The sequence below is a fragment of the Triturus cristatus genome, chromosome 11, assembly GCF_964204655.1.
Source record: "Triturus cristatus chromosome 11, aTriCri1.1, whole genome shotgun sequence".
Taxonomy (NCBI): domain Eukaryota; kingdom Metazoa; phylum Chordata; class Amphibia; order Caudata; family Salamandridae; genus Triturus; species Triturus cristatus.
Genome location: NC_140594.1, coordinates 110,756,460 through 111,044,817, shown reverse-complemented (window position 1 = coordinate 111,044,817; position 288,358 = coordinate 110,756,460). Strand labels below are relative to the sequence as shown.

The 288,358-nt window shown below is 46.6% G+C and overlaps 1 protein-coding gene across 2 annotated transcripts; it reads left to right on the top strand.

Annotated features, from left to right (window-relative positions):
- Positions 1 to 57,804: 57,804 nt before the first annotated feature.
- On the top strand, positions 57,805 to 267,693 carry KLHL22 (kelch like family member 22). Of its 2 annotated transcripts, none has more exons than XM_085633380.1 (7): positions 57,805 to 57,943; positions 73,955 to 74,227; positions 77,928 to 78,093; positions 129,894 to 130,612; positions 146,772 to 146,964; positions 239,312 to 239,545; positions 266,563 to 267,693. In XM_085633380.1, the coding sequence occupies exons 2-7, from the start codon at positions 74,001 to 74,003 to the stop codon at positions 266,932 to 266,934; spliced, it is 1,911 nt and encodes a 636-aa protein (XP_085489506.1). In that variant the 5' UTR covers positions 57,805 to 57,943; positions 73,955 to 74,000; the 3' UTR covers positions 266,935 to 267,693. The 2 variants fall into 2 exon arrangements, with proteins under 2 accessions (XP_085489506.1, XP_085489507.1); XM_085633381.1 differs by having other exon boundaries at positions 57,869 to 57,948.
- The last annotated feature ends 20,665 nt before the right edge of the window (positions 267,694 to 288,358 follow it).

The window sequence follows — 288,358 nt, the reverse complement described above, 5'->3', positions numbered from 1 at the left end:
GGTCAGCTTGTGAGTAATGTTACAAGCCTTAAGAAAACTCTCCATTTCATTCGAGATAAGTTGCACCCCATTGTCTGAAATCAATGTAGAAGGACACCCTTCTCTTGAAAAAATCTCCTTGAAGAAATTTATGACTGCATTAGTATTTGCTTGTGGAACAAATTTTACTTCAGGCCATTTAGAATGGTAATCAATAATAACCAAAGCAAAACGGGAATTTTCAGGTAACATATTAAAAGGACCTGAAATATCAAAGGCTACCTTTTGCCACGGTTCAGTAGGCCAATCTACCATTTTTAGAGGTGGTACCTGTATTTTTAGCATTTTGTCACTGGAACAACAGTCCTGACATTCCCTAACAATCCGATCAATAAACCTGTCCATTCCAGGCCACCAAAAGTATGTTCTAATTAACCTTTTCATAGATGAAATGCCGGGATGTGTCTTATGTGCCAATTTGAGAATCAGTTCCTGCATTCCTTTTGGCGGAATACACTTACCCGCTTTGAATACAAACGCTCCTTCACAGAACAACTCATCTGCCACATTGTAAAAAGGCAACAAATCTGGACTCACTTTGCTCTTAATGGGCCAACCCTCATTCACACATTTCATAAGACCTACCCACCTATCATCATTGATCTGAGACTCTTTCCAATTTTGTTCAGTGATGTCGTGATATTGTGGAGGCACAACATCATTAACACCCAGAACAAAATCGCATTCCTTAACCATTTTTACTTTACTATCATCCTCTTTACACGGCAGACGTGATAGACAATCCGCCGTTACAATTTTTTTCCCCGGAACATACTCAACGGTAAAATTGTATTCCTGAAGTCTTGAAGATAATCGGGCAATTCTAGCTGTAGAGTTCCATCCACCCCCTGTTGACAATATATTGACAAGTGGTTTATGATCTGTTCTCAAAACAAATTTGCTGCCCCACACATAAATCCTATAATGTTCCACACCCCATACACATGCAAGTAATTCACGCTCAATGACTGCATACTTGCGTTCAGTTTCATTCAAAGTTTTTGAAGCAAATGCTACATTCCATTCATATTTGCCATCACTTTGGGATAGTACAGCGCCCAAACCATATAAGCTGGCATCAACCGTTATAATGCATTCCTTTCTTGTGCGAAACGGCTTTAAAGTGGGAGCATTAATAATGTCATTTTTGATTGCTGCAAAAGCTTTTTGTTGTTCCTCTTTCCATTCATAGTTAGCTCTCTGCCTTAGTAACATTCTCAAAGGCTCCATTTTAGTGGCAAAATTTTCAACAAACTTACTGTAGTATTCACACATACCTGAAAATGATAATAATTGATCTCTGTTTGTGGGATCAGGGGCATTTAAGATGGCTTCCACATTTGATTTTTTAGGTATTAAACCCTCACCTGATAAGGTATGCCCCAAATACTCAACCGACGATTTGAATAGATTGCACTTGTGCGCCTTAAGAGTAAAACCATTACTCTCAAGTCTTTTGCACACCTCATTGAGATGTACATCATGCTCTACTACATTTTTAGAGAAAATCAATATGTCATCCTGAAAACATTTGACATATGTATCAATGTCTCTGAAAATCTGAAACATTACCCTTTGAAAAACAGAGGCCGCTGACGCTAAACCAAAAGGCATTCTCCTATATTGGTACAGCCCTACTGGGGTAATGAAAGCAGTGAGTTTTTTAGATTCCTCTGCAAGCTCAATTTGGTGGTAAGCCGACCTTAAATCCAACGTAGAAAATACTTGTGCACCATCAAATAGTGAAACTAGCTCATTAATGTTAGGCAGAGGGTGGCAATCTATGACAATATTAGAGTTTAATGCTCTTAAATTAACGCACACACGCAACTTTTGGTCAGGTTTTCGCACCAAAACTATGGGAGAAACCCACTCAGACGATTCAATCGGTTCAATGATGTTTTCATCCAACAAATCTTTAAGCATTTCTTTGAGTTCGTCTCTAATATTGATAGGAACACCCCTTAATTTTTGCTTAACCGGCAGGGCGTTGTCTTTCAACACTATTTTATGTGTGAAATTCCTCAGTTTTCCTAACCTATCACAGAACACTTTGTCATATTTTTTAACTAATCTGTTTTCCCTATCTAAATTTTCCATGTCAATGTTAAGTGTGGCTACTTTACCCATTAGTGAATCGTCACACAGTGAAACTGGATTTTCAGCACGTGGATTAAGGGTTACACCCAACTTCCACTGGTCACGCCATCCAAGGACATTTACCCCTTTTATAGCAATATACAATTTGATAAATGAACTTCTTCCCCCAAAGTGCAGTGGAACCCTGATAAAACCTTCCATCTCAATTTTTGATGCATCAAAACTTTCAGCATATACATCAGATTGTTGTAATTCATTGTAATTACATACATTTTGCAACCTTTCATTGAAATATTGTGCAGTTATGATAGTCCATAGCGAACCTGAGTCCACCATGAGATCTACATCCACTCCACAAATTTGAAACAGACATTTAGGAGAACTCATGGACTTTTCCTTCCCTGTACCGTACTGTAGTATAGACACCACATGCCCTCTGTTGGATTCTTGAATATCATTTACACTAGTAACTTTGTAATTGTCGGAGCTGCTGGAAGTCGAGGTGCGTGTGTGATTATTATAACGTCTGTCTCTGCACACATTGCTGAAATGTCCTTTTCTGCCACAAATTTTACATTCCCTAAATATCGCAGGACATCCTTGGAAAGAAGCAATATGAGCTCTGCTTCCACATCTATAACAAGCAATGACATTAGTCGATGGTTCATATTTTTTACCGACACCAAACTTAGGTTGAGATTTCCCTTGCTGCGTATCAAGTTTAGGTTCATTTTTTGGCTTGACCACACAAATGTCCTCTTCAGTAGCTTGTTTGTTAGCACTAGAACTAACCACCACCATCCATTTTTCTGAAAGCTCAGTGGATTTCGCTACAGCGATCGCTTCATCCAGATTGGGATTACCCATGACCCATAACTTCTCCTGAGTTTTTTTGTTCTTGACATGTACAATAATTTGATCGCGAATCATTTCATCCGTCATATTTCCAAAATTACAATGTAAACTCAACGACCTCAGGGAAGTTAAAAAATCATCAAAAGATTCGACATCCTTTTGTGACCTTGTATAAAATTTAAATCGGTTTACAGCGATATTTGAAGTAGGTTTAAATCTTTTCTCCAATCTAGTTAGAGCTTCCACATATGTATTCATATTGTCACCTTCACCCAATTGTGGTACTATCTGGGGTAGCGCTCTAAAAATTTCTTGTCCTTCAGATCCCAAACAGTGCAGCAAGATGCTCTTTTTCCTCTCTGCACCCATACGCTCCCCATCAATAGCTTTCATGTATGTAAAAAACTCCTCTTTCCATCTCGGCTAGGGAATAGGAGGATCACCTTTTTTTTGTAAAAATGTATCTGGTGCTTCAAATTGCATGTTGTCTTATGTAAAATGGTGATATAATATTAATACAATCAATCAACCCAACTGGCTTAGAAGAGAACAGCGTTCAAGCACAAATCTAGTTACCAAAAAAAAATATAATCACTCACATTTTACGTTTTGGAAGCATATTGCATTATTAAATATCAAATACCAATTGTAACTTGTGCCTGATGACCTCCGATGTGATTGCTCCGTTGCGCGTTAGAAATTCCAGACGCGTTCTTGTTGTAAAAGTATTTCCGTAAGCAAACTGATGGTTGCTATACCAACCACAAAATGGCCGCTGTGCGTTACTCGTAATCACGTTAGCGCGATGATGTCAAGCGCTAAAGTCGACGATGCTCATCCCCGTCATAGGAAGCATTCCGAGCAGTCGAAGGTTGAATTGCGAGAATTCTTTAACCAGGTGAGAGTGTGTTAACGGAGAATTTCAAATGATGCCAAAACTATGTAGAGTCTGAACTCACCGCTACCGCCATTCGTTGACTTCCCCAAAGTCCAATTTTGGACACACCGCACACCGCACTAATGCGACCAGTTCACGAACATCAGGAGATAGACGAGGCTCCGCTTTTTTATCCTTCAACTGAAAATAATATCCCCGGTACAAAATACTTCTCGTGGGTTACGCTCCGCTCCCGTGCTGCTTGAAGGCAGGAGTAGTCGTCGCCAATATTACATCCAAAGATCCAAGAATTTCTTAAATATGAAACTTTATTCCAGCAAGGCTACATGCATCCATACTAGTTGAAGGACAGAGACAACTCCTCAACCAAGTGGAATGATACATCAAGAAAGTTCTGAAAGAACTTAGAACCCCAAGCAAAGATACACAAGTCGCATGCATTTAAAGACACCAAGCATAAATATCAAAACAGCATTTAAACTATAACATGGAATGTAACAAATGTTTTAAGAGTTACCACTTTAATCCAAGCAAAATGGCTTCAGGTGTGCCATACGTTTATCATAAGTAGGACTGTTAGCGCTCTAGTAGTTCTTTGGAACACTCTGGGAAGCTGCAGTAGAACACAAAGGAATCAACTGACAGTCTCTGCCCTTGTTGGATGTACATGTTTTACTGAGAATGTCAGACTTCATTCTCACATGACTGAGAAAGATAATGTGAATTTACAGAAAATAAGCTCTCAGTTTAGCTTATAGATCACCTTCCAAACCTCTGTGGTAAAAGCATGAGAAAATATTTTTCTCTCAATCATGATATCCCAGCAGAAGGCTTTTGCACATGGTGAAATCACCTTAGAACATACCACAATTCCTAAAATGAGTATGGTACCATCAACAAATGATTTATAATGTAACTAAAGTCTTAAAACCTTCTATTAACTGCAATGATTTTTAATGAGGTGCTATCATGTATATTGGCCCCAAGATGGCTGCCAACACTTCTTGGATGAAGTGCTGACAGCCAATCAGATCTCAGGATGAGATGTGTGGTTAGGCTTCGCCCACATATATATATGCTTTTAAATGCTATTTTCTCAGGAAATCCTGAACAGATTTACACCAGACCTGCAAAAGGCACTTCCTTCACCTTATGGCTACCTCTATGCCAAATTTCAAGTAATTCTGTTCAGCCGTTCGGGCTGTAGCTGTGTCTAAAGGTCCTATGGAAAAATGCATGGGGAAAACGCGTTTTGGGACCCCCCTTTTTTCTCGGCCACTGCTTGACGAATCACCCCGAGACTTTCAGGGTAGGAGCTGAACGGAGCGCCCCATTAGTTTTGAAAATTTCGCGAGGATTCGTCAACCGGCGCCAAAGGTATTCAAAATAGAATTTTGAGATTTCCTATGGAAACTAGGTTGTAACTATAACTATCTACTGGCGACCGCCAGTAGATAATTTATATATATATATATATACACAAATTCCCGCTACCACTGTCATATATATCTCTGTAGGGCTAGGCACCGATGTCCCTATTCTATTGTTTGTATGCATTAGACACATTAAGACTCTCTGGCCACTACAGACCTCCCTGCGCTGATTTCGTGGGACTTGCGTTTTTTCTTTTCTCCACCACTCCCCAAATGCTCCTCATGGCGCATGTCACGGTGTTAGTGATAAAGGACAGAGTTAGACACCACTAACCGTTTCGCAGCAGCCAGCGGGAACGATGGTGCGCTGAGGATCCTCCCAACTCTCCGAAATGATAAATCCCACAGTACAATAGCACGCAACTATGGAACTCAGCACCCCGGGGAAAAGGGAAGGGGACAAAATAATAAAGGTCACTATCGGGGGAGCGTCTGGCCTGAGTCTGGTCTGCCCTCGAATCCTTCTAGCGTGAGTGCCCTACAGAGTGGAAGACAAGAAGAAACACAAGCATAAAAAGCACTGTCACTACTTTCACTCACTCATACCCCCAAACAAGGTAGGCACCCAAGGCACTTACAAGGAGCCCGACAGTAACAGCCCTGGAATACACGAACTTGTATCAACAGTTTAGAGAGAGTCGGTCACTCTCCACATTTATGACGATCCCTTTCTCGAGGGCAAGGATTAGGGAAGTTCTGTGCAACACGTGTACCCTTTCCGGGGAGTTTTGATGAACCAAGACGCTGTTAGCTTCACAGCTGGGGTCCAAGGGAAGAATGAGGAACTGCCCCAGGTAATGGCACGAAAGTCTGTACCACTTTAACCGGGGATTCGGGTTGGGGTTCTCCGTTCCTGGTGGAGGGTGAGGAGCGAGTGGTAAGGTAGCAGAAGCGGTTTCTGGCAGTAGAAACAGCTCTCTGACGAGTGGAACAAACGGTGGATATTTTCTCCTCGCAACCTCTTTGCGGGAAGAATGGAAACGCAGGCGTGTCACAAAGACGAGGGTAACAAAGTTCTCTGCCGGAATTCAAACAGGTAGGTTGTACTTGCGTGTCCGCATCCGGAGACTCCCTTCAGAACTCGGCGTCCGGGATGGTGTCTTGATGAGGCTTCAACGACGCTAATTCGACGCTAATTCGACGTTCAGGGTGTTTTCACGAGGAGGCTGCAATGACGCCCTTCCGTGATTCCTCAGCGGGAAGGAAAGCGCCCGCACTCTCGAAGGGAAGCGAAAACAATTGTCAAGCACCTTCCCCCTGTGTAGGTGGTGCTTATGTGTGTGTTTGAATCTGTGTCCTCCAATCGGCTTGGAGGTGTCTCGTCCCTTGGCATTCTGGGTGTTGTAGTGCCGCGGGCCCCTCTGCCATTTACTCCCATGCATTCGTACCTTAAAGGAAGTGCGGGGGTGTGTACCTACTCTGCTAATGGTAGGGATATGGGGAATCGTGACAGAACCCCTTCTTAAGGATCGCCGACTCGGCGGTTCCGGGTTTCCCAGGATTGTTTTCGTGGAATTGTTCTAACAGCTCGGGGCAATGGAGATTCTGCTCTGGTTCCCATGTTCTATCCTCTACCCCAAAAACCTTCCAGTCTACCAAATACTGGACCCGCCCCCGAACCAATCTAATAGTTGGTTTACTTCGTATTCATCCTGCCCATCCACAACTATTGGAGGGGGTTGATCTACAACTCGGATGTTGGCAGAACATGGTTGGAGAAGGGAAACATGGAAGACTGGATGTATGCGCCAGGACGGGGGCAAGGCCAATCTCATTGCTACTGGGTTAATGATCTCTTCGATACTGCATGGACCTATGTATTTGGGTTTTAATTTGTCTATACCTTTCAAATGTATATGTTTTGTAGCTAGCCAGACCTTATCCCCAATTTTATATTCGGGTTCTTTGTTTCTTTTTCTGTCTGCAAATCTTTTGTGGGCGTTTTGCGCGCTCACCAGGTTCCGTTTCGCCTCTATGAGGACTGCTCTGAGATGAGCATGGTGTTCTTGGATGCTTGGAAGAGCCGTTTCTATGGGCCAATCGAATGGGAGCATGTTCGGGTGGTGTCCCAATAAACAGAAGAACGGAGAGCATCCCAATGTGGAATGTTCGGTGTTATTGTATGCGAATTCCGCTGTCCATAAGAGGTCGACCCAATCCGTGGCATTCTGCATCGTGTAACAGCGGAGATACTGCTCCAGGGTGTGGTTTAAGCGCTCGGTTTTGCCATCTGTTTGGGGGTGGTAACTTGTCGAGAGCTTGGCTTCTACATTCATCGAAGCACACAGGGAATTCCATGGGCTCGTACGATATGTTGGAGCATCAAATTCGCCAATCCATACGATGTAGGGAGTTTTTCTAGTGGAATAAAGTGTCCCATTTTTGTCAAGTGATCCACTATCACTAGTACCACTGTATATCCCTTACAAGGGGGCATTTCTACGATAAAATCCATGGATATGGTATGCCAAGGACATGGAGGAACAGGTGAGGGTCGTAGCTGTCCTGTGGGTTTCGAATGGACGGCTTTACCCTGTGCACATACTGCACAGGTTTTGACGTAATTTCGAGTATCTGTTCTCAATGTCGGCCACCAAAAGGAACGTTCTATACCTTTTATGGTCTTCTGTATTCCCATATGACCCCCCAAAGCTGTATCGTGAGCCCATGTCATTACTTGCACTTGTAAGTCTGTCGTGGGGATATACAGAGCATGTTGAACAAACAGCAGACCATCTTTCTCCGATCTAGTGCCTGGGGCGTTCGTTAACCAGGCTTGCGTGTTGATCTTGGTCAGAGATGCATGGATTTCTTCCAGGAAATTTTCCGCTCTGATTACGGCAATGGTTGGTGTTTTGACAGTTCCCTCTGCCAGAATGAACGGTGTTTCCATGGGTACTAGTGCTGTGTCTATCTCCTCGTTTGGAAGACGGGAGAGGACATCCGCTTTTCCGTTCTGGGGTCCTGGCCGGTATTTAATAATAAAATCATAGTCTGAAAAGAAAAGAGTCCAACGTAATTGGCGTGGGGTGAGTGCTTTAGCCGTTTTAAAAAAGAGCAGGTTTCGGTGGTCCGTGTAGATTTCGAAGGTATGATGAGCCCCTAACAGATAGTGCCGCCATTCTTCGCAGGCCCTTTTTATTGCCAATAGTTCCTTATCCGATATGGAGTAGTTGACTTCACTGGGATTCAGTTTCTTCGAATAGTATGCTACTGGGTGAAGTTGCCCTGTCTTGGGATGTCGTTGGGACAATACGCCTCCTATGGCGTATTGTGAGGCATCCGTTTCCACAATAAAGGGGACTTGAGGGTCTGGATGTCGCAAGATGGGTGCTTGAGTGAACTTCTCCTTTAGACTTCGGAAGGATTGTTCCGCCGCCTCTCCCCAGACAAAAGGAGCATTCTTTTTCAGGAGGTGAGAGATGGGTTGGATGATTTTAGAAAAGTCCTTTATAAAACGCAGGTAGTAATTTGCAAAGCCTAGGAAGCTTTGTACTGCCTTTATGTGCTGTGGTGTTTTCCACTGCGTGATGGCCTCAAACTTGCTCGTATCCATTCTAAACCCCTGGGCGTTTATGATGTAGCCCAAGAATGCGACCTCTTGTACGTGGAATAAACATTTTTCCAATTTAGCGTACAATGAATGCTGACGGAGCCGGTCCAGTACCGCTTTAACGTGGGTAACATGTTCCTGGGGAGTGGATGAATAAATGAGAATATCGTCTATATAGACCATACAGAAACTGTCTAGATATCCCCTCAATACTTCGTCCATGAAGTATTGGAACACTGCTGGGGTGTTACAGAGTCCGAACGGCATTACCCGGTACTCAAAAATGCCGAACTTAGTTCAGAAAGCTGTCTTCCACTCGTCTCCGCTCTTTACCCGAACCAGGTGGTACGCTCCTCGAAGATCTAGTTTGGTGAAATAACGGGCACCTTTAATTTGTTCCAGGAGTACCCGAATCAAGGGTAATGGATAGCGATTCTTCACCGTGACGCGGTTGAGGGAGCGATAGTCTATGCACGTGCGGAGTTCGTCGCAGTCCTTCTTGGGTATAAAAAAGAGGGGAGACGAGGCAGGGGAGGATGAATGTGCAATAAATCCTGAGGCTAAGTTCTCCTCCAGGTATGTCTGTAAATAGTGGGTTTCGGCCTCCGTCAATGCATACACCCTACTACACGGAATATCCGCTCCCGGAATCAGCTCGATGCGGCAGTCATAGACTCGATGTGGAGGGAGTTGTGTCGCTGATTGTTTATCGAAGAGGGACTTGTATTCAGCGTACACCTCTGGTAGCGTGGTAGCACAACCATAGGCTTCCTGTAGGCTTGCGCTAGCAACTAGCTTTGCCTTGGTGTCCTCGACAGTTGCGGGGGGAAAATTGTCTTGAGGGCAATGTTCTTTGCAATATTGGAAACCCATGGTAACGGTGCGAGCTGCCCACTTTACCTCCGGATCATGAAGAGTCAGCCAGGGCATGCCCAAGATTAGACAGAATTGAGGTGCGTCGATGAGGTCAAACTGGATGTATTGTAGATGGTCCTCGCCAAATGGAATTATAAGCGGAGGCGTATGTGACGTAACAGGTCCTGACGTTAACACAGAGCCATCCACAGCCTTCACACATTCAGGTTTTTCTTTTCTTTCGCTGGGGACGCCTATTTTTTTAGCGTAGTGGATATCCATATAGTTCCCTGTTGCCCCGGAATCCAATAAGGCGTCTGTTTTAAGGGGTGAACCCCTGGTTACCCATAACGATACGGATACGTTCAAGTGAGCAACTGCTGGCTGTAGGGTATTGGCTATGATGGAGGAGATCAGGGGTCTTCTTCCGCCCGGTCCAGTGATCTCAACCTGGTTCGGGCTCCTCAGTTTTCCGACATCTCTTTGGTTCCCATTACAGCTGGACTTCTTGGAGACATGGTCCGTTCGGGAAGCTGTGCTCGGGCTCGGCATTCACGAATGAAATGACCTCCTTTCCCGCAGTATAAGCATAGTTTCATTTTTCTTAGCTTTTCTCGCTCTTCCACGGATAGAGGACCTCGAATACCTCCGATTTGCATCTGTTCAACTCCTTCCGAGTTCTTGGGTCTTGTCTCGGTAGCTTCTTTTGGTTTGGGATACCAGGGGCGTGTTTCCCCCCCCGAGTCTTATCTCCCTTGCGTTCTTGTAAACGGTGGTCTAATTGCACGGTGAGTTCTATCATCTCTTCGCAAGTTGGAGGTAATTTAACTACTTGGGAAAGTACATCCTTCAATTCCCCTCTCAGGCCCTGGTAAAACAAGGTGGTTCGTTTTTCAGGTGGCCAGTCGGTTTCTACCACCAGACAATTGAACGAGGTGACATAGGTCAGCAGATCTTGTGACCCTTGCAGTAACATAAGGAGCTCGCGGTCCAAGGTTAACATGTGAGATTTTCGGTCAAAGAGTTTACGTAGTTCAAGGCAAAAGTCAGGGAACCGGTGCAACACTGGATCGTTTCTCTCCATCAAAGGTATAGTCCAGCTAGCGGCATTTTCCCCCCATATAGGACATCATGAATGCCGTTTTGGCGGTGTCATCCTGAAAGACAGCTGGTTTACACAAGAAATGCAGCCTGCATTGATTTAGAAAAGTTTCGAACTTCTTGGGTTCACCATAGAATCGTTCAGGAGGTGCCAAAGGAATACTAGTATTCTGCATCACGTGCACTGTAGATACTGGATCGCTGGTCTGTGAAGGTCCTTGAGAAATGGTGAAAACCCCCCCACCTGCCGGTACCTCTCTGGCGGGAGGATGTGTGGTGGCCCCTGGGGGTGGTAGCGTTGCTTCTCTCATATATGGGCTTTTACACGTTAGACTTGCCACCTCTCTACGTAAGGTACCCATTTCTTTTCTGAGATCTTGATTTTCTAATCGCGCGGTTTGCACCTCTAACTGCAGAGCATTCAGGCTCTCCAGTTATGAGGTCAACACCACGTTCGTGTCCATCCTTCAGGCTGGTCGTCAAATCGTGGGCTTGACAATCTGTCACGGTGTTAGTGGTAAAGGACAGAGTTAGACACCACTAACCGTTTCGCAGCAGCCAGCGGGAACAATAGTGCGCTGAGGATCCTCCCAACTCTCCGAAATGATAAATCCCACAGTGCAATAGCACGCAACTATGGAACTCAGCACCCCGGGGAAAAGGGAAGGGGACAAAATAATAAAGGTCACTATTGGGGGAGCGTCTGGCCTGAGTCTGGTCTGCCCTCGAATCCTTCTAGCGTGAGTGCCCTACAGAGGGGAAGACAAGAAGGAACACAAGCATAAAAAGCACTATCACTACTTTCACTCACTCATACCCCCAAACAAGGTAGGCACCCAAGACACTTACAAGGAGCCCGACAGTAACAGCCCTGGAATACACGAACTTGTATCAACAGTTTAGAGAGAGTTGGTCACTCTCCACATTTATGACGATCCCTTTCTCGAGGGCAAGGATTAGGGAAGTTCTGTGCAACACGTGTACCCTTTCCGGGGAGTTTTGATGAACCAAGACGCTGTTAGCTTCACAGCTGGGGTCCAAGGGAAGAATGAGGAACTGCCCCAGGTAATGGCACGAAAGTCTGTACCACTTTAACCGGGGATTCGGGTTGGGGTTCTCCGTTCCTGGTGGAGGGTGAGGAGCGAGTGGTAAGGTAGCAGAAGCGGTTTCTGGCAGTAGAAACAGCTCTCTGACGAGCTGAACAAACGGTGGATATTTTCTCCTCGCAACCTCTTTGCGGGAAGAAAGGAAACGCAGGCGTGTCACAAAGACGAGGGTAACAAAGTTCTCTGCCGGAATTCAAACAGGTAGGTTGTACTTGCGTGTCCGCATCCGGAGACTCCCTTCAGAACTCGGCGTCCGGGATGGTGTCTTGATGAGGCTTCAACGACGCTAATTCGACGTTCAGGGTGTTTTCACGAGGAGGCTGCAATGACGCTCTTCCGTGATTCCTCCGCGGGAAGGAAAGCGCCCGCACTCTCGAAGGGAAGCGAAAACGATTGTCAAGCACCTTCCCCCTGTGTAGGTGGTGCTTATGTGTGTGTTTGAATCTGTGTCCTCCAATCGGCTTGGAGGTGTCTCGTTCCTTGGCATTCTGGGAGTTGTAGTGCCGCGGGCCCCTCTGCCATTTACTCCCGTGCATTCGTACCTTAAAGGAAGTGCGGGGGTGTGTACTTACTCTGCTAATGGTAGGGATATGGGGAATCGTGACAGCGCATTGCTGATTGGGGATGAAGTCTCCTTAGATGCTGAGGGTCCTTGGGGGACAACAACCCCTCCTGTTGCCTCCAGTAAGTCTAACACAGTGGCCCTTTCTTAAAAACATTTTTGGGATGGGAGGGGGCCGTGCTGCCCCCCTCCCCAGGCTGATTTCAGCCCCATGGGACATCCTCCCTCAGGGCTTGGCCATTTACAGATGGGGAGGGGGCTGTGTGCCCCCCCCCCTTCCCGGGCCGATTTTGGCCCCAAGGACCCAATCCCCAGACCCTGGCCATTTGTTCTGGGTGCCCCCAGTTTCTATTGGGACCATGGAGGGATCTGGCATTGCTTTCAGACGCAGTTAAACATGCAGCTTCCTGTGTCTGAAAGCAATTTTTCTATTTCCCTGCTCACTTGACAGTGGGCAGAGAAACAGACAAATGCTCTGCTTTCAGCAAGCAAGAGCATTTCCACTGCTTACTGGAAGCTTAGTGTTTGCTGTGGCTTGGCAGGAGCAGTTAAAGCTCCCGCAAAGCTACAGCAAACAGCTATGTTTCGGGATAGGCACCCCGGGACATAGCAGGAGGCCATACAGGCTCCCTCTGTATCAATTTTAAGTTTAGCCTCGGGGAGGTGGCGGTTCCCGGGATGCGGAAGCGCCACGCAGGCTCCCAGCATTTATTTGACATTTTCCCTATGGAGGTGGTGGTTCTGAGGGCACGGAGGTGCAGCACAGGCACCTCCCACATACATTATAACCAGTGCTTCAGGCAGCTGTCGGTCCCTGGGGCTTTTATATGTCCTAGGAGGGGGGCCCCCTTCCTCCATATATTTACGCATGACCTGGCCTACCTGGGCGCCTATTAGAAAAGAAGCATGGGGGCCTGCACTTCTTCTTTTTATAACTTTTCTGTGGGAGCCATGGCTGCAGCGGTGTCCTGCCAATGTTTTTTTTTTTTTTAAACACGTTCTTGTGCCCTGCCGGGATCCATCTGGGTCCCCCCAAGAGGCCTAAGGGGCCAGGGTACATAGCTGCCAAGATTTCAGATTGCTTATGTGTGACATTTTCATAATTTCAACGTAATTATGAGTGACATTCACCAACTATGAGTGACAGTTTCTCACGAGAAAAATCAAGCAATGAAGACTTGGGAAACATATGAATATCAGAAATTGCAACCATTTGAACAACGAGAAACTCTAAGATCTTAAAACTGCTGCAAAGCACCAGAAATGGAAGGGCACTGATGGAACCGACTGTACCAAACAGGATGTGAGAGACCACAGCGCGGATGACCTCAGCTGCCTGCTAATAATTTATCATAATTACTCAGAGTCACTATTTTCATTTGACTCATAGACTCAGAGCGCTGTCCAGCCCGCCGAAGCACCAGGCAAGCCTCAGGGGAGTGAGAGGCTGAGGCCCACAAGCTGTAATTTTTTCAAAAGACTTTAGCTCAGCTGATTTCTCTCTAAAATAATTAACATCAATTTTACTGTAGGCAATAGGCCTGATCAGTGTATTATGAAAATGTAAAACACAAAGTTGAATGTATTTATTGTGAAAAGCATTTGTTAAAAGTGACTAGGGGGGGCATGGCCAAGCCGAGCACTAAGATGGCCGCATAGTTCGTTGGCTCTGCCGACCGAGCAGCAAATCTGCCGATAATCTGCTCACATTTGCCTACATTGGGGCTTATCGGTTCATAGCAGTGGTGGGAAGGGCTACAGAATCGATCGATCCCTCCTGTGGCCTGAAAGGAGGTGTGTACCGTCAATGACGCGATCTACGACATTGAGCTAGAGACACTGCCGCGAGGCCTGGTGGTGGTGGTGTGGACCCCGGGTTGTGGGTGATCATCGTGGCGCTGGCATCTTGCACTGGGACTGCTACACTCCTGTAGGCATCATTCAGCCGCGTCTGGCGGGGAGACCCTAGACCGCCATTGCCTTCTTCCGCGACCCGCGTCTCACTGGGAACGGGCCGCCAATGCCCCAACGTGAGGGAGAACTGAGAGCCGAGTAAGTTCCCGAGCAACAGGTGGCCACATTATCCAGTGCCGGTGCCCGCATCGGCTGTTGCAGCGGCTCACGGCACTGGTGAAGAGATTGCGATGACGAGACAGCTCGGCGCCGGACGGGTGCAGTGCATGGGACTGGCTGCTTATAGTGTTGCCTGAGGGAAGTACCGCGGTTCCATGCATCGGAGAGGCGCGGGGGCCGGGGTCACAGCGCCGCTGCACGGCCATACTAACCAGACGGCAACGCGACCCTAATACTTGCTCCCCATTAATAGTTGTCTAAGACCTGGCACAGACAATTGGAACTTGGTTGTAGCATATAAGGGCTCGCTAACCCGGCCGCTGCAGTGACACCTCTGGCTGCTTCACATCACTACATTGCGGCCCTGCTTGACTGGTTTCATGGTCGCTGAGGGTAGGTGCACTGACCTCCGCTGAACTGCTCCTGCGGTGCAGATCCTCCCTCCCTTGGCGCGGATTCTGAGGTGCGTCTCCTGCGCGGCCCCAGCACGCACTTACCGTTACCATATACTGGAGGACTCCAGCAGTGGGTGGCTTGAGACACATGCCCCTGTAACTGACGGGCTGCACCCCGCCACCTGGCGGTCGTGGGTGCTCCTACTGCTTCTGCCACGTGTGGTATCCGGCCCTACCCGCACATAAGCTTCATTGATGAGATCTGCCTCTACCATGGTGGGGGGGACGCAGTTCAAAGTCAGCGCTCCAGACCAAGCTGTCCAAATATGCTTTGGAGGGGGGCCCTGGTGCGAGCCCCAATGGAGGACCTGATACATCCGGCAAGTCCGTACCTGGTGGGAAGAAAAGGGAGCCAACATTGCAGGACATACTTGGGGCCATCACTACCGTCCGCACATCCCTGGAGTCACGCATCGATTTGGTGTCCACTGAGGTGTCCCTCATCAGGGAAGATATGCGATCGATGAACTCACGCCTGAAAGATGTTGAAATCAAGGCGACCTCCATGGTTGAAGACACGTCTGATTTGCAGAGGAAAATGGAAGACCTGCAACAACACGCTACGAAGCTCGAAGCGCAGTTGGATGACTATGAGGGACGCTCCAGGCGCAATAATGTCCGCATAATTGGGGTTCCGGAACGCGCAGAGGGGCATTCAGCGAATCTTTTTGTGGTAGAGCTGATCACTACTTACCTTAAGCCGCAAGGTCTCTCCAAATTCTTCTCGGTGGATCGGGCGCACCGATTGGCTGGGGGCCGTCTGCGACCTGGAGCCCCCCCCGCGACCACTCCTAGCTAGGATCTTTAACTTCCGCGACAGGGATGTCATCCTGCAATGCTCTCGCTTTGCCCCTCCAGTGGAATTCAAGAATAGTCGCATCACCTTCTTCCCGGACTTCACCCTCAAGGTGCAGAGACAACGGCGGAGCTTCTTGGAAGTTAAAAAGGCGCTCCGCGACAAAGACTTGAAATATGCAATGACGTTTCCAGCCAAATTGAGAGTGGAATCGGATGGAAAATAGTGGTTCTTCAACACCCCGGAGGAGACCTGGGACTGGCTCGAGTGCTGGCGTACCGCGAGCCGCCGCAACCATCATGGGCGTGGTGTGAGAAGGGACGAAGACGCTAGAGCTTCTGGTGGAGGCTCACCGCTGCAGGACTCGAATGAAGCGGCGGGTGGTGCCGAATGACTGGTCTGTATATTTTCCCTGGGGGAGACGGAGCAGCCCGGATAACCCGAGGGGTGCGGGGATAGCCTTTCCTCCGCCATAAGTATCTAACCCTGTTATTTGGAGTTCTTTTGTCCTTCATGACTCGGCTGACTTTATTTCCCCAAGATTTCTTGTTCCCCGATTCAGTGGGTGGGCGTTGTGGGGTGTATCTTGGGCCCTGGCTACTGCTCTAGCATAACCATATCAGACGTTTACTCCTATTGTTGGTATAGCAGCCATATCTCAAACATATATGCTCGGTCCGACTGCACGACCCCATAAGTTCTTGGAAGGGTGGGCGATAGGCACTCTGCTAGTTTGCGGGGGGGGGGCGGGAGGTTTTGTTACTGCCAAGCAGGGAGGCAGGGAGGGGGGGTTCGGGGACAATGTGTTGGGTCTGTGGGGAGGGTGGGTCGGGTGTGCATTGGAGGTTTGGTTTTGGTATTGGTCTTGATTCAGATATGTTATTTGTTTTTGTTTTTGCTTTGTTCCATACCGGTACATGATATGGTTCACCTCTCCACTCTCATACTCCATTCATTAGTCATCGATGTAAGGGGCATCCACCTAGGCTGTTCACACCCACGCTTGACTATCCGGCATTACTTGATTCCCATTAGATGGACGTGATTACACTTGGTTTGATCCTTAATCTGTCCACCTGGAATGTTAATGGATTGGGTGATAACATTAAGAGGGGCATTGTGCTGCAGTACGTTAAGCGCAATGAGCTTGACATGGTGTTATTACAAGAGACGCACTTGATTGGGAACTCTGAACAGGAAATGGTACAAAATGGTGGTCAACTCCGGCTTTACCTCGGGCTCCAGGAGGGTGGGGGTTTTGCTTCGTAGGGGCTGTCCCTACATCATCCATAACTCCTGGACAGACCCCCAGGGCAGATACGCTGCGGTTTCGGACACCTGGGAAGGACGTGTTGTTAACGTCGTCTCTGTGTATGCCCCCCTCCGGACTGCAGCACCCAACGCTACGTGACCTAGGGACCCTGCTACTGGACCTGCCACTCGGGGGTGTTGGTGTTGGGAGGGGATTTCAATCTCACGATGGAGGGTTCTCTGGATCGCCTTCCTCCCCGGGGGGACTCATCGAGAGGATCACAATTGTCCGAGTTTGCGAATGCTTTGGGGGTGGTGGATATCTGGTGGTGGTTCACCCTATCATACACCCGTTTTACGTTTCAATCCGGGGTGCATGGTAGTCAGTGGAGGATAGACTATCTCTTTACTCATGCCCAAGATGTTCAGCTTTTCACGAGGTCTGGTTTCCTGGCCCGTGGGATCTCCGACCACTCCCCCGTCCTGGCGACTCTGGGCTCTCGCAGTGGGGGACGCCCGTGCTCCATCTCTGTACACCCGTGGGGATTAAAAATTCCGCACATCAGGGACGCTCTCCGCAAGGACACTGAATATTATTTTGCAGAAAATGTTGGTTCAGTCGAGTCTGCAGTGACGCTGTGGGGGGCCTTCGGGCAGTCATTAATGGCAGGGCTTACTCACTCATGGTGGGACACAGGGCGGAGCGAACCAAGAGGGTATCAGAGTTGGAGGCTGAGGTCTCGAGTTTGGAGGAATCGATCGCCCGGGATCCTGACCCCGCTTCATGCAACAGCCTTGCACTTAAGAGACAAGACTATCGACAGCTTCTATTTGAAGATGGGGCGGCACGTTTGCTAGCCTCCCGACACAGGATTTATGAGCAGGGAGAACGGACTGGTAAGCTCTTGGCGTGGCTTGAACAACGGGAGCAGGCTGCAAGATGGGTCCGCGCGATAGCGAACTCGGAGGGTACCCTTATTACCGACCCTCAACACATAGCCGACATATTTGCTAAATATTACGAGGAGGTATACACTAGTTCTCCCACATCTCAGGCCTCATTGTCTGCTGACCTTTTGGCCACGCTCGATATTGCTACTATTTCTTCGCAAGACAGAGAGACCTTGGAGGCTGACATCACAGTGACTGAGGTTCAAAAGGCCATACAAGACGTCCGCTCTGGGACGGCTATGGGCCCTATTGTGGTCATCCATAAGCAGAACAAGCCTGTTGAGGAGTGCAAATCATATCGCCCTATATCCCTCTTGACGGTTGAGGCTAAGATTCTGGCCAAGCTCCTTGTGAATCGCCTCCTACACTATATCGCTGATCTGGTCCATCCGGACCAATCCGGGTATATGCCGGGGAGGAATACGGCCCAGAACTTACATCGGGTACATGGGGTCCTCGGCAGACTTCACACCATAGAGGAAGACGCGATTCTTTTGTCGTTGGACACCTCAATGGCGTTCATCGGGGCACGAGGCAAGGCTGCCCCTTGTCACCACTACTCTTCACCCTTGTCTTGGAACCGCTTGCGGTGTGGGTCCGGGGTGATCCGGAGATACGGGGGCTTAAGTGGACGGCAAATCATGAGGACCGCATCTCGCTGTATGTCGACGATATCCTCCTATACTTGGCCTCCCGGGATCACTGTGATGGGTGCTCCACATTTTTCACATTTTCGGCGCCCACTATGGATATCAAATAAACTGGTCTAAGTCCGAGATGTATGCGCTATGGGGTTATCCCCCGGCGAGTCCTCGGGGCTTTCAGATTCCAGTGGCCCCTCGCGGTTTTCGATACCTGGGCATCTTTGTCACTCCTGACCCGATCTCTTTTTCGGACACAACTTACTCGGACCACTCCAGCATTTCAAATCCGACACTGTGCATTGGCGCCCTCTCACTTTTCTTGGACGTCAGTCCCTGTTCAAAATGTTAGCACTCCCGCGCTTTCTCTATGCTCTAAAGAATACCCCATCCCGATCCCAGATTCTTATTTTTCCCAAATCGATGGTGTATTGCGGGGACTGTTATTGGAGGACCGTACGCCGAGCATCGCAATGAACAAATTCACTATGGGTTGGTATGACTGGGGCATTGGTTTACCGGATCTCAGACTATATTATCAGGCGTCCCAGTTGATTATAGTCAATCGCTGGGTGTTTGAGCCTCATGATGAGTCTAATTTCCGTACGGATCACTGGCTCCTGGGACGGGGCGGTTACAGCAGAGCACTCTACACTAACCCCCGCAAGCTTAACTTATCAGGCTCCACGGCGCGCACAGTTGAGGTTTGGTATGCTGTTACCAGAAAATTAGAATGGCTCAGGCGCCTGATGAAGGCGACCCCCTTGTGGGAGCCAGACATTTTAGGTCATCTCAGCGCTTGCCCGGGGTTTGACAAGTGGGATTTGATCGGGAGGTCTACGGTTGGAGACATTTGGGTTAAGGGGAGGCTAGCATTGTTTCCGGAGCTCCAGGCTAAATACCAACTGGCTCCATCCGAGACGTTTAGGTACTTGCAGATTAATCATGCTGTGTCCTCCGCCCTGCCGAGGGATAGCCCTCTCCCCGACTCGTCCCCTCTGGAAGATCGCCTGTTGTTGGATCCCATGGATCGTAAGGCCATCTTGCTCACTTACAAGAAGCTGGTCAACAACCACGTCGACCCGATGTTGAAAATGAGGGAGGGGTGGGAGAGAGATTTGGGAGTGATGGAGGACGACATGTGGCAGGACGCTCTAGCTTCACCCCGAGAAATAGCCATCCCCATGCGCATGTGACTTCTCCAACTCAAGATCCTCCATCGAGCATATTTTGATGCCAAACTCCTGTTCAAGCTGGGCAGACGCCCTGATCCACTCTGTCTCTGGCATTGTCACCAGGAGGATACTTTTCTTCACATCTTATGGGATTGCCCAGACATACACGACTACTGGGGGACAATCGCTTGTCAACTTGAGAGGGCGGGAGGCAAATCCCTGGAGTTATCTCCCCAAATATGCTTACTCAATATTTGGGGGGCGTCTGATTTCACACATGCTGAACAGACATGGGCATCTATGGGCATCATTATAGCGAAGCGGAATATTGCACGACACTGGGGGGTTGCGACGGTCCCGTACCTGGTCGACTGGACAAAAGACATGAAAACTGCCATGGTTGCTGAAAAGTCAGTATTCAAAGGACGAGGTTGTCCCAAGAAATGGGACCAGAAGTGGGGGAAATGGAATAGGTACAGAGGGGACATCTGCCTCTCCCCGACTGTGGAACTTCGGAGAGAGAGACGAGCGCTGATGGCCCAGCTGACGGCGGAGGTGCTGGCCTCTTCCCCTTAGGGGTGACTTTCTTGTCCTCTTCATCCCCAGCTGCCTGTTGCTATTTGTTTGTATTGTTTGTGTACCCTGATCTCTTATTGCGGCCTGGGAACTGTATAATGAGTATTGCTTTGCGTGGACCCCCATTCTATCAGAGGGTGAATGGCAATATGATAATGTATGTATGTACTGGAGGGGTACCTTTTACAGTGACTTTACCTTGTATGTACCGGTATTTGGTTGGTGTTAAAATGCAATAAAAAGATTTAAAAAAAAAAAAAAACAAGTGACTAGGGATATAATATGGGTGGATTGCTATTACACTCCTTTAAATCTCACAGATATGTATTTTTTTGTTACCCAGAATCTCACATATTACCACAGTACACTCATATTTTCTCTAGAGATCGGCTTCTGTAATAACAAAGGTCTCAATGAAATAGACTGTAATTGGTGTGGCCAGTTCAAACTACAGTTTTTATGATAATAGGGCCTGTGATTAAAGGTTACATGTTTGTCCAAGACAAAAATATGTCACTTAAAATGCTACAGATGGATTATATGGATTAAAATCAAATTCTCATCTCAGTTTTATTGAGCATTTGTATGAATTCAGAAGCGCCATGGGACAGAAATGTTCCTTTTAAGATATGAAAATATGAGTTAGCAAAAGAGGAGACGGTTAACATGTCTGTCTTCTGGTGCTTGATATGAAAAGGAGAAGTGATCCTAAAGGGTTGCAGGATATGCAAACAGAAGTTTGTGTATGGGGTGAAATTGTGAAGGCTGTCGCACCACACACTCTTGTCTTGAAAGTTTCAGGGTGATCCGTCAAGCGGGGGCTGAGAAAAAGAGGGGGGCCCAAAACACCTTTTCCCCATAGTAATTTCTACAGGAACTTTAGATATCTGTGACGCAGAGCAAGGATCGAGGTCGGGACAAGGTTGAAACAAACGTGGTTTTATTTTATTATACAAGCGTCTGCGTAGTGAAGCCAAAGTTCAGTGCAAGAGTACAAAGGATAATTCATCTTATCCAGGCTCTCCTTGGAATGTTCCTCGCTGCTTCGTAGGTCTTCTCCCTCAATCAGGGGGCGTGTCAGTCCCTCAGATAAAGAAGAGAGGTATACGGCAGACGTCAGTGTACTTTTAAGGCTTGGTGCATTGGGGATGGGTATGAGGGATCACCAGTGCTCTGCGGACCGTTTGTGAATACGTGTGGGATTAGGGGATATCACCAGTGGGAGACAGAGTGCGTAGAGCCCTAATTGTCGGCCCTCACTTTCCTCCCGACCCACCCCGCAACGCGGTCTCATATTTGGTTGAGCCACGATCCTCCTGGAGCGTGGCTGGGCGCAGCACCGGTACGTTGGCCTCCTGGCACTCATGGGATTATCCTTTCTTCCGGACTCCTCGGCGGCTTCCCCGGGTCGGCTGCTGGCGTCTCGACGTTTTCCCTCGAGGTCCCCGCGAACGAACTCTCTCGGCGGCTTCTGGGTTTTTGCAACCCGCTCTGTCGCGTCAGCTTCTTCTCGAGTGGTTCAGGGCACATGACGTCACTGTGATAGGTGGCGTCTTCGTAAGTTGATGTCCAGTTAAAGGTACCAGGAATGGCAAAAGCTGTCTTGTCCTCCTCCGTCTACTCCAACACAGTAGCCCATTCATCCTGCTGCGGAGAGAGGAAAAGACCGGATTCAGAGGGGGAGGTCCACCAGTCCTCTGCCGGTATACCACTTGTATTGTTCCTTCGTGGGGAAACGGGATCATTACACTCTCTCCCTCTAGGATTCTCGCGATCGGGGAGAGGGAACACCCGTGATAAAAAGTCAGCGTTTCCGTTCTCAGATCCCCTTCGATGTTTAACCTTGTTCTGAATGGCCTGTTTGCATGTGACGGGGATGCGGTAGGGTCGCTGTTTTACCAACCTACCCGGGATTGTATCAATGGTATGTTCTACCAAGGTGGTTTTTCCCGGCCTATCTGAGAATATCTCAGAGAAGGACCTCAATAGGGCCTTCAGTGAGAGTTTTTCTTGTTCTGAAGGAACGTCATTGATCAACAGTTGATCTAGTGTACACAATGGTGTGATGTTGGCAACGGCCCTAACCACTTTTTGAGTAAGCTGATGTGGTAGGTTTGTATGCGGGATGGTTTAATTCGTACTTTGTAACAAGTCCTTCCGACGGTGCCCACCACCTCGTAGGGGCCCAACCATTCTGATTTGAATATGCTTGTAGACAAGGGCAGTAACACCAGACCCCAGTCACCTACATCTAACTTTCTCCATTTCTTTCCTTTATCATAGAAAAACTTTTGTTTTTCTTGTTTCTTTTCGAGGTGCGAGTACGCAACGTCCCGTAGCTTCCATATCCTGGTTTTAAAGTCCTGGGTATATTCAAGTATCCCCTTAGCCTCGTCTCCCTCTTCTTTTTCCCAGGCCTCTTTAGTCATTTCTAAAAGAGACCTTGGCTATCTCCCATATAGCATTTCAAAAGAAAAGCAACCTAGGCTGCTCTGTACCTGGCTGCGAATCACTTATAGTGCTAGGGGTAGGAGTTGATCCCACTCCTTTCCTTCACTGTTGAGCATTTTTTTAAGTATCAGTTTTATGGTTCCATTGTATCGCTCCACCAACCCGTCAGTTTTTGGGTGATATACCGACGTCTTAATGTGACTGAGGTTTAGTGTTTTACATATCTCTTTCATCAGGCGAGATACAAAAGGGGTGCCCTGGTCGGTCAATATCTCCCTCGGGAAACCTACTCTCGCAAAGAGCCTAATCAGCCTATCCGTTATGTTCTGAGTGGTGGGTGCTCTCAGCAGGAAGGCCTCCGGGTACCGGGTAGAATAGTCAACTATCATTAGGGAGTATTGGTGTCCTTTTCTTGTTTTTGGCAGGGGCCCGATAAGGTCCATGCCTACCCTTTCAAAGGGTGTTCTGATTATTGGCATCGGTTGTAGGGGAACAGGAGAAGGACGGGAGGGGTTTTTTCTCTGGCACACCTCACATTCGCAGCTGTACGTCTTTAGGTCACTGTATACGCCTGGCCAGTAAAAATGCCATAAGACGTTTTGGGTGGTTTTTTCTATGCCGATGTGACCAGCGGTAAGGTGTGAGTGAGAAAAGAACACTATCTGCTTTCTAAAGGCTAAGGGAACCAGCAGCTGTGGAGTTTCCTCACTAGACCCCTTTGGGTACAACAAGCCGTAAGAGATCAGAAAATGGGGGTAAGTGTGTGGTTGGGTGGGGCTCCTATCTCTTGTATTCTGCCAGGCATGTTGGGAGAGTGGGGTCGTTACTCTGGGCAAACTTAAAGTTCTTGTCAAGGAGCCAGGGTTCGGGAGTGATAAGGGCAGGGAGTGGCTTTACAGGTGGGGCGTCCCTTTCTCCTTCCCTCGGTTGTGCGTGAACAGCGGAAAGAAACATCCCCATAAAATATGGATTGTCCGTCCCGATAATTAGGTCCTCGGGAAGTTCTGCTACGGCGCCCACACTGATCTTATAGGAGACCTCTCTATCCTAAGTGAGCTCTATTATGGCTACTGGATAGGGTTTCATGTCCCCATGGACGCATCTAATATGCACCAAAGCCTCGGGTATGATTTGTGTGGAATGTACTAAGTCTTTCAGGATGACGGACTGCCTACACCCTGAATCAAGTAAGGCTTTGACCGACCGCCCATTCACATTCACACTTGGGTAAAAGGCACTCCCAGGTTCAGCGGTGTATAATATGAACCTCGGAATGTAGCCGACCTCCATGGGTTCGTCGGTGTTTTTCTTTTGGGGACAGGCTCTGGCAATATGTCCCCAGTCCCCACAATCAAAACAATATGGGGCTCTGACTGATGGGGACTCAGGTTTTTGGAGTCGGGTTTTTGGTGGCTCAGTTATGGGCTTTGTGTATTTTTTTTCATATTTCCCTGCCATGGGTCTGCTCTGTCTTACAGGTTCCCACAGGGTCATACGGGGCTGTGCCTGGGAGAAAGTAGTGGCCATTGCAACCGCCTCCGCAGTAGTAAGGTGGCTGTGTTGTCGCAGCCACCTCTGGGTCTTATATGGGTCTTATATGGTAATGCCTCTATTGTTTGAGGTAAATGCGGTCCATGAATACTTCCTTTGTGCTCTCTGCTGGTTTTTAGCCACTTATATGCGGCTGCCTTCAGCTGAAAAAACAACGTTTTGGGATTTTCCCCGGGGTTCCCCTTTTCTTTTCAGAACCGTACCCTATATGCCTCAGCGTCTAGTCCCAGATTATCCGAAATAATGTCCTTGATCTCGGCATAAGGGGTATCACCAGTAGGGTTTGCTACTTGGTAGGCTGCTTGTGCCTCTCCCGTTAACAGGGGTCCCAGGAAAAAGGGTCATTTTTCCACTGGCCAACTGCATGCACTTGCTGCTCTCTCAAAATGTAGAAGAAAGGCATCCGGATCCTCTCCTGCTATGTACTTCTGGGGAGAGATGCCAGTGGGTCCTTGGGGATTGCTTCTGGTACCTGGGGCCCGTGAGGCACTTGGATCGGCAATCAGTTTCTGAAGGCCGTCAATCTGGGCGGCTATGGTGTCCTTGAAGACTTGTCCTGTCCCTTTATCAGATGTTGAATCAATGTGTCCATTATTTCAGTGCTAATGGACAGGTTGCCCACATTCTCCACCACTTGTGACGTTGAGCAAGGATCGAGGTCGGGACAAGGTTGAAACAAACGTGGTTTTATTTTATTGTACACGCGTCTGTGTAGTGAAGCCAGAGTTCAGTGCAAGAGTACAGTGGATAATCTGTCTTATCCTGGCCCTCCTTGGAATCTTCCTCGCTGCTTCGTAGGTCTTCTCCCTCAATCAGGGGGCATGAGTCAGTCCCTCGGATAAAGAAGAGAGGTATATGGCAGGCGTCAGTGTATTTTTAAGGCTTGGTGCATTGGGGAAGGGTGTGAGGGATCACCAGTGCTCTGCGGACCGTCTGTGAATACGTGTGAGATTAGGGGATATCACCAGTGGGAGACAGAGTGCGTAGAGCCCTAATCGTCGGCCCTCTCTCTCCTCCCGACCCACCCCGCAATGCGATCTCGTACCTGGTTGAGCCACACTCCTCCTGGAGCGTGGCAGGGCGCAGCATCAGTACGTTGGTCTCTTGCCACTCCTGGGATTCTCCTTTCTTCCGGACTCCTCGGCGGCTTCCCCGGGTCAGCTGCTGGCATCTTCGCGTTTTCCCTCGAGGTCCCAGCGAACAAACTCTCTCGGCGGCTTCTGGGTTTTTGCAACCCGATCCGTCGTGTCAGCGTCTTCTCGATTGGTTCAGGGCACATGATGTCACTGTGATCGGAGGCGTCTTCGTAAGTTGATGTCCAGTTAAAGGGACCAGGCATGGAAAAAGCCGTCGCGTCCTCCTCCGTCGACTCCGACACAGCAGCCCATTCATCCTGCTGCGGAGAGAGGAAAAGACCGGATTTGGAGGGGGCGGTCCACCAGTCCTCCGCCGGTATACCGCTTGTATTGTTCCTTCGTGGGGAAATGGGATCGTGACTATATCGCTACAGCCTGAACTCCTGAACGAAATTACCCCAAATTTCATAGAAATGTTAACTATTGATCCAGGAAGTGCCTTTTGTGATTTGGTGAAAATCCGTTCAGTAGGTTTAGAGATATTAACCCAAATTTAAAATTGTACATATAGGGACGCAAAGGCTTCGCGAACCCTCCTGATCTGACTGGCTGCCAACACTTCAAACCAAGAAGTGTTGGCAGCCATCTTGGGAGTCCCACAAACAATGTATTTAAAAAAGAAAGGGGTAGGGTAGGTGTAAAACTGGTGACCTTACCCGGCGGGAATGGTGGAGTCCGACCTCTTCTGATCTGTCATTTCCGGCTTCTCCACAGGATCACGAGTGGGTACACGGAAACGAGACTGCTAGAGAATACGAAGACAGCGGGCCCTTTAAGTGGGCGTCGGCATACGAGGGTGAAGCCCCGACCCTCCGTGACGTCCCTGGCTCTGGATTGGTTAAAACAGGGGAAGTCCTGTACACAGGGGGTGGAGACACCGCGAGGAGGAAGGCGGAACCCGAGGAGACGGAGAAGCGGAGCACGTTGGACGCAGAAACCGGAAGGACCGAAGAAGGAGCCTCCAGAGGAGCTGGAGGAGAAGCTGAACCACAAGGCGAGCCAGGAGGCCAACGACCCTGCGGACCGCCGTGCCACACTCCCGAGGGAGGAGTGTGGCTGACACAGGTACGGCGGCGTTTGGCGGCTTGGCTAGGAAAGCGTAACGATAGCGTGTAGTGCGCAGCTGTATATAAATCTTTCCTCCACGACCTTCCACTCCACCCCCACCCCCTTACCCTCACCCTACCTTTTCTTACCGTACCCCTCTTGCACTGAGCACTGTAGATACGAATAGTCACACCGGGTGTAAACCACACACTCCTTGGGCCCCCTTGGTGCAAACCCTGTAGAGGACTGTGACCTAACGGCTTTCCGTCCTGTCGGTCTTCTTTCTTACATGTGGAGAGATTCCCGACGCCCGAAGAAAGAACGCCACTTCCTGGGGAAAACGCCTATAGACGAACAGCGCCACGGACTCCAGTACCTTTGCCCGGGAGAGACTGACTTTCAGGACTCGAAAGACGTTGGTTAATAAACCTGTCAGAACTATAAAAATAAAACCTTCCTTAAACCCTACGGTTGGTGTCACGGTCGTCCCTTCACCCACGTCCACAGTAGGAATACCTTGACCCCCAAGGCCTCTTGGGGGGGTAGTGTTGAACCCTCCTCATGCCCCTGGGACTGCTACCTTCCCAGGGTTAATAGGAAATAAATCGGGGGTGGGGGGGGGCTTGCAGATCCCCACATGCTCCAGGGACCACCATCTCACCAGTGCTATTTTATGTGTAATGGGGGGCACTCACGACCCCTCCCCCCCCCCACAGCCCAGGGACCACCACCTTCCTGGGACCAAATTTTATTTTTAAAAGGGGAGAGAGGTCTTCCTCCTGGGCTGTTCTAGGCCCTGGGGACCGCCACCTCCCTGGGGCAGGCCCTACTACAACAAAGGAGAGAGGGCCCCTCCTGGAGTGATAGATGGTCCTGGGGATTGCCACTCCCCAGGGCCCGCTCCTGCTATGTCCCGGGGAGCCCACCCCGGGACAGCTGTTTGCTGTGGATTGGCGGAAGCCCTAACTGCTTCCGCCAAGCCACAGCTGACACTCCATTTCTAGCAAACGTGAACAGTGAAAATGCTCTTGATTACTGGAAGTGGAGCATTCATCTGTTTCCCTGCACGCTGTCAAGCGAGCAGGGAAACAGACAAATTGCTTACAGGCACAGGGAGCTGCATGTTTAGCAGCTCCTTGTGTCTGAAAGCAATGCCGGCTCCCGCAGAATGCAGGGAGCCAGCAGGGACCGTGGAGGTCTTCAGGCTCACCCTGCTGTCCCAGTGCAGACTGGGAGCCCTTGGGGCACACAGAAAATCATAGCTGGGCCCCAGAGGATGGGGTCCCCAGGGCTGAAATCGGCCCGGGAAGGGGGGGTGGTGCGGCCCCACTCCTCTATTATAAATAAAACAAAATAAAGGTCGGCATGGGGGATGGGGTCCCTGGGGCCAAAATTGCTTGTGGAGGGGGGCCGTGCAGTCCCCCTCTCCAATTTGGCAATGGCTGGGCCCCCGGGATGGAGATCCCTGGGTCCGAAATCTATTATATAATTTTTTTAAATGGCTGGGCACTGGGGGAAGTCGTCGGAGGCCCCGCCGCCATTCTCCATCACACTGTAAACACGCTTCCTGGCACACTACTGGTTAGGGGTGAAGTTACCTTAGATGCTGAGGGTTCTCAGGGGCCAAAAACCCCTCCTTTTACCTCTGGTACGTCCCACACAGCAGGATTGTTGAGAACTCATCCGAGGCTCCGCCCCCTTATTCCACCACTCTGTAAATGCGCCTCCTAGCACACTACTTGTTGGGGGGTGAAGTCCCTTTGGATGCTGAATGTCGTTTTTAGAGTTTTATAAAGTGCAAACTAGACACAAGGATATCAGATATCAGAGCGCTTTACATGAGCACCAGTTTCGTTACAGATGGACACATTCACTTTTGTTAGGTACGGGCAGATTAAGTGATTTGCTTAGAATCACAGGATGTTGAGCGTCGTTGCCAGGACTCAAACCCGGTTCCCCAGCTTCGAGGTCGACCGCTCTAGCCGTAAGCCTACATCTTCTCCCTTGGGGGCCAACAACCCATCCTGTTACCTCCAGTAAGTCCCACACAGGGAGATTGCTGAGTGCTCGAGGGAGGCCGCCCCCTCCCCTCCTTCTCCAATTGTTAGGAAATAGAATTTTTAAAACAACGTAGAAATTCACTGAAAGAAAACAAATGTTACATGGACGTTATAGTTACGCAATAGAATTAAAAAACCTTCAAATTCACTGAAAAAAACAAGGTTACAGAGACATTATAGTTAGGCTCACATTTCACTCGTACAAAACCAGAGAAATTCTGTGTTCGAGGCTAGGGGGTGCCTAGTCAAATACCAAAAGATAAAGGGGGCAAATGGATCGACCAATTGGAATAATGGGGTCTGTGTGCTTTGTCTTTTCACCCTTTGACTGCTTGTTTTTGTAATGCGTCTAGATCGTTATGCATGTATGTATATTACCGCCACTGGCATACTTGACATGCCACTAAATACTGATTCAAGTGCTGTACTGTTACTTTCCTCTTTTTATTTTTCAAAAATCAATAAAGTTGATTATCAACAAAAAAACAAAACCAGAGAAATTAAGCAGTTATAGTTATCTGAGCTAACTATAACTTACGGCCCCACAATGCACTGCTTATAGCCTTACATATTCATATTTCTTCACTCATTGATCTCAAATGACATCGCTGATGACATCATCCACAGAACCACTCGCACCCCATACAACCTTTTAGACACCCACTCACCCACACAACCACTCACATACCCATTCACAGACCCATATAAGTACTCATACAACCACTCATTCATCCATAGGACTACTCACACACCCACTCACACACTCATACAGTCACTCACACATCCACTCACTCACCCAGCTATTCATACAACTAGTCACTCACCCCTACAGTCAATCACAGCCACAAATCCCCCATACAGCTGCTACACACCCACTTATTCACCTATACAATCTCACACATACCCACTCACTCACCCATATAGCCTCCCAACATAGCTACTCACTCGCCATACAACCAATCACACACTCACTCATACACCCAGTTACATACCCATTCACACATCCATACAAGCGCTCACACATCCATTCACTCACCCATATAGCCATTCACGCAGACACATACTCACCAATACAACCACTCATACACCAACTCACTCAACTAATCTCTCACTTAAAAAGCGATACAGCACACTTACACACCCAGTCACTCACTAATAAAGCCATTCGGACTCCCACTCACTCACTCATAGTCACTATAACACCCCCTTACCCATCCATACAGCCACTCACACAGCTACTCACTCACCCATACACCCACTGACACTCCCACTCACTCACCAATACAGCCACTTACTTGCCCACACAGCTACTCACACACCCACTTATACACCCATACAGCCACGCACACACCCATATAGCCATTCAGACACCTACTCATACACAGATACACAGAGCCACTCACATATTATATTTTAAAAGTAGTATCAACCATTAGTAGTATGCTAGTATACTAATTCAACTTTTGTAGTAGCTTAGTATATATGTTTAACACTCATAAACTCTTAGAAAACACAGTCACTGGATGATGTCATCATAGATGTCATTGGAGATGTCTTCAGTGATGTCACTGGCCATGTCATGAGTGATGTAATATGTGAGGTCATAAGCAGTGCATTGCGGGCTGTAAGTTATAGTTGGCCAGGTAACTAAAAGTGCTGAATTTCTCTGGTTTTGTATGAGTGAAATATGAGGCAAACTACAATGTCCCTGTAACCTTTGTTTTTTTCAGTGAATTTCTAAGTTTTTTTAATGTTAATTCCTAATTATAATGTCCTTGTAACCATATATATATATATATATATATATATATATATATATATATATATATATATATATATATATATATATATTACCTACAGGCGGTCGCCAGTAGGTAGTTATAGTTAGGACCTATTTTCCATAGGAAATCCGCAACATTCTATTTGGAAAAACTTTGGCGCCCGTTGATGAATCTTCGCGAAATTTTCAAAACTTTTGGCCAGCTCTGGTCCGCTCCTATCCTGAAAGTCTCGGGATGATTTGTGTAGCGGGGGCTGAGAAAAAAGGGGGGTCCCAAAACGTGTTTTCCCCATGCAATTTCCCATAGGACCTGTTGACGCAGCTACAGCCCGAACTGCTGAACAGAATTACACCAAATTTGTTAGAAAGGTAGACCTTGGTTCAGAGTCGTACCTTTTGCTTAAATGGTGTAAATCCGTTCAGTAGTTCCTGAGAAAATCAAAAGTAAAATCACATATATATCTGGGCGGAGCCTTAACCACACATCTCATCGTGAGATCTGATTGGCTGTCAGCACTTCATCCAAGAAGTGTTGGCAGCCATCTTGAGACCAATATACATGATAGCACCTCATTAAAAAGCATTGCAGTTAATAGAAGGTTTTATGACTTTAGTTACATTATAAATCATTTGTTGATGGTACCATACTCATTTTAAGAATTGTGGTATGTTCTAAGGTGATTTTACCATGTGAAAAAGCCTTCTGCGGGGATATCATAAATCATGTTTGAGAGAAAACTATTTTCTCATGCTTTTCCCACAGAGGTTTGGAAGGAGATCTATAAGCTAAACTGAGAGCATATTTTCTGTAAATTCACATTATCTTTCTCAGTCAGGTGAGAATGAAGTCTGACATTCTCAGTAAAACATGTACATCCAACAAGGGCAGAAACTGTCAGTTGATTCCTTTGTGTTCTACTGCAGCTTCCCAGAGTGTTCCAAAGAACAACTAGAGCGCTAACAGTCCTACTTATGATAAACGTATGGCACACCTGAAGCCATCTTGATTGGAATAAAGTGCTAACTCTTAAAACATTTAATTTAAAAAGGAACAACATGAGGGGGTTCATTTTGCCATAGAAAGTATGATTAGTGCTGCAGAAAGAATAATTACGGCACATTTTGAGTGACTTCTCAAATCCTCTTCTATTTCATTAAAACATTCTGACATACAGACTGAAACATGCACTTTCAATACCAGCAGCAGACTTCCCTGGTGAGCAGTAGCTTTACTAGTGATCTAATGAGCAACTAAAGTGCTAACATTCTGAATTTATAGCAAATGTGTGACACATCTGAATGCCTTCTTGATGGAATCAAAGTAAAAAAGAAAGTATTCCTACTGAGGAGACTGTAGTAAATGAGGAAATTAGGACACTTCATAACAAATAAGTCTCCCAAGATGGCCACCAGAGACAAAAGAGCCCAAATGTAGCACAAATATCACCCAGATGTAGACCAAGTATAGCCCAATGACAGAATGTCCCAGGGTGTTTTAAAGAACAACTAGAGCACTAACAGTCTTACTTATGACAAAAGTATGGTACACCTGAAGCCATCTTGATTGGAATAAAGTGGTAACACTTAAAACATTTAATTTGCAAAGGAACAAAATGAGGGGGTTCATTTTGCCATAGAAATTATGATTAGTGCTGCAGAAAGAAAAATTAGGGCACATTTTGACTTCTCAAATCCTCTTCTATTTCATTAAAAATTTCTGACATGCAGACTGAAACATGCACTTTGAATACCAGCAGCAGACTCCCCTGGTGAGCAGTAGCTTTACTACAGTGATCTAATGAGCAACTAGAGTGCTAACATTCTGAATTTATGGCAAATGTGTGACACATCTGAATGCCTTCTTGATGGAACCAAAGTAAAAAACTGAAAGTATTTCCTACTGAGGAGACTGCAGTAAACGAGGAAATTAGGAAACTTCATAACAAATAAGTCTCCCAGAGACAAAAGAGCCCAAATATAGCCCAAATATCAACCAGATGTAGCCCAATGACAGAATGTCCCAGAGTGTTCTTAAGAACAACTAGAGCGCTTACTGTCTTACATATGACAAAAGTATGGCACACCTGAAGCCATCTTGATTGGAATAAACTGGTAACACTTAACACATTTAATTTAAAAAGGAACACAATGAGGGGGTTCATTTTGCCATAGAAATTATGATTAGGGCTGAAGAAAGAAAAATTTGGGCACATTTTGAGTGACTTCTCAAATCCTCTTCTATTTCATTAAAAAAATTCTGATATGCAGACTGAAACATGCACTTTTAATACCAGCAGCAGACTTCCGTGGTGAGCAGTAGCTTTACTACAGTGATCTAATGAGCAACTAGAGTGCTAACATTCAGAATTTATGGCAAATGTGTGACATATCTGAATACCTTCTTGATGGAATCAAAGTAAAAAACTGAAAGAATTTCCTACTGAGGAGACTGCAGTAAATGAGGAAATTAGGAAACTTCATAACAAATAAATCTCCCAAGATGACCACCAGAGACAAAAGAGCCCAAATGCAGCACAAATATCACCCAGATGTAGCCCACATGTAGCCCAATGACAGAAGTGTGCAAAACACTTATTTTTTGTGTATTTGAAGTTTTATAGTGCAGACTTGTCAGGTATTGGAGTGCTTTACATGAGCATTGGTTACATCACACAAGATCAAATTCATTTTGGTTGTAGACATGGGGAGATTAAGTGATTTGACCAGAATCACAGAATGTTGAGCTGAAGCAGAAACTCCAACCTGGTTCCCCAGTTGCAAAGTCTGCAGCTCTGGAAGTAACACCACATCCTCTCCCCTAGGTGCAACATTTAATCAAGTGGTCAACTGGATAAAAAAACATAAAGATTACAAAGAATTTAAAAGTTCTTTGTCGCTATTTGAAAACTCAGAAAATATGTCCTCATTTTAGTTTTTTAGAGCACTAACCATAATTTTGATGCAAATAAGACCCTCTCATATATGTAATTTCTGAAGGAAATGCTCTAGGTATTACAGTTTTTATTACATCAAGATGACGTCAGGCGTTCCACACTTTTGTAATAAATATAGAATGTTAGCAATCTAGTTGTTCATTGGGATACTGTTGAGAGGCAGAGGCCAGGGGCACGGACTCTGAAAATTGAAGGCAGGTAGAAGAGTTCAGAGGCAATAATTTACCACACTGGGCAGGCAGGAAGGGCAGTGGCAGAACAACAGACAATGGAGGGCAGTGGAAAGGGGGGCAGGGGCAACAAACCAGCAATACAGGACTGGCAAGAGAGGCTGTGGCAATATAATAGACCATTGTGGGAAGAAGGAATAGGCAGTGGTAGTACAACCATACATGCCAACAGACCCGTTTCAGCCAGGAAACGTCCAATGTTTTTAAGCTCAAATGGGCTTTATTTGATCTGTCTCCTGTCTACAATCTCCACTTTTTCAATGTAACTCAAAGGGGAAAATCAATACCCCAGTTTTTTTTCAAAATCTGCCTCTTACCAAGTTTAAAATGTTCGCAAGCATGGTACATTGGATCATGGTAGGCAGGAGGAATTGGGGTAGGGACATGGACTTGGATAACAGAGGACAGGAGGGACATGGAGAGGTGCACCAAACTGACCCTACATGGCAGGCATCAGGGTTTGCAGTAGCACAATACACCACACAGGGCATGCGGGACGGGAGTGCAGCGCAACAATCCATAGAAAGCAATAGGGAGGGGACAGGACCATGCACATGGACAACAGAGAACAGAGGGGAAAGAGGCAATGGTAGCTAGCTGACCATAATGGACAGACAGGAGAGAAAGCTGCAGCATAACAGACCATAAAGGGCAGGAGGGACAGATCAGGGGCATTACAATGGAACAGACAAGCCAGGAGGGAGGGAATAGGGGTCTGCACATGGAAACAGAGGGCTGGGGGCAAGGGGGCAGGGCAGGAGCAGCAAGATGACCATGGAGGTCAGGCAGGATGGGCACTAGAAACAAGACACACCATGGAGAGCAACAATGAGACTATGATGGCATACACACAGGCCATGGAGGGAAGGTGGGAGGGGGTCAGGGGCAGCTAGCTGACCACACAGGGAAGGTGGGAGGGGACGTGGCAGCACAGAAGACCATGCATGGCAAGCAGGAGGGTTAGTGGCAGCACAATGGCTATGATGGGCAAGAAGGAGGGTGCAGGGGCATGCACAAAGGACCATGGAGGATAGAAGGGAGGGTCAGGACCCGGGCACAGACAAGAGAGTTCAGGGTAAGGGGCCTCACAACAGACCGCGCGGCGCAGGCAGGAGGAGCAGTTGCAGCACAACAGACCAGGGAGGGCAGAAGGGTAAAATGGACCAAGGAGGACAGGAGGAAGGGGATAGGGGCATGGCATGTGGACAGGCAGGGTGGAGGTGGCAGGGACAGGTTACAGTCATCTGACAATGCTAGGCAGGTGGGAGGGGAGTGGCAGCTCAACAGAATACTCAGAGTAGATAGGAGTGGCAGGTCCATGGAACATGGTGGGCAAAAAGGATGGTGCAGGGGCATGCACAAAGACATCGGAGGGCAGGGGGAAGGAGAATAGGGGCAGCAAGCTAAGCACAGAGGCTAAGCAGGAGGTCAATGATGGGCCATAGAATTGGGCAATGGAGGGCAGGAGGAGTGGACTGGTACATCATGCTAAATGGAGGGCAGTGGCAGCACATCAGACCATGCATGGCAGGAGGGAGGAGGCTAGTCCATGGATTCAGACAACAGAGGATAGGGAGGAGGTGGATGGGGCAGCAAGCTAACTGTTCAGAGAAGGTGGGTATTAGGAACTTTATTGTTTTGAAAATGTGTGTCTGTGCGAACTACTTAAAATATGAACAAGTATGCAGCATAATCTCACTTTTATTCAGGAAGAAGAGGACGTTTGTGACTGTGAGTCCGGGCTCACTTGGCAGAAACACCCCCTGACCCCCCACCCCCCATCGCAAACTGTAATGCCCGTGAAAAGGGTAGGTGGACGCAGTGTTATATGGAACATAGTCCTGAGAGCACGATTGAAAATGAAAACTAGATATAGTATATGGTATAAACTATGCACCAAAAAGTGTGATATAATATGAACCGGGGCGTGAAATATAATATGCAATACATTGTGCGCAATGACAGATTCATTGTAGAGCGCGAGATAGCACAGGCACTAGCGCGTGCTATGCGATATGCGCCTTGGAGTGTAATATGCACAGGACAGTGTTGTGTAACCTAACTAGTCTCTAAAGTTGTAATATAAAATATGTGCTGGGGAGTGTAACGTTGCATATGCACTGTGACAAAGATATGAATCCCAGATTGTAATATGTATGGCATAGCGCTGCGCGTTATAACATAGGCATCGAGGAAGGCACGTTAGATGGGGCAATATAACCTGTGCGAAGGCAAGTGTGCATGACATATTCACAGGGTGGTGTTACAGTGCACATGGGCTAGAGAGTGTCATAGCATACGCACTAGCCGGTGGAATACAACGCAGAGGTGTGTGGCACTCGGCGGGCACTGGTGGGTGTAACACAGCATTGGGCTCAATCAGGAGCACGCTGTGACTCTCAAGTGAGGTTCGTCTCCTTTCCAGAGAGTAAAATAAAAAGTATTACACATCCGGCGGTGGATGTGTGTTTTATTAACCGTGAGGTGGGTTTCTTGCATAGTTTGGTTGAATTTTTGTTGAATCCCCTTTGAATGGCTTGGTGTGCGTGTGTATTAAATGTGCCCATCAATAGCTACCCATGTTTGTACAAATAAACGACAAGGGTGTCTACTTGGAGAGTACCCACCGGCGGGGGTGCCGGGATTAGGCACGGTAGGGCGTCAGACACGTCAGAGCTTCACTAGCGGTGTAAATACATTCCACGTGGATTCATTGTATACATAGTCGCCTTTTAATGAATATCACGCACATCGTAATGGTGATAGGTTTATACGGTTTGTCCAGCATGTCCTAGGTGTTTCTATAAATATATTTTTTTTTTAAATAATAAAAAACAAAGGCCGGCCCCGGGGGATGGGGTCCCTGGGGCCATAAGTGGCCTGAGGAGGGGGGCAACGCAGCCCCCCTCCTAAAGATTTTTTTTTTTTAAAGGCCATGACCCGGGGTTGGAGTACCCGGGGCCGATTAAGGCCTTGGGAGGGCCAAATTAATTTTTTTCTTCAACAAAATAAATTAGGGTGCAGGCCCTGGGGGATGGGGTCCCAGGACCAATAAATTAGAAAAAGAAGGGGGCCACACAGCCCTCCTTCTTAAAAAAATAAAAAAAATAAAAGACCGGCATTGCGCCGGAGGCCCCGCCCCCTCCTTGCAGCACTCTGCAAACGCGCCCCCTGGCCAGTTGTAAGTTGGGGAATTAATTCCCCTTCAATACGGAGGGTCCCTGAGGGCCAACTAGCCCAGCAGGTATCTCCAGTATGCGCCAGGGAGCTGCGTTGCAGACAGGTGTTCTGAGGCCACGCCCCTTTTTACACCTCTATGCAACGCAGATCTGTGGCGCTTACTGGAGGTACCTAGTGGGCTAGTTTTACCCTAGGGACCCTTAGGATTCAAGGGGACTTAATCTCTCAACTTAGAACGGCCACAGGGCGCGTTTACACAGTGGTGAAGGGAGGGGACGGGGCCTGAGGTGAAGTGTGCAAACACGCCCTGTGGCGCGTTTTAAGTTGGGGAAATAATTCCTTTTCAATCCTGAGGGACCCTGGGGGCCAACTAGCCCACCAAGTGCTTCCAGTACGCGCCACTGCTCTGCGTTGCAGAGAGGTGGTGCAGGCCGTGCCCCTTTTTAGGTCTCGGCTGAGAAGGCTGCGCTTGCGCAGTCTCGCTCCGAGATTTAATGTTTTTCAGAAGAGGGGCTTGAACCTGCCCCTCTTCTCCCCTCTTCTCCATTGGCTGGCTTCTTAAATGCTGGTCAGCCATTGAAGAAGAGCTTTGTCTCTCCAAACAAGCCCTGTCTTTTTCGGATTCGGGGGTGTTTTTTTTGTTTCTTTCTCTTTTTCGTAGTCCCTGCCCCTTTTACACGTGGTGGGCGTGTGTTTTTTTTTTTTTACATCGGAAGGTTCGGCCATTTTATGCGCGGTCTTTACAAAGCGGGACGTGGGGTCGCCTCTTCCTTGCTGCAAGGCTGATCTCGGCGTTTCCTCGATCGGCGTTTCAAGTCCGGCGTTTCCTGGCTCCTTTCAGGTAAAAGCACTGACTGATTTCTGAATAGTGAGTAAAAGCGTTAAGGTCAAGGTAACAATGTTGTTCCTGCTTGCATTTCCACATGTTTACTTTTCTCTTGGGGCCATCTTTATTGTGCTGCAAACCTTTCCTCCATACCAATTTACCTTTCCCTCATGCACTTTGTGCCTTGGTGGTATCCAGTCTTCCATGCCAATAACATTCCCTTACAGCCATCTCTTCCATCCTTGCCCCTCACAGGGTATTATCTCTGCGCTGGAAATCATTCTTCCGTTCCCATCTACCTTTCGCTTACAGACATCTCTTCGGCGCTGGAATCCTCTCGAGCACAGATTTTCTTTCCTCACTGGCCCAAGCTTTCTGCATAGGTCTAGCTTTCGATAGGGGCACCTCTTTTGTGCGGGAGACCTCTCCTTCATAATGCGCTCTCAACGGCCTTCCCGTTTGAGGGGTTAACATTAGTAGCGCCCGTATATAGTAACGCCCCCTACAAGAGGCAGGAGCTATATCTACTCCACAACTAAGCGTCACTTTTACAGAGTTTGCTAGTGAAGCGCTATTTTTATTTTCTTGTCTTTGTTTTCCCTGGGCTTGCAACTAGTGCACAAATCCTGGAGGTACTGCAAGGTGTGGATTGGAAAACAAAATTTGTACTGCGGCTCTGCGTCCAGGGATGTGGTCTTTTTACCATACTGCTAACGTTTTGTAAGGATATCAGCAATGGCCATTGAAATGGGACCATTCAAGGCCCCTTTCAGGCAAAAGCACTCACTGATTTCTGAATAGTGAGTGTAAAAGCGTTAAGGTAACAATGTTGTTCCTGCTTGCATTTCACATGGTTCACGGGCGGCAGAGAAGTAACAGGACTCTGTCTTTTCCTTCTTACTTACAGAAGAAAACTACAGTGTCCGCTTCTGCTGTGCCGCTTCAGCTGCCCCCCCCCACTCTTTCATTCCTCCCTCTCTTTCTGTCTAGCAGTTCTTCTCTTACTGAAAACCTTGACTTCAAGATGGGGTTCTCACTCTCTTTCCTCTACTTTCTTTTATTTGCTCCCCTGTGAAATGGATCCAAAAAAGAAAATCATTTTTGCTGGAAATGTCGTATTTTAATTCTAAGGTGCAGCATCTGGAATAAAAGGTTAAAAATATGAATTTCACATGGTTTGCTAAATTTTGCATTCCCCTATGAGTGTTTGCTTTTTCCACGATGATGTTACATATTTTTGTAGGCCGTATATTGCTCTTGTCTATTGCGTCATTTAAATTGAGCCTCATCCAGGTGTTTATAGCCGGCAGCAATTGGGTTGTAGTTGAAGGCAGTGTGAGTTTTTCTCAGTGGGACAGTATGGTGTTCAGTGGGAGAGACGATGTGGCACTATGGCCAGAGCTGCTGAATTTGGAACTGGGGAACCAGGTTCAGCCTTAATAACCAGTCCACCAGACGACTCTGCTGAGAGAGCACAATCCCATGCTAGACCTTAGAAGGCTTCGCAAGACCTTAGAAGCGCTGGTGTCTTAGCACCAGCAGGTGGACCCTAGCACTGGCAAGTCTGGGTTAACCTTCAAGGTTTGTCAACCACAATCCATACTGAAGTTCACCTCCAGTCTTGCTAGCAGGCGTATGAAGCAGCACAGCCAAGAACAACAGTGACTCTGTCACTTAGGTCACAGGACCCTTGAGAAGGGCCAGCTCTAGGGCAGTGCAACCGGCGAGACCGGGCGCTGACTTTGGGTGGAGGCATTATGTTTGCAAGTAAATTAAGGTTTTAAAAGCGCTTGCTGCCTCCTTCCTGGCCTCCAGCAATTTTCGGCAACAATAAAAATGTCATGATGACTCTGGTGTTTAATGTTCTTCCTAGAGAGAGATCGGAGTTTTGTCTAGTGGAAGGTAGCACATAGGGTTAGTGTGCCTGCAGCAAAGAACATGTACCATGCAGATCACAAAGTGCACATAATGTAAATAGGTCAGTGGGCTACTGCGTGTGTGTGTAGGTGGCTCTATTTGTGTGTGGGTTGCTCTATGTGAGTGGCTCTGTGGGTGGCTCTGTGTGTGTGGGTGGCTTTGTGTGTGTGGGTGCAAATGCAATAGGTCTCGCATTTGAGAGTGATTAAGCTATTGACATTGTAAATAACAATGCCGTTTCTTTAAATGTTTTAAAAACAAAAACATAAACAAAATTAATGTCATGAGCAATGCCAATAGCTCTAACTTTAACAATGACGAGGCCATTGCATTGTAAATGCTTGTTACAGCTCTCTGCAATGGCGCTTACTGGACGTACCTAGTGGGCTATTTTGCCCCTAGGGGCCCTCAGGATTCAAGGGGACTTAATCTCCCAACTTAAAAAACGGCCACAGGGCATGTTTACACAGTGGGGAAGGGAGGGAACGGGGCCTGAGGTGACGTGTGCAAATACGCTCCATGACGTGTTTTAAGTTTGGGAAATAATTCCCCTTCCATCCTGAGGGCCCCTGGGGGCTAACTAGCCCACCAGGTGCTTCCAGTAAGCGCCACTGAGCTGCGTTGCAGAGAGGTGGTCTAGGACGTGCCCCTTTTTACATCTCTCTGCAATGCAGTACTGTGGCGCTTACTGGAGGTACTTAGTGGTCTAGTTGGACCCTAGGGACCATCAGGATTCAAGGGGACTTAATCTCCCAACTTAAAACGGCCACAGGGCGTGTTTACACAGTGGGGAATGGAGGGGACGGGGCCTGAGGTGACGTGTGCAAACACGCCCTGTGGCGCGTTTAAGAGGTAGTTTTAATCCCCTGCCCTATTACATACTAGGGACTTACAGAGGAGGTCATGCTAATCACAGGGGGGCCCCAACGCATAGTGTTCCCTAGTGTATGTAGGTGTTTTCACTGTATTCTGAGTGTCTTTTAACATAGCACTGGCTCTAGGACTGGTTAGTCAGACTCAGCTACCACCAGTATCCGTCTGAAAAAGTTGAGGGTACAGGATGATTTTGCAACAAGGCTTCTTTCTGCTCTTCTGTTTGTTCTTTTTGCACGTTATCCTTCTTCCTGCACTTTTCTTCGTCTTTGAGGAATTCTGTTGCTTCTTTCTGCATTTCTTTCTGTGTGTTTTTTCTTCTTTCTTCACATGTCCTATCTCTGTGGGCATAGTTAGAAATTAGCATTTAAAAAACCTTTGAAATTCACTAAAAAAAACATAGGTTTCAGGCACGTTATAGTTAGGAATTAGCATTTTAAAAACCTTAGAAATTCACTGAAAAAACCATAGGTTTCAGGGGCGTTATAGTTAGCTGGACTTTTCACTTGTACAAAACCATTGAAATTCTCCCGTTCTAGTTAGTTCAGCTAACTATAACTCGCGCGCCCGCAATGCACTGCTGATGACGTCACATATTACATCACTCATGACATGGTCAGTGACATCACTCATGACATCACTGATGACATCTCAAATGACATCACTGATGACATCACTGATGACATCATCCTTGTGATAGAGTGGCAGACCTCCTCTCCCCCTAATATAACCTTTGATACACACATTCAAAAATAGAAACTAAAATTGTCAAAACAATGGACATACCAATACCAGTTACAACAACCTATTCAGTAATTCTAAGATCCACATACACATCCACTCATTCACCAACAGTCCTATACAGTCACTCATACATGTACTCACTCATCATATGTACTCATACACCTATACATCCTGTTACACAACGCCACTCATCCATAGAGTTACTCACACACATAGTCACTCATGCTAATAAAGAATCAAACATCCATTTACTTGCATATACAGTTATACACCAACCACCACACTTACTTCAATAGAAACTTACACATACTTAGTCTTTTAAACAATCATTTATAGAAACACATACTTATTCATACAGAAACTCTTTCAATCTATCACTCTCACATATACTCACTTATATACACCAATAGTCACATATACTAGTTACTCATAAAGACACTATTTTAGACAGTCATTCACTCACTAACACACCCATGCACACACTCATCCACCCATACAGTCCTGCACACATGCTGTCTTCAACACATTCAAACAGTGAGTCACTCATTCATGCACCTATGCACTACATAATACCCCCCACCGAACCATATAGACACTCAGACACTCATACTGATACTCAAAAAACCAACTAATAACCTATATAGACACTCATGTAGCTACTCATCAACCCATGCAGCCACTTATACACAAAGTGAGAGACTGATACAGATATTTACATATTTAAACATTACTCACTAAGCCATGTATTCACTAAGATACACTTAGTCAGTTATACAATCAATTTTTCAAAAACAAATCATCCATTTAGAAACTTATATACCCATTTATTCTTCCATCGACCTTGAGATATACATATATAAAACACTTCTGAAAATCGACAAACAGCTAGACCCTTTGACACTCGGCGAGATGGAACAGTGCTGAGCTAGGACTGCTCGGTTGCTCACGCCGGACTGCTCACGCTGGACGCGTAACGCTCGGCTGGCTGCCCTGCGCAATCGCTCGTGATGCCAGAACGCTGTGCTTTTGGCTTTCTCGGTGTTTTCGGCTCCACAACGCTTCTATCAAGCCCGCTACTCCTGGAAAAAAGACTCTTGCTGGGGACCTCATCTTGGCTGTCGTGTAGCCCGCTTTTCCTTACCCGATGTAAGAGGCAGGCAGCTAGGAAAGCACTTGTTGTGCTAATAACAGCTGGAGATTTGACCGGGAGCTTTTCTGCCTTTACGACCTCTGCTGTTGCTGCCGGAGCAGACACCCAAGACCCCCTGACCGCTCTTCAAGGTGACTCCTGCGAGGCAGATCCACTGAAACCCAGCATGAATACACGTGGGGGTCGGAGAGGCTCCAAACAAAAGACTTCTGCTTTTACACCGGACCCTAAAGATGTAAAGGCTTCAAAAGATGCCGCCGTCACTGCTACCGAGGGAGCCACAAAAGCAAAAAACGAGGTCAGTGGGGATAAGAAACTGCAGGGAAAACAAGGTGGCAAAATAGGGGGGGGCGTTACCTCTCGAGACAAAAATGCCGAGACCCCCTTCCCACCCCCTGCTAAGATTTTTTTGGGACTTAAAAAACCCATTTTAAACCCCAACACGAAACCTCTATCCACCCTTGCCACTCTGCCGGCAGATAACGTAGAGCCTGGGACACCCCAAACAGGGATAAAAGCCGACCCCGCTGCCCTAATTACTTTGCTTGAAAACGACTTGACAGCAACTAAGGAGTCCCCAGGGATTCAGGATGGGCTCTTTTCTGTTCAAGCGCCGTCACTACCTCTCATAGACAATAGACTTTCTTTGTCACAGCCCTTTCAAAAGTTAGAGGAACCCGGAAACATACTTAACAAAGACAACCCGGAGGTTTCCCGGCCTATTTCTGACTCTGACCTCGGAGCAGGGGTCTACAAGGTAATCCAAAACTTGTCGGTACCCCCTGGCTCCCAGACACCTTGGACTCCTGAAGCAGGGGTTGAAGATTTCTACTCTGTATCAGACAGTACTCCAAACTCCTCTAATGAAGACGTCTCTGGAGAAGCCAGCGAAGAGGACAGTGAGGACAGCGAGACCCCGCTCCAAACTACAGGCACAGTGCAGCGCCAGAAAAAACCCGCCAGCAAAAACAGGCGTCGTAGTCATCTAAAATGGGACTACTCTGACTCTCAAGTATCATATCCCCTAGATGAAGATGATCTAAATCCTAATCAGTGGGGCAGCTCCAAGAGCCTACATGATGAAACGGCCGAACCCTCTTTAGCTTCTATCCTTGCGTCCATTAAGGAGTTCCATGAAGAAGTTCGGGCGGACAATCGAATCGCCAAGAATGCTGACAAAAAACTGCAGGGAGGGCTGAGGCGTCTGAGTAAAACCTGTGTAGACATTAGCGAGCGGGTCTCCATGGCAGAAACACGAATTGACCATCTGGAAACTGATGTGGTAATCACCAAAGAACAGGGAGCCTCTAATACCGCCTGCTTGATAGACCTGATGACAAAGGTGGAGGACCAGGAAAATCGTCAGCGTCGGAACAATCTCCGCCTTCTTGGAATTCCGGAGGGGAAGGAGGGGGATGACCCCCGGCGCTTTATAGTCCAACTATTAAAAGACTCCTTTCCAGATCATACAGGCTGGGATTGGGACTACGAAGTACAAAGGGCACACCGATTCCCCTTCTATCAAAAGCGACAACAGAGCAGTGCTAACACGCCAGGGGGACAGCCCAGAGTGTTCCTCGTTTACTTTGGGAACTTTCGTCTTAGGCAGATGATTTATGACCAGGCCCGCTTTAATTCCAAGAAGGGAGCAAATGGTGTAACATTTTTTGCCAAACCAGACTTTTGCCACCAGACTGTTGAACGAAGATGGCGTATGAGGCAATTAATCCCCCCTTTTCAACAGCTGGGGGCAGAAGTGTTTCTTATGGTCCCCTCGAGGCTCAAAGTAACATCAAATGGATACACTAAGGTTTTTCTCTCGGAGATCAAGGCAGGGGAGTATCTGGAGGAACTGAAAGGCAAAAACAAATGACACTTGTTCAATAGGGGTCATGAACGAAGTCAGATTTAAAAAATAACTTCTTATCTTTATCCTGTTTTTCCTTTCTGCGTTTCTGGTTGTTTTTCTTTTTCCCCTTTTTTTTTTTTCTTCCACTATCCTAAGCTGCTATTTTCATCATATTCTTCACTATATGGGATCCTTTTTTTTTTTTTTCTTTCTTTTATCACTTCACTTCATTATGTCACTTTAGAAGATAGCTAAGATAATAGGGCTTGTGGCTGATCTCTTTAGACTAGAGTCATAGATCTTATCAGTCCGGCGTGACCAGCAGCCAGAGCTCAAGCTGTTTTCCATCATTCAGGCCTTGCCTGATCGCTCAAAGAAGGGGGGGGTGGGGGGTGGGATGGGAAAGGCACAGCAAGGGAGAAGTTTCACACAGATAAATTCATTATGGGTTTTCATAATTTCTTTTGTATTTATATTTGCACACCTAAGATGTACATGCCATGGCATAAGCTAGGACATCAGGAACATCCAGAAACTAAAGGGTCTTTATCACTTGCTGGCATTTTTTTCTTGGTTTTTTTCTTGTTGAAGAACTGGTCATGCTAAATCCTCTGAGAATTGTCTCAGTTAATATTTGTGGGTTAAACGATCGATCCAAAAGACAGAATGTTGTGCTGGGACTTCGCTCTCTGGGAGGGGACATTAACTGCATCCAGGAAACCCACATCGAGGGCTCCCAGAGACATTTACTAGACTCAATGGGCTTTCAAGTTCTAGGGGCCACTACGCAGGGTTCAAAAAATAAGGGAGTAGGTATCTTGGCTGAAAAAAAACTCTCTATGCTCTCACCGAGGGCCAAGGCTGACCCCTTAGGCAGATGGGTGATCACTGAGTGCCATGTCGCAAATAACCCACCCTTTACCCTGTGCTCAATTTACGGGAGCAACTTAGATGACCCAGGAGTTATAAATTTGGTCTCTGGGGAGCTGGCACACTGGCCCACACCTATTGTTCTTTGTGGCGACCTGAACTTACATCTACCCTCTAATTGGGACAGTGTCAGCCACTGGAAATATGGGGGCAGGAAACCTCAGGTATATCAGGCACTGATCGACCTAGCCCAGGTTCATGGTCTTAGAGATTGCTGGGCAAGCTTAAACCCCTCCTTGCCAGGATACACATATTATTCTGCCCCGCACCACACTCTTGTTAGACTAGATTATTTTTTTCTCTCATCCTCCATTATTAATAACTGCACAATTGAATTGGCTCCACGCTTTATGTCCGACCATAATCCCCTTATCATCAACATCACAGGTCTAGGGAAAGCCAAAGCGGTTTCTACTTGGACCTTTGAAAAAGCTCTACTTCAGGATCAGCTGTACAAAACACATATGCAAAGGTGGATAGAGGAATTCCTAGAATTTAACGCTGGCTCAGCCCCTCCTATGATAGTTTGGGAAACACTAAAAGCTGGGGTCAGGGGGGAAACCCTGGGTTTCTCAATACGTAAAAACAAAAAAGAGAAAGCGCTGCTAAACAATTTACAAGGAAAGCTTAGTGTGGCTGAAACTCAGCTAACCAACCACATTCAGACCGGACAAAACATCGAACTAGCTCAGAAGGAGGTAGTGCTGGCCAGAGCCGAAATTGGGGCAATCTTTGCAGAAAAGGTTGCCTCAAAATGGGCAAGCACTCGGGAGAGAAATTATGAGTGTAGTGACAACATTGGGCACTATTTGGCTGTCAGGACTAGGCAACAGGTCTCCTATAACGAGATTCGCACGATCAAACTAACATCAGGGGTTGAGACTAACAACTCAGACCATATTCGAAATGGCTTTCAGGATTTTTTCTCCAAGCTATATACCGAAGAGATCCGTGGCCCTAGGGACCTAATCGCCCTTGAGACCACCAACTATCTTAGTGAGGTTAATCTCAAAACTCTTCCTTTAGAAGACATGAATAGACTAGATACAACTCCCACATGGGATGAGATTTTGGAGGCCCTTAACAGCTTGCCCGACGGGAAAGCCACTGGGCCAGATGGCATCCCAGTCGAATTTTACAAGTTCTTTGCTCCTCAGATCAAGTCTATCTTCACAGAAGTAATAATCTCTACATTTAATGGAACCTCACCACCTGCATCCTGGTCCATGGCCAGAATAGCCATCTTCCTAAAGAAGGATAAACCCCCTATAGAAATGAGCTCATATCGGCCAATAACACTCATCAATTGTGACTCAAAAATTTTCTCCAAAATAATAGCTATTAGAATTTCCTCTGTGGTAGAATCGCTGGTCTCAGAGTGGCAGCACGGGTTTATCCCGACAAAAGGGACAACAGAACATGTTAGAAGGGCTATTACTATATTCGACGCCGCACAGGCCTCCGGAGACCCGATGTCCCTCACACTTTTGGACGCTGAGAAGGCCTTTGACCGGGTCTCCTGGCAATATCTGTGGGCAGTAATAAAGAGAATGGGATTTGGACCTAGGCTTACGCAGGCAGTACAAGCTCTCTATGTTAAACCAACAGCCTGTGTCTCGGTCAACGGACAATTAACCGGACAATTTAAGATCTTCCGAGGCACCAGGCAAGGCTGCCCATGCTCCCCATTACTGTTTGCCCTCTACCTTGACCCCTTTATTAAACAAATAGAGAGGAACAGCGAGATCCTTCCAGCCAATCTCCAAGGAAGCCGCATCAAGATCATGGCTTATGCCGACGACCTGGCCATTATTTCACCTGACCCTTCTAATTCCATAGCAGCTCTTGAAAGTGAGGCGACAAAATTTGGGAGGCTTTCTGGCTATGCTCTGAATCAAAACAAAACCCAAATAATAATAAATAGCCATGTTCTATGGACAGACTTTCGAGTTGTCTCTAAGGCCAAATACCTGGGAGTTTCTATTTCATCAAACTTAGACGAAATTGTCTCTGACAACTTAGCCCCTTTGGCATTACATACAAAAAAGGCCCTGAAACAAATTAATAATCTGCATTTAACCCTTGTAGGCAGATGCAATGTCATAAAAATGACATATTTTCCCAAACTCTTATATTTTTTCCGTACAATACCTCTGGAGTTTAGCAAATCTAATTTGTTAAAATTCCAACAAATTTTCACACAGTTTATCTGGGCCTACTCCCAACCCAGGAGGGCACTAAGGCAGCTCTGCCTACCAAAGGAGCGTGGGGGTTGGTCCTTTCCTAATATCACACTCTATTACTGGGCCTCGGTTCTACAATACAGTACAGAACTGCTAAAACAGACCCCATCTTCTCAGATTACGGGCCTCCCCACGCCCTTTCAGCTATTGTTGGGAGAACAGACTTGGGGTTGTCTACTTCGGGAGACCACTTACGGATACTACAAAAGGGTGAGGTTTAAGACACTACTAAATTCTTTTAAAACCTTTCGTAGTATCCGTAAAATGTTTGGGCTCGGTAGATTTAACTTTTACACTCCTACATTAAACAACCCTAACCTACCTGCCATATTCGGCAGGGACTACTTTTCAGAGTGGCATAAGGCGGGTATACTGAAATTAGGAGACCTTGTTACCTGTGAGGGGATGGTCCCTTTTTCGGAACTATTGATCAGGTTCAAACTCAAAGAGGAAGATGCTTTTAAATATTACTGTGTATCTGATTTTCTGTCCAGGAAGGCAGGCGGGGCTTCTGGCTTCAGGGAAATTGTCATTCTGAACATCATGCGCAAGCCAGTCCCGCCACGAATTGGCCTACTATATAATACAATAAATAAACAGTCCCCAGACGACCTACAGAATATAGCCGATAAATGGTCCAGCAAAATTGACACTTCAAACACTACTTTCTTTAACTCACTATCTCTCTCACAGAATATTCTAATATCAGCTAAATTGCAGTCGCAACATTTTAAAACCATTTTCTTTCTATATCTCACCCCTAGCAAGATTGCTAAGTGGGGCTCCGGTCAAGGTACCCTTTGTCCAAGATGTGCGGAATATGGGGCCAATTCTGTTCATATCTTCGCTACATGTTTAAAACTTCACATTACTTTAAACAGAATACAGGAATTCTTAAGGGAAGTTACTGCTCAGCCCTTAACTCTTAATCCTACTATTATCTTGCTAGGAACACAGACCGAGTCCTCCCTCCTGAAAAGGGATGGCTTAATCTTTATTGCTATGGCTGTCTGGAGGCTCTGTGTGGCTTCCTCCTGGCTAGATTCGGAGCCCCCATCGTTCTCACAATGGCTAGCCCGCTTCATTGCCATATACTACTTAGAAATCGCCATATATGCAAAGAAAGGAAGAAGGGGACGTAAGAAGGGAATAGAGCTCTGGAAAAAAATGAGTCTTTGGCTTGTACAGTCATGATAATGTATGTGTTTTTTTTTTGTTTTTTTTCTTAGTTTTTTTTTTTTTTTTCTTGTTTACTGTTTTCTGTGTTTTTCTTTTCCAGCAATTATACGCAAGTTTTGTGCTTTTTTTTGTGGGGTGGGGGGGGGGGGGTGCCATTTGGTAAATACTTATGTAATTTCTTCCTCTTTTTATTGTACTGGCATCAAAATAAAAAAAAAAAAAAAAAAAAAAAAAGAGATATACATATATAAAACATATGTAATTTTCAGAAAAACACACATTCACTGGATGATGTCATCAGTGATGTCATTTGAGATGTCATCAGTGATGTCATGAGTGATGTCACTGACCATGTCATGAGTGATGTAATATGTGACGTCATCAGCAGTGCATTGCGGGCGCGCGAGTTATAGTTAGCTGAACTAACTAGAACGGGGGAATGTCAATGGTTTTGTACGAGTGAAAAGTCCAGCTAACTATAACGCCCCTGAAACCTATGGTTTTTTCAGTGAATTTCTAAGGTTTTTCAAATGCTAATTCCTAACTATAACGTGCCTGAAACGTATGTTTTTTTCAGTGAATACATATATATATGAATTCACTGAAAACAACATGGGTTTCAGGCATGTTATAGTTAGGAATTAGCATTTTTAAAACCTTTGAAATTTACTGAAAAAACCATGGGTTTCAGACGTTATAGTTAGGAATTAGCATTAGAATTTAGGTCCAGCATTTGTGCTTGTGAATGCACTCAATGAGAATACCGTAAACATAAAATTTACCATGCATCATAGCAAGAAAAATATTGATTTCTTGGACCTAAAATTGGTGGTTGAAAATGGAACTATCCATACTGAAATATTTAGAAAAGAAACCGTTGGTAACTCAATACTATATGCCTCTAGCTGCCACCCACCTAGCTTCAGATGGGGAATACTGTATAGTGAATTTCTCAGGGCAAAACGCAACTGCAGCTCCGTAGCCAGTTACCAACGTACGAAACAGAACATGATTGAAAGGTTCAGAGAGAGAGATTACTCATGTAGAGCTTTAAAACAAGCTGAGGCTCGTGTTGAAACCAAGAGTGGAGATGAAGTAATTTCCCAACAATCGAACCCCAGAATCCCCAAAGAAACCACACAGGAACCCTTACGGTTCATCACCAAGAGCAGCAGTTAAGCTGGACAATTATGAAATATACTAAAATCGAGATAGGGCATATGAAGACAAGATCCTATTCTGAGAAGTAAAGTAGGTCTAAGTCCATCTATGACCTATCAGAGAAACTCTACACTCAGGGACCTTCTTGTTCATAATCACCGCCAGAGTAAAGATACCAATTGGCTTAAACAAGCTAAGGGATTCCGCAAGTGTGGTAACTGCAAAGCTTGCAGGTATAGTAAACATTTTACTGAAGTTACCCTTCAGAGAGTGAAAACCAAATGGAAAATCCCCAAACTGATCACCTGTAGCACAGATAATGTAGTTTACGCCATAATCAGCCCATACGGCATGTGGTATATCGGAACAACCACATTTCAAGTCACAGCACGCCTCAGTTTGCAGCGGGCGGAGATGGCCCCTATGATGAAGCCTATCACCAAGGGGAAACCCTGGTGAGTGAGGGGAATCAAGAAAGAAAGTTTTCTTTCCTGCTGATTTTCTGGCTCAGATGAGCAAAAATCCCTCCCTTTCTGCTAGGTTCTTACCCGACATTTCGGGTTTTTCAGGTTTACTATTACATTAGGAGGGTGGACCTAGCGTATACCTCTACCTCCCCCTTATTTTCTGATACGGTGCCCAAGCCACCAGGAGTCACGTCGGTCTTCTGAATAAGACATATCGAGACGGGGAGAAACTGGACCCTGCGCTGAAAGTCGGCAGGCTTCCTCGCTGCAAGGGGACACAGCTTCCCTCACTGCTGTCGTCCTCAATCCTCTTCCCGGCGGATGTCCTGGGGGCTGTCAGTATAGCACTTCCATACTACTAACTAAAGTATATATATATATATTAAGGGTATATATATACCCTTAATAAGTACCTGTAGAATATTTACATTTACATTTTTCCCACATATTTGCCTTTACCATTCATGCCTTTACAACGGAAATACTTGTGCTAAAAAATGTCATTGCAAAAACAGACATTTGTGTTTTTGCTGTCGTTGCAAATCATGTTTCCTGAATGCCTCATTGATCCAGGCCATTTTTACGGGTCCCCTCCACTACCGTGCCCTTCAACAGCTCAAAATTCAACACCTCTGCAAGGGTCTCAGCTATTCGTAACAGATTGTTCTATCGGAGGAATCCAGGATGGAAATGTCTTGGTGTTTAGACCCCATGGACGCCTGGAAAGGCAGAGCGATATTTGGGTCAACTCCAGAGATTATAATAGAGTCCAATACCAACCGTTGGAGTTGAGGTGTACGTTGTGATCTGATCTCCACGGTGGGGGGGGGGGGGTCATTGATCCAAGGCAGAACTGGATCTCCATATCAACTGTCTGGAACTCATTGTGGGTTCTTATGCAATTTGGAGTCTCTCTCAGTTCTGCATAAGAACAAGCTGGGTGGAAATGAGTCATGCCTGCTGGTGGAGATAGTCAAGGACTTTTTACGCTTTTGTCTTCAACATCGAATCTCAGTAGTGGCAGAATATCTCAGAGGTCAACTCGATACGATTGTGGATTGCCTCTCTTGCCATCTACGAGACTTCAGCGACTGGAGACTTCACCAAAAGTCTTCCACGTGCTTCACCACCATTGAGGGCCGTGCTTGGTGAATCTTTTTGCTTCTCGCCTCAATGGTCAACTTCCAACTTTTTACAATTGGCGAGATCCGGAAGCCCAAGCCATGTATGTGTTTCTTCAGGACTAGTCCCCCTTCCCGAGCTAGGACTTTCCCTCTTTCATGATGATTCCCAGATGTTCTTGCACAGTTGAGACGCCAGAGGGCAGAGTTGATCTTAGTGACCCCACTTTGGAGAGTGCAAGCTCGGTTTCCGGTGGTTCTTGAACTGACTTGTGATTGCCTGGTTCTGATCCCTTTTTCTTGGAACCTCCTACTGCACCCAGTGGGCCTTCCACATCCACTGATTCTGTTGGAACACCTCTTGCTGGGGGCTTGGAGAGTTTCTGGGAAAGATGGGAGTCTCCAAGGCCTTCTGTAGGAAGTGAATGCTTTCATTGGTCAAACCTGGTCCACAAGAGATATGCGTCAGCTTGGAGATGTTGGTGCAATTGGTGCAGTGAACAGAGTGTGGATCCCATTGGAGCAGATTGTAGTTTGGTCATAAATTTTCTGTAGTCGCTGGCATGGCTCATCGATTAGTTAACAATTTTAGGTCAGCTATTTTGGCGTGGCATCTGCAGGTTGATGTTAAACCCATTGGTTAACATCCTGTGGTGTGTAAATTATTGAAAGGTATTCGGATAGTATAACCTCCTCAGCCAAAGTACTCTAATTTAAGGGACGTTAACGTAGTCGAGAGGTTCTTGTAATATTGGCCAGATAATAAATATGTATCAAGGAAACAATTGTCGACCATGTTAACTATGCTGTATCTAGCAGGAAGAGTTTTCTCTCATGAGGGTGTTATTTGTTCTATTTCCATACGGACAAAATGTAATTCCAGGTCAGTTTCTTACTCGTCTTTTCCGGTTAACTCTAAGCTTTGCTTGGTACAATGCTTGAAGGCTTAGGAGGTGAGTACTGCTGAGTTTTGTACAGATATGAAAGATCAATTGTTGATTGCTTTGCTAAAACATTCTAGACATGTGGCATCTGCCATGTTAGCTAAATGGATGCATTGGCTTCTGACTGAGGCCGGTATTGATACCTCGGTTTTTGGTGCCAACTTCGCTTGAAGGCTGATGGTTTCAAAATAATTCACTTTAGATTCTCGCTTGGATGATATCCTAACGGCGGCAGATTAGTTGTCAGAGCCCACACTTAAGTCTTTTAATTATAAGCCACTTGCAGATGTTGCTTCTGTAGTGGTGGCTCAGCTTTAGACAAGCATAATCAGAGCCTCCTGTCCTGAAAGAATAAAATAAATTCTAGCATTCGAGATAAGAATTTTAATTCTATTAAGGATACGGAGGCTAGGATTATCCCATCCTGTTATTTGCACACACATCTCTTTGAGTAATTTGTTGGACATATAGTTTCCCTCCTTAACTTTGTTGATTATTTCATGGTATTTTCTGATATAAGGGCCAGTGTTTACACCTTTGGTGTTTAAATTCCTAAACTAGGAAATGAGGACAAGTGATTCTACTGTGACGAAGTTCCAACTTTCTGGGAGTGTTTTTCAAGGGTATCTTGGTTCATTGTGGGATGATCTCTTTCGCACTGTCACACGCAGAAGACTTCAGATTCCTAGAATCCAGGACCTTTGAGTCAGGCACCCGTTGTGCCAGTTTGTGGTTTCCAGTTGATGGTGATCCTATTGTTGTAGGGTCTCTGACTGTTGCTAATGTTGAAGCAAAGAAAGAGGAAGCTGTATAGCTGTTTGAAGGTTATTTAGGGCTGTAGTCTCTATGGTTGTTACATGTGACTACAGGTGATCATGGGAAACGTAGTGTTTTAAAGATTTAACATTTGACTGGCTGCTGAAAGTAAAGAGTAAAGAAAGAGAAGCATAATCCTTGCCTCCTTGTGCTTAATCATAACTGCCAAGGTTTCAGATTGCTCATGTGTAGCATTTTCATAATTGCAATGTAATTATGAATGACATTCAACGACAATAAGTGACACTTTCTTGTGAGCAAAATCAAGCAATGAAGAATAGGGAAATATATAAATCTCAGAAATTACACCCATTTGAGCAAAGAGAAACTCTAAGAATGTCTTAAAACGGCTGCAAACCACCAGAAATGGAAGGGCACGTGGGACCCGGCTGCCAAGTTTTCAGATTGTGACATTTCCATGGTTTTAGTGCACTTATGAGTGACATTCAAATGCAGATGTGACACAGAGTGACACTTTCATGTGAGTAAAACCAAGCAATGAAATGCATGGAATGCAAAAACTATCAGAAATCACACCCTTTTGAGCAATGAGACGTTCTAAAAAAATATATTGAAACTGCCTCAAAACCCTTGAAATAGAAGGTCAAGTCTTGATTTTTATTGAACACTAAATGTCCTCACACTTTGTGGCACCTAGCCTTATATTGTGTGTAATACAGTTTTAAACAATGTGAGTAGTCACAGTGCTTTTAGTCACAGGCTGTGACCTCGTAGCACTACAATACAGAAGTCACTATTTCCCAGTACACCAAGCAAAACTCAATTTTGCTTCACTCTGGTTCCACACAAAATCTCTGCAGTGATTGCATTAACCAATTGAAGTAATGATGAAAATTCCTGCCTTCAGGGTGAACAGCAAATTTGATCCTTGGCAGCCTTTTTGAATTGATGCGCTCCCTGTGTTATTCATAAACCTCTGCCTTTTATGCCAGTATGTCCCACTCACACACTGCCCCATATTTATTCTGTAGGTGGGGCAGATTAGATCATTCTGACATCGTGCCCATGTTTGATCCTCAGCAGCTCTGCAGAAACTAATGCACATCATGCTTTTTAAATACTCTACTTTTTGGTACCCCTAAAGAAACCCCTGGAGTCCCAATCTAACCCACAAAGCCCAGTGCCCCGCTTGTATATGCTTGCTACACAGCACAAGCTTTCCCCACCAGATGCCCCCCCCTGTGTCTGCGGAGAGGCACGCCCAAGAACGATACTCAAAAGAGAACAACACCAATCACATTCTGCAGTAGGGGACAATGGATGCTTTCTTCACAGCATGTCTGCCCCACTGCAGTGCAGAAAAACAGCTTTTCAAAAAGGCAAAGAAGCACATCTGCACATACAGTTTGAAACTCTGACATAATTGCGCACATTGTTTGAAACACAAGCTCTGTTCCACAAGTTTACACACTGTGAAAGATATGATCATTTGTGTCCATCTATAATGTTTGTGTGTAAAATGCAAACTCATCTCTGCATATAAACAACTGCGGACCTTAGACCCTGCACCTCATTCCACGTTAAAGCAAATCATGGTCCTGTGCACTGCCAATTCCTGTACCTGCCGTTGATTGGCACTGCTGCTCTGCAGATAGAAACTGATATTTCAAATGGAATGGTGCACCAGGAGAATATTCAGATTCAAATGATATTCCAGTTGATGTATCTCAAAATAGAAAATTCATTTCATATTTCTTCTAGAATAATTTCATGACATATAAATACACAAGTCGTCCAGCCAATGTGTATGGATCCTGAAGCAGGGTCTAGTTTTACCATATAAATACCTTAGGTCAATCCTGCCCCACACCTGAAGCATGAGACCGCCCATATGGCCCCAACAGCCAGCATGTAGGAATTTGTTAAATTGCCCATACTGTCTCAACTATTTTCTAAACACAGTAGGCCCCATGCTTCTTCGTGTACTTCTTTCTGAACATCAAGAAGATGTAGCAATAACAGGATGCATCTGTGATCTAGAAGAACAAGATGGGCCAAGAGTAGAAGTGGGAGCCAACTGGGACTTTATGCAGCTTTGGAAACTATGATAGAGACAGGGCTTAAAATAGACAATAGCCTTATAAGGAGCTTCCGCCTTAAAGTTTCTGATTAGTGGCCAAAGTGTGTCAGGTTCCACGGCCAATAGTTCCTCATCAAAAGAGTATAAATGGTCTGCCCACAGTTGAACGGGCTACCTCGCACCCTTGGGTCATGACGTGTGTGTGTGTGGTCTCCCTCAGCCATCTTCTCTAGCATCCTTGGCAGAGGCTATAATGCTTACTGTATTTTGAAAAGTATTTTCTCTCTTTGCATTCTTATGATTTTGAGCCTCATTGCAATTGCATGTTTTTGCTCTCCATTTCAAAATATGTCTTTTGTGTAACTTTATGGTCTAGCCAAGTCTATCTTAACATACATTGTTTGAAATTGTGTCTTCAAATAAATTGTAACAAGTCCTGAGTCAGTTCCTGTATCTCACACATTATTTTCTTATGTTATATAGACCATCCCTGCTCAAATTAAGGTGGTGTAATATATCACCCTGCAACAATCACTGGAAGGAAAACTATTTCACGAGCACATGAGGATTGGATCTTTTTTGAAAAATGTTGGAAGTTGATTGGAGCCTAAAGTTTACTATTGAGTTCGATCGATAATTGAGAGCCTTGATGAAGTTAAAGAATGTCTTTTTTGAACGAAACGCGGTGGCGGAACGACTTGTGTATTTATATGTCATGAAATGATACTACGATCTTATAAAAAGAAATATGAAATAAATTTGCCATTTTGAGATACATCGTCTGGAATATCATTTGAATCTGAATATTTTTCTGGTGCACCATTCCATTTGAAATATCCTCTCTGCATATGCACACACCGCTTGACATATGAATGTACAAGATTAGATGACTACAATTTAGGGACAGTGGAGATACCAAACATCTACCGTATAAATAAATATTTTTAAAACTTGCCATTCAGGACAGCAACAAATCTGTGCTTTAGGCTCCACCAAGCCGACAATAAAAAGCACCTAGTGTGTGTTATCTAGCACGAGGAGCTGAGACCTATTTGTTACCTCTTATTTCTTAGCCCTACACACGTCCTTAATAGAATACAAGCGGCCACCGTGGCCCAGTTACAGATGAAGCTCTTAAGTTATCATACTGCGTGTAGGTGGGTAGATTACCTGTATTTTGCTTTTGCATTGCTACTAGTAGTACTGCTTAGCTTTTACACACTGAAACCATAACTAGAAGTAATGATCATAAAAATAGAAATCAGGCATGTGAAACGATTCCCTCACAGCAGACAAATTCAGATCCGGGATGGAGCTTCTAACACACTGACCCCAAAGCACCGTTTTACCCTCTGCAGTCTGTCACAGAATTAGCGCGAGTCATTTCTTACATCATGCACCAAGATCTCACCTCAGACTACTCTTTTCTGAGTCTTTCGGCGGAGGCCTGAGGACTAGACAGAAAAAGAGAAGGCTCAGGCTGGCAGTAGACTGTCCTAGCCGGCTGTTCCCTAAGTGTCGCTGAGTAAGAGAGAAGCTGTGTTTGAATATATTTTGGGCATATTTGTTTGTATTCATCTGTAATGCTTGTTCTAGAGGTACCTTTATGTATATGTATGTGTGTGTGTGTGTCAGGCTGTTCCTGTGGGGTCGGTGTTTGTCTAATATGCACATATAAGCTGTCTGACGTTTGTCTTGTTGGGTGAGGAAGAGAGCACGTAAGAGAGAGATAACATGATTATGTCTATGTCTTACGCTGCGGGTTATATGGTGTTTGGCAGTTTTCACATTACTTCTTTAGGAGTTGTTATGCATATATACAGACGCTGTTAAAACTTGCAAAGGAAGCAGTTAGGGAGTAGATGAATGCCAGAGAGCTGCTTTTAAGATGCTGGCAGGGGTGCAGCAGGTCCTAGCCTAACACCCCAAATAGCAGTCCTGACCGCTCAGGAACATTCAGCAGCCCCATGTGGTTCTTAGAGAGACCGGGCAGGCCTGGCAGACAGAGCAATATCTGTTTTTTTGCACAGAAAAGATACAATGTATCCCTGTGTGCCGTGCCACCAGGACGAGTCCTCCAGGTACAGCACAGGCAGGCTTAACTCCTTCTCAGGCAGAGCTGTAGTGCAGAGATGCAATGCTGCACACAAGGTCAGCGCCTCATGAACCCCAAAGTGTCAGGGAGCTTTTTTTGTTGTTGCAGTTTTATACAGCGCAAAGTCGACCTGAAGGTATTGGAGTGCTTTACATGAGCACCACTTACATTACACAAGGACACATTCATTTTTTGGGAGTCACAGGGTGATTAAGTGATTTGCCCAGAATCACAGGATGTTGAGCCTACGTCAAGGCTCGGACCCGGTTCCCCAGTTCCAAAGTCATTAGCTCTGGCCATGAGCCACACATTTTAATGCAGTAACACGGACAACAGCATTAAAATGCGTTAGTCTACCTCCTGATGCGTGGTACTTGGCAGGGCTGCCTTAATAGAATTTAAAATTCTTGTCGGAACGTTAGAAGTGTTTTAGATCAGCTCGGCATTCCATCATCCTCAATGGAGTATCAGTAATGTGTGTAAGTTGTAATTTACTACTCCTAAATTGCTGTTGAGCTGTAGATCATAAACAAATTACATTCATAACTTTCCTTATAAACTGTGAATCAACAAGAGAGCATGAGCTGAGCAAAGCCTTACAACGCCCTGCCGTCCCCTCCGTTCCCACAGTATTCCTCAGACACTACTCGTCTTCCGCCTTGCAACCCGTCTTCCAGTTGGGCAGGTCACTCTTGGGGGCGGTGCCAAATTCACGGAAGTGACGTCAGAGTAGAGCGCCAGCAAAACAAACTCTGCAAGCTGTGTCGTGCTTTGGCAGGTGAGGTGCGTTTCCCAAAGGGAAAGGGAAGGGAAAGTGGGTGCAGGATACGCAGGTTAGGGGCAATTTAAAACAGGATACACTTTTCCCCGGTTATAGACTTTCCGTCTACACAGTTAGAACTGCACCCTCCTGGCATAGGATTTCCTCCCCCCACAACAGGAAATAAAAAGAACCCACGAAGAACAAGACGTCTTCCGTGCACCGGAGAGATAGAGGGCTGTGGACTGTGCAAACGTCCGGGGGACGTCCAAGAGGGAGATTCTTCAGCAGGAAAAAATGAATTGTTACTGACATTCCCTTGAATGAGCCTAGGTTTTAATGTGGGAGGGAAAAGAGATAGCACGGTGGTTTCTTAAGCCATTGCAGCACCCCCAAACTTGGGCTCGCAGGCATTCACACGGGGAGAGAAAAAGAGTTGCATCTCAACACGGGGGGCTGAACCTGCAATCTCACAGGGAGAAAAGGCGGCATCGCAACAGGGTTGGGGTGCCTGAGCCTGCAATCTCACAGGGAGAAAAAGCTGCATCAAAACAGGGTTCGGGGCTGAACCTGTAATCTCACAGGGATAAAAGAGCTGCACCCCTCTCAACCCTGCTGGGTCCTTCTATCAGTAGAACTGTCCTAGATGTGAAGGCTTTGTACCTCAAAGTATTGCTGACCGAGAGAGCAGCAAGGACTGAGTAATGTTGTTACTCCAACTGTGAGCTGTGTGAAAGTACACAGGGAGAGGGACACGTGCGTGGCCACGACCAAAAGAGCTGTGTCCCCAAATTTACGGATGATTGTATGTCCCCCAAGAAATGTGCGCAAACTAGGAAGAGCTCTGTAGCCCACAAAGAGCATGAGTTTCCATCACCCCTATACCATTTACCATTTCAAAGCTTTATTCGACAGCATGTCATAAAAGCAAATAGACATCCTAACATATACTATAAATACTACAAGATAAATTACAATATATATATTTTTAAAAACTCATTAAATCATGGTGCAGTCGAATTACAAGGATTTAAGAACTTCAACAACAATAAATAAGAACAATTCAAAAGGAACCAAAAACTTAATATTAAAATTGATCATACATTATTTGGTATCAGAAATTCATTGGCCAACTTCTAAAGGTTTTAAGGTGCGAAAACGTATTATCCATGCCCACCCTAAAAATTTTGCGACGGCAATAGCCATACAGGGGGTACAATCGGATTCGAGTATTCTTAAAGCCTCCTTGTACCTGCGTGTCCCCAAATTTATACACACTGGTTTTAACCACCTGTGGCGTGGGATGGTGTACAAAGGACATACAAACAACAGATGGCCTATGTCCTCGATCAGGTCTTTACAATAGTGACACTTATTATCCTGGGTGGATGACCATCTATGGGTGAATGCTTTTACAGGAAGGGACCCAATTCTAAACTGAAAATACAGTTTTCTATCAGGGACCCTTTCTATAATATCCCAATAAGCCTCACAAAAGGGTATAGACTTAATGTCAAGAAAACGACCCGTTAGCTTGGCGTTTTGGCCAGAGCTAAGGGCAGACATCAGAATCATATCCCAGTACATTTGTTTAATGGAAGACTTAGATGGGAAACTTGAGCCATTTGAATCATCCCATAAATGATCTAATTCCAGTTTTATTAACAAGTCCCTAATTTCCTTAAGCCATGGTATAGAGTGAAAGCGGTCGGCCCTAATAATATCCTTCAAGGCGCTGGCATAATGGACTAATTCAGGAGTTGTCATAATCCGTCGCCAGTAAAGGAGTGGACGTAACCATGCTAAATCCTCTATTTTTTTCCTGCCTAGGTCATATGCAAGCGGAACCGTTGGGGTACTTTGTGGAACTCCAACTAAGCAGCGTAAAAACTTATTTTCTGCCAGTCTTAATTGATTCAAATTGGCAAAACCCCACAGTTCCGAACCGTACAAAGAGGCACTTATGACTTTCATGTTATAAATTTCTAGGGCAGGAGAAATGGGCTTGGTTAAGGAAGATTTGCGTTTAGAGGCAATTGCACCTGCCAACTGGTGAAATTTTAGGGCAGCCATGTCAATATGATTTTTCCAGCTCATGTTGCTCTGGAGGGATATTCCTAAATACGTGAATGCCTCGACCTGTTCCAACGGGGTACCATTAAAGTTAATTACACCTCTAAATCTTTTCCGCTGATTTAGGGACATAAACTTAGTTTTGGAGGTATTTATCTCAAGACCACGAGAATGACAAAAATCACCAAACATATTTAATGCCTTCTGAAGCCCGCTCGGTGTCGGCGAAACTATCAACGTATCGTCTGCGAACATGAGGACTGGCACGCGAGCCCCTGCCAATACCGGGGCATCAGTAGGGGAGCAGCTAAGGTGGTCTACAATGCCGTTGATGTACAGAGAAAACAGCGTAGGTGCCAGAACACACCCCTGTCGAACACCACGCTCGACAGGAAATGGGTCAGTCACCTCACCCTGAGCCCCCCACCTAATTTGTGCGTAATTGTTCTCATGCAAGCGGACAAGTAACGTTAACAGTTCCGGCGCCATCCCTGCTTCAGCGAGAACCCTCCAAAGTTTAGAGCGGGGCACTAAATCAAAAGCAGATTTCAGGTCTATAAAGACTGCGTAGAGGGTCCCATTGGTCAATCTCGCGTTCCTCCAATAAAGTGCTAAGAAATAAAAAACCTGATCAACAGAACTGGTGCAAGGTCGAAAACCAGCTTGATATGGGGATAAAATATCGTTTTCTTCTACCCAAGATTGCAGTTTATTTTGCACTAATCGACCTATACGTTTTTGGGCTGACTCTATAAGACTAATAGGTCTATAGTTGCTAGGTAGTGATTTATCAACCTTTTTAAAAACCGGAATTATTTCCGCACCTTTCCATGAGGAGGGGATAGGCGCACCCATGGCCACAGAGTTAGCTAGCCATTAAAAATACTGACACCAAGATAATCTATCGCTTAAAAACACATCGGGAGGTATCCCATCCATTCCTGGAGCTCTCCCCCCGGTCATACAGTCTAGTGCTGAATTAACATCTTCAATCGAGAACAACTGCTTTTGGTAGAAAATAGTGGGGGGGAGTGAGCACTCTCCTTCAGGTGGATTAGAAGCATATTGCGGTCTGAAGAAGTCAACCCACTGGTGTTTGGCAACATTGTTTTGGGGCGGAGGTGCAATCCCACCTCTATCCCACTTCACTATGGACCAAAATTTTTTTGATCTTTGGCTAAACAAGCGAGTTTCAGATCATGCCAGTGTTCCTCATCCCACTGTTTCTTGGCCACTTTCTGTGTGTGCCTATATATCTTTCTAGCATTTCTCACACCTTCAATGTTTCTGGATCTAAGTTCAGCACTAAGGTTCTGACGGGCAACTTTACAAGCTTTATTATACCATCCCGCCTCAGATATTTTAATTTTGTTGGCGTTTTCTGTCTTGATGGTCTTCATAAAGAACCCTTGAAGCTTAGTGAAGAAGAGAGTGTGAGCCTCAAGCATGATTTGGGGGAAATTTTGCTTAGCAGATTGAATGTTTAAATTAGCCACTTCGTCGATCACCACTTTTTTAAGGTCCTCCAACTTCTCTGGCTTCTCAATAAATCTGCCCCATTTAACGTGGCGCATATTATTCGATACAACAATATCCAAAGTGGTTTTCTCCCCTCCCAATTTAAGTTCTCTTAGCCCATTAAGAGCTTTAAATTCCATACAAAGGGGATTATGGTCACTTTCCACCCTAGGAATTATAATAATATCGATCAGCCTATGCCAATCTCTGATATCCACCAGGAAGTAGTCTATGCGACTAGAGGATCTGCCATTATCAAATGTACTAGATCCCAGGCGATCAGACGAGGTACGCCCATTAGCTGCTCTAAGCCCTCTCTCTAGACATAGAGCTTTAAGTTGGATAGCTACTGCTGACCATCTCTTAACTGCGGGAAGGTCCAACTGAGGGACGCCCCACCGGCTATCCTCCTCAGCAGCAAGAAATTGGTCCTCAGGTCCAAGTGGCTCAAATGTCGTATTGAGATCGCCTCCCACGGTTATAGACAGCTGGATTGGAAGTGCTAGAAGCTGTTGATCAAGAGCAGAGATTACGTCAGATAAAGGTCCCCCAACCATCCCTCTAGCATAGATGTTAAAGATTGCCATTCCCTGGCCGGTAGGCCATGTGATATTCACAGACAAAATGTCATTTGATGGGAGGCTCTGTTGTTTAATTTTGCAACATAATGATTGACGGATCCAAATTATTAAACCCCCTGATGGTCGGCCTTTGGATTTTTTAATAGCAGATGTTTGAAAGTTAAGGAACCCCAAACGATAAACTGGGACCATTGACCAAGATTCCTGGAATAGGATAATATCAAACTGATCAACAAAGCTACACCATTCAGGAGACTGTAGCTTGTTGCCAATTCCTGCAAGATTCTAAGAAAGAAGAGTCAGCCCTGCCTCAGCTGCTGAAAAACAGGAAGGGTCTTTTGTTGTTAATAAACCTTGGATCTCCTCTTCCATCCCCTTTTCATGCTCAACGTTGTTACATGAGCAACCAGGTGGCTCTGTTAATAATACATTGGATCCTAAACTGTCACATTCTAGAGGGCAGGAGCATATCGATTTATCTAAATCAGTTGTCTCAGACTGTCTCTCTATGGCATTAAATACTCCCCTCCTTTCAAGTTGGGGGGAGGGATCAACATTTGATGCGATTAATCTCTGCACCCTGGGAATACTCAGACTATCAATCTTATCTTTGTCCTTATTCTCTGGTCTGTCATCCCTATTAACCCCTTCCATGCTGCGCAAATTCCGCCGCTGTGCTGACGGTTTCTTGCGCGGGCGTGGTCATGACGGAACGGTTCCGTCATGAGCACAGCTCAACCGTGGCTCATGACGGAACCGTTCCGTCATGAGCACCGAAGGGGTTAAGTCAATCGCAATCATTTAAATCTGACAAGACCCCAAACCTGTTTTCCAAGCTGATGCTCCAATTGCTATTTGAAACACTCCTACCCCCTTTGTTAGGGACGGAAGTCCGCCTTAGCCTTGGTCTCGCTAAATTGGCTTTACTGCCTCTCTTACAGTAAAAATATTCCAACGTTAGTGGAACGATAGCAGTACACCTTCGTTGGGGGGGGAAATATATTGGTCAGGACGTTGGGGAGAACGCATGGATTTGAAAAGTTGAGAACTATACAGTCTCCCGCGAAATTTTTCGAAGTTTGCCCTAACCATGGTACTCTTCTTGCCATAATAATTTCCCCTGCCAATTTTTGTTCGCCCCAAGGGGACATCCTCATATTATTTGACATCCAGTGCAGCGATTTACTAATCAAAGAGGATGTGGATTCCACTTTTCCAGGCAACAGGGTGGGTACATTAGCAAGAACTAATGCAAGGGGGGAAGCCTCAACAATGCATTGAAATTGGTCTCTCTCTTCATATGTAGCAATGGGTCTAGATGGGGGAACCTTCATTAGCTACGTTCTGAGAGTTCTTATCTACTGTGGGTTGCAAAGAGGGAGGATTCACTATCACTTTTTCTACGGCCCTTGCTCCACCCCTAGGGGGCACCACATTTGGCGCAGGTCTACTTAGCACCGGGGTCGAAGTACTATCCACCTCCTCCGCTGACTTGTTTATAAGGGCGCTCAGTCTTAATACCTCTGCCGTAAGCAGATCGATTTTAGCCACCAATGGTGTCATAATACACTTAATCTTCGAATCGATCATGCTGACTATTTTTGTAGATAGCTCATTCTCAATCTCTTTATTATCGTGTAGCCCATTTACCTCTTCCTTTTTCGGGCTTTTGGGTGCAAGGGTTGACTTTTTCCTACCTGAGCGAGGCCCACTACTTTTACACTGAGCTTTTCTGCATGCTCTAACTGCTCTAGTCCTAGGAGGGGGGGCTGGAGACGGGGATTTCACTACTTCAATGTCTAATACTACATCAGTTTCAAGATTAGATTGCAAGTTAATGACAGAAGACACACTTTGTTCAAAAGTATCGCTAGCTAGGACATCTATGTCAGCGACTACACTACTGTTGGCCTGTATTAAAGAATCCAACGAGGGTTCTGACAGAGGACTCGTCATAGGGGGGATGGAAGCACAACTCATCCCTAATGACGCCCTCCTGTCATTATTGATTTTACTAACAATCTGCACCAGATAGTTGTCCATGGTATTAGGTGCAGAGGAGACCTTTGGTTTAGACATACCTCAACGATGATATAACAGTACCTCACAATTATTCTATATTGAATGACCCAATCCGTGAGTAGCAATTAATGTTTTGGGTAATTACAAATGATTACCTATACTATGCAATGTTACACGGCTATGTACAATAAGCAGATGTTACTCAGGGTCCAACAGTACCTTTGTGTCCAAATCCTTATCAGTAACGAAACCCTGCTAAAGATGTCAGAGGGGTGGCCCGTCCTCACACGACCTTGGACGGCCACAGACGGCCCGGGCTTAGCCCTGCCCCGCCCGCGCGCGTCCCGCGACGCGGAGGGAGCCTGACGCTTATGAGCGCCTCCGGGCGCAGAAATGTGATTGTTTGGGGCGGGGTCACTGCAGGGGCTTCTGGGGGCTGTAGTCTCCTGCCTCCGCTGCCACGAAGGACCGCAGCAGCCACCCCAACAGAAAGCGCTAATAAACACCTCAAGCGCCCAACAACCAAGCGACCCCCTCCAAGGTCCAGGTAAGATTATACGGCCACAGGTTCAAAAGGATTACGGCTCCCCCAATATGCAAATGTGGGCCACTTTATTTTTTTGCGTGCCGGGCCTTTTTTTAATCCCAATCCAACCCCTATACCGGAAACTAGATCTGTTCTGCGCAGCAATGGTTTGTTTCCCTCAGAGGAAAGGATGGAAAGCTCCCACACCCATAGAGGGGAAAGTATGCACCCACAGGGAAAGATATGTGCTCACTCGAGAGGGAACTAACTAATCTGCCCCATCCATCATAATTTCTGGTCCCGTCGCCATACCAGCTACAAGAGAGAATGCTTGGTGTGTCCATGGTCAGGGAAAGCTGTACGGCCCACAACGAGAGAGGCAAGTCTGTGCCCCTCACACTGTCGTATCCGCGTCGGACAGTTAAAAGAATGTTCTCTCAGACAGAAAGATACACAGCCATTCCCCAAATATGGAGAACACCATGTATTTCCAGAAGCAAAAGGCTAATCCCTCCTCACCATCACTGAAAGGGAATGTTGTGTGCCTCACCTGTCAAATTTAGTATTTTCCCAATGTCAACCTCTCCAGCACAGTAAAGGCGCATTACAAAGTTGGTTCTTATGAACCGCCAACTTATCATCCATGTCTGTGGTGTACTATGCAGATGTTCATAAGGAGGTATTGCGGATGTATAATTTTTTGCTTAGCAAAACTAGTTGATATTAATTCAAATAGAACATTTTTATTGAACTGTTCATTCAAAGGCATCTGCCCCAGCAATTAAAGGTAGTTGATTATTTATCAGGGCCACTGGAATTATGTGGCTGTAGAGGGCCAAATTATGCGGCATAAACGCAAATTAGGTGGAATAATGCTCCACATTTTGCAATTGTATTACTTCATTATTTTGTCATTATTAGGGCACACCTGGGCAACGCATGCGCTACTCTGCGAGACATGCTTTATTAGAGCATGCACTTGAAACTCCGCCCATTCTCTGCCCATATTTTTCATTGGCTTGTGTTTTTGTCCTTTTGTAAATGCTAGCTTCTGATTCGGTAATCAGCTTGTTAGTCCCTCCTTAGCACTGCCTTGTCTTCATTTGTAACCTCCCACGTGGACTGGCCCTTTTACTTCTGTTGTTACACCGTCTGTGTTATTTAGTTTGTAAGCACTATTTCTCTAGTGAGTTTTGTCTTACTGCAGGCACGATGTGCTTTGCAGCAACATTCAGCGCGCCATGTGCGCTTTCACTTTCCAAGCCGCTGGGACAATGGCGGCCGCTTCTTTAGAATGCCCTAGGTCTCGCATTTAGGAGAGTTTGAGATATTGCCATTGTAAATGACAGTAGCTTAAACTCTTGAAAAAACACTACCTATTGATTTACAATTTTTTTTTTTTGTGGGTTATTTCCTAGTGCTCCATGCCGCGCTTGCACTTAATAGAGGCCACGCCACTTTCTTTAGATGCGGCTCGTGTAAAGAAAGGGACGTGGCCTCTATTAAGTGCAAGCTCGGTATGGGGCGCTTGGAAACAAACAATATTTGCAATTCAATAGGTCTCGCATTTGCGAAAATTTAAGCTATTGACATTTACAGTGCCAATAGATCAGAGTCCCGTAAATTGCATTGCAAATGCTTGTTAAACTTGGTAATACTGTTTGGGCTTTGGTTGCACCACATTAGTACCAGTTTAATACCCTGATATAGCACTAAGCAACAGAAAGGTGACCACCAGTCCTTCTTTGCAGAGGGCCTTCCAGTGCGCAGCAAAGTGAGTTGCTGCATTTTTATTAGCTTATGAACCGTTTGAGCTAGAGACAATTTTTTTGTTAACATACATAGGTTATGTGGCAAATGCAGCAAGTCTATAATTCATCAAAAATCGCAGCAGGCGCACAATTGTGTAATTCCAGTGGCTCTGATTATTATTCCAGCCCCTAGCTCTTTTCATTCAGTGCAGTCTGAAGGCTGCCAGTGTTCCAGAGATTATGCTGGTCATGAACATACAACTAACAATACTTAAACATCCATAAGTCTGTTTATCTGAGCTGTACAAACCATAATCCCTTGTTTTGTCCCCCCCTCCCCCCCCACCGCCCGGGTGTCTATTTTTTATTTTGCTGAACTTGTTACGGGGGTCTGTTAATAAAAAAAATACTCTGAACATGTTTTTTAGTGTTTTGTTGGAAATAGGGCAGGAAAAAATTATCGTTTGAATTAATTTAGGACTTTGCCATACCACTGTTTTTACTCTTTTGCACTAATAAAGGGAAATAGCAAGTGTAAATTATTTTATGCCTGTTGCACCACCTATTTCCGGATCTATTGTACCACCTTTTTATTACTAGTGGTAATTTGAAGTTCAAAAACAGTCAATGCAATTGGCACTGAACTCACAGTAAACACAAATGTAAATCATTGGCAAAGCCAAATAGGTTATGCCTATGGTCAATAGGTTTTAGCCATGTTGTACACCAGCGTGGCGGCTGTAGAATATAGTGGCGTGGTGTTGTGCAAAGTAGATTGGCATACAGTGCAGTGGCATAGTGTGTATTGGTTTTGAGTAAAGTGTCAAAGAGTGCAGTGGCATAGAGCGCAGTGGCGTGCCGCAGAGTAGATTGGAGTGCTGCAGGGTAGAGTGCAGTGGAATAGAGTAGATTGTTTCAGAGAAGAGTTCAGTAGCATAGAGTAGAGTACAGTGGGTTAGAGTGGCTTAGAGTTGATTGGTGTAAAGTGCAGTGGCGCATAGCAGAGTAGTGTGGGGCAAAGTGCATTGGCATAGAGTAGTGAGGTGTCGAGTGAAGTGTTACAGAGTAGAGTGCAGTGATGCAATGTGGAGTGGCGTTGTGTGGAGTGATGCAGATTAGAGTGCAGTGGCGCAGAATACAGTGGGGTATAGTGGAGTATGCATGGTGTGGTAGCCCACTGTCATTATAGACAACAAGTCTTCGATTGACATGCCCATTAAATTTGAACAGACATACAGGTTTACTGATAAAAGTATATGGTGCACAAACGATAATGTGTGAACATGTCATCACCTAGAACAGGGGTGCTCACAAACATTTTCCCAGAGGCCACAACGTTTGGTCTGTGATGTGACCAAGGACAGCTTTGATGCCAGCAGCGTGATGGTCGGGGGAGCTCACAGGTGGGCGGATGGCTCTTGGTTGTGGTAAGGTGGGTGTAGGGGAAGCAAAGCATATACATATAGAGCCTGATTCACAAAGGTAAACGTACACTTTTTGTAAGTTTACGATTGTAGGCTATTCACAAAGAGATTTACAAGTAGTATCTTGAGTGCCGAGTCTTCGCACATGAATAGATAGGACAGTTCTATCTATTTATGTTGGAGACTCGGCACTCGTCAAGATACTACTCGTAAATCTCTTTGTGAATAGCCAACAATCATAAACTTACATAAAAGTGTAATTTTACCTTTGTGAATCAGACCCCTTGTGTCTGAATTGCACAATGTGAAACCAAAAACATGGGACTAATCAGGGCTGTTCCACTTAACCAAAATTGTATGATCCTAGGCAAATGTTTTATTTCACTTTACCTCCTTTTTCTTCATGATCACATACATGACTTCAGGATGTGTGCTGTACAGAACCCTTTGTGTTTGATTCAATGAACTATAATTTTGATAATGTTTAACAGAAACCCGAACCACCCAAATAGTTCACATAACATCTGACTTGCCTCTTAGTTCACCATAGGGATTGTTGTCAGGGTGGAGGAAGAAGTAATTTTACTAAATTCATGTTTGAAAAATATCACTTTTTAGAAAAATACTTCTCAATGCGCTGATCTCTTATGTACCTAGGCAAAATGGTTTTGCATGTTAATGAAATACACTTTTAGAATTTTGAAGAGACTTTATCATACTTTTACACTTTTGTTGCAAGATGTCTTTAAAAATGAAGGTGTTTTGAAAGTTTAGCGGTGCAGGAGACGCTAATTACTTCCTTTTTTAAAAATTCATTGTTGCCCGATTACTTAACTTTTTAGGTCTCGCCTGACCCAGCGCATGCGCTGGTCTGGCGAGACTTATTGAGAGGGCTCCAAAAAGTGCTACCAGACCAGCCTAGAGCTACAATGGATGTGGGCGCGCTCGCCGCGCTTTACCGCGATTACTTTCACGGCCGCTTTGATGTTTGATCGCGATCACTTTCACTTGCACGGCCGCTTTGCATAGCCAATAGGTCTCGCTTTTGGGACCTTATAAGTATTTAGTTATGCAACTGTTGCATGGCTAAACACTTATAAGGTCCCAAAGGCGAGACCTATTGGCTATGCCAATGCTTGTTTAATGTTAGTTCTGAGTTGAGTAAACAGCAACCCTAGTGCTGCTGTTGACCATGGGCCCGCATGTAAAGGTCAGGAGGGCCGCATGAGGACCCCGGGCCATACTTTTAATATCACTGACCTAGGGTATTGATTTGTTTTGATCATATGTTTTCCCCACACTTCAGAGTTACCAGAAAATGTGCTTCATTTGTGCTTGGCAAGTTCTGAAATGTCAACACAGTTCATTTACAGACACTTAAATTTTGTTTTGTGCTTGAAATAAATTGAAATCGTACAGCACGCCCAGAGTAGCCAGCATGATTGTCACATATAGCCACTCACTTTGAAGTCAGAGAAAGAAAAGTAAACACCAAGCCCCCTGAAAGACAAAGCCTGACATTTTACCTCTGTCTTTGAAGGCACAGCACATATGACAAGATACGAACAAGATTTAAAGACCTTTTTACAGAAATTCAATACTAGTTAAAAAATACAGTAAATAGGGTTTGGACGAGGGAAGGGACAAACTCAAGCTGGAAAGCCTAAAACAAATCAAGTAAATGTGAGTTACAAAGCCAATGGTAAGCAACGGGCGGCATGCATTCCCAATGATAGCTTTCTGAATGTCCCCAAGATGTTCTTAGCAAACCAGACAGCTGGCCAGTTTGGTAGGCTTCGACCTAAAAGTGGGTGCACTAGCCCGTACTCCTATTTTTCCCCCCCACTTTACTGAGACCTCTTAATAAGGATCTATGATTGTACTGCCACTTGTAGCATCTTTGGTCTATTTGAGTTCCTTAAACTCCTCCATTACCACCTTCGCTCACATATGCTTAAAACTTCCAAAACCATAACTTTTCACAAAATCAACATTTTGAGCTTAACAACAAGCAAACTCCTGTACTCTATTCTCCTATCTTGATTATTAATCCCTGGCTCGTTCTTTCGTTTATAAACTTTCTAGAAAACTACCACACCCGCCACTACTTAGAGAATATATCTGGTTCGAAAGACACTCTGGCCTAGACATAAACTGTGCAAAGTCGGTGATACTAATGCTGATACCATGCAAAAAACAGCATGCCTTAGAATACCCACTAGAATGGAGCACAAACCCGGTGAAATACTTGGAAGTGTGGATACATAGAGACACAGACCTAGTAGTTTGCAAAAAAATTACAGTAAGGCAGTAGCGAAACTGGAGAATCAGGTGGCAAGATGGGTCAGGATGCCACTATACCTTGCTGATGGGTTAGCAATAACGAAAATGATCATATTGCCACATTTTCTATACTTAATCAGCAATATCCCCATAGTGGTCTCTAAATCCCTTTTTAAAATGATACGCGCACATCTGATAACATTGACATGGGCGGGTAAACATCCGCGCATTAGGTGGAGCACTATAACACTGCCTTATGAACTAGGCATCTTCAGGGTGCCGAATTTGTATTTATACTACCTATGTGCCCAAGCGCAATTCTTGCATTACTGCTACGACCCCCTATTTGGCAGTGGAGGAGGGGGAGGTACACCCCACCCCGCTTAGATCCATTTTGACACATAGGCGCGCAGGCATACCTCACAGTGAAATCAACAAGACACTGCACAGTGGTGGCTTTGATTGCTTTCGGAGCGAGAGCCCACAAACTCCCAATATACGCACCATTACTCCCCCCTAGGACATCACCCAGACCTTTCAGTAATGCCAAGAAGCAGGGTACTCGCTCTACTTGAACAAGTAGGGATCGAGACAAAGAGTGATATATACCCTGAGGGGAAGATTGTAGACCGCACAGACTAACATATATACAGACGTAACACCACTCTTCACATTTACATACTATCGCCTCCGGTCAGCTATTAGGGTATTATTTCCCACGTTTCCGGAAGAACCCCCGACACTGTGGGCTCTGCAGGTTTTGCTTGTTAGCCCGACACCTGTTCCCTCGACTCTACAATGCGGCACAGAGGGATAGACCCTCACTAGACCCACCATTAAGGCTCAAAGAATGGGGTTTTTGTTGTACACTGACAGGGATGTTCACGTCTAACTGCAACATCCACATCATCCACCTCAAATGCCTACAACAAATATACTACACACCTGCCAGACTGTTCAGATGTGGGCTGAGGGGGGATACATGATGCATAAGATGCAGGATGACAGAGGCAGGTTTCCTTCACCTGACCTCGAGCTGCGGCCCCGCTCCAGCGGTTCTAGCTACACGTGGTGCAGGACCTGAGATCCTTGACCGTGGATTCAGTGGACTGCATCCCTCAGATGTGCTTGCTGGGTCTGGTCAGGAAACTGATGCCCTTAGAGCGTAGGTTTTTGGCAGTGGTGCTGTTGCTGGCCAAGCAATGGGTGGCCATGAACTAGGGAAAGCGCTCTCTACTCAAACATAAGCAGTAATTGTTGGACATGGTGTATTGCAGAAACAATCTGCAGATATAAGCAGTAGACCTACCAGTTTTGTCGTGCCCCAGAGACATGTGGGCCTCCCTCACGGCTTATTTACTGGAGAACCCTAAAGTAATACCCAGTGAAGTGTAATAGGAAGGTATAACCAGCAGATGCGGAATGTCGAACTTAGGGTATACTAGGCTATATTTTTGTTACATGATTTTACTATGTAAAATGGAAATGTGACAGCTGATGACATTTCTGTATTGTTCTAAACGCTGAAAATCAATTTTAAAAAAAGACTACCACACCCAATTTGTTACTGCCTCTCTTCACTGAATTTATATCCTCTTGTATCACAAGTTGTGTCTAGTATACTGTGTTTATAAATCTTTCCATTGATTCGCTCCTCCTTACATTTTCCCTAGTGTTTGTCTCAATTCTGCTCTAGCCTCTTTGCTCGCCCTTGAAAGTTCTGTAGTTTTTCCCACGTTTACTACTTTCCATTTCAATTTTGTCTTATTGCTTCTAAGCTTTGTAACCCTCTTCTTTACAAGAGTGCACTTTCTGAAGTATTAGGCTAAGGCTAACTGCCTTCAACTATTTATGTGTTAAACAATGTGTACTGCTGTTAGTAGGGCGGGGGCCCTGAAAGTTCTGCAAGATGCCAAAGAACCATTGCAAAACAATCTGATTGTTAATCAACGATGCTTAAGTTCCTGTTGTATGTACAATAAAAGCATGAACAAAATACATACAGTAGATTGGAATCATGCAAATGCTTATGAATTTGGCTTGTTAATGCTTCCTTTAAAAGCAAAGCCTTCAGGTTCTGTGTTCAGTTTTCTTAAGTCTATATGGCACTTAAGCTGAAAACGCAGAGCAAACATATGATGAGATATTACATAGAGGAAGATCTGAATGAGTTAGTTGATAAATAAGAGGTGGGATCATACATATTGATCAAAAGTTTATACATCCAAAAGGTGTCACTATTTCAGACAAATGGCGGAAGTCTCATGGAGTAACTGATAAATGCTGGGGTTATGGTTCAGCAGCAAGTACTCTTTGTCGTATGCTATGAAAGAGCCACTTTGACAGTAGTAAATTGGGCATGTTTTCTATAAAATGTTATTGAAGTTTAAAATTACATATTTGGTCATTTGAATTTAGGGTCTTAATGGTTGGTAGCAAAGAAACAGATCTTAAAAACTGTAAATTCTTTTGGGCTTATTGGATTTTTCTGCTTACGCCAAAATGGTTACAATTATACAATAAAAAATAAATGTGTTAAGAATCACAGTATCACCCTCTGGAAAAATACATAAATCTAACTGGCCGAAAGTTCCAGCTCGAAGAGGTTTTTTTTTTTTTTAAAGATAGGACAGAAGCTGGAGAGGTTGGAAGAAGAGTAGTCTATGTGTCGGACATTTCAAAGCTTGGATACAATTACAGCTAAGCATTTATAGTGGAAAGGGGGATGCGAGATGTTGGGTCACCAGCAGGATTTCAGTATAAGCACAGAGAGTACAAGAAGGGATATACACTTTAACAGAGGCTGAAATGCGTGTCAAGTACTATTGATTTTTTTTAAAGACAGCTTACAGGCAATGCTTAATTTGTAAAATTCTAAGTGCTGGTGCCCAAAGTTTATGCTCAAAAGCTCTTGGCCGGTACTACGGAATGGCTGGGGTGCCATATATCAAGGCTGCATAGTGTTGTTTCCTTCTCGTGCCTCTTTCATACACCACCAGGTTCACCTTGCCCCTCATTCTATAAGGTGCTTTTTCATGCTTGCATTCTTTCTTTATCACTTTTTTTTTCTGTCTTTCTCTTCCTCCTCCTTTTTCTTAAAATGAGTGCCGGTGTGTCCAACATGCAGCCACCATCTCATATTAAGTGCTGGATCTGGGAAGCGATTTCAAGTTAGAATAGAAGAGGAAGCCAGTGTAAGGCAATAGATGAAATGGAAAGGATAAAATAATATAACAGAAAAAGGGAAACTGCTTAGGGGGATGAAAGGGAGAAGATTTTATCTTTTTTAGGATTGAGGTTTTTGTGAATGAGAGTACATCCACTGGTAAACTGTAGTAAGACACTTGTAAACAGTGTTGTGCACATAAGGGAGAGAAAGAGATTTCAGAATCTTGGTTGTAGAAATGGTATAAAGGACCATGGCAGCGATCATAATGCAGTGGCGTGAGGTAAACAGCAAAGTTAAAAGACCCTTGGATAGACCCGAGAAAGACCTTATACACAAGACATAAAGAAGAACATTTGTGGGTAGTCCAGGGCACAAAGTAAAACCTTCTAAAGAGAGAAGATAACGTTAAACTTGTATTGCCCATGTCAGATTTGCACATTTAGGAAAGTTAGTCAAGGTTGGACTATTTTCTGATATTTCTTTTAAGCTACGTCCTAATGTTGATATGTTTAGGTGAAGTTAGGCAAAATCTTCTAAAGTTAATTTATAAATAAGTATTTTTATATTTAGGCCACGATTCCACACCCGTCATCTGACTTGCAGCTGTAAAACACAGAGAGAATTTTCATATACTAAGGTGCACCCAAGAGGGATCTAACATGGATTTTTTCTCCCCTCATAGATCTTGGTGAAAACATCCTTGGTGCCTCGTGGGTGCCTATAACACCATGGCAGAGGATCAGGAGATGGAGCAGTCGTGCAAGGACTCACGCGATTTACTTAATCAACGATGTCCCAACAAGACCTATCGGAGCACTGTACACTCACAATCTCTGCTTGGAGGCCTGGTGGCTCTTCGGGACAGCAAAATCCTGTTCGATGTAGTCCTGAGGCTGGAAGGGAGGCATCTAGAAGCTCATCGTATCTTGCTGGCTGCCTCTTGTGACTATTTCAGGTGATACTCGTCATACCATATAATTTGTGGCAAGGAGTTTTCCGGCAGTGTATCCAGTTTATTAAAAAAACTTTGTCTTTTGGAGCTTCTTATGCAGGAAAAACATAATTGGTATTTGCATGGTATTTAGGAGGCAGCCTCTCTAACAACTAAGCACTAAATGAATGAGTGAATGTACATGTATGGCACAGCTCTGTGAATTGAATCACTTCATGGCGATTCAGGTTTGGAGGGCTAGAAGGATTGAGGATAGATGCGTCTTGGAGGTTTTATGAAAGGATGGTTACTTGGAGAGTTCCTTTGCCAGGGTCCTTGAATTGGAAGGCACTTGCATTCTATCTTGTTTGGCATTTTCGTAGTCCCAGAGGACGTTTTTAATTGCATGGTGCAGTATGTATGTTGTGATGAGGGTGTTTTTGATGCTTTCTGTTAATGCATTTGTAGGAGGCAGAGAGTCCCGAAATGGAGTCTTACATTTATAAAAAAGTCCGTGTTCTGATATATGAGTGGGCGTCACATCTTCTAGCAGTCTTGTTTTCTGGAGATGCGGATTAGCTGTTTATGCTGGTCGAGGTAGAGTGAGTTAGTATAGTCAAGAGCTTGTGATCCGTTCCACCACAGCATGGTGCCATGAGGCACTTTTTGCACGTTAAAGGTTCACCATCAACAGTGCTCTGGGATCAAATGATGCTTGTGAGGCTAGGCTCTAAGAAGAGCTTGCTTCTTGGAAGGAGGTAAAAAAAACATCTGTTCGACCTTAGAAGGAGGTAAAAACCATCTGTTGAATTTGCAGTCCCTCTGACACTAATAACGAACCCCATCGCCGCCATTAAATAGCCAAGCAATAAAGAGTAGCCCCTCTGCCAGCACCTATTATGTACAGAATTTTTAAACATCATCCTGTTGTTAATGCTCAGTGCTATGTTATTCCTTAGGTATATATGCACCATACAAGTGCCCATCTGAATACAACTCTGTGGCATGTGATAGAGAGGCTTTTGTATAACACTGCTTTAAGTGTCCTATTTAGGCATCTATTGAGTTTTAACCCGTCACCACTGCCCAGTTTGCTTGCCTGTAATCATTGGATGTAGCTTTGGTTCTATTGAGAAATCTGCCACAATTTGGTATCCTTTTTGATCACTTTGTGTAAGAGCATTTGTTCAAGAGACATCTTGTTAGCTTGATCAACACAAGGTGCATTTTTCTGCGTAGTGGTTTTGGTCCTATATAACTACTACAACTCTGTTATCAAGCTACACAGAAAAAGTGCTTCCAAAATAATGCTTTGTTCTAAATTGAGTTACATGGAAAAAGTATAAACTTAGAGAAAGCGATCACATGGCTCTGATCAACTGCTATTGGAACAATAGGTGTGCTTTAAAACACATTACATTCGTTGGAGAGGGTATAGGCCCAGCAACACACTATATGTAATCGAATTGGCCAAACAATGTTTACCATCTCAAAAATTAAGATCAGTATCACAAACCTAATCTTTTGTAGGCTACTGTAGAAAAACAATGCTAGGCAAATGATAAAAAATACCATACAAATAGTAGTAGGAGGTTTGTGTTTATATATAGCAAAGTATTGCACTAACACAAGGCTTAAAATCCAACTCTATTCGACTCGTTATTTAAAAAACACACAAAAAAAAACGTGTATAGATGATTTATGAATTGATTTAAGCATTGAGTCTCACCCTTGGGCCTTCTGGTTGAGTGACATAATTGTGATCTTTAAATACTAGTGCACGTAAAATTAAGTATTATTTCTGTTTTTTTCTAGTCCCTTTTGCTTGAACATGCAAGTTAAGCTGCTTTCAAGCAGAAAAATAGTGGTGTACAAATAAATTACTACAGACCTGTTTCTTTTGAATGATGATTTGCTAAGCACTATGCCAGAGCATGTGATTTTTATAATGTTGCCTAGTTCCCCGCATCTATGAACGTTTGTCTAGTTGCAGGAGTTCATGTTACAACTCATCAGGTTTGTGCGTGTCCAGCACAAGTAATTTTTTTCCCTTTTGTGGTGGGTCATTGTCTTGTAGCAGTAAAGCGATTTTTAGTTCTTGCTTGAGGCAGCTCACGCACTGTTTCTTGCAAAACATTTTTACTCACAGGGGGCTTAGAGCCGATCCATTGCTTATCGATGGTTTGGGTCATGATCGCTCTTATTTCCCTGCTTCTCTTTGGTCAGAGTGTGCCGACTTCACTTCTCTTCGTCTGTTTGTCCCTCCCCTGGAGCTTGGCCCAGGTACCGCTTCCTTGACCAGTGTCTTTCCGCTGCTCGCTCCTTTGGAGCTACTTTTGTATTGTAGTTGCAGCACTCCATAAGTGTGCATGTGTTTGCAGGCCATCTACTCCCCTCCCGTGCTGTTCCGCGTTGTTGGTTCCCCCTCCCACCATCCCATCTTGTGTTGATTTGCTCTCACCCATTGTTGCTTGTTCCCTCCTACCTCATATTGTTGCTTCCTCCTCCCACTCTCCCGTCCCTCCAGAAAAAAAAGCATTGACATAGTCAGTAGGTGTCAACTTTGTGACGTATTGATTTTGTCAATGTTTTTAGCCATGTTGCACAGCAGCAACTTAGAAAAAGCACTATGCTGGTGGGAAGGGGGAAGGAAGGCATCAGCATCCACTGTGTTGTAGAACCCTCCTTCCTCCAAGATGACTCCTGCCCTGCCTTCCCACAAGAAAAAAAAAAAAGAGCAATGCCGAGGCCAGCGCTGTCCGGTTCTCAGTACTTTTGAAAAAACTTTTAGCAAAGCTGTACAGCAGACCTGCTGCTGTGCAACATGGCTAAAAACATTGAAAAAGACAATTGGCTTTGTCAATGCTTGTTCTGTTCTGTGGTCTTACTGGTAGGCTTCCATCTTGCAGGTTTTTACCTAATGATAACACAGACCTAACTCCAACGACCAGTAGGTGTCTCACTGAGTCAAAGATTTGTTTGTATTGTAGAAGGTAAATCTTCAACATTAGTTAATCTAAATAAACGTTTGTGGTTTGTGGGACACAGATTACGAAAATCAGGATGTTGTGCCACCGTGTCGGAACTCAGGATTTTCAGTACTATAAATTTGTTCTCTTTTCATCTCCAGTTCTCTTTTTCTCTCCCTCTCTCACTTTCTTCTTTTTTGTCTTTTTTTCTTTCGTCCTATTTTTAGCAAAATTTGGTAAAGCGCAGAAACCAGATTTCTAGCACCTGCCACCTAGCCAGTATGCCTCATCTTCCAGACTGCTTTGGTTTCACGTTCTAAGTTTTGTGGGTTTGCCCGACTACTGAAGTGTTTTATTTTTCCTTTCTAAGTGCTGACACTCGTGTTTTCTTTATATGAGGTGTGTTAGTCAGTCCATATTTACTGTCCACTGGGGGCTGCCTGGCGCCAGGAAGGCCATGTTTCCTTTGGGCTTGATGTGTAGCAGTGGCTCCATGTTTCCTTTCGGTAGGGGTTTACCTAAGGATTTTGGGAATGTTTTCTTAGAGGCTGGCAGTCAGAAGAAGTCTTTATTTTATTCCTATGGGGAAATACTTTGGTAAATTCCTACTTCCACACATGAATACTTAGGGACTGGTTTATGTGTTTTTTGGACAAAGACTCTTCAATACTTGTTGGGCTGAGCCATGTCGGTCTCTCACGACTGTCCCATCTCCGTCATAGGCACTCATTGCTTCTTGATTCCCTTCTGTGCAGGGGGATGTTCGCTGGCGGGCTGAGGGAGATGGATCAACAGGAGGTAGATATCCACGGCATCTCCTACGCCTCGATGTGTAACATCCTGAACTTTATATACACCTCCGAGCTGGAGCTAAGCCTGACCAATGTGCAGGAGATTCTGGCGGCTGCATGTCAGCTCCAGGTAAGGGAAGCAGCAGTACTGAGCACGTGACTGTGGGAAAGAGGGAAATGGAGGAAAGGAATTGTGCAGAGCACCAGAGAATTGCTGGACTGTACCAAAGGCACAAGAAAGAGGGAGTGGATTCATACAAATTTAAAAAAAATTGCTCGGCTGAGAAGTGGGGTAAATTATGGAATGTTTATTAAACGGGATGTATGTATCTGCCCGAATGGATGAGTGGAAGGTTGCAATAGCTGTTAAAGTTGGCAAGTGTGGGGGCTGGGAAGAAAGGTTAACAGTAAAGGTACTTATACTCAGTCGATTAGAGTTTTGTGTGAAAGGGCACCAACCTTCCCATGCAACACATTTTGCCATTTTCAAGGTAGCTGGTCTCTTTTATTATCTCCAAGGCTGGGAAATTAAGGAACACATGTTGAAATGGAACCGCTTAGTGATCTAATAGCAATGAGAAATTAAAAGAATAGTAAAAACTAAAACTCAAAGTAAAAGAACAGGATTTTATTTGGTTTGTAGGCTGGCATATCTTTTGTAGAAAGCACAACGCTTTACAAAGGGGGTTACAAGTTCACTTGGAAAAGTCTTAAGCACTCTGTAGGTGAAACGAGACGTGCGATTTTAATGCACTGTCATTAAAGTGTTAATCTTACATAATTTAATAACGCTCACTTTAATTGCATTCGAATGATGGCAGGCTGAATTGGGCTTGCCGGTATTCAAATTCTCGGTCACAGTCTGGACCAGCAGTGAGCTTTTGACTAATAAGATATCGGGAACATCTCTTTTGCATTTTAAGTTGAACATACATACCCAGCCTTTTCATTCGTCTTTAGTTTATAGGAAATGTAATTATAGGTCATGGAAAAAGGCTGGGTAACACTTGACGGAAGCAAACCACTTTAAAATACATAGGACGATTAAATGGATCAATATAGTTAAGGTCTTGCTGAAGGCCAACAGACCCCACACCAGAGTTTCAAAAGGAGGTTTCCTCTGGTGTTTGATTTCACCAGCCATTCACGCCAAAAGTTGTCATTTAAATCATTTATAAGGAAGCAGTAGACCAGGTCATTGTCACTTTTGCTAAGGGTTTGGTGTAATGACTCTCCAGCGCCCATGTGAGTAACTAAAGAATTATTACTGCAGAAGTGGGGCATGAAGCAAATAGCCATAGTGTGAATAAGGGTGCCTCTACATATGAGGGCATCCCTTACTGGCGTGCACAGGAGCTCAGGCATGGGTGGCTGCTCTGCTTGCATGCCGCCAGATGTCTCATTGCAGCCACTGGCTGCTTTGTTACTATGAATTAAGTACGGGTTCTGCTATTTGTTTAAATGTCTGCTGTTGTTATAACTGTACCTCCAGGTTGAAATGGGGCACGGTTATTCTTTTGCTCTCTATTTTCGAAGTTCAGAATAAAATGCTGTTTCAACGAGTGTTATCATTCTCTGCGTAATTTGTTTTGTGGAAAGGAAACTAAATTTACAATTTAAAACGTGTATCGTGTAGTCAATGCAGTTTTTGTAATTGCTTATTCCCGCATATTCAAACATGCGTTTTCCCATTATGCAGCAACAGTAATACAGAGCACCTCCTGGCAGCATGGAGCTGCAGATGCCACATACATGAACATTCTAGCAGAGCAGTACATGTGAAAGCAGGGGCATACGCCGGTGTTCCTTGTTTGGGGTTATTGTCCTGATTTTAAGCAATACAATTTTAATGAATAAAATCAGCTTCTGAACCTCGTAAGGTATTGTTTGCTGTAAGAAATTATTTGATACATCACCGAAGGATAATATTATTTGTGAAGTGCTAAAGGTGTAAGCGGATTTAGAATCACATTATGATGAAGAAAGGGTTATTATTTATTCATAGGCACGGTGCTTGGCCTTAAAACCAGAGCAAGTTATGTCATGTCTTTGTGTGCTACATGAAATCAGACTTCCTTACACAGACTTCCAGGTTATTCACAGTACACACAGCAACTATGGAAGGTAAGCCTGAAGCAGGGGGGTGCACGAGAGAAGGACACACTCTTTGCTTGGCTCAGTTGTGGGTTGATGAAAAGGGGACACCAATCTATGTGTGTAGTTCTGCCTTCTTCTCCGCTTTCTTATGTGTAGAACCTGAGAAAGAAGCAGTGCATATTTTTGTTCTGTATCGTTCTGATTCTATATCTGCCTCTCAATGAATCTGTACCCTATTCCTAGCACTCTGTCTGCTTTTGTGTCATTTACTCTTTACCTCTTTCCAGTCATCTTTCTCCTTTGCTGTCACTCTTTCTGCATCTGTCTTCTTTTACGTCCCCACAGTTCTCTGTATCTCCCTTTTCAGTAGATTCTTTTTAATCTTCTTCTTTTGCCGCTTCACACTTCCCTTAACACCTCTTCTTTTTTTATTCATCAGACTTCACCTCCGGTTTCCTTGTATCCTTAAAACATATCCATATTCATATTGTCTTTAGCTCTTCTTTCTCTCGGTTCTTTAGCATTATCCTTCGCGCTACCCACCCGGAACACCCACATGTTTTATTGTATTATGTGGTTGCGGGGGAGCACCATGACCTTGTTGCCCCTGCTGGCACACTCTGTGCGTGCTGGTGGGAGCCTGCATGGTCTTTATTATGTGGGTGCCCCGAGGCACCCACAACTCCTTTTTATGTCTTGCCTCAGTTCACATGGTGTGCGCCCCCTGTCTTTCTGCACCACCAGTTTCTGCATGGCATGGACTTCGCAGTCCTTGCCCTGCTGGAACGTTCTGGGGTGGTCCCGTGGTGCTGTCTTTCTAAAGGCTCTCCTATGAGCCTTTGAAAGGCAGCACCATGTGCCAGCCACTGCAGGACCACCCAAATTACAAGTTGTAATCCGGCGGGCAGTGGAGTTTGTCGGTGTGGGAGTGGGGCAGTGGCGTGCTGCCCTGCTCCCACACTGCCAAACTCATAATCAGGCTCAAAGGGTTTATGAGAACAAAGCCAAAATTCGTACCAAAGGTGGTTTCAAAATCCCATATTAACCAAGCAATCCACGTGCCAGCCTTTTTTCAGCAGTGTAAAATGCAGGTGTTGAAAGCATTGCCTACGCTAGATGTCTGAAGGGCAATTGTGTATTTTCTGGAAAGAACAAAGGGCATAAGGAAACAAGTTCTTTGTATCCTTCGCACATGCAAGAAAGGAACGTCCAGACACCAAAGGAACAATTGCAAGATGGATAATACAAACTATCAATATTGTCGCAAGACGAGAGTAACCCTTACAGAAAAGCCAAAGGCGCAGTCAATGAGGAAAAAAGGAGCAACACTTCCTTCTTAGGCAGCGTAGTATTGGAGGACATTTGTGCAGCTGCTACATGGTCATCCGTACATACCATCACAAAACACTATTGCGTGGACATTCAGATCAACAGGAAAGCAGAAGAGGGACAAAGAGGGCAGAAACTGGACAGTCAGCAGGAACGAGCCGGAAGTAATGGGAGTGAGTGACGATGGACTCAATTCTGCTGCAATAGAGATCTGATTGGACCGGCATAACCGTGTTGGACTCATGCTACAGTGGACATGGAATGGACCTGGGCCGAAATATAGGTACCAGTACTGTATTGTTGGGCTCAGGGCTTTGATAATGTTGTTCTTAGGGGCCTTTTTCATCGGTTTTCCTTGGGGGACTAGCAGAGTACCTACTTGGGCTGTGGGTTGAGTGACATTCCCTTCATAGAGTAGTATATTGGTTTTTACTGGCACTCTGCAAAATTGGGGGTTGGGCAGTTCGAAGTCCACGTTGCAGGGAGGCAGGGTGGGGGGGGGGGATTCAGGATTTGTTAATGGGTGTTTTTGCAGTTTTTGTGTGTCTACAGTACAAATTTCCTGATCCAACTTTCTCCATGGCGTATTGGGTCATTCTTTATGTGGATTTCCATATTGCATTGCTGTGTATTCCGTATTCTGTGCTGCCGCAAGGGGTGGGGGCTGAGAAGATTTGTCAGTATAGCCCCTCCGTTATCCTTCATGTAAATGTGTCCTTTACTGCAGATTAAATGAGTATTGCTCAAGGCATCACCCTGCAACCAGGGCGTCTTAAACTGCTCTCCTGGAACGTGAATGGGCTGGGTGACCGAATCAAGAGGGGAATTGTGTTGCAATATCCGAAACGACAGGCTCCTGATCTGGTGTTGCTGCAGGAAACCTATATCCAGGGTACCTCCTACTGTGCCCTTAACAGATGGGGATATAAATTAGTGGCGTATGCTGGTTTTGCCAGAGGGTCCAGAGGGGTGGGTAATCTGGGTCGAAAGTCCCTCCCACTTCAAATACAATCAGTTTCTCGGGATCCACTGGACAGGTTTGTGACAGTTTCGGGACAAGGGGAGGGGAGGCCCCTCCATGTAACTTCTCTTTATGTGCCACCTCGACTTCATTCTGTCACACTTGCTGACTTGGGTTCTCACATGTTAAATTTACTGGGCGGTGATGTGCTGATGGGGGGGCGATTGCAATGCTGCTCTTAATGGGGAAATGGACCGCCTACCAGGGGAGGGGAGCCAGCCGGGAAACTATTGGGGGAATTTTTAGAGGCGTTGGGCTTTATAGATGTGTGGAGGACCTGTAACCCCACCTCTCTACAATACACCTTTCATTCCGGGGTACATGGGAGCCTGACCCTTATTGATTATATCTTCTGTAAAGCCCCCCAGCTTCCCATGTTTGATAGGGTTTCCATTCTTCCTCGGGGTATCCCTGAACATTCCCCGATTGTGATGTACTACGGTGGTGTCCGCCCCCCCCACCAAACACGAAATGGTACTTAATCTGTGGTATCTCAAGGTGCCCACAATTAGGGAGCAATTGAAAAAAGCTACCTAAAATTATTTTGCGGAAAATGATGGGTCGGTGACATCAGACGTCACGCTCTGGGAGGCCTATAAGGTGGTCATCCGAGGTGGTGGGGTGGCAGCGATCGCGGGTCATAGGAAGGAGAAACCCAAGCAACTGGAAGATTTAGAAACCGTGGTGACTGCATTGGAAGCCGAACTGGTGGCCTCCCATACTCCGGTAAAGGCACATAAATTGTCCATAAAACAAAAAGAATATCAGGATGTTGCTGAAGAGGCGGCTAGGACTCCGTATCGAGCCACCCAGGAGCGTTTCTATGATATAGGGCACAGCTCTTCAAACTGTGGGGCGCGCCCCCCCTGGGGGGGCGTGGATGGGTTCTCAGGGGGGCGCAAAGGCCTCTGCAAGCACATGTAAATGAAGACACCTGGAAGTGCAGCAATGTTTATTTGCTGCATTTCCAGGCTCTCTTCATTTACCCGGAAGCCCTCAGAGTGCCGTGGGGCCAGACGTCAGTGTGTGTGCTGCTGGGGGATCGGCTGGGCAGTGTCTGGAGTCTTATTAAGACTCCAGCATGCCCAAGTTTTTCACAGGTCTTGAAAGACCATTTGCACACCTTTGGAAACTGGTTACGGAGGCTTAGTTTTTTTTCTTTTTCCAGTACCCCCTGGGCCCTGACTCTGCCTATTCCTTACATTTGTATTGTAAATTTACTGCTGTAGTGTGAAAATGCATTTCATGAAATGGAATATAAAAAGGGGTTGCCAATAGAAAAAATGCCAGTCATGTATGTTTAAAGAGCCTGCAAATACCTTGCTTTGACACTAAATAGGGTCTTAAATAAAAACGTATGTATTCATTTGTAATTGGACTTTCTGTCTGTTCCTTTTATTTTCAGTCAGGAAACATTCAGGCAGCCCTAGAACACATTTAAAAGTGCTTTATATTTGCTTTTCGAAGTACGCACAGATAAGTGCTGAAAATAGGGCTTTAGGTGACTGTTTATTTTTGTACCGTCTGCAACATCAAAATAATGAGCTGGCAACCCTAATGATAAGACTGAAAGTTTGTTGCAGGATCATCACATTATTTATTTCCTTCACCCTCGAATCCCTGATTAATTCCATAATAGCAATAGTTTAACTTATATCTGAAACCTTACGCCCCGTCAATAACATGCTGATTAAATTCAAGTGTCTGGGAATTCACCCTGCATTCAGACAACTCACTCCTCATTCTCACCCTTCACTTTCACGCTCACCCTGCATTCACAGCGCATAGTTATGGTTTTCCCGCATTTGCCACATATTCCATCGTCTGCTGCATAATTTACAGATCAAAAAATGCAGTAACACGTTACCTCACAGTGGAAGGCCCTTTTTAAAGGTTGACTGGTCACCTTTCTGTTGCTTATTGCTATATGTGGGTGTTAATGTGGTACTTATGATGGGCAATAAAGGCCAGGAAAGTGTTAACCAGTGTAAAAATAGCAAAATAGTGCAGTAATGCTATCACAAAATATGCAGCCTAATTCGCTTTTGCTTGCTGCAGAATTTAGTCAACCATGCTGCATAATTTGGCCTTCTCCTGCCCCATAATTGCATTGGCCCTGTTTATAGTGCTATGAGGTCCCAGCCTGTGGCAGAAAGCACTGTGAATATGTTAGTCTTTATTTTAAAACAGTATTTACATACTCTAAGCGAGGCTGCTGCACAATGATGCAGTGATTGAGATAAAACAAGTTCTTACAAAACATACTTTTTAGTAATAAGTAATCATACTGTATCTAATGCAGACATTTTTGTAAGTGTCTCCACTATTCCAGATCCCAGCTGATAACTCCTTTACATTACATCTTAAAAAGAATAGATCATTGCCACCATAATGCGCCACATTTTGTGGTTAGCATTACTTCATTATTTTGTCATTTTAACTCACGGTATCACTGTCAGGGGAAATATTTCACCTCATTAGTACCAGTGTAGCACCCAAATATAGCAGTAAGCAACTACAAGATTACCAGTCAATCTTTGCAAAGGGCCTTTCACTGCTCTGGAACATTTTGTCATGCTTTAAGTAACTTTTGTTCCGTTTGAGCTAGAATCAAGATTTTTTTTTTAAATCTGCAGATTATGTAGCAAATGCAGTACACTGATAATTATGTGGAAAACACTGCTGCAGAAACTCATAATTCCATGGTTTCTTTTTTAATTTTCTGCACTACCACTCACACTTCGATTTCAGGCAGAGGCATCTCAAAGTCAGTATTTACCATTCAGGAGCAGTTTTTTGTATGAAAGCTGAGTCCATGGGGTGGCAGGTAGAAGGCCAGCAGGGTTGCATTCAGCTGCAGAGCCCTAATCCTCTCTATTCCTGGGGCCTCACTGTAATGGTCTAGGAGACAGAGGAAAGGAGCGAGATTCATAGATATTGTCAAAGAGAAGGCCAAGAATAGGGAGCACTGTATGCAGACTAATTTTTATGTTTACAAATGGCAGAGACCGCTTCTTCAGACAGATACCCCAAAGAAGGGGACAATATAAGTTTTTTTTTTTTTTTAAAGGGTCATTCATTTGTGAAGCTGGTATTGCTGCTAAGTATGTAAGTGGCCACTGCTGGTTATCATAAAGGAGCAGATGCAGCAGGACTGGGGCCCAGGGATTTGGGGGGCCCACTGCATCACGATTATGACTGTCTACCTTTAAAAAAAGGGGCATCAGAGCTTACTGTCCTTTCAAACATTAGGAAAGAGGTGATGATCGATCATGGAGGGGAAGAGGTAAAAAAGGCAAAGGAGATAGCCTGCTACTCAGGACTGCAGTTATCATTAGTGCAGCAGGTATAGTTGCATTGGGGTCAAAGAGTGTGAGGGGCTCACACCCCCCCAATTATGGGGAGCAGTTTGTTTGGGATAACTGTTTTTGTTGGATGCATTTGCTGTTTTATAAGTTTCATATTTGGTGCAATTCATAAGCTATAGAAAAAGTATTTCTGAAATCATCTCATAAGCCCGCTCCCTGCACGCAGCCATGTCCCTCCCACTCCCCCAATCCTTGTCATAAAGTTTTGGAGGGGGGCCCGACCTCAAAACATTTTGCTTAGGGGGGGCTCAGAGTAAAAAAGTTTGAAGACCTCTCATATAGGGGATAAGGCTAGTAAGTTACCGGCGTGATTGGACAAAAGAGGGTTGGCTAATAGGTGGGTGGCCCATATCGTGGGACAAGAGGGAGATGTAATAAGAGAGAGAGCAGATATTGCAGGAGCCTTCGCCAGGCATTTTAAACAAGTATACCTTTCCAGGCAGTCCTCCACTGAGGCCGAATCGGCGGAACTGTTGGCCACCATCCCGTTACCCCCTTTGGACGTGGAGGGCCTGGAGGCAGAGTTTACAGCAGACGACGTTGCAAAGGCTATTGGCTCATTGCAGTCTGGGAAGGCCATGGGCCCGAGTGGCCTCCCAATTGAATCATATAAAGCTAATATTATTGCCCCATTCTTGGTACGAATGTATGAGGAGAGTCGGATCCAAGGTGTCTTGCCTGAAACGCAACGGCTAGCCAATATTGTAGAGATCCACAAAAAGGGAAAACCCTCGAGAAATGCAGTTCCTATTGACCCATCTCTTTATTAGATCCTGAAGTTAAAATCCTAGCCAAATTGTTAGCTCAACGTCTCTCCCCGTGTCTCCTCAAACTGATACACCCGGACCAATCTGGCTTTATGCCCACCAAGAATACGGCATTGAATCTCCGACGGTTAAATGGCATATTGGGCAGGGCCACCACTATACAAGATGGTTCCATTATAATGTCCCTTGATGCCAAAATGGCCTGTGACATGATCGAGTGGCCGTTTCTTTTCACCGCACTTGAACGATATGGATTCGGTAGTCGATTCTTGTCTTGGGTGCATCTTCTTTACTCTGATCCTTTGGCTAGGATTTACGTAAATGGTGTGCGTTCGGCCTCCTTTGTCTTGGAGATAGGTACGTGACAGGATTACCCGCTCTCGCCTCTGCTGTTCGCCCTGGCCCTGGAACCCCTTGCGATTTGGATACAAGGAGACCCGCTTATCAGAGGCCTGAACTGGTCACTTGAGTGGTCCGACAAGATTTCTCTTTATGCAGACAATATACTGCTGTACCTGGCTAGACCTCATTTTTCTCTGCAACGGGTACTCCATATCTTTGCTTTGTTCCACAAATATTCCAGGGACACCATTAACTGGGACAAGTCCTTGGTATATGTGCTGAGTGGTGTACCTCCGGTTTTGCCGGTGGGTTGTGAGGCCCAAATAGTGACTTGACGGCTTTCAATATTTAGGAATGTATATACGCAGGACTCCTCTGTCTTTTATGAACACAATTTGCTACCCCCCCCCTTGCTTTGCCTCAAAGCAGATATACGGCATTGGAAAAACCCTGCCCCTTACATTATTAGGTAGAACTGCCCTTTATAAGATGATGGCACTCCCACGTTTCTTGTATGCCCTACAGAATACGCCATACTCAGTCCCACCGCGGTATTTTCAGTTAATTGAATCGGAAGTTAGGGCACTGCTCTGGGATTAAGGTGCCCCCCGCATTGCCCGTATAAAATTGACAAAGAGCTGGTACGATGGTGGTATTGTCCTACCTGATATTAGGTCCTACTATTGGGCCTCGTAGTTAGTTGTTTTAAACCGATGGGTCCACTGTCCCATTTCTGACCCCGCTTTCAGAATGGATCTTCACAATATGCTACCGGGCACCTATATCAGGGCACTATACGGGGGTGCACAGTACGCCCCCAGGTTCACTCCTACTTTATCCACGGTGGACTTATGGCATAAGGCAACGCAAACTTTGGGGTGGAAAGACAAAATTACATAAGTTACTCCTCTGCTGGAATCTTGATGGCTCGGTATGCTCTCCAAGCAGCCAGGATTTGATGGGTGGGACTTGATCAGGCTTTCGACAGTCTGGGATCTGCGGGCGAGGGGTAGAGTGATTCCCTTTACTGATTTACAAAGAGGCTACCAATTGCACGAACGTGAAACCTTCCACTGCCACTAGGCCAGAAATGCGCTGTATACAGCCATTCCCAAGGACTCGGAGTTGCCGGTTTCCTCGCCTCTGGAGGATAGATTGTTAGATGATTATCTCCCGGAGAAGGCCATTTTATTAACTTACCGGAAAATCCTCAATCATACTCCAGACGCCCAGGGGAAATTGCGGGCAAAGTGGGCCGACGATGTAGGGGATTTGGATGATGATGATTGGAGGGAGGCATTGGCATCCCCTGTGAGATAGAGTCTGAATTGCGATCGGATCGCTAACATTTCAAATTGTTGCACTGGGCGTATTACACCAGCTCTGTACTGGTTAAGGTAGGTGCGATAATTTCTCCTGCCTGCCCCGTGGTTGTAGACGAGATGGTACCTATATACATCAATGGTGGTATTGCCCAATCCTTCGGGGGTATTGGGCAAAAGTTGTCGCTGCTATGTCTCCTGTTTGTAATTCGAATATCGACGGCTCGCCCTGGCAGTGTCTTCTTAATATCTGGGTCGCCACAGATCTGTTCCGCTCCGAGAAGATGTGGGTTACCTTGGGCTGCATGGTGGCTTAAGTGCAACATAGCCAGAACCTGGAGGGGTGGGGTACAGCTGCGCTATACAGATTGGGAGTCAGACATGGATTGGTGCATGCAGGCTGAGAGGGTGGTTTATGAAAGTAGGGGTTGCCCACAAAAATGGACCAAAATCTGGGGCTCTTGGAACGAAAGCAGGGGACTATTATGTACTCCTGTTATCCTCCCTCCCTCCCTAGTGGTAGACGATGAAGACATTTAAAGGCACTAATATGGAACGACAAGGTATTCTATAGTAATGTTTCCCAACGCCTCTATATTTCTTTGTACCATGTACTGAGTTTGTTGGATGTCGATTTATGTACTGTATTGTTTTGGTTGTTTTGTTTTTTATGTTTCTTTTTGAATAAAAAGATTTTACCGCAAAAAAGAAGTGGGACAATGAGTACTGAAACATTTGTTTGCAGACACACACTCTAAAGAACCAAGTTAACCCATATGAAGGGTAACCGCTCTGTAATCAATGCACAGCATGTGAATCCAGAATAGATTCACGCTGCAAAACAAAATGGTTGCTTCCCAGTAGGAGTAGTTTTGCAGCTTAAAGACCTTTCTGGATTAACACGTTCCCACCCACAACCACCAGTACAGGTGTATTTACAAACTCAACTCAAGAGAATACTGACAACCAGAGAAAAAAAAGAATCTGAAGATGGCGACTGCATCAAGGTATTTCCGGGGCATATGACTGACATCACACAAGGAGGGGTTTAAACCAAATGGTGGACGCCCATGGGAACAAGCATTAAAACTGCAATAGGTCTCGCCTTTCAATAAGTTAAAGCAATTTGCTTTGCTATATAATGCCATTAGCAAATGGCTTTAACTTTATCAAAGGCGAGACCTATTGCATTTTCAATGCTTGTTCTTGGCTGGCTTCCCACTGAAGTTAGGCCAATACATAAGGCTGCTTGCATCACCCATAAATCCATACACACTTCCACACCTGCTAACTGGCCAATAAACTCAAAATATCAGGCGGCTCCAGACCCTCACGCAATGCTAAAAATCTACTGCTCGAACCTCCAACTTTCAAAAGGGAAAGACTTATGGCTCAATCCTTCCCAGGCAATGCGATTAGAATTTGGAACTCGCTACCTCCAATCCTTCGCACCACCACCTCTTTCTAGATCTTCAAAACCGACCGTAAATCTCTACTCTTTCAAAGACACTTCTATCAATATCTCTCCTGGCCAGCTCCCCACCAGGCACACGCCCCCCCATCCCAGGTCATGACCCTGATTGTTATACGACACTGGATAGAGCTACTACGACTCTCCATCTCAATTTTGTTTATATGTAATTTGTATAACCCTAATCGCTCCTTTTTTTAATATGTCATGTTGTGTGAATATGTGACTTGTTACTTAGTAACTTTTACCACGAGTAATTGTTGTAGATATAAGTAGTGTCTCCTATTACCATGTTTCTCCTAATTCCTTTTTGTAAATTAGTTCGCTCCATTGAAAAGCGCTCTGACACCTCTGGGTAAAGTAAGCGCTATATAAAAACGTATGTATACATACATAAATAATTAAGTTGGTGTTGCTCTACAGGAAAGACTGGCACTCACTGGTCATTCCAGCTAGGGAGCAGGGCAAGTCTAGAGAGGAGGTAGCGCTCCTGGACGATGGTTCTGCCGAGGAACAGCTGTACAGGAACTCTGAATATCTGAAAGATGTTTAATCTCACTTATTTGAAAACAATGTATAAAAAGACCTAAAACATATAAACAAACTGACGATAAAAAATTTGTATTACGCATTATGAGCAGCATATTAAATATATTAATCAAAAAACACCTGCAAAGAAAAATTCACTTGCCTTGCTCCTTAAGGTTTTACGTTATTGTTCCTTTTCTCACCAGCTCCTAGGAGGACCCTAATAACACCTCAACCCTGTCTCTACATTAACGGCATCCATCTATGAATTGTAACAACTATTATTACAATATAGTTGTGCTCAGTTTGCCGACGTGCCAAGTGGCAGTTTTTTTTGGAGGATAGGTTTCAGAGAAGAAATAGTAGTGCTTTATTTATGGCTCATTTAGAGCTCAGTGGAAATAATAAATCGGTTACAAATATTTTATTCTGTTTATTGTTGCACCTGTTACAAGTGTGGCGCAAGTAACAGTATTTCACACTGTTTTTAAGCTAATCTTTTATTTTATTTGGTGTATAAAAACTTACAAAATAATCAACAGCCAATTCAATAATAAGATACAACCATGATTAAGTCGAGTAGGTAAACAACTATTGAAATCAAGGAGACCATATGTGTTGGCCGCCATGTGGGGAGACAAATGAAGCCATAATCTGGGTTCGGGGGCCCCCCTGTGCCCCAGTGCACCTGGACCTGGTGTACGGTTGATAACTATGTCACAGAAACTTAAGTGGGCAAGTTTGACGGCAAAAAACACACACTTGCAGCACAACAATACCAGAATTAGAGTTTTCTCCAGGCCACAAAAGTAAGAAAGTAATCCAAGGTCAAGTATCTTTTGAATGTCTTGGGCCAACGTCACAATGTGACCAAAACTAAGCTGCATTAATGACATCATTTCAGTGTGATCGAAAAGAACTTCCTAGAAATTGATCACTGGTACATGGCTACAAAAGAAAAAATACAAATAAGACAATTTGGTTTTGAAACTGAAACGACCAGTATACAGTGATGTCGACTGAAAGGGGGGTGGGGGGGGTCTCTTTTAGAAAGTGTCCACAAAAACATTCGCAAGACCTATCATCAGCAACCAAGCAGCAAACCTGAAGGGGGCGCACTTACAGTATTTAACACCACCCCCTTCATCAGATTAGAAAATGTTCATGGACAAATAGCATCGCATGATGCATGAGCAAGTGAATAAAATCAACCCCGCAATGAGTTTAAAGCAATGCCTTATAAATGAAGACGTCCTACTAAGCTTGACTCTTACATGTTCCAAAGGGGTCCATTCCTCGGAGCCAAGGACCTACGCCAATAAGGGTCTTTAACAGCTGTCAGCCAGAGTGACGTATGAGAACTCCAAATGAATGCTGACGTGGAGTTGTCTATGTATGAACTTTTTTTGTGGGCGCAATAAATATCCCTGAAAACAAGTCCAAATTTTAATTGAGCGCTATGTGGTACTCTCAAGGACCGTGTCCGGTATTCAAAAGGACGTTTTCTGTTAAGTTTGTTTTCAAATAAAATGACAGGATAAAGATAGGAAACCGCTTTGAGGCGCTTGTTGTCCGAATTGCCAAACCAAATCGTTTGAGTTAAATGAAGATTACCTTTAACATCGTTGGCAAGTGAGTAGCGGAGCAGTACCCCCAGGGCATGCTGCAAGACATTCACGGTCTGATCGAGTCGAACAGAATGAATTATTGTATCTTTTAGAGAGAGGGGGATGCACGGAAAGAAAGTATGAGCGCTAATGCTTTGTGTTCAAAGCGATCACAGCGTGAGCTGCAGGAGAAGAAAGAGCCGTCACCATTGCGTTAAGGCTTTCTCCTTAATGGAAAAAAAAGTGCCTACAACGACTAATGAAGGAGAGAGTGTCGCACCGCCAGTAAAAAATCAAATCCCAGGGGGCGGTCCCAAAAGGTGACAAGGCGGCAACCAGGAGGGACTAAATAGCCTAATTTTTTTTGCGGCGGGAGGAAGTAAGGGCAAGATCTTTCGGATTGATTTGAGGAGCCCGAAGCAAGTCCCGGCTACGTTTTTTGCCTGTGTTGCAAACGATAGGTCTTTTTCGAGCCAGCCGCCCAGGCTCTTAACCTCGGGTTTCGGGTCAGGAGGCGGGCCTAAACAGGGTGGCCAGATGTTCTGTGACAGGCAGAGTCCCTTCTGACCCAGGAGGAGAATGTCAGTCTTTGAACCGTTGAGTTTCAGATAGGACCGGTTCATCCATCCTTATATCTGCGTAAGACAGTTGTAAAGGTCCGCAGGTTGTTGGCTTGGGTGAGATAGGGATACCACTAGTTGAGTGTCGTCGGCGTAGCTGACGATACTCACTCCGAACGGGATGACAACCTCCTCCAATGGGGACATGTAGATATTAAACAATGTGGGACTCAGGGAGGAGCCTTGAGGTACACCACATTGGAGGGGAATTTCGGAGGAGCGGGTGTTGTTCTCCCAGATCTGAAAGGACCGATGACCCAGAAAGGACGATAGCCAGTGTAGTGCTTTTCCTTCTACACCGACACTCCTGAGTCGGTGGATAAGGAGTTGGTGATTGACGGTGTCGAAGGCCGCACTGAGGTCGAGGAGGATCACTGCCACTGATCCTCCAGCGTCAAGAAGTGCTCTGGCCTCCTCCACTGCCGCGAGGAGGGCGATGTCAGTGCCCTGCCCTGGGCGGAATCCCGTCTGCGAGCTTTTCAGCCGATCATTAGTTTCCAGAAATTGTGAAAGTTTTCTGTTCACCAGCTTTTCGGCGACCTTACTAGTTCCTGGGAGGAGGGAAATTGGTCTGTAATTGGCCAAATCCGCAGGGTCAAGGGAAGGTTTTTTCAATAACGCCTTGACAACTGCCGCCTTCCAGCTAGAGGGGACGATTCCCTGTTGCAGCGAAGCGTTGATAAGCTGGGTAAGGGGGGGGATGATCGTGGGTGCTACTCTCTTGAGGATACGTAACGGTGCGGGGTCCCTGGGGGAACCGCTTTTTATGTTATTAAGCGTGCTTTCGACCTCCTCGGCAGTCACTTGTCCCCAGAGGTGAGATAGGGGGAAATAGGAGTGTTATTGATCTCTTTTTCCTCGCTCGAGTTAGTGGATGGAATTGAGTCGAGGATTTTCTGGATCTTATCCTTGAAGAAATTAGCTAGTTTATGGCATTTTTCCTCGTCTGCCTTGGGGTCTGGTGGATTTCTGGGTCCGGGGTCAGGGACTTTAAGGAGTTCTTTTAGAATAGTAAAAGAATCCTTGCTTGAGCACGCAGAATTTTCTATTCTTTCTTGGAAGAATAGACTTTTGGTCTTTTGAAGGGTAATTTTATAAGTTTGTAGTGCGGTGTGGTACGCGTCCTTTTTTTCCTTAGACTTATCCTTCCTCCAGGAACGTTCCGTTTTCTTACATTCCTGTCGTAGGGACTTAAGCTCCGTAGTATACCAGGGAGCGGGGGTCACCCGTTTGGTATGTTTAAGAGTAGTAGTTTTGGGGAGAAGTTGATCCAATGAAGATGTGACCCAGAAATTAAACTGTTCATCGGCAATGACAGGATCGGCGGAGAGAGTGGGTCTGGAATTTGAAAGGGTAGTGGCCCATTCCTCTGGAACAAGCTTGTGCCAGCGACGATCGGTGACCCGAGTTTGGGAGGGTTGGGAGGGGGCTATGAATAGATGACAGGAGATAGGGATTAGGAAATGATCTGTCCATGGAAGAGGAAGGGGGGAACCAGTAGTAATGTCCGCGATATTAGTCAGGACGGGGTCCAGGAGATGTCCCTTGTCGTGGGTGGGTCCATTATTGACCAGCCGAATGTTAAATGACCTCAGGTCATGCAAGAGGTTAAGTGCTATGGAATCTGTGGGGTCTGTGAGGTGGAGATTGAGGTCGCCCACTAAGAGGAAGTTAGAGGCGGAAGAAGCTAGTTGTGCCACCGTTTCGGTGAGAGCGTTAATGAATTTCCCTGGTGTACCCGGAGGTCGATAGATCAACAGTCCTGTTATGGAGTGTGCCGGGGAGGTTTGGAGAGCGAAATGGCAGCTTTCGCAGTCTTGAATGTTAGCATTGCTGGTTCTGCAAACTAGGTGTTCTTTGTGGATTATTGCCAGTCCCCCTCCTCTCCCTTTAGGTCTATGCAGGGTTTGGATAAGATAACCTGGGGGAAGGGTATTGACAATATCAAAATCTGAGCTGGCAGAAAGCCAGGTTTCTGTGAGAAGCAATACGTCCAGTCCATAATCTTGTATCAGCAAGTTGGTTTCGTGCGCATGCTTGGGGAGGGAACGGCAGTTAAGAAGGCCCATCTGTAGTCCAGGCTTTACCGGAGTCTGGGCGACTGGGTTACAGCGTGCACAGTTGATATACGGTTTGCCTTCATCATGGATGTAGCGACATTCCTGATTTTTTTCCAGGTGGAGAGCCCGAAGCATGTCACTTGTGTACACCAGACGCCCAGGCGCCAAATCCTGCAGAGTTCCTGGGCCTGGGTCCGGCTGGGCCCGGACGGGCCCAGACGTGCTTGCCTTCGGCGCGCTGACGGCGCGCCCGCTGCGCCCGTCCGCTGCGCGTACGTGAGGTGCACATGTTTTTGTAGGCGGAGTGGGCGTGGCCTCGAGCGAGTGGGCGTGGCCACAGGACCGGCTCACTCGCTGCTGGCGACAATTACTTGGGCGTTTCTCGCTGCAGCGATTAGCTCTGCTGCTAGGCGGTGAGGGTGTGAAATGAAGCCCCCAGTCTACGTGCAATTGGGTGAAAAAGGTAGGTTTCCCAGTGAAAGTTTTTACACACAAGATAAAATTACAGGGCTAACTTTTTAAAAACAATGCTCCCGGCTGTGCCTCAGGAGTACAAACCATTTCGTTTTTGTTGTATGTCCCGGGATCGCGGCATAACATTTTTTTGTTTTATTTCGACCCAAGGGGTCTCATCCTCCCACCTCCCCAACAAGGGCTATGGGGGCAAAGCATCCATACCCTACCACCTTATATCTTTTTTTAAATTCAAAATCATAGTCCCGGAGTCCTGTCATGGCTGTCGCAACATTTTGCTTAATGTTGCGGCCAGCCAAACATAGCTGTTTGCTCCTGCGGGAGCCTTACGCCAACTTGAGTGAGTTAGTCCAAGGGAAAAAAAGCCCTCTAGTCTAATCAGAACGCTCTATTTTTTAAATTGTGTACGCAGGACTCTCACGAGAGTTCATCAAACCAAACCATTCAGATATCTAAATATATTTGATCCTTAATTTCTCAAAACCTACAGAACAAATTTACTTCAAAGCACAAAAAGCGCACTTTCTGGACCAAGATCTAGCTCCTGCCAAATTTGGTGTAATTCAGTTCTGCAGTTTTTGCAGAATCTCATCCCAAAAAGTGTTTGGAAAATGCATGGGGATTTAGTATTTTGGCGCAACCTCCGCCCCCTTTTTCTCAGGACCCCTTGACAGATCACCCCAAATCTTTCCATGAAGAAACCAATGAAAAAAGCACTTTTTGGGAAAGGTTCCTAAAGATTCATCAAATGGTTCCAAAGTTATTATCAAACCAAAAAAGCCATTTCCTATGGAAACACAGACCTAAATATAACTACCCATTGGCGACCACCACTGGGTAATGTATGTATGGTTTTGAGGCAAACAAGGAGGAATTTATTGAACATGTAGTGTGGGCCTGCCTGTGAAATGCCATGACAAATGGTCCCTTACTAAGAGTGGCTGATATTTAGATCACCTTGATAAAATCTGACTATACTGGGCTGCAATTTATCAGGTTTGATAAATAACTCCCAATTACGAGTTTGTCCCTCGTAATGGGGATTGGTGCAGATTTTTTTGGGGGCTTAACACACCAAAATCTGCATAATCTGATAGTTATTGGGCATTTGCCCCCCCCCCCCGATACATTTCAGCAGATTTGACCTGCTGAAAGGTTTCATAGGAAAACTATAAGAATGCAGTGTTTGCCGTAAAACTCCTAATTGTGATGTCTGTGGTAACAGGAAGTCACAGCAGAGATGACAAGTAATCAATCTACTTGTAATGGGGACCATGGACATATAAATATTATTTTAATGGTATCTTGGTATCAGAAAAGGAGTAAAATGTAGTTTAAAATATTGATACGGCCTCTTTAGCTGATCTTTGTAACAAGGTGGATTACATTTCATGATCGTTTTAAAAATGATTTGTAAAGGTCTTGTGTAAAGTTGCAGTGTATGTTACTTTCAGAGACGGGTTTCAAATAGGAGGTATGGTGGAACTCCTTTACAGTATTCCCTAGGCTTTTATTAGTGTATGGCTGCACATCTTATATTAGGGCCATCCACTTTAAAGGCAGAGCTCTTTCTTTCTCGCTTCCTCTCTCTGTGCATTGATATCTGGAATAGTTGCCTTTTTAAAAAAAAAAAAGAAGTCTTTAGTGTTCTCTGATGAACCTGCATCACAGTTGGGAGTTACAAGATCTTTCATTTTGTTTTGGATTTCAAATTATTTGTTGGATGCATTTACTGCATATCCTGTACAAGAAATATGCATTTTTTTGTTGAGCGATCTAATTTCTATTTATGTCTCGGCTGCTGTTTCCATGAATGCTTAACATTTTTCCCGCAATTTCAATCTTTTTTTTTTTTGTGAAATTTTATTGAACATGTATTGCATCACATCACATGACAATAGCAATCTGCAGTGTACAGCACGTACAGTCATCAATCAACAGGGGGGTGGCACAGCACATCGAGTATCTCCATTTCAATTTGTCAGTATGTTGATCACGTTACAATATTTCCAAACCTTCCCATACCGTGATGTATTCATTTCAATATTCTTCGTCCATGTTTCCTAGAAATTTCGGTTTATGCCAATGGGTATGGCATTTCCATTTCTCAGTTTACCTTTAGTTTTGAATGATTTCCTCATTGTACCTCTAAACTCAAGGCCTACAATCAGATGTTATGTAAAAAGTTTAATCAGAGTGTTCACGTAAATATGTAAGTAAAGGTTCCCAGATATCCCTAGGGCATGATGAGGGGGTTAATAATTCTGCATAGATGGAAAGTTGGTCTTAACAATATGTTATGTCAGTAAGCCATTCCTTAAATTTGGGGGGCGAGACCTCGACCCCATCTTCAAGCCACTCGTCTCCTTGCTAGCAACATGCCCAAGGTGCAGAATTTCCTGCATGCCGTTGGCAGTTCCTCTGTATAGCCAAGAAATACCACCACAGGGGACCCCGTAATGTGTATGCCTATCATTTCAGATATTGTGTTCAGCACTTCCACCCGGTATTTCTGTACGTCCTCACACTGCCAGGCTAAGTGCAGGAACCCTACTTCCCCACAGCTATCACAGCGGTCATTATCTCGTAGTTTATACCTGTACAATCGTGCAGGTGTGTAATATACACGTTGAATGAATTTCAAATGTAATATTCTTAGTCGACTGCTCACAATGATGGCTTCTGTTTGCTTACTGCAGTATTCCCACTGCTTGTCTGTGAACTTGAGACCGAGTTCCAGCTCCCAACCTTTTCTAGCCTCTTGCTGTGTGTAGGGTCGTTCTAGTAGAGCCATGCGGTATAACCTAGACACCACGTGTATTGCCCCATCCATTTGGAAGAGGGTGTGTGGTGTATCACATTTGGAGGTTTCCTGCGGAAACGCCGGAGTGTTTGCCCTAATCTCATATCTCAGCCTGATATGCATAAAAATTTCCATAGGAGTGCCACCATCCCCTCTCATTAGTGTTTGCCTATCCTGGAATATGCCATCCTGATACAGATCACTCAGATTATATTTTTTTAACATTTTCCCTACAGTGTGCTTCTTGAGTGACTGGGGCAAGATATACAAAACAGAAGCAACAAGAATGACCGACCAAGGTCCAGCTCAACCAATACTCAGGTATTGAAGACAATCTGTCAAATAGGTGCAAAAACACTTCCTACATCCGTCATCCAGAGATGTGAAATGAATCAAAACATAAGACCAAAGATGGAAGGTGCACTCATTGTGTCTGGACACATTAAATCAAATAGTCCAAATGGTATAATATTTCTCTTCTTTTTATTCTTGAAATTCTTTTTATTTCGATGATTCAGACACGAGCAATGTACAGCCAACGCGTTTCGTTCCGTACAGGAACTTCATCAGGGCTCTTTCAAAGAGAGTAGAATATAGATAAGGTACTCCTAGGGCAGTATGTGCTCCTTTATGACTCGTTGCGTCACAAACAGAATTAATAAGCCATAGGAAAGTTATGTCATTCCTTGCGTATTGTCTTCCCATATGTGAATTGATACAAATTGGACCCTCATACGATCCAAATGATGAGAAGCATTCAGAGTAGTAAAATTCCTATAGGACGTGCAGTATAAGCCTTGTATCCGGCGTTCGGTCCAAGCAGGGTAGCTGTCGAGTATACTCGACAGCTACCCTGCTGAATAAAAAGAAGAGAAATATTATACCATTTGGACTATTTGACTTAATGTGTCCAGACACAATGAGTGCACCTTCCATCTTTGGTCTTATGACTGGGGCAAGATGTATGTATGGGAGAGGCATCAGTGGGGAGTATAAGAAGGATTTCCCCGTGTTTGTCTATATGCCTCCATGCAAAATTTGTACATGCTACAGTGGAATGTTTATTGCTCTATTCCGGGACGCTTGCTCCAAGAAATGCGGTTGGGGGCAGTGGAACCATGTATTCCTGCTCGATGGCCAAGTGGAGCATTGAAAGGTGGTGGATGGAGCCAGTAAATGGCGTGATGCGCTTGGGCGCATAGAAAATAAAGCTCCATGTCGGGTGCTTCGAATCCCCCCTCAAGTATGGAAGTGTCAAGGTTTACCAACTAATTCGAGGTTGCTTACCTCTCCATGCAAGTCTGATGAGCTGAGAGTTGATCGCCGCAGAGAAGTGGCGACCCGGGTAATATGGTATGTTAATGAATAGGTAAAGCAGTTTTGGCAATTTGACCATCTTCATCAGTGATATCCTGCCTGCGAGGGATAATGGCCTTGATATCCACCGAGTAATTGAGGTAGTAATGGAATCCAATGCAGTGCCATAGTTTACCTTCAGCGTCTCTCCCCTATCGTGGGTAATCTTCACTCCGAGGTATTTTAACTCCGAGTTTCACCATGTGAGTGGAAAATCCAAAGGGAACACTGGTGTGGACGAAGATACAGGGAAAATCTGAGATTTTTACTCCAGTTGAATCGTATCCGCGATATATCTACGAAGCGAATGAGTTCTCGGAGTATCGGATTCATGCTGATACTCGGGTTAAGGAGATATAGCGTGAGGTTGTCCGCATAGGGCAAAACTAGGATATGTCTTGAGGGGTATGTGATGGCGAACTCTGTATGGAGTTGATGTAATTTGGCCACCAATAGCTTGACGGCGAGAGCCAATATTAAAGGTGAGAGAGGACACCCTTGCCTGGTACCTCTGGAGATCTGGAGTGTAGGCCATTAATTTGTACAACAGCCGTAGACTGATTGTAAAGTAGCGCTATCCAATTAAGCAGTGCAGTTGGGAGGCCCATTCTTCCCAAAATTGCAATGAGGTAATCCCACTCCAATGAATCGAATGCTTTCGTAGCATCAAGGAACACAGCCACTGCATCACTCTCAGGGTCGATGTCCTGCAAAAGCGCAAATATAGTAGGCAAATTACGTGATGTTGCCCTTCCAGGGATAAATCCTGCTTGATCGGGCAGTACTAATCCCTCCATTAGGAGACTAAGTCTATTAGCTAATATTTTGGCTAGGATTTTAGAGTCACAATTTATAAAGGACAGGGGTCTGTAAGCTTCACATGTAGTGGCCTCCTTGTCTGGTTTAAGGAGCGATTTGATTAGAGCCAGTCTCAAGGATTTTGGAAGTATACCTGTTTCCTGTGCTTCCTCGAACACCCTTTTAAAGATGGTAGCTAACTCATCTATGTAGCATTTATAAAAGTCGATTGGCAAGCCATCTGGACCTGGGTATTTGCCGGACCGGGACTGCATGATGGCTTCCCGCACTTCATCTTCCTCAATATCAGCCTTGAGGAACTCCCTGCAGCTGTCGCTAATCCAGCCAATGGCAGTATCCTCAAAGTATGTTGCCACATTAATCTCGCCTGATCTTTGTGTTGTATATAGTTGTTGGTACTGGGAGGTGAAGGCATTGAGTATTGCTTCAGGGTCAGTGTGTACCTCATCTGTATCAGTTTCTATTCTGAATATGTTATTTATTAAACGGGCAGCTCTTATTATTTCAGCGAGGGCTTTACCAGGCCTTTCACCTTCTCCGTACGTTCAGGCATGAGTGTATTTGGAGCGAAACAGACTTTGTCATTTCGCTGTGTCCGTATAGTCAAGCAGGAGCTCTTTTAACTGTGCGTGAATCTGCGGAGTGGGGGTGTCCAATATGGCTGCTTCCGTTTCCTTAATATTTTGTTCCAATCTACTCAGGCTGCCTCTAATATCCCATAGCCCGCTCTTGGATATACATATGCCTCTAACTGTGACTTTAAAACGTTCCCATACATTGGCTAATGTTTGCACACTGCCTGAATTTCGCGGGAAAAATTCCTGAACCTCCTGTCTCAGCTCCTCTCGAAAGCTAGCAACCAAAAGTGCAGTAGGTTGGAGTCTCCAGGAGCGCTATGGGGAGATGTTAAAAGGGGGGCAGACTCGAAGTAGTACTGGGGAATGATCGGAAAATGGTCGGGCGAGATGTTCTGCCTCTTTTAGCCATGTAAACAACCCCGCCGACAGTATCCGATAATCTATTCTTTACCAGCTAGCGTGTACTGAGGAATAGAAAGTGCCCTCTCTGTGTTCAGGGTGTCTAATTCTCCATGCATCCAACAAGTGGTTCTTTTCAGTACTTGTGTTCAAATGCAGCATTGCCCTAACATGAGTTTCATTTGCCCCTGAAGAGTGTTCAATTTTTGGATGTAGTGCAAGGTTAAAATCTCCTCCCCATATTAAATGCATAGAGCCCACTTCTAAAATACTACCCCATAGCATGGTGAAAAACTGCTCATCATTTACATTTTGTGCATAACAATTTACCAATGTTACAGATTGACCTGATAATTGGCCCCACATAATGCAGTACCTCACCAGGCAGTCTTGTATAACGCCCGCTGGATTGTAGCTGACCCCAGCCTTAATGAGGATAGCGGTGCCCCTTGAATAAGTCAAGTACGAGGCAAAGCATCTATGTGCAGCCCATTTCCCAGCAAACCCGGGTACCAGGTGTGTTTCTTGGATCATTGCTATTTGGACGTGATGTCTATTTAGGTAGTTAAGATCACGTAGCCCCCTAACATTCCATGTCAATAGCGTAATGTCCTGATTTATAGGTCTACTAGGGGCCCTCATTTGTAAAATGGTTATTTGTGTTGTGAATAAGTTTCGTTTGTGGTGCCAGAGCGATACTTGCCCTTCCTGCTTGTAATTATGTCACTGCATCAACCGTTCTGTTTTGCATGTGCTTTGCTGCTGCAAACATTAGCAAACATCAATCCCCACGCCCACATCCGCGGCCCAATCCCTCAAGAGAAAAATCTTCCCTACAAAACCACAAACATGCCGTCCTCGCTTGGTGTCCATGAGAGACCGACATCTTACATAAGGATCAGGGCATAAAATATAGTCTAAAATTAACATATTTGAATCAGAGTAGTCTTCACTGCCCTGCATAGCCAGCTGTGGACCGGATGTAATTGCATGTAAGTGAGACAGCAATACAAATAACAAACTAACATTCTCTGAATGTGGGGGATTACCCATAGGGGGGTTATACACAAGAGAGCCTGACATTTCACCTCGGGTGTTCGGGGGTGCCCGGGGGTGAACAATTTACGGTGCATTATAGATAATTCCATAACAGTCAAATTGTACAATATAGTTCTAGGTATATGTACCAAGACCCTTGTACCTGCATGCAGTTTGCAGCCTAGGCACTTCTGTATTAAAAGTTACAGATTATTCTTGGCATACTTTCCACCTTGAAAATATCAAAAGGATTTTTATGCATGGTGTGTTCCACTTATCAGTCATTGCTCTGCAGCGGAGAACTTGGTCCGGAATAATTGTCGTCTCTATCTGATCTGGGACTGTGAGCAGACATCTTGATGGAGTCCTGTGCCTGTTGGGGATTGACAAATACATGTTGTCTGCCTTGGTGAGTGACGCGCAGCCTCGCTGGGTACAGCATTGCGTACTGGATGTTGGCCTGTTGTAGTTTCCGTTTCACAAGGATTAACTTTTTCCGAGCCTCCTGGACCATTAGCGTGAAGTCCAGAAATATTGAAATGGAGTAGCCGTCATAGTGCAGGTCCCTTTCCTTCCATGCCAGTGCAAGTTCGGCATCTTTATCCTTGTAGTTTAATAACCATGCTATAATAGGCCTAGGGGTGATCCCGGGGGCGGTCTCGAGGCCAGGGAATGGTGCGCTCACTCCACTATCAACATCTTGGAGAAGGAGGATGCCCCAAACATTTCCACCAGCATGCATTCTATATAGTCTTCCATCCATCCTGTGTCTGTGGATTCAGGTACACCTAGGATGCCTATAACTTTTCGGCAGTAGCGTGCTTCAAGATCTTCGTTCTTCGCCGCGATAATCTTCAGTAACCGTTCCATGGTTTGTATTTGCAATCCACCGGCAGAGGTGGTGTTTACTAATTGCAAGATCCTCTGCTCTGTTTCACTAATGTGCCCGTCATGTTATTCAAGTCGTTGAGTTATATAGTCCATGCGAACATTCAGTGCATCCATTTTGGTCTCGATCGAATTAAGGCTCTGCCTCATCGTGAGTAGTAACGATCACAGATCTGCGTCATCTAGTTGAGAGCCTTCTTGTGCATTGGAAGCCTGATTCCCTTCTGGGCCTTTCATTCTCTTGCGAGGTTCAAAGGGTATCTTGGCTTGCTTGCCATCTGTTCTCTCCATATTGATCTCTGAGGGATAGATATATTTTGACTAGTTTGTAATGCTTGTAATGTCCCAGTGTTTTCCTGTGTTTTATAGCGCTGTTTAACCTGGCACGTTGGTGTATAATTATGTTTTACTGTGGTCTGGTTGGAAAGTCTAAAACCCTGTGGGGTCTTCCTCTTATATCTTTTGGTAGTGGGTCCTCAATAGGCAATACCCTCCAATCGTGTGCTGTAATCTCCGCTCCTTTTTGTGCTGGATCTTCCGCTCCCCAAGTCAGTATGGTTGTTCAGATTAGAGCGGTCCAATGCTACCCATGGCACACAGCACCCCCGCAAGAGTCTCCGCCTGCTGTAGCAGGCCCCGCGGTCACTCCTGTCCCGGACTAGGCAGCAGCCATCAGCACGATGAATCCAGGCCGCGCCTCAGGTCCATCCTTCCGCAGCAGCGAGGCCTCACAGGTAAAGAACTCAGGGGCTTGCGTCGGTGCTCCGATGCAAGCAGTTTGTCTTTGCACAACAGCCGGCCTTCCCTCAGCGCCCTGGCCAGCCGGGAGTCCGACACCAAGTTCACCTGTAGCTCATCACCAGCATATTCTTGCTGCGATATCAGTCACGGTCACCGACACGCTCCGATTTCTCACCAATACATTTGCTCGGTTTCTCAGGGCCGTGATGGGTTCAAATTTTGCCAGAACTCGCTTTCACAAGGGTCCACCTTGCTAGTGGTGTTGTTTCTCGTCGCTGTACAAAACCACCTTAGGATTATGTCAGATATGTGCCCGGGGCTGCAGGAGCCTCACCAGAGTGCAGCCATCTTGCTTGCCGGCTCTCTAGCGCCCCACCCTCGACAATTCAAATCTTAATTTGCAGATCAATAGAGTGAATCCACTTTAGGAAGGCCTACTTTCTCATTGCATCCAGGCTTGAGGTTGAGTTTGACTACGGTGTTATTGATTTATTTGAGATGGAAAGGGTATTGGAGGTTAATGCTGCTGCAAAAGAATTACTCACTTGGGTTACATATATACTTAATGTAGGATAAATCGTATCATTGGAGAGTATCTTATATGTCATAAAATTAAGTGCTTGTTTTTGTATGTTTGACACTGTACTCCTTGATTCCAATATAAGATGGCACAACCTTTCCAGTAATAATTTCCATTCACATTATCCAGTCTAGCAAATGAATAGCATTGTGCTACCTGATGCCATCTACACAAAAAATTAAATAAAGTGTCTGACCATTGGTTGAGCTTTAGAATTTTAATTTTCTTCAGCACATATCTTGAAGTATCATTGATTATTATTCTGTTATTTGGAATAATTGATTGATTAGTAAAATATTATTATGTTGAGTTCCTAAGTAAAGAACACTTTATTTACACTGTAACCGTGGTTTCATAGCGTGTAGTGCTGTAGATTCACATGCTCTGCATACTCCTGCCATCCAGTATTATGCCCGCAGGTTTGCAATTTATTTCATTTGAAGAGGTTTTGAGTCATAATTCTTGCTGTGACTCCTGCCTTGCTGCACAGCGCACCAGGGAATAAATACCACCTCATATTTTTGTTCTGCTTTGCATAGCATTGAAGACAATTGTACTGTGCTTTGTGAAAGGTAGGATGGGGAAAAAAAGAGTAAAAACATCTGATAGTTTCTGGCTTTCGGATGGAGGGTGTGCACATGTGAATCTACAACACTGCATGCTACAGACAGATGGTTAGATAGAACATATTCCTTTCGTACTGTGTGTGGCTCTGGATAAACATGGTCTGCATTAACAGTAAAACAACTTCTCCCTAAACTGGTAGATAGTGAATAGATAATGCAGATGTTTGAAATAGTTTGTAGTTCAAATTGGCCAACTAAAGCCTGTTGACGGACTTGGATGTCCACAGCAGTATTTTGTGAATATGTGTTGGCTTGACCAATTGGCAGCCTTACAGTTGTCTGGTGAAGGGATGGTACCTAGAAATGCCATGGTGGCTCATATTTTGCATGTGGATTGTACTGAAGAAGTCACAGATAATGTGCTCTTGCTTTTGGTATAGCAAATTTGTAGGAATTTAAAAATTAATTCTGTAATGCCTGACTTGAAGATGGGGATTCCCATGTGAGGGTTGGCAAATGCTACAAATTTAAGTTTTGTTTCATGGAAGGATTTGATTAATGTGAAAGGTTTAGACTACCTTTGACAGGAATTCTGGATTGGTTCTAAGGACCACCTTTTCTCTGTGTACTTGAATGGAATGTTTCTCTATGGTTAAAGCCTATAACTCACTAATGCCTCTGTGGGAGGTGACTGCTATCAAGAAGGACACATTTCCTTACAAAAACTTCAGATCACGGGAGTGGAGTGTTTCAACTGGTCAGGCCGTGAGCTGTGTGAAAACTACTGTCTGGCTCCAAATGGTGGCTGAAGGCGTTTTGGAAGGATAATCATTTTAATGCCTTCCATGAAAGCTTTAAAGACAGGAATTTTGAAAAGATAGGTATGTTCCTTGTTCTGCATGTATGCTGTGACTGCATCCAAATGTGGATGGATGGAATGTTATGCTACCCCAGCTTTTTGTAGATGTAGTAGGTCGCAAATGATATGTTACATAGAAACCTTGAGGTGGTCTCTATGTTTTGTTGATGAAGTATTTGACAGATCTGTTCCAATTTTCCGCAGAACAGGCAAGTGAAGTAGGATTGGAAGGAAGGAGCATGCACTGCTCTAGGATCTTGAGGTACCCAAAATTCTAGGCCACAGGGTGCCGGATTGCTAAGTTGAGCTACTTGGGTCTTGGTGTCTGAGCTGACCTTGATGCTGAGTGAGAATTCCGGCTTTAGGGGCTGTTTCTTGTGTGGGCTGGTAGAGATCTCTAGGAGCTTGTAGTACCAAAGTTGGCTTTCCAAGGTTGGTGCCACTACAGTGGGGGTTTATGGATACCTGCCTCATTTTCTTCCACACGTATGGAATGAGTGGAATGGAAGGACAAGCATAAAAAAATATCCGGGGTCAGTTCATCTACAGGGCATTTACCATGGACTGTGGGGGTGGGTACCTGGAGGTGAAGCCTCGATATTTTGCATTTTCAAGGGTGGCAAATAAGTTGATGTTCAGGATGCCCCACTGAAGGAAGTAGCTCTGGAGAACTTGTTGGTTCAGTTCCCATTTGTAGACTTGTTGATGTGTCCTGCTTAGCAGGTTTTCAGAATCATCGTCTGCCCCCAGCCAGTGCTATGCTAATAGGTATATGTTATTGTGATTAGGCCAATGCCAAATTGTCTAGGCCAATACAGGCAGCTGGGGAAATGGGTTCCCTTCTGCTTTTGGTACATGGCTGTCTTGTCTGTGGTTATGAGGACTGTTTCGGCCCGGATGAGCTCGAGGAAAGGTGTTAGGGCTAGACAAATGGCCAAGAGTTCCAAGTAGTTGATTTGGCAGCCTATGTTTTGTGGAATCCAGGTGCCCTGACTAGTTGTTGTGGAGTGGAGCTCCCGCCACCACTTGTGAGTGAGGCATGCGTGGTAATGGTCACCTGTGGAAGGAAGTTGAGGAAAGGCCTGCAAATTGTTGCTGTTCCACCATAGGAAGTGAGTTCTGGCCTTTACTAGAACTACCCCTCACAGCCACAAAGCCCCTTTAATGTGCCCTCGTAACTTCATGGGCAACCGGTCGGTGTGGGATCAAGCACCATCGTCCCTGTTTTCAGTTCATAACTTTGGACAACTGGGTGGTCCAAATTGCTCAACGGTTTATGCCCTTCCATGCTCGGACACACCTCTGCCAATGCCACCATTCTCAAATAGGCTTATGGAGGACCACCTCTCCCTTCTGTGTCAGGAAGTGCAGTCTCTTTTAGCCAAAGGAACCACCAAGAGTGTGCCAACATCAAAAGTAGGTCGTGGTTGCTATTCCTGCTACTTGCTGGTGCCAAAGTAAGAGTGAGGACTCTGCTCTGTTCTAGGCCTGTGCCCTCAACTACTTCCTGAAGAAGGAGAAATTCAAAATGCTTACATGGGCTTGGGTCCGGTCTGCCCTGAATCCTGGAGACTGGATGGTAGCATTGAACTTGCAGGACACATTTTCCATATGCCCGTCTTGCCGGCCTACAAACATTAACTGTAGACCACGAGCAATATCAGTTTGCCTTGCTCCCTTTGACCTCACCAGCGCCTCTCGGGTGTTCACAAAAGTGGTGGTGATGTTTGCAGCCCATTTGCGGAGGTCAGGGGTTCCAGTTATGCCCTAACTCAACTACTGGCTGTGAAGGAAGGTGCGGCTGGCGGTCTTCACCCACCTCTAGACTACAGCAGAACTCATGCATTCTCTGGGTTTTCTATCAACTGGCCGAAGTCACGCCTGACTCCCTCGCAGATGCTCCATTTCATCAGAGCCATTCTGGACACAGTGCAATTCTGGCCTTATGCTCTGTAGCTGTGAGTCCATGATATTCAGGCTATGATTGCGATTTTTCAGCCTCCAACCTGCATTTCAGTGAGACTGACTCCAAGGCTACTGGGACATCTGGCCTCCTCCTGGTACAACATACCAGCTGGCATATGTGGGCTCTTCAGTGAACCTGAAGCCCCAGTGGGCGCAGCATCAGGAGAATTTCTCCGACACGGTCCAGAAATCTGAGGAAACTGTAAAAGACCTACAGTGGACACTCACGAACAGAGATTGGGTCAGTGACAGAAATCTTTCCCTTTCTCACCCAGTGGTGACAGATGCTTCTGGCCAAGTCATGTCATAGATGGAGGCATCCTACAAAAGGACTTTGGCTTTCAGAGAACACACAAACCTGTTTAGCTCCACTAAATATAAATGGATTTTCTGGAAAACAAAGTCATTAAAAGAGGTTCATTTTAAAGTCCAATTCAGAGGCTTACATTTTTTCTGTGCGCTGGTTGCTTACATTGGCAGGGACCGCAATACAAATTTGGCGAGTTGGAGCTGACAGTGGCTCCTAAATAGCAAATATATTCTCACTCACCAAGAGCTACTGTCATCGTTCCAAGGAATCAGTTAGGAGATATGCAGTTTGTCATAAATCAAAATTCAACAGATATGAAACCAGCATTTACAGTTCCTTTTTCAATATGTATACAAACACGTAGTATACATTTTGAATTTGTATTGCTTTTACTTACTTACTGCCTGTTATGTCAACTGGCAATTTGGGCAAGCAACAATATAACTCCACTTCTGTCTGCCTTGGGCAAGTTTCTGTACTGTGCCCCAGCTGTGGTTCAGGGGTTCATTTCCTTTGCCACAGTTCACCTCATGCTATTCTTTGGCATGTCTCTCTTCCTTTTGCCTTCTGGGTCCAGTAGATAGGAGATTTTTTGATGGCATTTTGTTCTCCTCTGATGGTGTGTCCTGTTCATCTCCATCATTTTCTCATAATGATGCTGTCCATTCTCTCTTGCTTGTGTCTGGTGAGCAGTTCCTGTTAGCAGATCTTTTGTGACCCTGAAAATGTGCAAGATTCTTTTCAAGTTACTGGTGTGGAAGACTGACAGTTTGGTTATGTCGCTTTTTGTCATTCGCCAACATTCTGATCTGTATAAGAGTGTAGACAGAAAGCAGCACTGGTAAAGACTCAGGTAGGTGTTGCTGCTGTACTTACATGAGCTCCACACATTGTTCAGCATCCTGAAAGCATTTCTTGCCTTGTTCAGTCTGCTCTTGATGTCACTGCCTGCCCCTCCATCATGTTTGATAGTTCTGCCTAGGAAGGTGAACTCTTCATCCATGGCTAGGTCCTCGCCATCCTCCTTGATGACTGCCTTGGGATGCTGAGTGGCTTGACTTCTGATTTTTTCATGGTGATCTTCAGGCTCCGTTGCTGTGCATAGATGTCGAAGTGATACATCTTTTCCTGTATATTCTGGTGCATGAGAGAGCTAGGCTAGGTCATCCACATAGTCACGGTCCTCAAGTGTAGAGAATATGGTTTATCTGATGTCTCTAGCTTGGTCTTCAGTTGTGCGTTACAACACCCAGTGATGACTAGGTTGACAAGCAGTGCTGACATCACGCATCCCTGTCTCACGCCGGTCTTGACTTTGAAACTGTACGCAGTATCTCCCACATTTGAGGTGAAATTGTCATAGAAGTTCTTGATTGTGGAGAACTATCGCCTGCAGTATGTCATAGGCTCTTTACTTCATGTTTATGTGCTGTGCATAAAAACAAAAGTTGTCAAATTCTTCGTTCTTTTACACTTATATCTAGTTTTACAACAATAAATATTGTGACTTGTATGTGATTTAGGGACATCTTTCAAGGGAATTCCCAAAAATCCGCTGCACTGAATCCTGGTGCTTTGGACAGCCATATACCACTTGTAGTAGTAACTTCCACCAGCTTTACCAGACTATTGTATATCAGCAGTCAGAGCTAAAAAGCCCCAATTTATTTAAAACATTGACTTTTAAAGGTTGCAGTAGAAGAGTGCTGAAATGTGTCTTACGTCGGTCCATTGATCTTTCACAATGGGGTCCCTTTCAGGTCAGACTCTCGATACAGGAGAAGAGCTGAAACTGCAGCTATCCTAGGAACATAGGTGGGCTGTCCTCACTAGCAGCTCTGCCGTGAACGAAAGTGTGTACCTTGCACGGCAACAAAACAATTATGTCATATATTTACAGACCCAAAAGAACGAACAAAATATACACACTGTAACAAGAAATGTGGGAACTGGTACACGACTCTTTGGTTCTTGACAACATTGTTCTAAGTATTTCTCTGAAGCCTCAAATGTTGAGTCAGAAGGGAGGTACTCCCTCCCTCCCTTCCATGTTGAACGATTAGAAAGATTATTCTGGATCTCAGTAATAGTAAGGGACTTGGGTCAATCATTAGACCTTGTCTGGCTATGATACAAACTCTAGATATTTTAATTTGACTGGAGCAGGCATCCAGTAGTCGGAGGCATTTAAAAGTTACATGGCAGATCATAGCGGGGTTTTGTAAATATTTTTCCATCTAAATTGAAATATTAAGGAGAGCAATAGGTCTGAACTCTGCAATCTAGTCACCACCTCAGGAATCAGATCACCATATTGCTTGAAATTGCAATCATGTACATATGCGCCCGGTCTACCATAATGTTTTTGACACAGTTTACATATACATAGCAGAGCATACATTGTTAAAGAAATACTTGATCCAAACGTTAATACTGTCAGTTAAAGGAAAAAGGACAAATGAGGATTAAAAAGTTGTGCAACTACTTAAATCTCCAAGTAACAAATGTTCTTATAAGCATGTTTCACAGCTGTAATATGTGTGTTAATTGCTTTTGAACAAGGCTTATATAAGCAGGATGCTGGTTTAGACTGATGAGTAATTCCCCTATCTTTGACTAGAGCCACCTTGAAATGATTCTGCTCAAATGCAAAGTGATTGTATTTTGAGTCACTTTTCATCAGCAAACTGCAGTATTATTTTTAATGTTTGTTCCTTGTTTAAAGCATTTGCTCAGCTGAAAGTACATTTTTGGAAAAATGAGAGAGCGATGGTAAATTCTCGCAAAAATGCCTACTCAAATGAAAATATGAACTGAATGTAAGCCATGCAACCAAACCAAATTTCAAGATCTTTTCTACATATCTGACCTCTCAGTCAAAATTTGGAGCAAAAGCTGGAGGGGAGATATCTATCCAGTACTTAAATCATTGAGGCCGTAGTCAACGGGCAGTCTAAACAAAATTGTTTTCAGGAGTTTCCTGAGACATGGCTAGTTTGGAGGTTCCCTTAATACAAGGTTTGAGAAAAAGTGCAGTCTTGTTGAACTCTGCCTTTCTGCTTTTGTCACTTGAAATCTCTTTGAGTGATATAATGTGATTAGTTGTAAATTCTAGGCTGGCCTTTAATGAGGGGCTCATTTTATATACCCAAAGCCTCCGCTCCAGTAGATCTTGAATCCATTGAGAGCCCTTGGGACGATTTCAAAGCTGCTTTTAGGTGGCTGCGTTTATGAAGTCAGTTCATCTTGAGCTCTTCCACCCAATCACACGTGGATCAACCATGACAAGTTGGAGATGAAAGCCGATTTCCATCTAAGCAAACGACTCCCTGGACATCTTCCAATCCGGTTTCCAAAGCTATTACAGCACCGAGACTGCCCTCCTCGCTGCCACTGCCAACATCCGCTCCCTCCTCAACCAGGGCAAAACCGCAGCCATCATCCTCCTGGACCTCTCGGCAGCATTTGACTGTCTCCCACCGCACGTAACCACTAGACTCCACGACGGCGGCATCCTCGACAAGGCCCTCAACTGGATCCAATCCTTCCTGACAGGCAGAACACAACGGGTCAGACTTACGCCATACCTCTTGGAACTGACAGAGACCAACTGCAGAGTGCCCTAGGGCTCCTCTCTCAGCCCCACCCTCTTCAACATCTACATGGACACCCTCACAACCATCCTCAGGAACCACACACTCAACATCGTCTCCTACGCCGACGACACACAGCTGATCCTCTCCCTCACCAACGAACCCAACGTCACCAGGCACAACTTCCAAAACGGGATGAAAGCTGTCGCCACCTGGATGAAGAACAGCTGCCTTAAACTCAACTCAGACAAGACAGAAGTCCTCATCCTGGGATCCACCCCCTCTGCATAGAACGATACCGGGTGACCCTCTGCGCTAAGAACTCCCCTCACCCTTATGGACCACACACGAAACCTCAGCATCATACTAGACACATCGCTCACTATGGGCTGCCAGATCAACTCCGTATCCTCGGCCTGTTTCAGTACCCTCCACCTGCTGCGAAAGACCCTCAGATGGATGCCCACTGAATCCAGAAACACCGTCACACACACGCTCATCAGCAGCAGACTCCACTACGGCAACGTATTCTACGCTGGCGTGACCCAGAAAGACCACTGCAAGCTCCAGAATGTCCAGAACGCTGCAGCCTGACAGGTTCTCGACCTCCTCCGGCACAGTCACCATCACTCAACACCTCCGCGAACTCCACTGGCTCCTGGCAGACAGAAGAATAACCTTCGAACTCCTCATGCATGCTTACAGGGCCCTCCACAACACCGGACCAGCATACCTGAACAGCCACCTCTCCTTCCATGCACCCAAAATACCACCTCTGCTCCGCACAGCTTGCCCTGACCACAGTCCCACGGATCCACAAGACTAGAACCGCAGGAAAGTACTTCTCCTTCCTCGCTTCCAAGCCCTTGAACACCCTACCCCTCCACCTCAGACTATCTCCCAACCTACCCCAGTTCAGGAAGGACCTCAAGACCTGGCCCTTCAAATGACCCCAGCACTTAGACTAATCTTCTACCCACCTCCCCCCAGCGCCTTGAGACCCTCATGGGTGAGTAGTTGCACTTTACCAACCCTTGAGTGATTGATTGAGTGACAGTTTGCTGAATCTAATGTAGGCACTTTTTTAAAATCAAAGATGAACACTCCACAGAATGGGGAACAGGAAGGGTGGTGAGGAATCTGAAGTTATATAGTGTCTGCCAGAAAGAGCATTACTGATGGATGTTTGTGGCCATAGATTCCTCACCTTTTGAATTGATTCCCAGGCAATTCCATCCATAAAGGTTCAGTGTCTGAGGAGCGTACTCACAACAAGGTGTCTTGCAGTACTAGGCATGCAAAATGGCCCTCTTTGTTGACTCCTGAGTCAGTAGCGCTCGATAAATGCATGCACATATGCCCACGTAGCAGACTAGCAGATGTCCTGTACTGGGACTCCCCTCCCCAAAACCGTTAAAGCATCTTTGTCTCTGGTGGCAAGAGTCTGTAGGCCTTCTATATGTTCCTTCTTGGCCAGGGCATTGTAAATCTTCAAACACAGGACGATCCACCTGGACAGGGTTCATTTCTGCACCACATTCCCCTTCTTACCACCGGCAAACCCCACAAAAAGCTGGTCAACAACTCAGTGATACACTTGATGTAGAAACTGAGCTCTCTCCTTGAGTCTAACGAAATAAAGCCTTTCTTCTTCCTGAAAAGGATGTGGCTGAAAGAAAAATGAAGGTAGAGTAATTGGCTGTCTCACATTGAAGGGCGCTAAAACATTTGGCAGAAATGAAGCACAAGTACTCAAAACCAATTTGTCAGGAAAAATGGTAATGTACAGGGGATGTAGTGGCAGCACCTGCAATTTACTGAGGTGGTGTGCAGAAGTAATTGCACTAAGAACACTGTCTTGATGGTGAGCAGTCACCGAGGATAACTGTGCTTAGGCTCGAAATGTATGCACATTAGGAACGAATGGACGAAATTAAGATCCCATTGAGGCAAACTGGAAGACGCTGAAGATAACCAGTAAGTCAGTCCTTTGAGAAATCTCAAAACGTATGAATTAAATATCAAAGGTAAGTTGTTGCCACTCATTCTCCACGCATGGAGGTACAGATTGTGGAGATTCAGGTGCATGTGAGCAAATGCTCAGGCTCAGCAGATCGGGGTAGCTCATTCCTTTGGCCCAATCAGGAGCTTTCAATATGATGTGATTTCAGTCCATCCTGATATTCTTCAGAACTCTAGGCAGAAGAGGTAGCGGTGAAAAGACATTCAGAAGCCCTGGGTCCCAATGCAGACAGAATGCATCCCTCAGGGATCCTGTTGGTAGGAGCTCCAGAGTGCAGTAATTGTGACAAAGTACCTTCACTGCAGTGCTTAAAAGATCCGCCTGGTGCATGCCTCATTGGTCATATATTTCCTGACCCCCCTCTGGATGAAAATGTTATTTGTGATCTTTCAGTTGACCCGAGCTGAGCTTATTTGCCCTCATGCGAAGTGATCCCGCCAAGTGACTGAGCACTCACTCTGGAGTTCAACAGATGGAGATCCAAAATCAGCTTGAGCACTCCATCTATTTTGGGCACCAAAAAATAGCAGGATGCGTGACCATTGCCTTTTTCTACCTCAAGGACACACTCTATGACCCCTTTGGCTAAAAGTGGTTGAACTGTTGATAAAGAAGGATGGTAAAATGATCCACTGAAGTTGGAGTAAATACAGGTGGGATATGAGGGGGAAAGATGTGAAGGGGAGGATGTAACCCCACAGAACTTTTTCAAGCACCTATTGATCTGACATTTTAGGTCCCAAGCCTGTAGGAAAAATCTAATGCGCTCCCCAGCAGCCAAGCATGGCAATGGAATGAAAACAAAACAGCATGGTAGCTATTGCAGTGGGTGAGGACAAAGATGAAGATTTTTGTCCTTGGTGTTGTGCATGACCTCTGCAAACAGCACATCATCTAGGCCCTGAAAAGGTTGGACTAGCTGCTGAATTGCTTGCAAGGGATGCTTTTGGCTGTAAGCTACGCCCGCAGCATTCATCTGCATTTTCTGTCCTGTTCGAGGAACTGCCGGGCTGGTATGAGTAAGCCTAACAAGCGGGCTGTCTTAGAAATGCTTTAGGACTCAGTTGAACTTTTCCTTGAAAAAGTCTGGAACCCTCAAAAGGAATGCCCATAAGGGATGCCTGGATGTACAAGTGAAACCTTATCCGATCATAACACTGGTGCCCTTAACAGGGCCCACACAGTCCCTTTTGTCAATGCCAGGCTTCAATTAATATTTAGCAGCATTTTGCAGCATCCTGTCTATCTTGGATTGTTTGTGCAAGGGCATTTCTGAATTTGTCAAAATGGTTGTGTTTATCAGCCCACGAGACAGTCCACATGCAGGTTCCTAAGGGCCACGCTGGTGGAAGAGAAGTCTCTTTTGCTAAATGAATCAATGCAATTTGATTCTCTATCTAGCGGTGCAGAAGAGAATGCATTATGGCTGACTTTACTTGTGAAACCTTGGACCACCAAGGTCTCGTGAGCTGTTGAGTTACGAAGGCTGAGTTTCAATGAGGCTGGCCAGTACCTCTTAACTTTCAGTCAACTAACTGGAGGAGCTGAGCATGGGTTTACCCATGATGCCACCAGGGCATCTGTTAGAACCTCATTAAATGGTAGTGAGAAATTCGACATAGTAGGCCCCGGCTGCATAAAAATTATGGCTTTGGTTTCTATAGTCTCATTGTGGAGTTCTAGTATTTCTGACGCTCTCCTGACAACAATCACGAAAAAGAGACTTTCCTCAGTGGAGGTTCCTGGGGAGATTCCAATACTGTTTCAGGAGAAGTATCTAACCCACTAATATTTTGTAAATCAAGGTGTAGGTTCTCATCAGTATAATGAGGGGGAAGCCATTTGTGTGCTTCCACATAGTTGTCCTCATCCTGCAGAGCATTTTGAAGCCCTTGAACGACAACTGCAACTGAGTAAGGCAGGTTCTCCAGCCTCTGGTACCACTAGAGTTGGGGAAGAGGCTGGAGATCTTACAAAATTATCCTATAGGCCTGCCACAGGATGGCGAAAGCTCTGAATCGCTAATGGGCATCAGAACTGGATCCAGGTCGGGTGTTTTTGGAGTTTGAGTTGGCGCCGGAGCCATCATGACGAGCATGGGCTGGTGGGGTGGGAGAAAAAGGCTTCATTCAGGGATAGAAGGCTCCCGCAGTTTCATAGGGCTTGAACGCACACCAAGCGAGTCAGCATTTAAAAAAAAAATATATTTTATTGTTAGTATGCATGTGAGGATCAATGTACAAACATCATATTACAAGCATCAATACGGTATATCGTTACCCATCTGTAAACAGTAGCTTGGCATCGTTCCCAGCTTATAAAACGCTAACCATAGGAGGTGCCACATAGGAATTGAAGTTACAATGTAACCTAGGCCGTATTGCTGGTACAGTTTTCTGGGGACCTTTAATATCCCACCATCACAATAGTCTATTTGCAATTGTTCCCTGTGATCGCATTACTACTTTTTTAACTTACATTTTTTGAAACGGAAACAAACAAAAACCAACAAACTTCGAGTGCTATATGACAGCCTCTGGCGGAATGTACAACCCTCCCCAAGTTGCAGTAGTGTGTCTTTCTTCAGTATTTAGGCAGGGTTCTAGTGAGGTACAGTATCTCGTGTCTCTGACCCCTATGCATAATAGTGGGTACATCTGTGCGGGAGTCAGCATTACTCTGAAAATTTGCAACGTGGTCTCTTTGAACGTCTTTTCCTGCTGAGGGTTCCACACCATCCCAGGAAACGACTGTGAAGTCAGATCTTTAGAGTTTTGACTGCAGATCTTCTCTTCTTTGTGGGAGAGGCAATGCTTAACCACATCCCACTTGACCTTTTGCACTTATGGCATGATTTGGACTTTGACTTACCTGAAGTCTTGGAGCACAAAAGGGACCTAGAACTTAAGTATTTTGGCTCAGATTTTTTTCATCAGCAAATTGAGGTAAAGCGTTTATTTTTTAGTTTCTTACTTAAAACCTTTACTCATCCGTATATTCCCATTTATCAAAAGGCTAAAATGCTAAATCAACTGGAAATGCGAACTGAACTTGAGATGTGCAACTGCAATTTTCATAATATTTGTGACACATTTTGCCAGTGCCTCAGTCCAAAAATATCAAGAAAATCTGAAACAAAATCCAAAATTGGACATAGTAGCATTTTCAGTAGCTGCTGTTTTGTAATGAATATAAATAGACGCTGTAACTGATTAAATGTGGTGGCAGGAACTAAAGAGATCGAGCTGGATTGCTCATTAACCAGCGGAGGGAACTGTGTAATTGAATTTTGAGGTGTGGGAAGAATGGGGAGCTATCAGCTCGTTTTCCTGTAACTCAGGGAGTACGTCAGGGTTGTGTACTGGCCCCTACATTGTTCAGCCTATATGTAAATGGATTGATTAACGAACTAAATAGTCTCAGGGATAGTGATGCCCCGTTTTTAGCTTCTGGTCGGGTGCCCGCTCTGATGTTCGCGGACGACACACTGTTGTTGTCGCGGACATCATCGGGCATCCAGCGGGTTCTGGACGGGTTTATGACCTTTTGTGCCTCGAGGGGATTGGAGATCAATTTGGGGAAAACTAAGTTTATGATCTTCAATCCCCCGAGGCACACACGCCCGAACCCTGCACTAGGTGGTGTCCCCCTAGAAAGAGTTAAGACCTTCATATATCTGGGAGTCACGCTGACTGAGCATTTCGTGTGGGATGCTCAAGTAGCTAAATCCTCCCTGAGGCTATCCCAGATAACGGGAGGTATCGGAAGATTCCATAGAATCTCTATATTCAAACCTGTCACTCCTGTACTAGAGATGTACAAAACACAGGTGAGGTCAGCAGCCTTATATGCTGCTGAACTGTGGGGCCACACAAATACATCCATTTTACGGAAGGTAGAACAAGCCTTTATGCGTGGTCTGATTGGTCTCCCCCAGAGCACGCCTCTTATACCACTGCGCCTGGACATGGATCTGGAACCTGTCAGTGAATTGGCGGCTGCTCGACCATTACTTTATTGGAGAAGGCTTTGGTCTGTCCCTGAACTTGCAATTTTTAGAGCGGAATTTATTGCAATTTGGGGACAGTTAAACTACAAGAAAATACCATGGCTACTCCATATAAAGACTTCCTTCTATCAAGTTGGTTTGCCCCATCTTTGGGATTCCCCGGGTATTAGCTGCGTGAGGACTCAAAGGTCCGAGATATTGGCGGCTGTTAGATTCTACAATTCTAAAATTCTATGCTGCTCGACTACCTTGGGTAGGTTGACCTCTGAGTTCTTAATGGTGAAAACTGACTCTAGGCTGGAGGTATTCTTGGATTTAGTACAGCCTCCTTTAGCAAGAAAATTATATACTCAGATGAGACATGGTTCTCTCCCAATCGGGGCGCTAACATCCAGATGGGAAAAACCGATGGAGGGCACTTGTCCAGTTTGCAAAACTTGTAATGAAGACATTACCCATATTATGTTTTTCTGTCCAGCTTACAGCATGATTCGAAAATGTTGGCTTATTCCCCTGTGTAAAAATTTGGGGCTCAGACAATGTGCACAAGCTTGCAGAGTCTTGACGTATGACACTGATCCTCTCATTGTTTATGCAGTTTCCCGCTTTTTACATGGTATGTGGCGGAGAAGGATGAATTTTATTTAAAGAAATGGCTTCTTCTTAGCCTTTTTCTTTTTTTACTGTTAAATAACCATGATAACCTACTGTTTAATAATTTCTTAAAACTTTTCTTGTATTTATGGTCTTACTCTTGTACTTGTATATATATTATTGTACTTTTATGGTCTCATGACCGAAATAAAGTTATTCATGAATATTCATGAATTTTTAGACTGTAAACCCTGAATTGTACTTGGATGTTATTGGTTATGGTTTAGCGACTTGCATTGTACATAGAGTCTCTTGTTTTGATGTAACAAGTGTGTAGCTAGCTTCTCATTTGGTTTGTCATTGTCTGACTGGTTATTAGGAAGCCTACACAGGAATTCCCAAGCCAAAAAAGTAAATTATAAATAAACAAAGAACATAAAATAATATTGGTGTAAAAAAACAACTGACTAGAAGAAAAGACTGCGATAGAAAAAAAGAAAAGCATTTACACTACTGAGGAAGACTGGTCAGAGGAGGGAGGCAATGCACAGTTCTAAATCTAATTGTTTCTGTAGAGTGCTTCAAACCTGGCAACATTGCTGGATACACGCTCTGCGTTATGTTTGAGAGTACATGAAATATCTTGATTGAACTGATGTGCAAATGGATTCTTTTGTTTTTAGTAGTAACTTGGGCTGAGCACCTCCCAGTATGAAAGTAAAGCAAGATTTGAAAAAAAAAGCACATTTTAAATGCATGTATATGGGTAAAACCGCATTCAACCCAGTATATAAATAATGTTGATACAAATAGGCCAGTAAGGAGGGAAGGTGCAAACATAGACGGGAGTAAAAGGTTTATTAGCAAATGATGCACTCCAAAGGTAGGAGGTGTCCAGGGGCGTGGGTTTCTAACCAAGATGGTGGACTAGAGGTAAGCGAGCTCTGAGCTGCACCTCAGAATCTGAAATAATCTTTTGTTGGAAAGATGACAAATCCTGCATCAGCTTACTGAAATCAGCCTGGTGTCTTTTCCCCCATGCCCCCACCCTTTTGCTAATCCTATACATGCATCAGACAGGGTTTTACAAAGTGCTGGTGATTCTCCAGTCGGCCTGTATGGTGCCTTGACAAACACAAGGAGTACTTCAAGAGAATCAGCACTAGAAACCCAGTTAGTCAAGGAAGCCACAGGCAGTTTTCTCAAGGCTGTCTTGAAAAGTCAGAGGCAGGGTATGGGACGGCTAACTACCAGTAAGAAGAACTATCACCCGAACAAGAAGGAATCTACTTACTAGGTCTGGAGACTTCTTTATCCAATTGCCACTTTAAGAACAGCTTTGTGAGGTATTCTTATGAGACCTGCAGTTGTTGATTCAGAAAAGCTGAAATACTCACAAGGGCATAGCACGTGGTGAGCCAGCCACTCGAGAACCTGCTATCATGCGCTCCGCTTCAATGCTATCTGCAATTGTTGTATACGAGATAGGACAAGTACAGCATTGAGCCAAATCACCATGCTGGAGGCCTCCAATGCATAGGTCACCACATTGGGCTATCAATAAGCCCCACTAAAACTTTACACAGAATAAATATTTACAACCCTGTGTCAAGGGTAAGCTTAACTTGACAGGTTGCCACACGCCAGAAGAAAACAACCATTTTAACCAGACACTGTTTGAGATTTCACATGAAACCCTTCTGAGTTGTTCTAGCCATAATTGGTGGCAGTGGTGAATGGACAGTTTTATGAGGCCAGAAACACCTGTGGGAACATCTGACACACTGCTGCAACCGACTCCTTGTCCCACTTCCGAGACACTGGCAGCAGTGCTCTAACTGAGGACTGGCTGGTCTGCTACACACAACAACATTCTAAAGACTGTAGAAACCCTCCAGTAACGAACGAAGGTGGCCAACACCCGACGACATCACATAATAATGGTGAAATACAAACACAGACAAGGCTCCAAACAGGACACAATGGATAGATTTACGCAACCAAATAGCTTGTCACGCTCAAACTAAATGATGCAGCCAAAAACACTGAAATGTACTGGGAGGTCATTCAGGATACTACTGCATTCTTGCATGCAATCCAGTCCTCGAAGAAAATCCTCAAAGCTAAAATTGGAGAGATGTGCCTCAACGTTTCACAGCAAGGTCTGAGAAATTGTCATGAACATCCAGACGGACAGGGAAGAAGCAGCGCGCGATCTAGCAACGGACGTAGAAATAACACTACATTGCCCAGAAAGCAACGCGCCAAGTTCCCGCCAGGTACAAGGAAGCAAACAACATAAAAGACGACCGTCTGCAACGGGGCGGTGCCAATGATTCCGAAAACTACCTGAGTTTCCAGTCAACGGCCGGCGGCAGCTCCGTGTTCGTCTCAGCTACGAAAACCCCAGCGTTCCTCTGCCCGTGCTTCTGTCCGGGAAATATGCACGCCAACCTTCCGAACCCCTCCCAGATCGTCGTCGAAGGCAGCGGTCCGGGTGAGTGAACCGTCACGCCCTCCTTCCTCAAGACCCGCTGGTTTACAGGTGATAAGTCCCTGGAGGGTCTCTCCCTATTATCACCTTCTACCTCCGTTATACTTGCTCCTTCTGAACCGGTACCGCAGCGCTCCCCAGCCCCAAGGATTCCTGGGCTTGGAGTAGAAGCGCGGGCACCAGTTACTCTCCTTCCGTTTCTGTGCTACCAAAACCGCCTTCCCGCGCTCCCCAGCCCCACGGATACCTGGGCTCGGAGTCGAAGCGCTGGTGGTTATTCCTTGCTATCTGTACCAGTTCTTCCAGGTCTCATCCCTACGTGGTGCGCCCAGGCCCCAAGGATTCCTGGGTCTGGAGCGTTCTACCATTCCGACTAGGGCGCAGCTTCAATAAACTCATTGGGCTGTAAGCGCTCGTAGCCGGTGTTCGCGGCCCCATCATTCTCTCTGGCCAAGAAGGAGATCGGACTTCGCGGCCCTGCCAGGCAACGAAGAAACAGACAACCCCTACCTCGTCTAGGGAGGAGAAAGAGACAGGTGATTAGAGGAAGCTCCGTGGAACGTATTCCAGCTCAAAGAGAGACAGTATCGTTCCTAACCCTCTCCTTCTCTCGTTTCAGGACCCTTTCCCTGCGGTCTCCTCCCTTCCTTCCCTCACCCACCTGTCTCCCAAACCCGAGGGTCTGTTATACGAATCCGGGTTGGGGACGGATGGGAGGGGGACCCCCTATAGCATCAGCGTCATCCTGAGGAGCAGTCTCGAGGAGCCCCGCGACAGAATCATTGGCCCACGAATTACTCTCCTCCTGATCACGCTGATACAGAAATGGCCACGTTAGAGGACGTGATGGCCGCCCTAGCCCAGATGCAGGTAGAACTGGCCACGTCTAGGGCAGAAACAGCGGCCTTGCACACCCGCATGGACCGCCTCCAGAAAAATCCCTTTGATGCCGGGAGTGTATTCCCATCAACCTCCCCCCAAGTGGTAGTGGAGATGCCATCCCACGTACCTTTAGCCCCTCCGGAAAGATACCATGGGGAGATCCAAAAAGTGCAGGTATTTATGACGCAAATATTGTTGCACTTCCAATGCAAACCCAAATTGTTTGTAACCAACCAAGCCAGGGTCGCGGTCCTCATTTCCTACCTGGCGGGAGAAGCCGCACAATGGGCTGTCCCCATCATCAGGAGAGACGATGCCCTCCTATATGACTGGGACTCCTTTAGGGTGGAGTTTGAAAAAACCTTTGATCGCCGTGCGGAAACCTTCTCAGCCGACAGCGACCTCCTTGACCTTCGCCAAAACTCCAACGACTTCATTGGGTACATCAACAGTTTCCGACGGTTGGTGGCCGAAACCGACTGGCCGGAATCTAAGCAGACGGCGATATTCTATCGAGGACTAACGGACGACCTCAAAGACGTTATCGCCCAAATAGACCCACAACCCCGTACCTGTACGGCGATGATTGAATTGGCGTCCCGTCTCGAGTACCGCTTGAGGGACCGTAAAGGAGATCACAAGCGAAAAGAAAAGACCTCGGGTTCATTCGAAACCCCCCGCACCGTGGAGCCCAGGCCATCCCGCGCCGAACCCATGGAGATAGGAACTGTCAGAGCATCGCTGACACTCAGTGAACGTGACCACCGACGGAAGCAGGGTCTCTGCCTTTACTGTGGTAAGAAGGGCCACTTCCTCCGAGAATGCCCGGTACGTCCCAAGACCGGCCGCAACCGCGGCGGACAAGCCGCAGTGGTGTCGCAAGATGAACCGGCGGGAAACCCACGAGCTTGAGGGTCCAGGAAGGGGCATCTTCAAGCTACCACTCCATCCCTTCGACCGAAGCCAACCTCACCACGGAACCCAAACACTTCTTCATTTCCGTTTCTGTGATTGTAAACCATCGTCCACAACCCGTTCGCGCCATGATCGACTCCGGCGCCACGGGGTGTTTTCTTGACAAACAGGAGGCCGAACGACTTCAAGTTCCACTACGACTCATGGACAAACCTGAACTCGTCTACGCAGTGGATGGGAAAGAGCTGGACTCCGGTCCCATTACTCATCAAACCCCTCCCCTATGGGTTACCATCGGGGAAGACCATGGCGAGTGGCTCACGTTGAATGTCATCAAGGCTCCAAGATGTAACCTCATATTGGGGTTACCCTGGCTGAGAACGCACGAACCGCACATAACGTGGGCGAACAATACGATAAAGTTCAACTCCGCGTTCTGCCACCTACGGTGCCATCAGCCACCTTGGCCAAGGGACACTAACCAACCCCCACATCAGCACGTGGCCACGGCAGCCGAGAAGGAGGTCGCACTCCCGCCCTGGTACTCCGCTTACTCTGAAGTCTTCGATAAACAACGAGCCGAAGAACTACCACCACACCGGCAGTACGATTGCCGTATAGACTTGATCCCGGGAGCCACCGTTCCATGTAGCAGGATTTATGCCCTCACGGGTCCCGAAACCCAGCATCTTCGGGAGTACTTACACGAATTTCTGAAATTAGGCTTCATTCGTCCATCCAGGTCTCCAGCGGCTTCACCCCTTTTTTTTGTTCCGAAGGCCAACGGCGAGCTCCGTTGCTGTATTGACTACCGGGCACTGAACGCTCTAACCATAAAAAACCAATACCCGCTTCCACTGATCCCGGTGCTCCTGGAACAGGTACGGGAAGCCAACATTTACACCAGGTTGGATCTTCGGGGGGCATACCACTTGGTTCGCATAAGACAAGGGGACGAATGGAAAACCGCTTTCAAAACTAGGTTTGGTTTATTCGAGTACCTGGTCATGCCCTTCGGGCTTTGTAATGCCCCGGCCTCTTTCCAGTTTTTCCTCAACGAGGTGTTGAGGGACTTCCTAGACAAATACGTAGTGGTGTATATTGATGACATTTTAATCTTTTCATCAACTGTACAGGACCATATACACCACGTGCAAAACGTGCTGCAAGCCCTGAAAAACCATCAGTTGTTTTGTAAACTCACGAAATGTGAATTCCATGTCACAACCGTGGAGTTCCTAGGGGTCCTATTAACACCCACAGGGCAGATCATGGCCAACAGGAAGGTACAAGCAGTGGTGGAGTGGCCTCAACCTAGAACAGTGAAAGAGGTCCAGAGCTTCCTAGGTTTCTCGAACTTTTATAGGAGGTTCATCCACCACTTTTCACAACTGGTAACCCCTCTCACCAGGCTAACAAGAAAAGGGGTTCCTTTCGTCTGGTCTCCTGAGGCCCAAACGGCTTTCGACCAACTTAAGAAAGCATTTACCACCGCGCCCATCCTACGCCACGCCAAACCCGACCTACCATTCATCGTAGAAGCCGACGCCTCCGATGTGGCGGTTGGGGCCGTCTTGTCCCAAAAACAACCTGAGACCGGACTACTTCACCCAGTCGCCTTCATGTCCAGGAAGCTGTGCCCGGCCGAACAGAATTACACCATCTCAGAAAAAGAGCTGCTGGCCATCAAGGAAGCCTTCCTGGAGTGGCGACACTGGCTAATGGGCGCGCAACACCAGGTGACGGTGTTTACCGACCACCGCAACCTTCAGTTCCTCCGCTCGGCTAGACACCTCTCGCCCCGTCAAAAAAGATGGATGCTCTTTTTTGCGGAGTACCATTTCTTAGTCACCTATCGACCAGGAGCCCAAAACAAGAAGGCAGATGCCTTATCCCGTCAGGACCTTCGAGGCACTCCAGCACAGTCCAGCGATCAACCCATCCTGTCGCCCAGTCAAGTAGTGGGTGGCCTCCAAACCACAACGTTCTTGCAGGAGATAAAGAAGGGGATACGCACGTTTGCCTGGGCAGCTTGGCTGAAGAGGCACAAAGAATGGCGAATGCGCAGCGGCCTTCCCATGTGCGGTTCTCGAGTGTTGCTCCCTACTCAGCGGCTCCGCAAACTCGTATTCACCTGGTGTCACAAGGCACCGAGTGCAGGGCATATGGGAGGGACGAAAACCCTAGAACTAGTGTTGAGACAATGCTGGTGGCCCACGGTCCGTCCCGATATACTGCTTTGGGTGAAAAGCTGTCCAGTATGTGCCCAAATGAAAGCGGATCGCCAAAAAGAACAAGGCCTCCTCATGCCTTTGCCGACCCCGACGCAACCGTGGGAAAAAATCTCTGTTGATTTCATCGTCGGTCTACCTACGGACCAGGGCTGCTCCGCGATAATCGTAGTCGTCGACTACTTAACGAAAATGGCCCATTTTATCCCGTGCAAACAGGTGCCCACAGCAGGGGCCTTGGCAAAAGAACTTCTGATACACATCGTGCGGCTCCATGGGCTCCCCCTAGGAATCGTATCAGACAGGGGATCACAATTCACTGCACGCTTTTGGAAGGTTTGGTGTGAAGAACTCGGCATCCAATCCTCACTCTCAACCAGCTTTCACCCACAAACGGACGGTCAGACAGAAAGACTGAACCAGACCCTGAAGCAATACCTCCGTTGTTACGTTGATCAAGCCGCAGGTACTTGGGTGCATTGGCTCTGGATAGCCGAAATCGCCTACAACAACTCCGTGCACTCCTCCACGCGCTTCTCGCCCTTCTTTCTTGCTTACGGGCATCACCCCCGATTCCTCCCGTTTTTCTTGCCGCTCGCACAGAATAAACTGCCCGAGGTGCAAGACAGGATAAGGCACATTCGCGTTGCAATCAAGAAGGCCAGGGACAATCTGAACCGTGCTAAAGCACGCTACAAAGACCAAGCCGACAAACACCGGCGAGCCCCACCTGTATACCACAAAGGCGACAAGGTGTGGTTATCAACGAAGCACATCCGGTTCCGTAAACCTAGCATCTTCAACCCGAAGTACATCGGACCTTATCCGGTAGTTCGACACGTGAACCCGGTGGCGGTGCAGCTGCGACTGCCCAAAACGATGAGGATTCACCCTGTGTTCCACGTCTCCCTGCTGAAACCCTCCTTCTGTCCAGTTCGGAAGGCTACGGCCCCTGTCTGGGTCCATCATGAACAGGAGTACGTGGTTCGCCGAGTGCTTGACTCCAAGTGGTCTCGCGGCAAGCTGTGGTACCTTCTGGCCTGGAAAGGCTATGGTCCAGAGGAAAACTCCTGGGAGCCCGCTTCAGCGGTGCATGCTGACCGTCTGGTGGCTGCCTTCCACCGTCGCTGTCCGGATAAACCCTCTCCTTCTCTCACCGCGGGACGCGGTGTGAAGGGGGATGTGCTGTCATGAACATCCAGACGGACAGGGAAGAAGCAGCGCGCGATCTAGCAACGGACGTAGAAATAACACTACATTGCCCAGAAAGCAACGCGCCAAGTTCCCGCCAGGTACAAGGAAGCAAACAACATAAAAGACGACCGTCTGCAACGGGGCGGTGCCAATGATTCCGAAAACTACCTGAGTTTCCAGTCAACGGCCGGCGGCAGCTCCGTGTTCGTCTCAGCTACGAAAACCCCAGCGTTCCTCTGCCCGTGCTTCTGTCCGGGAAATATGCACGCCAACCTTCCGAACCCCTCCCAGATCGTCGTCGAAGGCAGCGGTCCGGGTGAGTGAACCGTCACGCCCTCCTTCCTCAAGACCCGCTGGTTTACAGGTGATAAGTCCCTGGAGGGTCTCTCCCTATTATCACCTTCTACCTCCGTTATACTTGCTCCTTCTGAACCGGTACCGCAGCGCTCCCCAGCCCCAAGGATTCCTGGGCTTGGAGTAGAAGCGCGGGCACCAGTTACTCTCCTTCCGTTTCTGTGCTACCAAAACCGCCTTCCCGCGCTCCCCAGCCCCACGGATACCTGGGCTCGGAGTCGAAGCGCTGGTGGTTATTCCTTGCTATCTGTACCAGTTCTTCCAGGTCTCATCCCTACGTGGTGCGCCCAGGCCCCAAGGATTCCTGGGTCTGGATCGTTCTACCATTCCGACTAGGGCGCAGCTTCAATAAACTCATTGGGCTGTAAGCGCTCGTAGCCGGTGTTCGCGGCCCCATCATTCTCTCTGGCCAAGAAGGAGATCGGACTTCGCGGCCCTGCCAGGCAACGAAGAAACAGACAACCCCTACCTCGTCTAGGGAGGAGAAAGAGACAGGTGATTAGAGGAAGCTCCGTGGAACGTATTCCAGCTCAAAGAGAGACAGTATCGTTCCTAACCCTCTCCTTCTCTCGTTTCAGGACCCTTTCCCTGCGGTCTCCTCCCTTCCTTCCCTCACCCACCTGTCTCCCAAACCCGAGGGTCTGTTATACGAATCCGGGTTGGGGACGGATGGGAGGGGGACCCCCTATAGCATCAGCGTCATCCTGAGGAGCAGTCTCGAGGAGCCCCGCGACAGAAATGCAGCAGGCAAAAATTGGAGAGATGTGCCTCAACGTTTCACAGCAAGGTCTGAGAAATGCAGCAGGCAAAATAACAGAAATGGAAGGGTGAATGTCAGAATTAGAAGACATAGTTAAAACACTGTACGAAACAGTTACAGACCTACAAACAACCACATATCTGCTGGAGAAGCGTGCTGAAGGTCCTGTTCAAAGGAACAACAACCTCTGGTTTGTTGGCTTTCCTGAAAGTGCTGAAGGAACCACGCCAAGACTGTTTCTGGAGTATTGGATCCACTCCCAATGAGAATCTGTTATCATGCTTCATCATGAAGCATGCCCATCGGGCACTTGCACAGAAATCACCACCAGGGTGATGCCCAACCCCATAATTGCTTGCTTCCTCAATATAAAGATCGGAACTAAATCCTGAAAGCTGCTTAAGAGAATGTAACACTGCAGTATGCGATGCACCACATAATGATATTGCTGGACTTTACCAAACAGCAACAAAGAAGGTTATTTGATTCGATGAGGACAAGAAACAAAAATGAATGCAATGAACATGTGGTACTTGTCGTTGTATCCTGCTACGTTAAAGGCCATATTTTAGGTTTAGCCACCTTCTTTGATACATCTGAAGATGCCTGGGAATGGTTTGATGAAAGGCATGACACAAGACCTGATCCCCATCTGTCGGGCACACGGGTGACTTACTGGGATTGAAGAGAGATGTATTCCTAGTGCAGGAACAGGAATTACTCTAGACATGACAGAAAAAAACATCCCATTGGACTGTGCTCTAAATGACTGATGCAGGGGAGTTCTCCTCCCTAATCCCAGCTTTAAGCTCTGAACAGCAGCATGCAGGCCAAGGGATCAAATGAAGATATGGCGTGATCAGAATAAAAATGAACATACGTTGTTCCTCACAGGCCTTTTGACAATACTTGATTGTTTAGGAGGGCAGTGTGGGGCCCAAACTCAGACAAAAAGGTCCAGTACCACCTTTCCATTTCCAAAACAGGTGCCACAATCCACTCCTCTCACAATAAGAACAGTCCACACCACCCCTCTGACAACATTTAAGTATGAAGACAGAGGAAGGGCAGCTGTTAAATCATTAATTAAGTTAATACAACAATAATAGTTGAGCAAGATGCACATGACCCACTCACAGAACCTCAACATTACAACTAAATGTCTTTGGTAGAATGTAAGTGGACTCCTCAAGAAAATCAATAGAGGCGCAACCCTTGAAGAAAACAATACTACAAAGACATCCTCATGATACAGGAACGAACCTCACTTCTTGGTCAGTGACTGCAGGTGCATATGTGTAGGTATGGATGTTTAAGAACCCGCCAGGCTGGAATTCACAGTGGCTCCATTGGGGTTGCAGTCACCAGCACCCATTGACAACAGATCGTACATGGACGGACAAATTAGGTTATTATCTAATGATACTGGCTTCATACACCACCCGCTTGCCATATTACTTACAGTATTCGCACTCCCAATGGTGTCTCAAGCTATCTTCACCCATATTGTCACCATCATAATGGAAGCCCCTATTACAGGAGGCGACTTCAGCTGGCTTATGCAGTGTGTGTGACTTGGAAAGAGCAGGCCCACCATTGATGGTCCCTCCCTCCACCTACCTTCTGGCATAATTGTCTGTGACCCTAGGGCAAGTGATTCTGGAGACATTATCATTCAGAAACCAAGAGATACACATTGCATATATCCGTCTTCTAGATAGGCGATTTCTTATGCCCACAGCTTATTTGAACCTCATAACTGACAGTGTCCACACTAGCAACATATCAGATCATGCTCCAAATTAACCTAGTAGAACCCCAAAATCCCTTCCAACATGGAAGCCCCTGGTGGCCAACTAAACAAGAGTTAGTTCTGTGACATATTTAGAGAAGAAACCACACAATATAACGTAACTCTCTATACCTATCAACTGTTTGCCACTACCCTTCCTCCATTTCGCCTACCTATACCTTACTCTTCACCATCTTAGTTTTTTCATAACAATTGTGCTTGATGTTCCTTGTAAGCAGGTTATGTCGTATGCAGTTCTATGTTTTGCTGTGCAGCTCTCTAATATTGCTTTGAGAAGCAGTACTTAAAAAAAAAAACATTTAAAGAAATAAAAGTAAATGGAAACAAGGATAGCTTGTTTCCCCAGAGCCTGACAACAAAGGCTCTGACCAAGTAGGTAAAATAACTAGAGTGTATGTTGTGTTAAATATGTAGGCATTCAGGTAACCCAAAAAATGAGAGGTTTGCAAGAACAGAAAATTGACAGCCTCTGATGGAGCAGGTACACAAAGACATTGGTCAACACTCCCAGTCTCAACATTCCTGTGAATCTCCTTAATCAAGATAAGCACCCTCCTAAATCGTCTGTATACTTCAAAACAAGCCCTTTACCCGGAACTACTTTTAAAATGCTCATCTCACCGCTAAGATTATTTATTTGGTGGTGCAGGCGTCCTAGTGTCACTTTTGATACATTTTGCAAGTCCACATATGATGGTGAACCTACATGGTAGATCCAATATCAGATGACAGAGCAGCACAATTATTTGTAGTCAATGAGAGGCGATCTGGACCTGGAGTAGACCCAAAATACACAGGTAAAATATGAGCTATTGGAGATAAACCCCAAATTATGTCCATGGGACAACTCCCTCAACAGACCCCGCTCTTCTCCCTCCCACGGTAAATGAGTCATAAATAGAGGGGGTGGTGTCCCTCCATCCATCACAGTCTGTTAGAAAAGGATACCCAATAGCACAGTGAGAAGGTTCCACACTCAATCATAAGCAAATGAGTATATACATACATTTGGGGTGCGTTGGAGATCTAAATATTGGTAAATAGCAAATGAAATGAATGTATCATTTATCCATGTTTGCTATTCTACTGAAAATGCTGATAAAAAGATAAATAAAACAAAGCTAGGAGCTGGTTACAATGCTGATCCTTGCCTTTTGCAGATACCAGAGGTGATCACCTTCTGCTGTGACTTCCTGATCTCCTGGGTGGACGAGGAGAATATCCTGGAGCTGTACCGCTTAGCAGACCTCTTTGACCTCAGTCCTTTCAGCAACCAGCTGGACACCTACATTCTGAAGAACTTCAGTTCTTTCTCAAAGTCTCAGACTTACCGGCAACTTCCTCTGGAAAAAGTCTACTCTCTTCTCAGTAGCAATCGGCTTGAGGTGGAATCTGAGAATGAGGTGTACGAAGCGGCGTTACTTTACCACTACACCCAGGAGCAGGTGGAGACAGACCAGGTATGCTTGATGGAGCCCTCCAGGCTGCTGGAGGCTGTCCGCTTCCCCTTGATGGAGGTACAGCTCCTGCAACGACTGCATGACAAGCTGAGCCAGTGCCCTCTGAAGGAGATGGTGGCCAATGCTTTGAGATATCACAAGAATGAGTGTCTGCAGCCTGTGCTCCAGGGCCCACAGACTGAGCTCCGATCCGAGTACCATTGCCTTGTGGGCTTCGGGGGAATGTATGCTGCTTCGTCCGTGGTGCTGAGTGACCAAGCGAAGTTCCTGCACCCGTTGTTTGGAGGCTGGAGGCAGCTGATTGCCTCACAGGCGCCCAAAATGTCCAATCAAGGGATTGCTGTGCTGAACAATTTTGCATACCTGATCGGTGGGGACAACAACGTGCGAGGCTATCGGGCTGAGGCAAGGTGCTGGAGGTAAGGGGGAGGTGAATTGCATCTGTGTTTGACTACATGTTCTTTTCGTGCTAATACAGCAAAGCATATTACCCCTCCAGCCTTGTATCCTATCGCATACTGACATTCCTTTGGCTTTCCTTGTATTGTTAGCATTACCTAATGCACCTAATTTATCTTTCTCCCTCCTTTTCTCTTTACATTTCTCTTCTTCTCATTTTTTTTGTTGTGTCACCCCTTTCTCTCCACATTCTTGTTTTATTTTTTTCTACTCTATTTTGCTGGTAACATTTATTTTTCTTTCTCCCTCCCCTCATATCTGTCCCTTTTTTTCCTTATCTATTCATCTTTCTTCGGTCTCCCAAAATTGTTTCCTCTTGTCTCCTTTCCCGATCCCATTCTCCTTGATTCCTTCTACCTGTTCACTTGTTTGCATTTTCCTGCTTTCATAATGGTTCTTTTATTTTCTCCTTCTCTCTACCTCCTTGCCATTGCCACTTTTCCCCCAGTCTGCCTTCTTTCATCGCTTCTTTGGAATTTATTTTTCACTCAATCACCAATTTCTTCTCTGTCTCAGGTCTTGTTCTCTCTTTCTCAACTGCCTTTACTGTTTCTCATTTTTTATACTTTCCTCTCTTTCACGTTTCTATGTTTTCTAAGCACTGTGAATACCGGTTACAAAGCGATAAGTTGAAGAATTTGTAAATATTTGGGGCACGTGACTTCCCTCAACTCCTTTGACAGAAGTTGCAAGAAAGGAATCCAAAGCTTAGCGTATTCCGATCCCTTCCCATCAACTCTTATCGATAGGCGCTCCATCGAAAGAAGGTGCCATAGTCTCTGTAGCCAGTCCCTCGAGTCTGGGGCAGCTGGAGAGCCCCACTGCGCCAAAAGAACCTGCCGTGCCGCAAGCAACGCCAACGCAAGTTGTCTGCCCCGCAACGTGCGCAAGGGAATGGACTTGGGGTGAGGGAGACCCAACAGCGTGTTCGCAGGCTCCCGCGGCAGCGTGATCTGAAACGCCTCATCAAGATCATCCAGGATCGCCGCCCAATACCGCAGCAGTTTCGGGCAACGCCACAGCAAATGAACGAGGGTGCCAGGGTGACCACACCCCCGCCAGCAAAGGCCAGATTTAGTAGGGTCCCAAGACTGAATGCGCGCCGGAGTATAGTACCAGTATGCCGCCACCTTATAAGCAGATTCCGCTCCCGTCGTGTCAGACGCTGTGTGATGGACGCGGTAGAAAACATGCTCCCACTCCTTGCGCGTTAGAGGGCGCCCCAACTCAGTCTCCCACCTAACCTGCGCCTTCAATCGCTGCTGCTTAGGACGCGCCATTATCAATGCGTACAGTTCTGATATGAGTTTCCGGTCATCCTTCTTACAAACCAACCAGCGCTCAAAAGTGGTCAAGGGACGGGACATCAAGGCGAAGTTAGAGGGTAGGGTCACCCAATGTGCTAGCTGCGAGTAATGGAAGGCGTCGCTTTCGGCAGGTCAAAATAGTCTTTGTGCAGTTGGGTGAAGGGGATCACACCGTCCGAATCAAAGAGGGAGCCCCCTCTTTTACATCCCTCCTCTCGCCATCGCTGAAAAACAGGAGACGCACATCCCGGCGGAAAGTCAGGGTTGTCCACGATAGGGGTCATAGGGGATGGGGACGTGGTCCACCCCCTAGGGCCAACCAACTGATCCCACGCTTTGAGAGTCGGGGAAGTCACCGGTGACGATTAGAGGCCCCATGCCCTATGCTTCCGCGGAAGCAAGAGCTCACGCCATATATTACAGCCAGCGACCGTCTGGTCCATAAAATTCCAGTGCTTGCTGGACAATGGTCGATTCCACTCCGTGATATACCGTTGGCAAGAGGCTTGGTAATACGCACTCAGTAGCGGAAAGCCCAGCTCCCCCGCGGCCTTTGGCAAGGTAACAAGAGATAAGGTGAGTCTCGGCCTCTTATTATGCCACAAAAACTTAATAAGAAGCTCCTGCAACCTCCGGAGAGTACCCGGCGGCGGTTGCGCCGGGAACATCTGAAACAAATAAAGGACACGCGGCAGCACAGTCATTTTTATCGCCGCGAGTCTCCCATACCAGGCCAGATTAAGGTGAGACCACTCGGATAGCGACCTAGCAGTTTGCTCCACCAACAGCTTGTAATTGAGGAGGACAGTTTTAGCAATGGAAGGGGTCAACCGAATACCCAGGTATGAAATGTCAGAATGCACCCATTGGAAGGCAAAGTCACGCTGCAAGTCACTAACCTCATCCTCCGGGATAGAAAGGTTAAGCACCTGCGATTTCGAAAAATTTACTTTAAACCCTGCTACTAATCTAAAATCCTTGAGCTCCCTCGCCAAATACCGCAGGGTGGTGCGCGGGTGAGTAAGGGAGAGAATAACATCGTCCGCATAGAGACTAATTTTATGTATGTCGGCGCCAAACTTAATACCCTCAACATCCGGATTCGAGCGTATACGCTGGGCAAAGGGCTCCATATAGAGCGCGAATAATAGCGGAGACAGGGGGCACCCCTGCCTCGTCCCCCTGGAGATGGGGAAGAGGGAAGACTGACACCCATTCACTCTCACCGATGCCCTAGGGGCTGCGTAGAGACATTGCACCCAGCGGATAAAGTTCACACCGAAACCAAAAGTGCGCCAAACAGCAAACAGCTAATCCCAGTCTACTCGATCAAAGGCCTTCTCTGCGTCGATGGAAAGTAGACAAGCCTGAGCCCGAGACCGGTGAACCAGGTCAATGAGATGGAGAATACGCTTGGTGTTGTCCCCGCCCTGGCGCGTAGGAATAAAGCCTGATTAATCGGTGTCTATGATGCCATCCATCAGAGGGCTGAGGCGCACCACCAGAATACTCGCAAATAACTTTACGTCTATATTTAAGAGGGAAATTGGCTGATACGAGCCACAATCCCTCGGATCCTTCCCAGGCTTAAGTATGACCGTAATCGCGGCTTCCGACATAGAGGGAGTTACCTCCCCAGTATCCAGAAAAGAGTTGAAAAGACGCGTTAAAAGCGGAGCCAGCTCAACACAAAAGGTTTTATAAAACAAAGCGGAAAAACCATCCGGCCCAGGCGATTTGACGATCTTGAGATGGGCTATCGCAGATATGACTTCCTCAATGTGGATGGCGGACTCCAACGCGTCAGCCGAGGATGCAAACAATGGCGTAATGCAGCAGGATGCAAGGTAAGCCTCTCTCCCTTCTGACCCGGTCTCCTCCCTAGTATACAAGCGCTGATAAAAGTGGTGGAAAGAATCCACAATAAGGGCGTCGGTGGTATGCTCCACTGCGCGGGAGTCCCTAATGGTCTGTATCGCTGTACGCTGTGCGCACGCACGCAGCCTATGGGCTAACAGACGCCCCCCTTTATCCCCACTGAGGTAAAATTCATGGCGCAAGCGCAAAAGTGCATGTTCAGCCCTGTCGAGGTCTAAATGCTTCAGCATGCGCCGTTTCGTTTCAAGCTCCCTCCACACCCTAGGCGCACCTGTTCGTTTGTGGATAGACTCCAAGGCCCCCACCTCCTTCTCCAGCTCTGCACGCTTAGCCTTACGCAGACGCGTGAACGCACCCGTTAGCGCAATGAACTCTCCCCGTACTACCAGCTTGAGGGCCTCCCAAACTGCAGCTAAAGATGTACCCTCTTGGTCATTAGCTGCCAGGTAAACAATGATCGTGTCCCGTATACGAGTAACTACTGATTCCGAGTGTAGCAAAGAATCACGCAGACGCCAACCGGGAGATGGGGGTCGCGCATCAGGAGAGCTGAGTTGCACCGATATGAGGGCATGGTCGGATAGTGAGCGGACATCTGATAAGCAGGACAAAAGGGGAGTGGAAGCGAAGAAGTGGTCAAGGCGGGCATAAGTTTTATGCGCTCCAGAGTAGTAAATATAGTCTCGTTCAGTATGATGCTGTACACGCCAGACATCATGTAAGCCGCCGTCACTCATCCACAGCCTTCCCCCCTGCGATAGGACGCCCGTACGATGGGACCGCTGCTCAGACCTATCCATACACGTATCCATTACCACATGCAGGTCCCCACCCACTAAGATCAGGGCGTCTGGCGAAGCCAGAACCTCAGAAAAGGCCGTTCTCAGGAAGGGTTCCTGATGCTCATCCGGGGCATACAACGACTCTATAGTGAAGTACGTGTCCCCCCATTGCACACGAAGCGCAAGGAGTCTCCCCTTGATCTCGGCAACCTGGGAGAGAACTTTACACTGAACGCGCGCGCTAAAAAGGATTGCGACCCCATGCTTTTTAGCCGCGCCTGAAGACCACACCTGTAGAGGGAAGCGCTTGTCTCTCATCCGCTTAGTGTCCTTAGAGAGGCGATGAGTCTCCTGCAGCAGACACACGTCGCCCCCTACTCCCTCCAAGAGGGACAGGATAGCGGAGCGCTTAATAGGACTATTTAAGCCCCTAACATTCAGATTCACCACCTTTAGACTCCTCCCCATAGAGGTCAGGCGGGGACAAGCCAGGGCCTAAGCGCAGAACACCAGAGCGATGAGGTGGGCCGAAGGGCAGCAACCCTAGGACATACATCTCCCAAACCCAAGAGAGAACTGATGCGGAGCCCCAACACATTCCCCAAAAACAACCCCTTCCCCACTCCTCTCCCCCAAGCCCAAAGAACACAACAAACATGGAAAAGACAATGCAAAACACAGGACACCAGAGCCCTGGGAAAGGACAACAGTCTGTCACGTAGATCAAACGATGTGGGGAACATGGCACTATGAAAAATGACACCTCGTCACTGAAGGCGATATACATCCAACCCCCAAAGGGTAGTTGATGATAAGAACACTCAACCAAGGTCCTCTCCCCTCCGGCGCCGTGAAAGAGCCCACCTGATGCCCGCCATACATGGCTCATGGAACGCTGTTGTTAACCGTCACCTGTGCCACTGACGTGACAGCCGCCTCTCGCTCCATAAGACTAGTGGACACGTCGGGTCTCGAGGACTGAGGGGATCGCCCAACGCGCTGCCAGCCATCCGAGCGTCTGCGCCGCCGTGAGGGAGCGACAGCTTCCCCAGCCGGGGAAGAGGGCCGGTCCAACCCCAGGACTTCATAAGCGGTAGCCAGAGAACGAAGCTGGAGGAGATTGCCCTGATATTTAAAGATAAGCCGGAATGGGTGACCCCACGAATATGGGATGTTATTCTCACAAAGATGATTAGTGATGGGCTTAAACTCCCTACGTTTCACCAAGGTGGAAGCAGCTAAGTCCTGATAGAGGGTCGGTTGGTAGCCCCGAAACTGCACCGGGCTGAGATCACGGGCCTTCCGAAGGATTTGCTCCTTGAGTTGGAAGTCGTGCACGCACACCAGTATGTCCGGTGGGGGAGCCTTCGCACCCCTTGGTAAGCCAACACGGTGCACACGGTCCATCTGAATTTCCCGCTCTTCCCCCTCCCCCAAAATCTGCCGAAAGAGTTGGAGAACATAGTCCCGGAGATCGTCCCCTTCTCCTTTCCATGGCACAGCCCGGATTCTGATGTTATTCCGTCGAGAACGGTTTTCGAGGTCCTCGACGTGGGCTTTCAGATCAAGGTTTTGCTCCGTGAGACGGATGACATCCTGTTGGAGCTGATGCAGATCATCCTCACGCCCCAAATCGTGCTCTTCCACAGTAGCAACGCGCTCCCCAAGGGCGTCCACGTCGTGCCGCACTTCACGGAGGTCAGAGGAGAGCTGAGAGCGAAGTTCCAGAATGTCCTCCTTAATGGCGGAGAATAAGTCAAGCATAAACGCATTAGTGGCCGGCTGGTCACTATCCTCAGGCGGCGGCGAGTGTGGAGCGGATTGGAAAGAGGACGGACCCGTGGACTTCTGCATAGCGTCTTTCAGGGTCTTGTCCCTCCTATTTTTGGTGGATGACATGTCAGCAAAACGAGCCCCCCACAAAGTTACCAGACCAGCAGGGCCCACGAATCCGAAGGGACGGGGACAGCGCTACGGCACCCCCGAAGCTCGCCCTCAGCACACAGTAGGGCCACCAGCGCAACGCCGACCGTCGACACACGGCCCGAGCACCTCCTTCACAAGGCCAGCTGTCCCCCCACAGCTGCGGACTAGAGCGCAACGCCCCCACAGCAGGAGCGGTATGACCCCGCACCGCAGGCCCCTGAAGACCTCACCACCGGCCCTCCACAGCACGGCTCAGGCAAGGAGGCGCCGGCCTCCCAGGCCCACAGCTAGCAGTCAGGCCTGGTAATGTCTAGGCAGAGGTGGGGGGGGGAGCACACATCCACAGCGCGCACCCCAGCGGTGTCACCCGAAGTCAATGGGGAGCGCAGATCAATCTACACAGTGGCAGGCCACAGGGCCCTGCAGCAAGGCCTCACACGCGCCCCACAAGCGCGCATCCCACCGTCCGCCGAGGTGCGGACCGAGCAATACCCTCCGGCTGCGAGCACTCCCCTCTACAACAGCACTCACCGCCAGTTCGCCAGCCGTTGGGTCCAGAAAGGGCACGGGTCCCCGCCAAGTGGCCGCAGGGCCGGGAGCCACTGGGCCGGGTCCTCCAGCAATGCAAATAGCGGCCAGAGAGCAGGCCGCACCGCTCTCTCCGTGCTGACTCCAGGGCATCCAAGGGCGAGCCTCAGTCAGCGCCGCCGCCGTCTCCAGACCGCCTCAGGGCACCTCCGCTACCTCCATCGCCTCTCCACTTTGCCCAACGCGGCCGTTAGCTCAGGTCAGTAGGGCCGCCGGGTCGCAGCAAGGCCGGGACCGGATGGTCCGCCAAACTCATGGAGCGTCACCGTTCCCCAGGACAGCGGACCGTTGATGGCACCGGGTTCCGCCAAGGACGCAAATCGCCGCTAAATTGCCGCAGGGCCGGAAGACGCCGGGCTGGGTCCGCCAGGAATGCAAATGGCGGCCATGTAGCAGGCCGCACCACCTTTTCCACGTCTACTCCAGCCCATCCAAGGGGTGAGCCCCAGTCAGCGCCGCCTCCGCCTCCAGACCACCTCTGGGCACGTCGCCGATCGCGGCCGTCAATCCAAATCAGCAGGGCCGCCGGGCTGCAGCAAGGCCGGGGCCGGATGGTTCCACAAAGCTCACGGATCGTCGCCGCTCCCCAGAAAGAGGACCGCTGAAGGCATCTATCGGACAGCGCCGGAGAGACAGAGAAACGCGCCTCACTCGCTGCCATCTTAGCCACGCCCCTACTTGGCACTTTAAGAAGAAGGGTAAGTGCAACTACTTACCCATGCAAGCCACGCAAAAGTGACCTGCCAACCCGGTCCTGAATAAAGCCCTCCGACCTGACAAGGCACCCAAAGGGCTGAAACATGTCTACCGCTTGACCATCCATTTTCTTCACAGGTGCTATAGATCAGTAGCCTTTCTAGTTACGCACCGCATTACTGTTAATCTTGCCCTACCCCTGACGAAATAAAATTGAACCAGAGGCAAAGAGTCACTTTTAAGCTCACTTCACCCTTACCCTCACAACTCCTGATCACCATCCCTGATCACTACTGTGAATAATCAGTTGGTCTCCCTCCTGATGGAGGAAAGCACAGAGAAGACCCAATGATGATGCTTTTCACGTAATAAAAAAAAGCAGATAACCAAGATATACCGCTGCCACGAGAAATACGTGAATGAGGGGTTTTTAGACTGCAAGAACCTAAGACCCTGGGGAAAACAGGACAAGTGATCCATTCTCCTCTGATTACTTGACATCCTTTCTTAAACATCAGTCGTCAAATGATTTTACACTATTGCACAATACATTATTTAAAAAAATTATATCGTACTTCCAAAGACCAAGTAAGGCCAGGACAAAAAAAATCAAAGCAAAATACCCCTGGTACAGTACTGACTGTAGACACGCCCGTGGGGCCCTTAGTGAGGCTATCAAGTCAGGTAATGTGGCTAGAGTGCGAACTGTTAGGACCGCATATAAGAACGTCACCCTTTCTGCCAAAAAAGCCTGGGATGAGGATAGGTGGTTGGAATTAAAACGTGCATGTGGTACCAAAAACTCACAATGGTTTTGGCATCTGGTAAAATGGAGGTGTGGAGGGGTGGCACCACCGCCGGAAAATCATGTTGATCTGGATGTATGGGTTAGGCATTTTTCCATCCAATATGCTAGTGATGAAATAGAGGATTGTGCATCTGTAGTGATATATTTCAACCCTAATGTTAAGGTATTTGATGAGGCAGACGTTAGTGCTGCCCTTAATTCACTTACAGGAGGTTAAGCACGAGGGCTAGACTGCGTTCCTGTTGATATGTTCTTGTCGGACAGACCTAAATGGACCCAATATATATTTCTATTAGCTAATGCTATTGCCCATGGCGCTCCCATTCCGGTCACCTCGCGGGGAGCAGAGATAATCACAATATACAAAAAAGGAGATAAATCGACGCCAGGCAACTACAGACCCATAAGCCTCATAGATTCCATACAAAAGGTGGTGGCTCGGCTTGTCCTTGCCAAGATTCATGTATGGATGGATGAAAATTCCATTATTAGCAACCTTCAGGCAGGCTTTCGGGTACACATAATCACAATCAACCAGGTCTTTCGCTTTGTTACACTATACTGGCGAACAGTAGCCCTCGGCAAGGGCAGCATGCATGCTGCTTTTGTCAATTTGAAATCAGCCTTTGTCCTGGTCCCACGGCTTAAACTGTGGGAGGTATTGAAAGCATTAGGGATGCCAATGGACTTACTTTCCCTTATTGTTCGCCTCCATGAGGGCAACTTTGCACAGATCCGATGGGGGGTGCAGGGAGAAAAGACAGATCCCTTCCCAGTACTTAAGGGCGTCCGTTCAGGATGTGTGTTAGCTCCTACGCTATTTACCCTTTTCATGAATGGATTGGCAAATTATTTGGCTGCCACCCACACTGACGACCCTGTTTTAGCTGGCAGAACGATCCCGATCTTAATGTGTGCAGATGATACTTTTATATTCTCCAAAACTCCAAGTGGCTTACAACTAGCATTGCGAAGATATGAAGAATTTTGTCTTCTTCGAGGCCTAAAAATTAATGCTGACAAGACAAAATTCATGGCTTTTAATCATCATCGATATTTTACAGACAAAATATTCATGTATGGGCTTCCCCTTGAGAAGCTCGATGCATTTGTCTATTTGGGCATAAAATTGCAGAAGGACATGAGATGGAAGCTGCATGTTGATGCCATGGCATTAAAACACAGACAGTTAGCGGGCATTCTAAGAAAGGAATTTAGAACTTAACTCACAAAACCACTTAGCCCAGTACTTCAAATTTATAACACCAAGGTGGTGAGCTCGGCCCTTTATGGTGCCGAGCTATGGGGCCTAGAAAATCTGCTGCAGCTAACTGTTACTGAGAATGTTTTTTCGAGCGATAACCAGTCTACCGCAAAGTACACCCATTGTTCCCCTAAGAAGCGATATAGGTAGGAATGCTATGGCATACCTCGCCAGATTATGACCTATTCTATACTGGCGTAGGCTATGGTGTACGCCGCAACTGACAGACTATGCTGAGGGCTTAAGGGACATTTTGATACAGACCAATTCCATAAAATCAGCTGGTTGAGGAATCTGAAGGGCCTCTTCTATGGAATGGGCCTTGCACATTTGTGGGATAACCCTACTCTCTCCTTGTTCCTGACAAAAGACACACTTAAGGACATATACTGGGAGATGATTGCATAAGAACAGCGTAGGTGCCACTATTCCACTTCACTTACAGGTCTTCACCTACAGATTACATCTCTCCCAAATCTTGAGCTTTATTGGGATGCTATTACAAAGCCCTTGGACCGGAAATTGTATTTCCAATTTAGATCAGGAACCTTACCCCTAAAGTGCTTCACATCCAAATGGTCCACTGCAAAGGATAACAAATGTAAAATATGTGCACACCAAGCAGAAACTTTATCACATGTATTGTTTTCCTGCCCTGCATACGTAGGGCCACGCAAAGCATGGCAGGTGCAAATTTACAGGAATATGGATACAATATCGTGTAGTACAGCTCTCCGTATTCTCTGTACAGATCCATCACTCAGGTATGCTATACCGATGGCAAAATTCTTAAGGTGGATGTGGGTCATACGTGCGCAGCAAATTTCGGCTGGAAACAGAACAAGCATTGAAAATGCAATAGGTCTCGCCTTTGATTAAGTTAAAGCCATTTGCTTTGCTAATGGTATTGTATAGTAAAGCAAATGGCTTTAACTTAATAAAAGGCGAGACCTATTGCATTTTTAATGCTTGTTATTAGAGGACAGGGTCCCCATGAAGAACATTACAGCTCCTGTGAAGCATGGCAAAGAATCTTCCCTAGAGAGACACTCTCACCCCATGATGTTCCAGAGCTATTTATTAGACAACGTTAACTAGGCTTCAAAGTCCCGAAAAGGCAAACTACTGGCTTTTGAGAGACTTGGCGCTACAGCGCGGCTTTTTGTCACAGTCCAGCGCTATACAAATCAGAGAAACGAACGCATGCTTGAATAAATAAACGGTGAAAGTTTTCACACCGTGGTAAGCTCTGACTTCCTACTTCAAATATACTTCGATTGCATATCTATTTGCCACGTCCGACTGCAGACTCTGCCAGCCTTAAACACATCTCTCCTCACTTCTCCCAGCACAATATCACAACAGACTTATTCCCCAGCAGATGACGTGCTCGACGCGTGCTTCAGGTAAGCCCTTCTCTGATTGGCTTCAAATTCCTACCCGTACTGCACTTTCATACCCAATTAAATGTACCTGTCATATTTTATCACCCTACCACAATAGATATCTCAATTACACATCATGTCATCTACATTACATTTATGCCATTTTCGCACCTCGTTGATGGGTAAAACGTTGCGACATTTGTGTGCTATGCCCATTCCGAGGTGCAGACCTCTGAACTGTGTGCCAACCGTGCACACTGAAGTGACAGACCTCAGCATGGGGGGTAATTAAGCAATGCGCAATTTGACCGCGAGATTTGCCCGGATTCGCATCCTTTAATTTACAATTACGTTAATTTACTCCATGAAATGTGTTCTGTCACCGTTCTTGGGTCTCCTAAGCGCTAGAACAGTGCTTGAAATGGAAAAATAGAAGTGCAGTACTTTGTACTAGAGTACTTGCTTGTTTCTGAGAAGTACCGGTACTCTGCAATCAAAAGTATTTCATTTCTCTTGAAAAGTGTTGGTACCCTCCCTCTCAAAATAAAAAAAGTGCTGGTACTCATTACTGGACAGTTCCGGCCCATTTAAAGCACTGCGCTAGAAGAACTGTTGAGGTTTCATAAATAAATAGAAGACAAGCGCTCCTGTGTGTACTGGCAAAAAGTCAGTCACCTTTACCCCGCACCCCAAGTCCTTTAAAGCCACACGTAGTGGTATGTCTCGAGTGCACTTAATGAAAGACTCGCCATAGGCTGCCACAGTCACACACTGCAGCCTGCCCCCACATGTTGTTGACCTGTCTGGACAACGCATCCTGCTGTGACCACGGATGAGGCGCACCAGCCCCAGGCTCCGGGTCTGATTCAAAACCACCTGACACTGGGGCTGACTTATCACCGCGCAGCCCGCAAATGAGGTGGGAGTGCGGTGGTGCAGAAGAAAGGATTCCTGGGGTAGGGAAAGAACAGTGGGAAAAGGCACGGGTGATGACAAGTAAAAGGAAAGGGACATTCTCTGTATGCAGGAAGGAGTGCCTATTCCCACTGACAACAGGGACGGAAAGTGCCAAAGGCCCACCATATACAGCTGGGGTACAGGCCCGCTACTGTTATTCACGGGTAAAAGACAGTTATTTTCACACGGCTACAGGCCCGCTTCTATTCTTCACGGACACAGGCCTGTGCTGCTATTACACCGGTACGGGCCCGCTACTGTTATTTGGGTACATGCTCACTACTGTTACACTGGAACACCCTATACTGTTATTACACGGGTCCAGGCCTGTTATGGTTACACGGGTACAGGCCGGCTATGGTTACACAGGGACACCCTGTGCTGCACACTACAGCCCCACTACTGTTGCACAGCTACAGGCCCACTACTGTTACAGAGAGATAGTCAGTGTTATTGTAACACGAGTACAGGCCAGTGCTATTGTTACACACATACCGACCGCTATTGTTGCACGGGTACAGGACAGCTAATATTATACACTGTACAAACCGCTACTGTTACACGGATTCAAACCACTAACCACTTATGCTCTACACGGGTACAGACCGCTACTGTTACACGGATTCAAACCACTAACCACCTATGCTATACACGGGTACAGGACCGCTAATGTTATACACGGCTACATACCGCTACTGTTACACGGGTACAGGCAGTTGCTGTTACAATTGGGATGTCAGTGTTATGTAACATGGGTATCGGCCCGCTTGTTACCCTAGTACAGGCCAGCTACTGCTACACAGATGCCAAGTGCTAGCCCTGCACGCCCTGTGTGCACCAGGATACAGCTTGTTTACTGTTATACGAGTACGGGCCACGTACTTTTAAGAGCCCCCACAATTGTTACAGGTGGGTCCCACCCCAGCGACTGTAGCAGGGTTCAGGGGTCAGCCGGTTCCACGGGGACAGCCCCTGCTGGTGTTCCAGATGTGCTGGCTTTGGTTCTGTTAGAGGGGGAGGCCTCTGCCCCGTTCCACGGGTGCAGCGCCCGACGCCGTCACATCTGTAAAACCAGTGCACTGTCACAGATCGCAGCCCCCAGCCCCGGTGTTACAAGGATATACTGTAGGGTTATCTTCGGTTGTAAGATAGCGTCACCCGGTGTCAGGTGTCTAGCGAGGGCTGCATTCAGAAGACCGCAGCCCCTCTACCTGCCATATGGACCCCGCTCCAGCCAATCTGCGCCCGCCCCTGTTTCATGGGCACTGCACTCCGCTGCCTGCTTACACACAGGCGCCTGACAGATAGTACTCCACTGCACACGGGATCTTCTCTCCCTGTAACTAACAATGTCGCAGGAAACAACAGCCGAGTCAACTGTCGCGTTTTTAGAACTGAATTTCCAGAAACCAATGTAGGCCTCGCAAGGGTGGTGGAAAGTGATGTATAAGTACTTCAAATGACACAATACAGTGTAGCATAGGAAGGCAACTGCAATCGGGGAGCACGGAGGACTATCGTAGGGCTTTGCGGCCCGGGGAATCATTTTAAAAGGACATTGCCTCAGCCTGGCATAGGCAGGTGGGGGCAATCTGGGAGCAGGGGGGACTGTTGGAAGGACTTCGCGGCCAAATGGGGGAAAGTGCTTCCCCGGCTAATTAAAGGACACTGTATAACGCCGCAGATAAAAGATCCAGTCCGGGTGGGCGGGGCCAAAAGTGGACAGGACGGCAACAAGGAGGGACTAAGTAGCCTCCATTACAATTAGAAGCCAGCATTTCGCACGGAAGATTACACTACCCAATAAAAAAGATGGGCGGGGCTTCAAGTCCCCTTCCTAAAGCGTATTGATTACAAAAAGCCCTCGCATGATGAGAGCAGCGCATGCGCGCTGCTAACGCAAGGCGAGACCTAAAAAGGAACATCATCTTATTCATGTATGTGCACTCGGCCCATTGTGAAGTGTGGATTCCATCTTGTTCTTATTAGCCTTTTCTGTGACCATTTGAGATCCTCTGTAAGTTTAGCTTTTTAATGTTCGTTCACCCATGAATTAATGTCTTGGTATTATATTGGGAATTTTGCACTAAAATGTTAATTATAAAATGTTTTAACCTTTTATCTGTAACGCTTTAATGACATGTACTGTAGAATAAAGCATCTTTGATGTGATGTAAATATTTAGTTAATTGTATTCAGAGTGGGAGGTGCAACATATCTTTCTATCTCGAAATGCCGATTTATAATTTACTTTTTATTGATGTATATTTTATTTCTATTTTAATGAATTGCTTAGGCTGTTATATGGAATTAGGAAAAACAGAGAAAGAAAAAAGGCAGCTTAAATCACAAACAGAAGTTATTAAGACGTCTCATTTTACTGACCTTCGAAGGATGAAAGGCCAAGGTGGCTGTGTTAGTATTCAGACTGAAACCTCTGCACCAGGAATATTATAGGACTGCTTTAACCTCCTGAGCTAGCCTAAATCAACATGGTTTAAGTGAAAAGAAAACATTACAGATAAGAAAAAAACACCAGATATGCGAAAAAGCAGCCCATAGTCAGAGACCCAGAGTAGTCAAAAGAAAAGGCATAACATGTGTTTCTGCCATAAAATAGTTTGAGCACCCTGCTTAGGCAGCGTGGTACTGTGCTTGGGTCTGGAAGATAAAGGGTCACTACAGCCAGAAGGGGCCTGGTAATATATGGAATAAAGTTCCCCCTGCAGTACATTATAAGGATATTGAAAGTCAACAAGGAAATTCGTGACAATATAGAGGAACAATGCCAAAGGTCAAGTTACTTTTTAAAGTCCTATAACTCTGAGTTGGTTTGCAATATCCTTATCATGTATGACAGGGGATACTTTACTCCTTATAGTATTTGGTCACACCATAACCCTTCACACAAGGCACTTAGATCCTTCTTGTGCTTCTCTTTAATATGAAAAAGACAAGATGTTTGCAAACATGAGAAACAACATTTTGAATGTCTAGTGCAGAAACACCAAAAAAGTATTAGATATTTGTTGCAGAAAGATATTACAATTTTTTTAGTACAAATTAGATTTTTTTAAATCCCTGTGACTCAGAACATGCAGAAACATTCAGAGTGTCTATCTTTCAATTATTATTGAAAGCGTGAAAATAATAAACCTGTTGCCATAAATATCGCCTTTTTGCTGATCACTGCTCGTCTTGAAAAACAGTGCAGAAGAAGGAACAGCCACAGTCCCTTTTTCGGTCTTGTCTGTGACAGCGCACGCACTGCATGCACTCTCACTTACAAGAGATATTGTATACAACAAGGGGCTTGTACCCTGCCCATTGCTTTGCATTCATTGACTTAATTGTCGCTCTTACTTGCTGCCTTCGGATTGGCCAGCACATGCTGCATTCAAATCCTCTCCTTTCGGCTGGAGCATAGACCAAGTACTGATTGCTTCAGCTTGATTGCTGTCCTTCCGCTGATCGTGCTGGAGGTACTACCTTTATTTTTTTCTTCTTCCCTGTCGTCCATGTAGAACATCTTGCCATTTGTAACTATGTTTTACTATACCACACCACTTCAAAGAAGCCCCTTTCTCATTTGAAATTGGTATTTATTGTGACAACAGATGTTATCTGCTTTTATGGTGACAACTCATGTGCTTCCAAATCTATTTTCAATACGAAATGGACATAGGCACAATTGCTTTCTTTATGCAATAGGAGTTTTTGCCAAATATCTATCTTTCTTTTTCATGCATGACGAGGTTAGCTGGTTTGCTCAAAGTCACATTGGTGTTGTGCCGAGACCTAACAAGCATTGGCAAAGCCAATAGATCATGTCTTGACTATTGGCTCTTCCATTGCCTTTTAATCATGCTGTAAAACATGGGCAATGCCGACTTTGACAATGATATGTACTCATTCATATAGCAGCGTGTCAAAAACATATATAAAAAAAAGCACATTAGCCATATCGCAGTCTGAAATTAGTTTTACCCACACTGCAAAGCATCTGTACTGCTGTACATCATGGCTACAAAACATTGCCAAAGCCAGTAGCGCTAATAGGCGAGACCTAGTGACTTTGCCAATGCTTGTTACTTTATGCATCACCCTTGTATTGCTGCTTTTTTTTCTCTCCCTGTCTAACCTGCTTTGTTTTCTGCTAATTTCTTGTGCACTCCCCACTTTGTCACTGCCTCCCCCATGCTTATGTTCACTGACTTTCAGGTAATAAGTTCAGTATTCTGTTTTCCTGCTCGCATTTTGTCTGCGTGACAGATATTTCCGTCCTGTTTACCAGAAAGATAGGCTGCGTTTCGCTTCATTAAACCAGCGATGCCGCTTCCTCTCTTTCCCTAGTTAATGTCCTTGGAGGGTATTTGTGCAAAGGGAGATACAATTGCAGATCCTGAATGTTAGCAAACTCTTCTTTTCACAGTGTATACTATGTTGTGCCTTGGATTTTAAGAGACTTTTACCTATGGGGGCTTGGGTGAGGTTTTGTAATTATGGTTCAGTGGTTTCCTTGTTTTAGATATGACCCCCGTCACAACAAGTGGTTCCAGATCCAGTCAATGCAGCAGGAGCATGCTGACCTCAGTGTGTGTGCTGTGGGAGAGTATTTGTATGCAGTTGGTGGGCGCGACTACCGTGAAGAGTTGAAAGTAGTGGAGCGGTATGATCCCAGCACAAACATGTGGACCTATGTGGCACCCTTGGAAAAAGAGGTAAGTTAGATGAACACTGCCGCACAGAGTTAGTGGATTGCTACCCTGAAGAATGAAACTATGCATGACACAGGGTGCACTTCTCTACTAAAGACCTCATTGCACACTGCCTTTTTAGACACAGCTCAACTCCTAGAAAATCCTCAATACAAATCTCCTGTGATTCAAACCATAGCTACAGTAGAGCATGCATATAACACCCTTTCTCAGCACTCTACACAGCACTACAAAAAAATTACCTAAAGGGTGGTTATTGCTCATCCTCGTTCACAACTTGCTGGGCACGGATGACTCCACAATAGGCAGGACAAGAAAATGCTACTCCAAGAGAATGCTTCAACTTTAAGTTTCTACAAGCAGTTGCATTGCAAGGTTTCTCTCAATCCATGCGAAGCCTCTGTACTGCAGGTACCGAATCTTCATTTTACAAGGAGTCTCAAAAGGTGTGACAATGAAACCAGCTAAGGCAAAGAAAGGAGAAAATCTAGTGGAAGTGTGGAGTGAGTTATTATAGTTCAGGTATCAAGGAGTCATAATAGAGCTGAATTATGTGTTGTGAACGTTTAGAGGGAAGAAAGAGGTTATTCTGAATAAAAATTAATCTATTGGGGAATTACTTGGGGGGTCATTACATTGCCTGTTGTGTCGCTTTGAATTGCTGCTAATTTTTAACGTTCAGAGTGTGTTTACTTCGTCCTGCCTGCACTTTGCACTTTTCTGAGGCCAGCCTAGTTTTAGCGGGCATTTTGTTGTGCCTCCCGCCATTCGCGGTCAGCGCTCTAGTCGCTGCACGCCGTCCCCACTCAACCCTAGTTAATGGCCTCTATTCGGACGCGCAGCGGACGCGCTGATGGCGCACCGAAGGCAAGCCCGTCTGCGCCCATCAGCACCAAGTCAGCGGCCAGGGCCAGTTATGCTGCCCGAGTTGGGTCTCCTGCTGGTAATGCTTTGCAGCTATCGGGTGAGTTTTTAAAATCACTGAGGCCTCCCTTATGCCCTTCATTTAGTGCCCGCGCTATGCCTTTTAATTTGGACTCTGTTTGCTTGGATTGTGGTTTTACTTTTGCGCCAGTGCTTCACTCTAGCAATTTACCTAATGAATCCTTGAGGGCCTCGTTCGTTAGAGCTGCTCTTATTAATGCTAGATCATTGAGGAAGCACTACATGGACGTGTTCAACCTGGTCTTGACAATTCATTGGACTTGCTGTTTGTCACTGAGATTTGGCTGGACTCCTCATCCAACCCCATTGTTGCGCTGGCGACACCTGCTGGCTATGAGATTCATCGTGTGGACCGCCCAGTTGGTAGAGGGGGTGGCCTGGCCGTTTTGCACAGGGAAAATTGGGTTCTTCATAGCGAACCCTCCAGCATTGGGGCGAGTGTGAAGTTTTGGACTTCAGCATTCAGTTTTCGGCCCATTTCACACTAGGTGGCTCCCTCATCTACCGCCTGCCTGGTCCGGCTGACGCCTTTCTTAAATCTTGTGGGGACGTGGTGGCTGAGCGAGCACTGCGTTTTTCTCGCTATTTGGTTCTGGGTGATGTGAATATTCACCTCGATCAATTTGAGGCCGGAGACTCTGCTGACTTCCTTGGCACCCTTCAACTGGCTCATCTTTCTCAATGGGTCACCCATCCCACCCATCAAGGGGGCCACATCTTAGACCCCATTTGCTCTAACTTCCCTATCCAGGTGGTCAAGCCTTCGCCTGTCTCCTGGTCGGACCACTTCCTTATATGTTTTTCTTGGGAAGTTACCCAGCCTGCTAGGCTGGTTGGCTGCCATCGCCCTCCTACTTTTAGTAAAATTGACCCTCTCCAGTTCGTCAGTACTCTGGCTGCTTCTCGGCCCTCTCTTTAGCAAGACCTGGAGGGAAATGTGTCCTGGTTTACGGACTGGATCTATGACTCCGTGTTTGCTCTTTCTGCACCTGGCCGACCTAAGCTGGCAAGAGAGTCCCCCTCCAAACCTTGGTTCTCTCCAGAGCTGAGAGCCTTGAAACATGAATGTAAAATACTGGAGAGAGCATGGCGCTCTAGCAGTTACTGCCCTATGGCGAAACACACACTTAGATCCAAACAAAAAAGCTATTACACCGCTATAGCGGTCGCTAAAAGCTGTTACTACACTTTACTTATCGATCAGGCCAACAATAAATCTAAAGAAATGTTCTCTATTGTGCAAAGTTTTATGTCTCCCAGTGCCCAGGCTCGTGCTGCGCCAGTTTCGGAGTCCTACTGCTAAATTTTTTCTGGACAAAATTTGCATTATACAAGCTTCCTTCTCTGCCTGTACTACGGCGCCCACGGCTCCCCCGGCTGACCAGTCTGTAGCTGGTCTTGCCAATACGCTGTCAGCCTTTGAGTCAATAGATCTGGCCTGTACTCTTAAAATTCTTAAAGCCTTGAAGTCGGGATCTCCAACGGATCCCTGTGCTGCTAGACTTCTGGACGCTGCAGCGGATACCATCAACCCCGAAGTTAATCAAATTGTTAACATGTCATTGCAGGAAGCTCTTGTCCCGGCTTCCTGGAAGCTGGCACAAATTCTCCCTCTCCTCAAGAAGCCGTCCCTTGACCCGCTGATTCCGGGAAACTATCGTCCTATCTCACTTTTGCCAAGTCTGGCTAAGGTCTGTGAGAAGGTCGTCACAAATCAACTGACCAATTTCGGCGAGGTCTCGGGTCTGCTTCATCCGGCTCAATTCAGATTCTGGGCCTCGTTTAGTACGGAATCAGCTCTGCTAGAGGTGTCAGAGGCTATTCGCAAGTGTTTGGATGCCGGCAGTCATGCTAGATCTCTCGGCGGCATTCAACACTGTGCCCCATTCTCTGCTCCTGGATCGCCTCTCGGAGAATGGTATATCCGGGTCTGCCTGGGGCTGGATCAGGTCCTTCCTGGAAGGCCGCTCGCAGCAGATCTGGCTGCCTCCATGTGCCTCTGTGCCCCAGCGGGTGGCCACTGGGGTCCCGCAGGGGTCATCCCTTAGTCCCCTTCTCTTTAACATCTATGTTACTCTGCTGATTTATTTAGCGGAGTCATTAGGGGCTAAGGTGATGGCCTACGCTGATGGCAAAACACACAAGATGATGGACGGAATGTTGCACATTGGCAAAACATTCACCCCCAGTCCCAGATCTGGGTTTAATCCATCGTTATTTTGCTCACCACGCCACCCCAGTTCAGACATGGCCATATGCAAATCAGTCTTGACCCTGTGCCTCATGGGAACAGTCCAGCCCGAACTGCCAAGCCATGTCTTCCCTGGACCGGAATCAAGCATCCTAGGACCGGTTTCGGGGTTTCACCCCTCTTCAGCCAGGATAGCTTGACTCCAGTGGCGTAGTGAGCACGGGACCCATGTTTGGGCATACCCTTCTCACATAGGGCGAACAGCAAAACACACAAGATGATGGACGGAATGTTGCACATTGGCAAAACATTCACCCCCAGTCACAGATCTGGGTTTAATCCATCGTTATTTTGCTCACCACGCCACCCCAGTTCAGACATGGCCCTCTGCAAATCAGTCTTGACCCTGTGCCTCATGGGAACAGTCCAGCCCGAACTGTCAAGCCATGTCTTCCCTGGACCGGAATCAAGCATCCTAGGACCGGTTTCGGGGTTTCACCCCTCTTCAGCCAGGATAGCTTGACTCCAGTGGCGTAGTGAGCACGGGACCCACGTCTGGGCATACCCTTCCCACATAGGGCGAACAGCAAAACACACAAGATGATGGACGGAATGTTGCACATTGGCAAAACATTCACCCCCAGTCACAGATCTGGGTTTAATCCATCGTTATTTTGCTCACCACACCACGGCACCCAGCTTCTGTTCTCCTGGGGAAGGGGATGATGATTCAGTTCTCTCGGCTCAACATTGTTTGTCCTCTGTCTTTCGCTGGCTCGCTCAGGCGCAGCTAAAGTGTACTGGAGAGAAGTCAGAGGTCCTCTTGTACAGCGTTTTTCCTGCTAACTTCAGAGTGAGGTTATGGCCCCCTGGCTTCCTCTTGCCTAGTGTAATGCTACTAAAAATCTGGGGGTTTGGTTCAATGAGAACCTGTCTTTTTCAACCCAGGTTAAGAAGTTGGTTGGGACCTGCTTTGGCACTTTGAAAGCTCTGAGGAAGTTTCTTCCTCTTCTTCTAAAACCTGCTAAAGAAACGGTTGTTCGCGCCTTGATCTTGTCCCGCCTGGACTATGCCAACGCACTTTATGTAGGCATGTCCGGCTACCTTTTGAATAAATTGCAGGTTGTCCAAAATTCGGCTGCGAGACTTTTGCTGGGGTTATCTAGCAGGTGTAGTGTGCGTGTTCACTTGCGCACCTTACACTGGCTCCCTGTGGAGTCACAAATAAAATTTAAGACTTTTTCTATTGCCCATAGGGCTCTTCATGGTTCGGGTCCTGCCGACCTACAGAAGAGGTTTGCTTTCTACAATCCAGTGAGACAGTTGCGGTCTTCTTCCCAACTTCTGGTGCAGACCCCTAGGTTCAAACGCCAACGGCTTGGTGGGAGTTCCTTTGTGCGGTAAGCTGCTTTGGTATGGAATGCCTTACCCTTGGCGCTGTGCGGCATTCAAGATCTTGCAATTTTTTTAAAAAAAAGTTAAAAACCTTTCTCTTCTAGCTGTTGCCCTGGTCTATGTCTCTTTTTCCCAAGTACACGCCGGGATACTCTGTTGAGTATCCGCGCGCGAAATAAATTCATATAACATAACATTATTATACTTTATTTGGAAAAAAAGTCTCTTGATGAATAGTGCAAGAAAGGAGGATGTTGTCACAGAAATAAAAGCTTGAGAAAGTATGATCTTCTCAACAAACATGGAATTGTCAGATTCAGGGTATGGCCTGGATAAAGAGTCTGCAATAACAGTTTCAGAGATGAGAATGTAGGTACAAAATATCCAGTATCTAGTATCACCAAAAGACAAAATCTAAGAATAAACTGACCGAGTTACCATAATAATTTCTTTCCTGTCTGCAGAGTATTGCTATGCAGAGAGATCGCCCGACAGTTCCCTGCACTCTAGTACGTCAGGGGAAACCCAAGATGGAGCCAGCCTAGGGCGCCGTTGTTTCCAAGGCAAGAATTCAGAGTAGGAGCAGCGGTGCAGAGAAGCAGCTTTGAACGCCGCACACTTTGCACCAGTCCACGGACAAAACCCTTACACAATTATTCTTTAATAATTGAAGCTTGATCTGATTGAACTGCAGGATGAGCTGCTTCAGTTTGGTGTGACACTTTGAAATCACAAAACTCGAATTCTCAGTAATGTCCCAAATCAAACTCATTTTCGGCTCTGGTGTTTTATTGCCTTGGGTAAATTTCCATTTTTATTTCTGTAATCCGAAAAATTAGGAAAGACAGTTGTGAGTTCTTTTTTTAGGTGGGGGATCAAAGGGACTTGGTTAACTTGAAAGCCTAGTGATACATTGTATTGAACCAACTTATCCACCACAACCTCCACACCCCCAACATTTGCTGTTTGCTACCTCTGTTCTGGAATCCATTCTGAGTTTTCCTGTTTAGAATTTAAGAATGCCATGTTCGTAGCATGTGTTTCTGTAAATACACATGCTATCCATACTCCTGTCATCTAGTGTCATCAAGCTGTTTTTCTTCTAAGAAGTCCTTTGTACCACGGTATGCACTGTGATTGACCCCTTACTGGGCAATGCACATGACCACCCACTCTATGTTGTAATGGTATTTTTCACCTTTTTAGGACATGTACCAACAGAGCTCTGAGACTGTACGTGTTCTCCACATTTCATTTGTACCTACACTGTGAAACTTTGACATCTAGAGTCCATGTTTTTTCTTAGCGCCACTCTCTGGAGACCCAATGTCTACCAATCAAGTGCCCAAACGCAATGGAGCTTGTGTACTTCCCGGGACTGTGTACCCCTTTGCATCAACCTTACAAATCGGTGAATGCAGATTCCCACAGGGTAATAGAATGAATGACCTTCCAGTACTGCCCCCATGCCAAGTACCATAGTCTGATCATCATGAGATTTGCAACTTCTTCTCTTCCACAACCACAATGACATCTTGTGTGAAGCTTGCTTCACCATCTGGTCGAAGAAGCCTTTTCGGGAACCCAAGGGAGAGGTGTTAAGTTCACCACCAGTCCGCTGTTGAAACACGCCCAACATCTTTGCAAGCAAGACCCCTTCAAAGGGCTGAACAAAGTGAGGACGCCATCCCTTCAGCCATCCCGCCTCATCAGCCGTTGCAAAGCCCAGAGGCCATCTCCTCCAGCGCCTCCAATCATAAGGAGGAAGAGGAGGCTCCACAGATCTGCACAACCAGCGACCCTTGAACGAAGGCCTCTGGCAGGGTTCTATGTACGGTCGGCTCCAAGCCTCACCATTATGCAGCAGAGCACCGCTCAAGGGGTAATTTGGCATCAAACCCCATGCAAAACACTGGAGCCGACACAGCCTCTGCTCCCATCAGGCTCAAGTAGGCATTGAACAAAGGCTTTGGACCAGAAGGAAGACCTGTCTAAGGGCATCTATCCTTCGCAGCTGTTGAGCTCCCAAGGCCACAACGAGTCTTGACTTCACTCGAAGCCAAAAGTTCCTTGATGCAGGCACCTAAAACCACATTGACTTTAAAGGCATCGTCTCTGCCAAGAACACTCTCAACGAGCGGCTTTGAGGATTCAGAGCAGAACAATCTCCTGAGGCTACAAGAGGGGCTTGATGTGAGGCAGAAGCACCTCTTATCCATCCCCTTACCGGGCAGAATTCTGAAAAACCTCTGTCAAAACCCACAGAGGTTCTTCTTGAAAGAGGAGATTGGCATTTGAGGAGACCCCTGCATTGGAGGCTCCTCCAGGACCCGTGCCCACGAAGCATAGAGTCCGGGACATCAGACCTCCCGCTTATGCTCCATCTTCACCTCCTCCACCACCACCGCCTCCTCTGCCTACACCACCACCATTACGACCACATAACTTCAACTGCCTCCACCAGAGTCACCAAAGGGATCCCCACACACTCCTTATGGCTCAGGCATTCCTTTCAGCCTTATTGACTCTTACGACACACCCTTTGGGCCAGGGCCACCGATGACCCTTGGGAAGACTACGATATAGATCCCCGTGGCGACCCGGACCTCAACCATTTCTCCGTTAGGACATTCCCCCCCCCCCCCCCCCCAACAGTACCACTGCCTATCACAAAGTCATTCAGTGAGCAGCCATATTTCATAAAGTGAATATGCATGTCATCCACGAGGAAGACAATTTTGTTGTGAAGATGCTATCAGAGCGGACATTGCAGTGTCTGCCCATGCTGAAGGTTATGTTCAAGTCCGCCCCGGAGACTTTCAAAGAACTAATAAAGGCCAGAGTAGTAATAACCAAGGTGGAGAAAAATTACTAGCCCTCACCCAGTGACTCAGCCTACATCAGGGGTCATGTCCCACCTGATTCTATGGTTTTGCATATCTCCCTCAAGCGGGCTTCATCTCAAGCCACAGATGATGCCTCGCCTCCTGAAAAGGAGAGCAAGAAACTGAATGCAGCCTTCAAGATGGTGGCTAGAGGGGCAGTTACCCACTGACCCATAGCCAATTCCATGAGACTGTACTCCGGCTTTGATAGAGACCAGTGGGAGGCAATACAGGAGCTGCTGAAACATATGAACCAAATAAGGGAAAGGAGGGCTATTATTTATTTAGGTCCAGCATACATGCCCAAGGATATATCTAAACAATACTGGTATGCAGTTCCTAATGTAAGAAGAGGTTGTTGGTGAAGATTGAGATACTCCAAATGGAGTAGAAACGAAGGAGAGTATTCCCCCTTTTCGGAAAAAGGCCCTCACACACCCAGCCAGCTAGGTGTCTTGCTTCATCATCGGGTCTGCTCCTACTCGGGTCGGCGCTGCAATTCCCGATCAGGCACCCGTGATGGGGCCTACTGAGCGGAGATCTTTATTCCTGAAGCCGTTGGGTGACGTGCGTGTGGGGGCCCTAGAACAGTGTAGGTGATGGTGGTGTGTAGGGAAATGTGGAATTAAGATAGGGAGAGATGGTCCATTCAAGATAATTTTAATGAAGTTGGCCACTTCCCTAATTAAAAAGATATATGCATGTATGTTCACTCTATGGTGTGAGGTTCTACGCTAGTAATGGCGGTCGACATGTTTCTTGCCCTTATATCAAATAGATGGCAATTCTTCAGGACCTGTGAAGTACTACCTACACTTTTTGGTAGTGGTCACTAACAGTAATTTGTGAGTGGTGACCACCGTTACAGCACCCTAAAATGTGGTGGTTCCTGTAGTTCAGAAAAAACAACAACAACCCAATTAGGGTCAGCTTTGGGCCTCTACAGTACCGGCCGGTGTAGACACTAAGGTGTAGTGTCGGTACCCCAGGAAGAGGATCGGCATCTGTCCTACCCCTCACTCGGCCAGTCCAGCATCTACCTGAGGGCTTCAGGAAAAGGGGGAAGAAGATAGTGTCCGAGGGCAAGACCATCTCCAGCACTTGCATGTGTTCTGCCCTTGATGCCACAAGCAAAACCTCCCGGCGTAGCAGAGTAGCACTCAGATTCCATGCCTGGCTCTTGATCTCGGGGTTTAAGCTGGAGGCTCAACAGCATGCCTTTAACCTGCTTTTCAATGTGGAACACCTATTTGACCTCAGGTTGATGAGATGATGGAGAACATAAAGGAGGACACTGCCATTGCAAAATCAATGGGTGCCCTTCAACTCCAGCTTCCAGAGGCTCCTTTCAAAGGCAGCAGGTTCGAGGAGGGGTCATCGCCACTTCCCTGATCTCACCCACTCATACCAGAGACAGCAGCAGTCTTTCCACCAACAGGTGGGCAGAGGGTACACAAGGGGTGCCTATTGTGGCAACAATAACAAGGGGAGGGTCAGATCCGGCAAAGGGGCTTCCACATCTAAGCGCCTACCTGCCCCATATCATGTCACCTTTCAGGGGGAGATTGCAGGGTTTCCTCTCCCACTGGGAGGAAATCACATCACATCAGATTAGTACATGCTTGCAGTGATTCAACATGGCTACTTAGAGCTTCTCCCAACTCCTCCCAACATCCCACCCCAAACACGTATCCTCAGCAGAGAACATCGCAGACATTTAGAGGAAGGGGTCCAGGTGCTTCTCCACAAGGGAGCCATTGAAATAGTGCCCCCTCACCACCGGGGCAAGGACGTCTACTCTCTTTACTTCTCATCCCCAAGAAAGTCTGCTACCTCAGGCCAGACTTGGGCCTCAGTCAATACATCCTGTCTGAACATTTCCACATAACAACCCTATAGGATGTCATCTTTCTGCTCCTACAAGGCATCTACATGAAGGTACTAAACCTAAAGGACGCTTACTTTCTCAACCCCCTCCAGCCCACCCACTGGTGTTCCCTCCGCTTTGAGGTAAGTTGTCATCATCATCAATTCAAAGTGCTTCACTTGGAATTACCACCACTCCAAGGGTCTTCACAGAGTCCCAAACAGTGGAAGCCACTCATCTAAGGAGGGGGAATGCACGTTTTGCCTACCTCTACGATTGGTTGATCAAGAGCGCAGGCACGCAACAGTGCCTACCTCACACCCAAGATGCAATTTCCCTGCTTCAGAGCCTGGAATTCACTATAAATGCCACCAAGTCCTACCTACAACCCTTGCAGGTCCAGCCCTTCCTGGTGCTTTTACTCAACGCAGTCACAGGCAAAGCCTACCCCAGCCAGCTGAGGTTCTTGGCATTCCTTCACCTCCTACCCCTTTTTCAGCCCATTGGTCAAATTACAGAACTGTCATAAACCTCCTAGAGATTATGGCATCTTGTATTGTATAGTACTCCACGCCAGGCTCCACATGCACCTAATGCAGGAATTCCTCTTGGTTCACTGGTCAGTAGCAAAGGATTACTGGGAAGGTCTAGCAGTAGTAAAGGCCAGTGTCCCTCGCTGTCTGCAGTGGTGGAACAGCAAGGTTGGGTGGCACATCTGGACCATATGACAGTACAGGGATTGTGCCCCCCCTTATCAGGGGTGGCACATCAACTATCTCGAGCTGTTGGCCATACGTCTCACTCTCAAGGCTTTCCCAAAATCAATTGGAACAGGGTAGTCCTTATCAAGGCACACAGCATGATTGCCATGTATTACCTTCAAAGTGGCATAAACCTTCCCTGTTGACAGCGCTAGCGCAGGAGAACTGGCATTGTACTATCCATTGACGTATACACCTTCTGGTGAAGAACCTCTTGAGCGGACGCCGATCTGCAAACCTACTCAGCAGGACGCATCAACAAGTCCATGAGTGGGAACACCACTGGCAAGTCCTACTACAATACTTCCAACAATGGAGCGCCGTTCAGATGGACCTATTCACCACTTCTGAAAATGCGAAACGTCCAAATTTCGCCTCCAGGTTCCCACACCCACAGTTCATGGGCAATGCGCTATGGATGAACTGGTCAGTATCTTTACCTACACTTTTCCGGGAAACAGCGTTTACAACTCTGCTATTACCACACAGGTAGGTAAAAACGAGGTTGTTACAACGACCACGTTGTTACCACGCGTGGCTTTACATCTTAAGTCGTTTCTACAACTTGAGCTAGGTGGTGTGCAAGACGAAGGAATGTGTTGGATTTTAAATCCAATACATTCCCTGCTGTTGCGCTAACTGGAGTAGGAATAGTAATTTATACTATTCCTAAGTCCAGCGTGCCACCTAGCGCAAGTCGTAGAAACGACTTGCGATGTAAAGCCATGCGTGGTAACAACACGGTCGTTGTAACGACCCCGTTGTAACCTACTGCATTATACTAGCACGCGTAGTAACGTACTGTTCGAGGCATGTGGGCTGCTGAATTCATATCTGTGCATAAATCGCCGCCTAGTGTTGGGTCCGGATGTTTGCACGTTGTTGTCCTGGAAGAGTCTTTGAAGTATCCTGAGATAGGTGACTCCTCCCCTGGACCACAGTGCGCATGGGCTCCGACCGCACCAAAAGGGACTTCGGGGCCGAACTCGCTGCAGCCGATGTCGGCGCCGACCCAAAGAGAAAGGCCATCGGTACCGCCAAAGCGCCTCGGCCCCCGGCACCGAAACAATCGGCACCGACCACCAAGGTTAAAATGGACGCTGCATCGCAATCCACCTCGAAAGCAGCAACTACGGTCCAATCATCGACGCCGTCGACAGCTACTACCTCTCCTCGACTCGATGACCCTGTGGCTCCAAAGAAGTCCACACCTACCTCTACGGAACCACTCGGCGCCAAAGAACCGTCGGCGTTCCAGGTGCGACAAGTTCAAGCGTCCTTGCAACGCATCAGAGAAAAGGCAGCCCTCCAGGCCACGTCGGGCTCTGAGCCGAAAAAGGCTCAAAAGGCACCTTCGGCACCAACCAACATCACCTTTGGTTTGCCTCCATCCACGGCGCCGAAACTATTCCAGATCAGAACACGTGTCACCCAGACAAGGCCCCCATCTACTGAACACTCTCCTACTGGGACATCACCGTCCCACTTCATCGACGCCGACACCGGCAGGCTCATGCTCCGAAAGCGGAAGATCACTTCCGAGCAGGCTTTGGACTCTTACAGGATCCCGCTAAAGCAAAAACTGCCGGCGGACTCGGAACCCGTTCTTTATGAACGCCTCCACACCTCTTACCCAGATCCACAGTCCTTTTCTCCAACGCACTCCGACACGGATGCAGTAGAGGACTACATGGGTGACGACACCACCTACCCCAGGGATATGGACCCTGAAGGCCAGCAGGACCCTGATCAAGTTTGGGATGACCCTGTAGACCCAGGTGCCGCTCTGGATACACAGGACACGCAGCTTTATGGCGCAAAAACGTCTCCCACAGAGGACACTGCTGCATTCAACGCCCTCATTGAACGTGCCGCAGCCAATCATGGAGTGCAACTCCACTCGGACACAATCGAGGACGATTTCTTGGTGGACACTTTCGCATCCTCAGAGAGGACTGTAAAGACTCTGCCCATGTTGAAAGGTGTCCTCAAGCCAGCAAAGGACATTTTCAAAGAAACCACCAGGGCACGGGTAATAAACCCCAGGATCGAGAAAAAATACAAGCCTGCACCTGGGGACCCTACGTACATTAGAGGCCAGTTACCTCTGGACTCCATCGTAGTTGCTAATGCTCGCAAACGGGCACACTCGCAGACAACTGGTGATGCTCCTCCCCCGGACAAAGAGTCCAAGGTTCTAGAGACCTCCGGCAAAAGGATTGCAGCCCAGGCGGCAAACATATGGCGCATTGCCAATACACAGGCGCTCCTAGCTCGCTACGATCGCTCACACTATGACACGTTAGAGACCCTACTCCAACACCTACCAGACGAGTACAAAGAGGCAGCGGAGCTCCTCATCAGGGAGGGACAACTTCTCACAAACGCATCCATTAAGTGTGCACTGGATGCCGCCGACACAGCTGCGAGAGTCATAAACACCAGCGTCATGCTACGACGACACGCCTGGTTACGAATCTCCGGATTCAAACCTGAGGTTCAAAATAACATTCTCAATCAGCCTGTCAACCCCGACTACTTATTCGGACCAGAGGTTGACACCACCCTAGAAAAGATAAAAAAAGACACAGACACTGCGAAATCAATGGGGGCTCTGCAAACGCAGACATTTCGTAGTGGCTCCTTTCGTCGCCCCGGAAATAGAGGAGCGGGTAGAGGACAAGGGTCACAGCAAACCTACAATAAAGGGGGCACACAAAGTACCTATGATAAGAACACACGAGGTGGATATCGTGGCTCCAGCACAAAGGGCAGAGGACGCGGTTACGGCAATACCAGGTCCTCCCCCAAAAACAAACAGTGACGCCCTCTCCCTTTTCCCCGACCATATAACACCTGTCGGGGGAAGACTCCAGCGGTTCCTGTCCACGTGGAATACCATCACCACGGACAGGTGGGTCAAAGATGTTATCCAACACGGTTACTGCCTCGAATTAACCTCCACTCACAATACCGCCAAAGCACCGTCCTATGTCCTCAGAGCACTTAGCATTATTACAGCAGGAAGTGCTAAGTATGCTGCAAAAAGGCGCAATAGAGGTCGTGCCCGTCCACCAGCAGGGGACAGGGTTGTACTCTCTGTACTTCTTAATACCAAAAAAGGACGGGTCACTCAGACCTATACTAGACCTGAGACCCCTCAACCACTACATCCTCTCAGAGCATTTTCACATGCTCACCCTACAGCAGGTTCTCCCGCTGCTCAGATAGGGAGACTTCCTAGCCACGCTAGACCTCAAAGATGCGTATTTCCACATACCCATACACCCGTCACACAGAAAATATCTCAGGTTCACTATTCAGGGGCAGCACTACCAATTCAAAGTCCTTCCCTTCGGCGTGACAACAGCACCCAGGGTTTTCACAAAGTGCCTAGCTACCGTGGCTGCACATCTACGGAGGCAACACATTCACGTCTACCCTTACCTGGACGACTGGCTTGTTCAGGCAAAGTCAGCCCAGCAATGTGCCAGCCACATGTCCCGCACCATTCACCTTCTTCACAGTCTGGGATTCTCACTAAATTACCCAAAATCACATCTCCAACCCGCACACGTCCAACAGTATCTAGGTGCGACCATAGACACACTGGCAGCCACAGCTCAGCCAAATTTAGTGAGGATCAACGGCATGCAAATGCTGATCTCAAAGTTCAAACCCCAACACTCCCTTCCTGCGCGAGTGTTCATGCAGTTGATAGGCATGATGGCCTCCTGCATTTTCATAGTCCCGCACGCGAGACTACATATGCGCCCGCTTCAAGAGTGCTTGGCACGTCAATGGAATCAGGCTCACGGGCAATTAAAAGACCTAGTGTCGGTGAGCGGTCGGGCATACAACTCTCTGCATTGGTGGAATCCACAAAACCTTTGCAAGGGCCGACCGTTCCACGAGCCTGTTCCACAAATAATACTGACAGCGGACGCGTCTCTCCAGGGATGGGGAGCTCATGTACTCAATTACACAGTGCAGGGACTATGGACAATACAACAAAAGAAGATGCACATCAACGTTCTGGAACTGATGGCAATCTTCCTAGCCATGAAGGCATTCAAAGTACACTTGTGCAACAAAGTCGTGTTGATCCGGACGGACAACATGACTGCCATGTACTACATACAGAAGCAGGGAGGAACGCACTCTCCACAGTTGTCTCATCTGGCTCAGAGCATGTGGAAGTGGGCCATTCAGAGGAACATATTCCTCATGGCGGAACACCTCCCAGGCAAGGACAACCAGATGGCGGATCTGCTCAGCAGACACAGCCACCAGATGCACGAGTGGGAGCTACACCCGTCAGTAATCCAACCGTACTTCCAACAGTGGGGTCATCCAGAGATAGACCTATTCGCCACAAGCGAAAACGCAAAATGCCAAAACTTTGCCGCCAGGTTCCCACATCCACAGTCGCAGGGCAATGCGATATGGATGAACTGGTCCGGCAGATTTGCGTACGCTTTTCCCCCAGCGCCGTTGATACCGCTGGTGGCACGCAAACTGCGACAACACTCACTGACACTCATCCTGGTCGCTCCAACATGGGCACGCCAGCCATGGTACACCACCTTTCAGGAACTTTCCGTGGTGCCTCATCAAAGGCTACGGATCAAACCCGCGCATTTGACGCAGAACCATGGAGAAATTCAGCACCCAGATCCGCAACAGCTGAACCTGGCGATCTGGCTCCTGAAGTCATAGAGTTTGGCTACCTAAACCTGCCACCTGACTGTATGGAGATCATTAAGGAAGCTAGGAGACCCACTACCAGAGCTTGCTATGCAGCCAAATGGAAGAGGTTTGTCATTTATTGCAATAACAATGACATTAACCCGCTAGATGCATCCATTCAAAACATAATCTGTTACCTCTTACACCTATACCGATGCAATCTGGCATACACCTCAATACGTATCCATTTAACCGCAATAGCAGCCTATCTCCAAAACAGGCAGCACCTCTCTTTATTTAGAGTGCCTGCCATCAAAGCCTTCTTGGAGGGACTTAAACGAGTAATTCCCCAAAGACACCCACCAGCACCAGTGTGGAACCTCAACTTGGTCCTCACCCGACTGATGGGTCCACCCTTCGAACCTCTCCACTCATGTGAGATTCAATTCCTCACCTGGAAAGTGGCTTTTCTAGTAGCAATCACTTCATTGAGAAGAGTTAGTGAACTCCAGGCACTAACCATTCAAGAACCATTCATACAGGTTCACGCAAACAGGGTCGTACTACGTACCAACCCCAAATTCATGCCTAAAGTAATATCGCAGTTCCACATGAATCAAACGATTGAACTGCCCGTTTTCTTTCAGAATCCATAAAATGTCGCTGAAAGAATGCTCCATACACTAGACGTCAAAAGAGCCCTCATGTACTATATAGACAGAACCAAAAGCTTTAGGAAGACAAAACAACTTTTCGTTGCCTTTTCCCCACAACACAAAGGCAACGCCATCTCCAAAGCAGGTATAGCCAGATGGATCGTTAAATGTATTCAAATTTGCTATCAAAAGGCTAAACGCACATTAACGATCCCCCCACGAGCCCACTCAACACGTAAGTTAGGGGCCTCCATGGCTTTCCTGGGAAACATTCCTTTACATGATATATGTAGAGCAGCCACATGGTCCACTATACACACATTTACCAAACACTATTGTGTAGATGTACACTCAAAACAGCAGGCAGCTGTAGGACAGGCTGTTCTCAAAACTCTTTTTCAGACCGCTGCAGCTGGCACTGGTAGCCGCCGCTAATGGGAGGTACTGCTATGTATTCTATGCACAGATATGAATTCAGCAGCCCACATGCCTCGAACTGAATATGCTACTTACCAGTATGCATCTGTTCTTGGCATGTAGGGCTGCTGACATTCATATCGCCCACCCTCCTCCCCGGCGCCTGTAGCAGCTGCAGCTCTCAGAATTACTGTATAGCATGGTCATCACTTTCTGTATCTACTCCATCACTGCCACAATGGCGAAAAACAATCTGAGGATGGAGAGGATGCCCATGCGCACTGTGGTCCAGGGGAGGAGTCACCTATCTCAGGATACTTCGAAGACTCTTCCAGGACAACAACGTGCAAACATCCGGACCCAACACTAGGCGGCGATCTATGCACAGATATGAATGTCGAATAATCACAGGAGTTATACCCATAGACCCAACTGAGATTGGGTAAATACTTGTAAATGCAACAATATCTCAGCAGGATATACTGAAATTATTTAAGAGGTATGTACAAGACATTACAAGGAAAAAAGAGAGGAAACTCAAAGTTATTTTTTCAGAAGCGCCAATTGGCGTCATATATTATAAATAGATCAGCAGAGCACAACAAGGTATAAAATACTCTGGCAACCCTCGTGAAAAAAGTGTACAAAGTGCTCGTGTAAGTGAAATAACGGCGCTAGTGACAACGTGGAAAAAAAAAAACATCAACAGCCGGCGCAGGGAGGCAATTTGTGCAATACAAGGTTCAATTAACAATTTTCTGAATAGTGAGATTGGTAATTTCTCTTTTTCAAATGAACCAAGTTCGTGTGCGCCAAGAGTGTTTAGGCTGGTGGGTAATGGTCAACGGCGTTTCGATCCTGCCAATTTGAGGATCATCATCAGGACCTGGGTTGCTTACTTTGGGAGTGCTCTGAAAAGGAAGAATTAACGAATCAGAGCGGTGGTCACGAGATGTAAAAGGTGGGAGGGGAAAAGGGGAAGAGGGGAGGTGGGGGTAATTTGGGGAAAAGAGCGTGGGTAAATAATGCCAGGAGAGATGAGGCGAGTGAGGAAAGGAGGGCGGGGGTATTTAAGGGAACGAGCGTCGGCAAAAAATGCCAGGAGGGATGAGGCGAGTGAGGAAAGCGGGGGTGGAAAAAGAAAAAGGGGAAGGGGGGTGGGGTAGAAGGGAGAACAGGGGAAGAGGAAGGAAACAAGGCAGAAAAAGGAAAAAGATGCAAGGAAAAATGAACGGGTAGGGGCTGGGAGCCTACCTTGTGCCAGGGGAGAGGGCTAGTTGTACCTCAACCAGTGAATGGTGGGGTACAGAGTGCGGGGAGGAAAAATTCCTCGTGAAGCTGTGAAGATAGAAAAGTGCGAGAGATTAGGGAGAGAACGTGCCATTATTGAGGGAATGCCGGCGGCACTGAACGGTAGACTCACCGAGGTAATTAGAACTTCGCAGGAAAAAGCAACCGATGTGGGGCGAAGATCAGGCGGCGGCCTAAGAGAGGGACATAACGTTACCGGCTGTATGGAGGGGATAGGACTGGGAATGGTAAATTAACTATTAGAAGCATACCTGAGGCTGAGTGGAACAGCAGTCGAGGTTCTGGTCGCGTGTGCGAGTCAGCGATCCCAAGTCAGACCGGAGTGAATCCAGCGCGGGAGTAAGGATTAGAGGAGCCAATTACATGTGCACCATCTAGGTCGATTAGTGACAATGAGACGAGCAACGGAGCTGCCTAAATGAAGACAGACTGGGCGTAACGCGGAGCCGTCGTTAATTGGCCAGCGCTGCCGGAGGGCGGGGAATGAGTCAGCGTTCAGGTGACTAATGGGATAGGGAAGCAGTCCGGTTGCTATGGACGCTAGGGGGACGGGAAAGGGAAAGAAAGGGAAGAGTTGGTGAGAGGAAGCTGGAGAGTGAGCCAGCAAGAAGATGGGAAAGGGACAGGGGGTAAAAAAGACCAATCAACCGCCACAGTAATGCAAACAAGAATGCAAACATATTGGAGAGAAAACAGCAAGATAAAAATATTATTATGCAATACCAATCAGAGTCAGAGGGCAAGAGATAACAAGGGGTCAGTGGGGCATCGAACCCTAGATCAAGGAGGGGTGAGAGGTAGTAATTCAGGTAGTGTAATGAATGGTGCCATTCCACTCATCAATGGTGTTCAAGCCATGGTGTACAGAGTTACAAAGAGTTATCCATTTGCATTCACTTTTGTCAAGGAGAGCTTGGAGGTTGCCACCTCTGGGTGGGAGGCGGGGCTGTTCAATAACTTGCCATTTCATGTCCAGTGCATCATGATTTTGTTCCAGGTAGTGTGAGACCAACGGTGCTGTAATGATTTTACAGTTGATTCTGCTCTTGTGTTGGATGATCCTTTTCTTAATCATCTGAGTTGTTTGTCCAATATAGACTAGATGACAAGGGCATTCGATGGCATAGATCACATTTTGTGAGCGGCAGTTGGTGAAAGTGTTCAGGGTATGTGATTGGTTGTTGAATTTAAACTCTTTGGTGTTGGTTGTTAAATCACAGACACTGCAAGATTGACATTTGTAGTGGCCGAGTATGGGTGGTAGACCCCAGCTCGAGGTAATGGTATTGGTTGTGGTCGATTTATTTGGCCAGGTGATGGCATGGACAAGATGGTTCGATAAATTATTACCGCGTTTATATGAGAAAAGAGGCGGTTCTTGGAAAGATTTGTTAGTCCGTAGCAATGTCCAATTGCGAGTAATAATCTTCTTAACCTGATTACTACTTGGGCTGAACTGAGAGACAAAAGGAATCCTGGAATTGGTTTTCTTAGATTGAGGTGTAAGTAGAAGGTCGCGGTGGCAGTACCATGCCCTCTTGCGTGCCCGTGAGACCAATTTACGTGGGTAGCCCCTGTTAGTCAGTTTATTGCATAAGACCTCCGATTCCCTGAAGTAGTCTCTACGCCACTTACAATTCCTTCGAATCCGAAGGAATTGTCCGTAGGGTAGCCCATCTTTGAGCCCACGTGGATGGTAACTCGAGTAATGGAGCAGTGTGTTTCTTTCGGTGGGCTTTCGGTATAGTGATGTTCCAATCTGGCCGTCCTCTGCGTGTATGGTTAGATCTAGAAAAGGTAAATCATTGGTGGTTTGTTCACATGTGAATTTAAGGTGGGTTTGTGAATTATTCAACCAATCGACAAAGGAGGATAAGGTAGCGGCACATCCTTTCCAGAGTAGCAAGACGTCGTCGATGTATCTGCGCCATAAGGTAATTTGATGTCTAAAAGGGTTGATGGGCGAGAGTATCAGTGAAGTTTCAAGTCTGTGCACAAAGAGAATGGCAAAATTCGGGGCAAAACATGCTCCCATCGAAACACCTTTGATCTGTAGATAGAAGTCGTCTTTGTACAAGAAATAATTATTTTCTAGGGCAATGTGTAGTAAGTCCATCACAAAATCCGTGGGAATGCGGTTGGGTTTGGGTCTGGTTTCTAGCAGTTCAAAGATGGCTGAAAGTCCTTCTTCGTGTGGAATGTTAGTATATAGTGACTCTATATCAAGACCAGCCATCAATTCTGTCTCTATATCAAAAGGCCTGTCTTCTATGGTCTTGATTAGATCCATGCTGTCTCGTATAAAGGTGTCGGTGAATGGAACAAAGTCTTTGATGACAGAGTCTATGTATTTGCCCAAAGGTTCAAGGGCGGAGCCACAGCCAGAGACGATTGGTCTTCCTGGAGGATTTTGAAGGTCCTTGTGGATTTTAGGCAAGACGTAGATCACTGGTGTACGAGGATGGGCATTGTTTAGGAAAGAAAATTCTTTGGAGGAGATAATATTGTTGGTTTGAGCTTGTTTCGTAAGGTGATAAATCTTTTTCTTTAAGTCAGGTAGAGGATCACCAGGAAGCTTCCGATAATGGGCCACATTGGAGAGTTGTCTCATGATTTCCAAGTCGTATTTCTCATTGTCCATGATGACAATTCCGCCTCCCTTGTCGGCCGGTTTGATGGTGAGTTCAGATCTATTTTTCAGGGTAAGTAAAGCCTGTTTCTCAACCAGCGGGAGATTGTAAGGAACATATTCAAACTTTTTTTGTACATCTGCGATCTCATGGAGAACCAATCGTTCAAAGGACAGTATTTCTGGAGGCATGGTGTGTGAGGGAGGATGGAACGTAGAGGGAGGATGAAAGCGTGGGGCATCAATGTAGCCAGGATTCGGTCTGTCTGCAAAAAAATGTCGTAGTCTGATTCGTCTGAAGAATTGTAGTAAGTGTGCATGTAGATCAATAAAGTTACTACGTTCTGTAGGTACAAAGCTCAAGCCTCTACTGAGCAAATTGGTTTCTTCCTCCGATAAGATGTGTTTCGAAAGATTGAATATTGGGATCACCTCGTGGTTGGTGTTGGAAAGGTGATCAATGGGTTCCGCGGCGTCTTCAGGTACGTGCATGGTGTCGTTTTGGGTGGTTATTGTTGAGGACCCCAGCGGTAAAACTTGTTTCTTGTTTGCCTTTCGCCGGAGTATTGGTTTTGGTAGTTGTTCCGTGCCCGTCGACGGTTCTGGCCGCGTCCGCGGCCTTGTTCTAAAAAACCGGGTTGCAACAGGGATGGAAGTATGTGTTGGTTCCTCGAGGTGCTAGGCTCTTCGTTATGTTCCGAATCCTCTATTGAAGTGTTGGAAGAGTCTGAGAAGGTAATGCGCTGGTTGTTTCTGAATCTCCCCCAATTACGTGTTCTTGGCGGGTTGTAGGGGGTATTGTAGAATTCGTCTTTCAGGTATGGATAGGTTTTGTCTATACTGTAGAATTTTATGTCCTTTTGTATTTTAGTAACTTTTTTGTTAAGTTCAAAGGTATTGAAGGTGGTGATCGTAGAGTTGATTTTCTCCAAGAGATTTTTCGCTTCAGTTATGGAATTGTCTTCCAGAATAAGTTTTTCGATTTCAGCAATTTCTTCTAGTTCTTTTTGGCTGTGTTCTATAGCTGTATCTATACCTAGAACCATCCAATGCCGAGAACACGTAGTGGCCAAATGACTGAAACCAGTGCGAAATTTTGGGTCCTGGGTGAAAATAGCTGGGACGTTACGTATTTGAAGACCCAGTGGAATAATCCCTGCCTTGAGGTACTCTGTGAGCATCCGGGCATGAAGGGTAGTGCGAATCTGTTTCTTCTTGAGTTTTTCAAGTCTGTCTAGCAAAATCTTGGAGGAATTGGGTGTGGGGGTGGTCGTAGAGGTGGAGGGACCAGAATTAGAGAGGAGAGAAGGACCGCTCAAGATACGTTGAATGTAATCCTCAGTGTAATTCGGGGCCTCTCTAGACATATTCAATCAGGAAAGAAATACTGAAAGAATCAACTAGAACTAGTTGGAGATGAGGGTCAAGGGACCTACTCTCGCAGCTGTGCAGCTGCTCACAATGTAGAATAATCACAGGAGTTATACCCATAGACCCAACTGAGATTGGGTAAATACTTGTAAATGCAACAATATCTCAGCAGGATATACTGAAATTATTTAAGAGGTATGTACAAGACATTACAAGGAAAAAAGAGAGGAAACTCAAAGTTATTTTTTCAGAAGCGCCAATTGGCGTCATATATTATAAATAGATCAGCAGAGCACAACAAGGTATAAAATACTCTGGCAACCCTCGTGAAAAAAGTGTACAAAGTGCTCGTGTAAGTGAAATAACGGCGCTAGTGACAACGTGGAAAAAAAAACATCAACAGCCGGCGCAGGGAGGCAATTTGTGCAATACAAGGTTCAATTAACAATTTTCTGAATAGTGAGATTGGTAATTTCTCTTTTTCAAATGAACCAAGTTCGTGTGCGCCAAGAGTGTTTAGGCTGGTGGGTAATGGTCAACGGCGTTTCGATCCTGCCAATTTGAGGATCATCATCAGGACCTGGGTTGCTTACTTTGGGAGTGCTCTGAAAAGGAAGAATTAACGAATCAGAGCGGTGGTCACGAGATGTAAAAGGTGGGAGGGGAAAAGGGGAAGAGGGGAGGTGGGGGTAATTTGGGGAAAAGAGCGTGGGTAAATAATGCCAGGAGAGATGAGGCGAGTGAGGAAAGGAGGGCGGGGGTATTTAAGGGAACGAGCGTCGGCAAAAAATGCCAGGAGGGATGAGGCGAGTGAGGAAAGCGGGGGTGGAAAAAGAAAAAGGGGAAGGGGGGTGGGGTAGAAGGGAGAACAGGGGAAGAGGAAGGAAACAAGGCAGAAAAAGGAAAAAGATGCAAGGAAAAATGAACGGGTAGGGGCTGGGAGCCTACCTTGTGCCAGGGGAGAGGGCTAGTTGTACCTCAACCAGTGAATGGTGGGGTACAGAGTGCGGGGAGGAAAAATTCCTCGTGAAGCTGTGAAGATAGAAAAGTGCGAGAGATTAGGGAGAGAACGTGCCATTATTGAGGGAATGCCGGCGGCACTGAACGGTAGACTCACCGAGGTAATTAGAACTTCGCAGGAAAAAGCAACCGATGTGGGGCGAAGATCAGGCGGCGGCCTAAGAGAGGGACATAACGTTACCGGCTGTATGGAGGGGATAGGACTGGGAATGGTAAATTAACTATTAGAAGCATACCTGAGGCTGAGTGGAACAGCAGTCGAGGTTCTGGTCGCGTGTGCGAGTCAGCGATCCCAAGTCAGACCGGAGTGAATCCAGCGCGGGAGTAAGGATTAGAGGAGCCAATTACATGTGCACCATCTAGGTCGATTAGTGACAATGAGACGAGCAACGGAGCTGCCTAAATGAAGACAGACTGGGCGTAACGCGGAGCCGTCGTTAATTGGCCAGCGCTGCCGGAGGGCGGGGAATGAGTCAGCGTTCAGGTGACTAATGGGATAGGGAAGCAGTCCGGTTGCTATGGACGCTAGGGGGACGGGAAAGGGAAAGAAAGGGAAGAGTTGGTGAGAGGAAGCTGGAGAGTGAGCCAGCAAGAAGAAGGGAAAGGGACAGGGGGTAAAAAAGACCAATCAACCGCCACAGTAATGCAAACAAGAATGCAAACATATTGGAGAGAAAACAGCAAGATAAAAATATTATTATGCAATACCAATCAGAGTCAGAGGGCAAGAGATAACAAGGGGTCAGTGGGGCATCGAACCCTAGATCAAGGAGGGGTGAGAGGTAGTAATTCAGGTAGTGTAATGAATGGTGCCATTCCACTCATCAATGGTGTTCAAGCCATGGTGTACAGAGTTACAAAGAGTTATCCATTTGCATTCACTTTTGTCAAGGAGAGCTTGGAGGTTGCCACCTCTGGGTGGGAGGCGGGGCTGTTCAATAACTTGCCATTTCATGTCCAGTGCATCATGATTTTGTTCCAGGTAGTGTGAGACCAACGGTGCTGTAATGATTTTACAGTTGATTCTGCTCTTGTGTTGGATGATCCTTTTCTTAATCATCTGAGTTGTTTGTCCAATATAGACTAGATGACAAGGGCATTCGATGGCATAGATCACATTTTGTGAGCGGCAGTTGGTGAAAGTGTTCAGGGTATGTGATTGGTTGTTGAATTTAAACTCTTTGGTGTTGGTTGTTAAATCACAGACACTGCAAGATTGACATTTGTAGTGGCCGAGTATGGGTGGTAGACCCCAGCTCGAGGTAATGGTATTGGTTGTGGTCGATTTATTTGGCCAGGTGATGGCATGGACAAGATGGTTCGATAAATTATTACCGCGTTTATATGAGAAAAGAGGCGGTTCTTGGAAAGATTTGTTAGTCCGTAGCAATGTCCAATTGCGAGTAATAATCTTCTTAACCTGATTACTACTTGGGCTGAACTGAGAGACAAAAGGAATCCTGGAATTGGTTTTCTTAGATTGAGGTGTAAGTAGAAGGTCGCGGTGGCAGTACCATGCCCTCTTGCGTGCCCGTGAGACCAATTTACGTGGGTAGCCCCTGTTAGTCAGTTTATTGCATAAGACCTCCGATTCCCTGAAGTAGTCTCTACGCCACTTACAATTCCTTCGAATCCGAAGGAATTGTCCGTAGGGTAGCCCATCTTTGAGCCCACGTGGATGGTAACTCGAGTAATGGAGCAGTGTGTTTCTTTCGGTGGGCTTTCGGTATAGTGATGTTCCAATCTGGCCGTCCTCTGCGTGTATGGTTAGATCTAGAAAAGGTAAATCATTGGTGGTTTGTTCACATGTGAATTTAAGGTGGGTTTGTGAATTATTCAACCAATCGACAAAGGAGGATAAGGTAGCGGCACATCCTTTCCAGAGTAGCAAGACGTCGTCGATGTATCTGCGCCATAAGGTAATTTGATGTCTAAAAGGGTTGATGGGCGAGAGTATCAGTGAAGTTTCAAGTCTGTGCACAAAGAGAATGGCAAAATTCGGGGCAAAACATGCTCCCATCGAAACACCTTTGATCTGTAGATAGAAGTCGTCTTTGTACAAGAAATAATTATTTTCTAGGGCAATGTGTAGTAAGTCCATCACAAAATCCGTGGGAATGCGGTTGGGTTTGGGTCTGGTTTCTAGCAGTTCAAAGATGGCTGAAAGTCCTTCTTCGTGTGGAATGTTAGTATATAGTGACTCTATATCAAGACCAGCCATCAATTCTGTCTCTATATCAAAAGGCCTGTCTTCTATGGTCTTGATTAGATCCATGCTGTCTCGTATAAAGGTGTCGGTGAATGGAACAAAGTCTTTGATGACAGAGTCTATGTATTTGCCCAAAGGTTCAAGGGCGGAGCCACAGCCAGAGACGATTGGTCTTCCTGGAGGATTTTGAAGGTCCTTGTGGATTTTAGGCAAGACGTAGATCACTGGTGTACGAGGATGGGCATTGTTTAGGAAAGAAAATTCTTTGGAGGAGATAATATTGTTGGTTTGAGCTTGTTTCGTAAGGTGATAAATCTTTTTCTTTAAGTCAGGTAGAGGATCACCAGGAAGCTTCCGATAATGGGCCACATTGGAGAGTTGTCTCATGATTTCCAAGTCGTATTTCTCATTGTCCATGATGACAATTCCGCCTCCCTTGTCGGCCGGTTTGATGGTGAGTTCAGATCTATTTTTCAGGGTAAGTAAAGCCTGTTTCTCAACCAGCGGGAGATTGTAAGGAACATATTCAAACTTTTTTTGTACATCTGCGATCTCATGGAGAACCAATCGTTCAAAGGACAGTATTTCTGGAGGCATGGTGTGTGAGGGAGGATGGAACGTAGAGGGAGGATGAAAGCGTGGGGCATCAATGTAGCCAGGATTCGGTCTGTCTGCAAAAAAATGTCGTAGTCTGATTCGTCTGAAGAATTGTAGTAAGTGTGCATGTAGATCAATAAAGTTACTACGTTCTGTAGGTACAAAGCTCAAGCCTCTACTGAGCAAATTGGTTTCTTCCTCCGATAAGATGTGTTTCGAAAGATTGAATATTGGGATCACCTCGTGGTTGGTGTTGGAAAGGTGATCAATGGGTTCCGCGGCGTCTTCAGGTACGTGCATGGTGTCGTTTTGGGTGGTTATTGTTGAGGACCCCAGCGGTAAAACTTGTTTCTTGTTTGCCTTTCGCCGGAGTATTGGTTTTGGTAGTTGTTCCGTGCCCGTCGACGGTTCTGGCCGCGTCCGCGGCCTTGTTCTAAAAAACCGGGTTGCAACAGGGATGGAAGTATGTGTTGGTTCCTCGAGGTGCTAGGCTCTTCGTTATGTTCCGAATCCTCTATTGAAGTGTTGGAAGAGTCTGAGAAGGTAATGCGCTGGTTGTTTCTGAATCTCCCCCAATTACGTGTTCTTGGCGGGTTGTAGGGGGTATTGTAGAATTCGTCTTTCAGGTATGGATAGGTTTTGTCTATACTGTAGAATTTTATGTCCTTTTGTATTTTAGTAACTTTTTTGTTAAGTTCAAAGGTATTGAAGGTGGTGATCGTAGAGTTGATTTTCTCCAAGAGATTTTTCGCTTCAGTTATGGAATTGTCTTCCAGAATAAGTTTTTCGATTTCAGCAATTTCTTCTAGTTCTTTTTGGCTGTGTTCTATAGCTGTATCTATACCTAGAACCATCCAATGCCGAGAACACGTAGTGGCCAAATGACTGAAACCAGTGCGAAATTTTGGGTCCTGGGTGAAAATAGCTGGGACGTTACGTATTTGAAGACCCAGTGGAATAATCCCTGCCTTGAGGTACTCTGTGAGCATCCGGGCATGAAGGGTAGTGCGAATCTGTTTCTTCTTGAGTTTTTCAAGTCTGTCTAGCAAAATCTTGGAGGAATTGGGTGTGGGGGTGGTCGTAGAGGTGGAGGGACCAGAATTAGAGAGGAGAGAAGGACCGCTCAAGATACGTTGAATGTAATCCTCAGTGTAATTCGGGGCCTCTCTAGACATATTCAATCAGGAAAGAAATACTGAAAGAATCAACTAGAACTAGTTGGAGATGAGGGTCAAGGGACCTACTCTCGCAGCTGTGCAGCTGCTCACAATGTAGAATAATCACAGGAGTTATACCCATAGACCCAACTGAGATTGGGTAAATACTTGTAAATGCAACAATATCTCAGCAGGATATACTGAAATTATTTAAGAGGTATGTACAAGACATTACAAGGAAAAAAGAGAGGAAACTCAAAGTTATTTTTTCAGAAGCGCCAATTGGCGTCATATATTATAAATAGATCAGCAGAGCACAACAAGGTATAAAATACTCTGGCAACCCTCGTGAAAAAAGTGTACAAAGTGCTCGTGTAAGTGAAATAACGGCGCTAGCTGGCTCACTCTCCAGCTTCCTCTCACCAACTCTTCCCTTTCTTTCCCTTTCCCGTCCCCCTAGCGTCCATAGCAACCGGACTGCTTCCCTATCCCATTAGTCACCTGAACGCTGACTCATTCCCCGCCCTCCGGCAGCGCTGGCCAATTAACGACGGCTCCGCGTTACGCCCAGTCTGTCTTCATTTAGGCAGCTCCGTTGCTCGTCTCATTGTCACTAATCGACCTAGATGGTGCACATGTAATTGGCTCCTCTAATCCTTACTCCCGCGCTGGATTCACTCCGGTCGGACTTGGGATCGCTGACTCGCACACGCGACCAGAACCTCGACTGCTGTTCCACTCAGCCTCAGGTATGCTTCTAATAGTTAATTTACCATTCCCAGTCCTATCCCCTCCATACAGCCGGTAACGTTATGTCCCTCTCTTAGGCCGCCGCCTGATCTTCGCCCCACATCGGTTGCTTTTTCCTGCGAAGTTCTAATTACCTCGGTGAGTCTACCGTTCAGTGCCGCCGGCATTCCCTCAATAATGGCACGTTCTCTCCCTAATCTCTCGCACTTTTCTATCTTCACAGCTTCACGAGGAATTTTTCCTCCCCGCACTCTGTACCCCACCATTCACTGGTTGAGGTACAACTAGCCCTCTCCCCTGGCACAAGGTAGGCTCCCAGCCCCTACCCGTTCATTTTTCCTTGCATCTTTTTCCTTTTTCTGCCTTGTTTCCTTCCTCTTCCCCTGTTCTCCCTTCTACCCCACCCCCCTTCCCCTTTTTCTTTTTCCACCCCCGCTTTCCTCACTCGCCTCATCCCTCCTGGCATTTTTTGCCGACGCTCGTTCCCTTAAATACCCCCGCCCTCCTTTCCTCACTCGCCTCATCTCTCCTGGCATTATTTACCCACGCTCTTTTCCCCAAATTACCCCCACCTCCCCTCTTCCCCTTTTCCCCTCCCACCTTTTACATCTCGTGACCACCGCTCTGATTCGTTAATTCTTCCTTTTCAGAGCACTCCCAAAGTAAGCAACCCAGGTCCTGATGATGATCCTCAAATTGGCAGGATCGAAACGCCGTTGACCATTACCCACCAGCCTAAACACTCTTGGCGCACACGAACTTGGTTCATTTGAAAAAGAGAAATTACCAATCTCACTATTCAGAAAATTGTTAATTGAACCTTGTATTGCACAAATTGCCTCCCTGCGCCGGCTGTTGATGTTTTTTTTTTTTCCACGTTGTCACTAGCGCCGTTATTTCACTTACACGAGCACTTTGTACACTTTTTTCACGAGGGTTGCCAGAGTATTTTATACCTTGTTGTGCTCTGCTGATCTATTTATAATATATGACGCCAATTGGCGCTTCTGAAAAAATAACTTTGAGTTTCCTCTCTTTTTTCCTTGTAATGTCTTGTACATACCTCTTAAATAATTTCAGTATATCCTGCTGAGATATTGTTGCATTTACAAGTATTTACCCAATCTCAGTTGGGTCTATGGGTATAACTCCTGTGATTATTCTACATTGTGAGCAGCTGCACAGCTGCGAGAGTAGGTCCCTTGACCCTCATCTCCAACTAGTTCTAGTTGATTCTTTCAGTATTTCTTTCCTGATTGAATATGTCTAGAGAGGCCCCGAATTACACTGAGGATTACATTCAACGTATCTTGAGCGGTCCTTCTCTCCTCTCTAATTCTGGTCCCTCCACCTCTACGACCACCCCCACACCCAATTCCTCCAAGATTTTGCTAGACAGACTTGAAAAACTCAAGAAGAAACAGATTCGCACTACCCTTCATGCCCGGATGCTCACAGAGTACCTCAAGGCAGGGATTATTCCACTGGGTCTTCAAATACGTAACGTCCCAGCTATTTTCACCCAGGACCCAAAATTTCGCACTGGTTTCAGTCATTTGGCCACTACGTGTTCTCGGCATTGGATGGTTCTAGGTATAGATACAGCTATAGAACACAGCCAAAAAGAACTAGAAGAAATTGCTGAAATCGAAAAACTTATTCTGGAAGACAATTCCATAACTGAAGCGAAAAATCTCTTGGAGAAAATCAACTCTACGATCACCACCTTCAATACCTTTGAACTTAACAAAAAAGTTACTAAAATACAAAAGGACATAAAATTCTACAGTATAGACAAAACCTATCCATACCTGAAAGACGAATTCTACAATACCCCCTACAACCCGCCAAGAACACGTAATTGGGGGAGATTCAGAAACAACCAGCGCATTACCTTCTCAGACTCTTCCAACACTTCAATAGAGGATTCGGAACATAACGAAGAGCCTAGCACCTCGAGGAACCAACACATACTTCCATCCCTGTTGCAACCCGGTTTTTTAGAACAAGGCCGCGGACGCGGCCAGAACCGTCGACGGGCACGGAACAACTACCAAAACCAATACTCCGGCGAAAGGCAAACAAGAAACAAGTTTTACCGCTGGGGTCCTCAACAATAACCACCCAAAACGACACCATGCACGTACCTGAAGACGCCGCGGAACCCATTGATCACCTTTCCAACACCAACCACGAGGTGATCCCAATATTCAATCTTTCGAAACACATCTTATCGGAGGAAGAAACCAATTTGCTCAGTAGAGGCTTGAGCTTTGTACCTACAGAACGTAGTAACTTTATTGATCTACATGCACACTTACTACAATTCTTCAGACGAATCAGACTACGACATTTTTTTGCAGACAGACCGAATCCTGGCTACATTGATGCCCCACGCTTTCATCCTCCCTCTACGTTCCATCCTCCCTCACACACCATGCCTCCAGAAATACTGTCCTTTGAACGATTGGTTCTCCATGAGATCGCAGATGTACAAAAAAAGTTTGAATATGTTCCTTACAATCTCCCGCTGGTTGAGAAACAGGCTTTACTTACCCTGAAAAATAGATCTGAACTCACCATCAAACCGGCCGACAAGGGAGGCGGAATTGTCATCATGGACAATGAGAAATACGACTTGGAAATCATGAGACAACTCTCCAATGTGGCCCATTATCGGAAGCTTCCTGGTGATCCTCTACCTGACTTAAAGAAAAAGATTTATCACCTTACGAAACAAGCTCAAACCAACAATATTATCTCCTCCAAAGAATTTTCTTTCCTAAACAATGCCCATCCTCGTACACCAGTGATCTACGTCTTGCCTAAAATCCACAAGGACCTTCAAAATCCTCCAGGAAGACCAATCGTCTCTGGCTGTGGCTCCGCCCTTGAACCTTTGGGCAAATACATAGACTCTGTCATCAAAGACTTTGTTCCATTCACCGACACCTTTATACGAGACAGCATGGATCTAATCAAGACCATAGAAGACAGGCCTTTTGATATAGAGACAGAATTGATGGCTGGTCTTGATATAGAGTCACTATATACTAACATTCCACACGAAGAAGGACTTTCAGCCATCTTTGAACTGCTAGAAACCAGACCCAAACCCAACCGCATTCCCACGGATTTTGTGATGGACTTACTACACATTGCCCTAGAAAATAATTATTTCTTGTACAAAGACGACTTCTATCTACAGATCAAAGGTGTTTCGATGGGAGCATGTTTTGCCCCGAATTTTGCCATTCTCTTTGTGCACAGACTTGAAACTTCACTGATACTCTCGCCCATCAACCCTTTTAGACATCAAATTACCTTATGGCGCAGATACATCGACGACGTCTTGCTACTCTGGAAAGGATGTGCCGCTACCTTATCCTCCTTTGTCGATTGGTTGAATAATTCACAAACCCACCTTAAATTCACATGTGAACAAACCACCAATGATTTACCTTTTCTAGATCTAACCATACACGCAGAGGACGGCCAGATTGGAACATCACTATACCGAAAGCCCACCGAAAGAAACACACTGCTCCATTACTCGAGTTACCATCCACGTGGGCTCAAAGATGGGCTACCCTACGGACAATTCCTTCGGATTCGAAGGAATTGTAAGTGGCGTAGAGACTACTTCAGGGAATCGGAGGTCTTATGCAATAAACTGACTAACAGGGGCTACCCACGTAAATTGGTCTCACGGGCACGCAAGAGGGCATGGTACTGCCACCGCGACCTTCTACTTACACCTCAATCTAAGAAAACCAATTCCAGGATTCCTTTTGTCTCTCAGTTCAGCCCAAGTAGTAATCAGGTTAAGAAGATTATTACTCGCAATTGGACATTGCTACGGACTAACAAATCTTTCCAAGAACCGCCTCTTTTCTCATATAAACGCGGTAATAATTTATCGAACCATCTTGTCCATGCCATCACCTGGCCAAATAAATCGACCACAACCAATACCATTACCTCGAGCTGGGGTCTACCACCCATACTCGGCCACTACAAATGTCAATCTTGCAGTGTCTGTGATTTAACAACCAACACCAAAGAGTTTAAATTCAACAACCAATCACATACCCTGAACACTTTCACCAACTGCCGCTCACAAAATGTGATCTATGCCATCGAATGCCCTTGTCATCTAGTCTATATTGGACAAACAACTCAGATGATTAAGAAAAGGATCATCCAACACAAGAGCAGAATCAACTGTAAAATCATTACAGCACCGTTGGTCTCACACTACCTGGAACAAAATCATGATGCACTGGACATGAAATGGCAAGTTATTGAACAGCCCCGCCTCCCACCCAGAGGTGGCAACCTCCAAGCTCTCCTTGACAAAAGTGAATGCAAATGGATAACTCTTTGTAACTCTGTACACCATGGCTTGAACACCATTGATGAGTGGAATGGCACCATTCATTACACTACCTGAATTACTACCTCTCACCCCTCCTTGATCTAGGGTTCGATGCCCCACTGACCCCTTGTTATCTCTTGCCCTCTGACTCTGATTGGTATTGCATAATAATATTTTTATCTTGCTGTTTTCTCTCCAATATGTTTGCATTCTTGTTTGCATTACTGTGGCGGTTGATTGGTCTTTTTTACCCCCTGTCCCTTTCCCTTCTTCTTGCTGGCTCACTCTCCAGCTTCCTCTCACCAACTCTTCCCTTTCTTTCCCTTTCCCGTCCCCCTAGCGTCCATAGCAACCGGACTGCTTCCCTATCCCATTAGTCACCTGAACGCTGACTCATTCCCCGCCCTCCGGCAGCGCTGGCCAATTAACGACGGCTCCGCGTTACGCCCAGTCTGTCTTCATTTAGGCAGCTCCGTTGCTCGTCTCATTGTCACTAATCGACCTAGATGGTGCACATGTAATTGGCTCCTCTAATCCTTACTCCCGCGCTGGATTCACTCCGGTCTGACTTGGGATCGCTGACTCGCACACGCGACCAGAACCTCGACTGCTGTTCCACTCAGCCTCAGGTATGCTTCTAATAGTTAATTTACCATTCCCAGTCCTATCCCCTCCATACAGCCGGTAACGTTATGTCCCTCTCTTAGGCCGCCGCCTGATCTTCGCCCCACATCGGTTGCTTTTTCCTGCGAAGTTCTAATTACCTCGGTGAGTCTACCGTTCAGTGCCGCCGGCATTCCCTCAATAATGGCACGTTCTCTCCCTAATCTCTCGCACTTTTCTATCTTCACAGCTTCACGAGGAATTTTTCCTCCCCGCACTCTGTACCCCACCATTCACTGGTTGAGGTACAACTAGCCCTCTCCCCTGGCACAAGGTAGGCTCCCAGCCCCTACCCGTTCATTTTTCCTTGCATCTTTTTCCTTTTTCTGCCTTGTTTCCTTCCTCTTCCCCTGTTCTCCCTTCTACCCCACCCCCCTTCCCCTTTTTCTTTTTCCACCCCCGCTTTCCTCACTCGCCTCATCCCTCCTGGCATTTTTTGCCGACGCTCGTTCCCTTAAATACCCCCGCCCTCCTTTCCTCACTCGCCTCATCTCTCCTGGCATTATTTACCCACGCTCTTTTCCCCAAATTACCCCCACCTCCCCTCTTCCCCTTTTCCCCTCCCACCTTTTACATCTCGTGACCACCGCTCTGATTCGTTAATTCTTCCTTTTCAGAGCACTCCCAAAGTAAGCAACCCAGGTCCTGATGATGATCCTCAAATTGGCAGGATCGAAACGCCGTTGACCATTACCCACCAGCCTAAACACTCTTGGCGCACACGAACTTGGTTCATTTGAAAAAGAGAAATTACCAATCTCACTATTCAGAAAATTGTTAATTGAACCTTGTATTGCACAAATTGCCTCCCTGCGCCGGCTGTTGATGTTTTTTTTTTTTCCACGTTGTCACTAGCGCCGTTATTTCACTTACACGAGCACTTTGTACACTTTTTTCACGAGGGTTGCCAGAGTATTTTATACCTTGTTGTGCTCTGCTGATCTATTTATAATATATGACGCCAATTGGCGCTTCTGAAAAAATAACTTTGAGTTTCCTCTCTTTTTTCCTTGTAATGTCTTGTACATACCTCTTAAATAATTTCAGTATATCCTGCTGAGATATTGTTGCATTTACAAGTATTTACCCAATCTCAGTTGGGTCTATGGGTATAACTCCTGTGATTATTCTACATTGTGAGCAGCTGCACAGCTGCGAGAGTAGGTCCCTTGACCCTCATCTCCAACTAGTTCTAGTTGATTCTTTCAGTATTTCTTTCCTGATTGAATATGTCTAGAGAGGCCCCGAATTACACTGAGGATTACATTCAACGTATCTTGAGCGGTCCTTCTCTCCTCTCTAATTCTGGTCCCTCCACCTCTACGACCACCCCCACACCCAATTCCTCCAAGATTTTGCTAGACAGACTTGAAAAACTCAAGAAGAAACAGATTCGCACTACCCTTCATGCCCGGATGCTCACAGAGTACCTCAAGGCAGGGATTATTCCACTGGGTCTTCAAATACGTAACGTCCCAGCTATTTTCACCCAGGACCCAAAATTTCGCACTGGTTTCAGTCATTTGGCCACTACGTGTTCTCGGCATTGGATGGTTCTAGGTATAGATACAGCTATAGAACACAGCCAAAAAGAACTAGAAGAAATTGCTGAAATCGAAAAACTTATTCTGGAAGACAATTCCATAACTGAAGCGAAAAATCTCTTGGAGAAAATCAACTCTACGATCACCACCTTCAATACCTTTGAACTTAACAAAAAAGTTACTAAAATACAAAAGGACATAAAATTCTACAGTATAGACAAAACCTATCCATACCTGAAAGACGAATTCTACAATACCCCCTACAACCCGCCAAGAACACGTAATTGGGGGAGATTCAGAAACAACCAGCGCATTACCTTCTCAGACTCTTCCAACACTTCAATAGAGGATTCGGAACATAACGAAGAGCCTAGCACCTCGAGGAACCAACACATACTTCCATCCCTGTTGCAACCCGGTTTTTTAGAACAAGGCCGCGGACGCGGCCAGAACCGTCGACGGGCACGGAACAACTACCAAAACCAATACTCCGGCGAAAGGCAAACAAGAAACAAGTTTTACCGCTGGGGTCCTCAACAATAACCACCCAAAACGACACCATGCACGTACCTGAAGACGCCGCGGAACCCATTGATCACCTTTCCAACACCAACCACGAGGTGATCCCAATATTCAATCTTTCGAAACACATCTTATCGGAGGAAGAAACCAATTTGCTCAGTAGAGGCTTGAGCTTTGTACCTACAGAACGTAGTAACTTTATTGATCTACATGCACACTTACTACAATTCTTCAGACGAATCAGACTACGACATTTTTTTGCAGACAGACCGAATCCTGGCTACATTGATGCCCCACGCTTTCATCCTCCCTCTACGTTCCATCCTCCCTCACACACCATGCCTCCAGAAATACTGTCCTTTGAACGATTGGTTCTCCATGAGATCGCAGATGTACAAAAAAAGTTTGAATATGTTCCTTACAATCTCCCGCTGGTTGAGAAACAGGCTTTACTTACCCTGAAAAATAGATCTGAACTCACCATCAAACCGGCCGACAAGGGAGGCGGAATTGTCATCATGGACAATGAGAAATACGACTTGGAAATCATGAGACAACTCTCCAATGTGGCCCATTATCGGAAGCTTCCTGGTGATCCTCTACCTGACTTAAAGAAAAAGATTTATCACCTTACGAAACAAGCTCAAACCAACAATATTATCTCCTCCAAAGAATTTTCTTTCCTAAACAATGCCCATCCTCGTACACCAGTGATCTACGTCTTGCCTAAAATCCACAAGGACCTTCAAAATCCTCCAGGAAGACCAATCGTCTCTGGCTGTGGCTCCGCCCTTGAACCTTTGGGCAAATACATAGACTCTGTCATCAAAGACTTTGTTCCATTCACCGACACCTTTATACGAGACAGCATGGATCTAATCAAGACCATAGAAGACAGGCCTTTTGATATAGAGACAGAATTGATGGCTGGTCTTGATATAGAGTCACTATATACTAACATTCCACACGAAGAAGGACTTTCAGCCATCTTTGAACTGCTAGAAACCAGACCCAAACCCAACCGCATTCCCACGGATTTTGTGATGGACTTACTACACATTGCCCTAGAAAATAATTATTTCTTGTACAAAGACGACTTCTATCTACAGATCAAAGGTGTTTCGATGGGAGCATGTTTTGCCCCGAATTTTGCCATTCTCTTTGTGCACAGACTTGAAACTTCACTGATACTCTCGCCCATCAACCCTTTTAGACATCAAATTACCTTATGGCGCAGATACATCGACGACGTCTTGCTACTCTGGAAAGGATGTGCCGCTACCTTATCCTCCTTTGTCGATTGGTTGAATAATTCACAAACCCACCTTAAATTCACATGTGAACAAACCACCAATGATTTACCTTTTCTAGATCTAACCATACACGCAGAGGACGGCCAGATTGGAACATCACTATACCGAAAGCCCACCGAAAGAAACACACTGCTCCATTACTCGAGTTACCATCCACGTGGGCTCAAAGATGGGCTACCCTACGGACAATTCCTTCGGATTCGAAGGAATTGTAAGTGGCGTAGAGACTACTTCAGGGAATCGGAGGTCTTATGCAATAAACTGACTAACAGGGGCTACCCACGTAAATTGGTCTCACGGGCACGCAAGAGGGCATGGTACTGCCACCGCGACCTTCTACTTACACCTCAATCTAAGAAAACCAATTCCAGGATTCCTTTTGTCTCTCAGTTCAGCCCAAGTAGTAATCAGGTTAAGAAGATTATTACTCGCAATTGGACATTGCTACGGACTAACAAATCTTTCCAAGAACCGCCTCTTTTCTCATATACACGCGGTAATAATTTATCGAACCATCTTGTCCATGCCATCACCTGGCCAAATAAATCGACCACAACCAATACCATTACCTCGAGCTGGGGTCTACCACCCATACTCGGCCACTACAAATGTCAATCTTGCAGTGTCTGTGATTTAACAACCAACACCAAAGAGTTTAAATTCAACAACCAATCACATACCCTGAACACTTTCACCAACTGCCGCTCACAAAATGTGATCTATGCCATCGAATGCCCTTGTCATCTAGTCTATATTGGACAAACAACTCAGATGATTAAGAAAAGGATCATCCAACACAAGAGCAGAATCAACTGTAAAATCATTACAGCACCGTTGGTCTCACACTACCTGGAACAAAATCATGATGCACTGGACATGAAATGGCAAGTTATTGAACAGCCCCGCCTCCCACCCAGAGGTGGCAACCTCCAAGCTCTCCTTGACAAAAGTGAATGCAAATGGATAACTCTTTGTAACTCTGTACACCATGGCTTGAACACCATTGATGAGTGGAATGGCACCATTCATTACACTACCTGAATTACTACCTCTCACCCCTCCTTGATCTAGGGTTCGATGCCCCACTGACCCCTTGTTATCTCTTGCCCTCTGACTCTGATTGGTATTGCATAATAATATTTTTATCTTGCTGTTTTCTCTCCAATATGTTTGCATTCTTGTTTGCATTACTGTGGCGGTTGATTGGTCTTTTTTACCCCCTGTCCCTTTCCCATCTTCTTGCTGGCTCACTCTCCAGCTTCCTCTCACCAACTCTTCCCTTTCTTTCCCTTTCCCGTCCCCCTAGCGTCCATAGCAACCGGACTGCTTCCCTATCCCATTAGTCACCTGAACGCTGACTCATTCCCCGCCCTCCGGCAGCGCTGGCCAATTAACGACGGCTCCGCGTTACGCCCAGTCTGTCTTCATTTAGGCAGCTCCGTTGCTCGTCTCATTGTCACTAATCGACCTAGATGGTGCACATGTAATTGGCTCCTCTAATCCTTACTCCCGCGCTGGATTCACTCCGGTCTGACTTGGGATCGCTGACTCGCACACGCGACCAGAACCTCGACTGCTGTTCCACTCAGCCTCAGGTATGCTTCTAATAGTTAATTTACCATTCCCAGTCCTATCCCCTCCATACAGCCGGTAACGTTATGTCCCTCTCTTAGGCCGCCGCCTGATCTTCGCCCCACATCGGTTGCTTTTTCCTGCGAAGTTCTAATTACCTCGGTGAGTCTACCGTTCAGTGCCGCCGGCATTCCCTCAATAATGGCACGTTCTCTCCCTAATCTCTCGCACTTTTCTATCTTCACAGCTTCACGAGGAATTTTTCCTCCCCGCACTCTGTACCCCACCATTCACTGGTTGAGGTACAACTAGCCCTCTCCCCTGGCACAAGGTAGGCTCCCAGCCCCTACCCGTTCATTTTTCCTTGCATCTTTTTCCTTTTTCTGCCTTGTTTCCTTCCTCTTCCCCTGTTCTCCCTTCTACCCCACCCCCCTTCCCCTTTTTCTTTTTCCACCCCCGCTTTCCTCACTCGCCTCATCCCTCCTGGCATTTTTTGCCGACGCTCGTTCCCTTAAATACCCCCGCCCTCCTTTCCTCACTCGCCTCATCTCTCCTGGCATTATTTACCCACGCTCTTTTCCCCAAATTACCCCCACCTCCCCTCTTCCCCTTTTCCCCTCCCACCTTTTACATCTCGTGACCACCGCTCTGATTCGTTAATTCTTCCTTTTCAGAGCACTCCCAAAGTAAGCAACCCAGGTCCTGATGATGATCCTCAAATTGGCAGGATCGAAACGCCGTTGACCATTACCCACCAGCCTAAACACTCTTGGCGCACACGAACTTGGTTCATTTGAAAAAGAGAAATTACCAATCTCACTATTCAGAAAATTGTTAATTGAACCTTGTATTGCACAAATTGCCTCCCTGCGCCGGCTGTTGATGTTTTTTTTTTTCCACGTTGTCACTAGCGCCGTTATTTCACTTACACGAGCACTTTGTACACTTTTTTCACGAGGGTTGCCAGAGTATTTTATACCTTGTTGTGCTCTGCTGATCTATTTATAATATATGACGCCAATTGGCGCTTCTGAAAAAATAACTTTGAGTTTCCTCTCTTTTTTCCTTGTAATGTCTTGTACATACCTCTTAAATAATTTCAGTATATCCTGCTGAGATATTGTTGCATTTACAAGTATTTACCCAATCTCAGTTGGGTCTATGGGTATAACTCCTGTGATTATTCTACATTGTGAGCAGCTGCACAGCTGCGAGAGTAGGTCCCTTGACCCTCATCTCCAACTAGTTCTAGTTGATTCTTTCAGTATTTCTTTCCTGATTGAATATGTCTAGAGAGGCCCCGAATTACACTGAGGATTACATTCAACGTATCTTGAGCGGTCCTTCTCTCCTCTCTAATTCTGGTCCCTCCACCTCTACGACCACCCCCACACCCAATTCCTCCAAGATTTTGCTAGACAGACTTGAAAAACTCAAGAAGAAACAGATTCGCACTACCCTTCATGCCCGGATGCTCACAGAGTACCTCAAGGCAGGGATTATTCCACTGGGTCTTCAAATACGTAACGTCCCAGCTATTTTCACCCAGGACCCAAAATTTCGCACTGGTTTCAGTCATTTGGCCACTACGTGTTCTCGGCATTGGATGGTTCTAGGTATAGATACAGCTATAGAACACAGCCAAAAAGAACTAGAAGAAATTGCTGAAATCGAAAAACTTATTCTGGAAGACAATTCCATAACTGAAGCGAAAAATCTCTTGGAGAAAATCAACTCTACGATCACCACCTTCAATACCTTTGAACTTAACAAAAAAGTTACTAAAATACAAAAGGACATAAAATTCTACAGTATAGACAAAACCTATCCATACCTGAAAGACGAATTCTACAATACCCCCTACAACCCGCCAAGAACACGTAATTGGGGGAGATTCAGAAACAACCAGCGCATTACCTTCTCAGACTCTTCCAACACTTCAATAGAGGATTCGGAACATAACGAAGAGCCTAGCACCTCGAGGAACCAACACATACTTCCATCCCTGTTGCAACCCGGTTTTTTAGAACAAGGCCGCGGACGCGGCCAGAACCGTCGACGGGCACGGAACAACTACCAAAACCAATACTCCGGCGAAAGGCAAACAAGAAACAAGTTTTACCGCTGGGGTCCTCAACAATAACCACCCAAAACGACACCATGCACGTACCTGAAGACGCCGCGGAACCCATTGATCACCTTTCCAACACCAACCACGAGGTGATCCCAATATTCAATCTTTCGAAACACATCTTATCGGAGGAAGAAACCAATTTGCTCAGTAGAGGCTTGAGCTTTGTACCTACAGAACGTAGTAACTTTATTGATCTACATGCACACTTACTACAATTCTTCAGACGAATCAGACTACGACATTTTTTTGCAGACAGACCGAATCCTGGCTACATTGATGCCCCACGCTTTCATCCTCCCTCTACGTTCCATCCTCCCTCACACACCATGCCTCCAGAAATACTGTCCTTTGAACGATTGGTTCTCCATGAGATCGCAGATGTACAAAAAAAGTTTGAATATGTTCCTTACAATCTCCCGCTGGTTGAGAAACAGGCTTTACTTACCCTGAAAAATAGATCTGAACTCACCATCAAACCGGCCGACAAGGGAGGCGGAATTGTCATCATGGACAATGAGAAATACGACTTGGAAATCATGAGACAACTCTCCAATGTGGCCCATTATCGGAAGCTTCCTGGTGATCCTCTACCTGACTTAAAGAAAAAGATTTATCACCTTACGAAACAAGCTCAAACCAACAATATTATCTCCTCCAAAGAATTTTCTTTCCTAAACAATGCCCATCCTCGTACACCAGTGATCTACGTCTTGCCTAAAATCCACAAGGACCTTCAAAATCCTCCAGGAAGACCAATCGTCTCTGGCTGTGGCTCCGCCCTTGAACCTTTGGGCAAATACATAGACTCTGTCATCAAAGACTTTGTTCCATTCACCGACACCTTTATACGAGACAGCATGGATCTAATCAAGACCATAGAAGACAGGCCTTTTGATATAGAGACAGAATTGATGGCTGGTCTTGATATAGAGTCACTATATACTAACATTCCACACGAAGAAGGACTTTCAGCCATCTTTGAACTGCTAGAAACCAGACCCAAACCCAACCGCATTCCCACGGATTTTGTGATGGACTTACTACACATTGCCCTAGAAAATAATTATTTCTTGTACAAAGACGACTTCTATCTACAGATCAAAGGTGTTTCGATGGGAGCATGTTTTGCCCCGAATTTTGCCATTCTCTTTGTGCACAGACTTGAAACTTCACTGATACTCTCGCCCATCAACCCTTTTAGACATCAAATTACCTTATGGCGCAGATACATCGACGACGTCTTGCTACTCTGGAAAGGATGTGCCGCTACCTTATCCTCCTTTGTCGATTGGTTGAATAATTCACAAACCCACCTTAAATTCACATGTGAACAAACCACCAATGATTTACCTTTTCTAGATCTAACCATACACGCAGAGGACGGCCAGATTGGAACATCACTATACCGAAAGCCCACCGAAAGAAACACACTGCTCCATTACTCGAGTTACCATCCACGTGGGCTCAAAGATGGGCTACCCTACGGACAATTCCTTCGGATTCGAAGGAATTGTAAGTGGCGTAGAGACTACTTCAGGGAATCGGAGGTCTTATGCAATAAACTGACTAACAGGGGCTACCCACGTAAATTGGTCTCACGGGCACGCAAGAGGGCATGGTACTGCCACCGCGACCTTCTACTTACACCTCAATCTAAGAAAACCAATTCCAGGATTCCTTTTGTCTCTCAGTTCAGCCCAAGTAGTAATCAGGTTAAGAAGATTATTACTCGCAATTGGACATTGCTACGGACTAACAAATCTTTCCAAGAACCGCCTCTTTTCTCATATAAACGCGGTAATAATTTATCGAACCATCTTGTCCATGCCATCACCTGGCCAAATAAATCGACCACAACCAATACCATTACCTCGAGCTGGGGTCTACCACCCATACTCGGCCACTACAAATGTCAATCTTGCAGTGTCTGTGATTTAACAACCAACACCAAAGAGTTTAAATTCAACAACCAATCACATACCCTGAACACTTTCACCAACTGCCGCTCACAAAATGTGATCTATGCCATCGAATGCCCTTGTCATCTAGTCTATATTGGACAAACAACTCAGATGATTAAGAAAAGGATCATCCAACACAAGAGCAGAATCAACTGTAAAATCATTACAGCACCGTTGGTCTCACACTACCTGGAACAAAATCATGATGCACTGGACATGAAATGGCAAGTTATTGAACAGCCCCGCCTCCCACCCAGAGGTGGCAACCTCCAAGCTCTCCTTGACAAAAGTGAATGCAAATGGATAACTCTTTGTAACTCTGTACACCATGGCTTGAACACCATTGATGAGTGGAATGGCACCATTCATTACACTACCTGAATTACTACCTCTCACCCCTCCTTGATCTAGGGTTCGATGCCCCACTGACCCCTTGTTATCTCTTGCCCTCTGACTCTGATTGGTATTGCATAATAATATTTTTATCTTGCTGTTTTCTCTCCAATATGTTTGCATTCTTGTTTGCATTACTGTGGCGGTTGATTGGTCTTTTTTACCCCCTGTCCCTTTCCCTTCTTCTTGCTGGCTCACTCTCCAGCTTCCTCTCACCAACTCTTCCCTTTCTTTCCCTTTCCCGTCCCCCTAGCGTCCATAGCAACCGGACTGCTTCCCTATCCCATTAGTCACCTGAACGCTGACTCATTCCCCGCCCTCCGGCAGCGCTGGCCAATTAACGACGGCTCCGCGTTACGCCCAGTCTGTCTTCATTTAGGCAGCTCCGTTGCTCGTCTCATTGTCACTAATCGACCTAGATGGTGCACATGTAATTGGCTCCTCTAATCCTTACTCCCGCGCTGGATTCACTCCGGTCTGACTTGGGATCGCTGACTCGCACACGCGACCAGAACCTCGACTGCTGTTCCACTCAGCCTCAGGTATGCTTCTAATAGTTAATTTACCATTCCCAGTCCTATCCCCTCCATACAGCCGGTAACGTTATGTCCCTCTCTTAGGCCGCCGCCTGATCTTCGCCCCACATCGGTTGCTTTTTCCTGCGAAGTTCTAATTACCTCGGTGAGTCTACCGTTCAGTGCCGCCGGCATTCCCTCAATAATGGCACGTTCTCTCCCTAATCTCTCGCACTTTTCTATCTTCACAGCTTCACGAGGAATTTTTCCTCCCCGCACTCTGTACCCCACCATTCACTGGTTGAGGTACAACTAGCCCTCTCCCCTGGCACAAGGTAGGCTCCCAGCCCCTACCCGTTCATTTTTCCTTGCATCTTTTTCCTTTTTCTGCCTTGTTTCCTTCCTCTTCCCCTGTTCTCCCTTCTACCCCACCCCCCTTCCCCTTTTTCTTTTTCCACCCCCGCTTTCCTCACTCGCCTCATCCCTCCTGGCATTTTTTGCCGACGCTCGTTCCCTTAAATACCCCCGCCCTCCTTTCCTCACTCGCCTCATCTCTCCTGGCATTATTTACCCACGCTCTTTTCCCCAAATTACCCCCACCTCCCCTCTTCCCCTTTTCCCCTCCCACCTTTTACATCTCGTGACCACCGCTCTGATTCGTTAATTCTTCCTTTTCAGAGCACTCCCAAAGTAAGCAACCCAGGTCCTGATGATGATCCTCAAATTGGCAGGATCGAAACGCCGTTGACCATTACCCACCAGCCTAAACACTCTTGGCGCACACGAACTTGGTTCATTTGAAAAAGAGAAATTACCAATCTCACTATTCAGAAAATTGTTAATTGAACCTTGTATTGCACAAATTGCCTCCCTGCGCCGGCTGTTGATGTTTTTTTTTTTTCCACGTTGTCACTAGCGCCGTTATTTCACTTACACGAGCACTTTGTACACTTTTTTCACGAGGGTTGCCAGAGTATTTTATACCTTGTTGTGCTCTGCTGATCTATTTATAATATATGACGCCAATTGGCGCTTCTGAAAAAATAACTTTGAGTTTCCTCTCTTTTTTCCTTGTAATGTCTTGTACATACCTCTTAAATAATTTCAGTATATCCTGCTGAGATATTGTTGCATTTACAAGTATTTACCCAATCTCAGTTGGGTCTATGGGTATAACTCCTGTGATTATTCTACATTGTGAGCAGCTGCACAGCTGCGAGAGTAGGTCCCTTGACCCTCATCTCCAACTAGTTCTAGTTGATTCTTTCAGTATTTCTTTCCTGATTGAATATGTCTAGAGAGGCCCCGAATTACACTGAGGATTACATTCAACGTATCTTGAGCGGTCCTTCTCTCCTCTCTAATTCTGGTCCCTCCACCTCTACGACCACCCCCACACCCAATTCCTCCAAGATTTTGCTAGACAGACTTGAAAAACTCAAGAAGAAACAGATTCGCACTACCCTTCATGCCCGGATGCTCACAGAGTACCTCAAGGCAGGGATTATTCCACTGGGTCTTCAAATACGTAACGTCCCAGCTATTTTCACCCAGGACCCAAAATTTCGCACTGGTTTCAGTCATTTGGCCACTACGTGTTCTCGGCATTGGATGGTTCTAGGTATAGATACAGCTATAGAACACAGCCAAAAAGAACTAGAAGAAATTGCTGAAATCGAAAAACTTATTCTGGAAGACAATTCCATAACTGAAGCGAAAAATCTCTTGGAGAAAATCAACTCTACGATCACCACCTTCAATACCTTTGAACTTAACAAAAAAGTTACTAAAATACAAAAGGACATAAAATTCTACAGTATAGACAAAACCTATCCATACCTGAAAGACGAATTCTACAATACCCCCTACAACCCGCCAAGAACACGTAATTGGGGGAGATTCAGAAACAACCAGCGCATTACCTTCTCAGACTCTTCCAACACTTCAATAGAGGATTCGGAACATAACGAAGAGCCTAGCACCTCGAGGAACCAACACATACTTCCATCCCTGTTGCAACCCGGTTTTTTAGAACAAGGCCGCGGACGCGGCCAGAACCGTCGACGGGCACGGAACAACTACCAAAACCAATACTCCGGCGAAAGGCAAACAAGAAACAAGTTTTACCGCTGGGGTCCTCAACAATAACCACCCAAAACGACACCATGCACGTACCTGAAGACGCCGCGGAACCCATTGATCACCTTTCCAACACCAACCACGAGGTGATCCCAATATTCAATCTTTCGAAACACATCTTATCGGAGGAAGAAACCAATTTGCTCAGTAGAGGCTTGAGCTTTGTACCTACAGAACGTAGTAACTTTATTGATCTACATGCACACTTACTACAATTCTTCAGACGAATCAGACTACGGCATTTTTTTGCAGACAGACCGAATCCTGGCTACATTGATGCCCCACGCTTTCATCCTCCCTCTACGTTCCATCCTCCCTCACACACCATGCCTCCAGAAATACTGTCCTTTGAACGATTGGTTCTCCATGAGATCGCAGATGTACAAAAAAAGTTTGAATATGTTCCTTACAATCTCCTGCTGGTTGAGAAACAGGCTTTACTTACCCTGAAAAATAGATCTGAACTCACCATCAAACCGGCCGACAAGGGAGGCGGAATTGTCATCATGGACAATGAGAAATACGACTTGGAAATCATGAGACAACTCTCCAATGTGGCCCATTATCGGAAGCTTCCTGGTGATCCTCTACCTGACTTAAAGAAAAAGATTTATCACCTTACGAAACAAGCTCAAACCAACAATATTATCTCCTCCAAAGAATTTTCTTTCCTAAACAATGCCCATCCTCGTACACCAGTGATCTACGTCTTGCCTAAAATCCACAAGGACCTTCAAAATCCTCCAGGAAGACCAATCGTCTCTGGCTGTGGCTCCGCCCTTGAACCTTTGGGCAAATACATAGACTCTGTCATCAAAGACTTTGTTCCATTCACCGACACCTTTATACGAGACAGCATGGATCTAATCAAGACCATAGAAGACAGGCCTTTTGATATAGAGACAGAATTGATGGCTGGTCTTGATATAGAGTCACTATATACTAACATTCCACACGAAGAAGGACTTTCAGCCATCTTTGAACTGCTAGAAACCAGACCCAAACCCAACCGCATTCCCACGGATTTTGTGATGGACTTACTACACATTGCCCTAGAAAATAATTATTTCTTGTACAAAGACGACTTCTATCTACAGATCAAAGGTGTTTCGATGGGAGCATGTTTTGCCCCGAATTTTGCCATTCTCTTTGTGCACAGACTTGAAACTTCACTGATACTCTCGCCCATCAACCCTTTTAGACATCAAATTACCTTATGGCGCAGATACATCGACGACGTCTTGCTACTCTGGAAAGGATGTGCCGCTACCTTATCCTCCTTTGTCGATTGGTTGAATAATTCACAAACCCACCTTAAATTCACATGTGAACAAACCACCAATGATTTACCTTTTCTAGATCTAACCATACACGCAGAGGACGGCCAGATTGGAACATCACTATACCGAAAGCCCACCGAAAGAAACACACTGCTCCATTACTCGAGTTACCATCCACGTGGGCTCAAAGATGGGCTACCCTACGGACAATTCCTTCGGATTCGAAGGAATTGTAAGTGGCGTAGAGACTACTTCAGGGAATCGGAGGTCTTATGCAATAAACTGACTAACAGGGGCTACCCACGTAAATTGGTCTCACGGGCACGCAAGAGGGCATGGTACTGCCACCGCGACCTTCTACTTACACCTCAATCTAAGAAAACCAATTCCAGGATTCCTTTTGTCTCTCAGTTCAGCCCAAGTAGTAATCAGGTTAAGAAGATTATTACTCGCAATTGGACATTGCTACGGACTAACAAATCTTTCCAAGAACCGCCTCTTTTCTCATATAAACGCGGTAATAATTTATCGAACCATCTTGTCCATGCCATCACCTGGCCAAATAAATCGACCACAACCAATACCATTACCTCGAGCTGGGGTCTACCACCCATACTCGGCCACTACAAATGTCAATCTTGCAGTGTCTGTGATTTAACAACCAACACCAAAGAGTTTAAATTCAACAACCAATCACATACCCTGAACACTTTCACCAACTGCCGCTCACAAAATGTGATCTATGCCATCGAATGCCCTTGTCATCTAGTCTATATTGGACAAACAACTCAGATGATTAAGAAAAGGATCATCCAACACAAGAGCAGAATCAACTGTAAAATCATTACAGCACCGTTGGTCTCACACTACCTGGAACAAAATCATGATGCACTGGACATGAAATGGCAAGTTATTGAACAGCCCCGCCTCCCACCCAGAGGTGGCAACCTCCAAGCTCTCCTTGACAAAAGTGAATGCAAATGGATAACTCTTTGTAACTCTGTACACCATGGCTTGAACACCATTGATGAGTGGAATGGCACCATTCATTACACTACCTGAATTACTACCTCTCACCCCTCCTTGATCTAGGGTTCGATGCCCCACTGACCCCTTGTTATCTCTTGCCCTCTGACTCTGATTGGTATTGCATAATAATATTTTTATCTTGCTGTTTTCTCTCCAATATGTTTGCATTCTTGTTTGCATTACTGTGGCGGTTGATTGGTCTTTTTTACCCCCTGTCCCTTTCCCTTCTTCTTGCTGGCTCACTCTCCAGCTTCCTCTCACCAACTCTTCCCTTTCTTTCCCTTTCCCGTCCCCCTAGCGTCCATAGCAACCGGACTGCTTCCCTATCCCATTAGTCACCTGAACGCTGACTCATTCCCCGCCCTCCGGCAGCGCTGGCCAATTAACGACGGCTCCGCGTTACGCCCAGTCTGTCTTCATTTAGGCAGCTCCGTTGCTCGTCTCATTGTCACTAATCGACCTAGATGGTGCACATGTAATTGGCTCCTCTAATCCTTACTCCCGCGCTGGATTCACTCCGGTCTGACTTGGGATCGCTGACTCGCACACGCGACCAGAACCTCGACTGCTGTTCCACTCAGCCTCAGGTATGCTTCTAATAGTTAATTTACCATTCCCAGTCCTATCCCCTCCATACAGCCGGTAACGTTATGTCCCTCTCTTAGGCCGCCGCCTGATCTTCGCCCCACATCGGTTGCTTTTTCCTGCGAAGTTCTAATTACCTCGGTGAGTCTACCGTTCAGTGCCGCCGGCATTCCCTCAATAATGGCACGTTCTCTCCCTAATCTCTCGCACTTTTCTATCTTCACAGCTTCACGAGGAATTTTTCCTCCCCGCACTCTGTACCCCACCATTCACTGGTTGAGGTACAACTAGCCCTCTCCCCTGGCACAAGGTAGGCTCCCAGCCCCTACCCGTTCATTTTTCCTTGCATCTTTTTCCTTTTTCTGCCTTGTTTCCTTCCTCTTCCCCTGTTCTCCCTTCTACCCCACCCCCCTTCCCCTTTTTCTTTTTCCACCCCCGCTTTCCTCACTCGCCTCATCCCTCCTGGCATTTTTTGCCGACGCTCGTTCCCTTAAATACCCCCGCCCTCCTTTCCTCACTCGCCTCATCTCTCCTGGCATTATTTACCCACGCTCTTTTCCCCAAATTACCCCCACCTCCCCTCTTCCCCTTTTCCCCTCCCACCTTTTACATCTCGTGACCACCGCTCTGATTCGTTAATTCTTCCTTTTCAGAGCACTCCCAAAGTAAGCAACCCAGGTCCTGATGATGATCCTCAAATTGGCAGGATCGAAACGCCGTTGACCATTACCCACCAGCCTAAACACTCTTGGCGCACACGAACTTGGTTCATTTGAAAAAGAGAAATTACCAATCTCACTATTCAGAAAATTGTTAATTGAACCTTGTATTGCACAAATTGCCTCCCTGCGCCGGCTGTTGATGTTTTTTTTTTTTCCACGTTGTCACTAGCGCCGTTATTTCACTTACACGAGCACTTTGTACACTTTTTTCACGAGGGTTGCCAGAGTATTTTATACCTTGTTGTGCTCTGCTGATCTATTTATAATATATGACGCCAATTGGCGCTTCTGAAAAAATAACTTTGAGTTTCCTCTCTTTTTTCCTTGTAATGTCTTGTACATACCTCTTAAATAATTTCAGTATATCCTGCTGAGATATTGTTACAGATATGAATGTCAGCAGCCCTACATGCCAAGAACAGATGCATACTGGTAAGTAGCATATTCAATATATTCCACTTTTCCACCTCTTCCACTGCTTTCATACTGAGTTCAAAAAATGCAGTAACCATCGCTAACGCTTAGCCTAGTGGCCCACATTTGGGCTAGTCAGCCCAGGTACTCCAGGTCCATCAGCTCTACTCCAGGTCCATCAGCTCCCACGAGAAGCTCACCAACAGGCCAAACCTTTTCACACAGTACCATGAATAGATCAAATACCGAGACCAAAGGCAGCTCATTCTAGCAGTTTGGCACCTTGTGAACCTAGAGTTCAGCTACCAGCGTCTTGCGCAGGAATGAATTGACATCCTGTGTGCATTTTGTAGGCCTACTATGTGGGCCTGCTATGCTGCAAAGTGGAAAAGGTACGGCCATTATAACACTTCCAGTGTCCTCGACCCTCTTAAGCCTAGTGCCCAGGTTATCATTAGTTATATTCTCCATTTATAAAAGTCATGCTTCGACTTGACTTCTATAAGGCTACATCTGGCTGCTGTGCCCGCATACATGCAAAACAAGGAACACTTCTCCCTCTTTCACATCCCAGTAATAGGCCTCAAGAGAACAATCCCTTCCAGAGTTTCCCCTGCCTCTGTGTGTAACATCAGTGTGGTCTTTACATGTCTCATGGATCCTCCCTTTGAGCCCTTGAATTGTTGCTATTTGCAGTTCCTCTAATGGAAAGGAGCTTTCTGCGTCATAGCTTCCCTCATATGCAAAAGAAACAATTGATGGACAGAATGCTGGACAATGCAAACATTCACCCCCAGTCTTGACCCTGTTCCTTGTGGGAACAGTCCAGCCCGAGCTGCCAAGCCAGGTCCTCCCTGGACCGGAAACAAGCATCCTGGGAGCGGTTTCAGGGGATCACCCTTCTTCAGCCAGGCTAGCTTGAATCCAGTGGTGTAGTGAGCACGGGACCCATGTCTGGGCATACCCATCCCACTTAGGGCGACAAATGTAAAAGAAACAATTGATGGACAGAATGCTGGACAATGCAAACATTTCACCCCCAGTCACAAAGATCTGGGTTTAATCCATCATTCTTTTGCTCACCACACCACCCCAATTTGGACCCAGCCATATGCAAATCAGTCTTGACCCTGTTCCTGGTGGGAACCGTCCAGCCCGAACTGCCAAGCCAGGTCCTCCCTGGACCGGTTTCAGGGCATCACCCTTCTTCAGCCAGGCTAGCTTGAATTCAGTGGTGTAGTGAGCACAGGATCCACTTCTGGGCATACCCTTACCACTTAGGGCGACAAATGCAAAAGAAACAATTGATGGACAGAATGCTGGACAATGCAAACATTCACCCCCAGTCACAAAGATCTGGGTTTAATCCATCATTTTTTTGCTCACCACACCACCCCAGTTTGGACCCAGCCATATGCAAATCAGTCTTGACCCTGTTTCTTGTAGGAACAGTCCAGCCCGAACTGCCAAGCCAGGTGTCAAGAATTCCTGTCATGCGAGGGGAGGAAAATGGTAACCAGCGAAAACGGACTACATCTCCCAGGATGCTTAGCGGTTGAGAGGTTATGTAAACAGGAGAGCTGTTACATAACTCAAGGAAAACACGCCCTTATGTAAACAGGAGAGCTGTTACATAACTCAAGGAAAACACGCCCTTATGTAAACAGGAGAGCTGTTACATAACTCAAGGAAAACACGCCCTTATGTAAACAGGAGAGCTGTTACATAACTCAAGGAAAACACGCCCTATAAAGGGAGGAACCGGGAGGTACAACGCTGTCGGATATTGTGTTTACACCGACGTACCTGCTTAGTGAAGAGCAGTGTTCCGGAGTGGTGCTCCAGTAAGGCAAGAACGGAGGTAGGTCGAGTCGTTACTCCCTGGGCCGTGTCTTGCCCCATCGTCACCTGTGAAGGACCCGGAAGCTCTACTGGATAACCATTGAGCTTCGCTTTTTGACTCGGCTGAGTCAAAGCGCAGTGGCGCTTTTGCTGGTTGGAGTCGTAACTCCCAGCCCGACCAGAGATACAGGGACTGCCAGCTGTAACGCACACCAGGAGGTGTTTGCCGCGTTACAGACTCGGAAGTCCACGGGATCGATCGAGCGGCTGCTCTCGGTTCAGTCTTCTTTGCTTATGATTGGGGTATCGGTGACGCATCACCAGGAGGTGACTCCGCGTCCCGGTGCAGTCTGAGGAAGAGGTTGAGCGGCTGCTCCCTTCAGGTAGAGACCCCGGCTGGGTGTTTCCCTGACTCCTCGATTCTCCCCAACACTCTTCGTGCCCCTCACAGCCTACCGATTGGCATTGTCGGCCATTTCATTTCTGCCCTCTGTTGGCATACGCCGGGATCGGCGTATATGCAGAGGACGGTTAGGACCATCCGTGCTGTGGGCTGGTAACGTACTTAGCCTGGAGGATTCCAGTGACTATAACCTTTGTTTATTCCTTATATTATTTTTGCCTTCATTAAAATAACTAAACCTTCACAAGTGGTTGCGTTCTCATTATCGTGTCTGTTAAACGATTTTGAGACTTTCAGGGCGTTACAAAATATCCGACCTTAATAACACTAACTGTCTCCCGGTCGATAACAGACATGGCAGCACTTGATGATGTGCTGGCTGCTTTAGCGACCGTGCAAATTGAATTGGCTGCCTCCAGGCAAGAAACAGCCGATGTAAAAGCCAGACTGGATGCTATCCAATTGGACCCGCTCACGCCCAGCACCTCCCTCACAAACCAGACCCCTGCGGTAGTAGTGGAAATGCCGGTAGCCGTCCCCTTGGCAACACCAGAGAGGTACAGTGGGGATCCTAACACAGTGCAGGTATTCCTCACACAAGTGGCGCTACATTTATCGTGCAAACCAAGGGCGTTCCCCACGAGTCAGGCTCGTGTGGCTTTCCTTATATCCTATTTGGCTGGAAACGCGGCACAATGGGCCGTACCTCTGGTGAGCAGGGACGACCCCATCTTATGTGATTGGGGTGCTTTTCGCGAGGAATTCCTGAAGGTCTTCGACAGAAGGGCTGACTCGTACACGGCGGACCGTGAAATGCTTGAGTTGAGACAGGGATCCAACGACCTGGTGCAGTATCTCAACGCGTTCCGAAGGCTGGTTGCGGAAACCAAGTGGCCTGTTGCTAAACAGACGGCGCTCTTCCATCACGGGCTGTGCGATGAGCTCAAGGACGCCGTGGCTCATATTGACCCACAACCCAAGACATGTGAGGGCCTTATCAACCTGGTATTACGGCTGGAACATAGGCTAAGTGAAAGAAAGGGGGATCATGGGAGAAAAGGAAAATCCCTTCCATCCTATGTGACAGTGGGAAGTCCTGAAACTGCCACCGCATCCAAGGGAGAACCCATGGACATCGGCGCAATACGAGCGAGCCTCACAGCCACGGAGAAAGAGTCACGCCGTAAACAAGGATTGTGCCTATATTGTGGCAAAAAAGGCCACTAAGTACGTGAATGCCCTGCCAAACCGAAGACGTCACGTTATCGGGCCAACCGGTCGGTAACAGCCGTGGTGGACGTACCGGCGGAAAACTAGAGGACTCCCAGACCAAAGAAGGGGCATCTCGGAGTCACTCATCCATCCCTTCACTTTCCAACTCGGTCACTAAGGGACAACGACACCTGTTTCTCACGGTGCACGTGGGAGTGCATGACCAGTGGATACCCGTAGTGGCCATGGTGGATTCAGGGGCCACTGGCATGTTTATGGACCACAACGAGGCATGCAGGCTAGGGCTAGTGCTTCTTCCCAAAGCTGTACCCGAAGACGTCTATGCTGTAGACGGAAGGCGATTGGTGACGGGGCCCATCGGGCAGCACACGGGGGTCCTTCCGATGAGATGTGGGAGGAACCATTTGGAACAAATCGATTTTAACATCATCCGAGCGCCCCAATATGGCGTCATATTGGGATTGCCGTGGCTACAGAAACACAACCCCTCTGTGGATTGGCCAACACATCGCATCGAACTGACGTCACCGTATTGCATCCTGCATTGGGGAATAAGAACGGAATCCCTTGACGCAGATGAGAGCGGGAGTCAGACGGTGGCTACAGCGGCAGAAAAAGATGTGGCTCTCCCCCAGGCTTATCACAGTTTTGAGGATGTATTTGATGAGGTGAAGGCGGAAGTGCTACCACCACATAGACAGTTTGACTGCCAGATCGACCTGGTGCCAGGGGCCAGCATTCCCAGCGGCAGGCTGTATGCCCTGACGGAGCCTGAAAACGTGCATCTCCGGGGGTACCTGGATAAAATCCTCAAGCTAGGATTCATCCGCCCGTCCAAGTGTCCGGCCGCCTCGCCACTCTTCTTCATCCCGAAGGCTAATGGGGAGCTGAGAGCCTGTGTGGACTTTAGGGCATTGAATGCGATAACCGTAAAGAATCGGTACCCCTTGCCTCTCATCAGTGTACTTCTGGAACAGGTCAAGAAAGCTCGTATCTACACCAAGTTGGATTTGAAAGGGGCATACCATCTGGTGCGCATGAGGGACGGAGACGAGTGGAAGACCGCCTTTAAGACGAGGTTCGGCCTTTTTGAGTACCTCGTCATGCCGTTCGGTCTGTGCAACGCCCCGGCAGCCTTTCAGTACTTTTTGAATGAGGTATTCAGAGAGGAGTTGGATATCTACGTGGTCGTATATATCGACGACATCCTCATCTATTCGTCCAGTGTGGAGGAGCACGTACACCACGTCAAAGCGGTGCTCCAAAAGCTGAGGGAAAACATGCTGTTTTGTAAACTCAGCAAGTGTGACTTACACGTCACATCCGTGGAATTCCTCGGAGTGATGCTGAGTCCAGAGGGACAGGAGATGGCAGAACGAAAGATCAAGGCGGTGAAAGAATGGCCGGTGCCCCAAAGCGTGAAGGACGTCCAAAGTTTCATTGGCTTCGCCAACTTTTACAGGCGGTTTATAGATGGATTTTCAGGATTGGTGGCCCCAATCACACAGCTACTGAGGAAGTCCAAGGAGTTTGTCTGGTCCCCTGAAGCGAACACAGCCTTTGAGGCCCTGAAAAGCGCCTTTGGTAAGGCGCCGGTGTTGGCTCACCCCGATCCGGATCTCCCCTACGTGGTGGAAGCGGACGCATCGGATGTGGCGCTGGGGGCTATCTTGTCCCAACGCAACCACGACACAGGGGTGCTTCATCCCGTTGCCTACATGTCCCGCAAACTCAACGACGCCGAACGCAACTACCATATTGCGGAGAAGGAGCTTCTCGCAATCAAGGACGCCTTCACCGAATGGAGGCATTGGTTGATGGGGGCAAGACATGTGGTATCGGTGTACACGGACCATCGGAACCTACAGTTCATGACGGCCACAAGACACCTTTCTCCCAGACAGCTGCGGTGGATGATCTTCTTTGCGGGGTTCAACTTCCGCATCACATATCGGCCGGGGACGGAAAACCGGAAGGCGGACGCCCTGTCCCGTCAATCTGCAGTTAAGGAACCATTGCCTGCGACCGAGCATTCCATCATTTCCCCGAGGATGGTATTGGGGGTTATCCAACCGGATACTTTCCTGAGGGGAATAAAGAGAGGGATCAGGTCATTCGCATGGCGGAGGTGGCTCCTCAGTCACAGAGAATGGCAGCTGAAGGACGGGATACCCCTGAAGGGCAGGTGCCTATTGATACCCACGCCTAGGCTAAGGAAACAAGCATTCATCTGGTGCCATGACTCTCCATGCGCAGGTCATTTGGGCTTTGAAAAAACGGTGGCTAGCATGGGACGGCATTTCTGGTGGCCAACCATGAGAGTGGATGTCAGGAGGTGGGGACAGGAGTGTCCTACGTGTGCTACCATGAAGGCCGACCATGGCCGAACCCAAGGGCTCTTACATCCACTTCCGACCCCGGATAGACCATGGGATAGCATATCACTGGACTTCGTGGTGGGCCTACCGGTAGACCAGGGGATGACGGCAATACTGGTGGTGGTGGATTACTTGACGAAAATGGGGCACTTCATCCCCTGCAAGAGAGTCCCTACGGCCGGGGAATTGGCGTCACTACTCCTAAAGAATGTGGTACGACTGCATGGATTACCTGGGGTGATCGTGTCGGACCGGGGGTCGCAGTTTACTGCGCAATTCTGGAAGACTTGGTGCACTGCGCTGCATGTTAAGACCGCCCTGTCCACCAGCTACCACCCTCAAACGGACGGCCAAACCGAGCGCCTGAACCAAACGCTCAAACAGTACCTGCGATGTTTTGTGGACCAGGGCAGGGAAGAATGGGTCGACTTGCTATGGGTTGCAGAGATAGCCTATAACAACGCCACTCACAGCTCCACACAGTCATCTCCGTTCTATAGCAACTATGGCCAACATCCCAGGTTCTTGCCATTTCTACATCCGTTCAGAGAGGACAGGATTCCCGCCACAGCGGACAGGGTGGCACACATAAAAGACACGTTGATGCGCTCAAGGGCTGTCCTAATAGAGGCCAAGAGAAGATACAAGGCTGCGGCAGACAGGAAGAGAAGGCCCGGGCCACTGTACCGCACTGGAGACTACGTCTGGATATCCACAAGAAACATGAGGTTTCGAAAGAACAGTGTGTTCCATCCCAAGTACATGGGCCCCTATCGAATTACCAAGTGTATGGGTCCCGTGAACGTGAAGGTGTGCTTGCCCCAGTCATTGCGGATACACCCTGTCTTTCATGTATCATTGCTCAAATCAGCACCCTCCAAGCCGTCTGGGACACCTAGGCCGGTATGCGTGGAGTCGGAGGTGGAGTATGAAGTGTCGGGCATACGGGCGTCCAAATGGCGCAGGGGGAAGCTGTGGTACCTGGTTGCGTGGAAAGGCTATGGCCCGGAGGAGCAGTCATGGGAACCGGCTGAAGGGGTTCATGCTCCGCGCTTGGTCTCCTTGTTCCATCGGCGTTTTCCTGCCAGCGCTGGACCCGTGGGGAGCCGCTGAGAGGGAGGATGTACTGTCAAGAATTTCTGTCATGCGAGGGGAGGAAAACGGTAACCAGCGAAAACGGACTACATCTCCCAGGATGCTTAGCGGTTGAGAGGTTATGTAAACAGGAGAGCTGTTACATAACTCAAGGAAAACACGCCCTTATGTAAACAGGAGAGCTGTTACATAACTCAAGGAAAACACGCCCTTATGTAAACAGGAGAGCTGTTACATAACTCAAGGAAAACACGCCCTTATGTAAACAGGAGAGCTGTTACATAACTCAAGGAAAACACGCCCTATAAAGGGAGGAACCGGGAGGTACAACGCTGTCGGATATTGTGTTTACACCGACGTACCTGCTTAGTGAAGAGCAGTGTTCCGGAGTGGTGCTCCAGTAAGGCAAGAACGGAGGTAGGTCGAGTCGTTACTCCCTGGGCCGTGTCTTGCCCCATCGTCACCTGTGAAGGACCCGGAAGCTCTACTGGATAACCATTGAGCTTCGCTTTTTGACTCGGCTGAGTCAAAGCGCAGTGGCGCTTTTGCTGGTTGGAGTCGTAACTCCCAGCCCGACCAGAGATACAGGGACTGCCAGCTGTAACGCACACCAGGAGGTGTTTGCCGCGTTACAGACTCGGAAGTCCACGGGATCGATCGAGCGGCTGCTCTCGGTTCAGTCTTCTTTGCTTATGATTGGGGTATCGGTGACGCATCACCAGGAGGTGACTCCGCGTCCCGGTGCAGTCTGAGGAAGAGGTTGAGCGGCTGCTCCCTTCAGGTAGAGACCCCGGCTGGGTGTTTCCCTGACTCCTCGATTCTCCCCAACACTCTTCGTGCCCCTCACAGCCTACCGATTGGCATTGTCGGCCATTTCATTTCTGCCCTCTGTTGGCATACGCCGGGATCGGCGTATATGCAGAGGACGGTTAGGACCATCCGTGCTGTGGGCTGGTAACGTACTTAGCCTGGAGGATTCCAGTGACTATAACCTTTGTTTATTCCTTGTATTATTTTTGCCTTCATTAAAATAACTAAACCTTCACAAGTGGTTGCGTTCTCATTATCGTGTCTGTTAAACGATCCTGAGACGTTCAGGGCGTTACACCAGGTCCTCCCTTGACCGGAAACAAGCGTCCTGGGACTGGTTTCAGGGCATCACCCTTCTTCATCCAGACTAGCTTGAATCCAATGGTGTAGGGAGCACGTGAGTCCCGTGTTCTCCATGCCACTGGATTCAAGCTATCCTGGCTGATGAGGGCTGAAAGCCCGAAACCGGTCCTAAGATGCTTGTTTCTAGTCCAGGGAGGACCTGGCCTGTCAGTTTGGGCTGGACTGTTGCCATTGGGCGCAGGATCAAGACTGATTTGCAAATGGCTGGTTCCAAACTGGAATTGCATGGTGAGCACAACCCCCCCCCCCCCCCCGCCCCCCCCCCCCCCAAAAAAAAACGATGGATTAAGGCCCAGATCTCTGTACTGGGGTGAATGTACGACATTGTTCTGCATTCTTTCCATCAATTGTTGTTTTTGCATCTGTCACTCCGAGTGGGACGGCTATGCCCAGACGTGGGTCCTGTGCTCTCCATGCCACTGGAGTCAAGCTATCCTGGCTGATGAAAGCCATAAACCAGTCCTAGGATGCTTGTTTCTAGTCCAGGGAGGACCTGGCCTGGCAGTTCGGACTAGACTGTTCCCATTGGGCGCAGGGTCAACACTGATTTGCCTATGGCTGGGTCCAAACTGGAATGGCATGGTGAGCAAAAAAACGATGGATTAAGGCCCAGATCTCTGTACTGGGGTGAATGTACGACATTGTTCTGCATTCTGTCCATCAATTGTTGTTTTTGCATTTCTCACCCCGAGTTGAACGGGTATGCCCAGACGTGGGTCACGTGCTCTCCATGCCACTGGAGTCAAGCTATCCTGGCTGATGAGGGCTGAAAGCCCGAAACTGGTCCTAGGATGCTTGTTTCTAGTCCAGGGTGGACTTGGCCTGGCAGTTCGGGCTGGACTGTTCCCATTGGGCTCAGGGTCAAGACTGATTTGCATATGGCTGGGTCCAAACTGGAATGGCATGGTGAGCAAAAAAACGATGGATCAAGGCCCAGATCTCTGTACTGGGGTGAATGTACGACATTGTGCTGCATTCTGTCCATCAATTGTTGTTTTTGCATAGCTTCCCTCAGATATATTAGTGGTATGCAGGCCCTCACACTTCAAGAACCCTTCATTCAGGTTCACAGAGATGGGGTTGTACTCAGAACCAACCCAAGGTCCTCCTCAAAGTGGTTTCCCTTTTTCACCTCAATCAGACTATTGAGCTGCCAGTGTTTTTCCCCCAACCAGACTCAGTAACAGAGAGAGCGCTTCATAGCTTAGAAGCCAGAAGGTCCGCCTCCCCCCTTCACCTTGCACCCCAAGCGCACCATCTGCGGGGTACCCCAAGGCTCATCCCTCAGCCCCATCGTCTTCAACATCTACATGACACCAGTCGCAGACATCGTTTGATCACACAACAGCAACATCATCTCCTATGCTGATAACGCCCAACTCATCCTCACTCTCTGCGAACCTCACCCAAACAAAGACCAACTTCCACAATTGCATGAAGAGCATCGTGATATGGATGAAAGGCAACTGCCTCAAATTGAACAGGGACGAGACCGAAGTCCTGACCTTTGGCAGACACACTGCCCTGTGGAATGACCCCATGCCTTGCCCCACGTAGCTCAGACCCACCCCTACACCAAAAGACCACTCCCGCAACCTCTGCATCATACTAGGCAGTGAACTCTCTATGAACCGCCAGGTGAACACCGTTGCGTCAGCCTGTTTCCACATAATACTGATGCTCTTAAAAAATGTCAAGTCGCTCCCCATCAGCACCAGGAACACTGTAACACATGTCCTCATTCCCAGCTGACTTAAATACGGCAATGCACTCTATGCCGGCACAACCTCCAAACTCATGCAAAGACTCCAATAATCCTAAACGCAGCAGCTAGGCTGATCCTCAACCTGCCCAATAGGACACACATCAACCAACACTTGAAATACCTCCACTGGTCCCCCGTCCAAAAGAGATGCTAGGTTGAGCTCTTGACCCATGCCTACAAAGCCCTCCACACTCGAGACCGCACTACATGTACCACCGCCTGACCTTCCACCAACCATCCAGAAACCTTTGCTCCGCACACCTCACCCTCGCACAGACTCTACGCATACGTTGCAGCCGCACCGGAGGACACTCCTCTCACCTCGCTGCCAAAGCCTGAAACACCCTCCATCACCATCTCCACCTCCGCACCTCACCGTCCCTGACCCACTTCAGAAATTAACTCAGGACCTGCTCTTCGACTGAGACCTGCAGCACAGCACCTCGATACCCCCCGGGGTGATAAGTCGCACTTTACAAGTACCATTTTGATTGATTGAGATATTAAATGTATTACATCAACGCGGACCAAGCCCTTTATCAGGTCTAACCAGCATGTTTGTAGCTTTCACAAAACCTCACATCGGTCTGCCTGTTTCTAAGGTCAGTATTGCCACATGGATAGTCAAGTGCTTCCAAACCTGCTACCATAAAACAAAAAGAGCCCTCCCTGTTACTCCCATGGTGCCCTCTTCATCCAAGAAAGCAGCAACCATGGCATTCCTGGTAATATTCCGCTAGCTGATATATGTAAGGCAGCCACTTGGTCAGCCCCACACACATTCACTAAGCACTATTGTGTGGAAGTCTTAGCCTGCCAGCAGGCTATATGTTTGGCCATACAGTCCTAAGGACTTTGTTTCAGGCATCTGCATCATCCACATGCTAGGCACCGTTTGTAGGGGTATACTGCTTTACAGTCTATGCAGAGAATGTGTATCTACAGCAACACATGTTATGAAGGGAAAATGTTACTTACCTTGTAAGCATCTGTTGATAGCATTTCAACACGTTATGAAAGGAAAATTTTACTTACCCTGTAAGCATCTGTTGATAGCATGTAGTGATGTAGATTCACATGCGCCCACCCTCCTAAGCGGATGCATGTGTCTGTACTTGCAGAGCTCTTCTTTTATCACTGTCGCCTAGGCGCTATCCCCTCCGGGTCTCTGACAAGAACGCCACTAGACGAATTGATAGGGTTGAGGTTTTATTTTGAAACACAGTGTTCGGATGTGCTCTTTCTTTCTCCCTCGAAAGATGATGGAAGGCTGAGGTTGCCGTCACGCAAGTAGGGGTCCTGGTCAGGGTGGTGCCTTGTTCGTCTCGGTTATCTTCACCTCGGCGGGGTCCCTTTTCTGGTGGGGGTTTGCCTCAGCGGAATGCGAAAAGGAAGGTAAGAGCAGGGGGTTAGGTTGCTATCCTGATACGTCAGAGATTTGAGGGGGAAAGGGTAGTGAGGGTTCACCGGGGGTCCGTCACCGTAACGTACACACGTGATCAGGGGGAAGCTCTGTGAGTGTTTCGGGTACTAGGAACACACACCCATAGAGAAAAATAAAACCCCAAACCTCCCCTCAAGACACCCCGTGACCTCCCCACACAAAAGCAAAAACCCACCCGCTTTAACTCCCTCCCCTTGTGGACAGTAGCCCCAGGATCCTGCCCGTACCTTTCCCAGCCACGCTCCTCCGGGCGCGTGGCGGGGCGAGATGCCGTGAAGTTGGCCTCCTGGCTCTGCAGACAGCTCGGCTCCTGTCGCTCCTCCGACCTCTGGCTTCCGTCCTCCGTACTCCTCCCGACTCTTCGTTCCCGTTGCACTGCTCACTCCGTCTCCTTCCCCAAAGGCTTTTGCGCCGTCAGTTCTCCGGACTTCCGCTTTACGGGTCTCCCTGCAGTCCGATTCGTCCGTTCCTGGTGACGTCTTCAGAGCCACACCTCCCTCCGCATCAAGCCAGTCCACGTTAAAGGGGCCGCCAGCACCCTGCATGGGAGGTGTAAAAGTCCCGTCAATAGGGTCTTTCTCGAGGTTCTCCTCCGATCGCTTGACTAGGCGACACATCCCCATCCCCGGATTTTCCCGATCGGGGGAAATAGGGTATCTCGAGAGAAAGTCAGCATTGCCCTGATCCGACCCCTTGCGATGTTTCACCTCAAAGCGATACGGCTGCAATGCCAAGAACCAGCGGAGGATACGTTCATTGTGGCCCTTGTTCCGCTGGAGCCAGGTGAGAGGGGCATGGTCCGTAAAGAGGATAAAGGGCCTACCTTCCAAATAATAGCGAAGCTTCTCCACCCCCCACCTCACAGCCAGACACTCCTTCTCGATGGTGGAGTATACCTGCTCCCTGGGAAAGAGCTTCCTACTGATGTTCAAGATAGGGCGCTCAAGACCCTCAGCATCCTCCTGGGAAAGCACCGCCCCTATCCCAACCCCCGAGGCGCCCGTTTGGAGGATAAAGGGCTTCTGAAAATCAGGGGCTACCAAGACAGGAGAAGAGGTAAGAGCGTCCTTGAGGGCCTGAAAGGCCAAAGCTTCCGGCTCGCTGGGAGCCCGCAAGCGGGGTGAAGACTGGGATTTTCGTAGGAGATCAGTCAGGGGACTGGCGATTCTAGCAAAGTGTGGGATAAACCGTCTATAATAGCCTACTAATCCTAAAAAGGCCCTAAGATCCCTCTTCGTCTTGGGATAGGTCAAAGCCTGCACAGCGGCCACCTTCTCTGTCTGGGGTTTTAGGTTCCCGTTTCCGAGCAGAAAGCCTAAATATTTCACCTGGTGATAGGCCACCCGGGTCTTTTTGGCGTTTATGTGGAACCCAGCTTGGCATATGCTGTCGAATATGCGGTTCAAGTGTTGAAGGTGTTCTGGCCATGTCTTACTGAAGACGACAATATCGTCTAGGTAGGCAGAAGCATAAGGAAGGTGTGGACGGAGAAGGGTATCCATGGTCCGTTGAAAGGTTGCCGGAGCCCCATGCAACCCAAACGGGAGGACCGTAAACTGGTAATGCCCCGAGGGAGTGGAGAAGGCGGTTTTCTCCTGGTCACTCGGGGCAAGGGGAATCTGCCAATACCCCTTGGTGAGGTCAATCGTTGTTATATACTTGGCCTCACCAAGGCGTTCCACCAACTCGTCAACCCGGGGAAGAGGGTATGCGTCCTGCTTTGAAACCCTATTGACCGCCCTGAAATCAATACAAAAACGGATGCTTCCGTCAGGTTTTGGCACTAGAACAACCGGGGAACACCAATTACTTTGGGAAGGGACAATGACACCCGTTTTTAGCATTTGTTGTATTTCGGCTTGGAAGGCCGCTCGCCGAGCCTCAGGTATCCGATAAGGTTTTTGCTTGACTACAACCCCCACTGGGGTCGGTATAGTGTGTACAGCGAGATGGGTTCTTCCGGGCAGGTCGGAGAATATCCCTGAAAAGTGGTGTAGCAGGGAATCAATAGCATCCCTCTGGGAGGCAGACAGCTCGGGGTTGATAGGTAACTCAGGAATGGTATGTGACAGAGGGGAGGAAAAGGAAACCGGTTGAGAAGAAGTCGGAGGGGTTCCTAGCCATTTTTTCAGGATATTAATGTGATATAACTGTGTTTTGGTTCGAGACATTTGGAGAACGTAGGAAGTTCTACCCACTTTTTTCACCACCTGAAAGGGACCTTGCCACTCTTTTCTCATCTTTTGAGCCGATGTGGGTAACAACACCAAGACCCAATCCCCCACGTCTAGCTCCCTCCACTTTTTCCCCTTGTCATAGAAATACTTCTGTTTGGTTTGGGCAATAGCTAGGTGTTCATGGGCTAGAGTCCTTAATTCATGTAACCTAGACTGCAACTGCCGGGTATAGTCTAGGAGGGCCTCCGCTTCCTCTTTCCCCTCTGTTTCCCAACTGTCCTTCGTTATTTCGAGCAGGGTTCTTGGTTTCCGCCCAAAAAGGAGCTCGAATGGAGAAGCCCCTAAGCTAGACTGAGTTTGACTCCGTAACACAAACAGCCAAAGGCAACATTTGATCCCAATTCCTCCCATCCCCCGACAGAAGTTTTTTTAGGGTCAGTTTGAGGCTTCCGTTATAGCGCTCGACCAACCCGTCTGTCTGGGGATGGTATACTGAGGTTTTTATGTGTCTGATGTTGAGCTGGTGGCATACCTGTTTCATCAGTCTGGACACGAATGGTGTTCCCTGGTCAGTGACCATTTCCCTAGGGAAACCCATTCGGGAAAACACTTCTATCAGACGTTGTGCTATGGCGTTGGTGGTGGCTGCTCGGAGGGGAAAAGCCTCCGGATATCGGGTGGCGTAATCCACCAAAACAAGGGCATACTGATGTCCTCGACTAGACTTGGGCAAGGGGCCAATGAGATCCATTCGTAGCCTATCAAACGGTTTGCCTATAATGGGAAGCGGTTGCAAGGGGACCGCCGGAGGTGTGTAGGGATTGCGCCGTTGACATATGTGGCATTCTTGGCAGTATTTTTGGACCTGGGCATATACCCCTGGCCAGAAGAAATGTTGCAGTATGGCTTGACCCGTTTTTTCAGCCCCAACGTGCCCCGCCAAAAGATGGGCATGGGCAAAAAAAAGGATTTGATCCCTGAAATCAGAGGGAACCAGTAGTTGAGGAACAGCGTCTTCCTTCGCTAATCGGTAGAGAAGACCCTTCTGTTCCACAAAGGTAGGGTACGATTTGGTCGCTTGGTTTTGCTCGGCCCTGGCTTTAGACCAGGCGTTAACAAGGCTTGCGTCATTTAGTTGGGCCGTACGAAAGTGGGTGTCCTTAGCCCAGGGTTCGGGGATCAATACGGAGGCTGGACACTGTTTCTGGGAAGAGAGAACTTCCCTCATCATGGAGGAAAAGCAGGGATTGTCGGTTCCCAAGATGACTGGTTCTGGAAGCAGGGGAAGCACCACCACTATCGCAGTCATGTTGGCTCCTGTGGGTGTCTGCAATTGGATCGTGGCTAGAGGGTAATCCCTCACCTCCCCATGAACGCACCGTATACCAACCCTTTTACCTGGTAGGACCCAAGAGGGGTGTATGAGTTCCCGTCTGGCTACAGAATGCTTACAGCCTGAGTCTAGTAGGGCCCTTACACCTCTACCCTGAATCTTTACACTCACGTAAAATACGGGTCCAGTCTCCTGAGCGAAGAGAAGAGAGTGGGGCAGATAGCTCACGTCCATGGGTTCCTCCTCTTTGTCCCTCTTCTTCCTGCAGTAGCGAGCTATGTGACCCCACTCCCCACAATCATAGCACTGGGGGCCTGAGACAAGGGGTTGATCAGGTCGGGTTCCCCGGTTTCGTACTGGTTCAGGGATCACTTTGTTATACTTCCGTTCTCCTCTCCCCTGGATAGCGGTTTTTATGGGTCTCTCGGGTTCCTTCAGAGGGCGGCCTTGAGCTCGGGCGTAGGATGTGGCCATATCCACAGCCTGTTCTAGAGTCAAGCCGGCATGTTGTTTCAACCACCGTTGGCTGGGATAGGGGAGGGCCTCCAGGAATTGTTCCAGGTATATCTTACCCATTACTTCCTCCATACTGGAGTTCTGGGGTTTTAGCCATTGATCCGCCGCTTCTTTCAATTTAAAGAACAAAACCTTTGGTAGGTCACCAGGTGCTCCTCGCTCCTGCCGAAACCGCAGCCGATGAGACTCGTCATCCACCCCCAGTCTGTCTAGAATGTACTGCTTTATGATGGCGTAGGTAGCGGTTCCATCTTTATTGACAGTCTGATACGCCGCCTGGGCTTCCCCCACCAACAAGGGGGCTGGATAAAAGGGCCATCTCTCTGCCGCCCAAGCACTAGCCCTGGCGGCTCTTTCAAAGTTCAAGAAGAAAGCTAAGGGGTTCTCTCCTGGGGCGAACTTCTGAAGAGGGACCACAGCTCCTGGAGGGGCGGCTGCTCTAGCCTGACCCAAAGAGACCGTAAGGTGAGCTTGTCCTTCGGCCAATTTGACCAGATTCTCCGCTTGTGTTTGGATGGCCGATGTGAAGACGGCTCGATCGGCCTCTGCTTGGGTGGATGCCCGTTCTATGGCCCACTCCATTTTCGCCTGCCCTTCCCTCATTTGGTGAATAAGGTTATCCATCCTTTATCGGGTGGTGGCTCGGAACAGCTCCTATCTGGCTCGCCACTTGTCGCCTAGGCGCTATCCCCTCCGGGTCTCTGACAAGAACGCCACTAGACGAATTGATAGGGTTGAGGTTTTATTTTGAAACACAGTGTTCGGATGTGCTCTTTCTTTCTCCCTCGAAAGATGGTGGAAGGCTGAGGTTGCCGTCACGCAAGTAGGGGTCCTGGTCAGGGTGGTGCCTTGTTCGTCTCGGTTATCTTCACCTCGGCGGGGTCCCTTTTCTGGTGGGGGTTTGCCTCAGCGGAATGCGAAAAGGAAGGTAAGAGCAGGGGGTTAGGTTGCTATCCTGATACGTCAGAGATTTGAGGGGGAAAGGGTAGTGAGGGTTCACCGGGGATCCGTCACCGTAACGTACACACGTGATCAGGGGGAAGCTCTGTGAGTGTTTCGGGTACTAGGAACACACACCCATAGAGAAAAATAAAACCCCAAACCTCCCCTCAAGACACCCTGTGACCTCCCCACACAAAAGCAAAAACCCACCCGCTTTAACTCCCTCCCCTTGTGGACAGTAGCCCCAGGATCCGGCCCCGTACCTTTCCCAGCCACGCTCCTCCGGGCGCGTGGCGGGGCGAGATGCCGTGAAGTTGGCCTCCTGGCTCTGCAGACAGCTCGGCTCCTGTCGCTCCTCCGACCTCTGGCTTCCGTCCTCCGTACTCCTCCCGACTCTTCGTTCCCGTTGCACTGCTCACTCCGTCTCCTTCCCCAAAGGCTTTTGCGCCGTCAGTTCTCCGGACTTCCGCTTTACGGGTCTCCCTGCAGTCCGATTCGTCCGTTCCTGGTGACGTCTTCAGAGCCACACCTCCCTCCGCATCAAGCCAGTCCACGTTAAAGGGGCCGCCAGCACCCTGCATGGGAGGTGTAAAAGTCCCGTCAATAGGGTCTTTCTCGAGGTTCTCCTCCGATTACTTGACTAGGCGACAATCACTTAAATTACTTTCAAAATATACTTGGCCCACCATATTCTGTTTACTCGCCACTGCATATTTACTCTCACCCACTGTGAGAAAAACATTCTAACATGGAGTCAGTGCCCATGCGAATTGCCCACTTAGAATAGAATCACTGTGTATGTTGTGACTTGAAAGCCTTCTTTGAACAAAAAAAAATTGCAAATGTCTGAGCCGAATATAGTTGACAGTAGTATGAAGAACATGTGAATCTACAGCATTACACACTATGAACAGATGCTTACACTGTAAGCAATGTTTTCCTTCCTTAGTTAACTGAGTTTATGTTGATGTTAGTCTTCAATGACCAATATATGTTGCTCAAGTTTGCCACCCTGCTCATAAAGTTCTTTAGTTCATGATATATGGCCTCATTGTTTTGGCCAGTGGTTGTCGTTAAAACTTCCTGGGAAGATTAAACTCCTGTATCTTTTCTAAAATATGCAGATGATGCGTGCTATCCAAATTACCATCAGATTTGCTTTGCATAGCATATGTACATTCAGTTTGAAGAGGGAAGGAAGTTACAACTGCATTATTGTGAGCTCCTTTAACACTTTCAGAGTCATCCATCATTGCTTCAGTTTTAAATGGTGTATGTGCTGTGCAATCACAGCACAGTCCACTTTGATGACCTCATAATTGACACCACAGACTTTTCTGAGATAGTTCCGGTGAAAGCTGGCTGATAATTAATAGATGTTGCTTCATCTGTGGAAGACTGGACCGACTGACTTTAATGAAGAATCTCCTTCTCCGGAACCATGTCACTCCTTCCATGCCTGTTTACAACACTTAGCTTTCTGTTAGACGATAAATTACCTGACAGCGCTTGAGAAGGTGCCAAGGTAGTAGGATTCATGACTGTCTCTGGAGATATTATTGCTTGCTGTGTTGAGCCTTTAAAGTGAAACTGAAGACATTCGGTCACAGCTGTTAAGATGATCTGACAGTCAGTAGTTTGGCTTTTGGAACATGCCACAGTTTTGTAGCAATACTAAGTGCTCACATGGAAATTTTGTTAAATACACCCCGGCGATAAGCAATCTTCAGTAGGCCTACAAAAGAAAAGGGGCTGTAGGATCACATGGGCAAGACACCTTTTCCTACCTGTCAGTTTGCAAAGGTCACTAAACTGTTCAGCTTACATCTTAATGTCTTTCTTCACTTTGAATCAGTTTTTTTCTTCAATCAGGGAATCACAGGGGTATGTCTGTCAAGCCCTCTGAGTCTTTCGCTCATCAAATTTGGTATCCACTGCAAAAACAATTATAAAGAAACCGTAGAGCAGCCGAACCGTATTCCCAGCCCGCTTCAGGTATTAATAGCAACAGTAGCAGTGGCAGTCAAGTTGAGGTGCTGCAGTTAAAGTCCCTCTTCTGCTAACAGTGTACCATAAGCAGGTACAAACGTACAACCAGTCTCTATAAACCTTGAGGACTCTCAACATAGTCTGCAAACAGTACCAGCAGGCCACATCTGAGATCCATCCCGACCCTGTCTGAAGCACACACAGCGACCTATCAGTTCACTGAGAGGAAAGAGTAGTCCACCCTACCAGCACAGATGACTAGGTACCGGGAGGCACAAGCACGCTGACCGCTTTCACCAATTTTATGCCAGGAGACAAAGAAAAACTCCAGTAGAAGCTTCAACCTCAGGCTGCAAACCAGATAGCAGGCAAGATTGCTTTTTGACCAGAGCAGAAACAGGCACCCAAATAGGGGAGTGAATGTATCTCCTGAAGAAAGGATGCCACTACTGGAAGCACTTTCATAGCTATTCTGAGAACAGAAAGGCATCTGTACTGATAGTCCTGCCCTTTGATCGTACATTTCACATACTTTTTATGTTGTACCTTCATTGGGATGTGGAAACCAGTATCTTGGAGATTTACAGATGTCACCCAGTCCTCTATCTCTATGATACCATCCCTTTAATTCACAATTATCATGTGGGAGGGATGCTACCAGAAGGGACTGGTTCATATCCTATAGGTCTGAGATCAGCCTAATGCCTCTATTCTTCTTGGTGAGCAGAAAAGTATGTGGAATAGAATGCTAGGCCTGTCTTGTTTCCTGAAAAGTTGACTAACTCCCAAACAAGAACAGTTTGGATCTCTCCAAGAAGCTCTGGAGAAGACTTCTGATGTCTTGGAGGCCATGAGTAAGGATCTCAATAAAAGTACAAGACATAGCCCTCTTTTACCATGTTGAGCACCTATTGGTATTATGTAATAGCGTTCATTGATGAAAAAAAAAGGACACCATCCAACAGGGACTTATGTTGTTGACTCATCCTCCTGTATCCCAAGTGAGTCAGACAGATTTCTTTATTTACTCTGGATTTAAAACAATTTTGGAAGTAGTTGATATAAGTGTGAAACCTGTACTTTTATTTCCTGAAATAAAAATTATCACCTCAGATTATATTCCAACACAAAGGTGTTAGGATTATATGGGGATGCGATCATTATTACATAGTTTGTGGGAAATTATATGGATTGTGGAATTATTTTTTTTCAGTCGATTTCTAGTAGTAGTGTACTGGGGCTCTTTTGTCTCAGAACCAAAATCTCTTAAGTGGGGAGTTACACAGCATCATTTCTATCATTCCTGCCCCATCTCCTTTTTACCTTGTATCTAAAACTACTAGGTAACCTACATCTAGGTTTCAAGATACCTGTATGTTTACAATACCCAACTAGTAGTCAACCTGAAGAAAGACTCGTTCATGTTGGTTCACAGTTGAATAACTGCACATGAATCACCAGATCTCTGCAGTGACTAATTTGGTTCTCGCCATCTATATTTTTTGCAACTGTTTTTCCCTTTCTTTCATTCCCTCAGAGAATCATTGTCTCAAATTCCTTTGCTGTAGAATTTCAAAATCATTGTCAGACTAGCCTTCTATTGAAAAGACATTTAACAACTTTTCACCCTATTTGAAACGGCTTTGGAGGCTTCTGGGCAGTAAAGATTTGAATTCAAGATGACCTGTATGGCTTACAGGATACGTAACAACAGTAGTGTTTGGTTTTTCAGCAAGTAAGTTGCCAGATATTTTCCACCCTGTAGAATACATTCCCAGGCCCTGGCCTTATACATAGTCTCAAAGACTAGTACTAAAAAGTGTTGAGGCAGAATAGTCCAAAGGAGCTTCAGTGTGGAATAGCATCACTCTAAACGTCTGACTCGAACCATCACTACCCAAGTGCAGAAAGAAGCTGAAATCCTGACTTTCCTGGACATGAATGACCACCTTTCTGGGCTGCTACTGTTGTGGCATCCTGGGTTAGGTATTCTTACTAGTGCCGTGAGATTACCGTAGAGTGATAGCTGCAACTCAACAAGCACTGACAAACCAAAATGAGCTGTGTTTAATGCTTTAAATATACCCAATTAAAAATAATACCAGTTATAATTATTATTATTACATCAGTCCTAGAGATTCTACAGAACCTGCTTTAGTCTAACAGAAAGACTGGAGGTGAAGTATAAACTAAATGCACTGACATTTCAGGGTTTGACCTCCTTTCTGGAGCAGGAAGGGGACTCTTTTGTTTTTCCAGTGTGACAGTAATAGGAACAGCATCATATTCACATTGCTATTCATTAATTTGGCATTTGAAGGCAAGGCCCTCATCTCCAGTAGTAAGGAAGTCTTGACTGACTGTTACACATGAATGGAGTTTCCTAGTTTTGTAGCAATTACCGCTTACCCAATTTTCTCCCAAACACTTTTTGCTCTGGAAACAATGTTGAAATCTTTCCTGAGAAAATAGCTGGGAAAAAAGGATAAACAAGAATACTGAACCTGCATACTCTATTTCATTCTAACATGCAGAATTCTCACACCTAAATGTATGGGACAGCCTCTCTGGTACTGAGGAAGACATTAATGGAATCACCGTAATAGAAGCTTCAGTACCAAAGTTTGTAATTGTAGTAGATACCAAATATTTTGGTATGGTTCCTCTTCTCTGTTTTATTCCTCATCTTGTGTTTCTTATGACCGTTAGAAAAAGAATCAGGTCTCAAAGCAGTTCTGGTGCCAGAGTAGGTAAGGATGTTCCTTTTAAAGCTTGGTATGTACTACCTTAAGGTCCACCTGCAGCAAACTGGAAGTATGATAGGTTTATCCAGAAGACTATACCTGCTATTTTCAACAGTGTGGAATTAGACTGGGTCAGGGATTTGACCAAACACCAATAAGCTACTTTTAGGATTTGATTTTGCTCTTCTTTGGTGAAGTTCCAAGGCAGGAGCATCCCTCTATGCACCTTCTGTACTGCATCCAGCTAGAAAAAGGTTGTTCGGTCCAGAGGTAGCCAAGTCGTCTCAGTCATTGTGTTCTCTGTAGGAGGTAGCTGTGTATTTGCTGAATGATTCCTCTTCTAAGTGAGTGGTAGAGAGCCATGGAACAGTAGAGTGACTCTCTCATTGCTACTGAAGGATGTTGCCAACTTGGTCACCATACCAAGTACTGAATTCCTCTCATCTAGATGCTATAGGGGCTCCTTTGGTATTGATCCATTCTTGAACATTAATTGGAGGTAGTTCCCCGGATGAATTTCAGTACAGAACAATACAGGGTCATACCAGAAGAAGACTACTCAAACATAAAATGTAGGTTTCATCTGCCAATAAATTCTTGGCACGTCCTGCGCAATGCCTGAAGCACTTTATAACCAGCATCTGCAGGAGAAGTGAGGCAAATGTCTTCCTCATTTGAAGAAAAGAATTGGAAAATAAAACGAAAGTGGTTCCTTTCAGGGAACAGAAAGTGCCCTGAAACGAGGAAGCACAGAAGCAAAAAAGCCCTGGTTATTGCCTCATATGCAAAAAAGCCAGAAATGAGAATGGTTGATTCGCTTAATAGGTGGGACTTTGGTTATGTCTCGCCGAGGGACAGTGGAAAGGGGGAAACTTCAAAATGTTTGTAGAGTGGTTGTATTCTTTTGGAGAAGCTGTTGTGATTCTGTCTGCCCTTGCAAGCCGTTTCCAACCAGTTGGGGATATGAGAGAGACCAGATGACACAGTTGGGCCTCGATTGTGAGTACCTAAGAGGGATAGGCGCGATTAAACCAATCGGGTGGCATTTGTTGCAGCGCAAAAGGGCAACATTTACATATTCTCCCTATGTCACAGATTCGTAATCACAACAACTCATCCATACACTCATTCATTGGTGGGGCCCATAACACCAACACGCACTATTCTTATTCGAATCCTATCCGGATTAATTTTCTTTACATTATATACATTTTATACACATACACCTACAGAATCCTGACCTTAACATCAAGGCACTCCACCACTTGGTCGATGGACCAATTAGTTGGACTGGTTGATGGTGAATTAGAACCAGCTAAAATACAGTTAAAGGCTAGGAAACATTTGATTATTTTCTGTAATCAATTAAAGAACCCCAAACTCATGTCTCATTAATCAATTTTTGTTTATCTAATAATAATTTTCTCTGCATTAGCATTTATGCACTACAGTTCATGGTATAAATTCAGTTTATTTTCGAAGAGAAATCGGACATTTGGTAAATAGCATAGATTTAGAAAGCGCATTTAAATAATTACCAATTAGCAAGCATCGGCAACTTTCTGAGTAAAAAATGGAGCTATCCGCATTCTCTGGTACAATATCCGGGATAAGCTGTCCGACCCACAGCAAAGATCAAACCAAATAATCTTCCCAAAAATCAAAGAAACCCAAAGCAAACAATGGAAATCTTCACCAGCTCAATGGAGACCCAACGCCATGAAAGATCAGCCCGATGACCACCCCCCTTTGGCAGATGAAGATCTTATATACCCTTTTTAGGTCTCGGCTAGCGAAGGCTGCGCTTGCGCAGTCTCGCTCGCGAGATTTAATGTTTTTTAGTACGGGGCTTGAAGGAGAGGAGCGTCTGTCCGTTTAAGCCCCGTCTTTTTCGGATTCGGGGGCGTGTTTTTTACTTTCTTTCTCTCCTCTGGAATGTAAACATTCCAGCCAATGGGAAGAGGAGAAAAAGAAAAACACGCCTCCCAATCCGAAAATGCCACTGCGTTTCTCCGAGGCATTTCTGCTTGACCTCGGAGAAAGGCGGTGGTGTTCATGGCGTCATCCCCGTCCACCACTCCCCCTGCTCTCGGCTCCCTCGGTGCTCCTCGGTCTAAACACGGTCCCTCCAACTTGGACGGTCCCGCCTTTCCACGGATGGCTCACCGTCTGGTGAAGCCCATCCATGAGAGAGCATTTCCGTCCCTCCGCCCCCTCGCTCATCATTTCACTGATGACTGCCCAGGCTTCACAACATCACTCACACAGACAACAGTCACTAGGAAAACTACACAAAGCACTAAAAACCCCATTAGAGTTGCCGCTCCTGCTAGTCAAACAACTCATGCTTAATTATGGGTCTATCTGCTGGCTAAATACCACTGGCACACACTGCTTGCCATCAAGCCCCGATGTGCTACGTACTTCCTGGCAATCACCAACGTTGAAACGCTTGCAGGATACAGTAAACTGGTTAATAGAGATTAGAAATGGCAGAAGCGCGGTGTGCAGCAAAGTCCGCTACGTGCAGCCCCCCCCTCCCCCGTACTGTACAGGACAGTAAAAAGGGGGCATGGGTTACATAGCGACAGTGATTTGAACAGAGGCGACCCGGTCACATATCTGCAATGAAGCTCTCCAAAAGTCTTCCGAGTGAAAAACTGCCAAAAATTGTGCCGCTCATGCACCCGAGCTGGCATCACAAGGAGGTTTCTAGCCACACTGCTTGGCTGGCCTTGTGGTTTTAGATATTACACCCCATCCTTCAGTAAAACAACATGACTGGCGTTTCACCGCGTCATTTCAAAGAGCACGTGAAGGAGACTCCTAGCATTACAAGGAATTGACGTGGGAGTGCGGCGATCAGTTTATCGCTGCACAGACGCAGAAAAAGCCCCACAACCCAGCTAATAGAAAATATGTACACCTCTTTATATACGAGCTCTGAACCCACTGCAGCCTTTCATTCAGTTGCATAAGCAAATTCAACATCTCCCTTTGCAGACTTCATAAAGACGATGATGCAAATGCGCACGGAAGCAGCTTGCTATATAGTTACACGATAACATGTCCATAGTATAGGGGCCAACGCGAGGATCCAGGCCCTGTTCCTTAGACTGACAGCTTAGATTGGCCTGATGTCTTACATACAATGAGCAATTACCGCAAAGCTGTCATTAACGCGCGCAGCAAACCAAACAATGGGGACTAGCTTATCCTAGTGACGCCAGCACAAGCACATGGGACGTTACACTCACAAGCCGGCTGAAGGAGCGCAGATGGCTGTGTGTGTGTGGCTCTGTGTGTGTGTGGGTGGCTCTGTGTGCATGTGGGAGGCTGTGTGTGTGGCTCTGTGTGGGTGTCTTTTTTTGTAGGTGACTCTATGCGTGGTGGCCTTGTCTGTGTGTGGGTAACTCTGTGTGTGTATGTAGGTAGCTATGTGAGTGGCTCTGTGTGTGTGGGTGGCTTTGTGTGTGTGGCTCTGTGTGGGTGCAAATGCAATATGTCTCGCATTTGAGAGTGATTAAGCTATTGACATTGTAAATAACAATGCCGTTTCTTTAAATGTTTTAAAAACAAAAACAAAAATAATGTCATGAGCAATGCCAATAGCTCTAACTTTAACAATGGCGAGACCATTGCATTGTAAATGCTTGTTCCCTATTACTTCATGCTAACGTGCAACAATTTACAGGTAGAGAAATGTTCTGATTGGACAGTTTGGGGTTATCTGTGAGTATTTCAAAAGTTTCCCTGGGTAAACTGGTTTTCCATGAGACTTGGCATAGGAAGGCATAATTTGTACAATTTCCTCCATCTCCTAGGTGAAATTTGCAAATGTAACATTTAGAATGAGAGAAGACATTTCTCCACAGGTTCTGAATTGTCCCTTCCGCTGTTCTCACAGCCTCATCAGTTGGCAGACAAACACGTTCATCCTTGACAAGGAACACGGTGTCACAGATCTGAGGTCATTTGCAGATCTCCATAGCCATCTGATTCTGCGCAGAAACCATCGCGCTCACATGGTGGCGGTCTTGGTAGAGACTCCATCTTGGGTACTGCGGCCTAGTAGGCCCGAATGCCAACTTAAGCAAAAACAGACATGACAGTAATTTGAATATAGAAGTGGAGATTCTAATGTTTAAACCCACTCTAATCCCAATATATATTAGTATTTCCCTAGCTGTAGCAACATTTAAAACGATAATACTCACCTATTTGTAATCCTTAAAGCACAAACAATCACAAAGCAACATAAATCATGCAATGTTTCTATTTCACCACGATCTAAGGTTAGCTTGCGTACCATAGTTAATTAATTATTCTGCCATGCAATTAGCATTTTAGTCCCACGTGTATCTTGTGTTTATCAAGGTGTAAAAGTTGATTAGTAAGATTTCACTGCAAACCAGTTAGTGCAAGTTAGATTTAGAATGATTACATAATTAATTTCATGCAATTTAGAGGAGGTATACAACATTTTGTTTTACCTGCTCCATCAACCCCCCCTTTGGTGATTTTTAAACATCACCACTAATCACTAAATTTTCTAAATTTCTCTACGGAAATGGTTTTATTCAGTCCCACTTGCATTTGTTAGGTTACATCATAGTGTTTCCCATATCGTTCTCTTTTGTTTTCTTGTACATATTATCTTGTAACTCATCTAGTTCTATGTCTTCTATCTCTCTTTCTCTTATTTCTTTCTTTCTCCTTTTCTTGTTTTCTCTTTTTATCTTACTTTGTATTTTTCTTGTTTTTATGCACACACATCCTAATCTTAATATTAACACTAAAACAATCACAAAAGTCACATGTATCAGTATTTTCCCCACAAGGAGCTACCTAGTTTTGTTAATAAATTCTTAATAGTGGAAAAACCCTTACCAAGTTTCTCCCATACACCTTCAACCTCCAGTGGAACAATTTCTTCATGCAAATCAGTTATATTCTTAATATATTTCTTTAAATTCTGACTTTCATCAGGAATATAAGTACAACAATGTTGTATTTTCAGCATTCCACAGACTCCTCCCTCTTTGGCCAATATAATATCAAGGGCAAGTCGATTTTGCATAATCATCGCTCTCATGGCAACCATCTTGGTATTTACCATTAAGAACCCTTCAGCTGTGCTTGTCGATCCACAACTGTAGACAATTTTCTAATTTTATGTGCATTCAGAGATATTCCAACTGCTGGTATCAGTGCTCCAAAAATATCACTTATAATTTCTGACCAACTTTCCCTCCTTCTGCGTGTTAGTTGTCTACCTATTTCATGCAAACCGTCATCTCCCCTTTCCGCATGACATATTTTTGGGAAGACCAGGCCTAGGTAACATGTCCCATACCAGTGGTCCGGTAACCTATAATAAGCTCGGTTCCCACAGATGTAATATATTCCAGGGAATACCAGAATATTTCCTCCTTTTAATCCACATCCTCCCATGATTTTATATAAGTCATGGCATTCACTTGCCCCTACAAAATAATTATCATATACAGTATTATCTCTACTAATGCACAACTTTCCTGTCTGGGGCCAATCTAAAGCCATTGCTGGATTTGTTTCTCCCTTTAAATGATTTTCCTTCCCAACATCCCAAAATGTTGTTTCCATCTTTTCCCCAGACGCATTCTTTTGCATTCTAACTCTCCTTTCCTCTACCATGTTTAGGAAAGATTTCTCTTCTTTTCTTAAACTACAAGTAAGGTTATTCTTAAACACTTCTTATAAAGTTAATTCTCTTGTTTCCAGGAACAATTCACTTAGTATTCTACCAGGAATCACTGTGTTTAGTTAAGGAACTGCAGGAATCTGTGAGAACATATTATCTACATCAGTGTATTAGTATTCTAATTTTCCTGTTTTATAAAACAAACTAGCTAGGACATTACAAGTTATCCCATATGTCAAAGGAAGGTTTTGATAAGTAACAGCTTCTGATACAGATGCAGGTAACTGCATGCAAACATAACAGTCTCTAACCTCCATTGTTTTCACATATTCGTACAGTAATTTTGAAAAAACATTATTAGAAAAATCATTTATGGACTTATCTTTGTGAAGTTCTGATCTATCTACCAGTTTTGTAACATGACTTTCATCACCCTTTTCACTATTAGTTCCGTTTACTGTATGTTCATCTATATTTTCAAATGTTACTCTAAATGAAATTGTTACTGCTAATATGATCCAGACAAGCATTAGTAATCCTGTACAACAAAAACACATTTTACACCATCTTCGGAGAAACCCACATGTTGGATTTCTATTTAAATTGTTTGCCATTCTGGTAATGATCAGTGTCTTTTGACTTAGCCTCTTTTCTTCAACAATTTACCTTTGTCTAAACCTAAGGCTTTGGTTGCCTACCTGGTTCTTTTCTGGTCATGTGTCTTGTCCGGGTTTTAATTCCTTTTGATTCTCCTTTGCCACTCAGTCCATGTATGAATCGTCTTGGTCTTTAGGTTCACAGACTTTGTTCAGAGTTTCCTGATCATCCGTCTCTTCTCTGGCGTCAGACAAGATAACTCTCAGAATTTCCGAATCTTCTTCTCCTTCATCCACTTTCTGCACAGTCACTCTTAGACTTTCTTGGCTATCATCTTCCTCTTGTATATCAGGAGGTGCCACATACGTCCATTCCGGTGACTTGTACTTCTGGTTCGGTTTCTTTATCCTCTTTGCTCTTTGCAAGTGTTTCTGATCAGTGTCTTCTTGTTTTTCTTGACTAGACACTTCATTCACTTGTTCAGCATTGGCAGATTTTATTCTGGTTAGTCGGTATCTCAATCTCTTGATTCTGTTGGACCAAATATCTTCTTTTTAATTTCGTTCCTTTCCCTTCTTGCTCTGTTTTCCAATCTCTTTTCCTCAAAGTTCTTCCACCTTTGCTTTCTTCTTCACTTTCTTCAGATTCTGTATCTGTCTGGATTTTACTTTCCTTGGATTTTTTCCTCAAGATTTCAGGTTCACTGTCTGTATCTATCCCTCCTCGTGTTTCTTCCACGCGATCTTCCTGCTGACTAACTGTCCCTTTTTCTACCTGTGTGTGTTGTGTCCCTACACCTCCTCGGGGGTCTTCTGCAATTACCTCACCCTCACTCTCTGTATCTAATTCCTCACCTTCTATCTCTATGATTTCGGTGCTTGTACTCGGGATTTCTTCTCCAAAGATTACTTGTACAGTTTTTCCAGTGTCCTCATTTATTCTTTCTTGTATTCCCACTGTTTCTGTCTCAGATTCAGAACTTGTACCAGAAATTTCAAGGCGTCTTCTCAATGGTATATTTTCTTGCCCAACAATTTGACTCAAACCCGTTTCTCCTGCTTCTGGGTTTTGTCTTGTTCTCGTTTCTGCTGATTCTGATTCGGAACTGGTATCTGATGTGTCTCGTTGTTCCTCTTCAGATTGATCTTCCGGATTTGGGACTCGAAGAGTGTGACTGGCATGAATCCAGTTCTTCACTCCTGCACACTTCCCAGCAGTGGTCGTTGTCAGGATCACTTGTCGTCGTCTTCCCCAGCGTGGAACCAGACAATTTCTTCTTCTGTGTACTTTTGTGCGTACTCAATCTCCAGGACTCAAGTCATGAGCTGGCTTCTTTTCAAGAGTGGTCGCATCTGGTCCAACCTGATGAAACACAGACTGTACCATTTCAGCCAATCCTTTGCAATAATCCAAGACAAAGTAATCAGATATAGGCAGTAGTTTGTTGACGGGAATAAAACCATGTCTCATCGCTCTACCCATGATAATTTCGTGAGGGCTCAGACCAGTCTTCCTATCAGGAATTGATCTAATTGTCATGAGAACTAGAGGCAAGACATCTGGCCATTATAGACCTGTGGCCAAACACATTTTTCCCAATCTGTTCTTTATGGTGCCATTTATTTGCTCCTCCACTCCAGAAGCCTCTGGTCGGTAGGCACAATGCAGTTTTTGTTGTACATTTAATGCTTCACAAATCAATTTTATAATTCCATTCTGAAAATGTGTTCCTCTATCTGTTTCAATCGTTACTGGGTAACCAAACCTAGGAATGAACTCTCTCAGTAGGAGTTTTGCTACAGTAACTCCATCATTCCTTCGGGTTGGGTAAGCCTCCACCCAACGTGAAAACAGACAATCACCAGTACATATCTTAGCCTGTTACATGAGGGCATTTCAATAAAATCAAGTTCCATTCGAATGAAAGGACCACCCTCCTGTCCTATGGTTCCCAAGCTCACCACTGTTTTGCTTACTGGATTAAATTGCTGGCATATGAGACACCTCTGACAAAGGCTCTCAGCTATAAACCAAAACTTTGCATTATACCAGGTCTGTTTAAAAAGTCCAATCATGGCATCCCTACCTATGTGAGCCTGCCCATGGTACATCCGCGCCTTGGCAGAGATCATGCTATTAGGCATTACTGGTCTTCCATCACGATCAACCCAAACTCGGTCTGCCTCTCGTGGTGTACATCCTGATTTTATCCACTGTTTCTTTTCCTCTTCCCCTGCCTCTTCCTGCAGCTCTCTCATTTCATCCCATATACTTACGGTGTTAGTAAAAAGCAAGGGACATAAATCCATTTCCTTCTCGCTGTTACGATTTAATAAAGTTTTGTTTCGTGCACAATACTGTGCTAGGTCATTGGCAAACTCATTGCCTGCTGACACAGTCAGTTCCCTTTCTGTGTGGGCTACATTTTATAACAGCGATCTGTTTAGGCAGCTGTATCGCCTCAAGTAATTTTCCAAATATTTCTGCATTTCTGATTGGAGTTCCACTCGACGTCAAGAAACCTCTTTGGGACCAGATTTGCCCAAAGTCATGCACCACTCCAAACCCATACTGACTGTCAGTAATTACAGTGACTTGCAAATTCTTTCCCAACTTGCATGCTCTAATCAGTGCAAACAACTCAGCAACTTGCGCAGATCGTACTCCTCTCAAACAAAATGCTTCCAACACAGTCGCTACAGTACATACAGCACATGCATCACTCAAAATCCCTTCGCCAGTTCTTAGGCATGACCCATCCACAAACATCACATAGTCACTCTCTTTCAGAGACACATCTTTTATGTCAGGACTTGGTTTTGTGCAAAAATCAAGCACTTCCAAACAATCATGATCAACATCATCTTTCACTTCCGCATTCACTGCATCAGGTAGTAATGTCGATGGATTCACATTAGTGCATCTTACGAGACTCACATTTGTAGCACCCAAAATCACCTTTTCATTTTTAGTTAGATGGCTATGCGTTATGAATTGCGTCTTACTTCTCGTCAAAAGGATCGCCACATCATGGGGAAGAAACACTCTTCCAGGGTATCCCATTACAATTCCTTCACTTTGTTCTAAACTCTTACATGTGACTGCTACGGCTTTCAAACAACCAGGCACTGCTTCAGCTACTGGATCTAGTACAGCTGAAAAATATGCAATCGGTCGTCTCAATCTTCCGTGTCTCTGCACTAACATGGAAAGAGCACACCCATCTCTCTCACTGCAATATAGCTCGAATTCTTTTTCATAATCAGGCATTCCAAGAGCCGGTGCTTCACACAAACTGTCTCTCAGTTGTTTAAAAGATTTAATCTCTTCTTTGTTCAGCTCATGGGGATCTTTCACATCACTCTTTGTCAAACGTACCAGTGGTTTTGCGATCAGCGAGAAGTTGCTGATCCACTGTCGACAATATCTCACCATTCCAAGAAACATTCTGACTCTCTGTGTCATTGGTGCTCTCATTCCTTTGATTATTTTGATTCTGTCCATTGTTACTGTTCTCAGGCCCTTTTCAATCTTATGACCCAAGTATTGTACTTCTTTCTGACAAAACTGTAATTTTGATGGGGATACTTTGAGTCCTCCCATCGGCCAAGTGATTCAACAGTGCAACTGTGTCAACCACGCATGCTTCTCGCATCGTCGATGCCACCAATAGGTCATCGATATATTGCACGAGCACTGAACTTTTGGGCATTTTTAAATCTTCCAGTGACTTCTTTAGAATCTGATTAAATATTGATGGACTTTCTGTATACCCTTGAGGGATACGGCACCATGCCAAAATACGGTCACCGAACCGGAACGCAAACATTTTTGGGCTATCAGGGTGCAATGGAATAGAAAAGAAAGCATGACACAAGTCAATGACTGTGTATCATTCTGCATCATGGGGAATCTGATATAGAATTACCGAAGGGTTTGGCACAATAGGACAACAAGGAACAACAATTTTATTCACTTTTCTCAAATCCTGTACTATCCTAAAGGTCCCATTTGGCTTTTTCAAACCCATGATCGGAGAGTTACATGGACTACTCATTATCTCTCTCAGGATTCCTTGTTCAATCATTCTGTCTATTACAGGCGTTACTCCTGCAATTATCTCTGGTGTTAATTTATATTGAGGAATATTCAGGTAATTTACTCCTTCTTTTACAATTATTTTCACAGGATCTACCCTTTTCATTAATCCAACATCCTCTCCTGTGAAATCCCACACTTCTGTTTTTACCGTTTCTTTCAACTCTTGAGGCAATCCTTCAGGATCAAATACAACAAATGCCTCAGTAATTTCAGGTTTTAAGTTTGCCATTGTCATTCTATACAGTACGTCTTCATCAGGGGTTTCAAAAGCTATACCATCAGGGGTACAAAAGATGGTGCAATTCATCTTGCATAACAAATCTCTCTCCAACAGATTTACAGGACTAGTGTCGCATACGACAAATAGATGCATATCAGTGAATTTCCCTATTTTACCCATTACAGGATCAGTAAGATAAGCTTTTATCTGTCTGTTTGAGACTCCAACTACTTGGATTGTTTCACCCGAGAGAGGAAGATTTTTCACTTCAGCTGATCTAACAGTTGAACGAGTAGCACCAGTATCCACTAGGAATGTAATGATCACTTCATTCACCTTTCCATCCACAAATGGTCCTGTCTGGTCTACCTCTAGAGTTGCGCCAAGTACGCACTCCTCTTCCTCTCCTAGGCACCGTCAATAATTCTCTTCTGACTCACTCTCATCTCGTTGCAGCCAATACTGCGAAACAGCACCAGCGCGTGGTCGCTTTGTTACTTGTTCTTCGGGTTAGAATCCTGTCTCATTACTGTATCTCTGAGGATTTACATTCTGTGGAAAAGGTGGCTTTGGCACCTGACACAGTTGTGTAACAACCTGCTGCTGTCGTGGCAGTTGGCAATTCACCTCATTCTGCACCTGTGTATTCAATGATGAATTATCACCATTAGCTCTCGGTGGCAATTTACACTCTGATTTCCAACGCCCTAATTTTCCGCAATTATGACATGGCCATTTCTTTTTAGCTTCCTCTATGCTGATCTGTCCTTTTCCCTTTCCGATATTAGGCTTTTGTTTTGCTTGCCCTATTCCGTTAGCTTGCTCGATTAACTGGGCTTCTTGTCGCTCGGCTACCTTAACATGTGCCCACATTGCCTTTTCTTTCAGTTTACGCTGTTTGGCTTCAATTTCATCACTAAAATATTTTGCATGTTGTGACACTTCGTCTATCTTTTTGTTCTGCCAATCTACTGTATGCTGTTTAATCATTTCACTAACTTCAGGCCTTAAACCATAAACAAATTTGTACACAAAATGACTCAAATCCTTTTCACTTAATTTCTCATCTCCACTGTATTGTTTAAAAGCCAACAGTAACTTTTTGTAATACGCATGCACTGACTCAGTCAGTCAGAAAACACTTTATTCGATTAATTAAAATCATAAAAAGTACAAATTTCATACAATAAATAATACAGTCAGAAAACATGATATATAGCAACAATGTTTACAACATGACCACAGAATTAAAAATACCATACCTAAAAACAATCAATAAAAGGTCAGTCAGGATTACACAAGCTGGTAAGAATTTTTGGTTTGCAACGCACGGCTGCCACCAAGAAATTTGCCACACTAAATACAGTGCGGGTACTGCTCAGCTGCTAAAGAAATAACAAAGCAGGTCTAACTTGTAAAAAGCGGGCTTCCTTCAGAATTGGGAGCAAATATTTTTTCCGGCTAGCAGAGTAAAACTCGCAAAACATGATAAAGTGCAATGTATCTTGGTGTGAGAAATTATCGCAATGGCACATCCTGCTGCATTCGGGTTTGCCCCATGACGTATAAAAACCTAGTGAGTAATGAATCAGGTTAAATCGAAATCTCAACAATAGAAATCTATGGTGTGGGTTAGAGACAATACTTAAGTAGGGTTCCAGTGAGGGAGATAAGAGAAGCATATAATGCGCTCTAACACATGGTTTTATAAGCTCCCTCTCTTCACGATCCAGTTTTGCCCTATCTATAAAAGACTGCTTAATCCATGATACATCTTCCTTAACAATATGTAATGGGGATGAAAAAAGCTCAGGACGCCCAAGACGGGAGAACGCCACTCTAACGTACTCCAGCCAGGGTATTCTTTTAACATTGTCCAAAGCAAGAATATCATTAAGAATCATATGATTGACAGTGATTTCCTGATTTAACCAGGTTTTTGCCCAACACAGTAATGGAGCCATCTTCAGTTTGTCCGTGACATAGCCCAAGCCAACCTCCGAGTGAATAGAAAAAGTGGGAGTAGATTGGGGCACTGAGAGCAAGTGTCTCAGAAATCTGTTTTCAACCACTTGAATCAGGTCCTGAGCTGCATAACCCCAAAGTGCGGCGCCATATGTGGTGATGGCCAAACATTTCGAGTTAGACTTTCATCAGGGCCTCCATCGGCCTTGCCCCCAGTCTTTTGGCAAAGCTCAACAGCGCTGAGGTGGACCTGGCTACTGAGTTGCTTTTAAGCTTAATTTGCGGGCCCCAAGTGCCTCTCTCATCAAAGAGAACCCCCAGATAACAAAAAACCTTTACTCTCAAAATCTCTTCCCCATTACAGAAAAAAGACCTAGATTTAAGCTTTTTGCCCTGTTTCCCCACTACCATAAAATGAGATTTCTTCATATTCACCTTAAGATCTAAGGCAGCCATGAAGGCACCAAAGGCATCCAGCAGTCTCTGTAGCCCCACGCCAGTACGAGCCAGCAGTACAGCGTCGTCCGCATATAGGAGAACTGGTATAACTAAATCCCCTACACGCGGCGCATCCGCCCTCAGAATCCCCAGGGACTTTTCCAGGCCGTTGATATAGATGGTAAAGAGGAGTGGGGCCAGGATACACCCTTGCCTCACCCCCCTCTCCGACCTAAAGTGCTTAGTGCATTTCCCGTCCTGAGTGACCCTTACTGAGGCATAAAGATCCTGATAGAGTGCTGCTAAAAAACTCACTAGGGGGGGTCAATACCTATTTCCAGCAGGATAAACCATAACTTCGACCGATTAACTAAATCAAAAGCAGACGACAGGTCCATAAAAGCCATAAAAAGGGACCCGTCCATCACCACCGTATATTTACTAATTAAAAGCTGCAGATTTAAACATTGATCCAAGGTCCCCCTATTCGCTCTAAACCCATATTGCAGATTGGACAAGGCGCCCCGACTGTCCAACGCGTCCCTAAGTTTAAGGAGTAAGACCCTGCCCAAGATCTTCACTGCCGAGTCTAACAGGGAGATGGGTCTATAGCAGAAGAGGTCTCCACGCTGACCCTTTTTAAAAATTGGTATGATGATCGCAGTAGCCCACGATGCAGGGAACCTAAAGCCAGAGACAGCATTAAAAACATTTGTTAAAATCCTTGCCCATAGTTTAGGAGAAGAGCCATATAAGTCCGCCGGCACGCCGTCGGGGCCCGGCGCCTTGTTTCTAGTGGATTCCTTTATGGCTCTCTCCACCTCCAAGATTTCAAAAGGTAAGCAAGGCAGAAAATGGAGTTCTAGAGGAATACTGCTGCTTAAGGGACTTGAACCGCCCGCACCATACATGTTGCTAAAATGATCAAACCATTTCTCGTCCTGGATTACACAATCCAGGTCTGTGCCCTCAATGCCCGAGAAGAATGGATGATTATTTGTAGCCCAGAACTTTCCGCTGCCCCGTAGGACATCGATAGAAAGGAGATTATCCCAGGCCTCCAATTTAATCGCCTTTTTCTGTTTGGCAATAGCCTCTTTATGAGCCCCTCTCGCTACGGCAATTGCCGCCTTATCCCTGGGGCTGTTTTTCAGCGCCTGGAGCAAGACCCTATGGGCCCTAGAGCAACTTCCATCTAACCATCTTGAGGGATTACTACACCTTTGGGTATTGGTGGAAGTCAAGTCCCTAGAGATCTGTAAACAGATTGCCTCAAAAGCACTGACCACCTCCACAGCGGGTGAATTATCATTAAGGCAAGTAGCCCACGGCCCCTCGGTTTTTGCACAGAGAGCCTCCAGAAATGTTGCGGGGACCACCTTAGCCCATTTGATCCTACGACCCTGATCAGGGAAAGGCCACTTTGGCAAACATGGCGCGCGTCGCCCGAGCTCTCGGTCATATCCAACTCCAAGTACACCGGATTGTGGCCGCTGAAAGCAGACGGGACGGCTTTGTAAGCTCTTGCCCTCGCTAAAATGCCAGAGGACATAAAAATATAGTCTATCACTGTCCCCAAAATAGTGCCTTTATATGTAGTAACCCTACCCCCTACCTCTATAAAATTAGACTCAAAAATATTGGTGGTGGCAAGGAATTCCTCTATGGCCTCCCCAGGCTTGGTGTGCTCAAAGTGAGAGACCGCAGCACCTATTGGCCCCTCATGGGCTTCGTGGGCCCTCGCATGACACTCAACATCACAAGGATGAACATTAAAATCGCCCATGAGGACGATCTCGAAGCCAGTGTTTTGTTTTTGACTGTACTCTAAAATAAAACATTGCAAAGCGGCCACATGTTGATTAAAATCAGCACAATCCCTAGAGTTATAAAAATTAATCATTAGGATTTTCAAAGAATGGGAGACAGACCATTCAACACAGAGAAAGTTATTCGAGCCAGAGACCAGGCGAGTGAATGTGCCCTTCAAATGTAGTGCAAAAAGAAATATTAAACCCCCTTTCGCTCGTCCCGCCCCACCCATGACTGCCGGTACTGCAAAACTAGAATAGCCATCCAGACAGAAGTTACTTGAGGGGTCCCATGATTCCTGCATGGCAATGATATCGTAATTACCTAAAAAATCAAGCCAAATTGCATCCGCTCTCTTGGATCTAATCCCAGCAACATTCCAACTAATTAGTTTACAGCTAACCCCTACAGCAGGGTTTACGGAACAGGGTAGAGGTGGCTGGTCCGAAACTGTCAGTCAATCATTTGCCTCCAAATTAGACAGTGGGGTATAGCGATTATTCAAAATCAGATTGGAGGGATGGGGCGAAGGATCATTAGTGGGTAGCTGCCAGTCTCCAAGCCTCGACGTCTCCCCTGAGCTATGACACCCCACTGTGGTTGGCTGTCGGCATGAAGGTTGTGACCTGGGGGGTGGGGGGAGAATGTTTTTGGCAACACGAGCTTCATCCGAATGACTGTGTGTGCCGCGTAACAATTTAGCTGGGGGTGGGTAAAAAAACCCTAGGGGAACTGGTCTAATTCCCTTATGCACAGCCTCTGACCCATCCCAAAACAGTCTATCTGCTATATCGGGGCTATTAAAGTTAACTATTACACAATCACCCACAAGCCGCTTCGGCCGCCGCCCAACCCACCCCACCCTTCTCGCCATGATGATGTTGGAGGAGATATCCATTCCCCCACAGCTGGAGACTGTGCATCAAGATCTAGCCACCCTTAACAAATCATGGGTAGACTCCATCACTCCCACATGGAGCGGTGTGACCTCTACAAATACAGCCACCAGCGGGGCCGCTTCCGGGGGAAGGTCAAGGGTAACCGAACAGCCCCTTGCCTGACTCACACTTCGGCCCAGGGGCTGAACTACGTCATGGCTAGCCGCACGCGGCGTGTTATCGGGGGTGCACCTGCCTAATGGCGGCTGCACGATAGAAGAAGATGGGCCCATACACTGCAGCCCACCCGGGGCACTACAGTTCACATGAGGATCTGGATTGCCCTCCGGCCCAAAAGGTACTCCCATGCCCCCCTCTGGCCCCCTTGAGCCATGCATAACCTGACTGCCCCCCACTTGTTGTGAGCTAAGCTCTTTGATGGAGGCAACAATTTTGGTAAGTTTATTAAGCAGGTCAGGGACACAGGCGTTCAAAGTCTCGACAATGTCTTTTGCAATGCCCACAAGTAGCGGTTCTAATCGTGAGGTGATTAGTTCTCCCAGTAGTTCCACTGAAAAGTTCCCTAATGGGCCCTCAGTAGTCTGCGGAGCTTTTGGGGGTTTCGGCCGTTTGACGTTCTTCTTCTTACAGGCCCTACATTACCATGGGCATATTGCCCCAACTGAACAGCAACAACCTGAGAGGAATTAGCAGGGTCACTCACAATAGGTGGGTTGGACACAACCACCACGGGCTCCAGGGGTATACTGGGCACTGCCACACAGTCAGTAGGATCACAGGGTACAGAAGGGGGTACCAAGCCAAGTTCCTGCTCTGCATTAGCAATTTCTTTAGATAGGACCCCAACAGCGGTGGACAAATAGGAAATTATACTGTTTGATGTTCTGGCAACCTTCGCTTTCTTCCCTTCCACCTCCATATTAACTACATGTTTTCGGTTACCCATTGCGATGCCTTAGGGGGGTGGCCCGGCCCGCCCTCTTTCGGCCTCTGACGGCCGTAGACGGCCCGCCCTTTGCCCGGGCATCGCCCGGCACCGCCCGCGCGCGTCCCGCGGGCCGGAAAAGGTTGCTAGCAATATCCGGTGTGAGGGGGCGGGGGCGGGGCCGGGTAGCGCTCTTGCCTCCTGCGCTGCTTCCACCCGCCTACCTGCACTGAATGCCTGTTCCTTGGTGCTGCGTCTCCCGTGAAGCGGGAGGCGCGAGGTGATTTTTAAATCCCCGGTGTGAGGGGGCGGGTCCGGGTAGCGCTCGTGCCTCCTGCGCTGCTTCCACCCGCCGGCCTGCACTGAATGCCTGTCCCTTGGTGCTGCGTCTCCCGCGAAGCGGGAGGCGATTTTTAAATCCCCGGTGTGAGGGGGCGGGGCCGGGTAGCGCTCGTGCCTCCTGCGCTGCTTCCACTCGCCGGCCTGCACTGAATGCCTGTTCCTTGGCACTGCGTCTCCCGCGAAGCGGGAGGCGCGAGGTGATTTTTAAATCCCCGGTGTGAGGGGGCGGGCCGGGTAGCGCTCGTGCCTCCTGCGCTGCTTCCAGCCGCCAGCCTGCACTGAATGCCTGTTCCTTGGCGCAGCGTCTTCCGCGAAGCGGGAGGCGCGAGGTGATTTTTAAATCCCCGGTGTGAGGGGGCGGGGCCGGGTAGCGCTCGTGCCTCCTGCGCTGCTTCCACCTGCCGGCCTGCACTGAATGCCTGTTCCTTGGTGCTGCGTCTCCCGCGAAGCGGGAGGCGCGAGGTGATTTTTAAATCCCCGGTGTGAGGGGGCGGGGCCGGGTAGCGCTCGTGCCTCCTGCGCTGCTTCCACCCGCCGGCCTGCACTAAATGCCTGTTCCTTGGCGCTGCGTCTCCCGTGAAGCGGGAGGCTCGAGGTATCTTTTAAATCCCCGGTGTGAGGGGGCGGGGCCGGGTAGCGCTCGTGCCTCCTGCGCTGCTTCCACCCGCCGGCCTGCACTAAATGCCTGTTCCTTGGCGCTGCGTCTCCCGTGAAGCGGGAGGCTCGAGGTGACTTTTAAATCCCCGGTGTGAGGGGGCGGGGCCGGGTAGCACTCGTGCCTCCTGCGCTGCTTTCACCCGCCGGCCTGCACTGAATGCCTGTTCCTTGGCACTGCGTCTCCCGCGAAGCGGGAGGCGCAAGGTGATTTTTAAATCCCCGCTGTGAGGGGGCGGGCCGGGTAGCGCTCGTGCCTCCTGCGCTGCTTCCACCCGCCGGCCTGCACTGAATGCCTGTTCCTTGGCGCAGAGTCTCCCGCAAAGCGGGAGGCGCGAGGTGATTTTTAAATCCCCGGTGTGAGGGGGCGGGGCCGGGTAGCGCTCGTGCCTCCGGCGCTGCTTCTACCCGCGGGCATGCACTGAATGCCTGTTCCTTGGTGCTGCGTCTCCCGCGAAGCGGGAGGCGCGAGGTGATTTTTAAATCCCCGGTGTGAGGGGGCGGGGCCGGGTAGCGCTCGTGCCTCCTGCGCTGCTTCCACCCGCGGGCCTGCACTGAATGCCTGTTCCTTGGTGCTGCGTCTCCCGCGAAGCGGGAGGCGCGAGGTGATTTTTAAATCCCCGGTGTGAGGGGGCGGGGCCGGGTAGCGCTCGTGCCTCCTGCGCTGCTTCCACCCGCCGGCCTGCACTGAATGCCTGTTCCTTGGCGCTGCGTCTCCCGCAAAGCGGGAGGCGCAAGGTGATTTTTAAATCCCCGGTGTGAGGGGGCGGGGCCGGGTAGCGCTCGTGCCTCCTGCGCTGCATCCACCCGCCGGCCTGCACTAAATGCCTGTTCCTTGGCGCTGCGTCTCCCGTGAAGCGGGAGGCTCGAGGTGACTTTTAAATCCCCGGTGTGAGGGGGCGGGGGCGGGTAGCACTCGTGCCTCCTGCGCTGCTTCCACCCGCCGGCCTGCACTGAATGCCTGTTCCTTGGCACTGCGTCTCCCGCGAAGCGGGAGGCGCAAGGTGATTTTTAAATCCCCGGTGTGAGGGGGCGGGGCCGGGTAGCGCTCGTGCCTCCTGCGCTGCTTCCACCCGCGGGCCTGCACTGAATGCCTGTTCCTTGGTGCTGCGTCTCCCGCGAAGCGGGAGGCGCGAGGTGATTTTTAAATCCCCGGTGTGAGGGGGCGGGGCCGAGTAGCGCTCGTGCCTCCTGCGCTGCTTCCACCCGCCGGCCTGCACTGAATGCCTGTTCCTTGGCGCTGCGTCTCCCGCAAAGCGGGAGGCGCGAGGTGATTTTTAAATCCCCGGTGTGAGGGGGCGGGGCCGGGTAGCGCTCGTGCCTCCTGCGCTGCTTCCACCTGCCGGCCTGCACTGAATGCCTGTTCCTTGGCGCTGCGTGCACTGACTCTTTAGCCTCTTGGTGTGTTCTGTCAATTTTTACCCAGTCAGTTTCTTTCGGAGGTACTTTATTTTTCAAAAAAGTAATTACCTGATCATATTTTTTCATTACTTCGGGATCGGGGGCTCCCGTCTTAGGATCCCTAGGATATTCTTGTGTTGCCCAATCTATTGTAATTTTACATTCTGCCCATAAATCTGCAGGTACAATTATATCAAAAAGACCATTCAGATCTATCCACAACACCTTTGAAAGTTTGACAAACCTTTCTACCTGTCTGTACCATTCAACTAGTTTTTCTCTTAACCTTGGAAAATCATTAGTATATGACAAAATATCCTGTCTAGTCCATGGAACATGCACATATCCTCCTCCAGGAATCTCTCTCATGGGACATTATGTTATCACTGGCTCTTTTTCTCTCACTGGGAAAGCTAGAGAGGCCTTATCTGTAGTTTCCTCTCTTTTTCTAAACCACCTGCTCTTCCATCGATCCACATCACCCCATTTCCTTAATAATGCAATCAGCTCTTTAATTTGGGTCAGTCTCCCTGCAGTATTCAAGTTTTCAATATCTTTTTCAGAAAAATCGACCCTATATGGCTTCTATAATGACCTTATTATCTCAAAATCGATTCCCATTTCACTTGCTGTCTCTTCTAACTTTTTATGCAAAGTCGTTGCTCTCCACGTTATGCTCTTGCATAAAAACATTAGCTCCTCATCCTGGTAAGCTTTTAATTTTTCAGTTGGAATTGTTCCTACGATTAATTCTTCTAATGTTACTTTTAATTTTGCTACATCTAAAGGTTGTGGTTCTGTATCTTTTTTCTGTAAACTTCTTAACCAGTCACTTAATTCTTCTGTTGTTGGTCCTACAGGGGTTGTCTCCATTCTCATTTTAGCTATCATTCACTCTGGGGTTTCGGTTGCTGATTCTGTTGTCATAGGTGTCTTACTCCCTGGACTTTGATCTACAGTTACATGTTTAGGGGTACTTAATCCTGATGTTCCTGCCATAATCTTCCAGTCATTTTCTCCAGAACCACTCCTTTCTTTCTCCTTTTGCATACTGCAATTATATGGGACAGTTAAGCAATGCTCACTATCTTTTTGTTTGTCAAAAACAGGTATCACCGGTCCTATAGTTACAGGCACAGTCACTGCTTCTATATTCTTAGTTAATTCTCTAATTTTCTCGGTTAATTCCAGTGTAGTTCTAGCTAAATGCTGAATTTTTGTTTTCAGTTCTTATGGTCTGTGACATTTCAGAATCTTTAAATGGATTATTTTCCCCCAAATTAGGTGGCATTTTTATTCATTACAGTCTCCTTTGCCGGTGCACTCTGCGTCACCAACGTAGAATCCTGTTGATATGGAGGTGTTTTTTTATAAAACATGTCTTCCAGCACTTCATCTTCTGATTCACTCACTCCATATCTGTAACCTTCTGGCTCTATGTTATTTCTCTTTTCTGTGCATTTCCTGCCACTCATCTCTCCAGCATTTCTCAGAGGAAACATACCATCAGTCATATTCGCATTTCGCCATCTTCTCATTCTGTCATCATGACTTTCTTGACCACAATGTCTACCAAACATATAATTATACCTTCTCCCACTCCGATGCCTTTCTCTTTCATACATCTCTTCTTCCCATTCAGTCAAAGCCTCGAATTGGGTAGGTCTGGGTTTTGGTTCTAACCTCATCATCCTTTCTCACACAATTCCGTGTTATCACACTTCTTGAAACCAGGCAATGTTCAATTCAATGTGACTTCTCTTGCCACAGATTCATAATCACAACAACTCATCCATACACTCATTCATTGGTGGGGCCCATAACACCAACACGCACTTGTCTCATTCGAATCCGTACATAGGAGAAAAAGCGCTGGACATGTGGGTACCTTATTACCTATCAGGATTAATTTTCTTTACATTATATACATTTTATACACATACACCTACAGAATCCTGACCTTAACATCACTCCACCACTTGGTCGATGGACCAATTAGTTGGACTGGTTGATGGTGAATTAGAACCAGCTAAAACACAGTTAAAGCCTAGGAAACATTTGATTATTTTCTGTAATCAGTTAAAGAACCACAAACTCATGTCTTATTAATCAATTTTTGTTTATCTAATAATAATTTTCTCTGCATTAGCATTTATGCACTACAGTTCATGGTATAAATTCAGTTTATTTTCTAAGAGAAATCGGACATTTGGTAAATAGCATAGATTTAGAAAGCGCATTTAAATAATTACCAATTAGCAAGCGTCGGCAACTTTCTGTGTAAAATAGGGAGCTATCCGCATTCTCTGGTACAATATCCGGGATCAGCTGTCCGACCAACAGCAAAGATCAAACCAGCAGACGAAATAATCTTCCTGAAAATCAAAGAAACCCAAAGCAAACCATGGAAATCTTCACCAGCTCATGAAAGATCAGCCCGATGACCACCCCCCTTTTGCGGATGAAGATCTTGTATACCCTTTTTCCCTATTACTTCATGCTAACGTGCAACAATTATGGGGTAGAGAAATGTTCTGATTGGACAGTTCAGGGTTATCTGTGAGTTTTTCTAAAGTTTCCCAGGGTAAACTGGTTTTCCATGAGACTTGGCATAGGAAGGCGTAATTTGTACAATTCCCTTTTTCTCCCAGGCGAAAGTTGCAAATGTAACATTTAGAATGAGAGAAGACATTTCTCCACAGGTTCTGAATTGTCCCTTCCGCTGTTCTCACAGCCTCATCAGATGGCAGACAAACACATGCATCCTTGACAAGGAACACAGTGTCACAGATCTGAGGTCATTTGGAGATCTCCATAGTCATCCGATTCTGCGCAGAAACCATCGCGCTCACATGGTGGCAGTCTTGGTAGAGACTCCATCTTGGGTACTGCGGCCTAGTAGGCCTGAATGCCAACTTAAGCAAAAACAGACATAACAGTAATTAGAATATAGAAATGGAGATTCTAATGTTTAAACCCACTCTAATCCCAATATATATTTGTATTTCCCTAGCTGTAGCAACATTTAAAGCGATAATACTCACCATTTTGTAATCCTTAAAGCACAAACAATCACAAAGCAACATAAATCATGCAATATTTCTATTTCACCACGATCTAAGGTTAGTTTGCGTACCATAGTTAATTAATTAATTATTCTGCCATGCAATTAGCATTTTAGTCCCACGTGTATCTCGTGTTTATCAAGGTGTAAAAGTTGATTAGTAAGATTTCACTGCAAACCAGTTAGTGCAAGTTAGATTTAGAATGATTACAAAATTAAATTCATGCAATTTAGAGGAGGTATACAATTTTTTTTTACCTGCTCCATCACATTCTATCAAGTAACATCCTTTAGATTTTCAAATGCAATTTTGTGAGAACCAAAATGCTCTTTTGTGAGAACCTACTTAGATTAGTTCAGTGGATAAAAGTTTCAAACGTCAAAGAAGTTGATTGAAACGGAAGACGAAATTGTTTTGAGGATTATACTTTGTAAAATAACATTTTGAAATAGTGATGTATGAAAAAAGAATAGGGTATTTGTTAGCTAAAAGGTCAAATGGTTAAACATATGAAAGTTTTCCTCCTTATGCAATGCAGTTAAAGAAGTACAATACCTCATTACGAAAACTATTTTACACATTTAAGAAATAATGTTCCTTTTCTTTCTGATTTTCCATTTTCCTTCCTGAACCTCCTGTACAAAAAAAACAGCTTTCTCAGGCCCCATGTGTCCTTTTTCCAGTCCCTTTACCATTAATGTGACGCATATGCCAATAATGAAAGGTCCCAAAAAAATTATTCAAATTTTCTTTACATCTCTGAAGACTGAATATTTGAGTCAAATGTGCAGTACTGGAGCTCGAGGAGGAGGTCTTGTCATACTTACAGCACTGAATGTTGCTTTCTAGATCTTAATTCTTAGCTTCTGTGCCTCTATTCAAGGCAGGCTACCTGCCTCTGCTACTGGTATTTGAAGAAGGTGGAAACAGAACAGAATGCTACTGTTTGTCTTCTTTGTAGTGGAGCTGAATGTTCAGTAATTACAGAGCTATACCATCATTTTCTAGTGCTTTCCAAAGGCCACATTAGTTACAAAAGACAAGTGTTGTGGCCATTGTGTTACATTTACCTTTTTTTGGTATTATCGTTAAGCACTTCTTAATTGTTCTTTTGTATGTCATTCAAGCTGTGAGTGTGAAATGTTTTACCGATATGGTTGGAGCAAAGCATGTCCTGCTAACCCATGTTTCCAATTGCAGGTATATGCCCATGCAGGAGCAGCCCTTGACGGCAAGGTCTACATTTCCTGCGGAAAGAGAGGAGACGATTACTTGAAAGAGACACACTGCTATGATCCTGAGTCGGACAAATGGGAGCAACTAGAGGACAGTCCTGTAAGACGTGCATGGCATGGGATGGTGGCAGCACAGGGTCGTCTCTATGTCATTGGAGGCAGCAACAATGTGGCCGCCTTCAGGAAAGATGTGTATGAGGTAAGCAGATGTGGGTGAGGCTCTACAGGCCTCAAGCTAAACGAGCACAAGACTTTGCATTCATTCTAACCCTAACCCACCATTACCACTATTATAAAGCACCCATGACCTCAGACACAAGTCATGCATGTTATCCTCCCAGTACTTGAGTTCACATAGAGCTTAAACACTGGATGCACGCTGCATCAAATGTGTCAAAATTGAAGCAAGCTTGGGCTCTGGGAAGCTGGTCACAAGATGCTTATAAGCTCTTTCCTGTACGAAGAGGTCGGCAGCACAATACACCAGATAGGCAAATTCTCTTTACCTTGGAGAACGATTTGAAAAGAGCACTAGAGTGCCGTGTCAATAGATACAGATGTGATTGCCTCTTCTCCCATTGTCCATGCTTCAGAACTGAGAAATGTCTATTCTTGCGGTATCGGCCTGTCTGAAAGTAAAATTCTAAAAGCACTATGATCTATTTTTGTCAGACTCCCTTGTCCTAAGTGGGTCAGGATCTTAAATTTAGACCTCTATTCCCAAGAATTTCCTACATAGTCTACCTAGGCTATAAATAGGACAGAAGTGATTTTTTTAGGGTCAGTTACGGTAACCATTGTTTCTACATAAATGTCAACTTTAGTTTGGCCATCACACAGCAATCCAACTTCTGGATACAATTCAATTATTTTGATATTCTTGAAAAACCTGTACACTGGGTAGGCCAGAATTATATGTCCATTGTTGGGTAGCTGTTGTGAAGCATTCAAAATGGGTCTGCTTTTGACAGCCTTGATGTGCTGTCTTAGCCTTCTTTTCTGTACATGTAAACAGAAGTTGGTCCTTGCGCATCTAGCAAACGACCTGGTTGGAGCAGTAACACCCATGTATCAGAAGTAAACACACCAAATTGTACATCTTGTTGGTTTAATGATATTTACTATGGTACAAAAATGCAAAACTAGTGCCCTGATGGTCTAGTACATAGTTCTGCCTGTCCCTGCAGGGAAAGCCATCTCCATCATGAAGTCATAGCTGGGCAGGGTGTACTTCAGTTAAAATCTACATGGCCGTCCAGGGCCTACACTTAATCTGAAAGCACATCATGCTTATTATATTGCAAAAACAAAATGCAAGATATGAGTTCAAAAGTCAAAGAAGCAATAATTCGATCATCTTCTAAGTAGAGAAAAATAACTGTTCAGCTGGGATATGGTTGCAGGGGTGATAACTGATCATGTTTGAGACTTTTCAGGAGCCTCTTGAATAGACAGTATTATCCAGATTTATATTGGTGTCCATATAATTGATTCTTCAAAAGCCACCATCCCACATCCTTGGAAAAGAGGTACTTTCTCCTATTAGCTTCTATGCCTGAAATGCTTCACTGCAGGCCTTAAATAAGATCTGAATCTCATAGAAGCTGCCTTCTTTGAGTGAGGCTACAAGAAGCAACTACACTAAATTAAACTAGGAAAAGATAACAGAAATGAAAAGAATGCAGGGGAGAGCTGATGAAAGTGAAAATTCCCTTCATCTCCATAAACAGCACATTAACCGGAAGCCAAAAAAGACAATTGGAAAATAGGCTAACATATTTTGGGTATTGATTCACAGCTGTGCTCACAGGACCAACTGAAGGAAATATTGTCCTTTAACAATCATTAGTGGTTCTTAATATGTTTTTGTAGGAAGCTGGCTCTTCATACAGTGGGCCAAAATGAGGTACACTGTGTAGAGTCCAAGCAAACCCCAGAGGAATTACAGAGGCACAAATGACACCCCAAATGCTTTCCTTTGTGGTAGTGTGTGCGAGTGAAGTGATAAGCATGTATTACACATCCAAAGACAGTAAGTGAGACTACACTTAATAAGGAAATCCGACACCAATTTATATAAATAATACGTACTCTTATTTCAATTTAGATACCAAGATCATCGCAATCCGGTAAGTACTTTTCGAGTTATGAATTTTTTACAGTTTTCAAAAATGGACACTACATTTTCTGGATCGGTAATGTTATACTATGGAGGAAACATGTATTGCTTTCGGGCTCTTGTCAGCGACTTAACAGGACTGTTCTTCAGGACTTAAGGTGAGTATGGGGGTCCAAGGCCACACCAACAGGTCACCTCGGGGAGGGGGCTCTGGGGCATCCATGTGCAGAGGTGTCTCAAGGCGTCAGTTGTTCAATTCACTTCAATGGGAAAACGGCCTGGTTGCAAAGTGTTTGCAGGCTGAGACTGGGGGACAGTCTGGGGAACCCCACAGGGGGGCTGGACCCTTGAGATCCTCGGGTATACAGGGACACCCTTGGTCCACTTTTCTTCGGGCTGTTCGGCTCGGGTGCCATGATGTCATTTGGGGTCAGATTCTGGTTCAGGAGTCTCTCGCAGTTGGAGGGGCCTGCAGAAAGAGGCTGGGCAAAGTCAAGCCATGGGCATTGTGTGTCTTGTTACCCCATTGGCACCATCACCTCCCTTGTACTTGGGCTCTGGAGCATGGATGCATAGGTGCTTTGAGGCGTCGGATGGCGGCGGTCACAGACTCACTTCTTGGTCTTTATTTTGCAAAAGAGGGGCAGACAGGGCAGCAGGGTCACTCACAAAGTGGGTCTCACTGTCTCTATAGTCCCTCGACTTGCAGGTCGGTCTTTCTCCGCATTGGTGTCCGGGCTGGGCACAACAAGCCTTGGCTGCTGCAAGGGGTCCGGTACCCCAAGGATTGGAACTGTGCAGCTCCAGTCGGTCCAGGCGTCCCCGCACTTGGTGGGAGCATGGATCTGACCTGTAGGAGCACAGCCACCTCTTCCTGGATGGCTGCTGTGTCGGTAGTCACCGTAGGCAGCAGGTTGGTGTACTGTGTCTTGCTTTTTTGGTGCCTGCGGCTGAAGGGAGATTTTTTGGCAGTTTGCGAAGCACTGGCAGGCCTCTGGGCTTCTTAAAGTCTGCACAGCAGCAGGACGAATTAGTTGCTTCATGAGGGTTGGGTGCAGCAGAAATGCCAGCAAAGTTGGCACCAAATCCGTCGTACTCCTCGGTTCTCGGGTCAGCAGTCTTCTTCTTCCACTCCTTCTTTTGTGTCCATGAAAATCTAAAAATATGGTATCATGGGGTCCCCTAAGTACTCAATTTAGGGTTGTTAAGGGGAGTGAGGGGTCCGATGAAGAATGGCAGGAGGCAGTGGCTTCTCCGAGGGAGGTGGCAATTTCTGCTAGACTGCATCTCGTTCAGCTCAAAATGCTACACAGAGTATACGTTACAGGGCCCCGTTTGGTTCTCATGGGAAAGGCGGAGGGGGGGAGTGTAGAAGAAATTTTAACCAACTAGGCACCTTCACGCATATAATATGAGAGTGTGAGCATATCCAGAGGTACTGGCGGAAAGTACATGATGTCATGAGTGAAGTGCTTGCGGTGGCTGTCCATCCTGAAGCTAAAAGGTGCCTCCTGAACGTATGGGAGCCAACTGATTTAACTAGTAAAGATAAACTATGGTCTACCCTTGGTCTTATGGTAGCAAAACGAAACATTGCACAGTTGTGGGGGACGGCGTCACCGCCCAAAATTGTGAAATGGTAAACAGACATGGACTGATGCACGTTTAGGGAAAAACTGTATACACAGTACGGGTTGTCCCCAAAAATGGTCAGCTGTTTGGAATAAATGTAATGTTTACAGAGGAAGTATATGTAGCTCCCCTGTCGTTCCCTCAATCGAAGATTCTCTCGTACCTTAAATGAGTTGTCTCCTTATGCTAGACCTATTACCAATTGTCATATTCAGGATTGTGAACACGAATTTGACTAAATTCCTCTCAAATGCCTTTGTATTGTCGTTTTCTAATTGTTTGATAAAAAGAAATGTTTAAAAAAAAAACTGGGGGGCACTATGCCCCCTATATGACCACCTGCTGTGGGAAGTGGGCATATTCTTGTCCCAGAGTTCCTAAGTGTGCCACACAAAGATGGCCAATTCTAAAAAGTTTTACTCACATCAGGTTAGGCCCACCTTAGAGGTGACACTAGCCTGGGGGTGGGCACGCCTGCCTGACTAGCAAATGTTTCCGCCTGTCCAGGTGACAAAAGGCTCTGGACAAAGTGGGATGGCTTCCTCTCCTGTGGTTCACATTTCAAAGGCAGCAACTTGCCCGTCTAGGAAGGCTAATCAACTTGTCATCCTGTGGTAGGGGGTGTGATGACCTCTTTCCGGACAGGCTCTGGTTCTGACAACCTGCGAGCAACAGGCTCTCACCCTGGGAGGTCAGAAACTTGTCTCGGGTGGCAGGCTGGCAGAAAGTAGTCAGCCAACACACCAGAGTCTGGTAGGTTTTCAGGAGGTCACCTCTAAGGTGCCCCTAGGTGCATGTATTAATAAATCCGACACTGGAATCAGTGGAATCTGTAAGAGCTTATTACAGTTTTAGCGGTGAGCAGTGTGCGGCGAGCAGCAGCAGGGGTGCGGCAGGTGTGCACGGCGAGTGTCAGCTACACCGAACGGTTTGAGCCGCAGAGCTGCAGGTGTCCTGAGATGAGGGACGCCGACCTTCTCTGGCCCCCGCCTATCCCCCGCCACCGGACATCAAACATCAGTTGCTGGGCGGAGGCTGTGGCGGAGCAGGCTGGTCCTGCCGGCAAGCTGCATTGGGCGTTTTGGCGCCACCCGCCAGGAGAGAAGCCAGGTGTGAGATTAACCGCGGACTTGATGGACTTGGCTGACCTGGCAGAGCGAGGTGGGCACAGCTTGCGGTGCGGTGTGGTTGTGGCTTGTGGTGAGTGGGTGGGTATTCTATCTTACCCCCACCACCCTGCCCGCCTGCTCGTTTGCCACAACTCGTCGCACACTCCGAGTTGGCTACCACTGGCTACCGCAGGCTCCAGACTGGCTTCAGACAAGTGAGTGTTGAGCCTCGGTGAGTCCTTTGACTCCCTGTAGTGGGGGGGGACACGGGGGGCCTTCTGACTAGTGTTCCCATTGGTGACAGCGACAGCCATTTCACCAGCCACTTTACCAGCAAGCCAACCTTTCCCCTTTGGAGCTTGAGGCAGGAAAAAAAACAACAAAAAACTGTAGACTGGAATCTGACCTGGAGTGCAGAGCAGAGCAGTGGGAGCTGTGGAACGCAGAGGGCGGTGTGAACTTGGCATCGGAGGCGCCGTTAGGGGAGGCCGTCAGTCGACAGTCGGCACCCCGCGGTCCTTGCAGTCCCAGCAGAGGCCAGCAACAACAGCAAGCGGCAGCAAGTGGCAGGCGGTAAGTGCGGACTGTGTGCAGGCCAAAGAGGACCACCAGCCAAGAGAAAATGAGATCTGGCAGGGTTATAGGGTGCCCGCCCAGAACAAAAACGAGTAAACGGAAAAGAGAGTCCTTGTCACCAAAGGGCTGCATGGCTGAGCCCCACCCAAAAACTAGAGCATGCGACATCTCTCCTGACATGGGCCCTGACTTAAGGGACAACAAGCTGGAGGCAGGACCAACCCAGAGCTGTTACAAATTGACACAGCCTAAGACTTATACAAAATTTCAGTTCCTAAAAAACCCGAGGGATGTTCTTTTATCAAGCTCAATTGCAGCACAAGGTCTTAGTACTCCGCTTTCACCTCTTAAATCGTTGGATGGTGGGAATAGCTGGACTCAGACAACTGACCAACGTGCAATACCTGGCACAAAAAGCGACCTGGGGTCGAATGTTTTATTATCTCTTCCACACCCAACACTTTCTTCAACATCAGATCCGAAAGGCGATGCGAAATCACTGCTACAAGGTCCCCAGTGCTTTGCTGAAGTGGGAACGACAAAAGCGCAAGCAAAAACACCCAGCGATCTAGAAACAACAATGAAGCTGCAAAGCATCTTAGACGAGCTGGAAGAGAACACATAGAACAGCAGGATGAGGGAGGCTGTAATGGGAAAATGAGGAACAACTGCACCATAGACAAGGACTTGTCTATAATAGAGCTAGGTGCATCACCTATTGTCATCAATGAAGTATCCCCGTCTGCTACTGTCTTCTACGTCACCCGAAACTGAAATAGGATGAGGACAAGAGTATGAAAACTTAGAGGAGTTCTCCAACATTGATGCTGGGTATTGGGAGCAATTATTGATAAATCCCACTCAGCAAACACCAGTGAGGCCCATGTTGGACTCTCAAAGGGAGGAAGGTGCACATCAAAAACAGCCATGTAGCACGAAACAGAAAGTAACTACTATACAGTGGAACTTACCCAATCCCAACATCAACAGGATTCATCACCGAAGTCGACAAACCCCCCAAGACTGCCTTCTCTATCACTCAGCCTGATCACCAACCAGAAAGGGGCCTCAATTATCCGACCATCTTAGTCTCCAATATCAGAGGAGACAAGAGTCCAGCAAACTGTACAGATCCAAAACACGGCAGCATAAGAATCAAGGCCGCCTCCACGAAGGACACGGAGCACCTGCCTTGCGCTAGGCTGCCCTGCACTGGGCTAGCCGCAAATATAACTTAGCGATCGGAGCAGGGTAGAAGGAGTAATAACTCCAGTCCAACCAGGAACCAATAACTACGAGTCCATTAATTGGCAACAACTAGATAATCGAGTGAATGTCCCTAACAAGAACGGGAAAACACTGGAGTTCATATCGTAATATAGATCAAGAGGGGCACACGACATACTAAACCAAGGGAACATTCTCTGACTATTGTTGCATATACCTTCGTAATCGGAGGTAACTTCTACAGACTTGGACTCAGTATAGTTTGTCAATCATGGTGACCCCCAGGGGGGTGAGGTCACATGGACTACCTGGACACTGGCAAGCACTGCACAATATTATTGGAAAGTTCGGTGTTCGAAAACTAGGGCATAAAGATAAAACCTATCAATACACCTGGCTACCCCGCACCGCTAGCCCAGCAGCACGCAGCTAGAAGGTCAACAGAACAGACCAACATCTCAAAGTCTGTACTGAGAGGGGCAAGAGGGCATTCGCCGGTCGCCAGGAGGCAGTCACAGGAGATACAGATATATCGCCCAGATCTTCTACAACAAGGAATTTGCCTTGAGGATCCGAGATGGCCCACGAGGACAATTATTAATCAAACAAGAAATAATTGACAGAACAGCAGGCAATATCCGCCAGGAGGTGAAATCAATTTACTGCGGATATGCTCATGGAACATCAACGGGCTAAATAGCAAGATGGAAGACCAGGTCTTCATAAACTATCAAAGGTAATTTCACATCATTGCTTTACAGGAGACATGATTGATTGATCCACCGCACTTACAAGGATATTTACGCTTCTTTTCACCAGCAATTAAAAAGGCAAGATTCGGACACCTGCAGGGAGGCCTGGCAATCTATGTGAATAACACATGTACAACCTCAGCTCACACAGTTGGTTTGATAACACCAGAATCCATTGCCATAAAAATCTTTACCTCAAATGGGCCATCAGGGAATGGGCACAAGGATATCGTAATAATAAACACTTATATACACCCTAACAGGAAAATCAAGTATACAAAAAAATTGGCTAACTTTGCAGAGCTATGTATCAGTGAGGTCAATACACCAGATATAATACTCACAGGTGACTTTAATCTACATCTACTTGGCTCATCGACAGTGGAGGAAGTAACTATACAGAATCAGTTATGGAATATCCCGCCACAGGGTAATAATACATCAGAATTACCCACCAAAACCGGCCAGTGCCTTATAGAGGAACTTGAACATCTTAACCTCAGAGCTGCAATTGGCAGAAGTACAGGCGACACTCCCCCGGCATTCACTCATCACTCATTAACCAAAAACTCAACGCTGGACTAGGACTATACGTTTTTGTCTCTAACCCTTTTCAACAAAATTGTTTCATTCAGTATGGGTGATAAAGCTGATCGTGATCACCGGCCTCAGGAGCTCACACTTCGTACAAATATTCCAAAACTTATGAAATGGAAAGGCCAGCCAGGTATTACCACCACAATCAATTATAGGAAAATAAAATGTGTGCAAGCGACGTAAGAGAACTTTCAGCAAGCAGCAACACTTTTATTCGAATCACGTTAAGGGGACAATGAAATAGAGAAATGGATAAACTATACTAACGCCTTGGCAAAATCCTTTGCCGTCCCAATTAAATCAAGGAGACAGCAATGCTACAGCGGCAATTCCAACTTCGCTAAGATCCAAAAGAGCAAGATCAGATCCATAAAAAATACTATTAATTATACGTTGCGGCAGGAACGGCGGTCTCCAACCAACACCTTAAAACTAGCAGGATTACAACAGCAGAAAACACAGCTGAAACAAGAAATCTGGGAGGCCAGGAGATGTAATGAGGATACTCTATGGGCGAAACTGCATTCGGATACCAAGTGGATTGACAGTGCAAGGTTCTGGGAGACAATAAAAAGATTTACCTGCCCAACACACAAGGGTCTGTCTTCTAACATATCTGAGGAGGATTGGGCTACCTACCTTTGAAATCACTTTCACCAAGAAAAAAATCTGATCACACATACGAACTTGTACAGAGACAACGCAGTGGTCTACCACTATTAAGTATCAACCCAATGAGGAAAAAGTAATAGCACAGGAATGGAACCAAGGAGAACTGTCGGGAGTTATACCCTAAACTGATCACCTCAAAACAATTAAAAGCTACATTAAGAAGGGAAGACAACTATGAAGGGGGGCCACGTTGTGCACTGTGACTCTTGAATTGCATGTCTCTTGAAATCTGCTGTTATGAACCGACAATGTACTGAAGCTGATTTATGTTCAATAAAAAGACTTAAAAAAAAAAAAAAAAGAAGTGAAGACAAGAAGGGGCGCCTGGCCTCAATGGAATACCACGTGTGCTTTACAAACAAGATGCAGATTATTGAGCAAAAGCACTTAGCCCTTTGTTCATGGAAATAAGGCAGACGGGCCTACTTCCTCCGTCCTGGCGGGCTTTGATAATTTCGCCAATTTTTAAGTCAGAAGATAAGACTCTGCCTAGGAACTATCGCTTTGTTGCCCTTTTGGACAATGAGGCAAAATTCTTTGCAGGCACTCTGCTGGACGAACTGAAACTTTGGGCCGAAGACAATTCGATTATTCTGCTAAACCAAACTGGCTTCTCCAAATCTGTTGAAACTGTAACAGACATAACAACCGTGGCTCTGTTAATAGATAAGGCAGAGACTACAAAAATGCCGCTATACTTGTGCTTTATCGATTACCGGGCTGCTTTTGATCACGTAAATCACAACAGACGTTGGTTAAAATTGGCCAGCTGGGGCATACCACAGGCTTTGCTAAATCTGCTAATCAATCTGCATACTAAGACCTATGTTCAAGTAAAGTTGGTGGACGGGTAAACTCTATCAAGAAAGATACCAACAACGAAAGGCCTCAAGCAAGGCTGCGTGCTGGCTCCAACCCTATTTAATCTGTTTCTTGCAGACCTTATCCCGCTACTAAATGCCAGCAATTCACATTCTCAAAAAGTCGGGAATCTAGTATTACCATGTCTACTTTATGCTGACGACCTAGTTCTGATTAGTCAAATGAAGGTGGATTTGCCGCATCTTCTTAACACTACATTTGATTACTCTTAGGCAAATAATCTTAATATTAACTTGGAGAAAAACAAAACTATGTCAATCAAAAACAATTCTACGAAAACACCTGTCTGGTTTTGGGGCAAGACCCGCATAGACTCAGCAATAAAGTATAAATACTTGGGGGTGATCATTGACAAAGGTGGGCATTTTGTAGCCCAAAGGGACACAATCAAAAGGAAGGGAACAGCCCTAGCAGTCTCGATGAGAAATCTTAACTCTAAACTGAGCGGGCCCTCGCTTGCCCCATTGGTTGAAGTAATACGGGCAAAACTCCTGCCTACAATAACCTATGGGAGCGAGGCACAGAGGGGAAGGGATTTCAAGCTCTTGGATAGTGTGGTCGCAAAAGTTTATAGAATAATCTTTGGTCTACCAACAAGAGTCTCTCCAGCACAGATTAGGCTCGAGTTTGGTGTTCAAAAACAGACCCTTGGAAGACAAGGTGCGACAGTCATCTTTTGGGACAAAGTAAGAAAATCAAAATCAGTAACTCTAAATTGCCATTTGTGGTCAGAACTACAACAGAAAAAATAATCACCAGCGGCAAAATACCTACTAGAAAGTTTGACCACCTCGGGCCTCATTGAGCTTTGGGAAACACCTATAAGTCACTGCCTTCTCAAAAAAAAATAACAAAGAAAACAGTAAAGAGTCAGTCCTGGATCGAAGACAAGGCAGCCCTATCCAGAAGGTCGCACGGCTGGATGATCTTGAGCTCCTATTCCTCTCTCGCTGCTCAAAAATACCTAGCCCTAGGGCTTGCCACATCCACTAAAATTCAATTCCTAAAATACCGACTTGGCCTGCTACCATGTGTAAAGCACCATCCACACTGGCTAAAAAAACAATCTGATTTAATCTGTCGCCTGTGCGGTGCAGCGCATGAAGACATGCTGCACCTTCTCTGTATGTGTAAAGAACTAACACAAGAACAGAAATAGCTTTTAAAGCCACTTTTTAATCAGAGAGGTATCCGCACACAGAGGCAGGCTGTGATGGCCTGCTTTGCACCTGAGGACATGCCGCTGAACTGCCGCCTGGTAAAATACTTGAGACAAGTAGAGAAGAGAGTGCCACAAATTCGAGATGCTAATCTCCAGCCGGCAAATTCGGATAGAACAACATTATAGCCAAAAGGAAAAAAAGTTGGACGCTGTTAAACAAATATTTATTTTACTAATGTATTGCAAAGACCAAATGGCGTGCACTGATTTTAACTGATTTTTAGTAAATTGTTTTACACTATTTTAACATTTTTAATTTATAATTGAAACGCTATGAGGTACTCTGTAGCAATGGTTTTAAGTAACGGTGCTAAATAAAAATACTTGATACTTGAAGAGCTTATTAATACGACATGCTTGATACCAAACACCATATGTTTCAGTGAAGCCATTATGTAGCTAGGGAACTCGTTTTGACCAGTGCCCAGTACATACATTAAGAAGGCTTCCCTGCTCACTTGCAATAACTAGCAATAGAACTAGACATCACAGGGCCATATCTGCTCATGCAGATATATGTCCTCATATAAAATATTATATAATGCACCCTACCTTAGGGCTCAAAGGCCTGCTGTATGGGTGACTTGCATATATTAGATGCAGTGTCTTAACCTCTTCAGCGCTGCGCGAATTCCCGCGCAGTGCTGAAAGATCTGAGCGCGGGCGGGGCCATGACGGAACGGTTCCGTCATAAGCACAGCCCAACCGGCGTGCATGACGGAACCGTTCCGTCATCGGCATCGAAGAGGTTAAGCATGACGCACAGGGGTGTGTCATGTTGAGTTTTCACTCATGGTTTACACCTTGTCACACAACCTGCACTTGGCAGTCTGTGTGGAAGTTGTATGTGGGTCCATTAGGGTGGCATAAGCTATGCTGTAGCCCTTAGGGACCCTCTTTAGTACCCCTGCCCTAGGTACCTGGAGTACCATTTACTAGGGACTTACATGAATGCTAAAGTACTTAGCCAATTGTAGCATAATTCAATAGACTTTATCTTGTTTTAGGGAAGGAGCACCGGCATTGAGGTCTGGTTAGCAGGTGTCTGTGCACTGTCAGAGCTAAAAATCAGCATCTGTTAACTAAAAAAAGGGCCAAAAAGTGGAGCTAACTGCAACACAAGGCCAGTACCCTACAGTTTTCTGTCATCGCATATTAGAAGTAGCCCTTCCACTGACCATGCATAAACTAGCTCTACAAAAACTGCAACTCAGGCACCCTAACTCACTGGAAGTGAAAGCAAGTCTAACAAAATGACCGACGCCAGTGTTAGTGTCTCAACTGCTAAGCGCTAATAAAATGGCATGTCGAGTTTAAACACAGAAATGTAAAAATTGTAGAGGTAAAGGCTACACATCTCATTACTGCCCTCATTTTTTATCTGTTAGGTTGCTGACCAGGCTAGAGTAAAACTTCCTTAGAAATAGTTTTCTTCACCATGAATGCGGCCTTCACTAGCAGTTTGCACGGTCTACGTGGCTATCAGTATTGTAAAATGGAAATACGGAAACACCCAAGGCATTAGTAGTAACTTAAAATGAGAGCTAGCTCAAAGCTTCATGTATTGTTGTACTTCAATATACTGTCACAAGTGCGCATCATATCGAAATGTGAAGCTCTGGTGGGGATGTGTGATGAAGTGCCATAAGGCAAGGAGCTTGCAGTTATAGTTGTGACGTAACTTGCAGGGCTCTGCCACTAGTACGGATAATCAGAGAATACAGTTATGGCTGGCCATTTGTAATTGGTGGTGCTCAACCCCAAAACCCTAATGAAGAAACCGCCTTTGTTAAATACACTGCCTTGGATACCGCCATATGACTGCTAAGGTCTTTTTTCAATTTTGTGCTGCTGTCAGTCTTCGTTCGCAGACAGCCCAGCTAGATATTGACCACAACAGGGAATAAACACTATAACTCAGATGTGCCAGGAACAACTGAGATTCTTCCATGGTGATTTACAAAAATCGAAAAATATGGGGGTTCCTCCCCAGGGAGGGGCCGCCGAGAGTTTTTGATTGTAAACTTACAGAGAACATCGCTTCCAGTGGTAGATCCTCCTGCTTCTGTAAGATGCTGATCTGTTAGGGACCATTGTGCCAGGATTTTGGAGGGCTTTCAGTTTCTGCCTCTAAGTACCACTTTAAATCTAATGAGATCACATTCCAGTTGTCTGAATGAGTGGAAAACTTACTTGGGTGACCTGGGGACAGAGGACAGAGAGCCTTTTCTCAAAGACATTCAAAAGGCACCCTCTGCAAGTAAGGGCAAATGTAATTTACAGTTAGCTGCAAGGATGACTTAGTAAACAAACCGTTTGCCACTGACAAAATGTGGTCCTTAGTTCATGTGTTTGAATCCCATTAAGGCAGATGAAGCTTTCCATCCTTACGTACGTTAGTAAATTAAGTACCAAGAATGGGGTAACAACATCGGTCATTTACAGCCTTTAAAACGGCAGCAATGCAATGTTTTAGCGCTTTATAGAACGTGGTTGGTATTATTAATATTATTGGGTGCTCGTATCTGCCAGAAGAGTTAAATAACGTTCTCACTTAGTTGCTTGAATACATTGATTTGGTTATTTAGCAGATGGTCAAGTCAAGTCAAAGATCTTTATTCGGATATAAAAGACATCCATAAAAGTACATATAAATCACAACAATCATCCGATAAAAGAACAATAGAATAAACATTTAAAAATTATAAAAAAATGACTAGTTAATCTTGTGATGTAGATATTTCATAGAATACGAATATCATAACAGTGACAGTAATTCCACAATGGAAATACAATGTGATTTAAACTAGAATGAGCCACAGTAAAAACAAAACACAGCTAGTTAGCTATGACATATGTAAGGGCACAGTCACTAGTGCAAAACTGCAATGTGCAAACGATACAAAGATAGTGCAAACTTATCAGGCCACGTTCATTGTTGCTCGGGATCGAACAGCAGAATGAAAAAAACGACTGACTCTAAAAATTACATCATCAGAGCTTAGCATCAATAGGTCTCTAAAAGCTAAATTAAAATCCATCAGAAAGTTCTTTTTAAAATAAGGAATTAGGTAATATTTGGTGTATTTTACATAAAAACCACAAAAGAATGTAAAGTGTAACAGGCTTTGTTTGCCGCCTAGGTTATAGGGACAGCTTATATTTTCCGAGTTTTTGATAAAGCCTAAAGGGAAGCAAAGGAGATATTTAATGCTCCCGTCCCTGAACCGAAACAACAAACTCCTATTCCACTTGCCCAGCTTCTTTCGCAGGTAACCCTGGGGCATGTTATGGGGCCTACCGCATAATTCCAAAAGGGGGATGTACCTTATAATAGCCGGCTTTACATACTCGGTCTTTTCTCTAGTTTTCCGGTACAGATCGTACAACGCCCGTTTTACTGAATTCTTATGTGTACAGTCAATAGTTTGGGGTGATAAAAATAAGTGCCCCATCTCCACACTTACTAAGCTTTTCTCGACTGCCCTGAGCCAAGGTATATAATTGGCCCGCTCAGATTTTAGGCAGTCTGAGATGATATCACGGGTCAAAGAGGCAGCAGAGTTCCGCCATATTTTCAACCAAAACAGGGCGGGTCTAGATCTTATAAAGTCTTCTATATAGGGGAGATTCAATTCTCTGTGACACACGTAAGATGGGGCCGAAATGACCCCCCCCCCCCCCCCCCAAGACCCTCCTACAGAATCTGTTCTCTTCGATCTGTATATTAGCACAGTTCGAATACCCCCACACATCTGCACCAAAGGTCCCTGTCGGTAAGCACTGTGTTCTATAAATTTGTAACAGTGGTAAAATAACCTCAGCATGTTTAGGTTGACGGAGGGTAATTATAGAATTGATAGCTTTACCCAATTTATTCCTCCCCCTGGCAACATGAGGTTGCCAGGAACCAGAATCGGAGAACAGCAGGCCTAGATAAGGAAAAGTGCAAGTGCTATTTAAAACATTGTTCCCTGACATGATATGGCGAATTCTATGTTTCTTTGGGCCACAGGACATTATGTAAGATTTTTTAAAATTGGTACATAAGCCAAGGTCAGCCATATATGAAACAAAACCTGATAATAAAGTGCGTAATGCATTGGGTGTGCGGCCCATAAGGACCGCATCATCCGCATAGAGGAGTGCGGGGAGTAGTTTACCGTTGATGTATGGGACATCGCTGGTTAATTTACATAAAGAATTGCTTAGTTCATTTATGTACAAAATAAAAAGCAGGGGGGCCAAGACGCAGCCCTGTCTGACTCCCCTGCCAATTAAAATGTCGCCCGAGACTTCGCCATCGTTGTTTATTCGAACACGGGCTTTCAAGTCACTGTGTAAGTGGGCCAAAAAATAGACCAAAGATTCGTCTAAACCATAATTCAACAGGACAGACCATAAGCGGGAACGGTTAACAAAATCAAAAGCAGAACTTAAATCCATAAACCCTAAATACAATGGGGATTTTTTGGCGATAGTATATTTGGCCAATAGTAAGTTTAAATTTAAACATTGCTCCACAGTCCCTATGTTACTTCTAAAGCCTAATTGGCATGGGTGTAGGATCATATTTACTTCAGCCCAGGTTCTGATCTTATTAAAGATAACCCTACCTAGAATCTTCAAGGTATTATCTATTAAAGATATGGGGCGATAACAGCCAGGGTCAAGTCTGTTGCCTTTTTTAAAAATTGGCACAATGATGCTGTTAGACCAGGAACTTGGGGGTGGAGTATGAGATAAATTATTAAAGATGTTACACAATAAAGGTGACCAAAAATCAGGCTCTGATTTTATTAAATCGATGGATAGTCCATCGGGACCAGGTGCTTTATTCCCCGCACTTTGTGAAATAGCATCTTCCACCTCCATTATAGAAATATTTAGTGTCTTGAAGGGCTGGAAAAATTCCGTGCAAGGATACGGCGCAGCATATATATTTGAAAAATGCTCCACCCACAAGTCCCCAGGTATATTACAATTTATGGGGGTAATATTAGATCCGATTGATCTCAAATTCTTAACCTCACTCCAGAACCCAGCGGCATCTTTCAGTGCCGATGTACGCACAAGGGATTCCCAATGGTCTTTTAGAAGCTCTTCAGATCTTATTTTTAATGTACGCTTATAACTTAACCTTAGTGTCCTCACCAGAGACTGGTCCCGTGGTTCAACTATAAGGGCGGCCCATAAATCCCGATTAGCTTTGGAACAAGGGGTATCAAACCACCTTGGGTTTTTAACATTATTAGCTGGGGCTGGTTTAGAGATCTCCTTTTATGGCCTTACACAGCCCTGTAAAGGCCTCAACAATGTCATGTCCAAGGCTATCGGTGGATAAACAAACAGACACTAATACAGGATGTTCCTTAATAATGCGAGCTAAAACCCCATTATTGTCTATCCCCTTCCAGACCACCCTAAGTTTGTCTGTCGACGCTACTAAATATTTTGCCCCGATTTCACTGCTGTTCCCCTGTTTTTTAATAGATTTAAAACTAAATGAGATTGGATAATGGTCGCTATATATGGAACAAACGACTGCCGCCTCTAATAAGAGGTCCACAAGCAGGGAAGATATGAATACATAGTCTATTGTGGTTGAACTCCCGCGCCCGACATATGTGGCCACGGTTCCTTTATTCGCAGCAATGTTTGCTTTCTCCATAACGTTGACTAAGTCCTGTGTGGCTAAATGGTCAAGCAATTCTTCACCTCTTTTACACGGAGGGGTTCTAAAGTGAATATGTGCATTAAAATCACCTCCCAAGCAAATGCCATCAAGTTTACCATACTTTTGGCCGTCTGCAATTTCATCAATAAAATCAAACAATCTTATAAATTAGTGTTTGGATGAGTTGTGAAATCGTTGTTGTAAAAATTAATTAAACATAATTTTATCCTGCTGATATAAAGCAAAGCCTGGAAATTCATATCATTAGTTTGCAAGGATTCAACTTTATCTCCTGCCCTAATCTTAACCCAAATAGATATTCCCCCACTGGGTCTGCCCATAGCCGGAATGGGTACAATTTGGTTGTGACAGCTGTAACCCTCAAAAAGCAAAGGACAAGTGCACCAAGTTTCTTGGAACATTAAAATGTCGAAGTTAATAACCCAATCTGCCCAGTCCCTGATTTTCATTTTAGCATTGAGACCGGCAATATTCCAGCTCAGAATTGTCAAATATCAGACAATATGGGGGTGGCAGAGGCATGGGCAGTTATTTTAGAATGGGATGGCGACATTAGCGCTCTAATGCCATTAGACACCGTTGTAGTGGAGCAGGTTGGCAGTTCACCCATGGGGCCAGATGTATTGATATGATCTCTAGCTACTATATTTGGGAGGATAGCTGAAGGTCAATCCAAAGTGCCCGGCTCAGATAATACACTGAATCTATTATGCAGTGGATACGGTGGTGGAGCTGGGCTGAATGGTCTCTGGGTGGGCCTATAAAAATAACCCAATGGCAATAGGGTTATGACAGTTGAAGGGCTAAAGTGGATATTGTTACTACTAAGAATGAATTTGACTGTGGTGGGGTGTCTAAGGTTAATTACAATACAGTCTCCAGGGATATTCTTAGATGAGGGACCAACCCAGCTCACCCGGCGGACTGACAAGATTTCACTCGAGATGTTAGGGCCTACCCCTTTATGTTTAGACAACCAGTCAATACACTTGTTGTTCAACTGGGCCCAAGACTCACCTTGGCCCTCCCTGAGCGGTGGTACACCCGCCAGAATTAAAACATATGGGCAAGCATCAGGAGGTAAATGAAGGGCAGGTCCCAAATTCTTTGTGGGCCTAGTAACAGCAACTTTGCCCTTGTCTAAGCCAATAATGGCGGGTGCCCCCGGCCTCATAAGGGGCACGGTGGGTCCGCCCTTTAAGGTATCGGCGACTACACTGATGGGGCAAGGTGGTTCGGTTGCTACAGCCGAGGCATGCTGCGGTGTCATGGAAGATTGAGTGTTCCCTGCGATGTCATCCCTAGGTACAATATTAGATGTAGGTGTGCGACTGATGATATTAGGCCTGTCACCCAAAAAGCCCTTACTGGCGACTTCCAAATCTTTCAGTAGACGATCTCCCCTCATTAGATCAAGGCTAATAACCCCTTTCCTTTTTGCGTCTTCGTTTTTTTACCAGGTTTTCCAATCTATCTAATCTTTTAAAAATAAGATTAAACTGTTTGATCATTTGACTTTCCATTTGTTTAAAAATAGTATCGACTATAGTCTCAATAAAATTCTCATTTGGCTTTTTTTGAATAACACATTCAATTATGGGCTCAGTCTGGGTGCAAGCAGAGTTATGTCCATCATTAGGGGGAGTTGTGTCTAGAGGCCCCACAACGAATTGCAAGGACTCCTTAGTGCTGCTGCCGCCCCCTGGCAGTTGTTGCTTCCCTCTAGTCCACATACTCAGGGGGGTTGGTTGGCTCTTGTTACGAGAGGGTTGTTTCTTCTTATTAACTGCTGATTTCGAAGGCCCTCTTTTCCTTTTCTCTCCAACAGTCTTATTACTCGGGGACAGAGGGGGGATAGAATCATGTGCAGCGGGATCAGGTTGTGAGTCAATAATAATAGTACGACTGCTGCTCCCTGATAACATGGTCAACGGATTGGCCAAATTAGGTTTTATAACAGTAACCACAGGGGAAAGCGGCAAAATGTTATTAGCACTTGTTTGCTGGGGTTCTGGGAATAAACGTGTAAGGTCCATAGACATTCTCCTCTCAGTATTGGCAATTTCATTAGTGATCATGTTAAAGGCATTATCCAGCATGCTTTCCAATGACGATGGAAGAACAGGAGGGCCCACAGATGCCTGTGCGATTGAGCTAGCATTTCTTTTCCCCATAGTAGTTAATTCAGAGCTCACCTTGGTAGCGCAAGTCATAGCACGCAGGCATGTGTTCCATGCTCCAACAGGGAACTGCACGAGATAACGATGAAGCAAAAGGCATAGGCAGAATGTAACACATTTCCCCTCCTACACAAACAAAAGGAAAATTAACATAGCAACTTTAAAGGTAATTTCCTTTCCCTGACATTGCTCTTAACTCTGGATGCTACAGATTGTGAAGGATAAGAAACATCATTTAAAACATCACAAGCCCTCTGAGGAACGATAGATTTATCACTATGTACATTATTACATTTAGCAACTCTTCTTACATTCCAGACTCTACCATCCTGGGTAATGACACTATTCTTGCAAACCTTCACTACCTTGATAGGATGATAAAATTTGGAATAGCCTTTAACCAAGAAACCAGGTTTTCTGATTCTGACCCACTCCCCTACCACAAAATCAGGAACTCTGACCTTCATTCCAGAGTCAAACCTCTTTTTCATAGCCAGTTGTTTAACCTCAACCCGTTTGGCAACCACCTTAACATCAGTGGTGTCATTGGTTCTATTGATTTTCTTTATCCACCATGGACAAATGTCAGATGAAGGTTCTCTCCCTTTCAACAATCTGAAAGGACTCACACCGGTAACTGAATGTGGTGTAATACGATACATCCACAAACTCTTCCTAACAATCTCTAACCAAGGCTCAGTAGAACTAAGAGCCAAATGAACAGCTTCCTTAAGAACACGATTAAATCGTTCTACCTGACCATTTTCTCTAGGCTCATATAAAGAAGTAGTTAAATGTTTGACATTACACATTTTAAAAAACAATTCCATTTCATGTGATGTAAGTTGTACTCCATTATCAGTCACAATTTCTTCAGGATAACCTTCATGTGCAAAAATTTCCTTAAAGAAAGTGATAATTACTTGGGATGAAGCATTAGCCACAAACTTGACTTCTGGCCACTTAGAGTGATAGTCAATCATGACCAATGCAAAACGAGCATTTGGAGGTAAATCTCTAAAGGGCCCAGAGATGTCAAACGCCACTTTTTGCCAAGGAAAATCCGGCCATGAAACAGGTTTGAGAGGAGCAGACAAAGTATGAAGCATTCGATCACTGTTGATGCATTCCTGACACTCCCTGACAGACTTATCCACCATTTTATCAAGACCAGGCCACCAAAAATTTGCCCTGATAAGACGCTTCATAGAGGACATACCTAAATGAGTCTGATGAGTAAGAAGCAAAATTTTCTTCTGCATAGACCCAGGAGGAATAATCTTGCCCCCTTTGAAAAGCAAGCCATCACTTTCCTCTATATCAGAAGATATGCGACAAAACGGGGCAAGATCAGGAGAAGCAAATTTCTCTTTAGGCCAACCATTTTTGACACAATCAAGTATTTTTTGGCATAATGAATCATTACTCATTTCCACCATCCAATCATCCTCAGATAATTTCAAAAACTCATCAGAAACAAAATCTTTGATAGAAGCAACCACATCCATGTCTTGTTCAACACAAGAAACGTTCACATCCTTGCATGGTAACCTTGACAGAAAATCAGCAGTAACATTGCTCTTACCAGGTACATATATCACTTCAAAATCATACTCTTGGAGACGAGAAGTAAGGCGAGCAATACGGGCTGTAGAATTCCAACCACCCCCAGGGGATAAAATCCCAACAAGAGGTTTATGATCAGTTCTAAGTGTAAACCTACTTCCCCAAACATAATTACGAAAATGCTCAACCGCCCAAATACAGGCTAATAGCTCCTTCTCAATGACAGCATATCTTCTTTCCGTTTCTGAGAGTGTCCGTGATGCAAACGCAACACACCACTCATCCTTGCCAGCAGTTTGACTAAGGACACCACCCAAACCGTACAGGCTAGCATCAACAGTGATAATACACCTTTTATTGAGACAAAACGACTTCAAGGTAGGAGCATTGACAATTTCCTCCTTGATTTGCCTAAAAGCTGCTTCCTGTTTACCAGTCCAGACAAATTGAGGATTTTCTCATAAGCTCCCTGAGAGGTTCCATTTTTGTGGCAAAATTTTGTATAAACTTACTGTAATACTCACATAGCCCATTGAAAGAAAAGAGTTTTTCCCTATTATCCGGAGCCGGTGCATTGACAATAGCATCCACCAAGGTCTTCTTAGGAACCACACCCTCCCCGGAAAGTGTGTCCCCTAAGTATTCCACAGAATCACAAAAGAACTTGCATTTGCTAGCTTTCAGTGTTAGACCAAAATCCCTTAACTTAACACACACTTCCCTAAGATGATGAGAATGTTCATCCTTATTTTTAGAAAACACAAGAATATCATCTTGGAAGCATTTGACAAATGAGCCCAAATCTTTAAAAATATGATACATGGCTCTTTGGAACACAGATGCAGCCGAAGCCAGGCCAAAAGGCATTCTCTTAAACTGAAAGAGACCATGAGGTGTTATAAAAGCTGTGTAATGTTTTGAATCATCAGTAAGTTCAATTTGATGGTAGGCCGATCGAAGATCAAGAGTGGAAAACACAGAAGCACCATCCAACATACACAACATCTCATTGATGTTCGGGAGGGGATGACAATCAACAACCAAATTTGAATTAAGTGCCCTCAAATCCACACATAGCCTAATACTCTTATCAGCCTTAAGAGCTAAAACAATGGGAGAAACCCACTCTGACGACTCAATCTCTTCAATCACACCATCTTTAACCATGGTGTCCAACATGTCCCTTAATTCTGTTCTGATGCTAATAGGGACCCCTCTTAACTTTTGTTTTACAGGTACCGAACCAACCTTAACCTTTATTCTGTGGCTGAACCCTTTAAGTTTTCCCAAGTTATCCGAAAACACATGAGGGAATTGGTGTGAGAAGTCTAAACCAGACAATGACAACGCAAGTACAGAAACAGGTTCTTTGGACCTAGGATTCAACATAATGCCAAGCTTAGCTTGGTCACGCCAGCCTAAAACATTGACTCCTTTAATTGCTACATACAATTTAATAGTAGCCGAATTACCTTTAAACTCAATACTTACCTCTCTGAAACCAATAAAATCAATTTTGGAACCATCAAAATTAAAAGCAACAATATCTGGCTTACATAGTGAAGTGAAATTAACAAGTTCTCCCAAACATTGTGAACACTACTCCTTGGTAATGATCGTCCAAGGAGATCCAGAGTCTGCCATAAGTTCCAATTCTCTTCCCATCACATTAACCACACATTTGGGCGAACCAATCTTGTCAGTCTCTGAAATATCAAAATATTCTTGAATGGAAACTACAACACCAGACTCTGTACAACCAAAGGAATGATCATTAGCAGAATCATCACCTGCAACATAAGAAATCTTTCCCTTTCCTCCATTAGAAGAAGTTGAAAGATTTTTCCTAGTATCAGGTTTGAATTTGACAACATTCCTACACATTTTAGAAAAATGACCAGAACGTCCACATTTGTTACACTCTTTGCCCACAGCTGGACATTGTGGAAATGAAGCTATGTGTTCAGGACAGCCACATCTATAACAATAAAATTGTTTTGATTTGACATCTCCTTTCGCAGTAGTGTATCCCTTTGACGTGCTGGGATTGACCACATTTACCTCTCCTGAACTAGTGGGTTTTGTGTCCTTGTCAAGAGCTTTGATCCACTTATCTGATTGTTCCAATGCTTTTGCTGTACTAATCGCTACCTCCAAGTTAGGATCTCCCAAAATCCATAGTTGTTCTTGAACTTTTTTGCTTTTAACATGGACTATGATTTGATCTCTGATCATTTCATCAGTCATAAGACCAAAATTACAGTGTAGCGATAAAGCACGTAAGGCAGTAAGAAATTCGTCGAAACTCTCATTTTCATCTTGGGCTCTCGTATAGAACTTAAATCTATTGAGTGCAACACTAGTAGTAGGCTTAAACCTTCCCTCTATGCGTAGAATAGCCTCGTCATAAACATTGTAATCCCCACCGGACCTTACAGGAGGAAGTGTTCTGTATACCAATTGTCCTTCAGAACCAAGAGAGTGTAAAAAAATATTCTTTTTCCTCTCCGCTGACATGCGTTCCCCATCGATGGCCTTCAAAAAAGTGAAGAACTCTTCTTTCCACCTTGACCAGGGAATAGGCGGCTCTCCTTTGTTTTGTAAGAACTTGGAAGGTGGATCAAACTGCATTTTTTTATTTAATAAAATGAGTGCTGGTATCAAACACTGAATATCTGACCCAAACACAGCACCAAAGCCAACAGAATAACTGTAAATGTAGTAATTTTACCAGATGAAGTGTTTGTAACTCAACCCCATCACATGGAATATTAGCAGATGAAGATATATATATATTCCCATAGACGAGAGAATTAAAAAGTATGTATTATCTCATACACGAGTGAGAACTGAAGTATCAGTTAAATACGCATGCTGTGTTGAAAAAATGGAGTCAAAATAATTTTGCCCAGAATGTATAAATACCAGAATGAGGGTTATCACACAACCTCCGCTCTTCAAACAACTGGAAATGTCAGTCGCAGCATAAACGCGTTATCGCACATCCTCCGCTCTTCGAACAGCTGGAAAAATCAGTCAAAACAAGTACTGTAGACTTTGTGTAGTAATTACTTACACAAGATGGCCGCCAGCGTGATGTCGTCACGCGTAGCCAATGACGTTGCTTACTTGCTCTTCGCGTTCGGAGACGCGCATGCGTACAAGATGGTGAAGCCGTTCGTAATCTTTTCCGTGAAACCAGTTGAAATTCAGCAGCTTTGCCACCACTCGTCGTGGAAGTTCCGGAATCGCGGGAATCTACGATCCTTGGAACATGGACGTTGCCGGTAGACCGAGAGAGACGTAGAGGTGAATTCGAAGAAATCCTACCGCACCTGTGTCTCTGTAAGTAGAAGCAGCTGGTGGATTCCTTGTAGATCGTCGCCAAATTTGTAAAGTATTGATGCTGAAGCAAGAGGATGATTTAACGAAATTTATTTAAATTCCTCGAGTAGAGACACAGTGCATCCCAACAGGTCAAGTATTTCCTTCAACTGTCCCCTCTGGAACATAGAACACAAGTCATAGCACGCAGGCATGTGTTCCATGCTCCAACAGGGAACTGCACGAGATAACGATGAAGCAAAAGGCATAGGCAGAATGTAACACGCCTTAAATACGCCTCCGAGCACGGGAGAGGCGTGTGCAGCTTCCTGCCGCTGGGAATGCTGGGGATTGAAGTTCTCCCCTCACTGCGGCCGCGCCGAGGATCGAGAGTGGCAGTGGCGGCAGGGGAGACAGGCGTCAGGGATGAGTGCAGGTATGGCAGGGTAGTCACGTTGGGCCAACAAGCAAAGAGCCCCCCGCTCCACCGGGGCTCTCCTCTTCTTAAATAGGCCTCCGAGCACGGGAGAGGCGTGTGCAGCTTCCTGCCGCTGGGAATGCTGGGGATTGAAGTTCTCCCCTCACTGCGGCCGCGCCGAGGATCGAGAGTGGCAGCGGCGGCAGGGGAGACAGGCGTCAGGGATGAGTGCAGGTATGGCAGGGTAGTCACGTTGGGCCAACAAGCAAAGAGCCCCCCGCTCCACCGGGGCTCTCCTCTTCTTAAATACGCCTCCGAGCACGGGAGAGGCGTGTGCAGCTTCCTGCCGCTGGGAATGCTGGGGATTGAAGTTCTCCCCTCACTGCGGCCGCGCCGAGGATCGAGAGTGGCAGCGGCGGCAGGGGAGACAGGCGTCAGGGATGAGTGCAGGTATGGCAGGGTAGTCACGTTGGGCCAACAAGCAAAGAGCCCCCCGCTCCACCGGGGCTCTCCTCTTCTTAAATAGGCCTCCGAGCACGGGAGAGGCATGTGCAGCTTCCTGCCACTGGGAATGCTGGGGATTGAAGTTCTCCCCTCACTGCGGCCGCGCCGAGGATCGAGAGTGGCAGTGGCGGCAGGGGAGACAGGCGTCAGGGATGAGTGCAGGTATGGCAGGGTAGTCACGTTGGGCCAACAAGCAAAGAGCCCCCTGCTCCACCGGGGCTCTCCTCTTCTTAAATAGGCCTCCGAGCACGGGAGAGGCGTGTGCAGCTTCCTGCCGCTGGGAATGCTGGGGATTGAAGTTCTCCCCTCACTGCGGCCGCGCCGAGGATCGAGAGTGGCAGCGGCGGCAGGGGAGACAGGCGTCAGGGATGAGTGCAGGTATGGCAGGGTAGTCACGTTGGGCCAACAAGCAAAGAGCCCCCCGCTCCACCGGGGCTCTCCTCTTCTTAAATACGCCTCCGAGCACGGGAGAGGCGTGTGCAGCTTCCTGCCGCTGGGAATGCTGGGGATTGAAGTTCTCCCCTCACTGCGGCCGCGCCGAGGATCGAGAGTGGCAGCGGCGGCAGGGGAGACAGGCGTCAGGGATGAGTGCAGGTATGGCAGGGTAGTCACGTTGGGCCAACAAGCAAAGAGCCCCCCGCTCCACCGGGGCTCTCCTCTTCTTAAATAGGCCTCCGAGCACGGGAGAGGCGTGTGCAGCTTCCAGCCGCTGGGAATGCTGGGGATTGAAGTTCTCCCCTCACTGCGGCCGCGCCGAGGATCGAGAGTGGCAGCGGCGGCAGGGGAGACAGGCGTCCGGGATGAGTGCAGGTATGGCAGGGTAGTCACGTTGGGCCAACAAGCAAAGAGCAGATGGTAAAAAGTATATAAAACATTACTGCTTCTGCACATTACCGCGATTAAGAAAAGACAGAGTGGTGGTTTTCATGTAGAGGTAAAAGAACTTGTTACTTACCTGTAACTCCAACACTCCAGTATTGGTATCTTTCATAGATTCACATGCTTGAATCATTCCCCGTAGTCAAAGTTGGAGTCTCACAGTATCATAGTAAGCCGTATGTGTCCGTATAATAGGCTGTAAAGGGAATGCAAGGCTCAGATTAATAGCCTATCTATAGCCTTTTTGTAAAAAGGATCAAAGTTGAACAATGACCAATCAGGTGACCGCATCTTCAGAGGCATCTTCCTCAGGTTTTCCAAGCACTAGTGGGATAGTCCTCACTGGCCAAGAATGTCGCATGTGAATCTATGAAAAATATCAATACAGGAGAACAGGAGCTACAGGTAAGTAAGACGTTCTTTCTCCAGTATTGGGGTATCTTTCATAGATTCACATGCTTGAAATAGAATAGTTAGCAGTGTAATACATTAATAATAAAACAACACATGATTCTGACAGTGGATGGTTGGTACAACATTGTACATTGTATGCTAACAGGCTCACCTTATTGGAAAAACTGCCAAAGTACAGCTTGACCCACGGCTGTATCGGTGCTCTGTGCTGAATACAGACAGTAGTGCTGGGTGAAAGCGTTCCTGCTCTACCAGGTTCCAGCATGGCATATATTTTCATTGGGCACCCCATCAAGTAAAGCTGCTGTTGTAGAAACTGCTCTCGTAGAGTGTGCTTTAGTCTTTTGTCTTAAAGGCTTGCCTGCCTTAGAATGGCAGAACTGAATGGCTATAGAAATCCATCTTGCTATATGATCTGCATATGGCATAGGTCTGCATATCTTGCAGTCTCTCACCTTGTGGGAGGCATGAAGGCAATACATACTGTCCTTATGAGGGTCTTCTGAATGAAGCCTTTTCCTACCACAGGTTGCACATGGTCTGAAGAGTCCTTTCTTGACCAGTTATGGTACACTGGAACAGAGAAAAAACTATTGAGAAATCACCAAATCTGAAGAACTGAGCAGAGCTCAGGGAGACTCCCTCATACATGATGTGCAGTGAAAATCAATGCCTCTGTTGGAAGTGTTCTAACGGTGCTGTCACCTGATTGGTTATTGCTCAACTTTGGTCCTTTAAAAAAAAAAAAAAGGACATAGATAGGCTAATAAGCAGAGCCTTGCATTCCTTTTACAGACCATTATACTGATACATACTGCTTACTATGATACCGTGAGACTCCCACTTCGACGAAGGGGAATGATTCAAGCATGTCAATTTATGAAAGATACCCCTATACCAGAGAGCGCATGTTTTTCCAAGTTCCTCAGTTAAGCTATTGTAGTTTGACAGTTGCTTATGTGCAATAAATAATAGAGCTCAAAAAGCATTTAAATAATGTTTAAGATTTTCCAGTTGTAAAATCTACTGGGTGTGCTCTGTTGTATTTTATTGATTCACTTGAACGTGATAAACCTGTTACGCAACCTTCGGCAGTAGCTTAGGTGACCTGACTAAAATCGAAATTTGTTACAAAAGCCTGCCTTAGGTAAAGACTCTCCCTCTGCGCTTTACATAGTTCAAGAAAATGTTGCCAGGGTAGTTTATAATTCACTACTGAGGACTACTAGATGAGGGAATGTTAAGCCTCCCTTTGAACACTAAAATCTTCATGACTAATTGGGATTTTATTTTTTTCTTAACATTACTAAAGTCAAATTCCAGGAACTAAATAAATGTCTGGTGTCCATGCAGATTCCACAGTACAAGAGGATTGATTTCCTCCAGTAATGCTTACGGTCTCCTGTATCCATGAAGTTTATGTGTGTTATTTTTTTGGTTGCCAGGTGGATTGCTACAGTCCCCAGACTCGTCAATGGACGATGATGTCGTCAATGCCCGCAGGGCACGGGGAACCTGGTATTGCAGTCCTGGGAAACAAAATCTACGTCCTGGGCGGCAGGTCCCATGACTCAAGGGACCGCATGGACTACGTCGATGTTTTTGATTTTGAGAAGGAGTTTTGGGACGACGGCCCCCATCTTGAGGATGGTATATCAGGCATGGCAGCCTGTGCGCTCACCCTGCCTAGGTCAGTCATCATGAGCCAGGTGCCATGGACTCCAACGCCACACAGAGACTGGATGCTGGACAACAGCGATTTTGCCACCCGACTTGTGAGCGGGTGGGAGGACTTGGATATCTTGAGCGAAGATTGAAAATGGCAAAAAAGGCAAGGAAAACAACTCCCAAAGTTTCTGAGGGATTCGTTAGAGCCTTGCCCAGGCTTCAAAATGCCTTGTGAGTTCTTGTACTTTTCTCTCAAAAAACTAACCAAAGGACCCATATATTTGTATATGCAAACTTCATGTGGTGACAGCGTTTTCTCCTTTCTAGAAGCCTTTTTATTGACTATCATTTTGATGGCCACCTGCTTATCTGTTCCGACCCACGATCCAGTAGTTGTGGGCAGCACTGCAACTTCCTTTTACTAAGTTCCTTTTGCAAAAAGGGAAATCTGCCATAAATCCCATTTTAGCATGTTCAGTGTCCCTTCCTTCCAAAGATGTGTCTTTTGATTATACACCAGAGGGTGCTGTATATCATGGGCGTCTGTGACCAACGGGTCTAGAGCGTGATGGGCTATTTCGGAAGTATGTTCTACGGCATCATGGTATTAAGTCAGATTTGAACTTGAACAAGTGTTCTGCACGGATGTGTGACTGAAATGACATGAAGGATTCTTTCACAAGGCACCGTTCAACGACAAAAGTGGGTGGAATGGTGTTCTGGTCCTCCATCATTCAAAAAAAAAAATCAAGTGCTCTTTGTTCAGTTTGTTTACAGTCCAAATGTATGTGTTTATTTGCTTTTGCATTTATTCTTGTGGCTCCTTTCAAACACAAGCAAGCTATCAAGAATGTGACAATATGTTTAGCAGAGTTTCTATTAAATGTGTGTTTTCACACTTACGACTAGAGTTGCGTCCCCAGCCTCTTTACTCCATCTAGAGCTCTACTGCCCCTATTCGGATTCCTAGTCTGAGCTTCTCGCCTGGGGAAAGGTGGCCGTCTAGAAAGGTGACTTTGGTTGTCAATGGTTTGTAAGCTATGGAATGGGTTTGATTTTATTCCTCATCACAGAGATCTAGCTGGTCCACCAGAAGGGGTGAAAAGGAGACTCCTTCTCTCGCTTTTCGCACCGTGCACTCAGAGAAGAGTACGTACCACCTAATAATACCTTTCAATTTCTAAATTTTCAAAAAAATCCCAGATGATGAGAGATGGCATCATTGTTTTAGATGTAGTCACCGATACTTTTGGATTACAATTGAAATAAGACACAGAGAGCACTGTAAGAGCAAGACAAAGAGCTATTGAATACATTGTGCTGCAGGCATGTGTCCCAAAACATCCACTACTTCCTCCCACACACTTACGTAACCTTAATATATAATTCTGCCTGGCTCTTTATCACTGAACGAATGAATGAACTTTTATAGCACAGCCCAAAACCTTCATTGCATCAAGGAGCTTCTTTCTTTCAAGCAGTTGTCCATAGAATAAATGAATAGTTAGTCCATTGGCCAAAGAATCTCTACAAATATCAGCAATAAAGTAGTGCCGACTGCTTCCTGGCTAAAAACATCAATGTGCACTCGCTGCTTGTCTTGTACTCTGTGTCAACTCGCTGCCTGTTATGAGACATCAGTCCCACGCCCTACCTGCCACATGATATCAAACCCCTCTGCCTGCATGTTGGATGTCTTCAGAGGCCACTCCCTACCTGCCCCTGCCATGTGATATTGAACCCCGCTGCCTGAATGTTTGATGTCTTCAGAGGCCACTCCCTACCTGCCCCTGCCATGTGATATTGAACCCCGCTGCCTGAATGTTTGATGTCTTCAGAGGCCACTCCCTACCTGCTCCTGCCATGTGATATCAAACCCCGCTGCCTGCATGTTGGATGTCTTCAGAGGATACTCCCTACCTGCCCCTGCCATGTGATATCAAACCCCACTGCCTACATGTTGGACGGCTTCAGATGCCACTCCCTACCTACAATGTGATGCCAAACCCCGCTGCCTGCAAGTTGGATGGTTTCAGAGGCCACGTCCTACCTGCCATGTGGTATCAAACCCCGCTGCTTGCATGTCTTCAGAGGCCACGTCCTACCTGCCATATCAATCCCCCCTGGCTGCATGTTGGATGTCTTCAGAGGCCACTCCCTACCTGCCCCTGCCATGTGATATCAAACCCCGCTGCCTGCATGTTGGATGTATTCAGCGGCCACTCCCTACCTGCCAGGTGGTATAAAACCCCGCTGTTTGCATGTTGGATGTCTTCAGAGGCCACTCCCTACCTGCCCCTGCCATGTGATATCAAACCCCACTGCCTGCAAGTTGGATGTCTTCAGAGGCCACTCCGTACCTGCCATGTGATATCAAACCCTGCTGCCTGCATGTTGGATGTCTTCAGAGGCCACGTCCTACCTGCCATATCAAACCCCGCTGCCTGCATGTTGGATGTCTTCAGAGGCCGCTCCCTACCTGCCATGTGATATCAAACCCTGCTTCCTGCATGTTGATTGGCTTCAGAGGCCACTCCCTACCTGTCTGATTACATTGTTTTCCATTCTCTGCCTTTCTGGTGACATTGTTGTCAATCCTTTGCCTGTCTTGTGGCAGCAGTACACACTGCCTATCTGCAGGATAATATTAGTGCCAGTGTCCTGCCGGTCTCAGTGATGATATCTTGTCCACCGTGCCTGCCTTCTGCCATCAAGTCCCACCCCCTGCCTGTTGCATCGCATAAGTGCCTCTCTTGTGGCATCAATCTCCCCCACCCTCTGCCTGGTCATATCCTTGCACTACCCTTTCTCTTCGGTCACATCAGTACCCACTCCCGACCTTTTTGTGATATCAGACCCCACTCCCTTCCTTTTTTGACATCACTACTCACTCCATGCCCAGCTGGTGCTTTCAGTACATACTCCTACTCCCTGCCTGTCTTGTGACGTCACCTCGCACTCCATGCATTTGTGAAAAAGATTCATACTCCCCGCCTCTGTTGTGACATTTGATGTGATATCTCAGCCACGGGTGACCAGGTTCAGTCAGCTCTGTAAGCTGTTCTACTGCCAAGCTCATGTTCCTGAAAACCTTCGTGAAACTGTCTAATTTTGCATATTGTCACTAGTCAGACCCCTAGTAACATGTTTAAAAACCAGAGCTAAATGTGTATTTAGCTTCATTGGCACTCACTCTTATGGAGAGGGTGATTAATTCCTATTGAAATGCTATCTTTAGAACTTTTAAGATAAGAGTGTGATTCTGTGAGCAAGGCATGAGCATGCTTTTCAGAGGTTTCTCATTTGGATGTTTTCAGGATTTCCAGGAGTGATTTGTTGTTCTTCATGTGGACCCCTGCACAGGTGAGTTCTGATGAGATAAGTGGGTTGTTGTTATGTTGTGGCTTGGCACTTGATGCATTGTGCCTTGATTGAGATGCTTACATCTAAGCTGACATGGTCAGGGGTGACTTAGATTAGTTGTCTTGTTGCTGTAACTACCGTGTGCAGAATCCCTTTGAGAGGCGCAAGTGTGGTTTTGGAAATGCCTACTACCAGAACACTACTGTTTCCAGATGTGATGGAACTGGGACTTGAACTCCTTAACAGAAATCCGCCAAAGGAATGCAAGGTTTTATACTCTTGTACTGAGAAAACTGGTGTAATGCAAGTTTGGTAACTTTGGCCACCTGCATGTTCAAGTTCCTGTAAAAATCAAGCAATTCTATGTTTGTGGCAAGTTTTGGTGCATTCCTTTATGCAATTATCCAGGCTGGCATCCTTTTTTTATTTTTATTTATTACATTGTCAAATTACATAGTACAGAGTACTCAGTGTGCCCACGCTGCACCTCAACAGGATGACACATAGGATACATCCCCCCCCCCTTATTTCTAACACAAACAACCAGCAGAACATGCAGAGCAGTGCAACGTATTCCCATCCACAATTGTTATTGACTTACACTTTCTGGTCCTACCGAGCAATAAAAAAACACATATATACTAACTACCCATAAGCAGCTATAACATGTCTGGGTGCGCCATCAGATACACTGTCAATGGTGACCAAAGGTCCTTAGGTCTAGAGGACACCGGCAGCTCCTCAGCATATACTTCCAGTTGTTCTTTACAATACACAAGGTCCCTGATCCATTTTATCAAAGTTAGGACCGATCTACCTCCCCCACCCCCAATGCATTGCAAAAGCACGTTTTGCAAACAGAGTAGAAATAGAGACTATGCATCTGTTACATGGCTTTATCTTATTCATCAGACCCAGCTGCCAGAAGTTGTGTATGGCAGCACACCCCCAGGCCAAGTGCATGAAGTTAGCCCCACTCCCCACATCCTACACATCTAGCATCCTCCCGCATTCCATATTACATCAGTTAAACAAGGGTATATTTCAGCTGATGTACATATTCAAAATTTATTATTCGGAGATTGCAGTTGGCAGTTAAACGCCCAGTCAGTGCACAACATGCCTCCCAGTCCTCCCAGACCATAGGAACAGCCAACTCATTATTCCACTTATCAAGAGATGGAGAGCGAGACATGACATTTTTCCTTTGGGATGCACTGTATAGTCTGGTAATCAGCCCCTTGCTCTCCCCCACTGTTCAATCAATCAATCAAGGAATTTATATCGCGCACTACTCACCCGGAAGGGTCTCAAGGCGCTTGGGGGAGGGGGTCTGCTACTGCTCGAACAGCCAGGTCTTGAGCTGTTTCCTGAAGGCGAGGTGGTCCTGGGTCAGCCGCAGGTGGACGGGCAGGGAGTTCCATGTCTTAGCCGCCAGGTAGGAGAAGGATCTTCCTCCGGCGGTGGCTCTCTGGATGCGAGGGACGACGGCGAGGGCGAGGTACGCGGATCGTAGCTGTCGGGTGGGCGTGTAGAAGGTCAGGCGGTCGTTGAGGTACCTTGGGCCCAGGTCGTGGAGGGATTTGTGTGCGTGGGTGAGGAGTCTGAACGTGATCCTCTTGTTGACAGGGAGCCAGTGCAGGTCTCTTAGGTGGTTCGAGATGTGGCTGCGTCGGGGGGCGTCCAGGATGAGACGGGCGGAGGCGTTCTGGATACGCTGAAGTCTTTTCTGAAGCTTGGCTGTTGTACCGGCGTAGAGGGTGTTTCCGTAGTCTAGTCTGCTGGTGACGAGGGCCTGGGTGACAGTCTTCCTGGTCTCAGTCGGGATCCATCTGAAGATCTTGCGGAGCATGCGGAGGTTGTGGAAGCAAGATGAGGAGACGGCGTTGACTTGTCTGGTCATCGATAGGGGGGAGTCCAGGATGACGCCCAAGTTGCGTGCGTGGTCCGTTGGCTTGGGTGCGGTGCCCAGGGCCGGGGGCCACCAGGAGTCGTCCCATGCAGAGGGCGATGGTCCCAGGATGAGGACTTCTGTCTTGTCCGTGTTCAACTTCAGGCGGCTGATGTTCATCCATTCGGCGACATCTTTCATCCCTTCGTGTAGGTCGGCTTTGGCGGTGTCGGGGTCTCTGGTCAGGGAGAGAATCAGCTGGGTGTCATCGGCGTAGGAGATGATGTTGAGGTTGTGTTGGCGTGCGATGGCAGCGAGGGGTTTCATGTAGATGTTGAAGAGAGTGGGGCTGAGCGATGATCCTTGCGGGACGCCGCAGATGACTTCGGTGGCCTCAGAGCGGAACGGAGGGAGGCGTACTCTCTGTGTTCTGCCGAAGAGGTATGAGATGATCCATTCCAGAGCAATCCCCTGGATGCCGGTGTCGTTGAGGCGTTGGACTAGGGTGCGGTGGCAGACAGTGTCAAATGCTGCGGAGAGGTCAAGGAGGATGAGTGCCGCTGTTTCACCTTTGTCGAGCAGGGCTCGGATGTCGTCGGTGGCTGCGATGAGGGCGGTCTCTGTGCTGTGGTTGGCTCTGAATCCGGATTGCGATGGGTCGAGGGATCCGTTCGTCTCGAGGAAGGCGGCCAGCTGCTTGTTGACGACCTTCTCGATGACTTTGGCAGGGAAAGGAAGGAGCGAGATAGGGCGGAAGTTCTTGAGGTCGGTCGGGTCCGCAGTTGGTTTCTTCAGTAGTGCGCTGAGCTCGGCGTGCTTCCAGCTCTCTGGGAAGGTGGCTGTGTCGAAGGAGGCGTTGATGATGTCTCGGAGGTGGGGTGCGATGGTAGAGGCGGCCTTGTTGAAGACATGGTGGGGGCATGGGTCGGTCGGAGATCCGGAGTGGATGGTGTTCATCATGCGTGTCGTGTCTTCGAGGGTCACTTTGGTCCATGTCTGGAGGATAGCGGGGGGGTGCGTAGGTTCGGTCGATGGGTGCGGGGGTGGAGCGCCAAAACTGTTGTGGATGTCGGCGATCTTGCGGTGGAAGTACGAGGCGAGGGAGTCGCAGAGGTCCTGCGAGGGAGTGATGTCGTTGTTGCTGGTGCTGGGGTTGGAGAACTCCTTGACGATGTTGAAGAGCTCCTTGCTGTCATGGGCGTTCTTGTCCAGTCGATCCTTCAAAGATTTCTTCTTGGTGGTGCGGATGAGCTGGTGATGTCTGCGGGTGGCGAGTTTGAGGGCGGTCATGTTGTCGGTGGTCTTGTCGAGGAGCCAGGCCTTCTCGAGGGTGCGGCAGGCCTTCTTGGAGTCCTTGAGTTCGTCGGTGAACCAGGGGGCCTTCTTGCTTCTGGGCCTGGTGAGTGGGTTCTTCAGTGGGGCGAGGTCGTTGGCACAGGAGGTCAGCCATTGCGTGAGGTCGAGGGCTGCTGTGTTAGGGTCCGTTGTCCGGACCGGTGGGTTCTGGCTGAGGGAGGTGGTGAGCTGGTCGACGGTGATCTTGCTCCAGTTTCTGTGGGGAACCTGCTTCGGGTGGTGGTGGACCGTGTTCTTCTTGAAGCTGAAGTGGACTGTTAATACCACTTGTAACGCTTTCAGCATCATTGGCTCCTGAGGGAACACGGGATAAAGTGTTCTCACAGCCATATGCAATCTTGTGTATGTAAACCCATGCATTGACTTATATGCTTGCCCAGTTAGAAAGCCATCCAGGGATAGGAACAACCCATTAATAAACATGTCCCCAAGCCTAATAACTCCTGCATTCTGCAAGAAGCTCAGTGCCCCACGTTCTTGCACCGCGGAAATTCCTGGGTGTGTAGCAATTGGCATGGCAGGTGTATACAGATACTCCCTTCCGGCTCGAGCACCCAGAGCCTTCCACGCTGTAACGCCCTGAACGTCTCAGGATCGTTTAACAGACACGACAGTGAGGACGCAACCACTTGTGAAGGGTTAGTTCTTTTAATGAAGGCAAATAAAATACAAAGAACAAACAAAAGTTATAGTCACTGGAATCCTCCAGGCTAAGTACGTTACCAGCCCACAGCACGGATGGTCCTAACCGTCCTCTGCATATACGCCGATCCCGGCGTATGCCAACAGAGGGCAGAAATGAAATGGCCGACAATGCCAATCGGTAGGCTGTGAGGGGCACGAAGAGTGTTGGGGAGAATCGAGGAGTCAGGGAAACACCCAGCCGGGGTCTCTACCTGAAGGGAGCAGCCGCTCAACCTCTTCCTCCGACTGCACCGGGACGCGGAGTCACCTCCTGGTGATGCGTCACCGATACCCCAATCACAAGCAAGAAGACTGAACCGAGAGCAGCCGCTCGATCGATCCTGTGGACTTCCGAGTCTGTAACGCGGCAAACACCTCCTGGTGTGCGTTACAGCTGGCAGTCCCTGTGTCTCTGGTCGGGCTGGGAGTTACGACTCCAACCAGCAAAAGCGCCACTGCGCTTGGACTCAGCCGAGTCAAAAAGCGAAGCTCAATGGTTGACCGGTAGAGCTTCCGGGTCCTTTACAGGTGACGATGGGGCAAGACACGGCCCAGGGAGTAACGACTCGACCTACCTCCGTTCTTGCCTTACTGGAGCACCACTCCGGAACACTGCTCTTCACGAAGCAGGTACGTCGGTGTAAACACAATATCCGACAGCCTTGTACCTCCCGGTTCCTCCCTTTATAGGGCGTGTTTTCCTTGAGTTATGTAACAGCTCTCCTGTTTACATAAGGGCGTGTTTCCCTTGAGTTATGTAACAGCTCTCCTGTTTACATAAGGGCGTGTTTCCCTTGAGTTATGTAACAGCTCTCCTGTTTACCTAAGGGCGTGTTTCCCTTGTATGACAGGAATTCTTGACAGTACATCCTCCCTCTCAGCGGCTCCCCACGGGTCCAGCGCTGGCAGGAAAACGCCGATGGAACAAGGAGACCAAGCGCGGAGCATGAACCCCTTCAGCCGGATCCCATGAATGCTCCTCCGGGCCATAGCCTTTCCACGCAACCAGGTACCACAGCTTCCCCCTGCGCCATTTGGACGCCCGTATGCCCGACACTTCATACTCCACCTCCGACTCCACGCATACCGGCCTAGGTGTCCCAGACGGCTTGGAGGGTGCTGGTTTGAGCAATGATACATGAAAGACAGGGTGTATCCGCAATGACTGGGGCAAGCACACCTTCACGTTCACGGGACCCATACACTTGGTAATTCGATAGGGGCCCATGTACTTGGGATGGAACACACTGTTCTTTCGAAACCTCATGTTTCTTGTGGATATCCAGACGTAGTCTCCAGTGCGGTACAGTGGCCCGGGCCTTCTCTTCCTATCTGCCGCAGCCTTGTATCTTCTCTTGGCCTCTATTAGGACAGCCCTTGAGCGCATCAACGTGTCTTTTATGTGTGCCACCCTGTCCGCTGTGGCGGGAATCCTGTCCTCTCTGAATACCTCATTCAAAAAGTACTGAAAGGCTGCCGGGGCGTTGCACAGACCGAACGGCATGACGAGGTACTCAAAAAGGCCGAACCTGGTCTTAAAGGCGGTCTTCCACTCGTCTCCGTCCCTCATGCGCACCAGATGGTATGCCCCTTTCAAATCCAACTTGGTGTAGATACGAGCTTTCTTGACCTGTTCCAGAAGTACACTGATGAGAGGCAAGGGGTACCGATTTTTTATGGTTATCGCATTCAATGCCCTAAAGTCCACACAGGCTCTCAGCTCCCCATTAGCCTTCGGGATGAAGAAGAGTGGCGAGGCGGCCGGAGACTTGGACGGGCGGATGAATCCCAGCCTGAGGAGTTTATCCAGGTACCCCTGGAGATGCACGTTTTCAGGCTCCGTCAGGGCATACAGCCTGCCGCTGGGAACGCTGGCCCCTGGCACCAGGTCGATCTGGCAGTCAAACTGTCTATGTGGTGGTAGCACTTCCGCTTTCACCTCATCAAATACATCCTCAAAACTGTGATAAGCCTGGGGGAGAGCCACATCTTTTTCTGCCGCTGTAGCCACCGTCTGACTCCCGCTCTCATCTGCGTCAAGGGATTCCGTTCTTATTCCACAATGCAGGATGCAATACGGCGACGTCATTTCGATGCGATGTGTTGGCCAATCCACAAAGGGGTTGTGTTTCTGTAGCCACGGCAATCCCAATATGACGCCATATTGGGGCGCTCGGATGATGTTAAAATCGATTTGTTCCAAATGGTTCCTCCCATATCTCATCGGAAGGACCCCCGTGTGCTGTCCGATGGGCCCCGTCACCAATCGCCTTCCGTCTACCGCATAGACGTCTTCGGGTACTGCTTTGGGAAGAAGCACTAGCCCTAGCCTGCATGCCTCGTTGTGGTCCATAAACATGCCAGTGGCCCCTGAATCCACCATGGCCACAACGGGTATCCACTGGTCATGCACTCCCACGTGCACCGTGATAAACAGGTGTCGTTGTCCCTTAGTGACCGAGTTGGAAAGTGAAGGGATGGATGAGTGACTCCGAGATGCCCCTTCTCTGGTCTTGGAGTCCTCTAGTTTTCCGCCGGTATGTCCACCACGGCTGTTACCGACCGGTTGGCCCGATAACGTGACGTCTTCGGTTTGGCAGGGCATTCACGTACGTAGTGGCCTTTTTTTGCCACAATATAGGCACAATCCTTGTTTACGGCGTGACTCTTTCTCCATGGCTGTGAGGCTCGCTCGTATTGCGCTGATGTCCATGGGTTCTCCCTTGGATGCGGTGGAAGTTTCAGGACTTCCCACCGTCACATAGTATGGAAGGGATTTTCCTTTTCTCCCATGATCCCCCTTTCTTTCACTTAGCCTATGTTCCAGCCGTAATACCAGGTTGATAAGGCCCTCACATGTCTTGGGTTGAGGGTCAATATGAGCCACGGCGTCCTTGAGCTCATCGCACAGCCCTTGATGGAAGAGCGCCGTCTGTTTAGCAACAGGCCACTTGGTTTCCGCAACCAGCCTTCGGAACGCGTTGAGATACTGCACCAGGTCGTTGGATCCCTGTCTCAACTCAAGCATTTCACGGTCCGCCGTGTACGAGTCAGCCCTTCTGTCGAATACCTTCAGGAATTCCTCGCGAAAAGCACCCCAATCACATAAGAGGGGGTCGTCCCTGCTCACCAGAGGTACGGCCCATTGTGCCGCGTTTCCAGCCAAATAGGATATAAGGAAAGCCACACGAGCCTGACTCGTGGGGAACGCCTTTGGTTTGCACGATAAATGTAGCGCCACTTGTGTGAGGAATACCTGCACTGTGTTAGGATCCCCACTGTACCTCTCTGGTGTTGCCAAGGGGATGGCTACCGGCATTTCCACTACTACCGCAGGGGTCTGGTTCGTGAGGGAGGTGCTGGGCGTGAGCGGGTCCAATTGGATAGCATCCAGTCTGGCTTTTACATCGGCTGTTTCTTGCCTAGAGGCAGCCACTTCAACTTGCATGGCCGCTAAAGCAGCCAGCACATCATCAAGTGTTGCCATGTCTGTTATCGACCGGGAGACAGTTAGTGTTATTAAGGTCGGATATTTTGTAACGCCCTGAACGTCTCAGGATCGTTTAACAGACACGACAATGAGGACGCAACCACTTGTGAAGGGTTAGTTCTTTTAATGAAGGCAAATAAAATACAAAGAACAAACAAAAGTTATAGTCACTGGAATCCTCCAGGCTAAGTACGTTACCAGCCCACAGCACGGATGGTCCTAACCGTCCTCTGCATATACGCCGATCCCGGCGTATGCCAACAGAGGGCAGAAATGAAATGGCCGACAATGCCAATCGGTAGGCTGTGAGGGGCACGAAGAGTGTTGGGGAGAATCGAGGAGTCAGGGAAACACCCAGCCGGGGTCTCTACCTGAAGGGAGCAGCCGCTCAACCTCTTCCTCAGACTGCACCGGGACGCGGAGTCACCTCCTGGTGATGCGTCACCGATACCCCAATCACAAGCAAGAAGACTGAACCGAGAGCAGCCGCTCGATCGATCCTGTGGACTTCCGAGTCTGTAACGCGGCAAACACCTCCTGGTGTGCGTTACAGCTGGCAGTCCCTGTGTCTCTGGTCGGGCTGGGAGTTACGACTCCAACCAGCAAAAGCGCCACTGCGCTTGGGCTCAGCCGAGTCAAAAAGCGAAGCTCAATGGTTGACCGGTAGAGCTTCCGGGTCCTTTACAGGTGACGATGGGGCAAGACACGGCCCAGGGAGTAACGACTCGACCTACCTCCGTTCTTGCCTTACTGGAGCACCACTCCGGAACACTGCTCTTCACGAAGCAGGTACGTCGGTGTAAACACAATATCCGACAGCCTTGTCCCTCCCGGTTCCTCCCTTTATAGGGCGTGTTTTCCTTGAGTTATGTAACAGCTCTCCTGTTTACATAAGGGCGTGTTTCCCTTGAGTTATGTAACAGCTCTCCTGTTTACATAAGGGCGTGTTTCCCTTGAGTTATGTAACAGCTCTCCTGTTTACATAAGGGCGTGTTTCCCTTGAGTTATGTAACAGCTCTCCTGTTTACCTAAGGGCGTGTTTCCCTTGTATGACAGGAATTCTTGACACACGCCTTGACCGTGCTTTTGACCGTATTGATCTCTTTACTATTTCCCCCATCGCTATTATGTAGGACCATGGCAGTCAGCGGGATGGGGAAGGCTATATCCTCCTCCACAGCTAAGTGCGGCAGATAGCTCTGGGGGAAATGCCAATAATGTGTGAATTGCGCCGGCTCACACAAATAGTACAGATGCAAATCTGCCACCTCAAACACCATCCTCCCTCCCCCCCCCCTGTGGTCAAACGGCAGCGTCAGAGTGCCCCAGCCACATCTCGGCTGCTTACCAGCCCATACCAGAGCCAACCGACAGGGTTGCAAAGTTTTAAATACTTCCATATTTAGGGCTATCAGGATGTTTACAAACAAGTAGAGGAGTTTAGGGAGAACGGTCATCTTCACCACCGCTATTCTGTCTGCCAATGACGATGGAAGGCGTGTCCGCCGGGCGACTTGTTCAGTCATTTTAGTTATCACGCGCCCATAATTGATACTTAGCACCTTATCAGGATCTCTGTGCACCCAGACCCCCAAATATTTAACCGGCTCCGTTGACCAGGCAAGTGGATACTCAAAAACAATTTCTTGAGAACATTCAGTTAGTGGGAAGACTGGATTTTGCCCAATTTATTCCCAGCCCTGAGTGTCTCTCAAATCTGACATGCTCACGAAGTATGGATGCCAGATATGTGGCTGGCTCCCGAAATTATAGCAACATATCATCATCATACTATGATAAATTAAGTGGGAGTTGCTGAAATCCCAGAGCGGCGTTAGCATGTCCCTGTCTGATCTTACACGCCAACGGCTCGAGCGCCAACGAGAAGAGCATCGGGGAGAGGGGGCTGCCCTGTCTGGTACCCCTGCATATTTTAATTAGAGACGATACCCACCCATTAACGCGTATCCTGGCGACCAGGCCTGTGTACAGAAGGCGCACCCACTTAAGGAAAAACTGCGGTATCCCCATTCACTGCAGAACCACAAACATGTACCCCCAGTGAAGCGAGACAAAAGCTTTCACTGCATCCAGTAGCACCGCTATGGCCGGGAGCTCGGGGTTTAACTGATGCAGCACTGCAAAAATGGTGCGTAGGTTATGCACGGTTGATCGTTTGGGCACAAATCCCGATTGATCCGGGAGGATCAGATTTTGAACCAGGGGCTGAAGCCTATTAACAATAATTTTCACCAATATTTTTGTGTATTTATTAGGGACAGTGGCCTATATGACTCGCACCTATTAGCTTCTTTGTCCGGCTTCAACAATGTTACTATGAGCTCTTACCTCGTGTGGGGGGCAAAACACCATTTTCATATGCTTCAGCAAATACTTCCAATAGCTTGGAGCCAAAGCCTCGGCATATGTTTTATAAAACTCACTAGGCAGCCCATCCAACCCCGACGCTTTGCTGGACGGCAGTGCCATTATAGCTTCCCTGACATCTTCTACCTTAAAAGGCTATGTCAAATACTCCCGCTGACCATGGGACAGCCATCCCAGCTAACCAGCGACGGCCTGTTCCCGTATAGATCGGAGAAAAAGTCAAGAAACACCTTGCTAATCTCGGGACTGGTATAATGAGCAATGGAATCGCTATCCAACATTTCAACGATGTGCTCCTGCCCACTCGGAAGAGCCAATTTATGCGCCAGAGAACAACTGGGCCTGCCCCCCTCCACGTAAAAGCGTGTTTTGCACCTCCTGGACCGGTGCCGTGCCTCCTGCTCCACAACCTGGTTATGCTCCGATACCAATTCTCTAATTTGAGCTAGGAGTGTAGACGAGGGACTCTGTTCATACCCACGCTCCAGCGCCCGGATCTTATCAGCTAGGTCCTGTAAAATTCCGGAGTGCTTTTAATAAACCTGTCTGCGCCCAAGTGCATTGTCCCCTAATGATGACCTTAAAAGCTTCCCAAAGTGTGCCTGCCCCTTCGACCGAACCTTCATTTACAAGGGAAAAATTTGTAATAGCTTTGCCAATCGTGGTTGGAACACAGGTCTGGTAGAGACGTCAGCTGCAGCCGCCACTGAAATGGCAGCCTGGCATGAGCTGGCACAGCCAGATCGAGGAGCACGGGAGCATGGTCAGACAACGTTTTAGCCGGATGTTTGATTGCCACTGTTCAGGGGCTCACCTCCTTTGAGACAAACCATTAATCCATCCTGGACCACGATCTGTGCACAGCGGACACGAAAGTCCCTTCTCTCCCAGTAGGGTTTCGACAACGCCAAATATCCAATAAGCCCTCTGTTTCCATCAGCTCTGTGAGCGCATTTGCAGCCTGTTTCCCCTGCCGTATCGTGTCAGCAGATCGATCTAGCTGAGGATCCAGATACACATTTACGTCCCCACCCCAGATCGCTACAGAGGGAGGGAAGGAAACGATACGCCTCCAGACATCATTGTAGAAGGTGGGGTCATCTATGTTAGGCCCGTAAGTATTAACAAATAAAACAGTCTTGCCACCCAAGTTACCCTGTATCAGCAGCATCCTTCCCTGCTCATCCGCTTCAGTCTTAAGCAGAGTGAACGGGGTACCTCTCTTGACCAACACTATTACTCCTCTAGAGCACAAAAAGTATGATGCTGCCACTCGCACCGCAGCCCAACGAGCCCCCACGTTTTGTTCCGTAAGCTTGGTGAGATGCATATCCTGCAGAAACGCCACCTGGATATTATGCCTATCAAGGAAAGCCAATACATTACGGATCTTTTTAGGGTTGTTGAGACCGCGTACATTCCATGTTATTAATTTAACAGTACTACCCAGACGTGCATTTTTTTTTTTTTTTTTTTAATAACCTTTATTCATCAAAAAACAGGGACACAGCTATTCAGCCGACAACCCGGAGGTTCGGCAGCTTCAAGAGGGCAGTACAAAGAAGCGTCCACAGTGCATAAAAGGAGAAGCAAAAAGGTTCTATTTTAAATAAACACAAACACACACCAAACCCAAGCAAGGCGAAAAACACTGAGTACAACTGGTGAATGCCCCTCAGGGGAGACCGGACCCCCCTCGTCTATCAGTCACAGTGCTGTGATAAGAGGAAAAAGGGGAAAAGCAGAGACCCAAGAAGTCAATTAACAATCAAATAGATGTACCGAGCTGGAAAGAATGCTAAGGAGAGAGCTGCTCCTCGGGGGGATCCAGATCAGGGGCAAGACATATGCCCCCCCTATATTGGTTCCACCGCCCCCAAATGGCATGCCACTTCCGAGGGCGCCCTCTAGCGCAATATACCGTCTTTTCCCTGAGCATACTCCAGTCCATGTTTTCCTTCCACGCAGCCAATGCAGGGGGTCCCGCGGAGCCCCACAGGCGCGCTATGTCTCGCTTAGCCACCATGTTACCCAGTGTCACCCACTGGGTCTGTGCCTCATCGTGATCAGTAGGCCCCCAAACATTCAGGAGACAACACCGCGCCTCCGGCTGCATAACAATGCCCGTCACCTCCCCCATTACCGCATGGACTCTCCTCCAAAATTCCATGATGACGCCACATTCCCAAATGATATGCAGGAAGGTACCCACCATACCACAGCCCCTCCTACATAAGCCCTCCTCAGAAAATCCCATATGAACCAACCTTGGCCCCGTAACATAGACTCTGTGGAGTATTTTGAGCTGCACCAGCCGCAGACGCGACGGGATCGCGACCTCCTTAGGAGAGGAAACCGCAGACTGCCAGTCCTCGTCGTCCAGCTCAAGTCCGTCCCTAGTCCATTGGTCCCGCAGCCCCAATAGCAGGTCCGCCCGAACATTAATCAATTTCTTATAGATAAGAGAGACCGTACTCTCTGGCATATGGCCATCGAGGATCCGGTCCTCCAATGGAGAGGACTCAGGCACCTTCTCTCCTTCTACGAGGACTGACCGCAGGGCATGACGCACCTGAACATAGCGGAAAAACTCGGATTTCCCCAACTCATACTCCTTCTGCAGCTCTTCAAAGGACTTCACCCTCCCCTTAATCAGCAAATCTCCAACCCTGGAGATACCGATCAAGTCCCATTTCTCAAAACCTTTCGTATGCCAAAGCTTCCCCAATTTTTCAGAGTCAAACAACGAGGTAGCAAGGGTGAGCCTATCCTTCCAGCCCAGCGAGTCAGTCGCCAACTTCCACACCCGCACCGCCACCCCAGTGGGCCCTGTGAGGGACGAGTCCAGCGACCGCGAGTACAACGCTCTGTGATAATTACCGCCGCGCAACAACCATCGGTCCATGGCGTAGCCGGGGCTTAGAGCCGGACCATAGAAACCATGATTAATCGCGCTCAACTGGGTGGCCCAGTAATAGCGTCGAATGTCCGGAAGCGCAATAACCCCGTCGTACCACGGAAGCGTCAACTTAGCAATCGCTATGCGCGGCCGCCCATCCCACAACAACGATCGTTGGAGGCTTTCGACCTCCCGAAAGTAACTGGCCGGTACCCAATCAAGAGTATTCTGCAAGGCGTAGAGGAACCGGGGAAGAGACATCATTTTGAACAAGGCGGCGCGCCCGAGGAGGGAGAGCGGCATCCCTCGCCAGCCCGCAACATCCCGCCGCAAACGCGCCAGGGGAGGGAGCAGGTTCTTCCCATACCGCAAAGTGGAGTCAGTGGAGATAAAAATCCCCAGGTACACGGAAGCCCTGCTGGGCGATCTGGATCGAACAAGTTCGCGGGACAGGTGGAACATCGCCGCTCAGAACATACAGATATGATTTACTCCAATTGATGACGAGACCCGAGTTCTTACCAAAAGATGTCAGAACGTCACAAACCACTATAAGCGAGTTCTTGGGCGAGGCGAGATATAACAGGATGTCATCGGCATAGAGCGAAATACGGTCCTCGTGATCGGGCGACCATCTAAGTCCAAGTATATCCGGGTGCCAGCGTATCCACGCCGCCAGCGGCTCGAGGGCGAGGGCGAACAACAAAGGCGACAGGGGGCAACCCTGCCGGGTGCACCTCCCAAGCTGGAACGGAGTCGACGCCCGCCCGTTTACCACAACACTCGCAAGGGGACCCTCATAAAGCAACCTCACCCAGCTCACAAAACCAGGGCCAAAGCCGAACTTGGCAAGCACAGCCCACAGATATGCCCATTCCACCGTATCAAAAGCCATCGTGGCATCAAGAGACGCCACAATAGCTGGTTCTCGCAGCGTGCTCGCCCTGGCAATCACTCCATGAAGACGCCTAAGGTTTACCGCAGTGTTACGGTGCGGGATAAAACCCGATTGATCCGGGTGGATCAAGTCTCCAAGCACCCTGACCAAGCGGCCCGCCAGAATTTTAGCCGGAATTTTCGGCTCAGCATTAAGGAGTGATATTGGCCGATAGGAGGCACACTTGTCCCGGGGCTTACCATCCTTATGTATCACAACAATCGTCGCCAGTCGCTGGTCCAACGGAAGGGACCCACTCCCCCGCGCCTCCACGAACATGGCGCGCAGGTGAGGGGCAACCCTATCCGGGAACAGCTTATACAAGTCAATCGGCAAACCATTTGGGCCTGAGGCCTTGCCCGAGTTCAGCGCGCGGATAGCACCCGCCACCTCATCAACCGTTATATCTCCATCGAGGTCATCTCTATCTACGTCAGAAAGGCAGGGCAGAGCGATGTCACGCAGGAGGTCACGCGAATCCTCAGTTGGCCTATCCGAAACCGAGGCGTAAACCATACGGAAATAATCCGAAAAACACTGTACTATACCCTCGGGATCAACAACCACCTCTCCCCCCTCTCTCGTCAGCTCCGGCACCACTCTATTAACACGTTCTTTTTTGTCCAGCCACGCTAGGAGTTTCCCGGCCTTATCGCCAACATCGTACAAGCGACTCTGCTGTTCCCTACTGAGGGTCTTGGCGGCATTCGACACCAGGTCCCTATATTCCGCTTGCTTCAAGCTCAGATTATGCAGTGAGGCCGCTGTAACCTCCCCCTCCAGGGCCACCTCTAAAGCCGCAATCTCATCCTCAACCTGTATAACCTCGCCATCTCTCCGTCGCTTGGCGGCCACTACCAAGGAGAGGGCCTCCCCTCTCAACACGGTCTTAAATGCTTCCCACAACGACACAGCCGAATCAACGGAACCCTGATTGTCCTTAAAATAGTGATCAACTGTCTTCAACAGCGCACTGCGCATCTTGGGATCACGAAAGTACCAGGGGTTAATAGGAGCAACCCTGCCCCCTCCCTCGCAGCCGACATCCAGCCGGACCCACTCTGGCGAATGATCAGATATGCCCCGCCCCATATGCCTAGCCTCAGATACCAATGAGGCGTGCGCAGCCAGAGTGAGCAGGTAATCAATCCGAGAGAGACTACCATGCGCCCCGGAGTGGAAGGTATATTGGCTCTGTGTGGGGTGCCGGAGCCTCCAGCAGTCTACCAAGCCGAGTGTATCTATAAAGTCTGGAAGCCACTTCTGAGCCCCCCCGGTGTCCCTGGGCGGGTACCTATCCAGCAACCCAGAGCCGACAGCATTAAAGTCTCCCCCCACCACTAGCATACCCTCCGGGAGGTCCAGCAAGGCCCTACCCAGATCTGCAAACGTGGAGGCCTGCAGGGCAGGAGGGACATAAACCGAAACCAAAACCAACGTTCTTCCCTCCCACCTCCCCTTCACCGCCACAAACCTCCCCCTATCATCAACAATGGTGGAGTCCACGATCGAAAGGGAGTGAAGCTCTAACAAGGATGCCCACACCCCTGGAGCCTGAGGAGAATCCCGAGTGAGCGATGAATTTGTAACCTTTTCTATTAAGAGCATAGCAAGTATTACCTATAAGGTGTGTCTCCTGCAGTAGGGCCACATCCGGCAAAGACCGTTTCAAGAACTGCAAGACTATCCCCCGCTTAATACGATCTCCCAAGCCATTAACATTCCAGCTAATAATATTTAAGCCCCTACCCCCCATCCCCACACACAAAGAGGCCCACCCCACACCCGAAGAGCCACCATTGATCAACCCTGACAACCATTACTACGCCTTGCAAAAACAAACCCCCCAACAACAACCCCAAAATCCCAACACTCCCCCCCCACCCTGCACCCCTGCTGCAGCTTACAAAGCCCCCCCAACTTGCAGTGTGCCTGTCGCCCCACCATAACACAAAACTACAAAAAGTACCCTGAGGGAGGAAAGAGCTCCCATCTTCCTCCCGCAACCCTCCGTATTACTGCAATCAGCTCAAATCAGTGTCCGGAACCAAAGCAAGTCAGTCCGGCTCCAAAGGCATCAACCCTGCCCATCCCGGTCACCCTCCACGTCTGTGGCAGCATCCCCGCCAGTCCGTCGTCGGGGCAGAGCGTCCAACCAGTCTCCGGCCATAGCAGGCGACTCAAAGAAGAAAGTCCGGTCCTCATTCACCACACGTAATCTGGCAGGGAAAAGCATAGCATACTTCAGGTCCCTCTCCCGAAGACGTCTCTTCACCCCCAGGAAACTCTGCCTTTGCTTTTGCACCAGCTGGGTGAAGTCAGGATAGAAACTCACTGATGCGTTCTGAAAAGGGACCGGGCCCGTCACCCGCGATGCTTGCAGGATAGCGTCCCGATCTCGGAAGTGAAAGAGCCGGGCGACAATCGGTCTCGGAGGGGCTCCCGCCCTGGGCCTCCCGCCAGGAACTCTGTGAGCCCGCTCGACTGCAAAAAACTTTCCAAGGCCCTTAGGCTTCAGATGGTTAAGCACCAAGTCCTCCACGAGCAGATCTGCGGAGATCTCATCCGAGGATTCCGGGACCCCAATAATGCGCACGTTGTTGCGCCTGGCCCGGCCCTCAAAGTCCTCCAGCCGGCGGGCGGAGAGGTCGTTCTCGGCCCGCAGCTTACGAACTTCGGTCTGAAGTTCCGAGACATCATCAGCGAGGCCTGTGGTCTTGAGATCAAGGGATTTAACCCGCTCATTAGTTTTGCCCAAATCCGCGCGGATCAGGTTGACATCCACCAAGATAGTATCCACTTTATGCGCCAGGGCATCAAACTGTCTCCCAATCGAGGCCTGCATCCCCTCGAGCGCACCCATGACATCCTGCAACGAGAGCTCCGAGGTCGGGGATGAGGCAGCCTTCTGGACGTCCAGCGACTGGCCCGATCCGCCAGGCGATCCCTTCTGCTGGGCATAGCGATCCATATTATTGGATTGGGTATAGGCTCCCCGCCTGGTAGCCTTGGGTTTCAGCCTATCCACCTCTGCTTTACCCGACATGTCTGGCACCGAGCAATCCGGTGCAAAGAGACGACCCTCTCTCAGTCAGAGGGAACAGGAGAAGCCAGATCTGCAATAACCAGTCAGAGTAGGGCGCAATGCGTCCAGAGGATAGTAAAGCATCAGAAGGCACTCCCGGGCCAAGGCAAACAAAGGGCGAGAAAGTGAAAGTACGGGGTTCTCCGTCCGCCAGTTCACACCTCGCCAGGCCGCTGTTGTTCAATTAGAGGCCGGGCATCCTGCCAACGCCAGCCCCTGGCATCCCTCGGAGATAGGCCTCAATCTTCCGCCGTGCACAACTCCGGTTCCCGGTGGGCGATCCGAGCCCGGGCAGCATCAATCGCCTCAGCAATGAGTCATCTGCAAGATGCCGTGCATATAAAACAGGATTTAAGACAGGATAATCGACGGAGGGCGCGTGGGTCCCGGGAGCTCAAAGCTCACGCGGCCATCTTGGTCAGGCGCTAGGCTCCTCCCCCCAGACGTGCATTTCTTATTCATAACTTGCAAGTTTCCGTTTTGAGGACCTCCCCAGAAGACCAATCGCGTTTGATAGTATACTACATATATACTGCACTGCACCTGCAGCGTATCACCCCCTCCCCACAACACCCCCATCATGCTAAAGACAACCCAATAAAGAACAAACAAATCCCCCCCTGGAAACATCTCCCAGAAAAAGAAGTGGGGTACACCCATCGGGAAACGCTAGAGTACAGTCAGCCTCCCACTGAACAGGGAGGTGGCCGAAAATGTCCATTTTGACAACGTGACAGTCCAACAAGTGTCCAGTGCCCATGAGGCCTCACATATCCAGTACCCCTGCGGAATTCACAATGCCTCAGTGTGTAGGTCCAAAGGGTTGGATCACTATGATAGGATACTTTTCATGTTATTATCCCCCTCCAGCGAACATCTCCCTCTAGCACTGACCTCCAAAGCGTTCAAGTGACATCAGCAGAACCGTAACCACCAAGCAGTAATTTGCAACCACATACTATTACTCACTGCTCCTCTTCGTCAGGCTCACTAGCCGTGTCACCGCGTCGTTTTTTCACGGTTTTAGCATGTCCATGGCAGCCTTAGGATTGTTGTAGATTCTGGCAGACCCATCCTTTCCGGTTCTCAGATGGACTGGGTAAAGCATAGAATATGGGATGTTCTCCGCCATCAGCAGCTTCTTAACTGGCATGAATTCCCTCCTTGCTGCCTAGACCGACGCGGTAAAGTCTGGGTAAAAGGCTAACTCTTTCCCATGGTAGTTGATAAAGCCTTTTTCTCGTGATAGGCGCAGTATTGAGTCTCGGTCCCTATAATTTAGCAGCTGTGCGATAATCGGCCGTGGCGGGGCCCCAGGGACCGGACGAGACGCCAGTGAGCGGTGGGCTCGTTCCACAGTCAGAATGGAAGACAGATTTTCCGACCCGAAGATTTCTTTGAGCATCACCTCCACATATATCTCAAGCTTCCCAGTGTTGGTCGACTCCAGCAGGCCAGTAATTCTCAGATTATTCCGCCT

Coding starts and splice junctions, on each gene's coding strand:
- KLHL22 (XM_085633380.1), top strand. CDS start 74,001: ATGGCAGAGGATCAGGAGATGGAGCAGTCGTGCAAGGACTCACGCGAT. Junction 146,965..239,311: donor TGGCACCCTTGGAAAAAGAG/GTAAGTTAGATG, acceptor TTCCAATTGCAG/GTATATGCCCATGCAGGAGC. Junction 239,546..266,562: donor TCAGGAAAGATGTGTATGAG/GTAAGCAGATGT, acceptor TTTGGTTGCCAG/GTGGATTGCTACAGTCCCCA.